Genomic DNA, 251,283 nt, shown 5'->3' with positions numbered 1-251,283 from the left:
TAAAAAGAGGTTTGATTTATTTGGGTTTTGGTAACCTTTAAACTGGACCATATTACCTGATAATTCTGTTTCATCTGTGTCATGAAAACCCATCTTGCTGTAGGTACTTATTGAAGTAAAACAATTAATAAAGCAAATGCCCCAGGAAGAAGTTTCAGTTTTCTCCTTATCAGAACAAAGAGTCCACTGAGCATGCAAAGAATCTTGCTCTGGTTTACAATAATGATTTTTATATCCTTACATATTTCAAGGCAACTACCTTGTGATCCGTAAGTTGAGTTTTCACTTTTTTTCTAGACTCACACAGCCTAAGGCAGGCAGCCCTATGGCCAGGAGCTGACTAGGAAAATGTCACTGTTACTTAGCTGGAATAAAGCATTTATACTTCAACTTCTATCTTTCACAAGACTGCATCCTTTCTTATATCTCTGACTGACTGCTCCCAAGCCTCCAGTCAGACAAATACTTTCACAACGTTATTGGTCTGTTAAGTTCTGCAAAGCAAAGCACAATTTCTGGTCGTGCTATATCCTTCATCGCTTCTAAGATGAAGCTGTGACACACATCTTCATCACAGCTGTGATCTGTGACACAGATGTGGCAAGGGACAGACGTATCTTGTGTCTCATTTCCCAGAAGGCTACAGTATTGCCATCGTTTAGGGCAAAAGATTGGTTAATAAGCCATCTATCTCAAGGTTTTAGTATACTTTAGTAAAATCATACACTATGCAAAGCACAGGTTTTCCTATGACTTTTTAACATGCATATGTTTCTTTCGGGCACAATTCACACAAGTGGGTGGATTTGTATATATTTGCTGCATGCACATGCATCTCTGTCAGCCTTTGAAGGAAAAGGATTTCACTATAAGTTATCTACTTTTGCAGCTATGATATTTAATCCATTCTGATTTTTTTTTAGCAACTACCACTCTATACTTTTTGCCAGCTCCTGCACAGAGATGTTTCCATGGACTGGTCTGTCATTCCTGTATGTGCCTGTGTTGAATAAAGTCTCCTTTCTTTCTCTTGGCTGCTGCATTTGGAGCCTGTGGTTAGACACAAAAAGTATGCCATTAAACTAGAAGCTGTAACATTAATGTAGCACACCTGCACTACTCCCCTAATTAATTAATTTTCACTGCTATGGCATCTAGTTCTTTATTGGAGATATTCTGAAGTTGACATGAGAACTAAGAAACAGGCAAACTCTTGGTGCTGATTTCAGTTACAGCCTCCCTCTTGTTTCTTTTCAGATTCCCTTTCAGGGCTTGGGCTAGCATGGACAGATATCTCTGAAATTAAGGTAGGAGCGGTGGGCTGAAGACTGATGAGTGGAGCACACTGAGCTCATTCCTGGACCTAAGCCTGGGTCAGAATTGGGTCTGATTGATCTGATATCATTGGTATCTCTACAGCTATTCAGCTGGTGAGGTTGGCTTTTAAATGACAGTCAAAACAGTTGTTGTAGGCTCTGCCCTTGTTTGATTAAAACTGTTTCCCCTCCTGTGGTGGGAATGATGTGGAAGCATAAAGATGTGTTTGTGTGATAAGGAACTGTGAAAACGAGAATTGCTGTTGAACAACACAAACCATGATACTGCTAGCTTTTTTATAAAAAGATAAGAGAGGGTCATACTTGAAGTGTGGAACACAACAAAGCTGTAACAAATGCATTTTCTAGTGACTAATATTTTGTTGTAAATGACAGAGTTAAAAAATGAATCATTAGAAATTACTGTCTTTACCGTTGTCTCTGTATGAGTTCATGTGTCGGTTTCAGCTAGATTCTCAACTGCCTGTGCATCACTCTCTTTTCAGCTCTATAGGACTGGAAAACAAAAGTGGTTTTTAATCTAAGGGATTCTGTAACCTCCATCGAACTGCAAGACTGAGCTCTCTGATGCCTAAGCACGTCTCAGAGGGCTGCACGGCACCTAGGAGTCTGTGCCATGCACAGACTCATCATTGCTTTAATGTAAAGACTGCTGAACTGTATCCCTGGTACCACTATCCTGCCTCTCCCATGGTGCTAACCATGAGCGTGGTTTTCCTTCAGTTACAGCTGCTGGGCTGTGATTATAATGTTCTGTTTTAGAGTACAAAAAATATTTGTAGTTTTTATCTAATATTGTCTACCTACTTCATAGCAAGCTTTCATCAATGGTATTTCTGTCTTTGGAAGGTTTTCACTCTACATATTTGAGAAAGGATCTCAACATTGCCCATGCATGAAGTTAATTTAGGCATTTTTTAAAGGACATGTAACACCATGTAAGTATCAAGAACAACTTTTAAAATAGAGTTTCTGATTGTTTTCTTGCAATGGTGTGTACTCAAACTGAGATATAAGATGTTCCCCACAACACTTTGAATACACTAGTGTTTTTTTAAGTTAATGGGATGTTACAGTTTGAAGAAGTATCTATGCTGATAAACAAAGATATTGGGCAAAGAATTCTCTGAAAACATGATTTTACAAAGAGCATCTTGCCTTATAATAAAAATTTGATTTAGCTTGTCTTGGACAACTCTTTCTGGCAGTTCCACTGGGTTATATCAACGACTGTGATGATGATACGGTCGAGTGTTTATGGGTAAGGATGAGGGGAAGGCCAACGAGGCAGATATCCTGCTGGGAGTCTGTTATAGACCACCCAACCAGGATGAAGGGGTGGATGAAGCGTTCTACAAGCAGCTGGCAGAAGTCTCACAATCGCTAGCCCTTGTTCTCATGGGGGACTTCAACTTCCTGGATGTCTGCTGGAAATACAACATGGCAGAGAGGAAGCAGTCTAGGAGGTTCCTGGAGTGTGTGGAAGACAACTTCCTGACACAGCTGGTAAGTGAGCCTACCAGGGGAGGTGCCTCGCTCGACCTGCTGTTTACAAACAGAGAAGGACTGGTGGGAGATGTGGTGGTCGGAGGCCGTCTTGGGCTTAGCGACCATGAAATGACAAAATTCTTGATTCTTGGTGAAGTAAGAAGGGGGGCCAGCAAAACAGCAACCATGGCCTTCCGGAGGGCGGACTTTGGCCTGTTCAGGACACTGGTTGAGAGAGTCCCTTGGGAGACAGTCCTGAAGGGCAAAAGGGTCCAGGAAGGATGGACATTCTTCAAGAAGGAAGTCTTAAAGGCGCAGGAGCAGGCTGTCCCCGTACGCTGTAAGAAGAACGGGCGGGGAAGACGACCGGCCTGGCTGAACGGGAAGCTCTTGCTGGGACTCAGGAAAAAAAGGAGAGTTTACCGCTCGTGAAAGAAGGGCAGGCAACTCAAGAAGAGTACAGGGATCTCGTTAGGTCACGCAGAGAGGAAATGAGAAAGGCAAAAGCCCAGCTAGAACGCAATCTGGCCGCTGTCGTTAGAGACAACAAAGAATGTTTTTACAAATATATTAATGACAAGAAGAGAGCCAAGGAGAATCTCCATCCTTTATTGGATGCGGGGGGGAACATTGTCACCGAGGATGAGGAAAAGGCTGAGGTACTTAATGCCTTCTTTGCCTCAGTCTTTAACAGGCAGACCGGTTATCCTCGGGGTACTCAGCCCCCTGAGCTGGAGGACAGGGATGACGAGCAGGATGAACCCCCCATAATCCAAGAGGAAGCAGTCAACGACCTGCTACACTACCTGGATGCTCACAAGTCTACGGGGCCAGATGGGATCCACCCGAGAGTGCTGAGGGAGCTGTCGGAGGAGCTTGCCAAGCCACTCTCCATCATTTATCAGCAGTCCTGGTTAACGGGGGAGGTCCCGGACGACTGGAGGCTTGCCAATGTGACGCCCATCTACAGGAAGGGCCGGAAGGAGGATCCGGGGAACTACAGGCCCGTCAGCCTGACCTCGGTGCCGGGGAAGATTATGGAGCGATTCATCTTGAGGGCGCTCACAAGGCATGTGCAGGACAACCACGGGATCAGGCCCAGCCAGCACGGGTTCATGAAAGACAGGTCCTGCTTGACCAACCTGATCTCCTTCTATGACCAGGTGCCCCGCCTAGTGGATGAGGGAAAGGCTGTGGATGTGGTCTACCTGGACTTCAGGAAGGCCTTTGACACCATCTCCCACAGCATTCTCCTAGAGAAGCTGGCGGCTCATGGCTTAGACAGGTGTACTCTGCGCTGGGTCAAAAATTGGCTGGACGGCCGGGCCCAGAGAGTTGTGGTGAATGGAGTTAAATCCAGTTGGCGGCCGGTCACGAGCGGTGTTCCCCAGGGCTCAGTTTTGGGGCCGGTCTTGTTCAATATCTTTATCAATGATCTGGATGAGGGGATCGAGTGCACCCTCAGTAAGTTTGCAGACGACACCAAGTTGGGTGGGAGTGTTGATCTGCTCGAGGGTAGGAAGGCACTGCAGAGGGACCTGGACAGGCTGGATCGATGGGCCCAGGCCAACTGTATGAGGTTCAACAAGGCCAAGTGCCGGGTCCTGCACTTCGGCCACAACAACCCCATGCAACGCTACAGGCTTGGGGAAGAGTGGCTGGAAAGCTGCCTGTCGGAAAAGGACCTGGGGGTGCTGGTTGACAGCCGGCTGAACATGAGCCGGCAGTGTGCCCAGGCGGCCAAGAAGGCCAATGGCATCCTGGCCTGTATCAGAAATAGTGTGGCCAGCAGGAGTAGGGAAGTGCTCGTGCCCCTGTACTCGGCACTGGTGAGGCCGCCCCTCGAATACTGTGTTCAGTTTTGGGCCCCTCACTACAAGAAGGACATGGAGGTGCTGGAGCGTGTCCAGAGAAGGGCAACGAGGCTGGTGAAGGGTCTGGAGAGCAAGTCTTCTGAGGAGCGGCTGAGGGAACTGGGGTTGTTTAGCCTGGAGAAGAGGAGGCTCAGGGGAGACCTTATGGCTCTCTACAACTACCTGAAAGGAGGTTGTAGCGAGGTGGGTGTCGGTCTCTTCTCCCAAGTAACTAGCGATAGGACGAGAGGAAATGGCCTCCAGTTGCGCCAGGGAAGGTTGAGATTAGACATGAGGAAAAATTTCTTTACTGAAAGAGTGGTTAAGCATTGGAACAGACTGCCCAGGGAAGTGGTTGAGTCACCATCCCTGGAAGTATTTAAAAGACGTGTAGTTGTGGCACTTAGGAACATGGTTTAGTGGGCATGGTGGTGTTGGGCGACGGTTGGCCTCAATGATCTTTGAGGTCTTTTCCAACCTTAATGATTCTATGATTCTATGATATCACTGATGTCCAGAATTAAGCTTGCAATGACTACTGACTGATGGTTTATTTCAGGAAAACATCAGGCTGTGGATAAATTGTCAGTTCTCTTACTCATGGTGTATATAAGTAATGAGATGGGGCCATAAGTTGTTTTTTCCATGTAATACACTCTAGTTTAATGCATGCCTCTAATTTTCCATTTGAAATACTTCTGAATAAACAAATGAGGAGGGGGACAAAGGAAGGCACTTCAGGGGATTTGTGTAGCACCTAATACGTAAAGGAAAGCTAGCTGTGTCAGAGAAATATAGCAGAGACCAAGGAGTTAATTTGTTCTGGTGGATCATCCCTACATACTTTTCCCAGCCAACAGCTGAGTTATTTCTCAAATGCCAGCCAAGAACTACTTGTAGCTGGCAAAAATCCACAGTTATCAGTGCAATGGAAAAGGGGTGAGATAAAAAAAAAGAGCAGTGTGGCCCTGTTGATAGTGAGGTGTGGGTTCCTGTGCTCTTATCCAGCTTGTATGGGTAAGAGAATAAATAGTTAACAAAGATAACATTTATACAGTGATTCAGCTCAGTGGTATGTGTAATGATTTCCTAGGTCTCTGGAATCTGTTTTGTGCTGTGGAGTATATGAAGTTCATACAGGACCTGTGGAGTTCATATAGGACCAGCTTTCCCTGAGGTTCACAGAAAGACCATTTTCATTGTAAGTGATTTCAAAAAATACCAAACAACTAGTTCTTCAGTTATTTTGCATATGACACATTAGGAACACAGAGAGGTTGAAAGGTGGAGAAAGCACAGATGAAATACTGGTAAAAGAACTCAGAAATCTTTCAAAATCATGATTATGTGGTGGTCTTGCAAACAGAAAGTGAGTGGATCTATCATATCCCCAAAGCTCCCCAAACCTGTGCAACATATGGTGAAAATAAGGGATATTTCCAGTTCTGAAGTTAACAGCTGTACATAAAATAGGGCCTCATGAAGCTCAGCATTTCTGTAACTCCTTATTCTTTGTGCATAGGACACACTTTCCCTGCACATTCTTTGTGCAGGGACCGCACTGCATAGGAAGTACTGACCAAATTCTTACAGACTGAAAAAAATACTGGGCTGCAGAAAAAAAGTATCTTACACATAGTCAAATCAGCCTTGGCTGAACACATACAGGAGAAAGGGAGCTATGGAAGATTTAAACTGGGGGTGAATATTGCTTTTCAAAGAACTAGGAGTACCAGATAGGAAAAGCCATGCTTCTTGTGGCTGGTTAATCACCACGGTTAGTCGATCTCTGTAGCTTGTATTAAGGAGTTCTGGAAAATCAGACCATTGAAATTACAAAAAGTAAACAGCATTAATGCATTCTGGTGCCTTTTTCACTGTAATTGATGACTGTTTAATACACTAGATGTCTGTCACTCATCATGCAGTCTTTTGCGCGCCACGTACTCATAAGCACACACATATATGAAATCAAAGTGTCTGATTTTCAAGCAAACCTGAAATATTTTTTTAAATTGTAACTGAGTTTAACTAATACCAACGCATAAGGGTCATTGAAAAATCAGTCTGTGCCCAAAGTCTTGCATGTCTGAGTTGCCTAACTGTTAAAAGACTGTAGAAGCACTTACTCCAACTAAGAAGCAGTAGGACCTGTGATCCATTTAGGCTCTTGAACACATCTATGTGTGCAAGTATATGTGTGTTTGTGTGTGTGTGCACACAGGCACATGTTCATCTGTTCTTTCTAATGTGAGAAAATTATATGGATCTGCTGCTCTTGAAAGAGAAAATCTCCCCAGGCTGCCCCAAACTGCAAGTTACTGGTCTGAATTAATATTTATAACAAATTAACTCTGATCCTTTCCAAAGCTCGAGAATCTGAAATGTGAATATGAGCTGGTGTTGGTACAGTCGTGGCACATGGATGAACACTGCTGGGGAGGCCAGTGCCATCCAGGAGTGTCCTATGGAAATATCCCCATCTAGTGGGTGTCAGTGAGCTGAGGACACTCCTCTGGCATACCAGGACTCTGCCCGTCCACTGTTTTTAAAGCAGTTGCACATCTGTTGTTTTCCTGAGAGAAAACAGCAAAAGTTGGAACCTCCTATTCTCTGTAAAATTATTTCAGATTTTACATGGTTATTCTAAAAATATGTACGATATTTGATATGGTCTTTCAATGATAGACTGTTCTGCTTTTCTCACTACAGTGTATACTGAGTGCATTATGCCTAAATAAGCTAAATTATCTCTGATGGTTTGTCCAGGAATTTTCTGAATGAGTTTTAAAAGAAATGAAAAACACTGAAAAGTTTTCAGGCTTGACATACACTTCCTGTAGTTAAAGGTACTGCTTATCTCAGAATATATTTTACATAAGAAGAAGGAGTTCACTGGGATTTGAGAGCTGGTATGTTTGTAAATATTCATTATTGTCTTCAAGACAAAACATGCAAAAGCAACGTGAAAATACAGTATTATCCTGACATAAGACATGGCTACAAAATTCTGTATCTACTCTCTCCCCTATCTTTTTGAGGGAGTTGTTCTTGGCTGGTGGAAAAAGAAAGTTTGTTCCTAGACCCACTAAAATTAGTAGGAGTTTTGACATTAATAGAGTTAGGGCTTAGTGAGGAATATTTCAGGAAGGAATACAGCATAGCAAAACCTGCAGTACATTCAGTCCTAATGAAAGTATAGTACTCGTAATGGTTACCCAATTAATGCTTTCTTACTTGTCTTTCTCAGAAAGGATTAGTGGCTGAAATAGTGTAATAGTTATTTAAGGATAGTTGAATAACGTAATGGCATCTAACTAATCGGATGCCTATTGCTGATATTTGTAAGCAAGGCTTCAGATTCCCCAGCATCCCACCCAGGCTAGGAATTTCTGTCTTAAATCCAGGCTGCAGCACATTCTGGGGTTTTAGGTAGAAGGTGAGAAGGGTTTCTGAGAGGAACTATGCAGCACTTCATGTGACTGCAATTGGAAAAAGTCCTCATCTCCCTTGTCACTCTTTTCAATGCTTATCCTATTATCGACACGTATAGAACATACATAGTTTTACACACACACACACATGCACGTATATATATTCCTATGAACAGGTAAGATCCTTTCTCTAGGAACACATTTATAGATATGTATTACTTTCTTATTCAGCCGGCTTGTTACATGTATGCATGTTTTTTCTTCTCAGCAAAATTTCCCTCAAAATAGTTTACATTACAAGGTATTGCTTCAAAATGTAGGTTTGAATACCATGGTTATGAAACCAGGAGATTAATGCCATTAGCTCAAGACAGGCACTGTGGAGACAGGTGCCGTGCATGTTTCTCCATGTAGCTCTGCCAATGCACATTAATCTTGATCTGCAACATTCCTGCTGTTTCAGTCCTGGGCCCCTCTTGTGCCAAATTTTATAGTTTATTTGTTTATAGGTATAGCAATGTTTCTGTTGAAGCAGAAGTTATTGTGAATACCTTTTACTCATTTTCAACTTTTGCTTTTCACTCTGCTGGTATGATCTGTCTTGTCCATGGTGCCTGTTATGAAGAGAAGGGCCCAGACATGGGGCTGACTGTCACTAAAGTAATCCCATGATTTTACATGATCTGAATGTCAAAAACAAAGAACCCCAAAGTTAATCATTGCTTACTATGACTGACTCAGCCTCTCCAATCCTTTTCCATCCTCAGTCCTTGTCACTGTGCCACTTGACCTGCTTCCTCAGGGCTGGACTATGTACCTCCACAATGCATTGCACAGCAATCCAGTCTGGGAAGGGGAAATGCTTCTTGCAAAGCTTTAGGGGCCAAACTCTGCTTAGACTAAAAGTCGCTGTGGGAAGGTATGATGCCTTGGAGCTCATTGGACATAAAACTTCATATCTCAGGCAGATACTCACCCTTCCCTTCCTGTGCTTGCAACAGAACTACTTTGTCTTTTAAGTAGAGAGGAGTATCCAGTTTCAGACAAAATGGACATTTGTATGCAGTTTTGCCTCCAGGATTGGGAGTAGAGATACAATCTCCTGCCACCCCCACACCTATTCTGAATCTACAGGAGGTCATTTTTATTTCCTTTCATGCCATTCATCACCCCTGGCAAAGGGATAAGGACAGCAGAACCCTGCTGAGCGATTGATATGTTTGTGCTGCTCTGTATTAAGAAGTAATGTTTTTGCATCACTTAGGTTACACACTTCTAGTATATTCTGTTACCCACAACTTAATCCTTTCAGGATTTTTCTGCCAGCAGGTAAAATGGAATGATAAGTTTTGTTCCTACTTAGCTCACATTGTGTACCCCTCCTAAGGAGTGAGATATGCCAAGTATTTATGACAGTAACAAAGTGCAAATTTGTCATAGACTCCAACTGGACTAGGATGGGCTTTGCAAAAAAATCCTGTGAGGTGATATCTAGAGTTCTAAAACTTTTTCCCTTTCTTCCCCTGTGTCACTGTAAGCACCCTCTCCTAGCTCAGATGCAAGAAACAGCCCTGCAGGAAACGACAACGTGCTACAGCAATCTGCCCAAGTGAAATGTTCTCGACACTGGAGCATCTGCTCTGACACATGGTGCTCGGCTGCTTGCCCAGAACATACTACTGGTATGGCTGGGAGCAATGCGACCAAGCTCCTTCTGCACTAACACTTGCACCCATAGGGGTGAGGAGGCAGGTGAGATGGACAATCCCTTTCCGTGTGGGACCTTGGTATATATTGTATGCACTGGCATGAGATCTCACCAGAGGCACACAACATACAGATGGGCATCCTTTGGTATTTCCAACATTTCACTTGACTGCTGCTCGACACAAATAAAATTCAGCAGGGTCATCCTCTTGTGCAGAAGGTAACAGGTATTTACACTTTACCAGCAAGACAAAATAGTGTACAGGACCATAAGTCACAAGATCCCTTTGCCGGTATTTCCAGTTTTAAGCAGTAAAAATCTGTATCTTAGTTCCTTAGAGCATCCAGCTGGTGGTGCCAAATAGTAAGTGCAAAGGACATTTTTTCTGTATTTTGAATGCTTGGAATATAAATTGTTTGGATAAAGGCATCTTTACAGTTGTTTCTCAGACTCTTTTTAACAACTGTCCTCTCTCTCAGTGAACTCGGCAGGTCAGCTTCTAAAAGTCAACTGTTGTGTGTTTATGCCTCACACAAAGAGATATAACCCCCTTCCCCTCTGATTTATTTGAAAGCTCACTCTGTGCATGGGGTGTAGAAGATGTATATAGATGTACATGGATGATAAGCAGTGGAGGATCAGGCCCAGGACATTTTGGACTGGAGTAATATGTTTATTACTTCATAAATCATAGTAAACCTTAAGAACACATACACTTGTTTACTTGGATGGTGAGTACCTCTGTACCTGGCATTTATATAACTTACATGATCTGATGTCCTGTCCGAGATCTTTAACACATTTATTATGGCTGTTGATGAGTCAGCTTGTGACCTTCTTTTTCTGTGAAGTTCAGTAGTTAAAAGTATTTAGCTTGGAAGAAGATACCTGTTTTCAAATTTTAAAAGGGGGGCAAGGGGGAAGTGGTAAAGGAACACCGTGTTATGTTTCATTGGCCTAACAGTGACCTATAAAATGTGCTGGTGAGAACAGAAAATGTAATTCACCAATGACTGCAGCCACAGTTTGTTTTCATTCTTTTTGATACTTGATTATAAAGGTTAAGGCAGGGGAAAGGGAGCGTTAACCTGAAGTGCTAGCTTTCCTATGGCTCCCTGCCATGTTAAGTCGGTGCTGATCTGAAAGGGTCAGGTTCTTTGCTGGCAGGCAGGCGGCCATGAGGAATAAACCCCAGGAAAGCCATTTTTTACAACGGGGTCATAGATATGGTTATTTTAGGAAGTGTTTTGCCCTGTTCTGGAGGGTGCCCTCTGTCCCCATGGGCTTCCCACTGAGAGAGTGCAACAGACTGCTGCTTGCACAAGACATGGTTTTTGCTGAGATAGGCTGAGCAGATGGCAGAGTGCGAGTATGACCAGTCGGGGCAGGGAAAGTATCAGAAAGGCGAGTCAGGCAGAGAGAGGCACATGGAGAATGGCACGACTAAATCATGCTTCCTTCACTTGGACTGCAGAACTGGTGGACTCGTGACCAATGCAATTCATCCAGGCACTGTGACAGTCGTTTTCCAGAGCATAATATTCAGATCTTTGGTCACTAAAAGAAAGCAAGTAAACGTTATATGCTGAGTGAACACTGAGAAGGACTTGGCTCCAAAGGCATCTGCTTAAGATTTCCACTTTTCCACATCTCCACTTATCAAAATAATTCCTTAATTTGGTTTCAGGGATGAAGGCACTTCAGTGTGCATGTTTATGGTAAAATCATGATATGAGAAGGAATATTAATTATATTGTCAAGAAAAAATTTATGTACAGTCTCTGGTACAGTAAAATCAATCAGTGTGATTGGTTTGTTCAATATTTTAAAAATACACTGTGCTGTAGAAATATTAGAGGAACAGCTCGCTCTGTTCTGAGATCTTGTGTCTAACAAGTGTGACTTTGTCTGTGCTATTTTGCTCTGCTAAAGTATACCTCATGAAATCTCCTGAAGTATTCTCTGTGCAACTGTGGAGGCTAATAATTTACTCAAACTCATTAAGAAAATTAAATCCTCTTCAAAGAATTATATCCAAACATTCTGCAAATGTTTTGAAACACAACGGCGACACTCTGCCCCCAGTTGCTCTTGTGAAATCCTGCTGTAGTGAATGGAAGCTACGTGTGAGGACGGGGCTGGACTACAGCCTGTTTGTCCTGGCTGAGCAGTTATGGCTTACGTTTAGAGCATTTCTTCAGGGAAGCAGGAACCCCATTTAAAATCTCCACGGTATCAGTTGTTCTTTTCTCCACAGTACCTTGAATCTGTCTTACAAGAATGGCTTGAGATGCAGCAATGGAAGAAATACGGGGCAGATAATACTGCCGTCTTTTACATCCACATAAACAATGAACACGTTTGAATGCAGAGAGGTAAAAAAGCAATCACTGGTTAAGCTGTAGTTGCTCACGCCTGGCTTGCGTGACTACAACTAAGCACAGAATGTAGCTGATTGTCCTTATGTGTATGTACGGTCATTTACCATTTGATGAAATCAAGAGGATAAATTGTACCATTGATGGAATTTCTCAAGCCATGTACATGCTCCCTTTTCTCCTGGGTGTTTAGTTAAATGATGTTTTCCCTTTCCTGCAGGTAAGCAAATTATTTTCTTTTTCTTTTTGATCTCTCAGGACTCTGTTTTTTTGCCTGTCTTACCTTAATTCCTTTTGATAAAAGAGCCCTTTTATCATGCATGCTAAAATTGTTGGCTAGGTCTATTTGACATGCCATGATGAAACTAAATAAGCAGCTTTTTAAATGTCATGTACCACTTCATTTTTCCATATGTCTCATCACTAGATTTCACAATATCATGAGTGTCATCATTTTTGGTGGTTTTTATTGAGCTCCAGCTTCTGGATTTTTTTCCTTAAAATAAACATGAAAATAGTTTACATATCAAGCTCCTGTGGTTGCAGAAAAGCACTTAATAATCTGCTCAGTTGTATGTGAAAAGCTAATTAAAAGCATGTTTCTTGTGAAAAAAACTTCTGATTGGGAGGCCTGAGCCATGATTTTAGAATGCTTGGGAATGGTGATATTTCATACACAGTTGTTTGTTGTTTATTAGCAGGTAAGCGACAGGATTTCTGTACTGGAGAATTTCAGATTAGGAATTTAATGACTATTTAGTCACACTTACTGACTGTGCTGTCTTAGGCACATGGTAGTTTTCAACACGTCTAGAAATGTGACTAATAATTTAGCCAATTACTATAAAAATGAAATCTTTTTTTATGGGCTGGTCAGATGATCTCCTGCTTATGAGGTTTTCTAAACCAGGAATGTCTGAGCTACTTAGTGGGCGTGGCTTTTAGTTCCTGGGAAACCCCTACATTGAACCGTGTATTTTAAGGAATGAGTAGAAAAAACAGGATTTGTAAAACTTTTCTAAGATAAAATTTGTTATTAGATACAGAACTGTAAAAAAACCCCAACTTTCAGGGTTTTGTTTAGATGGGTTTTTTTTTCTTATCAGGCTGTTCTGTGGCTTGGAAGCAGCAACCTATTTTTGTACCCTGTTACTTTTACTTTAAACAAATAAATTAGCATTCAAATTTCCTGTCCTAATCTAATTAACACAGTGTTTTCTGTAGTAAATAATGGTAGCATCTCCTTTGACTCTTCAGTCAGAAAGTATAGAATGCTGTAAAGTACACTGTCATCATTTATTTAGCCTCATGGACTATTTAGCCTCATGTCACTGTCAAGACACTTTAATTAGTACCTTGATTTTTTTTGTCTAAACTAAATCTTAAAAACTTGTTTAAAATATTGGAAAAAGACTACTATAGGCCTTCAATCTGCAAGGATGTAAGCACATATGGGATCTTGATGAACTCTAACAACATCATTTAGAAATGACAATTCTTTTATTATATTATGACTTATTTTCTACATTTAGCCACTGCTACTGCATTTCTGACTTGTATAGCTTTTCAAGACCTTAAGATTAATGCTTTTAATAAATTACTTTCAAGCGAAGGTTTGTTCAAAACCTTGAATTTTGCAACAGACAACCTGTAATGATAGAGGGGGACTTTTATTTGTTTATCAGGAATGAAATCAATATACAAGAACAGAAAATATATTTAGCTGTGAATTTGCTGTGGAAGCTACTTTCTGATAGCAGGGACATGCTGTTGTAAAATAGTTTGCATTTCACAACGTCAGTTTTACAGGCATCGTATCACTGCAGCCTATAAAAAAAGAGTTGACCCATTATGCAACCATTGGAAATGAACTATAAAGGGTAATAGGAAGCGATAACTTCTGAAGAAGCATTCATACCAAATGTTTCTATTACCAGTGAAAGTATTTTTTACATGTGATTTATAAAATAGATGGATTTATTTTATAAATAAAGGACAGATTCTGCTCAAAATTAGATTCTTGGTAACATGCTAAAGATTGTTCCTTTATACATTTAATACTTGCATTGTTCAGTATTTGAATACTTGTACATAATTTTCAGATAGGCAGGAATTTCTGAATTTACCATTCATACCCTGGTCTTGCCCAGTTTTTCTTCCAATAGTATCTGAATCTTATTTGTACATTGATCTACAAAACCAGCAGTAATCACTGCAGGGTTTTTTTCTGATCTTATTTTCTTCATAATGAAAAAGTGAAAAATATATGCAATAACTCGCATTCATTCTTCATGTATAAATTGAGTAAACCAGATGCCAGGTCCAAGTAGTTGTTCTCCTCTTCTTTTATTTCCAGACAACTTTTCATTTTTCTGAGGTGTTTATTCCTAAAATATTATATGATTGTATCTCTGTGAGAGATGTGTAAGCAACAGGGCAGAGGCTTTCTAATGACAAACACCAAACTAAACACAGCAGGACTGTAGCAGATCCCCAGGTAGAAACACTCACGGAGAATTAGAGAACCTTTTTTAATTACCCAGTATCAAACGTAGCAGTGACCAAGAAAATACTTCTCACCTGACACATCTATAGTCTGCCTGATGTTTTAGAATGTGTTTTGTTTGGACATCTCTTTTTCTTCTCAGTTTCTTCTCCCCCCTGCAAAACCATACAAAACTTGTTCAAGAAATGCAACTATTTTCCCTCAAATTAAACTTCCAGTGCTTTGCACAGAAGGTAAGAGGCCAAATCCACAGCCAAAATTTTTGAGGTGGCAAAGGCAGGGTAGCCTAGCTCAGCTGAGGGCTATAAACACTCATTGCTTAGCTTTTAAACTAAAGAGTAGCTTCTCTCTTTTGGCTTTCCTATTTCTAGCCTTATCTTGGTTGTTTTTGTTACAGGTAAAGGCCTCACAGCATTTGCACTCTGAGGTATCCAGGTAGGTATCCTGTTTGATGGTTTGGAGGATGAAGGTTAAAAAAAAATTGCTTAGAAACAGAGGGGGAAAAACATTAAAATAGGCATTGGGTCACAGCAGAGTGCAGAATACTTGTGTCAGAAGAAAGACTACTACAGCCCAGGTCCCTATCTTTTGCAGATGTACTTAGCTTTGCATGCTGATTAAAATCCTTTGAAGCTGATAGGACTGAATAGTTGTGGGTGATTTTAAGCTGATATGTAAGTCCTCAAATGCAGCATATTCCTAAGAATGAGGTTCTATCAGAAGCTACCCTAACTTTTTTCTTGTTTCTCTTGTATCCTTAATAGATATAACCAAAGCTGGACTTTGTTGAATGTTCCAGTTCTGACCCTGATCCTCCAACATCCCATTTAAGTATTCACATGATAAAGTTATTTGTAAATGTTAAATCTTTGCAGGATTATGATCTAAAGGAGTATTAGAGCCTGATCCAACTTCTTCAGAGGCCTGCCCTAGATTTTGGTGATCAGTGTTTCAGAGCCATACTAAAGGGATTAAGATGCTGACAGTGCTTACTGAAGATAGAGTTTTCCTAAAAGCACAGTACAGTATTCTAGTATTGACCCATCCAGAGCATGTGATATAACAGTGCACATTATATAGTGTATCTCACCATACTTAGGCTAGCATAACTCTGATGGTTTACAGTGGCTCCAGTAGCCTTCACTTTATTTATGCTTTTGTAATCTAAATGCTAAGCAGTGTAAATATTTCCCCTATGTGGCTATACACAGAGAGATGTATTTACTTATATAATGTGCGAGGCTATGTCATGGAGAAACGTAAAGTATTTGCTACTGTCTGTCTGAGATGAGTGGATTACCTGCTGCAGTGACATGGAGGTGTTAGGCTGCCAGGGCCCTGTCCCAGTGACTCTGCCGTGCCCAGAGCTCTCCAGGAGACTAAGCCTTTCTTTAGAGAGGGCAGCATTGCAGAAGTAGAATTACACTTTATAGCACTTCAGCAGCTTGTATAGGTTAAGCTTTTGTAAAAAATAAAGGAAAAAAACATTAGAACCATTTTCCCGCTGCTGGTACAGAAATATTCTGGGGTCTTCTCTCTTCCTCCATCCATTTGTATCCTTTCGTTTTACTTCTCTGCCTTCCCTGTGTCAGGAACAACTTCCCTTTATTTCACAGGTGTGGCAAGCAGGACTGCGGAAATGATACAGGGAGAGATTTGGCACTTTTTTTCTTTCACCAGCTGGCAGGAGATATAGGATGACCTACAACAGGAGAGGGGTGGCAGTATTGCTGAAATGTGAACCAGGTGGTTGAAGACTAGGCAAAAAAAAAAAATTTCTGTGGTGATCCTTTTTCTGCGTGTGAGAAATCTGCTAAAGAACAAGAAAGGCCGGAGGCCTGGTAAAAGCAGGCAACGTGCTAGACTGGAAGACTTTATGTACAAAAAAAAAAAGGTATTACTTTTTCCTCACATGGTTTGCAATTTACCTCAGGACTACAGAAATTATGTTGTCTTGTTTGATATGATGATAGCCCTGTTATCGTGTTATATGGCCATTCCATCCAAGCAGCTTTGCACCCATCGCAAACACGTGTTAGTTTTGCTTAAGAACACTAGGGGAAAAAAAAGAAAAAAGTATTATCACTTCTATTTTGTGGTGAAGAAGGTGAGGGTCTGTGATGTAGCTATGCCACATGGACGTGGAAAATTTATTGCCACCAGAATACAAGTTCCCTTGCCAGATCTGAGTGTCTAGCTTAAGAACACTTCCTTTCTCATTACGTGACATCATCATGAACAAACATATTAAATGGTATAAAATCATCATTCTTGCATAATACCTTTCATCTCAGGATTTCAAAGCACTTTACAATCATTAATCTGTACCTCTTAACCCAGTAATCACATGAGTAAGGTCTTCCTCACACAGAAGAAACATTTCTAAATACTTTTACATCCTGTTGAAGATGAGAGGAGAAGAAGCCAAGTTTACCCAGACAGGAACTGGGATTAAAACTCAGTACATCTGCTCTCCATAAGCATCTCTCTTCCTTTCAAATGCATCTACAGATCCAAAAGTCCCAATAAATATTGAGAGAGAGGTGGTTTTGGTGCGTATCTGAAGCCTGATGCTGCTTGGTTTAAATTTAGGATCTCCAGCTAACACAGATCTGTTCTGTTGCTCCATAGAGAAAAAAATCTGTCATGTCATGCATGTAATCACAGCTGTTTGTTTGTTTTACAAATGGCTTTCTTCACAAGCTGGATTTTGTTCAATATGCATTACCAATTCTGGCATATTGGTCAGCAGTGTTTGGAACAAGAAGAATACTTACCCAGATGAATAGTGTTCTCCCATGTGAATGACTGCAGTGACTCCTAATCCACTCAGTCACTCTGTATAGAGAAAGCATAGAAACAAAATCTATCAATGGGACAAGAACACAGCTTAACTCAGAAAAAGCTTTCAGAATATTAACTGCAAGTTACTGGAAGATTTAAATTCTTCATAAAAGACAAAATATTGCTGCGACTTTTCAAAGTCAAACATTATTTGTCATGCTTTGTGTTCTGATTTTGCCCTGATTTTGTTTTAGGGTCATATTTGTTTGTTCTAGGGTGAATGGGCTTAGGGCTAATATAAACCTGGACTTACTGTCTGAGAGTCAAGGGTGCCAACTCTGTGAATGAAATTGTTTCTTCTGATTGATCTAACTCTGCCGTAGAAATCCACAGTATCAGGTTTTGATCCCCTGCATAGCTACTGTGTATGATCCAGTGCAGCCTTTCACTATCTTTTTCTGCCAAGTCTTGGCCATCTTTGTGCTTGTTTCTCATGACCAAAAAGCTGCCTGTTTGATGTTATTTATCTTTAGAAGGAGGAGGGTTGGCAACAATTCATTACCAGAAAAATAGTTGACACTAAATAGAACCACTTACTGAATTTACTGATTTTATTTTTTTCTTTATATGGAATTACTTTTCAGCTACTGTATCCTTTCGGATTCAGGCTGTTGTGTTATTTTTGAATCTTTCCATTTGAGAACAGTATTTCAAGCATTTGAACATTTTCTTTTTACCATTTGTAGAAGAGTGCTAGGCTTTGACCCTGTCACCACCCGAGATGTTTTGAAACTTGCCCACATCTTTATTTACTGCGGACTGGATTACTGTGATTCCTGCCAAAGTTCCTGCCCAGACACTGCTATTAAAAGGTTTTGTTAGAGTCAATATATTGAGAGCAGAACTTTATAATATTTTTAAACTTTCAAATCACGTTATTCTATTATTGATTCTTTGCATTGTGTGATGACGTGTCCCTCTTGATTCCTACTTTTAATTTGTTGTATATACAAAGATATGTTTACAGCTTTGATTGTAGTCCAATAATTCACAGGATATAGCTGGGATGGTTAAAGAACTTTTTCATCAAGTAGCATTTTTACCAAATTGTAAGATCCAATGGACTAAAAATAGATTATATACCAGTATTTAAACTGGGAAAAGGTAGGGATAATGAAATTCAGAGAATTTACTCTAAGACTGCTAGAGGCAAAATCAGACAAATTCTGAGATGGGTTGCAATAAGAAAACAAATAATTAATGGTAACATAATTAATACCAGTTGACATAGGTTTATGGGTGAAAGAGCTTGGCAATGGACATGTAATGTGCATTTGTAAGTGTGGCTAATAAACATACCTATGTTGACCTAATGTATGATTCAGTGTTCCTAGGGACATTGGACATTCTAATTTAAAACAAAAAAAAAAAAGAAAGAGAGAAATGCAATATTAAATTGCTAGTTAATTGATAGGCTGAAAAAGTGGTTATAAGAGAAGATTAGTTAGTTTCGATTATTTCTGTTACTCCCAAGAACTTGTTCTTGCTCTGGTGAAATGCCATGTTTTTATCAGAGTCAACATGGAAAATGCTGATGGCTCCAAGTTACTTATAAAACCTGACCTGAATAATTTGATAAGGCATGATCACTTGAGTAATATGTGTTTGAATGTTAACAACCAGTGCTTATGGAGGAAGAGTCTAACAAAGGCTAATTTATTTGTTTAATCCAAGAGTTAGCATTTATCACAGCCCACAAGCAAAGGAAAGGTGACTGTCAATTCTATAATCAAGCACAAGAAACACCCTAAATTTGGAAGCAGAAACTAGATACATTCAAGCCGCAAATAACCTGCAGGAGCAGGTTTTTTATTCTGAGGCAAGCTAGTTCTTGGTGCGATCTTCTTTGGTATGCAGAAGCTTCTTTAATACTTAAGCCTTTTTAATAAAGACTAAGATATTTCTAAAATGGGTACTATAATGCAAGCAGAAAGTATATGGTTGAAAATTAACAGCCTGTGTTAGATAGGAAGTCAAGGTAAATGATGAAAAAGTTCCTCAGGTCTTAATCTATGTATATATCTTCATCTGAATCCTATTTTCCTTCTGATTATTAATAACCTGCTATCAAAGGTATATTCAACATGTGTTGAAACAGTAGAAGATATGGCTCCATTCCTGTTATTTTGTATTTCCACATACACATACGACAATTCACACAGAAGTTTATCAGAACCAGCGAAAGTAGTGAATTGTTTTAAAATAAGCCAATGCTTTGAGTGCTTTCATGTTCAGTTTCGGTAAAAAGCATCACTTAAGATTATCCATTTAATTTGCATGACAATGGCATTATTGTCAGATGAGGTGCTGCATCTGGGGGAGTAGTAACTCCTAGCCAGCAGGACATAACTGAGTTTAGAAATCACTTAACATGTGCTATCTACAGCCTTACCTTTTTGTCACATGTGAGCACTTCCTGAAAGAGCATTGAAGAATATAGTTATAATTTGTTGTAAGAAATTAAGTTATTTTCTCATCACCCAGATGCAGATCTGATCCTGCACCACTAAAGTCAGTGGAAGTGAGATGAAGCTAAATGGGTATTAGTCTTGTGAACTTTTTGTATGTGCAAAAATGTGCTCATGCTGTATCCCTTCAGGTTAGGAGACAGAGTTCCCTTGGGCTAGCGAGACTTTTTTGGGGCCAAGTTAGGGAAGAAGCTTTGAGAAGAAGCTTCACTTTGGGAAGTCTTCTCTCCCTCCTGAGTAAATCAGCAGCCTATGGTGATAAGTTTCCCAATTTACTACCTAAGTGAGAACCTCTGAGTCTGTGGTGTTGGTGCTTCTTTTGGAACTATTTCTGGTATAATTGGTATAATTGGCGGATTCTTGCTTCTTGAGCATTTCTTAACCAAAGGTCAACTGATATATTACTCCTTGGTGAGAGTTTGTTTTTATTGTTCTATCTGACAGGATATATTTCAATAGCAGTATGTTGTGCTTCTTAGTTTACCTTGTCTTGATGATATTTGCTTTTGGGACCTCCCTGGAAAGGTACGCTGAATTACCTATGGATGGGATGTGACCAAGCTGAACTCTAGCTGGTTTGCTTTTTGCATCCACTTCTGAACTTACCATATAGAATAGGGGTGAAGGTGGAAAGGAGAAACTAAGCAAGTTACCCTCCACAGAAGAGGGTGAAGGAATTGTTTAAGAACACAATACAAACAGGGGCCTTGGAAGTAATACTGGTGCCCGGTATTAGTTTACTTTTTGTTCTGTACTATATAGATCTCATTTCACTCCATCTAATCTAAAAAATGCATTTGCATAATGACTTTTTGTTAAATAAAAGGTTCAACACTGTTGAACTGTTTAATTATACTTTGGCTGAGTTGCATGTATTTTCAAATCCTTATTTCCTAATAACTTTAAAGGAGATGGAGTTTGCCAAGGTCTGTTTAATTATTTCACCTATGTTTACTTGGGAAGTTTTCCTTTCAATCCAATTTCCTCCCTCTTTGCCTCTTCTTTCCTTCTTCTTTCCCTCTTTCCCCTCTGTTGCAGAATGCAGCCCCAGGCATTCAGACTTAGGCAGTTGTCCAAATCTATTTTAAAACAAAATTCTAAATCAAAACTTCATGCAGCTATAGGGCAAGGGTCACATGTACTTTCCCTGGGTCAGCAGGAAAACTTGTGATGACATTGCAGACCCATCTCTCTTTCCTCTCCCAGTAAATATATGCAAAATGTAGAGCTATAAAAATGTTTATTTTTCAGGAGAAGTCGAAGTTACCTTGTCCCATATAGGACCAGTTGAAAGAACTTTGGCTTAGAAAAAAAAGGGAAGGTAGGCATGTCTTACCTAAGAAACTTAATTTTTTTCCTGATTAACAGCAAAGACTTAGCAAAGCATGTCTAGATTTTGCAGTGTTGACACACAGTTTCATTATTACCATAATAATATCACTTGATATCAGAGGCAGAGAAATGTCAAACCTGAAATGCCATTCAGAGATGGGAGAAATCATGGCATTTTGCAGAAACTGAGATATACAAAGCTTTTGTAAGCACTAGTTCATTGTTCACACTTTCTGTCTGTTTTCCATACTGAACCCACAGTAAGCCTGTAGTGATGTAGAGAAGTAGATACTTTGAACAAAACTTGGAGTAGAAATAGATGTTAACACATTTGAAGCTGTATTTGTAGCTGAAAACATTCTAGTATTTTGATTTTTTTCCCCTGATGTTTCTATGGTAGTTATCCTTGTATATTTTTCAGCTGCTTTTGAGTCACTTTTCTGTACTGCTGGCTGTGAAAGTGAGAGAACAGCTTCTGCAGATGAAAGGCCAGCAATGATAGCACTGGAATGTGACCTCGGACGTTATCAGAATGACATTGTCTGTCAGACGATACGGCATTCTTATTTTTCCGACCACTTTTGGCATGGAATCAGGTCAGTTCAGGATGGGGGCATATATTGCCATGCCATACATATACCCATAAATGGCATATTAAGACTCTCAATATGAAGTTAGCTTAGTTAATATGAAATAGGTTTCATTTCAAAAGCCCTCTCTTGTGGGTAGATATCTAACATGTTCTTCTGTCACTTCCAGCCTGTTTTAAAAGTCTGCTTGAAAGAAACCACTGGGATTAGAGAGAGACTGGTTATTCTCTCTGAAAAAAAAATTGAAATAAATATCAAATGAGGATAATTTTCTTGCTGTGGATCATGGGTATTCTGCTTAATAGACCAAGGTCTCATAAACTGTAAGTGATTATTCCTTCCTGCCTCAGATTTGCAAAGTACCTGAAACAGTAACAGAAAAGAAGCTATTATCTAAAAGATAGATTTTGAGTGAATGATGTTACTTGGGTGTAGTCTCCATAGCGTCCTTCTCCCTACCTGCCATTGAAAATAATGGACGCAAGTGTCTGGTGGATAAACTATGCGGGTGAAAGCTGGGACTATATGTCAATTCCACTCTCAGCCTGGCCGTTGGCTTGCACTGTGAGCAAGTTATTTCCTTAAGCCACAACATCCACAGCTGCAGAACAGGGTGAGACTCGAGTCCTCAAAATAAAAACCCCGTCCTCTGTAATGCAAATTCTATTATTTCTATGGTACTACTTCTAAGGTGTTACAGATCTGAGATTTTTTTGTAGATTGTGTCCCTCAGGAGATTCCAAAGGGTCAGGAATATTTTGGGGTTTTGTTGGTGCATACAGATTAGGACAACACATGCATGTGGGGCTGTCTTTAAGCTAAATGGTTGAAATGCCAGAAATTTGGTACTCTTACATCTGGACAAAAGGAAATACTTCTACCGCTCTTCTTCTACTGTGCAGTGTGGAAGAAATTCTGTGGTTGTTTCCATGATGAATCATGCAGATAGTAGTTATTAATGAATTAATGTTTTAGGATGAAACTCCATCCTTAGTTTTTGATAATGCTTCTGCTCTTGAAAGGAGAATTGAGATTGCTTGTGCTCTGTATTCTACTTCCATCTCTAATTTTTTTGCAGATGAATATGCTGGATGATGTTTACGGATGAATATTTAAACAGCATTCATTTTTGTGCATAGAAAATGTAACAAGATCTCTGATGTTCCAGAGCTGAAAAATTATCAGTGAGTTAGTAAATAAGTAAGTTGAAAATGACAATTCTAGCCAGTTATGTCTTTGTGTTTCCAAGATAGTTTCTTATGCAAGCTAAAAAGATCAAGCATTTCTTCATAACAATGCTCAACCCAGACCAAAGAAGAGCAGCAGGAGAGCTATCCATGTTACAAATCTTGGTCATAAGCCTGTTTGTTTGCTTTTGAAATATAATATTGTGGTAGAGTAATTACAGAAATAGAAAGTATTTCAGAGTGAATGAATGAGCAAAATATTCTTATTCTTGCTGAACAAGTGCCTAAGTGCTTCCAATGACAAGGTGAAAAATTTCTAACGTATTCCTGATCTAGAAAAAAAGAATCAGTTTAAACAGTATTTTGACTCATCAGTCAAGTTTTGAGCATGCTCATAATTTTCTCACTACTTTTGAATCCTGTGTTTGGGAAGTGCCTGGACTGATTGGCTGAGTCATTTTCTGGTGATTAAGTGGTATGTCTGAACAGGAAACATACTACAAAAGGCTTAAGGGGGTTTATAAATAGAAAATGTTCTGAGGGAAAATCGTTACTCAGAAAGCAAATTCTATTGATACATGACTGCATAGATGTTGTCTGTTGTACAAGACCAGTATTTTTTAATGGAAAATTTTATTTATTTTTTTTTAAAAACATTTAATTACTTAATACTATTTCTTTACATCTTTATCTTACTCAGATGCATGTGTAGGGACAGTAACCACTTTTAAACTTCAAAATAAACTGCCTTGATAGCTGTCCTTTTGTTTTCAAGGCCTACGCTTTTGATTCCAAGAACATGTCTTTAAACTTACCCTTGTTAAACTGAAAAAATCCTGATTTACTGTGCACTTCCTATGTGCTTTCTTCTGTGATATAGTAGGTATATGTCATGTGTCATACATACGGAAGGAGCAAGGAATGGGACACAGAAGCTAGGAATTCCTGTGTTAATACTGCTTCTGCCATTGTTCAATTAGTGAGTCACCTTAGACAAGTTTTCCTATAATTTCCCTAGTTTTTCTTAGGATTGTAATTTGTCCTCACTTTGTTCTTCTGGAAAGGTAGGATAACAGCTACTCCCCCATTTCAGAATGGTATTTTACCACATGCTGAATACAAAGCATGATAGGATACTGTACAATTCCCTTGAAGTCAATGACTTTGTCCACAAAACTAGAAAGGGCGGGGTTTTTTTCCCTCTCCAGTTAGCAGCAATCTTGGGATCCCTATCTGGCCATATCACAGTGTAACTTACTGACAAACTGATCATTTGACTGAAAAGAGCAGTCCTGTCATCGTTTAAAAAGGAGCTATGTTGTTAACATAGGAAAAAAATATTGTGGACAAGTAATGGAACTAAAATCAAACTGTCCTAATTTATAGCCGGATCCAAAGCTAACCAAAGCCAGTGGGAGTCTTTCCACTGACTTCATTAAACTTTGCATATTTGTCCACAGAAGTGCTAGTAATACAGCCCAGCCAGGCCCTGGGAGATGCTCCAACCCCTTGTTCTCAGCTGACCTTCTTTGGCCGGTGTACAGAGCTGCTAGGGCGAAAATGGTACTACATACAGTACCAAGGGCAGGCTGAACTAAAACCTTAAACAAAAAAATGCTGTAGGAAAACCCTCACTAAAAAAGAAAAAGCTGAATATAAATAACAGTAAATGGTAGCAGTATTATGGGTTCTTCTGCCTCCAGGCAAGCGCCTACACATTTATAAATAATGACATGCAGACATTCGTTTAGTTTAAGATGCTTATTGATGCTTTGTAGACTAAAGCTTTAAACAAAACAGAAGGCAAGAATGGGCAGGTTTCCAAAATCTGGGTATATTGTGAAATAAAAAAGTACATATAAGCTTTCTCTCCATGAGCGCACAGTGAAATGTACGTGTTGGCTAAGAATCCTACTACTGTACGCTAAAAAAAAATCCTACTCTATCACTGCCTGGAGTGAATAATAAGAGAAGTGGCAGGGCTCATGAAGGAAACCAGCCATTTAATTCAATTAATTGAGATGGAAGTCTGCTTGCAATGTAGAACTATTTTTTCAATAAGGAAATTTCATCTGTAAAGTTTCACAGTAAACCATTCTCTGAAACAGCCTGTTAGATAGCGACTATATTTTATTGAAATTTAATATGAATTATGCATGTATATCTAAACTTTTGTTTACTGTCTGACAACAAATATTTGTCTGTGTGGGTGAAAGTGAAACACCAGACAGTGATCTCTAGATCACCAGGAAGTGTTGCACTACTGTAAATAAACCATTTAAATCCTGTGAAGTTATTTCAGATTGACTTTTTTTAATACTGAAAATAACTTTTAGTCTTTAGCTTATACATTGTTAAACAATATGTTAGTGAATGGGTGATGCCAGATGCATATCTTGAAAGAGCAGCATAATTGCTGCTCTTTAAGAAATTGCAAGGATGCAATATAGTTAAAAGAAGCACTTCACATGCAGAAAGAAGTGCTTTCAAATGAGGAAGGTTGAATGGCAGACAAAGACTTTTCAGTTGTGCTGAGTTTCACAGGTCAATCTCATGTATGAATTTTAAACAACCTATGAAGGGCACTTGAAAGAAATGCCAGTTCTGTGAACAACATGGAGCAATCATACAACAAGCTGATGGACTAAGTTTCTGCTCAACAGGATTTCCCCTGGGAATGTGGCAGTTGTTAGATATCTTCATTTCAGCTGTTGTGAAAATGCACTTGTGCCCAGGCTTTGTTTTCTCCCCAAGTGCTGCTGTTACCATTCCAGAGAGTTCAAAGTGGTTTTGCTCTTGGTGTGTTGAGGCTCCTCCCTCACCAGCTGAAATCTGGTATTTCAAACTCTGGGTATGCATGAGCAGGAAGGGTGGAGGGATGCCAACTGCTCTGTTGAAAAATTTGCAGATGCACAGGACCTTTTTTTTTTTTTAATTAAAGAATACCTTTTTTTTATGCTGGCACTGAGACTGGAAAGCTATTGGCAGATGGTGCAACTCTGAAAAGGTCTCTCTTTAAGCTACGCTTGTTTGTTTGAAGTTGCTAACATGACATGTTTAAATACTAAATTATGGAGTTCATAAAAATATTTTACAGGTTGTCAAGAACAATATTGCTTGTGCTGTGATCCAGTGAGATCACATGAGCTAAGAAAACCCAAGCAACAGAAAGGAGGCTGTTCAACAAGCCTTAGTGTTACCCTGGGAGCTGGTGGCAATTCATGAGGTGGCACCTCTCTGTCAAGTGCTAAGCCAATAGCCAAGTGGTGGTAGGAAACGTGGTGCTGCAGAGCCTGCCATCTCGGGGGGAGGCAGCAGTAGGGGCTGAATTACCTGCAACATCTTTGAAATCTCCAAAACTTAACGGCAGGGAGGAGAATGACCGTGGCCTTATTCCACATGTGGTCTCAACATGTCAAATGCTTGCTGTAAAACTTCTTTTGCTCTGCCAGGTGGGCTATAGCACTTGTCTTCCCTCTCATAAGCAGTGTTGAAGAGGGTTGTGTCCTCCTGAGCCACTCTGAATTTGGCAGATGGGTTTCGGTAGCACTGATGTCTGTACGGCAGTGCTGAGCTCCTCTGGGAGCGGAGGCATTATGTAAGGCTGAGCTCTTCCCTATAGGCTTATGGAAAACTGACAATGCTGGAATGGGGCCAATTTAACTGGGAAAACTGAAGTTGACTAAGCTTGAACAACTTAATTATCACATAAAGTTAAAGAAGTAAATGGCTTTAGGCCCCATTTAAGAAACCAGGGCTGAAAGGGTGGAAACAGGAATAAGCTGCTTTTTTCTCTGTGATCAGATAAGAAAGAGAAATCTGCAGTGCTGCTGTAGCTGGATATAAAATAAAAAACCTGAAGTTGCAGTGGGTAGTTAAAAAGCAATTAAACTTTCAAGAACATATTCCTCAGTAGCAGTTTGAGGACACTGTTGTATTTTTTACCCAGAAAGAAGTCCAATGTTTTGAAGATAATTTTCCTAAGGTTAAGGTAGTGATTAGAGACCTATAACTCACAACACCAGGTTTAGGAAAAAGTCTCCTTTGTGTCTGTACTGTGGGTAGCCTGTCAATGCCATGAGTATCTTTAGCTTTAGCAGTTGTGTTGCTGTGCTGCTATTTGGCCTCCGGTGAGGACTGTGGAATCCTTGCTTTTAACAGATGTCTCGGTCTTTTTTTTTTTTGTTTTTGCAGTTGATTGAGGTCAGAAGAAAAGTTGGTTATCGGTTTAAATGAGCGTAGGATTGAATCCAGTGAAAGATAGGAGGCTGGATGAAATTTTCTTTCTTACCAGTAAGCATAGTAGTGAAAAATGTCAATATGCATATTTCATTGAGCATAACCACTTACTTCCTGAACCATGAGAACAACTGAGTATTTTTGAACAAAGTTTACATATGCAAATATTTGTAACACATGTAAATCAGAATGAAATGCAAACCTACAGGTAAACCAAATTTTTATATGCATCAACACTTTTCTTGCTGAACTATATATAACCATAATATACACAATTTCTGCAGAACCTATATAGGTCCTTAGTTATTCCACTCTTGTTGACAGTATCCTTTGGAAATCTGTATCAACATTATCTTGAAGAAAGAGTAAATATGAGATTAATGTCAGTGACATTAATTGACATTTCCTACAGAAATCCAGAACATGGAAAGGAACTTTAGAAGTTGTAATCATACATTTGCCAGTCCTAATTATGACATGACAGTAAAATTCATGTTTCTTCATCTTCTTTGCCCAGACCATGAGTTTGCATTTTAGTTGCACTGTAATAGTCTCTAAGTGCATCATGGCTACGTTTCATGTTTTTATATAAATGCTGATTGTAAATGGCATTAAACATGCATAACTCTTGTTTCTTAGCAACCTTATTTTTTAAACAAAGGGAGGTTGAATACATATAATTTATTTATTTTATGCTGTCAAGACAGACATATAATGTATAACAGACAAAACTGATACCCAGCAGTTGCTGATTGTTTTCTATTATCTCCATAGAGCAAGTTAGAAACAGTTGTGTTAGATAATTTTAAAAAAAGACTACATCTTCTTCTTAGCCATTCCTTCCTGGCTAAGCATGAGAAGCGAGGTCATCTCTTCTCTAATACAGCATAGTGCAGCACAGTAAATGATCAGTCACTAGAATCTCCCAAAGTAAACTCTGGAATTGCCAAAGAAAGTACTTCCTTCCTGGAGAATGAAAAAAGAGATTTAGTGTTAAATTTCTAATATGGGTTTGTTCATGCATATGGAGTCACATTCATTAAAGAAACAATTACAATAGCACAGACTAACTAGAAGTGTTTAACTTAAAAATGAAGAATGAGAATCTGTGAAACTGAAAGCATGCCAATTAGGAGTGTTGTGGTTTCATCCTTGAGCTAGGCAAGTATGTCTGAGTGTTCAGCTGTCTGAGAAACAGTAATTTCCCTAAAATATCACTGGAGACTATCTCTGCACTCAGACTTATCATGATGGTCCTCACTGGTTCGAACTCTCTGTCATTCTTCCATTAATGACACTCAGGGAAGACTTTGTTCAGTAACACCCACAAAACCTAAATAACATTTAATTAAATAAGGTCTCTGCTAAGATTTAATATGCTAACATCAAAGCATCTGGAAAGTGATCTTTGTCTCTGACAGAAGGTTTCCCACAGACAAGAAATAGTCTCAGGTTCTTGCTGACAACACATACAGAATAGCTAATTTGTATTAAGCATGTATTTACAGAAGATTCCCTTTATTCATTGACAGTCACATTCTAGGAACTATTTTCATGCGGGTGTGTGCTAAATACACAAGTCTTCTGTGTTGTTTTTATTGTTGCTGTGGTTTAACCCCAGCTGGCAACTAAGCACCACACAGCTGCTCGCTCACTCCCCCCCGCAGTAGGATGGGGGAGAGAATTGGAAGGGCAGAAGTAAGAAGACTCGTGGGTTGAGATAAAGACATTTTAATAGGTAAAGCAAAAGCCGCGCACACAAGCAAAGCAAAACAAGGAATTCATCCACCACTTCCCATCAGCAGGCAGGTGTTCAGCCATCTCCAGGAAAGCAGGGCTCCATCATGCATAACGGTTACTTTGGAAGATGAACGCCATCACTCCAAACGTCCCTCCCTTCCTTCTTCTTCCCCCAGCTTTATATGCTGAGCATGACGTCATATGGTGTGGAATATCCCTTTGGTCAGTTGGGGTCAGCTGTCCCGGCTGTGTCCCCTCCCACCTTCTTGTGCACCCCCAGCCTACTCGCTGGTGGGGTGGTGTGAGAGGCAGAAAAGGCCTTGACTCTGTGTAAGCCCTGCTCAGCAGTAACGAAAACATCCCTGTGTTATCAACACTGTTTTCAGCACAAATCCAAAACACAGCCCCATGCTGGCTACTGTGAAGAAAATTAACTCTACCCCAGCCAAAACCAGCACAATTGGTTTTTTGTTTTGGTTTGGTTTGTGTTGTTTTTCATAAAATTTCCCCAACATCTCTATCACAGATCACTGTATTTTTCTCCTGATATAATCTGAAGCAACCTAGCTGGCTATTTTGCAATGTGACATCCTTTAAGCAGCTGACAGTTACCGGCTTATGCAGATGTTTTAGCACCCTAACAAAGCAGAATCTATTTACCAGCTGTACGCAGCCTGGAATCATTTGGCTTGAAAGACTGTGCATTAACTTAAATTTCTTTATCACTTTAGCTGACATTTAAGTTTCACTTTGCTCTGCAAAGTCTTAATCTGAAATCAAGTATGACCAAACTGAGAGTACATTTTCAGGGAAGGTGTTAGCACAGCAGTGCAGGAAGGAAATCTTATCAGCTTTGTTGAGCTCGGTCGGTTAGTTACAGAGAGTCGTTTGTCAGCAGAATCCAAAGCAGCAAAGCTGCAAGTACTAGCTAGGAAAATGAGGCCTGATCCAAAGCCTGTTGGAATTGATGCAAAACAATGTTTAATTACTTGATCCTTTTCTCTCTGAAGTCAGTGAGATGTTGACATTTATTTCAACAGGAGAAGTAGCTCTACGGCTTTGATATGTATTTCTCAGAGTAGTGACTTCTGCAAATCAAAGCAGAATCAAAACTGTATCTGAGCACACAAACCCAAATGTCAGAAATGAAAATACAAAATATCTGTGGAATAAACCCCATAGGGCACTGAGGACTCGGTGTTAATAAAATGAAGACTTTTAGTGATATTCCTTAGGGAAAAAATCCAAATATATCCCTATGGAAGACTAAATCTTTTAACAGCTGACTTAAAGACTGGCTACAACAAGGACAGAAAAAGAAGAAAATGCAACTCTTTGTAATAATGATTTATGCTACCTTTCATAATGTCCACCTTATTTGATTATCTGTCAAATCTTTTCAAAATTCAAATACACCTTACAAAATTATATGTGCCCCAAGAGAAGTTTCAAACTTCTTAAGGTTCTGGTTGTTGCTTTTCAGAACTCAAAGTGTTTCCACGATTTGTAATTACAACATCACCACAGCTGACATTATCCCTTACACGAAGTGAAATGACACTGAGATGTGACTCTGTTGTAGGAATAAATATGGGATTATAATTTTATGCCTTACTAAAATGAGAGTTATCCTAGAGAGCATGAGGCTCATTTCTTCTGCCTTCAAAGAAGGAATTTTTTGATTCATGAACTGAAGATTTTGAAGAGGGTGGTACTGGCTAGCTGGGTACTCTCGATATGAGACTGCAGTTATCAAAGTGTCTTAGGAAATGAATCAGTTCATGTTGAATGATACTGGGTGCAAGAGATCATCTTGTGCTCAGATTTGGTGTATTATTAGAAATTTCACATCAGTAAAATCCTTTTTAGCTTCAGGGAGATTTAACCAGCAACGATGTGATCCAAAGAGTGAAATTTCCTAGATTTGTGTCAGTAACCTGCATCAGACAAGCTCTATCTCCTTTTTGTCAAAATATCAGAGAAAATATTGATATATGGAAAAAAAACCTAAACAACTACCCCCCCCCACACACACACCCAGAACCCAAACAACAGAATTTTTGCATTGAAGAAAGGAGGACTAATGTTACCAACCTGGGGATGTGTTACTGGCCAGGTGTGCTGTGGGATAGTTTGTTAGAGCTTGCCCTCTTAAAGGATAGAGGCAACACAGGGCAAATATAAATCCTGGCAGCCCTGTGCCAATGTGGGAGAGCTCTGCTGCTGTTACTGCAGCAGAAGCGGTGAGTGTATGAGAAATTGCTAATATGAGGAAGGTAGGGTGATGAAGGACCCATCCCCAAACTTCCCTAGTAAATGAACTTGTAGTCATCTGTGGGAAGAGGGCTAGAAAATGAGCTAGGTGTGTTTTGTTGGTACTTCTGTCTGTCTTTTTAACTAAGAAACAAGGATCCTGTGGAATAGTTTAAATATTCATTATTATTATCAATGAACCAAAATGTTTTGAACTGTTCCTCAATAGACATGTATAAATCTGTTAATGTGTTTAGAAACTTGAACAGAAATGTTGCTTAGAAGGTGTCTCACACTAGAATAGTTCCATTATATGCTAAGGGTATTATCTGATACATTCAGGATCGGGTAGGAAGGGCTATTTCCTGCACATGTGGTAAGAAAATCCAGCTATTCCAGGCTCCAGGAAAATTATATGCTCCCACATAAAGAATTCAGCTTCCTTTCCTTAGATCTGTTTTCTTTTTGTCAACCTATAAAGAAAAATTCCTTTAAAAGAACCACTCTAATGGCTTTATATGTTCATTTAAAACAAAAAGCATTACTGAAGGAAGAGAATATGAAAATTTGTATTTAACTACTGATTCTCACCGGAGATGAATATGATGACGAACTTCAAACCAAGAGCAGGGAAATACCTATGTTACCCATAATGGCCTTTCACATGATGTAGTAGAATGTCTAGGTTTCACCCTCATAAGCCCCCATAAGGTAAGGAAGTCTTATTACCTTCACCCTATAGATCACGAACTGATACACACCATGTATGCATGAATTCTCAAAGTCATAAAGGAGATGAGTGGTGGAGGAGGGAGTTCAGCATGGTCTCCTGAGACCCAGGCTGCAACATAACAACCAGACCATCTCTTTTGTATAAAAAAGTTCAGTTAACTTTGAAGAAATCCACAATTAATCAGAAAAGATCAGACAGGTTGTTCAAATACCACAAGAAGGGCTTTTATTGTGTTGGATATGTAGATACTATTACATTTACAAGAATTTAAGTAGATGATAGGCTTGCACATGTCAGGAAAGGGAGTGCTTTACATAATCAGCCGCAGCGAGGGGATGAACATCCTACAGCGGAGCTAGCAGGCATGGCTTTATACTAGTTGATAAGGCTGGATTGTTTTTCATAAGGGCTATTCTTATTCCTTTTTCCTATCCTTTCAACGGGGGAGAACAGGCTAGGACTGAACAAAAAAAAATCTGCAAAGCAGCTGCACTGTTAAAAATAATGGGTTAGGAACTTGGTCTCACTGGAAGGGGAGGCTGCGCAGCACCCAGGGAAGTCACTATTTCCCTTTATGGTTGCATGTCCCACACTTCACATAAGGGAAGGTGGGCTAGGGTAGCCAACCGAGCCGCATGTAATGCCAAATTTGTGGTTCTGGATTAGTGTTTATTAATCTAATCTTTACTGAAGTGTTTTCATCTTAGCCCAGAGTGATTAGACTGTATCTTAGTTATGTTTTCCTCTGGAGAGAGGTAGGTGTGACTGTGAATAAAGAATTTCTTAATTCTGGTTAAGTAACATCTAATGAAACATAATTTAAAAAGATGGTTATGATAATAGTTAAGATTAGTGAGTGTGAACTATACATTCATCTTTTGGCCATTTTCAAAGCTCAAATATTTAAGGGCAATCAGTAAATATACTAATTATAGTTATTAGAATAGCAAGGTCCCTGGTGGTCTTCATGCAGCCCCTGATGTGTCTCCCTAGGGAGCACATAAAAATTTTGGAAGGACTTGGCAGGAGAGGGTTATCTTTTTATGGACTTACTTACCTACTAACTTCTTCTGAGAGGAGTGGAGGGAAGAGAACAGCTGGTAAAAGTGAAGAGAGATATGGGAGGCCAGTGCTGTAAGCATCTTTCCTAACCAAGAAGGAACATCTTTCCTAAAAAAGGAAGTTTTGGAATATTTCCCAGGAGGGGTTAAATTCTTTTTGACTTTGTATTTTCTGGTTCTCTGTGGAGGAATCTTGCTTTCATGTGGCTGTCAATGCTGGACTGAAACTAGGAAGTCTTTGTACAATCATATAGATATTATTTCTTTCATACACACATCCCCCTTTGCTATCCACAGATCACTTTTGCTGGAAGCTTGCCAAGAGCATTTTCTCATTCCTTGTTCTTGCCTTCCTCAAGGCTGCTAAAGAAGATAGTCTTTTAGATAACAGGGAAACAGTATGCACCATTATTTCTATACTCTAGCTTTTATCACTTTGAGGAAAAAGTACATTTAATATCCCAGAGTTAAATGAGCGGGTAAACATACTGCAATTCAAAAGTTAATGATTGAGTAAAACTTGGGTTCAGCCAAGCACGATGCAAGTAGCTAGAAGACAAATTTCAACCCAAATGAGAGATATTTTCCACAAAAAAATTCTTACCTTGAGGTCAACAAATTATTTTAGAGTTGGTTAAATGCTTGGCTCGTTAGAGATTGGGTTACATTCACCTGTGCATGGATAAATAGGGCCACATTCACACTTGTTTTCTCTCCATGTTTTCCAAAGCAACTTTAAATTTGGCTCAGAGCAGGCAAGTGTGAAAAAGGTCAAGTAGCTCATGTCATGGCAGACTAGGGTCCTGCTCCCTTGTTCTGCCACAGCCTTCTTCAAGGTCACTTAAGGTATAGTGTCTGTGTGGCACATGCCAAAATATTTATGAACGTTTTAAGTTACCTAAAAGTAGGTCTACTGAGGTTTTTATCAAACCTTTAGCAGATACGAGCTTTAGCTGCAGAGCATTTTACCCTTCCTGTTGCAGCAGTTCAAGTGAATCCTAATTGTTTTTCTTTGTTCTTCCTTTTTTCATAAAACTTCACTTCTACCGTTAGCAAGGTGTTGTTATTGTTGATGAAAGTCAAGGAGTTGTAGTGTAAGTGCTGCTATCTTGAACTTTCTTTCCAGCAGTTTTCCATTTGCTTGCCGACCTAAATCTTCTTAAATCTCCTGAATATATGACAAGCTTTAAGCTTCCTCAAATACAGAACCTAAACAGACAAGGGAAACCATTTCCGAGTTCCCCGTTTCACGCTCTGCCGGATGGGCTGACACACACACCGCTTCCCCAATTTACAGCTGGTACCTTCTCCACCGCCCCGCCGGTGCCTCCGCGGGGAGCAGCAGCGGGGGACGCCGCTGAGGGCCGGACCCTGGCCAGCGGGTGAGCCCCTGCCTCCAGCCGGGGCTGCAGGCGGAGCGGGGTGCGCAGCCCACGGGGCACGGCCGGTCCCGAAAAGCCGCGAGGGGGCGTGGGGGGGAAAAAACCAAACCCGCGACTGGGGGCGGGGGGGGAAACGCACCTTGCTCGAAGCACAAGGGCGCCCGGCGGCGGCTCGCACGGGGCTGGGGCGGCCGGCTCGCCTCGGCCCGCCCCGGCCCGTCGGCCCCGCCCCGAGCCGCCCGGAGCCGAGCCGTGCCGTGCCGAGCCGAGGGCAGCATGCGGAGAGGCGCTGCCGCCACCGGTAGGTCCGCGGGGCGCGCTGCCGCGGGCGGAGCAGGTGCGGTGGGAGCGGGACTCCCGCGGGCGGCGGCGCCCGGGGCCGGGGGGTCCCTCCGCGGGTGAGGGCACCCAGAGCCGGGCTCTCCGTCCGCGGGTGGCGGCGCTCGGCGCCGCGCCGTCCCTTCCCGGGGCGCCGGCGCCCGGCTGAGCGCGGAGGGCTGCGCGGCGGGTGCCCGGCCGGGCGCGCGGCAGCTTGCTGCGCCCAGCCCGGCAGGCTGGGCTTTGCTTGGCGGATTTGTTCTTGCCGGCCGCCGCGCTTTCACGGCTGAGGGCTGTACTTGCCCCCGCGCCTTTGCGGTGACGCAGGGTAACTCCGTGGGCTCGCTCTCGCGCCGTGTCGGCGGGCGACGCAGGGAAAGTAAAAATAATCTTTAGCTTCGTGAGTACGCTGGGGATTAAGACAGCAAAATGCTTTCCAAATGTGTTACAACACTGAAGTGGGCTATTAGTTTGGACGCGTCTTAATGAGCGTGTTAATCAGCGTAACATCCTTCTCTGCTCACCTTTTGGGCTAATTGAATATGGCATCTGTTGGGTTTTTCTTTGTGCTTTGAAGTATGTCTTAACCTATGATAGTAATTGTCTTGTCACGCTCATTGCGTTTTTAATGTGTAAATTCAGCATGTGACTTGAATTCAGATAGTTGGCCGTGGGTTGGCTCGAAGACTGATGACTGTAGATTTATTTGCCCCTAGGCTTATAGGGTTGAACCGGTATCAAAAAGTTTTAAGTTCTCTCTCAAACTTATCGGAAAAGATCTGGAGGTCTCTGTCGACTTCAGAAACCGTTTACAATTGGCAACCTTGTTGGTATTTTCAGCCCAAATGCAATCTGAGCGTGGAAACCAAACTACATTCTTGTATCTAAAGATTGTCCCTGCAGGTCAAACCTGAGGTGTGTTGGCATGGCCAGGAAACTTCATATGAGTGCAGACTTCCCCCCCCCCCTTAGAGACCCTAAATCTTGTAATAAGATGGAGCGGTGCAGTCTTGTGCCACCAGGCCCGGCTGGGGTGTAGCTGCCCCCTCTCTGACTCTGCTGTTGGTTTTGAGGAAGTTCTTAATCTCTCTGTGACTCAGTGTCCTAATCTTTAAAATGGCTTAATAAGACTTGTCACGCTTGCCTCCCAGGGATATTAACATGTAATTGATGTTCATGAAGTGCCTTGATCTGGGAGAAAAGAGGGCATCTTGCTTCCCTCATTTCGCCACTCCTATATTGGTTGCTAATTATACTACATGGGTGGAAAACAGATTATCCAACAACCAAACTGGAATTCATGTCTGTTATCATTTACACAAGCACTCTAAATAAGTGTCTGTCCATGTATGCTTAGTTTGAAGTTATCTGGTTATTTATCTAAATACAGTGGGTTTCATCCTTTCTAGAGGATATGTCTGAAAAATGCACTTCCAAAATACTGTACCGAAGCATCAGCAAACTTTTGCTCCTAATTCTAGAGGTATGATACAGTTTTTCTCTGTGTATTATGAGGTCAGTAAACGTTTTAAGAATTAAAATTATGTTGACTCACTTCACACTCGACACATCCTTGATCTTAGTCTTACTCAGGCTGAATCTTATGTTGTCTCAGTTTCTGTCATGTTTCACTTCTTTAGAAACTTGAAAAATGTACAATTGTACAATTCTCTGCTTGAAAATACAAGTTGTCTTCAAAATACAAGTGCTGTGTTTATCTCTGTAACCATTTTACTTGCTGTCCAAAGCAGTAATTAGCCTCTTTACTCCCCTCACTTGAATCTCACCCCACCTCCTCCTTATCACTGCTGCTTCCCCCCTCGGGCAGATAGCAGAGCCCGCAGTGGCAATAGCACAGGGCTGGGGTGATGGGGTCACCAGCAACATATGCCAGAAGACATCAGTATTCCTTAAAGCAGCTGGTATGAATGGACACACCTACTTACAGCACAGGCATAATGGTCTTTTTCAGCTAAAGCCTTGGGTTAAGAAATTCTCAGTCCTTTTCCTACATCTTGGATTCTCCATACTGCAAGGCTGTGTTCTGGGAGGCTGCTTTATGATGAGGCTGACTAGCCAGGTACCAGCGCATTCGACTCATGCATTTTATGCAGTTCTCCTTTTCAAGATTGTTGCTGCAAAATGTATATTGTCCCCCACGAGAAACAGACCTGTCAAGTTCATACCTGACTAATAAAGGTTTTAAAATGCTGCTTGACGTTGGTTAGTTAGTTCTCTTCTCTTCACAGTACTAGAAAAAGATATTGGAGATGCAGCTTATACTGTGTGGTGGAGAAATGAAGTTCCAATGGGAAACTGAAGGATGCTGCATCCAAATTCTTCTTGCCATGTGGCCTGCAGCAAGCGATGTGACTTTTCCTGCCCTATCTGTAAAACTAGGTGAATTCTTAGCAAACCAGTAAACTATACAGAAATGAGAAATCATCTCTTAAACTCTGCATTTCTTTTATTTCTTGTTCTTAGTTGCCTTAATGCTGCCCTAAAGATGCACAGCAGTAAAATATCCCTGATATCAGGGTGGTGGTTGCATTGCTGTTTGTGAGGAGTTCAGGTTTTCTTCAGTTTTGTCTAGAATCTAGAGGTAAGTATGATCTGAAAAGATTTTGTTTTTTTCTAAGATATTCTGAAGCAGAGTTTTCTTGTCTGGTGTCCGTGTCCCATTCCTTGTAGAGATGAGAGAGCCCATTTTTTGGCTGGAGATGTTCTTTAAGCATAAGAAACTATAAAACAAGAGAGGTGATTGCTATCCGGTTTCTCCGTGAGTGTGCTTTAAGTCTTTCACCTCTTTTAGCACGTACCTTGTATCTGCTCCAGCTGTCTCACTGCTCTGGTATTTTATAATTAGTATCTTGAAAACTCAAGGGAAAACTTTCAAATGCTATATATTTCCCATTGGGACTCTTTCACGTGGCTGTAACGTTTGTTGTGAGTCCTTGGTAACGTGTATCTGTTCCTCAGGAGTCCTTTGTCTCAGTTAGATTCCCCTGGCGTCAGCAGAAAAACTCTGTTTTCTAGTGGAAGAAGCTTTGCTTCTTAGGGCCATGGTGTGTTTTGATTCCCTTAAAACGAAGACAATTTCAGATGACTGAAATTGTCTGCCTCCCCGTATGGTCCTTCTGTTTTCTCAGCTTGCTCGCGTGTTGCGTTCAGAGCCAACACACTACAGGAAGGCTGAGGGGTTGTGCCTACAACCCCTACAATGTGCCTACAATGCTTTGAATGCCTGTACAGGCAGCCTGGCATGCATGTATCTGTATAATACATGTGTACCTGTATAATCTACATTTAGCATGTGCATTTTGTACGTGAGCAAATTTTCTTTTCTTTTCAAGCTTTCTGTGTGAGGAGTCCGTTAATTTGAAAAAATGCAGCCTCTGCTCTGTGTCTGGCACCCTGACTGCTAAGGGATGGCACGCTGTTTGCTTTACTCATCACTAGGACCAGTTTTAGGGGTGTTTATGCTGCAGTTTGACTCATTCAGAAGTGGTATTAGTAGTTCAGGGTATTCCAGCATGGTACATTAGATTGTTTCCAGAAAATACAGATATTCTAAATTAAGGGTATTAAGTGTCCACTGATTCAGTGACCGTACAGATACATAGTTAATGTTGTATTGTGACACATTCTGGAAATTGCTGGGTTTATTTCTGACATGGAGAAGATGACTAAGAATAACTCTTTCATCTATGCATAGTTACATTTACAAGCAAGTAAAAACTTCCCCAAAATGATCTTTAGTCATATTTAGACTCTTAGTTCCATGAAAGGAAAAAAATTCAGACTTGTGCTTAAATCTGAGCTGCGTGTGCTATCAACCCCTCTTCCTGCTCTGGACTGTTGTTCAGTGAGGGGTTTTGGTTTTTTTGTTTTATTATCCTCTCCAAATTTTTGTGGGCATGTACTGTGTGGGGAAGGGGGGGAAGAGAAGCCCAATTCCTTGTTAAGAAAGGTAGACCCTACCTCAACACAAATTATAATAGACACTACTGCCCTAGCTTATATTCAGTTCGAGTTCTGATTATTTTTATTTCAGTGTCCCAGTAACACTGATGTAACTAGGAGGAAAGTCTGAACTCAGGTTCATTTCTTCTTGCTTTTTTCCTCCTAGAGCTGTTATGGTAAGACCTGGTGAGGGGGGGAATAATTCTGAAGACAACCCATGGGTTCAGAGATCACCTGCCTGTCTGTTTCTGGACACTTTGCTACGTTTTGTTAACTGGTCTCTGAAACCTTCCTATTTGGGGCCTGACTCCTTCAGGCAGATGGCTTATTGAGTTGTGTGATGGGAATATGTGGATTAGATTTAAACTTTTGTTCTTGTCACTGGCATCTTGTCTGCATTGGTCTGGACAAATAATGCCAGCAGTTCTTCCACTTGCTGCATTCAGCCAAGTGGATACTACCAATTCAGTTTTTAAAATGACTCTGCCTGGCATTCTAAGTGTGTGTTGTGGAGTCTCGGCTTCTTAAAAAGCAGGTTCGTCGGATCAGTTAGTTCACAATAAATCCTTCTCAGACCTTTTAAGCTTGCAGCTTATTGCCTGTGTAGACTGCAGTAATGCCCAAGGGGGTGTTACAGTTTATCCTTCTGTGTAACTGCCATAGCCAAACATCAAAATAGAATTTCCAAAGCCATGTGAAATTTTTGTTGGGAATATGTGGGGATGTTTTGTAATCAACTTTAAATATAGTCTTTGGTAATTCAATTGCTTATCTTAACTCTTCTGCATATTTTATGTTGTGGTTTGGGGGTTTTTTGTATAGTGTTACTTTTGAAAGACTGAGTACATCAAAATACTACTTGATTCAGATAACGTATTTTGCCATTTTCTTACCTGAATAGGCAACTCCAAAAGCCAACTGGAAGGCTTTTAAATCTTCCAAGATGTCTTTTCCTAGTCTATCATGTGCAAATCATATATGATGGAGTCCAGCAAAAAATTAACAGATTGGTTTTTTTTTAAAAAAAAGGCAAAGCAGAAAGTAGAGCAGGAGCAGAAGATACATTTTCCCCTCTCTTTGAGAAGACTTGCGTTTGGCAGATAGTGGAATTCTTTTTTGCACGTAATCGGATGAGAGTATATCGCAATAACTATAATCTGTGTTATTGGCTGAGGTGAGTCCCATCTGTTAGTGGTGTTAGGTATGTACAGTACCCTTGGTCTCTAAACTTGTGCACACGGAGCAGCACAGAATGATTAGAGAAACAAGTGCAGTCTCTGAAGGCAGTTGCTAAAAGCAAGGGAGAAATTCATAATGCAACACAATGTTCTCTGCTGACACCGTTTCCAGCTGAAAAACACCTCTGGTTAAACATTACCCTTAATAAACTTTAGAAGATAGTGGGTAGTTTTTGGTTTCTGCTTACTCAGGAGATCAGCTTCTTTTTGTACAGGATCATCTATTGTATATTCTTGTTATCAGGCTGTTTATTATGGATTTTCTTTATGCTGTGTCACCTTGTGCTGAGCTGGGGAATAATTTTAAGTAGCAATCTGAGCTGACTAGGAGAAAATTCCAGGCTTGTATTGCAGGAATTACTTGAGCTTGACTTCATGGTAGTTAGTGTATAGTCAGTGCTGATTTTATTTATTTATTAATTTTAAATATTCTTGTCATCGTCACTTCACCCCAGCTGTGGCTCTGGCACAGTATATACTTGTACACTTGAATCTCCATTGCTTTTCTCTTGTTAGAGGTCATAAAGTTGGTTGAGTCACCATCCCTGGAAGTATTTAAAAGACGTGTAGATGTGGCACTTAGGGACATGGTTTAGTGGACATGGTGGTGTTGGGTCAACGGTTGGACTCAATGATCTTAGAGGTCTTTTCCAACCTTAATGATTCTATGATTCTATGAAAGGAGTGAGCATCCTGAGAAGAGAACTTACTTCTCCAGGTCTCATTTCCGTCCTAGCTGGACTGAAGGAACTGCTGATGACATCTGGTATTTGGGTTTGGATAATTTATGTGGATGAGTTCTCTTTCAGATCCAAACTCCTAGCCTTCTTCCCAGTGTTTGGTTTTCCCCTTTCACTGAGTGCTAAGGATTCCTATGGTTGTCACCTGTGCAACCATTTCTGTTGGTTCAGAAAATTGTTTAAGTAATTGCACAGCTGTAGGGACAGAAGAATATTGAAGTTGAGAGACATTTTTCAGATTTCAGAGGTTTGCTTGATAAGATGAATGCAGATTGTAGGTTCCTCCCATTTCTGTCTATGGATTTTTAAAAGTAACAGCTGACACTCCTCTTACAGTATTTGTGTTCAGAACATTAATGTGGTTGAATGAATATCAGAAATGTGCACATGTTTAAGGCTTGGAAACGAGCTCCATAAATACGAACTATTGGTGCGTATTCAAAACTGAATTCAATGGATGTAACCAAATACCTCTTGCTGTAATTACTCTCTGAGACACTGCCCTTGCACCAAGTCAACATTAGGTGTCCTAGCAAATGCATTAGGAAGAATAAGGCTTGCCTAAAGAACTGAATACATCCCAACAGCGAACCTGTTATGACAAAAGAAACCATCTTTCTGTTGTTCTGATGGGGGGGTGTATGTGAGAGGGGAGAAGGATTAGGGTGGTTGACTTTATTTCCTGGAAATGAATAACATACATTTTTCAGTGCATAAAACGGATATTACTCAGTTTGTGACCTGCTTCCTAGTAAAAGTGTCTTGAAGTGGGGATTGGTTTAAATCTGTTGCCTGCGTTCCTGACATACAGTATTGTGTGATGCTGTCTTGTCGCAGAGGCATGCAATGTGCCACGATGTATAAATAACCCTGTGTGTCAAAGGTAATTTGAGACAATGTGCCAAATATTTAATGAAGCGCTGGGTCTTGTCCTGGGTATATATTTGGGAGTAGGTATCTGAGCTGAAACTGCAGCAGAGGGGTGATGAGTAATGTAATACTCCCCAGCACATACTGCAGAGCTACTCTGTACAGTACAGTAAGACACAACCAGCACTACAGGTCAGCCGCATCTTATTTATAACTTTGATGCTTAGATAAACGGACAGGAAAATAGGTTAATGTGCACTAGGCCAACCTGCTTTGGGCGTGTTGTGGGGAAAAAAATTGCCTTTAGTGTCCTCTGTGGAGTAATTTTAATGAATACTTCACATATCAATTTTCAATATAAATGCAGAATAGCATACAAAGGGGAATGGCTTTATTCCTTCGGGAGCAGCACTTCTCCCCTGGAGGTGAACTCGGCAGGATGCTGACCTCGGGCAGTTCAGTGCTCTTTGTGCCTCTAATGCAGAGTTAAGGTATCCTGGGGCTGATGGCAGCCCTGCGAGGGAGATGGCTTTGGGAGATGCGAAGCAGCAGGTGCTGGCAGAGGAAGGAGGAGCTGTGCTGTGCACCGGGAGCTTGGCAGAGGCCTGGGTGTGAGCGGCAGAGGTGGATGCTGGCCCATTGCTCGGGGAGAAGGTTTCTGTCTGGGTTTCCTTCTGATCTGGGGAGTTTTCCTCTGTGTATTTATGTGGGAAAGGAGATCCACAAGGTCTTTATCTTACACTTGCCTATGCAAAAATGCAAAGGGCAGGGTTATTTTCTTTCTCCCCATTTTCTTTTTTACTGAGGAAGGAGTTGTGATTGTTTCCCGAATGCATGCATGTAGAGGGCTCCAGCAATCTTTCTAATGCTTTTTCACGACAAATGCAGAAGCTTGATAATATCTTAAGGCCTTCTTTATGCATGCTTTTAAATATATACCACCAAACCTGTATATAGCTACTTCTTTAGCCACTACCTGACTTAATGAATGGATTGATGTTACTAGTAACTTGTGTGTAGAAGCACCTTCCAGCTCAGTTACGGAGTAAAAATGTTTGTGTCCCATTTATTTTATGCTTATTATGCATTAAAACAGAACAAAAGGAATTACGCAGCTATTTCGGAGCAAGATGAGACATTTTGTGTGTCGTTCACAACACTTTCGTCTTACAAAGGTAAGCCCATGGTTCAACCTGACATGCCATAAAATACACAAATGGCTTAACACTGTTTGACAGAGTTTCTTGCCTCAGCTTTTTCTAACGGAGCATTTGTATGTATCCTTCATATGGTCAGGTAAAGCAGGTAGTTCTACAAAGCAATGTCAATACATTGCTCTTTTGCCCTTTGAGGTAAAGCTTTTGTGGGTTCCTTGACAAGTAAAACATTCAACAGGACATAAGTGCAAGGTCCTGCATCTGGGTCAGGGCAACCCCCGGTATCACTACAGGCTGGGGGATGAAGGGATCGAGAGCAGCCCTGCCGAGAAGGACTTGGGGGTACTAGTGGATGAAAAGCTGGACATGAGCCAACAATGTGTGCTCGCAGCCCAGAAGGCCAATCGTATCCTGGGCTGCATCAAAAGAAGCGTGGCCAGCAGGTCGAGGGAGGCGATTCTGCCACCCTCCTCTGCTCTGGTAAGACCCCACCTGGAGTACTGTGTCCAGCTCTGGAGCCCTCAGCATAAGAAAGACACGGACCTGTTGGAGCGGGTCCAGAAGAGGGCCACAAAAATGATCAGGGGGATGGAACACCTCTCCTATGAAGAAAGGCTGAGAAAGTTGGGGTTGTTCAGCCTAGAGAAGAGAAGGCTTCGGGGAGACCTTATTGCAGCCTGTCAGTACTTAAAGGGGGCTTATAAAAAAGATGGCGGCAGACTTTTTAGCAGGGCCTGTTGCGACAGGACAAGGGGGAATGGCTTTAAACTAAAGGGAGGTAGATTTAGACTAGATAGAAGGAAGAAATGTTTTACGCTGAGGGTGGTGAAACACTGGCACAGGTTGCCCAGAGAGGTGGTAGATGCCCCATCCCTGGAAACATTCAAGGTCAGGCTGGACGGGGCTCTGAGCAACCTGCTCTAGTTGAAGATGTCCCTGCTCATTGCAGGGGGGTTGGACTAGATGACCTTTAGAGGTCCCTTCCAACCCAAACTATTCTATGATTCTGTAACTGACCCAGAACATAGTAAGATACATGTTCCTAAGGTGATCTGGCTTATTTGAAATCTCAAGCTAATATAACTACAAACACTGGCTTCTGTCTGGAAAATAGCTGTATAATTATTTAAGTGTCACTTAGTTCACTGATTTCTGAGATAAATAAAGGAATGGCATATATAGTGTAGCAGGTCTGCATTTGCGTACAGGATTTAATTTAGAAGTAAATATTGATGTGGATATATCACAGGTTTTTCACTCTAATAGTTCTAGTGTGCAAAGAGATGGTGAACCACTACTTTTCAGTTTCATTTGCTCTACTGAAGTAACAAGCAAAGAATGGCAAGGCTTTCCTTGTCTGCCTGCCTAATTGGCTGTTGTGTAGACAGTATGCTAACCTGTGTGCAAAGTTTATTGAAAATGTGTGTGAGAGAGAATTATTGGTACTTCTACAAAGTAGAAAGCAAACTTACTTCATTGCTTTGTCTGAATTTCCTGCTAGGTATCAACAGACTTTGTAAGGTTGTGATCAGTGCTTCTGATGAGTTCATGGAAGCCTTCATTGCATTTATTTTTAATGACTGTTTCTCTAATGAGAAAAATACACCCTTGTCATACTAAGAAGCAGCTCATGTTTTGAATCCAAATTTTCTACTTTCCTTATGGGTTTCGTCTGTTGTCTAATATTTTGCTGGGATATTATGCCAGATGCAGGGCTGAAAATAATGTGGTTTTTTAATTTTGGAGGAGGAAGTGAAGCCAAACAGAGTTTTCTTCCTTTGGCTGATGATTCCATTGTGATTTTAATGATTATTCTGCTTTCTTGGGGGAAGATATCCAGAAGAGAGAGAGCTTTTCTCTTTTCTACCAGGTCTGGGGAATTTAAAAAGAAAACTAATTGATTGTTCTGGATGCAGTCATTAGAAACTAGTATTGACAACATAAGTATTACCTCTCACAATTAGAATTAAGCAAAAAAGGCAACATTAATTGTTACATTAATTATTTGTTTACCTTACAGGCCTATATTCACATGAATAGTCTCTGTCAAGTGTATCAGCAGTCACCTTTCTATTTTTAGAAATAGGATCCTAATTCCTAATATTTCTTACCTGATACATTTTAATCTTAAATAGAATATTAACAGTCATTGTCCTGTGCAAACAGTTGTTTCATATCTTGTCATGTGTTTTTTTTTTCTTGTTAAGGCTTCTTAAACTTCATTTGCAATGTTCTGTCTTTTCCCATATTTACAGATTGGTGGGAGGGGGAAGATAAGAAGAAATTACCTTTATTTTCAAATTGGTGGTTGAGTACCGACGTACCCGAATACATGCTTAGTCATGTGCTGTGATGCTGATGAGTTTCGCTTGGCACACCCCAGCAGATGCAGTCCCTCCCCTGTTTTCAGCAGAGCCATCTTCTCTGTGGTGCAATTGTAGATGACTGGATTTGTTTTACAGCAGTGACACAGTGTAATGATAACCTTGCCAATGCTAAGGGGAGGTGGAAACAGCTGAACTTTTTGCTTGTATAGCGTGTTTAAAAATTTCACTCAAGATATTGTGACTTGAAGGTTTTGGTCAATACTTACAAAACTGTCATGAACTTCTGTAAGAAAGTGTCAAAGTGGCAGTGAGGCTCAGGCCAAAGGTTCTTTTTTCTTCTGCCAAAATTGTGTTTTAGTTGCTCATTCAGGTTTTTTTGCCTTTACCTGTTTTTTCTCTCCTCTAAGCCTATATTCTAGATTATGTTCCTATTGCTTTTGATTAAAATTCCAGCAGTAAAATTTTCAGCTTTAAGCTGTGAGATGCGCTGGTGTGCAACCTCATAGGGATCAGCAAAATAGGATGTAGGCAAGAATGTAGAGAAATCATTTGGGAACTCCTGTGGTGATTGTGTTGGTAACTGTTGCTAGTAATTTGGGTTTTCTGTCTGGGAAATATAAGCATGTTGGATTTATTATGCTTCTTAACACGTGAAGGATCTGTGCCTATAAGGTTACAGCAGTCTGTCAGAGCCTGGGTGGACTCTTTACTCTGTGAAGGTAGCGCCTGCGAGTGCAGTGCGCTTCCTCTGCCTGCTCAGGCATTTTGTAGATCCAGAGAAGTGGAGTCATGTTAGCAGTGGCTGTGCTGAACGTCCTTGGTTGAGATCTTTGCCCCTGCCTGTGGGGTGTATGCCTTAAGCAGATTTGCTAGTCTGACCTTTTAACCCGCTGATGATTAATAGACCTCTGCCAGAGCACTGTGAGACATGGTTGCTCTGGAGCGGCCCTGCCAGTAAAGGTCTGCCATGAGGCAAAAGAAGTAATCAAGTAAGTGCAGCTGCCCCAATTGCAAGAAGATGGGCTGTGAGGGGCCTGCGCAAAGCTGTCAGCTTCTGCTTTTAGAAAGGAAGGGTGCTTTCTGCCTGATGTTGCATTGACCCATTTAAGATATAGTCTGACCTGAAAATACCGAGGTGAACTGTTCACATGTTGCCATACGCTGCCTGCCAAGATGCCTTGGAGAAATATGCGCTGTGAAAGTTGATTCATAATTAGTTGATACACTGGATATAGGAATCCAATGAAGTGCTGTCTTCTGCACTTTTTTCTAGTAATCTCTCTTAGACACAATTTATATAGTAAAAGCGGCATTTCATGTGCACATCCTACAGGCAACAACAGAGACTGTAGTGGCCACTCGTACAACTCAACATCTGCATCTTACAAGTCTACAATTTTTTTAGTCTCCTTCTTTTATGCAAACATATGGCATCTTTTGTTGCAGTGAAAAAAATAAGCTAATAATTGTAGAATCCTATCATGTCAATCATAGAAAGCTAGGAATAAACTGTTCTGGGTGTATTGCTGCATTAGGGCATCTGGTAAGCAATCAGTTGCTAAGGCTTTTGAATTTTTCTCAGTGTGCTTATGTTGCTCCCCCAGAGGCAGCACGCTCGTCAGGCTCACTGGCAGGACCAGTGGTCAGCAATGGGCAGAGGTGGAAGAGCCCCAGCTATGTGTGGTGGTGTGAGGAGGACTTAGGATCATGGAGCATAGATCAACCATCGCATGAAATACAACAAAAGAGTTTTTCATGAAAGGCTCCACATCATTAGTGGCAGCAGGAGCCCTGGGATATGCACTCACAAGCCAAATCACTGTAATATATCCTTGGATGTGCATGTGTGTGGTTTTAAATGTGGCAGTTTAAGGTAGCACATTAATGTGGCTAGAAAGGAGCCCCTTTTCCCTAGGCGCAGACAGCGGTATGTCTGATGGACCTCATTTGAAAGGAATTCCCTGAAGTTGATAGCATCAATGAAGAAGTCAAGCTCAGCCTAGCTTTGATAGAAACATGAGGTCTGACAGCCTCTTATCCTGCCTAGCTGCACCAGGCACCAAAAACACCACCAAAGAGACATTGCTCAAAGCCTTTGCTGTGATAATCTGTGCTACACACAGGGGAGGTTCTGGAGTATTTGAATTTAATGTATTTCGTAGTGATCTGTGCTTGGCAGGAATGAGGGCAGGGGTAAAAACTCCCATGTTGTACCTTAAAGAAATGGACTGATTCTGTGACTGTTACAGTCACTTTCCAGCTCCCTTTCATAACGATTTCTGATCTAGAAATGCATTATGGAAATCTCTTGACTGGCATACAAGTTTTTTTCATGCTGCTGTGCTTTTTAATTATTATTTTTTTCTTTTTTTCTTTGGGCTATTGGTTTGAGAGTTTTCTTTTAAGTAGTATCTGGCTGTAGTGTGACTTGCATGCAAAAGGAAGCGCTGTTCCTTGAAAATTTTGCTTCCAGAGCTTTACAATTGTTCCATACTGCTTCCTCTCCAGAATATTTCATTTGGGGTTTAGTTTGTATGTTGACTCACTTTTTTTTTTTTTGAGGGGGGTGAGCTAATACTATGCAAATTGTATCCATTTGGACCTGGTGTGCCAACTGTCCAAAACTTCTCGTGTATGCCTTTTTTCTTCTTTTTTTCCTTCTCTGCAATAACTGCACAATACCTGAAACTCAATTGTGATCACATGCCTGTGGGTGCAGCGTGTACTGAAGAACCTGTTTTTAACTTCAGTTCAAAATTGAAAGGGAAAATACTGCATCATAGTTCAGCTTTTACTTCAGAAAATATCATTGCTTTTCTTCGCTTTATGCAGTTTATTGCTTGCTCGTTCTCTTTGGTAATCCAAGTAGCAGTTCCAAGCAACTGTTTGTGGGGAGAAAAAAATAAAAATATTCATCTATCTTTAAAAAAAAAAGTATAAGTCAGCTGGAAAGAAAAGCTGAGGAGCAAAAAGCATCCAACAGTACCTCTGAAGTTCTTTTTTCTTTTCTCTCCCCCCACCCCAATGCTTTACAAAGCTGAAAGGTACTACATGATCTTTAGGGGTGTTTCTGCCAATTTGGGTTTTCTTTGCAGCACAGTAGTGAGTGGTGTTGTGTGGGGGTCCTTCAGCTGCTCATCCCTAACCAGCATCTGTCACTGTGCTGTGATGGAGGCAATGGCAGAATTTGGTCTGGTCCAAACCCAGCCCTCCTCTGTCTGCGCCTGTCCATCACCAGCCACCTCCGTGCTGATGCCTAGGCCAAAAGTCAGGCTCAGTATGGCAATGGCAGAGCGCGATGCCAAATGCAGGTCGCTACAGTCTGTAATTAAATGGCTAGGAAAGTGCAACGCAAGTAAAGGCTAGTTCTGTGCTGTTTTCATGGGTTTATGAATACTCGGAGCCCTATGTAGTGAGCTCCAAGGATGTCTTACTTTCGAAAGATGCTGCAACAAAGCCTATGCTGTTTCGTGTGTACAGCTCTTGGGGTACTGATTGCGTTAGTACTTAATCACAATAGTAATATATCCACTGTATTCAGGCATTAGCTAACTCTTTATTCCTAGTAAACTAAAGCTTGGTAACTGGAGTGTAGATGAAGGTCTGGTTGCACATTTCAGTGAAATAAAAGCAATACTTTTTACCTGTATGCAGAAGAGAGGGAGAAATCTGTGCCAATGTAAAACTGGAGAGAAGTCCAAGACATTGTAAGGTCTCAGGCTCAGTAATGAACTTTTTTTTTTTTAAATCATATTTGTAAAGTGGAGAACTTAACAGTATTTCCTTTGTGAATAGCTTACATGCAGAAATTTTTTCTCTCCATCCTTTTTCTGATGGTCAATTCTCTGTTTTCCTTCTTGGTCTCTATAAGCTGGGGGATATTAAAATTGTTTGAACTGTATATGAAGGAACTGTAATAATGAAATACATCTTCACGTCTTCAGTTGGTTTGCTTTACGTAAGCACATTTGATGAAGGGAATTTGGTTTTCTACTGATTACGGAGTTGAGTAAAAACTTTCAGTGTTCTGACAGTTCCCGTTCCCCAGATCCAGCTCTTTGCACAGCAGGCACAGCGAGGGAGGAGCACAGCGCTCGGGGGGGGGGGGGGGGGTCAGGCTCTGCAGGCTCAGCCTTGGGGACCACGCAGGGGCCACGGGCAGCCCACAGCAGCTGGGGCGAGGGTGCAGCCACCCCACGCCCTCCCTAGTGCGGCCCTGGGGGGCCGGCAGCACTGAGGCATGGGCCAGTGGGCATCCAGCTGGCTGGCAGAGGCTGGGCTGTGTTAAATCAAAATCGAATTGACCCAAAATGTTTCTGTAAACCACTTTCCTTCCTAAATTGTTGTTTTCTCTAACAAAGCCAGCTCTAATCAGGAGCTGGTGTACCAGGCGCTCTGCAAACCCAGAACCATTTGATCCTTTCTCTCTCTGAAAATTACAAACTGAGAGTTGGGGCACCAGAGCAGCTTTAGCTCTGCCTTCCTGTAGCTGTAGGAAGGGGAAGAAATGTGATGCCTTTAACCTGCTCTGGTACTGCAAACATTCTCAAATAAGCAACATGTAATCACCACATGGCATCATTTCAGGATCCCCAAACAGCTGTAGCTGTTACATGTAACCTTATGTTAATATATGGGAATGAAACAGTAACACTGTCTTAAAACTTTCTGGATATGTCTAACATACCTGCAATGTTTTTGTACTTGGACATACTTAGCTCTTTAAAAACACTATTAACATTGACTTTTGGATATGTATGTGTTGATGGTTGGCCATAGCCTCCTACAGATACATTCTTTCACTAAGAAATTTTGGATCTTCCATGCAGTAAAGCAAATGTTAGGACTAGATGACAGTGAGAAAAGTAACTTTTTAGAAAAAATGGACATTGTTCTTTGCCTTGGTGCTTTAGAAGTGCCTGCGTTCCCACAGTGTCTGCCCACTTACGTGCAGTGAAGTACAAGTGTGTGGAAAAATAAATTTTCCAAATGAAGGAATGACTAATGAAGAGCCTGATGATAACATCTTCTATGTATTGAAGCGTAGGTCATTCTGCTTGATAGGTGATTGGAAGCAAATGGCCAGTGTTGCATAAAGACTTTAATATGAGAAGGTACATCCACCTCTGACCTTCAATATTGTTGACAAGACTAACATAGAGGATTTAAACCTCAGGCTTTTGAAACCAGGCCGTGAGAAGAACAATTACTATTAAGAAGTGCTTTTTTGGTGTTTCACATTTTCTAGTGAACTTTTCTGTGCTGGAGAAGATGAATCATAATTTAATTCTCACTATATCTCAGCTTGTCTTGTGAAAATAGTGATGTATTTGTCATCTCTCCTATTATTGGTTAATGATGTTCTGCCCTCAGAGGTTTGGTTTTTTTTTTTTTTTGAAGGGGATGCTTCCTAACATTTTATTCCCACTGTTATTTTTTTTTCTGATTGATTTCCCAAAAATAATGTTTCAAGATGTATTTTGTTGTTTGACTGAGGATTTTTCTGCAGCAGAAATGGATGATGTTTTCATAACTCTCTTGGAATCTTTATTTGGGTTTTTTATACTTTTTTTTTTTTCATCTTTTGGGAAGTCAAGGCTGAGAGAGGGTAGAAATTGTCCTGCACATTTTCTTCCAAAACGTACTGTTTCTACTCTCAGAAGCAGTGTCTTTTCTAGTCTATTCTGGTAACTATGGGTCCAGTTTACAAGGACAAAAAAAGAAAACAGATATAAAGCAATCCCAGTAGCTTGCTTTCTTTTTTGTCTTTTCATGTAAATGTTCCCTGGAGCAGAGTTAGGTGTTTAACCTAAATTTTCTGGTTTTCCACCACCCTCTGGCTGAGTTGTCTGGGTGCAGCTTCACAGTTTTCCACTGTTGCTCAGTAGCTGGTATTCAGTGGTGAATTGACATTACTCTAACCAAGGAACCTATCATTCACAACTCAAAACTGCCTTTTTTTTTTTTTTTTTTTTAATTCTTTTTCTTTAACTTATTTGTGGTTCCCATGGATTTCAGTGTGACTGATAACATTAATACCCCAATAAGCCGCAGGAAGTATTGTGTGCTAGCTCGCATTAAAAAAATTATAACAACGGAATGTGTTGATTCCTAAAAGCATGTGTGTGTACATATGAAAATATTGCCCAGAATGTTTTATTTCTTTGATGATTGGCAGTGTAATACTGTCTGTGTTTTCAGTGGATTAATCCTGGTTACTGTTCTGGAAGTTTGATGTCTACAGATGAGGGCAGCTCTGCCAAATGAGTTATTGTGGCCTGGAGCCCTCAGGGTCTTGCAGCCCTCGTGCTGACTGTTTCTTCTGCCTGTTCAGCTCTTGAGTTAATTGCCACAGCCCCAATAATGAGAGGGAAACATACTGGAGAGAAGACATAAAACCAAAGATTCACACTTGGAAAGACAATCTGAAACACACTATGGAGAGATTTTGGCATGTATTCTGTGAAAGCTAACACTGCTGCTCTTCTTTTTCTTCCCCCAAGACATATCCTGGGCAATTTGCTTCAGCCCAGCCATCATTTCATATTTTTGCTTCAAAAAACCCCAAACAAACATTTATTTGCTTTCTCACAGAAATCCTGAGGGGAAGCAAAAGACAGTCTTATTTTGGTAGCCACTGTTCTCTGGTCCCTCACTGCAAGGCACTTTCTGGTGTCTCCAGCTGTCTTTGGGCAGTTCTCAGTTTGAGTAGCAGCAGTGCTGGTCACCTTTCTCTGCTCCGTAGCCCCTCTGGGTCAAGAGTGGCCACAGTAAGGAGACAGGCTGTATCTGGTCATAGGGTGGCTCCCAGCTGGAGAGAGCAGGAAGGCACTGAGACTGGTGGACCCCTTTGCCCCGTGCTCCCTGCTGGAGGCCGTTACATGCCTAGAAATGTGGTGGCACCTCCTTGGGCACTGCCAGAGGCCTTGGCAGTCTTGTGTTGCTGTGTCAGTTCATAGCCTATCTTGCTGCCCCATCCTTCTGGATTATCCCTATTCTCAAAGTGTCGTGAACCAACATTATTTCCATGATTGCTGACTAAGAGAGTCTGCTTTTTCCTGGTTCATGCATTTGTTCTTTTTTCATGGTGTATTTACCTCCATAATTATGTCCCCATGCATACAAAAGGAAAGCTGTACTAGGGGAACCGCTGCTGCCAAATGTGGCTCAATTTTGTTGGTATAGCTGCATCTATACCAGGGATTTTGCTGACATAGCTCTGTCAGCTAGTGGGTATGCATTTTTTCATGCTCCTCACAGACACGGTTGTGCCATCTCAGTTTTCCCTGTGATCAGGGGGTGAGGAGCAGAGAGGAGGACACAGGGCTGTGAGAAGGAGTGGGATGTTGACGCTTCCACTGGTAGCTGGTCAGGAGTGGTGCTGGGAGCTCCCTCTCCATCATCCTCTCGTGTCGTCCACCCCTGCTCGATACGCCTGGCCTGCTGCCTCCCTGCTGCATGTGATTTCTGTAATGGTAAAGAGGATATTACTTGCTCTCTGAATTAGTCTGGCCCAATGTTGTAACATCCTATTGAAAATAGAAAATCTTGTGCTGATCAAAAAACAACCAACCCACTGCCTGTTCTGTGATTAACTTTTATATCTCAGCTGTTCCAGTCTGTGAACTTCAAATTCCTATAGTGTCACTATAGGAAAAGAAAAGCAGGATTTTTAAAGAGTTTAAAGTTTGTCCTTTTAACTGTTTTCACTGACAGTATTTTCGCAATGTCTTTCTAACTTAATTCACAGGTGCCTTTTCTTAAGAGGTACACTTGCTTGCTGGCTGATGTTATCCTTGTGGTGTACTTTTTTCCTTTGCTCTCACGATCCTAACCTAGGAAAACGTCAGCATAAACTTTCTACTGTTGTTTATATTGTATTTCTAATCTACTACAACAGAGCTGAAAAATGTTCTTTCTTGTAACCAGTCTAAACAAGAGTCAGGTTTTAAAATCTTGTTTATGCATAGCATTAATCCCTAATGACTGTGGCTAAATCATCTACACTTAGTTTTGAAGATGTAGACTATATGGAAACTTGGGACCTTGTAATAGAGCTTTTAACACCCCTGTTAGAAATAATAATTTTTAAATACTCACTGTAACCTGCACAGAATAATAATTGGGCTAGAGACATTTTTCCTCAAAACCATTGGACTTAAAAGTTTAGAGTTACAATTTCCAGTGGTATAGGTACAACACCATTACTTTAAAAAAAAAAAAAGAAAATTTCTTTATTTTAGAACTCATTCTTCAGAAATGCATCAGTATTCGTGATCAGTATTTCTGATGAGTAGTTTAAGTATATGCTGCATACAGATGCCTGGAAAACTATGTATGGTCATTCATTTGAAATACTTGTGCCTGTGCTTTGCAAAATGAGCATCTGGGGGTTTTAGTGATGCTCACGGGACAGGACTTCTCATGCAGGTGACAGAATGGTGTGAACCCTGTGATTGCCAGTTTTCTGTTCTGTGTTATCTGAAATCTGGGTTGCAAGAGTGGCCGTATGGCAAAGCTAGTGCAGCGTGGCTTGGGCCCTGCCAGCAGCTGTGGCAGGGCAGACGTTTGAGCCTTCCTCTCTGGGATTACGCATGTGGACCCTTGGGCAGCATCCCGTGCTTTACCCATGCCAACACTGTATGTTTGCATGAATGGAGACATATGCAAGCTGCTGGCTTATGTGGTTGATCTCATTTTACTTGTCAGTGTCTTAGTGTATTCCCACAGTAAAACTGGAAAGCTCAGACCAGTAACATCAAGAAACAAACTGGACTATTTTTAAAGCTTTCAACTTCAGAATGTGTGGAATGTGACTTAGTCTGTGTGGCAGATAAAATCCTACGGATAGGTCATTTTATTTTATGCTTCCTGTGAACATATCTAAAATATTCACTGCAAAGTGTTAGTGTACTTGTGCAAATGCTTCCAGCTATATTTTATTGTGGGATGATTCCAGATGTAGCAGGTTAAATCAGCACAGCAGCACTTGTTGGAAGGCTTATGTTTGAAATGTCTCATATAACTTCGGCAAAACAAGCTGATAGCGTGTACGGTAACCTTGTAAGTTCATAGGCACAGAGTGTCTCGGTAGGAACTGTTTTGAATTCCATACTTGGCCTGAAAAGTTATTTTGCAGGAGTTCTGTGGAAGTCAGCTTTTTATAAAAATACAGAAAAGTAATCTGGCTGTTTATAGAGACTGTTTGCGAGGCTTTGTTCAGAAGCAATTTCTGTTCATTGATGTTTCTGTTAGGATTGTGCATCTTAAGAAATGTGTTTTCTATTTGTCACCAATAGAAAACAAATATTTTAGGCAAATGTACTCTTGTGTTTTTTTAATTAGTTTTATAAGCAAAGCAAGGGAGAGCTTCAGTTGTTACCAGAATCACATTAATTTTTTTTTTCCTTTTATGTCAGTTCTAGGAAAACATGCAAAGAAACCAAACCACCAAAAAGCTATGTTTCCTCCAGATAGAAATATTTATATTTACAATGGTCACCATGAAAACAAAGTGCCTAATGTGAGTAGAAACTAAGTTGAAAAACCTAGAAGGTCCTGTAACACAGCCAGTCTTACTTGCATATTTCACTTATTGTAATGGTATTGAGACAATTTGTCAGGGAAGAGACAGCAGAAATACTTTAGTTTTTACTGATGATGAGGAAGGGCCAAAGTAAATGATTACTACAGATGCTACAGAATACAGTCTTTCATTTCTGTTGATGTTTCTAACCTTAAGCAAACAGTAAATGTATTGTATCCTGCATGCCAAACTGAAGTCTTAATAAAAGAATTTATTCTCGGTAAACATGGCAGAATTAGGGCTGTATTGAAAATGGAATCAAGATTAGTGGTATTGAAATGCGAGGAATTTAATTTTTTTCCAATCTCCTTGAGGAACATGTTCTCAAATATTAGAAACAGAGCATTAAGGGACTAGGGAAGGACTTAAGTGCTGCAAGTTTGAATTGAAGTTAGGGTTTTTCTCTCTCCAATGGGACAACTAAGCCAAAAAAAGGTTTTAATTTTTGAGTATACTACCTCAAAACACTGCTGACAAGCAATACACATGGTACTGCTGTCAAAAAATTTAAGTTATTTTCATTTAATGACTCCTGTATGTCAACTTTATTGCTTGCTGTATTATGCTGAAAGGCTTCGTGCGCAGACGTGAACCAGCTCCATACATCCATTTAACTAGTGATAATTAGTGGAATTACCCTGACAGTGGAGGCATTTTTCACTATTCTCAAAATCATCTGTAGTAACAGAGCTTGTTTCACTTACAGGAAATACCAGCCAAGACTGGAGGCGTTTGCTTTCATACATATACATCTGTACATGCACCATTGCTTTAATTTCTACTTTCTTTCTGTCCCTTTTGCACTGCTTTCCTTTAAGTTGTAATAAGATCTTCACTTTCTCCTTGGGTAGCCACCAGGCATGAACAGCACTTCTCAGATTTGCTCATCTGATGTTCCTGTTTGCCCCTGACTGGAGGCAGAAAGGAGGTTGGGCTAACTTATTACAGTAGAAGGGATCATCAAAATGCAACCCTTCTTCCCAGTGTCTGCCCTTTGTGTCTGGGAGCCCTCCAGAGACTGCTGTAATACCACGGGAAACCACGTGGAAAGCCAAATTCTTGTATGTGCTTAGTACATCATGCATGGGACCTAAAATGACGGTTCTTGTTAGCTGTGAACCTAACCCATGGATGCTTCAGTTCTGACTTAAAAGAACTGTTTGCCCAGACTATTTCCTGCTCTCTAATTCTCTTCCTTTCTGTGGCCCGGTTTTTTGTTGGGCTCTGTAGCACTTCAGTAAAGCTTCAAATAAACTTAGCTATATTTTTGGATTGTGCTTCCAGAGGAAGTTCAATGGTCACTTTGAAAAGCATAGTTTGCAGTTTCAGCATTAATACTCATCTTGATGTGACTTTTGGATCTATATTTCATCTCTAGAATGATCTATATGATGAAGGAAGAAAAAGGGTAAATGATAATACTCTAAGAACTCAAGTATTTCCCCAAACACTGGTTTGTTGTTTGGTTGTTTTTTTTTTTCCACTACAGGTAAGCAGTTTATGCATTGCCTCTTAAGTCTTTGAGACAGTTATAGAACAGGAAACTACAATTATGGTTAAGAATTACACCATTCAACTTCTTGTCCTTATTGCATTGTTTCTAGTGAGTTATGTACAATACTTCAGTGAAATATTGGTGACTCCTCAGAAAAAAATGCATGCTTTTCCATGAGCTGCATATACTTAGAACACCATCTTCTTTTCTGTCTGTCAACACAGTGTTCATGCCAAAAAAAAAAAAGAGAAAAAAGTGGTGTTTCCAGCAAGCCAGAAACCCCAGTAACCAGAGTCTCCTGTTTCATCCTGCCTTTCTGACCACAAAATGTGGCTTTTTTGGAGAACATGACCTCTGACACAGTGAGGAGAAATGCTTCACTGGTGAGCAAATGTCTCTGCGGAGATGCCACTCCACAGCTTTTCAGTGTGGACAAGATGGGAGTGTTTTGGAAGTTCATGAGGAGAAAATTTTGTGCCTCAAAAGAATAGCCTTAGTCCTAGCTTTGCAGTGTTGGAGGTGGGAAGTTTTAAGGCTGGGGAGTCCTGGCTATCCTTCACAGCTGCTCTCTTCCCCAGTGGAAAGGCAGAGGAAGCCCAGGCCTGCTGCGTGTGTGTGTGCGCATGCATGTGCAACACCTACTTCCACTGGTTTGCATCATGCTAAAAATGTTTTCCTCCCCTCCCCTTTGCCTGCAGTGACTCCTGCCAACCCTCTCTTCTGTCTTCTCCTCACCGTTATCAGCCCTGGCACATGCTGCTTTTCTTCTTTGGTTGGTTCAGATATGGCTCTAGTCTTTTAGCTTTTCTTCCCCGCCCCCTTCCTTGCTGGATGGAAACAGCTGAGGCTATAAAAATCTCCTCTCTGTGAGCAGAAAAAATATTAAATTAAAGAGCTTGTGATCAGACTCACTTACCAATTATGCCAGAGTTAACTTTTAAAGATATTTCTGTTATATGAACATAACAGTCTTGTGGTGAGCTAATGAAAACAATGGAGAGGAAGTATTGTTTTATAGCTATTATAGTCAGTCAAAGTCTTTGGTAGCACTGAGGCAGTAGCGATGTGAGTTTATAGCGATTAAGAAAACCTAATCTAGCTGCCACTCCCTTAGCTGAAATGTCCAAAGTGGAATGTTTCACTGACATTTTCCCACTCCCCAACAAGCTATTCATAATTATTTTGAGAGAAAAGAAAAATGCTTCGGCTTTTCTGTTATAAAATATCTCAGGCAGGTATGGAAGTTGGGTGAAGTAAGTGTTTATCCTTGATTTTAATTCTTTTTTTCAATGGGTCTTGAATCCTGGGGTGCCTGTATATCAAGCTGTTTAAGCCACATTGTAGCATCTTACACTGTGCTGTTGCTATCTTTAGTTGCCCTGTGCTGCCTTCCCTTTGTAATATCACTCGTGTAAAGCTTAAGCCCAGACATACATCAGCCTTTCTGCATGGCAGTCCCCTACCTTTCCCCTTCCCCTAGGAACTTCTGGATCTATTGGCCGGTTTTGGACTGACCCAAAAACTGCTGTGTAGCTCTGCGTTCCCAAAGCCGGGGCTGGTGAGGGTCATGCTGGGTCCCCCTTGCACCTGCTGGGACAGCCAAGGTGACCGGGCTCCCTCCTGCCAGCATGCAATTGTTGGAGGGGTTTGCTCATTAATCATTGAGGACTTGAACCTGGAAAGGTGCTGGATGTCCTCAACTCCTTTTGAGTCAATGGATGTTCATGGCACTCAGTTTCTTGAAAAATTAGACCTTCTGGAAGTCAAGGCATATAAAATGTTTGTGCTTTTACCTCACAAAGCCACAAAGCTCTTCAGAAAAGGGCATGGAGCGTACTATAAATGAAATATTCAGAGGGGAAAACAAAAATTTCCTGACTTATTCTTGGCACCAAATATTTAATCATGACATTTGGTCTAAGAAAATGTACAAACTCTCAACATTGCCTATTTATTTTACCCACAAACCAACAACAGACTGATGATGTACACACAAAGGTTATTTATTTTGAGCACAGCCAGGGAATGTGAGTATTTCAAATGCTTCCTTATATCTCCCCATGGGATCTCTTTAATAAGTTGCATAATATTTTTCTGTATTAGAGGACTGTAAGATAGACATGGTAGGTCTCTTCTTTATTTAAAAACACTGGTTATGTTTTCTTTTTTCTTCTTTGAAGGAAATGCAAGCAGAGAATGAATGGTTAAGTGAACAGTGTTAAATGAAAAAGCATAACTTCAAAGGCCTTTCTAACAATTTATTCTAAAACTATCAGCCAACAGATGATGTTCCAAGCAAAATAACTAATTATGTGGGAGGTTAGGCAAGCATTGATTTAGTTTTTGATTTCTTGGACTGGTAGATAATTCTTTAATAGCAAGAAAAAGAATGTATGACTTAAATCTCTTCTCAAGGGAAGAGATTTAAGTCCAGGTAGACCCTCTTCTGAGGACAAGTTTATACATAAACTGTAACAGTTTTCTTGGAGAATGTGAAAGCCACTTGGATGTTTTCTGTGGACCTTGGCTGACTCTAATAAGACGTTCCCCATTAGAGATTGAGAGCAAGGTTAAAGAAGGATAAGGGAGTGCCGCAATGAAAGTATTTTAGTTCTTGCAAACTTATGCTAACTTAGAATAGCATTGCTCTTACAGAATGGAAGGGTATTTATCTAGAACATGAGGCACAGTTTGACAGTGATCATGTTACTCGGAAAAGCCAATGGGGCTTAGTGGGCCAAACATCATTACTTTGTATCATCAGCATGTGACAAGGTAAGACTCCAAACACATAACTTTAGCATTTAACATGTGGAGATAAAATTCCTTTCTATGCACTAGAGCACCGAACCCTTTCTCATTTTGGCAAGAGAGTTAGAAAAAGGGGAGCTCTCTGTGGTTACTTGTTTTCTGTTTCTTCAGTTCTAATGTAACTTGTGATAATGTTTCTGCTTAGCCTGTTTTATGCATTTGCTTGTGGCAAGTGATTGTGCCAATTCTCAATTGCTCTGGCTAAGTTGCACTTTTGGCCCTAGCTTGTACAATGGGAGACAATTCCCTCAAGTAGTGTTGACTTTTGGCTGCAGGTTTCTAAGAATTCTTAAGACCAAAATGTTAACAGAGGTGTGCTTGCTGCGACATAAATTCTGCTTGGGAAAAGCATCTGGACATTTGGTTTTTCTTCATCTGTTATCTAGCACTTATCACTGAACAAAATTTAAAGAAGTCCTTGGGCTCTCAGTGAAGCTGGTTGTTTTTGAAGCAGTAGGCTTGAGTTTGTAGGGTGTTTATGACAGTCTCTGTGAAGTACATGTCACGACAGCACAAGTATGTTATGTTTACTTGTAACACTTACCTTGGATGCTACTACTAACTTTTTGTACCTGGTTATCCAGTCGCCATACGCTGTGTTTTTATGTTCATATTGGATATACAGTTTGTGTGTTTAACTTTGTTAGGCAGGCCCTGCTTTAACATGACCTGTGTTTGTCTTTTCTAGGAGTAACATGCTTGGAAATACTTGGTAGTATTGATCACCTGTACCCCAGCACAAGACCTCCAGCTTAATCCTTTTCAAACACATCTCAGAACATGGGGGAAAATGATGATGAAAAATACAGTCAAGCTGGCCAGATATTTGAAAACTTTGTACAAGCATCAACGTGCAAAGGTACCATTCAGGCCTTTAATATTCTCACTCGCCAACTTGAATTAGATCCTTCAGACAATAGAAACTTTTACACCAAACTGAAGTCAAGAGTGACCACGTGGAAGGCCAAAGCTTTGTGGAACAAGCTTGATAAAAGAGCAAGTCACAAAGAGTATAAACGTGGAAAATCTTGTGTGAACACTAAGGTAAGTAGAGAAGTTCAGTTTTGGATTTCATAGCTTAGAATCTTTTAAACTTGTTTTTCTGCAGAAGCAAGGTTTATATCATCACATGCAATGTGCTCATTCATGTAACCCTCCCTTTAATATACTTTTTGAAACTGGCTGATACAAACTGATTTTGACAAATTTTCAGGTTTTTTTGTTCTGCAAGTTTTGTGGAAACACACAGCATGTAAGAGTGGTCCTAAAAGCACCCTGCTTTACAATCTGCCTCAACTGTGGCAGAAAAGTTTTCTGCCCTCTTTAGATGTCTGTGTCAATCAGGCAAAAGATGTAAACTCATGAGGCAGTAGGCTTCATTCATTCCAGGCTTACAAGAACTACTTGCTTTATTAAACAGGGCTTTGCAAGGTGCAAATCATAGTATATTCAGCAGGCTCCTCATTTTGCTGCTTGGAGCATGCTGTAAGAGACCAGGGCTGGCTAAATGTTTTTCAACAGCAGTTCCTAAACTGTTCTCTGGAAAGTGCTGCTTGGAGGTCGGGGGAACTGTCTTTGTCACCTAGCAATTGGCTCTAGTTGCTAAACAACAGCAAAAGAAAATCCTGCGCTATTTAAGCATTTAAATACTTTCCTGTAACTGCTTTTTCACAAGCACAATGTGAATAATTGCTATGTGGTAGTTACTGAAGGAGATGGTCTGCTTGGTTGTGGAAAGGACAGGAAATGATCCTCTCTTCAGCAGAGCATGCGATACCATATTTTGATGGAGAGAACCACTGAACGCTGGTATAAATCTTGTTGATAAAACTGTACAGAATACTCTAGTTCATGCCACTTGTTCCATCTGTTACAGAATATCTTTAATAGCTTTGTCTCAGAGCAATTCACTTATTTACTGCCAAGTGATAGCTAAAAGTTGCCCCAAGAAGGGTAAGTTTTAAGAAGGTACTTGACTGTATAGAGGTAGAACAGAGAGGAAGAGCATACTGGGGAGTAACTAGACACCAAACTATGGAGGACATTTTCATTAAAACTGTCACTGCAGTGTTATTTTATGGACTCAGTAGACAGGCAATGTTGAAGGTCTCTTTCTTCTTGTTTGCATCATTGCATTGAAACTTCTCAAAAGCGCCAGGGAGAAGGACACCATGTTACCTTCGGTCCATATAGAGGCTTCTGTTTTTATTTATTCATTTTTAATAAGCTCCTAATGATTATTAAATTTTTCTAAGGTAATAAATGTCCTTACTACAGTTTTCTTTAGAAAATGAAGAGTGCTATTACAGCTATTTGTACTGCTTTCCTGACAGCCTCTGTTTTTCTCCTTTCCTTTTTCTCTTCGTTTCCCTTTTTGACCTATGCTTCCTTCCTCCCTTTTGTTCTTTTGAAAAGGCCTTGAGCATCTGTCATTGAGCATCTTTGTGATGAAAACAGACAGGAAAGGGAAGGAATGAGAAAGTGTCTGATGATTAACAAATTATAGGAGATATTCCACATACGCCTCACCTACACATACAGTCCCGGGTCCAAATTTCCATGATTAGCTTGAGGAAGTATTTGCAACACAAAAAAGCAGTTTTAAGACCTATGTGAAATATAAAAATGAAGTCCTCCTCTCTCAAGTGTGACATTACAAAGCCAAGGCCTGGTTCTGCAAAGTTCTTAAGCAAAGTAATTATTTTTTATATATGGTGAGAAGACTCATGGAAATTGGTTGGTATATAAAATACAACTTGTGTAACGCTTTACAAGGTTGCCAAGCAGAAGGCTAATCAACACCTTCTGCAGTGTTGAAAGTACGGTTATTACTGCTCTTTAACAGTAAAGATTTATTTTTAGTGGCATGGTGTAAATATTTGCAGAAATTAATGGACATATCTATAATGCACATATGATCAAATTGCAAATGAATATAGAATGTCTGTATATGAACAATGTGTGTATAGATGTTCTGTGAAATACTTGTAGATGTTCATTATGAACCTGGACCATGCCCAGACTTGCACTTCACTGTCATCACTGATTTAACGAGAGAAACATGAATCTTCAGATTGCTGCAAATGAAGAGAAGTAACCACAGTCTGTGGGCTCTGTGGGGATATCTCACAAACATTCCTCACACGTGAATCACAGTCTGCTGTGAAAGCCTATCTATGCAACGTGAATGAGAGGAGACATGTTGCAAGAAGACGGCGGACTCCCTGATCATTGCGGTGGTGTACTCTGACAGCCCCACTTACAGATAAGGAATTCTCAGAAATGCTGGCAGTCCAAACAAAATACCAGTGCAGAGAGATTAGGCTACAATATACATACCACGATTTTCCTTTGGTGCAACTGGTGATTTTAAGTTTCTGTCTGTCTTGCATTTTATGCCAGCTACCATTTTTTGTAGTGAAGCAGGCAAACAGGAGTTAGCAGGCTAAATCCTTACAGCGGTGCCCAGCGCTAACCTCTGGAGTTGCTTGGGGACTGGTTGAAGTAGATCAGCCTGCAGTAAAAATCTTACTTGTTAAAGCAGGATCACAAAATGAGCCTAGTAGATTTTTGCAATTGCAGTTCTGTAAACAGAGCCAAGGTTGCTAGTAGGCATCATTTTAAAAAAATATGACTTGAAGGCTTTATATGAGATTGTGGCCATGAGCTCTGTAGCTGAGTCTGCAGCTCACAGTTCTTCTCAGATACAGCTTTGCAATCTGTTTGGCTTCTTGCAATCTTCTCAATCTTTGGAGGAGATAAAAGAGATAAAACACAATCGGGATCTAAACTACTCATGGTCTCTTTTTTTTTCCTTTTTTTTTTTTTTACACAAACTGAGAACCTGCTGCCTCACCCAAAAACTGTTCATTTTTTTGCACAGTATTTAAGAGCTGAATGCTGTACTTGTTGATTTTTGTGCTTATAAAGTCTTCAGCCACACTTAAGTTACTCATTAGAATATACACAAGTTTTATACATGTAGAGCATTGCACTCCAACTAAATAACAATAATCCTGTGCCTTAACTGCTCTTGAAGAGCATTGCCAAATATGGCTTTCAGAGTTTCTACAATGATATGATTTTAAGCTGGATGAATAAAATCAGTTGAACAATTTTCAAGAAGTTCAAACCCACTGCTATTTCAGAGTTGCCTTACTGTGGACTTTATTTTCCTTTTAATTCTTGGTTTTGTTTTTTTTTTTTTCTTCTACAAAAGTGCTGCAGAAAGACATGCACAAAATTGGGGCAGAAACAAACTTTTTTTGAAACTGTAGGAGTCCACCTGTATGTATGTTAAATCTGTATCAAACATACACTTCCTTCCATCACAAACTTGTAAAATGGGAATGTGTACTGCTCAGAATAGCTGTTTCTGGAGCTGGCATCTGCACAGTTCACTAGTATTAATCAGAGAGAGACAGAAGTCTGTCCTAAGTAGCCAAAATTCTAGAAGTCATACTGTGATTTTTGCAAATACGTCTAGAAAAAGAGCACAACTTTATTGTCCTGGCAAAGTTTCTCTCTCATTTTCATCTTTTACTAATCAATGCAGAGTAGCATGCTTGGAATCTGTAATGATTATTTGTTTCTTCATGGTATGAAATGTAGCTAGACAACTGAAGAACGTTAAAGGTTTAACATATGTTGTTCACCATGCTAGCAGCTTGAATGTCTCTCTAAATTTTTGAACATGCAAAACATAATACGATGATGAACAAGAATTCATCCAGCTAGTTGCAGAGTGTATTCAATAGCCTTTTTAAGACATATGTGAGTGTTCTCTAAACATTTATTTGAACCTCTCTGTATGGAGTAAATTCTTTACTTGATTTACTGGCAGTTTACCTGTGTAAATGATGCAGATATGTGCATGCACATCTAAATGAGGCTCCCACTGATGTTTGAGCTCTGTATGTATATGTATCAGAGGGCAGGACCTGGCTCATGCCATGCACCTGAAATTCTGGTGCTCCCATGACTTGTAGATTCATGCTTGAGGAAAGCAGAGATCGCTGCACATGAAAACATCCCAGACTTACTCTCAAGGGAGGTGTTGATTCTCTAAAGCGTGCAAATGTGGTGTTGTCTTCACCCTCAAACATGTGTGCTGTTTTTTTAAAACACGTGCTCATACTTGAGGAGAACTAAAGAAACTGATAAAGTGCTAATATGTAATCATCATCTGCCTTGGTAGACGCTAGCATTTCTCTCTGGATATACCCAGTTTCAGATGATGGTGTTGCGCGTTGTGGGGAGGGCAGCGGCAAATTCCTGTGCACAGCTTTGGTCTTCTGAGCATTGTCTCTATTGTAGACCCCACCTTGGGCACGGTTCCTGGGCAGAGGACTTGTACAGTCTGAGCAGTGGTTTTGATGCCTAACTGGACAAGATTAGCATAAAGCAAGTAAATAAAATTGAGCTAAGAAGTTTTGAGTGCTGTGTATATAAATACATACATATGTGCATTTGTAGGTGTATGTGTGTATATGTTATATAGATCCCTGAAAAAAAAATGAAATGATCTTGAACTCAGTCCCTGTTGGCCTCTCGTTTCCTTGTTCCTGGCCTTTCAAAGCTTGTTTTGTAATAGATTAGGTTCCCTTCCAGAAACTCCTGTGGGGAAACTTATTGCAAGAGAATGACTCTAAAATTATTTATGACCACATTGCCAGGGCTTGCGTAAAATGCAGTAGCTCTTTTCAGTAGCGTCATATGCTGTCAGTCCTACCCGGACTCGGTGGCATTGGCATCTCTGCTGTAGGGAGGGCTCCCCGGGCTCCCCTGGTGGGGTGCTGCTTTAGCTGAGGCAGCATAACAGAGAGCATGTGGCTTGAGGGGGGATGGGAGCGGAGGGGAGTCGGGGGCCAGGGTGTGAGTCAGCTGAAGAGGAGCCCTGGGTCAGAAATGGGGATGGAGGTTTTGTGATTGAGTCAGCGCTGGCTGTGAGCCTCGTCTCCCTGTACTAACCACATTGGTGTACCTGCGAATGATAAAACAGGACGGTCTTTATCTGCCAAACCCCTTCCACTCCTTTTCGTATTGTCTCCCTTTCCAAAGACTGTCAAATGAATGCTTTGGGAGTTAATAAAACCTACTTTGCCTGGTGCTCTCCTTCCCGCAGAGTTGAGAAAGGGAGAGGTGCTGCCATGTTATGTAGCCGTAGGGTAATCAGCAGGATAAGGAGTGGATACCAGGTCTCTCTCCTTGTTATTAGGTAGAAATTTGCTTCCTACCAGTCCTCAGTTGTTTACAAACATCCTAATCTGCAGTCCTGCCCCTCATAGTAAATGAGGCAAGTTGGTTTCTAGATGTCTTCTCCCCTCTCTCCACCTTCCTCTGTAGTGCTAGACAAATACTTGTCTTTTAATTAAGCAAATCATCCAGCATGTATAAACCTGCTGGTATTGTGGCTAAATTTCCTCCTGAAGCGCTAGCATTTGTTGATCCTTCAGAGGCAACTTGGATGTTCAGCCAGGTTTCTCCCGTGCTGTATATACTGGTACAGAAGCCAGTGAGTTTGTGTGTTCAAGTGTCGTGATTGATTGTGTCCCTCGAGACAAATATTTGTTTTTTTTAAGAAAGTAATTGAATTGTCAGATGAAAGAAGGGAATGCCAGTTGTGCTCCAACTCAAAAATATCCTTATTATAATGAAAACTTTAACCTGTTTATCCTATAAATAGCGAATATCCAGATGGCACATCCCTTCTGCTGGACATACTAATCTCTTCAAAATAATAATTGAAATGGGGAGATTTCCAAACATGATAATCTAGGTTTATAATGAACGCACCAAACTTATCTTAGATGTATTAGATAGCATTGCTAATTCTCTTATTGTAATAAAAATGCATTCCTGTGAAGGTCATAAAGCTTGAAACTAGAAGTTGAGTACCATATTTATAGGAAGTTTAATGAATGAAAGGTTGTGACTTTTCATAAAAAGACATTCAGCTGCTTTTTTTTTTTTTTTTAATTCCAAACACACAGTGCTTGGATGGCAGAATCCAGAACCTATTGAGGTGTTGGGGGTATTAAGGGCCACGTATTCTACTGACATTTTAAGTGGCATCTAGGTGTGTTTGGTACACTTGAAAGACAAGCTGTTTATTTTGGTATCTATGCTTCTTTGCTTTTGCCTTTTAGGACAGGGCACCTGAAGCCTTTCACTGGATTTCCATTGTGAACTTATTTTTAAAAATTTTAATAAGTAACTTTTACAGAGTTATTTCAAAGTAGTAGAAGATATGTGACTAATGGGAGTGAGTGGTAAGGAAGATTTGTTTGAGACGAGGGGAGAAGCAGCAAATCACCTATGAACATGCAGTGAAACCACAGTTGCTGAACATTGTCTATGCATTCATTTCTGTAAAGATTTTTAGAGATGGTATGGGGAGAAGCTCGGGTGATGACAGAACACACAGCAGACAGGCTTCTTTGAAAACAAAACAAAGCATTTGACTCTGAGCTGTGTTTTAAACTGAGATTGGGCCAAATTACGTCAGGAAAAGCAAATGTTTGGCATGTGATTTGGTAACAAAATCACTTTATTTTTATTATCCTACAGACATTTCCACAAACACACAATTTTTCAGATTTATCAGTCATGAAAAGCAATGAAGCCCGGCCAAAGTAACATAATCAGACAGCCTAAATAAGATTTTTTTCAGGCATTGGGGAATTTTAAAATTTTTGGCTTGCAAGATAACAGTAGCTTTACATCAGTACTTTAACAGCACTGTGCTGTTTCTCTGTCCCTTGCTTAATGGCTTTGCAAGTAATCGACTGAAGGGAACTGTCCCACCCTGACCTGGTTTCCTAGATATTTTATAAAGATTCCCACAGGGAGTGACACCCAGTTACTTTCACACAAAACACTACTATTGTCACCACAAGTGGCTTAATTAAATTTGAATGAAACAAAAGGTTACGACAGGGCATGTTGCTGTAACTGTGGCTTTATAATGCTTTTGGGTTTGGCTGTGTGAAGCAGCCAGGCTGTGTGTCCATCCACCAGGCAGAGTGATGTGTGCCGGGCAAGGGGTGCTTTCGCTTGGCCTCCGGCGCACAGCCTGTGCCGACGCTTTGCTCAGGTCAGGCCTTTCTCCTGGCTCCAGAGAGACCTCGACAGTGCTAGATGTGGTTGTTACGGGTTTGTTGTTAGCTACGTTTCCAGCTTCGCTTTGGTAATGTTTGTGTACTGATAAGTGAGGAAATACATAACTTTTGCTACCAAGAAGTGATTAAACACTTGGCTGCTAAAAAACAGATTTCAGACAATAAGGCAATTTCCTGTCTCCTACAGTTCAGGTCATTCCCGAAGTTCCCATGTCTGTCCTGAGAACAGGGGTTTTGGGGATGTGGTTGCTCTCTTTCCTCTTTCTGCTGACAAATCTAATTCTACATTATTTTCTGTTTTAGGCATTTGTGCAGATTGCTTTTAATACACTTTCGGTAGAATGTAAAATACCACAGTTCTAAGAGATGCTGTATAAGAAGTGAAAATGTAAAATATTTTAGTAGAAGCTGATTGTTTTAAGCAAATAATAGAATTTCTATTTGTATTTTCTCTCTAAAAAGCCTTAGCCTTTGAGTTGTGGTCAAAAAAAAAAAAGTTTAACTGGGATCTATTGTCATGACAAAGTAGAAATTCCCCTTTAATGCCCTTGAAATTGGGTTCATTTGCCTTACTTTCTCTGCTACAGTGTTTAAAGGTGGATTATTTTGTGTCAGTCAGTTCTCAAAATTCCCACATTCCCTAACATGTCTACATTTATGCACAAAATCTGTTTGTGTCTGCAAACAGACAGGTTTCTGCAAACTAAGGTAGACACCTGTTTGCCATTTCAGGTCTCTAGGATATTTGTGTCTTAACCTGTATATCTGAGGAAAAGTGCTTATTGAAAAATAATCTGAGATTATATCATAATGTGACATTATAGTTTTCTAACTCTTCAGTCCTTTAACCTTTTCCTCAGGTAGGGAATGTTTGGGTGGGTTTAAGCTGTATTTTGGAACAAACCTGGTGGGGGGGAGAACCACATATTTCTGTGGTGAAAAAGCCTTTGCAATGGAGAGCTGTTGTCCTGGCAGCTGGCCACGTTTTGCTTCAAATCTTCCAGAACTGTGAGTCTGACGGGCACTCAGATGGGCCTTGGTTTCATTCTGGGTCCTGGGTGATGGCAGAGAGGACAAGCGTTACATCATTTCAGCTAACAGAAGAGCTATACTTCACATTGACAGAAGTTTTAAATTAGAAATACATGAAAGCTGTGGGCCTATTATACTAACCGCCTGGGAGATGAGGGATGAAGCGGTAATGGTGACATCTTGCATTGTGAATGCTACAGCCAGATACAGGTATCTTCCTCCTTTACGAAGAAGTTGGCCCAGCATGTCTGAGGGAAGCAGAAGTTGCAATTCTGACTGACCCTCACAGAGCCCTTGCTTTAACAAGCAAACTTGTGAATATGGTTTACGTTAAATTATGTCACATGGGCAGCTAGAGAACTGTACTTACAGTGGTGCTAGCTAGCAATAGTTTGCTGCCAGACTGGGGAAGTGCATTAATCGATGATTCCTGTTGTAGGCTGGTACTTGTCGTACTTATTAAAAATTTGGCTGCTGGATTGAGGAGGTGCAGATGTAACCAGACTGGAATGAGCTGTAACTGCTTTGAAACGCAGGATTAGAATCTTAAAAAATCTTGAAAAGTTGAAGAAATGGTCTGAGATCAAGAGGATAAAATTTCTAAAAGCTACTAGAAAATTATGACCCTTCTAATGAAGGAGTGCAACACCCAGAGAAAATTGGGAATATGCTGCAGAAAATGATCTGGTGCTTCTAATGGACCACGCACCAAGCCATAGGGTGTCATGCTGACCCAAGGGGAGCTGATCCTGGGAGCCTGCGGTGTGTTGGGGACTGGGGTGGTTTCCTTCTCATCTAGTTGGTGCAGGTGAAACCCCAGCTAAAATATTTTGCCCAGTTTGGACCATGTGTTATAGGCAAGAGGCAGATAAACTAGAGCAAGTCCAGAGCAGACCAGCAAGAATGGTCAGAGCTTTAGAGAATGTGACCTGTAGGAGAGGCTTAAATACCTTCACCTAATCTACCTTAGGGAAGACCCAAAGAGGAATGCTACATAGTTACCTGGAGCATAACCAGAACTGTTATTCATTTCACCTTCTCTCTAATAGTCTGTCTAACACTGCTAGATCAAATTCTGATCAGTTTTTCAAAGTTTGCATTTTGCCTTGGACATATGCTGCTCCTGTTTCAGCCCTGAAGAACAGCTTGTGTTTCCCAAGGTTGTGTCTGTTTCTGCTTAAGAAACAAACCGAGATACTGCCTTGCTTGTCTTGCACCACACTCTGGATTTGTTCATTTGACTGATACTAACTTAAAAGGAACCATGTGGTTATGCCACACTTAGAATTAGTCTTGTGTTGCTTACTTCCTCTGCCCCTTTGAATGAGTTACAAGAGCAGCTGTAAAAGGACCTGCGCAACAGCAAATACTCCTCTCTGTGATTGGTGTCCACCTCCCCATCCTGCCTGTACTCTCTGCCGTCCTCACTGGATTTACAATTCAGATAAAACGACTGCCCCAGGGTAAATTGCAGCTCAGATTAGAAAACATTGCAAAAGATGGCAGTGAGCTTCCTGCCATGGACTACACACCCAGATCATTAATAACAAGTTATGCTGATCAGCAAGTGCTCAGTGGAAGGCAGAGGCATTTCTCTCAGATTTTTTTTTTTTTCCTTTTTCTCTGGTTGGTTTGTTTTTTAGCGAGGTAGGAAATAATTGCATATGGTAGGAAGCCTTTCCTGACAGGTGAGGGCTGTTGTGACCGGTGGGGCTGCCTCTGGGTCTGCTCGCTGCCTGCCTGACCGGCGGTGGGGCTGCAAGGGCTGGGCCGGCAGCTCTATCTCCTGCTTGGCTGTAGGCATCTGGGGTAGGAAGTTCACTGCCTGTCAGCCCAGATACAGCCCTGATAGTGGCCGAACAAGCGCAGCCGGTGTTGTTCAGGCAGGTGCCTCTGAATTTCACCCTGGTTGGAATGTGAAAACAGAGTCATTAATACGTGGCCATGTAAATAAACACTGATCTTCTACATATGTTTCTCTGTCTTCTGTTGTGTTGGATGTTGGTGTAAAAGAGACTGTTACACCTTGTGATGTGCAATTTGCTGCCAAATTTTGTCTTCAACTCTCTGCCCTTCTCTTTGAAGCATGCTCCTTTTCATATTTGTTCACCTTTTTTTTATTTACTTTTATTTTTCAAGACTCTCCCTTTCAATAATAAGGGCTGTTATGCACCTTCTTTGTTTTCAGCCAAAAGGTTTTGGAAATAAGAACTAGAAGTGCTGAAATCTATTTTTTGCTGTGTGATATGCTGCCAGCAGCCTGGTTTGTTGGTTCTTTATGAGAGCTGTTAACTTTCCCTGCTGTCAGAAATCTTCCTAAAAAATGTTGCGCTAAAGATACAGTTTTCTAATTCTAGTTGTTTGAACTGTTCAAGTCCATCTTGCTTGTTGACACTATCGAATGCCATATTGCTAAGACGTGCTGGTTGGTCAATTATTAGCGTTTTCAAATTGTAAATAAAAATGTAAAAAGTAAAAGCATTGTCTACCTATGGTAAACTGGTATGTGCAAGTGACCAGTTAAATAAACTGGGGAAAAAAATCAGGTTATCACTCTTTGGAGCTGCATTTGACTTTACTAGTTAAGTGGCTGTGAATGCTAGCACTGGAAAATGCAATAGCTTTGAAGATTGCATGATGAGCTGGAAGAAAATAGACCCCAGGAGCCCAGAATTGCTGCCTTCTTGTACAGCATTGCATTTTGAGTTCAGGTATAGCTGCCATACGCTACTGTACAGTCATTCTGCTTAGGAAAGTTAGAAATGATGGGCTTAAATGATTCAGCTCTTTAAAAATAAATAAATAATAATTTAAAAATCTGGATTCTGACTCAGACCTGATGGCTAGTTCTGTATGAGCTCATTTACCCAGTACTGACTTCTAAAAGCCAAGTCTTAATTGGGTGTTGGTTAATAATTTACCTAATATAAAAATGTACTTTAGAACATATTTTAAAATATTCTGTGAAATGACCTTGAAATAACTTGACTCACCACTTACTTTAAAAAGCCAGTTTCTAAGCAGAAGCTTAGCTGATTTATTTGATTGTTGTAATTGTTGTTGTTTAGCTAAAAATTTTAGGTTCAGCGTAGTATTTCATCTCTGTAGACAGACCAGGCTGTAGCAACAGTGCTATTTTTTTTTATTAAAGCGTATTACCAACTTCTTCCTGTAGTTGTTGACCAACTTATCTGCATGCTTTGGATGCCATAAAGCATGAGAAATCCCTTCCTCTGGGTCTGTAGACAAGTCGTCTACTGGCTGGTCAGCCCCAGACCCTGAAACCATGTAGAGGATTAATTATTTTCTTGCAATAGCAATCTTACGAGTGTCACTACTTGCAAGGCTCCCAAGACTTGTGGCTTGGTCTCAGCTTAGACTAAGCTGTGCTCGGAGGTGAGGCTCTTGGTGCCTTTGTTTCTTCATCTCTGTTCAGCAGTTCTCTGTTTCTGGATGAATTGTTTTGTTTCATGGTTTTATTTTGGGTTTTTTTTGCTAAGTTTTTAAGGATAGCCTTAAAGCATTATCTCAGTAGGACAGGCATAAGCCTACAAAAAAAAAAAAGCAAGGTACTTAATGCTGCCAACCATATTCATGACTGGGATAGTCAGGCAACATTCTTTCTGCAAGGTTTATCTCGTTTTCATTTTGATTGTTTAAGCAACTGGCCAAAAAAAAGAAAAGAAACCAATCTCTTCTGGGTTTTGGGTGTGGGTTTTTTTTTTTTCCCTGTTTTGATTACAATGAAAGACAGATAAGAAAACAGCAAATATGCTCTTAATTCCAAAGGATGTTAGAGGGTTTATTTTGTGCTTTATTTGAGGAGATTTTTGGATTAAAGCACTTGCCTGATTTCTGGTGGATAATCTGTTTATTAAAAATAGTATAACATTTTTTGTCAGATGATGTGCCAGTGTTCTTCAGATAACTGTAACTGTGGTGCAGGGAAACTGAAAGTTTCTAGAGATACTTTTCTGTATTATGTCTACCAACTGCAATTTTTAAAAATTTATTTATGTAAATTGTTATAAAAGCTCTGAGATCACGTCAACATGTTTAAATATGACCAATGCCGCCTGAGAGAGCTCTTCAGAAAAGCTCCAAATAACAAAGTCCTGACAGCTTTGGTGCATCAACGAAGGAACTCTTGACCTTCTAGCACACTGAATGCCTACAGCCTTTCTTTAATGTGTTGCATAGCAGACCATAAGTTTCAGATGTCTTTCATACCGTTGTTTTAATTTCAAACTATGGAAAGGTTTTTATACGCAAATCTATTATTAGTACATATATCCGAGAGACAGAGAGGATGGACAAGTGTGTCCAAATTCATCCAGGAAAAATGAAGGCACGTGGTTTTTTCCATGCAGAAGCTTATCTTCCAAAAAAGAGAAAAAAATCCCAGTAAAGATGAGCCAAATGAATGGAATAAATGTACTAATGTTTCACTTCTGGCATTTTGACCCAATAAAACAGGAGGGCAATAAAGATAGATCCTCTGATCCCTGGATTGTGCTGTATCCAGCTGCAAGCGCAGCAACTGCAGGGTGCAGTGCTGGGGAAAGAGCTCTGTCCAAAATCAGCCTGGATTAGGTAGCCTCAAATCCATGTTACAGTCTTTTAAGAAGAAAAATAGCAATGTCTTCATTTTTGCCAACTGCTGATAGGGGTGCTTTTGGTAGGAGATGACAAAACTGCATATTTCTGAGGTGCTCAGCTGGGGGTACAAAGGGTAAAATACTGGTAGGATGGAAAGCAGAAGTGGACTTGTCGTGTTGCACTTCCCGCACTGGAACAGGGCTTTGTTGCTGCGGTTGGTTGGCAATTAGGGATGCGTGAGCCTCGCTGTTCCCAGCTGCCTTTGCACTTCCCCAACAGTGGTATTTATGTGGTGTTCACTCTCCAAAAATGTCCATTAAGCAAGATCCAGCTAGTCTTAATAATATTTTAAGGTAGATTTTGGAACTATCTGTAGTGCATTTAAGTAGTGTTCACATAACCCTTTGGAGAGTTAGGACCTCTCATTAAAATGCATTTAACTGAATATTATTTTTGTCAAATGAAACATTTTTTAACCTTACTAATTTTATAAGGAGCTCATAAAACAGTATAATACAGGAAAATATGCTTTTAAAGATTACTTAATTTTGTAGGGCAAGTTTAATTAGCTCCTATACCTTCTCCTCCCCCTTAATGTGATGGAAGAATATTTTTTTTGTTTTTTTCCTTTTAATATTTGCATGTAGTATAGATCTGTTAACCACAGAAATTTTGGGTATATGTTTCAGTATCTGGCCTCTTTCTAAAAATGAAGAAAAGAATTCTTGTTTTAGGTTGGCACTGTCCCTTTTCTATATATGTAGGTAGTCAAATGGACACCTTCCAAATCATTGTCATATTTAGCTACAGTTATCATCACTGTTCTTGACAGGGTCATGTTCTGTTGCCTTTTAGTAAAACCAGTTGTATAGGTATGGCAGCGTTCAATAAGCCAGGCAACGAGTACAAGCATCTCGTGCAACGCAGGGCATGTTACTGTCAAGAGAGTGCTATACTTGCATAGCTCTAATGTGTCTGGTAACCAAGCTATCTTACAGCGACACATCCTTCATTGGTGCCAGTGGCTGGGCTGGTTTGTAGAAAAGGAGATGACAAGCACTTTGTATGGGGGTCTTCGTCTAGAGAAGCAGTGAGTGCCTGAATAGGGTCGCTGAGTTTAGGGGAGCAACCATATATTGGAGTGCTTTGGTAGACCAGGGCCGTAGCAAGACTAGGCTCGCATCTTAGATTGACAAAACACGTCATGCCTATTGTGAGCTTAACCTTTTTTCTTGTTTTTTTTTTTTGGTTGGTGTTTTTTTTTTAATAAAGCTTTAGCTCTTGACATTTTTAACATTGTCTGAAGTGGCATATGGAATTTTATTTTTCAGTGACTTCAGTTATAATGCTTCAAACTTTAAAAACTATATTGACTATTCAGTGGATTCAGGGTACATTTGACTGCAGCGTTGTATCCAGTGGCTGTCAATGAATTTATGTGATAAAATCTGAGACTACAAATGTGAGATGAACTGTAAGTCAGGAATGTCCTACTGAGCAGTCCTAATTTTGCCAGAAGCATTTTCATGTCTAGTAAAGGGGATGAAGTGAAAAGCGTTGTGGTGGAGAGAGCTTTCCGCTGCAGCTTCTGGTAGCTGTCTGCCTTAGCTGCTTATGCAGCTGTTTCTCTTTGGAGCCTTTCCAGAGAAACAGTCATTGCTGATCCAGAAAATGTGTTGTTTCATTACATTTCGTGCCTATCTCGCATTGCATCACATTTAGCTCTATCACGAATAAACACTTGCCCAAATCCATGTAGGACGTAATCCTGTGGAGTCAGTCAAATTAATTCTTGGTGCATCCCTGTCGCTTTGGATGTTGTATGAAGGCCAGGGCTGGTGTGAAGTCCCAGATCCAGTGACTACGGAAATGAACACACCTGAGGCCCAGAGCAAACGATGGAAGAGGGTTTGCCATGGAAGGGCAAAGCATTCTGTCCCTCTGCATCCTGCAGGCTGTCTGGGCGCGGGCAGAGCCTCCTATCACTGCGTGGGGAGGCCCACAGCTGCTGGGGGCACCTGCAGTACCAGGCAGCGGCTTTGAAGTGCGTGGGGAAAGCCACCTCTTGGTGCTCGTTTCTACAGCATGATCCATTCCTATAGGTTTTGATTTCCAATTGGTGATTTGGATAAATATTACATATAAGCTAAAGGAAGCTAAATAATTTAGGCAGATGGTTTTCACTATTTTTTCACTAGTATACATGTGCATTTCCACTGAAGAGTAGAAGTGGTGCTTCTGATTTGGCATGCCCTCGGACAACAAAGGGTGCCTCTGTGTCTATCCAGTTGCTGTTGAGCTGGAGTCTAAAATTACTCTCCTCTTTTTCACCTCCAAAACAACCGAAAGGCAGAAATGAGAAAACCTTGAATTCCTGGAGTGATTGTAGCTTCTGTCTTCATCCCAAGAACATGGGGGGGGGTGGATCATAATTGAATACACTTTTATTTTCCAGGACTAATTTAATGGTTTGGTACCTTGGGCAGGAGAAGAGTGAGGGATTTAGAGTTGGATGATAACAGTGTAATGCATTGAGCTACAATGGGATTTGTCTATTCTTAACTGTGCAAAGAGATGCTGTTCGGTTGCATCCCCTGCCCACATGCTACTACCAACTCGTAGATCCCTTGACTGTGAGCATGTAAATGCCGAGAGCTGGTTTTTTACATTTTTCAAGGTAAATGAGTAGATTCTGCCTTTCAATTATTAAAGTGGATGAGATTTTTGTGACTAGGTCATTGTGGAGTGTTATTCTGTTTTTTGTTAAACACAGTGCTTGTATTCTTGCTCTCTCCCTCCTTTCTCTCAAAACCTCAGTTGTTTCGGTAAGCTTACTTTACTGTGTGAAAACCAGTGGAGGCGTTCTGCAAATTCTCAGCTGTTAAATTGCATGTGGTTTTTCCAGATTGGGATATAGGTGCTTGGATTCACAGGCTGCAGATTTAATAGTGAGGGATGGGAGGGGTTGCAAGAGACCTCTGCTTCACATCCCTCTCTCCGTTTCCTCTCCTTCTATTTTGTAAGTCATATATTTGTACATTCTGTATGGGAGATCATATCGAAAACCTGCGCCTGGCACAAAAGTCATTCTGCTTTTGGAGAGGTAACTTGTGCTGCCATGTAGCTCAGCACTAAGTGCTCTTACTCAGTGTAGAAACACCTTCTGGAGATTTTCAAGGCATTGCTGTTCTTAAACATACTAACAGAGAGAAAGTAGCATTTCTTGCAGTCAGTTTGACCTTTGAGTAGAATCAAGCTTATGAGACTTACCAAATGCTGTGTATGTTTATATTATTACAAGTGAAACTTTCTGATATCTTTTAATTGTACCGGGAAAAAAATACATGACATTTCTGCTCTATTTCAGTCTGAAGATAAGTCATGCAATGAGTAAAATGTGCTTGGTTATAGTGTGGGACAAGATTTATACAGAAACAAATAGTTATCTTTTAAGGAAAAGTACAGTACTTTTTAACAGTACTGTAGAAACGTAGTATTTACTCAGCAGCTTAAGTAGTCAACTTTTATAAAATATCCATGGGCTTATTAGTGTTTTATTTTGAAGTACAAAAATTTCCATCCTTGACTTACTTTTTATAATTTTAAACTGAAATAGTCCTGAGTTTGTCACTAGGTAACTATTATTGGCCTATAAACTCGCATTAGTCCTCTTCAATGGGAATTTTATAACTGGTATTCTAAAAATGCTCTTGCAGAAGTTTAACTCAAACCAGTGTGTCTATTTACTTACGATAATTTATATCATAACTTTAAACTTTTCATTGTTGCATTTATTCTAATCGGTAATTAGTATCGTTCATATTGAGGACATTTGCAAGAAGAATAGATGAATTTAGCTCGCATAAAATTCTCATGAAAAATACTCACGGTGACCATTACTGTTAGGAGTTCGTGTTTATGGGCACTCTCTTCGGTACTGCCAGTTACTGCGTAGCTGGAGTTCGGTGCAGGAAATTTGATGCATGTAACTTTACCTGGTCCTGCTGCTGACGAGGTGATGGAGCACAGGTGTGCCCCTGCGGGGCAGGCCACTGTCTGGGTGTGTGCAGGGTGTTCACGGTGCCCAGCTTTTCTCCCCTTGGCTGGGGAACTCGTGGGCGCAGCACTGGGCTGCGGTGAGGGGCAGGGCCAGGGAACGATCAGGTTGGAGTCCTTGTCATGGCTTCCTTTCTCAGTGTGTGCATGTCCTCTTCTAGAGGACGTGTGCTCAATATTTCAAGCATTTGTAAGATCTTTGGATGAAATATGTGCAAAGATAAATTATTTTCATAAAGGATAAAGGAGGAAACTTGGCATTTTAAAATCACATGCTTTAATTTGCCACATGAATGCGTAACTGTGTTGTTTTCTCCCTCCTCATTTATTCTTTCTGTACTTTTGCCTGCTCCTGTCTTGTAACGTAGGTGCTGTTCTTGGGGAGTGTATTAAATTTAATGAAGCTTCTCATTTGACAAGAAGTATTTACATACATTTGCAGGCAGAAGATCAGCCCTTTATAGCATGCAGTTTTCACTGAGAAAAACGCCTTCTCTCAGGATTGCTATCTTGCACTAACATGGTATACGCTTGGTAGTAAACCAGGATGTAACATCCAACATGATTCTTCAGGCAGGTCACAGAGGTCTAGTCATGATCTTATTCTTGGATAAGCTGCCCTGAAACCTATACAAGTCTTTCTCCCTTCGTTTCCAGCCTGAACAAGAAATATGCAAAAGCTCCTTGTCAGTCCTCTTCAGCAACTGTTACTTTGATTAATTTGCGGAAGATGCTTTGAAAAGTCAAGTTACCCTTTACCTTTTTAGGGGATGATCTGGCACCATTAAAAGACAGTTCAGCTGTGAATGGTGATGTGGATGTCAAGAAATTGTTGGCGTTTGTCCAGCCCTGTTTGTTAGATTTCAGGATTGATTATTCAGGTCTTCCTTATGTGATGTCAGTTGTCCCAATCTGTGTTAAATTGCAAGAAATTAATTTCAAAAGCAGCCCCTTATGAGCCAGGAGACTCGGGTAACAGGAGGTGAAAACAGGAAGCCATTCAAGGTTTGCTCTAGGCTGACTACAAGAAGGTTTCTCCTGTGACTTTGTTTGCAAGTAGAGAGCTGGGGAGGACGGGCAGGGACAGGATAGTGGTATGGTCCCTTTCCTTACTTAATAAAGGTAGGAACATAAACACAGTAAGAATTACCTTTGCAAGGGTTTTGTGCTGGTTTTGACCCCCCAGAAGATGACAAAGTGCCAAGAATAAGCTCTGTGCCAGCAGGAAGTGTCCTTAATAAATCAAAGAGTAAATAGTTCTCAGACATAGATAAATATGTTTATGGAAGGTAACCATGGATGATAGCAAATATACAACCATTTTTCACAGTGTCTCTAGGCAATTAGGAAGATATTTTGTCAATGGTGATAGGAGGAGGGGAGAGGGCAGAATCCTCCTTAAAATTTCAACATGCTGTGTTGCAGAGCATCAGGAGGAACTAACTGTTTTCTGTGTGGGTTTTATTACTTGGCAGGATCCACTATGACTAAATCTCAAAAGACTTTTTTAAAAAGTTGCATTTATTTATATATAATACAGTTAGTTAGCCAAAAAACCAACCCCACCTTATCAAACCATGTATGGTCTTTATTTGTAAAATGTTTCTAACTGCTTGCTAAACATTACTGGAGAACTGTGTAGCTGTGAAGGCAGCCACTTACTTGTCAGAGCTCAGAGTTCCCATGTTAATCACAACAAGCATGTGTAGAAAAGAGCTGACCCAGACTCCACCAGTGATCCTCTTCAGTCAGGATAACATCTGCACTCCATTTTCTTCCTTTATATAATTACCTCTGTTGATGTTTTCTTAATATTTAGCATGCAGTGAGGACTGTTCTTGTGAAATTATGAATTAAATATGTTCTTTTAGGAGGAAGAAAGCCAAGTGGCTAATGCAACAACCTAACTTTAACTTATTTAGTATTTAATAATAAAGCAGGGCAAAAGCACCTCACAGGAGCTTTTCTTTCAGTGGGAATTTGAATTATTTATTCAATTTTTAAAAAATTTTTTGCACTTTTATGATTGGGTTGGACAAAAGTCATGGGCAAAAGTCAGCCCCAGATAATTTTTGCTTAAGTTGTTAAACTTGAAAACAAATGACGAACAAACCAAAATAAATAAATGACTCTATTTTATGAAATTGAAATGTAATGGGAACCAGACTCATATCCAACGAGCCTCCAGATACAGTCCGTGCTTGCTTTGAAACTGTAATCACTGTCTGGCTATGCGTGCAGGACGCACAGGAGCATGTCTGGCGTGTGAGATAATGGGTTTGAATTTGCAACGTGTCACAGCTCAGCCTCGCAGCCAGAGCTCTCCCCTCTGCTCAGGCCCACCTTGTCCCTCCCTGCCCGAGCTCGGTGCTTGAACTGATGGCATAGATTTTGTGAAGCCTGTGTGGGTTTTGGGGGGGTTTGGTGGGGCGGTGGGTTTTGGGGGGAGGTGTGGAACAGCAATGTTGTCCACCTATAAGACTGTTTCTAATCAGTTTTTAGTGATCAGGCAGGAAAATGTAAGCATTAGATATGTTTGGGTTTTAATTAGTTTGCTTTCTGGAAATCCTTTGCTTGTTAGTCTGTGAAAACTTAAAGCTGTCAACTAAAATTTGGGTGAGAATTCTCTGCAATAATTTCTGAAGTGGTTCTTCTGAGGGTGCCCAAACTTAGATTTAAGCTCCTAAAATGTGATTGTCCTGAAGGTGAGGATGTTGACTGCTGGGTGAAATGGAATAGGACAGGCCAAGTTCCCCGGCTCTGGTGAAGCAGGACAAGTCTGCTGACTTCTCTTGACATGCCCTGCTTTACAGCAGTAGGTGAACTAGGCTGTTATATTCAGGATACTCCCTCACTTGAAAGAGAGAGTAACTAATACTGTAAGACTACTGGCTTATCATAGATTTGTCTAAGAAGTCTAGCAAAGGTACACCAATTTCCTCTTTAAAACAAAAAAAGCCTACACCAAGACCACTTACTTCCTTTCCCTTCCCTTTTATGTAGCTGTAATCCTGTTTACTGCAAGCACTTTTGAAATGCTAAATTTAAGTTAGAAATGTACGAGCAGATGCTCAAAAGTGTTTGGCGCTTTGCTGTTTCTTGTTACATCTTTTTATCAGATGCTTTTATGTCTGTATGAAGCACAGTTCATCATCTTGTATAAATTGACTGAACACCACATGCGAACAAAATGTGAATGTTTATTGATTTAAATAGATTACTTGAATACACTCTCAGTAGCATAAGTCTGGTTGAATATCAAGTCGTATCAATAGAGTAAGTTAGAAACTATGTGGAAGTCAATACAAAACCCCGTGTAAGACTCCTTCTTTTCTCTGCTAGTGTTTAATTATTGGAGGTGGCCCATGTGGCTTGCGGACTGCCATAGAACTTGCCTTCCTGGGAGCCAAAGTCGTCATTGTGGAGAAGCGGGACACTTTTTCAAGAAACAATGTGTTGCATCTCTGGCCATTTACAATCCACGACCTCAGGGGACTGGGAGCAAAGAAATTTTATGGAAAATTCTGTGCAGGATCTATTGATCACATCAGTAAGTATCTGAGGGCATGGGCACTGTTCAGATAAGAGGTGTACTGAGGTCAGATTAATGGAGACTTTCTTGATTTGGCAGAAAGCTCATCTGCCTTAAACATGCGCGAGCGCGTGTGTGCACACAGAGGAAAAAAATGGTGTCTCATTTAAGCAAAATGGCAATTGGACAAATGAGTCTTATGGAGCAGCTTTTTTGTTAGTCTGGATTTGTTAAGCAATAGGTTTTTATTACGAAGTATGAAGAATATTGATATTCATTCTAGTATGTTGAAGGTAGACACTACCCTTAGTCTAATGAGAAAACATGTAAAAGTGGGATATTTTACAGGGAAATATGCTGTAAAATTTTCTATCCTAAAATGGTCAACATATTGCTTAGCAGATCCTTTAAATATCGTTAAGAAGGAAAGCTCTAAAAAAAGTATTCTGAGAAACTCACTGAAATGAGTTTTATTACCTGTGAGATTGTGCTGGAAGAGAACAACATCCTGTGGTGCTTGCAGCATTCGCATTCGTCACAGTGTGGGAAATAACAATGCTGCATGCTTGTGTTAACAATGAATATCAGTTGGGTGGCGTGCTGATAGCAGCTGTGATTACTTACATGTTAAATACATCTTTGTTACTCGCTGTCTACAGGTATTCGACAACTTCAACTTATCCTCTTCAAAGTTGCACTTATACTAGGAGTTGAAATCCACGTGAATCTAGAATTCGTGAAAGTCCTGGAACCTCCTGAAGATCAAGAAAACCAAAGTATTGTTTATCATAATGTAGTTCTGTTCACAGTAACTTCTTTCTATGTCAGGCATTATGTGAAATCATTCAAGGTTAAAGAAATGGGAGTTTTTTGCCCTTTTAATTCAGCTAGGTTTGCTATATGCAGTCATAGGCTGAATAAGTATTGTGACAGCACTGACAACTCTTAAAATACGACCCAGTCTGAGAAGTTGAGGTTTTGCACTATGCCTTCTGGCACGTGTTTGAGGCTTTGTAGGGAGTCTGGTGTGGCTTTTTGGTATCTTCTTGCAAAAACAATTTCTGATTGATAATATAAATATTGAGGATGGATTAAGCTCCCTGGGCCTCACTTTGCTTTCACATTTGATACAACTCCCACACAGAGTCTTATCAGCCATCTTATGCAAGATTTTTATATAAAATAGAGAAAGATTTCTCTTTCTTTTTTTCTATTTTTTTTTTTCAAGATTAGCATTTAGGGTGTAGTAGGAATAGAATATTTTAAAATTTTACTTTAATTAAAGTACTGTGCTATCTGTCTTTAAATGGTCATATAGTGACAGTAGAATAAATATATTGTTTTAAGTAGTTAAAGCATATATAATTTTAAAATATGGACAATACAAACATTTTCACATAATCAGCTTTGTGTTAATGCAAAGATTAAATTTAGCTTTGTGAGTATAGATTCATAGAATCATAGAATAGTTTGGGTTGGAAAGGACCTCTAAAGATCATCTAGTCCAACCTCCCTGCAATGAGCAGGGACATCTTCAACTAGAGCAGGTTGCTCAGAGCCCCGTCCAACCTGACCTTGCATCCACCACCTCTCTGGGCAACCTCTTCCAGTGTTTCACCACCCTCAGCGTAAAACATTTCTTCCTTCTATCTAGTCTAAATCTACCCCCCTTTAGTTTAAAGCCATTCCCCCTTGTCCTGTCGCAACAGGCCCTGCTAAAAAGTTTGCCGCCATCTTTTTTATAAGCCCCCTTTAAGTACTGACAGGCTGCAATAAGGTCTCCCCGAAGCCTTCTCTTCTCCAGGCTGAACAACCCCAACTCTCTCAGCCTTTCTTCATAGGAGAGGTGTTCCATCCCCCTGGTCATTTTTGTGACTCTCCTCTGGACCCGCTCCAACAGGTCCGTGTCTTTCTTATGCTGAGGGCTCCAGAGCTGGACACAGTACTCCAGGTGGGGTCTCACCAGAGCAGAGCAGAGCAGAGTGGCAGAATCACCTCCCTCGACCTGCTGGCCACAATTCTTTTGATGCAGCCCAGGATATGGTTGGCCTTCTGGGCTGCGAGCGCACGTTGCTGGCTCATGTCCAGCTTTTCATCCACCAGTACCCCCAAGTCCTTCTCGGCAGGGCTGCTCTCAATCTCTTCATTCCCCAGCCTGTAGTGATACCGGGGGTTGCCCTGACCCAGGTGCAGGACTTTGCACTTGGCCTTGTTAAACCTCACGAGGTTCACACGGACCCACTTCTCAAGCTTGTCCAGGTCCCTCTGGATGGAATCCCATCCCTCTGGCGTGTTGACCGCACACTCAGCTTGGAGTCCTCTGCAAACTTGCTGAGGGTGCACTCGATCCCACTGTCTATGTCATTGATGAAGATATTAAACAGTACTGGTCCCAATACGGACCCCTGCGGGACGCCACTCGTCACCAACCTCCATCTGGACATTGAGCCGTTGACCACTACCCTCTGGATGCAACCATCTAACCAATTCCTCACCCACCGGACAGTCCACCCATCAAATCCATACCTCTCCAGTTTGGAGAGAAGGATGTTGTGGGGGACCATGTTAAAGGCCTTGCAGAGGTCCAGATAGACAACATCTGTAGCCCTTCCCGTGTCCACTCATGTAGTCACTCCATCACAGATGGCCACTAGTTTGGTCAGGCAAGACTTGCCCTTGGTGAAGCCATGCTGGCTGTCTCCAGTCACCTCCCTGTCCTCCATGTGCCTTAACATAGCTTCCAGGAGGATCTGTTCCATGATCTTCCCAGGCACAGAGGTGAGACTGACTGGCCTGTAGTTCGCCGGGTCTTCCTTTTTTCCCTTTTTAAAAATGGGGGTTATGTTTCCCCTTTTCCAGTCAGTGGGAACTTCACCGGACTGCCACGACTTCTCAAATACGATGGATAGTGGCTTAGCAACTTCATCCGCCAGTTCCTTCAGGACCCACGGATGGATCTCATCGGGTCCCATGGACTTGTGCACCTTCAGGTGCCTTAGCTGGTCTCGAACCTGATGTTCTCCCACAGTGGGCGGCTCTTCATTCTCCCAGTCCCCGCCTTTGCCTTCTGTGGCTTGGGCAGTGAGGCTTGAGCACTTGCCAGTGAAGGCTGAGGCAAAAAAGTCATTGAGTACCTCTGCCTTCTCCATGTACCGGGTAACCAGGTCTCCCATTTCGTTCTGGAGAGGGCCCACGTTTTCCCTTGTCTTCCTTTTATCCCTGACATACCTATAGAATCTTTTCTTGTTGCCCTTGACATCCCTGGCCAGATTTAACTCTATCAGGGCTTTAGCTTTCCTAACCTGATCCCTGGCTGCTCAGACAATTTCTCTGTATTCCTCGCAGGCTACCTGTCCTTGCTTCCACCCTCTGGAGGCTTCCTTTTTGTGTTGGAGTTTGTCCAGGAGCTCCTTATTCATCCATGCAGGCCTCCTGGTGTTTTTGCCTGACTTCCTCTTTGTTGGGATGCATCGCTCCTGAGCTTGAAGGAGGTGATCCTTGAATATTACCCAGCTTTTTTGGGCCCCTCTTCCCTCCAGGTCTTTGTCCCATGGCACTCTGCCAAGCAGATCCCTGAAGAGGCCAAAGTCTGCTCTCCTGAAGTCCAGGGTACTGAGCTTGCTGTGTGCCCTCCTCGGTGCCCTAAGGATCTTGAACTCCACCATTTTGTGGTTGCTGCAACCAAGGCTGCCCTTCAGCTTCATATTCCCCACCAGCCCCTCCTTGTTGGTGAGAGCAAGGTCCAGCATAGCACCTCTCCTCGTTCGCTCCTCTACCACTTGGAGAAGGCAGTTATCATTGACGCATTCCAGGAACCTCCCGGCTTGCTTATGTCCTGCCGTGTTGTCCCTCCAACAGATGTCAGGGTGGCTGAAGTCCCCCATGAGGACCAGGGCTTGTGAGTGTGAGGCTGCTCCCATCTGTCTATAGAGGGCCTCATCCGCTCGGTCTTCCTGGTCAGGTGGCCTGTAGCAGACCCCCACCATAATGTCACCTGTCCCTGCCTTCCCTTTAATCCTGACCCACAAGCTCTTGGTCTGCTCCTCATCCATCCCTGGGCAGAGCTCCATGTGTTCCAGCTGGTCATTGACATAGAGGGTGACACCCCCTCCTCATCTCCCCTGCCTGTCCTTCCTAAAGAGCCTGTATCCTTCCATCCCAACACTCCAATCATAGGAGACATTCTACCACGTCTCTGTGATGCCAATAAGGTTGTAGCCCTGCGGGCGTGCGCATGGCTCTAACTCCTCTTGTTTATTCCCCATGCTACGTGCATTTGCATGGAGGCATTTAAGTTGGGCCCCCGATGAAGCTGTCTTACTGGTTGGAGTTCCTTTGTGCTGCTCTTCAGGTGCTCTCCTGAGTATGCTTCCGTTTAATTTCTATTTAGAAGACAAATAAAAGTATTGACAGTGGAATGCTATTTTTCTTCTTTTAAAACCCAGCCCTTCCTTGTTGTTACCACATATGTACAGCATATGTACTGTCTTGATAAGGTCATTGTGGGGCTATTTCTGTGAGAACAAAGTGCTTAAGCATATTGTTGTGATATGGGTCTGAGAGGAAGTTTAGTGCATTAGGTGATCCAGATGAAGGCTTCCATTTTTTTTGTTGTCAGTTTACGAGCTTGACACCTTGCTAATACAGCCTGAACATATCTTTGACTGCAGCAGAACTTCCCCGCATCAAACTGAGGCAGGATTCAGCTCTGTTTGAATGAGAAATGGACCATTTATCTTAATGCCCTTTCTTCAGACTCTGAAAGCACTTCTCCATTGTATTACTGAGGAATTAATAAATTATTTTTTTGTGTGTTTTCAGAGATAGGTTGGAGGGCTGAATTTCTCCCCACGGATCACCCTTTATCAGAGTATGAATTTGATGTTATTATTGGTGCAGATGGCCGCAGGAACACATTAGAAGGTAGGTGAATGTGTGCTTTTAGCCTTATTAATGGTCTTTAGGATATTTTGGAAGGCCTGAAAGTCAGGGGAGAACACAAAGCGACAGGCTACCTTTCAATCCACTGAAGTCTGTGTGGAAACTATTTTTTATGTGGTATCGTCTGCTTTTGTTGTTAAGTTGTAGCTCAAAATAAAGACGTGTAATGTCATTACTGATTGTCAGCACTGTATATCTGCATTGCGTCTAAAATGCATCATGATGCCATTGGGCTTGCTTCAAGGTTAAGTAATTATATGATAATTTAACTTTAAGGAAGCTGACAAGATACATATCAGGAATTGCATAGCCTTTGCTATTGTGCCATAGATTTGCACTGTGTGTTTGAACTAATGACCAAAATGTGACTGCCGGGTATAACAAAGGCGTTGGAGGTATCGCTCTTTTATAGAGGTGACTTAATTTCAGAAGCAGTTACTTTGGAAACGATACCAAAAGATAATACATCACTTGGGGGTGGGGGCAGGAAGAGGGAGGAAATGCTTCATGAACTTGAGCCATTGCTGAGAATTCAGACCACCTGAGCTGTCTTTGTTAGCAAGACACTAGCTAAGCTGCTCCCGTATCAAATGAACAAACCTGTTACTTAATTATATATTCTCCTTGTAGCTTTTATTATATCCATGTTAGTTTCAGTTCACTAAATACAGCATTTCCTTTTTTTATTAGCTTCATCGTTTGTCTGCTTATTCTTATATCTGCCAAGCACAATATGCTTAGAGTTAATTCCTTGTAACGCTCTATTAGAAAATTCCCCACACTGTCGTCTAGCTGTCCCCCATAAAATACTGTTTAAGTAGTCAGGTATCAGCAAAACGAAATTATTCTTACCACAGCTGCAGACTCTATTGAGAAGTTAATGGTTATCATAGTACCAGGACCTAAGCGAATATATGGTGCACTGAAGATTGACAATACCAGCTTCCACACGTAAACATACTAAGTTTACCCCAGTGAAATAACAAGAGTGCATTAAGAAGCAGAGACAAAAAATTCATAGCTGATTTATTTCTTCTTAGAAAATACATGTATTCTCTGAAAAGTCATCTTCAGTTGGCTTAAAATACTCTAAGGGCCTTCTGTCCTACTTCAGAATTTACTTACAGATAAGGGGAATATGCAGAGGGTAAAACTTAAATGTGTGATTGCAAGAGTGTGGCTTAGTGGGCTTTTTTGTGAAAAGAGGGAGCTAGGATGGAGCGAGAGAGCAAGTAACTTTGCAGTCAGTCTCACCTTGGAAATATAACAGTTAAGCCACTGAATATTTTTCAACCCCAAATACCTTTGAAAAACCTCATTAGCTGGTAATGTGTGCACTTAAGCACTGTTATAGAGGTTTCTATTTTTCAGATCTTTCTCTGCTGCTTTTGACTGCTCATCTCTTGCATGCTTTTTCATAAGCTGTTTACCATCTATATAATGAAAATCTTATTTGCTATTTAGCATGTTAAAAATGTTTCCCTCCATTAAATTTGATCTGCTCTATTTCCGGTCTGTTTTTCTTTAGTCATCATTTGTCCTTAACTTCTTCCCTTGTTCAACTTCTTCCCATAGTTCCCCTCCAGACCTTTTTTTTTTTTTTTTTTTTTTTAATGAGACTTTATCTTGAACGCAGTACAGCTCCAGTTTTGCAGCTGGAAGTGTGGAGAAAAGACTGCCTGCATTCAAGGGAATTTTGGAGGAATGACAGAATCTGCTGATGGTGTGTTGTTTGATGAACTGTAGGACTAGACGTAGGAAAGAGATTGAGCTGACCCTCCCTGAAAGTCCGATGTGAAGTTTCCAGTGTTTTTAATTCTTTTCTTTGCTTACCAGGTTTCAGAAGGAAGGAGTTTCGTGGTAAGCTGGCTATAGCTATCACTGCTAATTTTATAAACAGAAATACAACTGCAGAAGCCAAGGTAGAAGAAATTAGTGGTGTTGCTTTCATCTTCAATCAGAAGTTCTTCCAGGACCTTAAAGAGGAAACGGGTGGGTACATCCTCATTTTTTCCACAACCAAATACAAGAGGCAGTAGAAGAACTCTTTATGTGCCAGGCCACCCTCCTATTCCTGTTAACATCAATTTAAATATATTGTATAAAAAAACCCCAATTGATAAAATGCTGTTGAGGTCAGAATCTTGCAGATGGAGGTGTCCAATTATGGTACAGTGGGATTTTTTTTTAGCATGGGCGTTGCCACATCATAGCTTGTTTTAATGTTTAAATTTTCCTCAACTGTAAAAATGTCTGCTATGTTGAACAAATTTAGAAGAGCATATTCAATGCCCAGAGATTTCCCTTAAGACATGGTTTGTTTTGTTTGTATCCGTTCACATACTGAACAGCTTAAACCCTGTGAAAAAGGCTCTGCCCTTCTGGGAGGAGTTTATTCTTGCTTTTTGATGTGTAGATCTGATAAGCTGAAAAGAACTAGACAGGAATCTGTCATAAATACTTAAAATATAAACTGTGAAATACAACTGTATGAAAAGGGGTTTCAGAATAGTTGCATCCACTGTCAGTACAGCAATTCCATTCTTGATTTACAGATTATTATTATTATTATTATTATTATTATTATTATTATTATTATTGAAACCAAAACTCCTGGTTACACACAGTGCCAGAGCCCTAGCAACCTAAAAAGCACTTTGTTCCCTTGGTTCCCCTTTTCTACCTCAGAAGATTGTAAAGGCTGTAGTTAACTGGCTATTCCTTAAAAGGATGCTAAATAACTTTAAATTATTGTGCTGGTTTTGGCTGGGGTAGAGTTAATTTTCTTCACAGTAGCCAGCATGGGGCTATGTTTTGGATTTGTGCTGAAAACAGTGTTGATAACACAGGGATGTTTTGGTTACTGCTGAGCAGTGCTGACACAGAGTCAAGGCCTTTTCTGCCTCTCACACCACCCCCACCAGCTGAGACAAACTCTTGTTGCATAAGGCCGATCTCCTCTCTTGGTTTGTTTTGTTTTAGAGCATCTGGTCCACTAATGCTTCATCCCAGCTGGGAAAGTGAATGTATCTCAAAAAAGGAAACGCACCTATGGGGATCAATCACATGTTATTAGTCAATGACACAGACAATGCACTGTACTTCATAACAAATGTATTATCTCTTTTCAGGAATTGACCTGGAGAATATTGTTTACTATAAAGATAGCACTCATTATTTTGTGATGACAGCAAAAAAACAGAGTCTTCTGGACAAAGGAGTAATTATTAATGTATGTAAAAATGCTAGCTAAACCCCAATTTTATTTACTTGGCACAGAATAAGTGTGAACATCTGCATAAACGTTGTTGCATGTTATAGAGGGTGTTTATAGACTTACTAGATTGCTTCATTAAAGCTCAGATCACTTACATCTTACTCTGACTCTTTTTGTTTTTCCCTCCAGTCAGCACAAAGGTTCTGTAGAGAACTGAAAACAATACTTCCTAAATTTGTCAGTTCTGAAACTGGCTGAAATGGGATCTTGACTCACCTTGGAAATATGTGGTGTGGTCATCACACCAGAAAATAAAAACCTCATTTATTTAAAGATGAACTTAGCACAGCTATGTCCAGTTTTATCAGGCAAATAAGGTAGCATTAAAACCTACCCCAGGCTAAACTGCAAATTCTCTAAAGTGGGTGAAACATGATAGTAGGAGGCTATAAACACGATGGCCTGAACTTTCAGCGGTACTTGGGAATTTGAGGCCTCTTGCGTGCACACTTTCTCTCTCGCTCTCTTTTTTCCTCCTTCTTCTGTAAGATATGGGGGTTTGTTTTCTTTTGTTTCTAGAAAGTGTTTTGGCACCATTTAAATTTCTCTTCCTGGAAACCCAAGAGAGGTCAATTTTTCTTGCAAAGTAAGACAGTGCCAAAACAGCCGAGTATAACTTCCCGAAGGAAGTGCTTGTGGGGAGCTATCAGAAGGCTTCTTGGCTTTCTGATGGGACCACTTAGCTCAGTGCCATGATTTCCTGCCCTTTTGGAGGACAGGGGCTCCCAGGGCAGAGCAGCTGGTCTTGCCTCGCTGGGGCAGGAGAGGGGAAGGGCAGCAGCCCCCAGCAGTGGCTGGGGGGGGGGGGGAGAGCGGGAGGTGGGCTGTGGGCTTGAGGGGCTGGTGTTTGTAGGTGGGGGCAGTCACAGGAGATCTCTGGGGAGTTCGGAGAAGAGGAGCAAGCAGCGGCTGTGGCCCGTCAGAGCTGTTTTCCTGACCTGCTCAGGTCTGAGTAGAAAGAAAAAAAAAGTCTGTCTAAAACAACTGGGCTAATAGCGGTTCTGTGGCATCATCCCTGCGATCAGGGGTCTCATCCACGATTAAGCTGTAAATAGAAACTGCCTTATTAATAATCACTGGCTTTAAGTAGGATGACCTGTAAAAGCAGGGTCCTTCACCACACTGGCCAAAAAAAAAAAACCCAACCCAGCCCAAAACAGAACAACAGAAAAGCTGATATGATCCAAGTTTGAATGTGTTCTTACTGAGATGTTAAGTCCAAACCTTCAGGCTGAGACCCACATGTTGCGTCATCAGTACATTGGTATTTCTGCTCTCGTGTGGTTTCAGATGTGGGGTGCACACATGCAAAAAAGCATTACAGTGATGATGATAACATCTTTTGATGGGAGGGAAGTAATGTTATGAAAATAACACATAACCGAGGAACTGGGAGGCACTATAATACTGTATTGCAAATAAATATGCTTATTCAGCGTTGGCATAGAGAGTTCCTGTTTGGTACAGTACAGGTACAGTAACCTATGTTTGTGTATTAACTTTTTGGAGGAGATTACAAATCTCACTTGGTTCTTTATGCTGTGAGATGTGTGGTTGCCACTCATCAGATTGCAGTGTTCCAATCCAGAGAGGATAGCTGGAGTATCTAATCCTACATGCTTCTCTCCTTGCAGGACTATATTGATACTGAGTTGCTCCTCTGTGGGGAAAATGTGAACCAGAGCAATTTGCTGTCCTATGCCAGAGAAGCTGCTGACTTTGCAACTAATTACCAGCTGCCTGCCTTGGATTTTGCAATTAATCACTATGGGCAACCAGATGTAGCAATGTTTGATTTTACTTCCATGTATGCATCTGAAAATGCTGCACTAGTGAGAGAGAGGCACAGACATCAGCTTCTGGTGGCACTTGTTGGAGATAGTTTGCTTGAGGTATGTCTTCCAAGTAGTCGTTTGTTTGTTTGTTTGTTTGTTTTTCTTTCTTAATCCAGCCATTCAATCTACCCTCCAAAATAAACCGTCCTCTCTTACATGTCCTGAAACAATGGTACTTTCTTTGGAATAGATTTTTTTTTTCCTTTTTTCTTTTTTTTATGCCATAGTTTGTCATAACTAATGCTTGGCTGGCAGTCTCTGGCTGAGATCCTGTTTTGCTTTATGCAAGTTGTATTTCTGTCTGAAAACTGTGAGCTGTGTGTCCTCAGCTTGGGTGCATGGCATAATTTTCCTGACTTCCATCATAGAAAAAAACTTGGTCCAAATTTTTATTGCAGTCTCTTTGCCTTAATGTGTTCTCTTTTTCTCTTTCTGAAAAGTGTATGTTGTAACTAATCTTTTTGACTCATGCTGACAGCCTGAAGTGTTTGAAAAGATCAGTCTAAAGCAAAATTAGGAGATGAGAAGAAAGGCATCTTTTTTCCCTTTTTTCCTTGACTAATTCTTGAGTGTTAAGTCTTTTTTTTTTTTTCCCCCTCAGCCTTTACCTTTTGAGGTTAAGAAATTTGTTTTTAAATATAGAAGTTAAAAAAAGAAAAAGTGAAAGCAGTCTTGTTCATTACCTAAGACTTGGAGGAGAGAAATGTCTAAAAAGTGCAAGAGTTGGCTATGTTGTATTTTAACTCTTTCTGGGCTACTTTTCTAAGACAGTATGAATCCCTAGACTCCAAATTCACGTTGCAAGTTGCTTTTGTAATAAGACCTTAAGAAATACAAGGAATTAAAATGTAAATGCTTCTTACAGCCCTTCTGGCCAATGGGTACTGGCTGTGCAAGAGGCTTCTTAGCTGCTTTTGATACCGCATGGATGGTGCGGAGCTGGGCTCAAGGAAAACCCCCGTTAGAAATCCTTGCTGAACGGTGAGTGATGCTTTTGTCTTCTCCGTTGTTTCCAGTGTTTTAAAGAGTTGCAGTATTGGTAGAAGGCAGTGGAATTCAGAATGCCAACAGGAGAAATAGTCTTCTTCACTGCAATGGCATTGGGTTGAAATTATCCATTCCTTCAGGTTACTGAACAATTTACAATAGCAGTAGGCCATTGCTCTGTAGGCTTCTGCACGCTAATACAGAGATCCAGCAATGTGCATGACGTGGGTTTAAGTTACTAATTTAAGTCACTAGTGACTAGAATTAAGTGTGATCCTTAAGGAAATAAACCAAAGATACCTTGTGTCAAAAGACTAACCCTCCAACCATCTCAGCACTTGTTTTTTGTTTGGGTTTTTTTTAATAAAAAAAAAAAAAAATCCTGAAACAAGCCTAAATAAATACTTTAACACTAACAGCTGTCATAGTTGGTATCCATGATTTTAACTCTGCATTTTAGCTTAGTAATTTTGATGCCCTCTTTATTTAGATTGATAAATGTGTGGCAAAGCAGAATTGCTATAATGCTGCATCATAAGCTTCTCTATGTAATGTCTTTTCGACCAGAGCAAAAAATCTGTTGTTAAGTACATCAGCAATCCTGGTGTCACCATGGTCTGATGGTTGAAGTTGCTGACTTTGGTCCCGATGGCAACTGCCCTGTCCGCTACAGCTGCTCAGGCTGTTTCGGGGCAGATACACAGCAGAAATAGTCATGGTTGTGGTAATGCAAGTAGAAGCATTACTAAGTACAGTGCTTTGAGAATCTTTAAGATGGAAGCCTGTGGGATGACTCAAGCACGGCATAGTCCCAAATGGAAAATTGAACAGCATAATAAAAAAGGCTGTGGTGGTTATAGGAATTGTAGAATGACGGGATTTAGTGCTGTTATGTGGTAAAGAAGTTACTCCTTGGGTGGATGTTAAAGCAAAACCAGATGACCGAATGATGTAACCTCCTTTTTTTTTTTTCTTCTCCCCCCCCCCCCTTTCCTTCGTCATCTTTTTCTTGTTTGCTTCCTGCCTCAGGAAAATATGGGCATAAGTTCTAAGAGCCTGTCTTTTTGTTGTCCTTTTGCTGTCTGGCATACTTCTGCTGAGCAGGGATAAGAGATGGGATGGATGCATTATGCATTTAGTGCATAACACTTGTCCTGGCAGAATCAAAATAATAAGGTGCAGGTAGCTGCAAGAAAACCCCCAAATCTCTTTATATAATAAATATTCATTTTAATCAATATCTCTTGCATCTTTTTTCTCTATAAGAGAGAGCATTTATCGACTCTTGCCTCAGACTACCCCTGAAAATATTAACAAGAACTTTGACCAGTATACCATTGACCCAGGAACAAGATACCCGAACTTGAACTCAAGCTGTGTTCGACCTCACCAGGTCAGTACTTAAAAGGCTTGCATGTGAAATCACAGTTCATTTTTTGTCCAGGAGAAATAGGGCCACAAGTAGTGCATAAACAAAATCTTCAGGAGACTCCTTAATTTAGATCCAGCTGTTGATAAAGTTAACACAGAAAGAAAACTTTTTTCTCTCCAAGCAATTCTAACATTATGCTGTCAATCGCTTTTACTTGTAGGTGAGGCAATTATATGTTACCAATGAGTTACAACAATGTCCTCTTGAAAGAGTAAGCTCCATAAGAAGATCAGTGAATCTCTCAAGACATGGTATGTCGCATCTCATTTTTGCTGTGGCTTAGTATTTGGAGCCTTCTGAGCATACAAAAACTGATTGAAATGTTTGCTCTCCACTGTAACCGCAGAGTCAGATATTCGACCTAACAAGCTTTTGACGTGGTGTCAGAAACAGACAGAAGGGTACCGTAATGTTAATGTCACAGACCTGACTACCTCCTGGAAAAGTGGCCTTGCGTTGTGTGCAATTATCCATCGCTTCAGACCTGACCTCATGTAAGTGACATCTGTAGATCTTGTTGAGTGTAGGATTTATTAAGCATTTACCGAAGTATAGTGTAAGACCCAACAGAACAACACTGATAGTCTACAGTCCCCTTCTATTGCTGGTTTTTGCAAGGAGGGTGCACACTGTTGCCAGGTTTGGGGGATGGGGAGGGTGGGGTTGGTTTTGCTTTGTTTTTTCTGTATGTCCTTGCATGCCATTTAAAATGAAATATATATGCTTTCAAAGAGCTAGGAAGGCTTTGAACCTTATGACTTATGATCATGTTTGTGGGACTCGCATGGCTATTTAAAACAAAAATTGCAGTGCTTGGAGAATGTGAAAGTTGCATTCCCAGGTCCCTGGAAACAGGTTTTTAGTGTATGTTTAAAACCACAGCCATAATGGCACTGTCATGAGTTGCAGAAATACCTGGATGAGCCTTAAATGAGCTATCCTCAGTGTGTTGTAGTGGTTGCTGTGACAGTCATGTAGGGAAACATTGAGCCATGGAGGTGCACAGGAGATTGTGGTTTTGCACAAGTCTTTGTCCAGAAGAGTGCAGTGCCCTTGCATGTGGGCTATGCAACAAGGGCTGGCCCTTGAAAATTAACTGCTTTAGGTATTGAATGTAAGCCAGCCTTCCCCTTTTGACAGTGTTTCTGGGGTCCTAACCCTACAAGACCTGGCTTCTTATGTATGAATATTTTGTAAGGTTCCTTGGTTAGATACAAGAGGGTCAGCGTGTAACAACTGTCAGGAAATGGCAATTGCTGGCACTGGGTTACTGGGCCTGCTTGATACAGTCTGTGGTGGGGTGATTCTTCTGTCCTCTCACCAGTCTCCAGAATGCAGCGGATGCATTCTCTTGCCTTCCTACACAGACTTGGGGGTCATGAATGAATTATTGTCAGCCTCCCTTTATTGTGGATAAATGAAAGAAATGATCGAGCTCTTTTATGAGGTGTGCTAAGTTGGAAAAAATAGGAGCGATACCCAGGGTGCTTCTTTGTACGGCTTTGCCAGAGGAAGAGCTAATGTTGTAAGAAGAAGATATTTTTTGCCTTGGGTTAGTTTAAAAAAATGGGAATTACGGATGGTTTTGTGGATATAAGGCGGGGAGAGAGACTGTGGAAAGCAAAGTAATCTTTGCTGTCTGTAGAAAGCATGTCTCAAGCACTGCTCTCTCTAGAAAGTTGATAGATAAATCTTACTGGGCTGACAGACCTGCTGTTTAATTAACATTGTGTTTGGATCTTGTTGGCTTTTTGTATTAAACAGGACTGCTGAAGGACTTGGCCAGGTGAAAGCCGGGCAGGCAAGAGAGGCAGTTGCCTGTGGGCTGCGGGCAGGGCTGGGGCGGAGGGCTGCCTGCAGCCCCCTGGCTACAGAAATAGGCAGAGTGTGTGGCTGGGGGGGAGAGAGGAATTCTTTGGGGGTTCAAAAACTCACATTCCTTATGAAGAGAAAGAAACTACCCTGCCTCGAGCTTTGTAATTTATTCACGTTTATTTTAATCATGAATTTTGGAAGCTGTTCAAGGGATCAGAGTCTTAGAATAGGTCCCATAGAAAATGGGTTAGAGAATGGGTAAGAGTTCCAGATGTGTGATGTACTTATTTAGTGCACTGCTAAATCCAGTTATGACATGGACAGGAGGTCTTCATTCAAACTGTGTGTGTAACACCTTAAAAAGAAAGGTAGTGCCTGTGCATGAGTGTGTGCACACATGTAAGATGTTTGTTTCATAAAATGCTAGCCTAAATTTACTCCTTCTGGCTTTGATGATTTATAGAACTAATCAAAACTAAAATGTCAATTGCTAACAGGTGAAATCTATAGCACCACAGCTGTATTTGGAGAGGAAAAAGGTTTCTTGGCACTTCTGAGGAGGAATTGCATTTCTTCATAAATAATAGAATCCTTTTTCGTGGGACTACATCAAAATCCAGTTCAGTGAAATAGCTTTTAAATTACATTTCTGGCAAAACCAGGATTTGTATGAGACTTTTACCTTTGTCATTGTGTAGACTCTGTAGCTTTGACCCAGTGAAATTCCTGTGCCCTTATTCATGGTGCTGTTCTGCACCTCTCCGATGGGCAAGGGAGCACTGTGTGTTTCTGAGGGGAGCAGAGAGCAAACTGCCACTGATGCCAGTGTGTTGTCCCCGCAGCGACTTCGATGCTCTGAATGAAGAGGACATTATCAAAAACAACCAGCTGGCATTCGATGTGGCTGAGCAGGAGTTTGGGATCCCCCCTGTGATCACGGGGAAGGAGGTGGGGTCGGCCGGGGAGCCCGACAAGCTCAGCATGGTCATGTACCTCTCCAAGTTTTACGAACTGTTCAGGGGCACACCTCTGCGGGCAGTAGGTAAGCCAAACACAGGCTGCTCCTAATTCTTGCAAGTTTGGGGAGTGGAAGCACTTCATCCAGACTGCTTATAAGCACTGCTAGTGAGCCAAGAGTCCTTTCCCAGCTGAGCCATTCTGGCATGCAAGCATGCCTGCTTCTGTCTGCAATAGTTACCTTGTGCTTAAAAAAGGAAAGAGGGAAAAACTTGATTGAAGACCAGGGTTTTGTGGGTCCTTGGTGGTTTCAGAGAACAGGAGCAGCTGGATGACTGCAGCTTGACATCATAAAGTTCATGTATCAGGTCATTAGAGTGATTCTCTGGTAAGGCTGACTGGATACGGCATGTCCATTCCTGGGTGTTTCTCTTCCTTTTTTAAAAAGTCGCCCTACATTGTATGTATTTACTTTTGTTTGCCTGAGTTTCTTACATATAATTGCTACCAGCACTCAACTGGAAAGTTCTGGCTTAGTCAAAGTATTTAAAAAAGAAATCTGAATAAATATCCTAAGCAGTCGTTTTTTGAACAGATGCTGGCGACAAGCAAAATGGAGAAAATAATGATCTTTGTTCAGCAAAATCATCGAACTTCATCTTTAATAATTACATCAATTTAACTTTACCAAGAAAACGAGTACCAAAGGTAAGTTGTGAAGGAAGACTTGTCCTATAAATCTCGCTCTTAAAGAGATGAAAATAAAGTCAGGCTCAGAAATAAGGGGTTTTTATATATCCTACTATTAAAAGACCTGTGGAAGGAGATTTTTTGAGCATAGTAAAAAAAGTAAAATAAGATTTCACAGTAAACAAAGCTAACACACATGCACACTCAATCATTATGATGTTTGTAAGGATAAAACTGAAGCATTGTCAGTGTCAAATTGCTGAAGCATTAATAATAGTCCCAGTTAAGCATTCTCTGTAAATGCAAAATTTCGAATCACAGTGAGAATTTGGGTGTACTTGGGAAGAATTCGGATCCATTGTCCTTGTCAGTCGTCTTCAGTGTAGATAAAAGTGAGGGGAGGAGGATGTTTTAATTGGTGTGTTTATAAGTTGTGGTTTTCAACTTGAAATATTTGAGATCTTGGCTCTGTTACATGTATTGTCTTTTATGTTTTATTTTTGGAAATTTTTCAAAACCTGTTTTTAGGAGATTTTGTGCAATGCTAGATGCTAAGTTTTATATTTTTTGTTGGGGGCTTTAGGGTTTTTTTGGGGGGTTGGTTTTTTGGGGTTGGTTTTTTTTTTTTTGAAATGGGAAAGTCTGGAATTTTTCTGGGCTATTTCTGCCTTTAAGAAAAATAGTACTGTAGTTCTGTATTCCTAGAGTTAAATATACAGCTATAATACATATCAGTTCAAATAATCACTGGTATGCTCGAATGCTTATTCATTGGGTGGGGGTGCTGTTTTTTAACTAAAGCAGTGATTTGAACAGTTTGTGGATGCTGTCAAGGTTCTGGAAGGAAGCTTTCAAACTCTTAAAGGTGTATAAAGCCTGCAATGGTGGCAAACAGTGGGCAGGTTGACTAACATGACTCCAAGGTAATGATCTCTTCATCATACCCATATACTTTTCTCTCTTGGTCACTTACTAATGAAAACTTATTGACATGCCCTGTTTACGTCCCTGTATAAAACACATCCATGCCCATACATGTTGCGATTAAAGACTCCAGGGCCTTGAAGGGTTATGGAGACCTGAGTTAATACTGTCTGGCATAGGACCGTGTGCAGTGAGAGTATTGTCTATGTGTTTCTGAATGGATTATAACTTCAAAAGTTTTACATGATTTAATTTAAAAGTTACTCTAATGAAATTATTTGGTAATAAACTGTTTCACCTTTTGCCTATTCATTAACTTGGTCCTCTTCTGAAAGGAGACCTTGAGGAGGGGCTTTGCTTTCACAGCCAAGCCTACCTTCATTTTAAGTTCAATTTAAATGGGGAGTGTCTGCATAACCTGGCTCAGAGGCAGCAGTGTCTCAAGTCCAACTGTTGCAGATTAACCAGCACAGGTTAAACAGCAGCATGTACTCCTCTACCAAAATGAATTTAAATTCTGCATTTTCTGAAACACTGCATAATGCAAAACTGTTCCAGGTTTTGATTTTCCTGGGCTAGCCAGAAACTTTATATCAACTACAATGATTCTTAAGTTCTTTCTTTGGTTTTTTTTTTCTTTTCTTTTTTTTTTTTTTAAACAGACCTCCTTAATGCTTAACTGTATTGCTTCATTTACACCTATGCAGAGACTCTAAGTTTTGCCTGCAAAAGTACAGATTTCCTACTTCTTCTGGAATTCAGTGTCCTTAATAAAAGTTCAGGTGTACATGTATGGACTGCATTTCTCAGTATTTTAATATATTGCTTTTTAAATTTGTTGCTTCTCAGTTTTGGTAGAAATGTGATTTTTTTAAATTTCCTTTTTTTTCACCTGAAGAATTACTCCAGAAGTTCCAGATATTTCCTAGACTGACTTACATCTTGAATATTTTCCATCCACAAACACATTTTCAAAACCTGTGGACAGTCAATTGCCCAGTAACATCATATATCCTTCTTAGGAAGTAACTTTTCCCTGCCACCCACATATACACAAAACCAAGTGACATATTTCCCACCTAACCAAGCAGTGAGAAACCAAATAGGCAAAATAGTGCTTTTTCTTGTGGGTGACTTCTTTAGAAGAAAAACATTTTTCATGACCACAGTGTTGTTGTTTTTCCCTGAGTTATTTGCAGAAGTAAATAGACTTTTAGTAGTGGGAAGAGCTTTCCATTACTAAGCCGTACAGCCCTCTGACTAACCTTCTGTCATGAAATAAGCCTTCTGTCATAACAGGAGGTATAGTTCTTGGCACTACATGAAAGCATGAGGTGATTTGCTTGACAGGCCCCTTTGGTTTCACGCTACAGGGGCTCGTTTGAAAGGAGAGTGGAAGGGATATTTTTCAAATCAGCTTGGGGAGCAGGACTATCAAGACCTTATTTTGTATAAGGCTTTGCAGCCCTGTCATGGATGGGGCATGGAACATAGCAAGAAACACAGTACTCGGGTTAGGACAGACACTTGCGAGTGCCATAACTGTCTGAAACTAGCTAGGAAATGAAGCTCCTTGGAAAGCAACTGCTGGAGTTAAGAGTTTGGCTGTGGCTTCAGTTTTTATGGTTCTTTCCCCTGCAAAAAGTGGTGCTGAGCATTATCCAGGCATGACAGTACGAAAGCACTCGCGTATCACAGAGTCAAAAACCAGCCGGGGTAGCAGAGTGTCGCTAACTAAACTTTCCGTACCATCTAGTTTGTCCTTTTATTTGGCTGGAACAGGAATCCTTATCTGGGTGCAGGTTGTGAGAGACCGGGAAGCGGGGGCCTGGAGCTGGTGTGGCGGTAGCTGTTCTGGCAGTCTGTGCTGGGCTGGATAATGTTTTCCATTCTCCTACAAGTGTCAGCCGGGCTGGAGAGGAACTCAGATTTCCTGTGCTCCAGACTAATAAATGAATGGAGGTGTTTACACAATAAAGGGCACAATCCTTTTTCTTGGAGTCTTGCTAGGCAATTTAATTGCTTTGTCTTTGACTTCATTGTAAAGATGTTAATGAAAGTCCTTTATGTAAGGTTTTTGAAAGGCAACATCTTGTTTGCTCCATTCACTTAGGCAAATTCTGCTTTTATGTGGTACAGATTATTATGCAGAATACATTGTGCTGTTCGTTGTTCGCTCTTCCTTGGCAGACTAATGATTATAGGTAGTGTAAAGCTAGGTTACTGAGAGCTGGTACTTGAAAGACAATGTACCAAAGCATACAAAGTAATCAAAATATTGTCATCTGATTCTTTTGGTGTTTGCCCAGAAGTTGTTTGAGATTACTTCTATTCACTGCGTAATGATTTATTATAAACAGTATATATGTAAAAAGGAAGCCTGTATTCTTTGATCTTTCTCTCTTTATTCTTTTTTCTTTTTTTAAGTTGGCTGAGCAATCACTAAGTTACAGTGTGGGCAAATGCAAATAAGTGGAATGTAGTTTATTGTTCATAAAATACAACATGACATTTATCAGACAAAAAAATATCTCCATTGTACCAACTCTTCAAGACTGAATTTAATAAGAACTGATACAAACTTTTAAGCATTGACTATTTTGCAGGTTTGTGCGGACTGAGTATGAAGTATTATTTATTGTTCGTGTAATCTCTAGTTCAGTAAAATAATTGAACTGTGCATAGCTTGAGCACAAAATAGCAATTTAGTTGCTTAAGTACTGTAATGTAAAGTCATACTCAGGGAGATGAACCTTACAAGGGAGACAGACCTTTAAGGCAGACAATAATTGCTCAAAAAAAGGAGATATGTCTGCACTAAGAACGCATGATCTGCATGCAGATATCTAGGTTAAGAGATGTGGAGGCTATAGTGAAAGAGTGAGGGCTTTTTAATTTCATTATTTATATGGAAACCAGTGTAGTCTAGATTAAAATTCACAGAATAACTGATATTATAAAGCCTTTTTCTTCAAGTATGTGCTAGTGCTTTGTGAATTATAAACTCTTTAGTACTGAAAGAGGAAAAGGCAAACACCAGCGTTGCAGGACCTGTCAGAGTCCAGTGGGAGCTCCCAGTCAGGGCTTACATGGCAGCTTTTACATATGTGATAACTGCCACGAGGGCCACCAGGCTCATTATGCAAGGAACGATCCTGCTGAGCTGTGGGGGCATAACGAGGCATGCCAATGCAATAAGGACCCCCGCGCGCTGGCACTGCTCGCCTGTGTTTGCCTTGTTTAACACAGGCCAGACCACACTTGCCTGGTTATGAAAGTTAATATTCTGGGAGGAGCAGCTTGGGTAAATCTGGTAACTGCTGCAGTAGTCCATAGAACTTGTTTTGGCTTTACCGTTTCAGGTTGAAGGGAAAACGGAAGAAAATGAGACTAACAAAAGACGTCGAAAAGGTCTTTTTGGTGTCTTCGAGGAGGTTGGTGTTCAGTGGTGTCCACACATATCCAGCTCCTTGATGAGCACTAGAGCTGAGAAGCAGCGGGAGTTGGGGGGCCTGGGCTTGGCCCCTTGTGCTTGGTGGGAACAAAAAGCCTCTCCCCTTAAAACCTCAAATTTACTGTGGTGTGCACTAAAGAAGAGCTAAATTTATTTAAATCATTTGGTAGGGAGGAGAGCATTACCCAAATTGCACTAGTTTTCTTTCTGACCCAAGGACATTTAAGGTATTGGGTTTTTTTTTTTCCTTTTCCCAACTCAGTTATTTAAACAAATTTTTGTTTTAAGAGTTTGCATTGCAGCTTGGTTCCTAGCCCCTCTCTGATTAGTTACCTTTGTGACTCGGCTTTATCATCACCAGCACCAATTAATGTTCCCTTTTTACTGTACTCTGGGACCAAAGAAAATACTTTTTTGGTGACTTTTGCATGCTAAACAGTGTCATTTTTAATATACTGTAGACTGTATTTCCTTTCACCCTTTGCTGATAAGGATGTTATCTCTCTCTTTCGCTCTCTTCATGAGTGTTGTAGGTAAACTCGAGAAAAACAGTTTGTTGTTTCCTTGCAGGCTTCTGGCTTTTCAAGCCAAGGGACAAATGCTGGGAAAGAACAGAGTGGTGGCAGAGAAGGAATGAACCAGAATAAAGTTAAATCAATGGCAACTCAACTGTTGGCAAAGTTTGAAGAGAATGCTCCAAATACAATTCTTCGGAGGCAGGTAGGTCATAGATGAACATAAAAGTAATCTCTGAAACTAAACTGTAGTCCCTCCTTGTGAACGTGATGCAGATTTCCCAGGGAAAAAATGGATCTGTTATGTGTTTGAAGCAGGTTGTGGGGTTTTTTTATACTTTATGCAAATTAAAGGTATTCCTCTCAATACTTAGCGAACAAATGAGTACTATAGATTGACTAATGCATATTAATATACTGTATTAATATCTATTATAATAATAAAGTGTAGCAGAATTGCAATGTCTCTTGTAAGCCAGTCTGTAGAATTATTGCTTTGTGTGGAAGTCTAAGCTGGCTGCATATGGTATTGCAGAAGGACGTTTTCTTCCTATATTCTATGAATAAAGGACACTACGTATCCAGTGGAATCTTTCTTTGCGGAAAATTTAGAAAGCATAAGGGAACCTAATCTTTTGCAAGATGTGTCCGGCTGCCATTTCCATTCCTGAAGTAGGCATAATGGAATATATTTGTACATTCCACAGCATTTTCATGGTTTGTTGTTGGTGTGACTAGAGGTGTTTTAAAAATAATCCTGTGCTGTCAGGGTAGGGATAATAAGCTGAAAATCACGCTTTAGCCAGTGAGATGGTTTGAGTCAGCTGAGTTTGGATCTGCCACCTAAAAGATCTGAAGGAAGGTTGAGCAAGGTGTCGAGGTTCTGTCAAGGGTGGTGGCTTTCTTAATTCTTTGTGCTTGTATCAATTTGTTTATTTACATATTTAAGTCCTCCAGAAGTGTAGGCTTTATAGATGTCAAGTGACTTTCTCAGTCCGTGAACCACTGTTGTTTGCACTTTACTTGGCTACTTGTCAATGCCCTGAGCTTTCTACATGTGATATGTGCAGGGGTTTGCTTGGCCATGTTGAAGGAAGTCTCGATGCATTACTTTTTCATCATAACCTCACTTAAAGAATACTGAATGTGCTGAATTTTAATTAATCAAAATACCTTTGATGGTAGAAGGCGTTAACAAAAGAGTAGGTGACAAAAATCTGCAAAACATGTTGTTAAGCTCCACAGTAACGTGTCTTTAAAAGCAGCTTCTATTTCTTTCTGCCTCAAAAAGATCTTTGAATCCTATTTACTGTCTTCCTTTTTTTTTCCACTCTGTCTTTATAATTTTAAAAATGCTTTACAAGGAGCTAATAGGTAGACCAGCCCTGCTCTCTTCTGAACCTCCTGTTAATCCTCGCTTTGCTAAACCTAAGGATCCAAGTCTTCTTCCACCTCAACCAAAAAGGCAGGTAGGAACTCATATGGGTAACACCTGACAAGCACACCATTTCTCTTACTGCTGGGAACTCAATGTTATTGTGTAACTACAGAATATATAAAACAATATTTGGATGTAATCTGCAGAGTTAACACATATTTAACTGAGAATTGTGAAAACCCCATTAAAGTTTAAGGCTATTTTACACCTGCTTGGCCAGATGAGAAAACTATTTGAAAGAATTAGTAACTGTGTGGAAAAAACCCTAAAAACATAGGTGTTGATTTCTGTGTTATCACATCTAGACTCCAAATTGTATAAATATAATTATTATAGCTACATTTAACATGCGAGAAAGCTACAGCAGTACCTGAAAATTTGTCTGTGCATGTACTCAATGCTTTGGGCTGTTGTAATGATAAGGCAAAGGGAGTTTTCCACCCTGAGAAACCTGGCAAAAATGTCTAAGATAAAAGCTTGAGCATTGAAAAGCTGATATTGATGCCCAGATTTTTTTATTTCTTGAAGTAGAACTTGTGATAAGAATTTCTGCTGAAAGCAAGCTCTTTTGCAGCATCATATACATGGGGCAAAATTTTTTGAATACATTGTCTAAATGTATTTAGTACTTCCAATGAAAGCAATCTCATATCAAATAGTATTCACATTCACTTTACATTAGAGTTTGAAATAGAAGTAGATATCCTGTAGTGACATTTCAAGAGCAGTCTGCAGTGAAATGAGACCTTCATTGCACGTGGAAATCTGCAGATCAGCTTGATGAAAAATATGGATTCATAAACCGGTTGAGAATTGTTGTTCTAAAGGCAGGTGTGCTATCCTGAAACATCAGGAGCACACTGCAAGTTGATTGGCATTAGGTCTTTTAATTTTAATTCTGAGAAATTTGGAAAGTTTGTGTATTTATTTGAATTGGACAGATAGGATGAAGTAGAAAACTGTCATGAAAAAAACAACTGGAAGGTCATTTTTAAGACTGACTTTGATAAAGCTGAACTGGTTCAAATGTTTCATATGCTTCAAAAGCTATTTCATATGAAGATTCATATTCAGAGACCTATTCTGAACTCCTCAGAAAATGCTTTAAATCTGAAATGCATTATAGCTTGACTCGGGTCAGACTAGATCTAGAAATATGCCAAGAACTACTGTTGATATTCTTACCATTTGATTGTAAGTTTAGTTTCAGGCAGATGCGATGCTAAAAAAAAAACAACCCAAAACCTTTGCTTAAAACCCTAGAAGGAGATGTAGTCTCGTGATGTTCTGCACTGATGCTATCTGGGGTTATTCATAAAAACTGACACAAACCTAGAGAAGGAGATCAAGACCTGCATAAGTTACGTAGGACTGATTTATTTCAGTCCATGGACACAAGCATCAGAGATGCAGTAGATAGTGTGCAAAGGGTGATGTGAGAACATTTTATTTCTAGTTAAGTGCATGACTGTGCTGTGCTTTCAGAAGCATCCTTAAAAGCTGCATATACTGCATGTTAGTGCAGAAAGCAGATTTTTTTCACTTCAAGTGTTTCCCAGTTTCAGGTGGTAGCTAGGAGTGAACACGAGGTCAGGGAACCCAAACAGTCTTTAAATGGTTCTGATCATATGGCCAGGAGAGCAAAGACTGTACAAAAAACAGATACCCAGCCCAGTCTGTCAGAAACCTCTGAAAATCTCGCATCTGCCTGTTCTGCTGCATTTGTACTTTCTGGAGTGCTTGAGCGTCTTCAGCACCTGGAGGAAAAAATGAAACAGGTGACAAGCAATTTCTTTTCCTTTCTATCTCTTAACTCTGTATGTTAATCTGTATACTGTATTTTCCCTGAATATGCTGGCTTTTTCTCTGTCGACTTTAGGTTATATTAAGACAATAAAAAGTCTTTCTACAAACTTGCTGTATTCTGATGATGTATGTGACATTAACTGAAATCTCCCTCTCTTTCTTTTCTTGGCTTTCCTTCCCTGGCTTTTATTGCAGAAAAGAGCTCAGACCATAGCACATAGGGAATTTCATAAAAAGAACATTAAAGAGAAAGCAGCACATCTTGCCTCAATGTTTGGATACGTGGAGTTTCCAAAGGTGAATATTAGGTTTTGCACCTGAAGAAGTGCTGAGTTAGAAGATGTATAAGAATTCATGGAGGGTGGGGAAAATTGCAGTAATTTTGTTTTTAACTTTCCTTTCATCCTGGGTGGATCTGAAAAGTAATGTGGATTCCACTGAAACTGGTAAAAAGCTTTGTTTAAATATTACTGAATAATTTAATTGAGGTAAAACACAATCTAAATCATAAAGCTAGGCAGAGTACTTTAGCACAAGAGAAATGTGTTAGAATAAACCATGTCTTGTGTTTAAGTATACACTGGTAGCTCACAGTTCTAATGAGTTGGTGAGCAGTAGTTCTTAGTGCAATCTGGTATTTCTTATGTTTCGTTATGCTTTCTCCCAGCGCTATCTTACCTTACTGCCCACTGTAAATATTTTTGATAAGAAAACTGAGTACAATAATATCCTGTGCTGTGAAGGTTTTGCCGGGATGATTTCCACGGCTCCTCACTGTGCAGAAATAGAGAAAGGAGCAGAATTTTAGTTATTATCTTTCTATTTTTTTGATGCATGGCTGTGAAATTATTCTCTTAACCTGTGCTAATGTCACTGTCTCTTGGATAACTCTCCTGTTTCTGCTCTATACAGAATAAGCTACCTACTAAAGGCTTATCCCATTCTCAGCCCCCAACTCCCTCTTGCCCTGTACCTCATGATTCAGCTGCTGCCTCTTCTCCATCATCTGTCGGTTCAGCTTCCCCTGCTCTTCCTTCTAGACAGGTACTCTATTAACAGATTTTTTTTTTTTTCCCCTGTAAAATGCAGACTTGCACTAAAGCTGCTTGAGAAATGGCTTGGATGGAAGGTGCTGCCAGCAGATCTGTTGTATAGGTTGTATTTCACTTTTGAATCAAACTTTACTTTGTTCACTGTTGTTAATTCTGCATGTTTGTAAGAGGAAAGCCGTCGTTAAAAATAGTTCAGGTATAAAGCTGAAGAACAAAGCAAATAGTTAACAAAATTTTTGCTTCAATTCTGAAAATTTTGCATTGCTGCTTATTTTACATGTTCTGTTGTTGGATAATACCACAGACATGCCTAGCAGAGCAAGAGTTTCACATTGTATAGCTAAGTGGATGTTGCGGGATCAGTTAGTTGTTCTTGGGTGGCATTTGTGTTTCTTTTCATAAGAATATCCGTCTGGACTGCAGGGGAGAACCTGTACAATAATGGTTATTTTAACTACAGGACATGTCTTAGAATTGTATGAGCACTTGTCAATCCAGACAGATTTTATTGTTGTTTTGTTTGTTTACTTATTTGTACTTTAAACTCACTTCTGCACATTAAGTACTAGAATACAGTTCTCTGTAACGGCAAATGTTCCGGAGAGGAAACATGCATACTCTGAATGAAAGCGATTAGGTAACACTTGAATCAGAGATATTCAGCTCTTACTACTTATGCTTATGTTACAATGGGCTGTGCTTTTATCTGTGGAAGTTAAGATGACATTGGCTTCTAACTCCCTTTGTTTTAGAAGAATTTTAATTGAAGAAAGTTTGATATTTTTCAGCTTTTCAGGGCAGGTGAAGGCCCAGGTTCCCTTTCCTTCACCCACAGATTATGTAGCAGCAGTCTGGGAGCACTGCAGTATTGAATAGGGTTGGTGTGGAAATAAAGGTGGAAACATCAAGTTTCTAGAAGTATTGAAGGTGACTGCTGTGACCCAATGCAGGTGCTGCTGGAGCTGGCGGCTCTGCTGCCTGACACTTGAAAGAAGTGCTATTCAGCAAAATTGGGTACCGCCTCAATGTACTTTGAGGAGGAGCAAAGCATTCTGCCTGCTTTTGTTGTATTTAAATAACAGTAGTCTTATGAAATACTCATAAGTATCGCCCAACTTCAGGTAAGGCATGACTGAAGGTAATTTCCCGTCTGGTGGGTGTTCAGCAGGATCATTTAGAGGAATTGGTCTAGATATTTTTAGGTTATTTTGCACGATATTGTTAATGCTGGTTGGAAATCAGGCTCACAGCCTCAGCAGTAACTGAGCAGGTAGATACTGAGCTGACCTGCAGTTTACAAAGGCACGTTCCTCGGTTGAGATAGAGCTGTGTTGAAAAGATTCCCTTCCTCTCATTCCCCAGGGGAAATATAGGCTACACAGCCCTTCGAGGACACTGCAAGCCCAGCAGGTGCCTTACTGCGGTAATCCCCTCATTCCCTTCAGCTTCAAAATAATTCCTTTGCCTGGATTTACCTCTTACTTTTTATGACCTAGGAGTTATAGCATGTGATGGGTTTTAAGCTAAGTAATGGTTTCCAAAATATTGGGGCCTGTTGCTCATTTGATTTGGGGAGCTATTGTGACGCTGCAAAGAGAATAAAAAAAACCCCTCACCCAAACCTATGTGAACAACCCTTTAGAACATGAGAACTAGGCTCTTAATTATATGGAAACTCTGTGAGTGATAATTTTACTGGGATTTTAAAATTTTTTCTTAGAGAACATTTGGCCTGGGCAATCATTTTTGGATGTCTTAATTCAACTGCATTTTGTTTAAAGTGCACTCACCACCTTTTATTAGTTTGCCATTGTATTTAAATGGTGTAGCAATAGTTTGTTGTGACTTGATTTCACTCAGGCTGAGTTTACTTCAATTGAAAAATGCTCTCTCCAGGGGTAATGGCAGAATGCAGTACAGCTGAGGCAAGAAAATCTTGTTCTGTCACCAACACAGTAAATATATGTTCATCTCATTCGGTAAATATTTGGCTGGTTAGGTAGGACTATATGTATTGTTTGGCAGATCTACAAGCATGAACATCTTGATGCCTAGTATACTGCTGCATAGGGTTGTATAGGCTCAGGTCCTCTTGTACACTGTATGCATTACATATATCTAAATATGGTGCATTTGGCACGGCATATTTAAGAATATTTAAATAGCAGGTCTGATAATGAACAGGCAGACTTATACTTTCCTCCCCTTTGAGGCAGATGCAGTAATAGAAAGCTGATCCAAATGAACCCCAAGTGATGATGGATTACTATCGATATTTCAGTAGGAAAGGTAGTAAGTAGATTTTAAAAAAGGGGGGGGTGGGCAAAACCCCCCTTTGAGTTTCCTTTCCAGGGTTGCCAGTGAGTACAAGTGACATTGTTGGTGCTGTCCTTGCTTCAGGGGTAACTAAGAGGGAGTGGAGGGATTAGACAGGGTCAGTCAGCCATGGTGTCTGTGCAAGGCTGTTGCGGAGAAGGGGAGGGTACCTGTCCTCCGTGCCCACTATCGGCACGGTAAGGGGTGATGGACCATCACCATGGAAATGGAGATTCAGGTCAGGCTGGGGGATGGGGATAGGGGACCCTTGAACAGTAAGGAGCAGGGTGCTGGGGGAGGCCTGCAGTCTGCAGCATGGACACCTTTTGGAGCAGGTTATGCCAATGTGCACTTACTTTACACAATTAAAGTGGATCCTGCCCTGGGAACAGGGGATGGACTCAATGGCCCTTTGGATCTATGTCCAAGACTGTTACTTGCGTTGGTGGTGTGCTGGTGAGGTGTTAATGGATGTGCAAGACTTTTGGTCTCCATACTGTTCACGTGCTGTGAGGTCAATTCAGTCCTGTGATACCCCTGTTACTTTAGCTTTACCTCTCTTTAGCAACTTAACTTAAGTTCTGTTCCTCTTCAAGTTACACAGGCCACATTTTGGCTTACCTTTTGTTATTTCTCAAGCAAAATTTTTCCAGAAGCAGATTTCTTATTGCTGTTTTTCCTGTAAGAGTATTAAATCTTCAGGGAACACCTGCTGCAGCCTTGACTTCACAACAAGCAATCTGTCCATGCCCTTCCATGGTTAAATTGTTGTCTCCATGTTTTATCTTTTAAGATTGCACACTATTCAGAACATGAAAATTTTATCATACTCTATAAAACACTAGCTAAATGTGCAGCACTATATAAATGAAATTTGATAATATTTCAGGTGTGCAGTGCATATTTTCAAGTACTGCGCATGATAAGTTAACAATATGTTTGGACCTCTCTGCTGTGAATATGTACTGGTAGTTGCCTGTGTTTGTGTTATCTTGAGGGTGGGGTTCTAGGACTCAGTTCTGGTCTCTGTTCTGAGTGATATCACTAGGTAAGTCTAGACTTCAGTATGAAAAAGGGCTTTAGGATTGGTAAGTCAACAGAAAGAGCTCCCTCATGTTGCTCTCAGTGTTTCTGCCTTTTCCCAGCAGAAGAACAGTTTTTTGAGTTTTGTAAGACTTCATGAGATATGACCTATAAATATCAGCACCCTCCCATCCTTTCAGTAGTTAGTACTGTCATTTTAATTTCAAGTGAGTACTGCGATTGTTATCAGACATGACGATACTTTACATCTGTTGAATTTTCATTGGAACAGTATTAGTTATGGTGGCATATTTATTGAAAGTGGTGGCTAAGAAATCATACCGTCTTATTACAGAAACCTGTTATTAAGCCTCAGTACTGAAAGGAGCACTCGAGAGGAAGGCTATGGAAGCATATTGTTTCTTTTAAAGACATACAGTCATTACAACTTATTAAGAATTAACTTCTATATGACACTATATACAAGTTGCTAGTAATAATCAAAACTACCTTCTAGCTTTAATCAGCTGTCAGAATTCACATAGGTAGAATTATGAATTAACAAATGTTATATTACAGGCTGGGCTTTGGTTATTCCTGTTTTCTGTTTAAAGTTGGATTGACCTTCAGAAAACTATGTTCATCTGAGCTTTGCATGAGTGAATCCACATAATACGTCATAAGAACTATGAAGATGTTGCAATCAATAGGCTTTGCTGCCTGCAGAGTTTGGACCAACTACTTCCCTTCAGTGATGGCAGTAAGCAGGGCTTGGGTGTTTCCTACACACAGTAACTTACTACTCAAATGTTGTTTATCTCAGAGGTAAAATATATGTAGCAGGTGGTACCAACAGTAAATAAATCACCCTCAAAGCAAAATAAGACCAGGAAAATCATTAAGGATATGAAACAACAAAGGGGAAGCGTTGTATATTTTTGGAGGCAGAGAGCATACTTCCTTTGTTTTATGAAAATACTACTGAGGCCTACTTGTTGGTTGGCTGTGGTGTTACAAGTAATAGCACAGGGAAATACAGAAGGCAGTTTTCTCTTCCCACGGTAATAACCACACTGATCAACCTGCTGAAAAGCTTTGGCAACATGTCATCAACAGGTCAATAGTCTTAGTAAATCACAAACACTTGGGGGATTTTTAAGTGTTTTCTTGTTTTTTTTCCTGAAATTCACCATGTAAGGTAACTCTTTAAGATTCCTTTCCAACAAAGGATTTAAAGCTACTGGTCTAAACATGCCTGGATTGTGAGCAGTAGCCTGTTACATATTGATAGTGGCCCCAGTGCTACAAAACTGCATGTGTGTGTGGGACTTCGAGTATATCAGTAGCCTCAAGGGTAGTAAGTGCATGAGCAAAATATAAAAACCTGTTACATGTATACTGAGTTTCTGGGGTACATGAGCAGCATCAGGCAGGCAGAGATCTGTGTGCTGTTGACCAAAGCTAAGCCGTGTAAGAGCTGACAGGTTCTTTAAAGGAATGTGTGTAGATTTGGGGTCAGACCCTCTCCTGCAACTAGAGTTTATTACACTTACATGATTAAATGGGTGAGGATGTTATTGAAGTCCTTGTCCATAAGCAGGGTGAGGTTTAGAGAAGACACAGGGGCTTGCTTTATGGTTGTACTGTTGGCATACGAGGGCAGAAGTCACGAGCCTTGCAGGGCAGCACTGCTCTCGCATGCCCCATCCCTCCCATTCTCTGCGGGTTTCTGATGGTGGCAGGTGCTCATGGGGCTGCCCCGGTGGATTCTCGTCCTGCCCAATATTTCTATTTTGTGATTGAATGGCATTTGAATAGAACAGAATATTTTCAGTTGGAAGGGACCTACAACGATCATCTGGTCCAACCGCCTGAGCAATTCAGAGCTGATCAAGTTAAAGCATGTTGTTAAGGGCATTGTCCAAATGCCTCTTAAACACTGACAGGCTTGGGGCATCAAGCACCTCTCTAGGAAGCCTGTTCCAGTGCTTGACCACCCTCTCGGTAAAGAAATGCTTCCTAATGTCCACTCTGAACCTCCCCTGACGCAGCTTTGAACCATTCCCACACCGCCTATCACGGGATACCAGGGAGAAGAAAGAGCTCAGCACCTCCCTCTCCACTTCCCCTCCTCAGGAAGCTGCAGAGAGCAATGAGGTCACCCCTCAGCCTCCTTTTCTCCAAACTAGACAAGCCCAAAGTCCTTAGCTGCTCCTCAAAGGACAGTCCTTCCAGCCCTTTCACCAGCTTTGTTGCCCTCCTCTGGATGCATTCAAGGACCTTCACATCCTTCTTAAATTGTGGTGCCCAGAACTGCACACAGTACTCAAGGTGAGGCCGCACCAATGCTGAATACAGCAGGATAATCACCTCTTTTGACCGGCTGCTTACGCTGTGTTTGATGCACCCCAGGGTGCGGTTTGCCCTCTTGGCTGCCAGGGCACACCGCTGACTCATATTGAGCCTGCTGTCAACCGGCACTCCCAGATCCCTTTCTGCAGGGCTGCTCTCCAGCCATTCCTCTCCCAATTTATACTTGTGCCCGGCATTACTCTGTCCTAGGTGCAGAATCCGGCATTTGGACTTGTTAAATTCCATCCCGTTCATCATTGCCCAGTGCTCCAATCTATCTAGATCCCTCTGCAAGGCATCTGAAAGGTGCAGTACCAAGGCTGTAGCAAATTGATCTCCTCTTGACTACCCGCATATCCTATTCAGTAAGGAGAACCAGTAGAGATCTTCCCCAGTAATATGTCCTTATTAAACACTTTCTCTAAAATGAGATCTAATCAGTCCTCAAGTCCACTTGCAGGAAGCCCTCGCTGCTGGTGAGTAGCAACAATGTTTGTGTTGGTGGCTGTTGATTAGGAGACCAGAGAAGTCAGCAATCTTTTCGTCACTAGATTAAATTGAAATCCCATTAGCTTTTACATGGAATGTGAATTCACATTCATTACAAGAACATTTAATAACACTTTTTAAAGTATGTATAAACATGCAGTTTTCTTGTTTTGACTGCTTTAATGTTGACACAGATTGCTCCAATGGGTGGAGAACAGAAATCAACCAACCTGATGAATTGCAAGGTGTAGTTCAGGATCAAGGATACTTTTCCTGAAATTCAACTACTTGCACTTTAAGCATAACCTTATTGTTTAACTGATTGCTCCAGAATTTAATTAGTTCAAGGTAAACTTTCTGCTTCAACTGACTTTGAATGCTTTCTTTTACCTACAAGCTCATGGGTAATAAGTTGTATGTGGCCTAAAAGTTGCTCAGCATATTCAGGGGTGTAGAATCTGGGGAGGAAAATTTTGTCTTCTGTGATCTTAAACAATACAAAGGAACATAGTTTTCCTGTAGTAGCATGTAATCTCACTTCTAGTATTGGTTTATAATTTAATGTACCACTTAGGACAGCATTGCGGTATGTAATTAACATACATAATTAACAACATTGCTGTTGTTACCCCACAAGTTGTACAGATACTGAATAATGTTTAAAAGTCTTTTTATATTAAACAAAGCCAAGCAGTACAGAAATTTGTCCCTTGAATGGCCTTTGTCATCTTAACAAACACATTTTGTATCTGCCTGGATATTATGTTAATTATGGGATAACTCTCAAAAGGTAAGAGGCTGGACATGTTCCCAAGTTCCTGAACTTGAATTTATTAGCAAGAATATTTTTATCCATCGTAATTTTTGAAAACACACCCACAATGCATTATAGTTGCTTTTAAGCTGATAGTAAATGCTTTAAAATTATTTTAAAGTATCATTAATACCATTGCTTTTTTTTTTTTTTCCCCCCTCCTTTCTTCATGGTAACTTTCTGATATTTTAAAACCTTTCTGTTAGCCAGACTTGATGTGCTGACAGTAGAAAAATCATTTCACTGAGAAGTGTGGGGCTTAAAATATGGGCTCTGTGGAAGGCAAATGGAGTGTTAGATATGAGATCATGGATCCTCTAGGAAAAAAATAAATTGTCCTGGCTTCAGAAGCAGAGTATCAGATCCCTGGCCATACCAGGATGGCCCTTGCTGCCTTTGCTACCAGAGAGGTTGTGGGATCTTATGTTGACTATAAAACTAAAATCAAAATCACTTCAGGAAATTTGGTTTGGGGTAGAAAATAGTACTGTAAAGCTACAAAGTCTTCACAGACTTCTTTCCAGGAATAGAGAACTAAAGTACCTGCCTACCTGCCTGCCACTCACACACACACATGCACGTGCACGCACACCTTTCTTCTTTTCCAGTCCCCAGGCATGTGTTTTGGCAATGGAGCCTGGACCATGCGGTCCGTGGTCTGGCTGTGATGCGTTTGGAGCCACAGCCTAAGGAACTGCAGTCTTCTTGCAGGCCTGTATATTTGATAAATTTGGTTAGAAACAGCCTAATATTCATGGCTGCAATAGTGCGATGAAGCAGATTAAAGGAGATGTCTTCCTTTCATGAGCATAGTTTCTCCAGTTTTCCCTGGCATTAAGATGAGTCACTGGAGAGAGGGAGAATGGTTGCTCTGTGGGCGTCAACAAAACATTTCCATGCTGGACTTCTAGTATGTTTTCATAGAACGTTTCCTGAAATACCACAGTTTGTAGACCATTAATGTGAAGTTTAGTCCCCACCCCCTGTTCTGAAATATAACAACGAAGTCCTAAGAAGTGAAAGTGAACAAAGGGGTTTTTTTTTTAATCTATCAGAATGGTCCAACCCTGGTAGCCAGGCAGTAGCTCTCAGCTCAGCCTCTTTGTGGACATGGCGGGAGACCTTGTGCTGTGGGAGCAGTGTTTGCTCCCAGCAGCTATTGCTCCATCGTCCGCAGGGAGAAGTGTGTGGGCTGCATGGAAGCCTTCTGTGGCCACCAGCTGGACCACGCTGATCAGGCATGAACATGCTTGTGCTCTGCTAGACTTTGCCTCTGCTCTTTCTCCTATCCTCTCTTTATCATTGTTTGCATGTTTTCAAGTCATTCTTGTCCTTTTCTCATTAAATTCATTTTCAAGAATAACTAAAGCTCTTCCTTCTATTCATCATCTTCTCCCCTTTTCTGGTTAGATGACTGTAGGGAAGGTCTCACGTGCAATTGGAGCTGTGGCTGAAGTTCTTGTCAATCTGTATGTGAATGATCACAGACGCAAGCCACAGCTTCCCCCCTTTGAACTGGTAAGACCAAACCCACAAAGAAACAATAACTTGACTTAAGAGTGGTGTTTCCAGAACGTCATTGTGACTTAAGACCCTGGTTGTGGAGCACTTTAAGCATTATGAAAGGTCTTGGTCTAACACTTATTAAGGAATCAAGTGCATATTGGCAAAATATGCTGATGTGTGGATATGCTGGAAACGTTGCTCATCATGTCTTCTATTTATATTTTTATTACATGTCTATGAATTAAAACTTCAGGAGGCTTTTATTAAATGTAATTACTGGTACAATTAGTAACAGAAGACATTTATTAATCAGGGTGGCTTCTAAAGAAAGTTTTGTACAGTACATGTTTATGCAGTTATTTTTAACACCCAAGTGCTGAATCACCATGCCTCATTTTGAAGAGAGCTGTTTTTAAACTCTGACACTGTTCTGTGTTGAATTCAGAAGCGGTCTCTGGACAGATCTACAGGTTCTTGCCCCATTCCTCATTCTCCATCTTCTGCCTCCACTGCTCAGAGCTGTCAGGTATTGGGAAGCAAAGTAAGGTGTTGTGTTGTGGTGATGACACTTACTTATTAGCCAGCACTAAACTCAATTGCTTCGGCTTCATTGCAACTATCTGTTCTATTAACATCATATTTTTAAAAATGCATTTGTGTATTTTTCCATTTGCATGGTTGTTCATTTGGAAAGTTTCATGGTCTGAAATGATCCATCACAGCAAAATGGATTACTAATGGCAGATTTGGAATAGGATTCTCAACTTTTAAGCACATTTTGTTACAATGACAATTGTGACTTGCACTTAACATTAAAAAATTGTTCCAAGGCCGCCTTTTGCCGGCAAATTAAAGATGAGTTGTGTGGACTGTGTACTGCTGTCTGAATATGCCTGAACTCTGCCAAGCCCGTGCCTCATCTGTCCCATGCGTGGTACTTCTCCTGTGGCAGTGGGAGATGGTGATAGCTGTGGTAGAGACAGGATGCTCATCTGTACCGACCGATAACTAAGTATAATACAATAATGCAAAGTAACATCCTCATACCTGCCTCTAATAAGAAAAGGGAAGCCCAGTGGCATCTAATCCATTTATAATTTCTTTTTCTGTTCCTTTTGCATGTATATCCAGAGAGGATGAAATTTGTGGCAATTAAAGAACGTTAATTGCTAGCCCAAATTCAACAAAAACTTTCAAAATAGTTTCAAGTTGTTAATATGGATCATATTTTAAAGTCCAATGAGTTAAAAATATTCTGAATGTCTGTGGTAGGAATTAAATTGATTTTTAAAACAAACCAAGCCGCAGCTTGGGCTGTAGTCTCAGGAGGAACATGGCTGAGAGGGGAAGCACGTCTGTGGCGATGTAAATGGTAGTTCAGACACGAACATCGAAGACTGTCAGTTTTTCTTCTTGGACCTTAAAGCAGGAGCCTACATTTTCCTCTGGAGTGTGTATGAACTGAGTCTTCAGGGTGTCTGTTTTCTTAGCTTCAAATGCGCGTCTGTTGTTTGAGGCTGGCAAGGTCTGCCTTTGCCCTCTTCTGAGAAACACCGATGCCCACAGCTGTGAGACACAAGTGCCTGAGCCAGCACGATGCGGGGTGGTGAAGGAGCATTTGGGTCTGATGCTGCTCTTGTACCTGAGTAAACACAAAATGTCGGTGAACTCCCAGAGGGAAGCTGGACATAAGTCCCGCTGAAAACTCACCCCTTAAAGTCCTTGTGATGTCTGATTTATGAATTGCTACATAAACCTACAGAACTGCAGCAAATGAGTAATAAAAAGCTGACTGATGCTTATTTTAATTGTGTGTGGAGGGTGCTGTGTTAAAGTTCAAGCAGCTAAAGCAGCTGCCCCCTTAATAAGAATTTATATCTGGGTGTAGTGCAGTGGCTTTATGTGCATTTCTATTTTTATCTTTTAACAGGGATCTCTGCGAAAAGAATTTCCTCAGTCTATCGGGGGGAGTGACATTTGTTATTTCTGCAAAAAACGGGTATATGTTATGGAGCGGCTGAGTGCAGAAGGCCACTTCTTTCATAGGGAGTGCTTCAAGTGTGAAATATGTTCTACAACACTCCGTTTAGGAATTTATGCCTTTGATGTTGAAGAAGGTAATATAGGAGCTATTTAAGAATATTTTAAAATGTCTGAGTATTGATGCTTTTAATGGAACTAGGGAAAAAGACCTGGCCAAGTAGCTAGGTCAGGAGGAGGTCTGCCAAGTATGTTGTTTGCGTCCATGCTGATCTTTGAGTCCTTGTACTTGCAGTTCTAGTCTTTCAAAGCAATCCAGTTATGATAGACCTGAAGAAATCCTCAGTGGAAAATAAGTTAAGTTACCAAAATGCAGTTTGTCCAATCACAGGTCAAAGCAGGGGGGGAAAAGGTGATTTTTCTCCAACAATGCAGAATTATTCTAATCTCTCATTTATAACTGGCCATTAAATAACGCGTTCTATAAGGATAAGCCATGATAGTGGCAGATTTACACAGATGGGGGGACTATAGGTTATTTCATTCAAGATGTTATGGCTCAGGATTTGAAAGCAGTAGTACTAGCCAAGCAGCAGTGTAATTTATTTCCAGTCTGCTGTAGAACGGGAGGTTCAGATCTTGGGCACTCAATCCCACCTACAGCCTGGGGTTTGGAGATGGGGAATGATTTTTTGCCCCGCCCCCCCCCCCTTTTTTTTTTTTTTTAGTTTAGAGGGAAATTATTAAACTGAATTGAAATTCCCTTGCCACTTCAGAATGATTTGATTAGATTGGAGTATTAACCTGATCTCCTTCTACGAAAGGATTAAAGACTCAAAGCCAAAGGTTGTTCTTTTGCAGTCCAGAGAATCTTCTGCAAAGACTTTTTTGAACTGATGATTTGACTTTTTGCTGCTTGATGTCTTGTGTTGGTTTGTGACTTGATATTTACAGAATCTTGTTTTTCTGCTATTTATTAATCTTAAACCTGTGTGGTAGATAAATGACCTTGCCTTATTTAACAAATGTGCAAATCTCTGTACTGTAAAAGAAATCCATTCAGAGCTGTGAGCTATTCAGTCGGTGGCAAGTTTCCCATTCCTTTTGCTGCCCAACCATTAATTATCCTGATTTCACCTTTTTATAGATGCAAAAGTGGGGTTTCAGTCCATAGGCGTATAGATAGAATATCATATAATTTATTTTTTCTCTTGTAGGTAAATTTTACTGTAAACCTCATTTTACGCACTGCAAAATCAGTACTAAACACAGAAAGAGAAGAGCAACATTACAGATCCAGGGAAAGGTACGTATTGGTTATATTACTAATGCAGGAAATGTTGAGGCAGCTTTATCTGGAGCAGGATGCAACATGTGTGTGTTTGTGTGTAAGATGTTTTCTACCTGATGTCCAGCAGTAGTAAAATCAATGCTAAAATATAACCTCCTGGTTCTCTGAATTTGTCATATTTATAGTCTAGTTCTCAATGGAAATTAGATTTTCCTATACAAAGTAAAGTTGAACTTAAGAGCAGTTGGAAATGACAATATATAAAAAAACTTGAAAACAGTAACAGAAACTGGACTTTCCGTTTTTAGAAGTATATTTAACATTTTTTTAATGCTTTATATAAGGAGGCAACAGAAGCATGGAAGAAAGAGGAACCCAAACCCACAGAGACGACCACAGAAAGCACTTTGTCTACTGCTAGCAGTCCAGAGGACAGGTCCCCAGGTATCCTGACTTCCTTCTTTAGGGGCACGCTAAGCTGGCCCCTTCGGGTGACAAGGGATCTGCTTGACATTCCCAGACGTCTGTCTAACTGGATGCATGGTTTTCTGCACGCTACCAATGTTCATTTCAGGGACAATGCATATAACTATACCTACTTGTACGAACTCTTGAGCCTTGGTGTGCCATTCCTCTGTGCTCTTCTAGAGGTACTTACTCATATGTACCGGGAAGCAGAGCTATCACTTGAAAATGCGCTTGAATGGGTGAAAAAATTCTATAGGGTTTAAATTCTTCTACTTGTCTTGCTCAGTTGTGCCTTTCAGATTTTCAAAATTAACAGCCTCGCTATTTTCTTGAGGTTTTTTTTGTTTGTTTTTTTTTACTTTTCATGCAATTTAACATGTGACTTAAATGAACGGTGGATTCCTTCTGATATAAACAAGGTGCAATCAAAATTTTCAATATAAAATGTACTGTATGTTACAGCATGAAGGGCAGTGTCCAGACACATTTCCAGAACACAGAGACGGATGAAGGATATTTATAGATTTCCCCCCCTCGCCCCCGCGGCCCGTTTTATCCTGTGATCAGACCATTGGGTGGTGGTACATTTTAAAACCATTCTTCTCCCTGTGTCCCGCCCCCCCCCTTTTTTTTTGTTAGACCAAGAAAGAATGTGCATTCTTTCAGATGTTTGGGGAATATTTATGACAAATGACTGGGTTTTGAAACCTGAATATGGCGCATACCTTTTCTTTTTTTTTTTCTTGCTTTCATCTTTGCTCTGGGTTATGAGGTTTATAACTTGCATGAATATGTTTAAAAAACAAACAAACAAACATGTACTTAATTCACATTGCTCCTAGTCATGCCTTTTACATTTCTTACATGTGATAGATACCCTTTGTTGATAGTGGGTATAATCTGTACTACTAATTTATTTGAAGTTTTGAAATAAATTTGAAGAGCAAATCTTAGTTGAGTGAAGGCTTGATTGAAACTGTAAATCAAAGGAACTGGTAGTGTAATTAGACCTGACTTATTCTTCAAATCAAGGCTTCCTCATTAGGTGGCTGATTCGAGGAATATCAATTTATGGAGCACTCATCTGTAACTGAAATCACTGCTGTTGTGCCTCTGGGTAGGCACTGCTTCTATTGTGTTTTGGAATTTTTTAAAAATACAAGTTTAGAACAAACAACAAAAACCTACAAATGTATTCTAAGGAGATTACTTCTTAGTTGGGTATTTCATTAATTTCAGCGTATAAAGCTGATGGCAGGAAGGTGAAATTCTGTAATCTGGAGCAGCCATTAAGTAAATTTCTTTCAGATGTCCCTCAACAAGGTCTACCTTAATCAGAAGGTGTCAGGACAGGTTAAATAAGCTATTTAATGGCAAGGAGACACCAACATCCCAAATTCTGATTTACTTCCAGCCTAGTTAGCCAGTGAGGTAAGCATGCTCCCTGCCTCTCAAATACTTAAATGTTTGAATTCAGAAGTTAACCAGGAAATAGGTAAATACATAAACAAGGTAATATGTATAGCCTAAAATTAAAAGCATCTGTAGCATTTATTTCTAGACAAAATAATGTGGCTTAAATAATAGGAAATAATGTCGCATCCAGTTAGTACCAAAGTTGAGGATCACCTTCCAGTGGTCTTAAATGACTGTGCTGCTTATGGGCTGGCGGTTTTTTGATTTTTTTTTAACATAATGTGGGAAAAGAAGATTTGAATTGTTTTGTTTCTTAGGTATTAAAAGGAAATATGTCTTCTGTTTAAAATAAATGACAAACTGGATTTTTCCTCTAGATAGTTGGACTTTCTTTGAACTGCGAGGATAAAGCTTTTCACATTTTAGAGTGCTTATGTATTTTGGGAAAAAATTGTTAAGTGTATGCACAGAACTTGAAAAAGTGCTTGAAGAAAATTGGTTAGGTATAAGGTAGCACTCGTTTGAAATAAATTGCCATTAATACTCAAACATGTATTCAGCAAAATTTTGCTAGGATATTGACTGGACACAGCAGCAATTATAGTAACGTGGTGGGCATCTGTATATATGTAAAGAAATGTATCTGTACCTCTTTTATAGCATTTAAAAAAAACAACTACTTTGGAACACTGTATACTTTTTAATTATTTGCTAATGATAGTAATTGTTTCACCCTAAAAAGGAAAAAAAACTGCAGTGTGATTTACCATGTTACTTCTGCAACACAGCAAACTGCTAAGTGGTAAAGTTTTAAAATTTGCCTTGCCATCAATTTCGATTTCAGTTTGTCAACAGCACAGTCTTTAGGAACATTTTTGCCTGAAATTTTCTCCTGCTGTTTACTACAGGAAATTTTCTGCTTTTCAGCAGAGTGAGCATAATGATAAACTTACAGAAAATGGTGATATAGTAAGAAACTTGGAAATCTCTGATGTCCAATGAATTTAAAGCAAATTAATCTTACTAGTAGAAAGTTTAAAAATAAAATTAAAAAAAATAAAAAGATGGTATTTGCTTTATATATATTTATATAATGGGGAATAAAATCCCTACATTCCCACAACAGAATTCAGGAACTTGCATAATGAAAACATTTTACTAACGAATCTTAATTACACTGCATATTCCAGTGGGAGTTTGCAGGTGATTCTGTTGGGAAGGTTTTTTATTGGTATCAATCTAATTGGTAGATTTTTTTTAATCTCTTCATCTTAATATTCTACTAGTAAGATTCATACCTATTTGTCCTCATTCATGATTTAATGAAAAAAGGCAGTTTCATTTTGGTGAATTCTTCTTTGTGCCTACATAATCTTTCTGATGCTTTCCTGTACAACCAAGTTAAGTTCTGTGTTTTTTTCCCTGCTGTCTTCTCTGTCAATCTCCCTCGTTGCTTTTAGTCCAATTCATCATTCCGGTGCTGCACCCGCTCACTGGCTGAAGCCTTTCTGCTCTCAGGTGATTTTTCCGCTTGCCAGTTCCAAAATTGTGTGACTAACACTGTTGTTTGACAGCATTTCATTGTGCGTTTTTTTAAGACTTCTGGAGCAAACTGTGTGTGTCTGGTATATTAATGGATGCGAGCTTTGGCATGGTCATTTAACCTGTTGCTGAGTTCACGGTTCTAGAAAAGGTAACGTCTGTGCTCTCTGTAGAGAATGTTTTTCTCTCTGTGTCTGTGCATGTACGCTTCCTTGTGCCTTTAAGGTAAGTTAGGCAAGTACATTGTTTCTTGAAAGAACTAGTTAAAGCCTTATTTCTTTCAAAGTATTGAAGGAAAGAGTTAAAATAAGGTCAGGACAAGATTAGCCAGCTGATTCTCCTGGTTAGCATGAACACCTATTTCCACTGGGCTCAGATATGCAATGAGCAAATTTCCACTGAGCTCAAATATGCAATGAGCAAGCAACGTTCGAGCACTGTGGCATTTTCTAAGCACTTCTTCGCTTTCACACTGGAAAAGTACAATATAAAAGGATTCTGTTGAAAAAGTAGCCAAAGAGATGCAAATTCCAGTCTTCCACCCCAAGTAACATAGTAGGCAGGCCTAACAGCAAGAGATGTGCATGCTGTTTTTAGTCTGTAATATCAAAATGCCAAGTTTATATAACCAGAGTGTTTTGGTTTGAATTGTTTTGTAAATTAATTAACTAGGCCCCATTTGCCACTCTGATGAATGGATTTGTCTTGCTGCATGAGACATTGCCACTACTCTCCATGACAAATTTGTGTGATTATTTTGTATGTATTTTTCTTTACATAAGTTCCAGTATGTGTAATCACATGTTGATAATCTGGAAGGGGAAATGAATCCAAACAAGAACCAAGGGCTCAGTCTGACAAGCAAGTGTGCTAAGGTTTTGGTTGATATGGCCGTAACCCAGCCTTCCCTGCTGAGGATCCCTTTCAAAGGGAAGGGCCTTCGGGAATTCATCTAAGCAGCAATTTTCAGGAGGGGCCAAACATCCTCTGCCACTTGCCCCATTTCACACGCCTCAGCCAGGAATGCAGAAGGGCTGCGGGGTCAGAGCCCCACACCTTATCTTCCTGACCTGTATGTTTGCATGACTGAAGCAATAGTATTTATTTGTGTGGGTATCCTAAAATGTCTTGACGGCTTTGAAAGTCCCCACGCTGTGCCCACACAGAAACCTCTTTGTATTTTAAGCATCACTTCCTGCACAAATGGTTAGGACGTGACTTCCTATGTATTTCAGGGCTATGGTGTTTTGTTACAAAGCTCAGCATGCTTTGAGATGAAGGTTGTGACGTAAAGGTCTGCCATTTCAAACCACTTTCCATTGCCGTGTTTTTTACCCTCTGTTGCAGAGTCTTCCTAGCTCTTCCTGGCCAGTGAGGATTCTGTCCTTCTCCTCCTAAATCTTCCATCTTCATTTTACTTTATAATCTTAACTGAATATTTTTATTAAATAGTTTTTAACGCTGTATTTAAATTTTCACATGGAATTTCTGTATTTTGCACACAGTGAAAATTGTTTTAGCTTTATTTATGATATCTGCTGTAAACAAAAATAAATGTAGTTCTTTATAAGTCTCCTTGTTTCATCTTTTCCTTTTAAAAATATTTCCTGAGGACAGAGACTTAATAGTGACTTCACACTCGTTTCACAAATTCCTCTTCTGATGGATGCTGTTGTGTTATCTTTGTTGTGGCCTGACCCAAAGGCCAGAGAGTTTCACTGTCGTGGTGTAATGGTATGTGTGTCCCTTTTGAAAGGGATATACATCGGGGTCCTTGACAAGTTATCTCATCCGCTGCAGATCAGGAGGTGCCTGGTGTTGGGATTTATCCTTCCTGGGAATGATAAATTGGTGTTGGTGAGCATGGGGGTTGCTTGTATTGCGTACACAAATAGCACTTGTCCTCTTCTCTTTGACTTCTGTTACCTTTCCTTATGTTTTTATTTTACATATTAACAAATGTCATAAAGGTCATACTAAGTTACATGTGTTTGGGAAATTATATCGTGTGCAGGAAAAGCAGGTAATAACCGTGGGTAAAGCTTGACCTTTGCTGCTGGCTCTGGAGTGCTATTTGCAAGCACCCTGTATCTTCTGGACCCCTGGAAGCTGCAGCTAATGGTGACCTATTATTTGTTAACAGTGGCCTTGTTTTATTTATTTATTTTGCCTTCTTTTGCTCTGTCATGGCTTTTTTTTTTTAATTTTCATTTCTGTTTTTAAAGCTGGTGGTGTGGTTCTTTTTAAATAGTAGGTTTTCCAAAAGAGCTTTCCTAAGTCTTCTTCCCCTTCATCTTCTTTCTTTTGCTTGCTCTGTAATTCTTAAGCTATAATCTCTTCCTTTGTATTTCAAGAAAAAAAAACAAATCCCAGAAAGAATAGTCCCAATAATTTAATGGAAAGATTGTGTGATATATATTTTTTTTAAAGTCAATTCAAACTGAGCCTCACTAGGGTTGATTGAATGACAGAAATTAATTTTTTGAAAGTGTTGCTAAAAACAGCATTGCTAAAGAACAACAAATGTTATTCCCAATGAACTATTCCATCTTCCCTGCCAAAGAAAAAGCCACCACGCACAGTAGAAAGTTTGCTGTCCAAGGGGTAGATGATTTGCATAATGAAAACATAGGGCAATGAATACCATTTAAGACAATACTTGGCACTTCCTTAATTGCAATGGACAAAGCAATTCAGGTAAAACTAAATTTGCTCTTTGCATAATTTACAGTTTTGGAGTAGGCTCATTTCTGCCATCTTTATTTGATCATTTTAGGCAGAGGCAGTGGCATGGAAACATCAGAAGAGGTTTTTGTGTCTGCAGAAGGTGATGATTTGTTTGGCACTGAAGCTTTTGAGAGGCATCAGATGTTCATGCTGTTCTCATAAAGTTTCACTTACTCCTGCTAAAATATCAGTGCAATAGCTTGGAATTGGAGTAATGTTAGAGTCTAGATTTGTAGTGATTGTGTTGCTCATGGTGGCGCAGAAGGCCCAAAAAGTCAAATCACTAGCAAATCCTATCACTAGAGGGATATACCTAGCAGTAAACAGTCCATGCCCTTGAACGCTAGTGGACAAGACAGGACACAGTGTATGGAAAGAAAGAAAACAGACAGAATGAGCAACGTGAGGGGAGCAAGTTTACTTCCCTCACTCTCAGTTGAAATCATTACACAATAAAACTAAATAATCCTTGTTTTGCTCCCAGTAACGCTGCTAAAGGAAGAGACTAGGGGGTTAATTTCTGAGCGAATTTAACAAGCCTAATTTGGGACTCTTGTCTTCCTCTGGCCACGTGAGCAGACCTCCCTGTGAGTAGGAGGCTTGAATCCTCCTACTGCTCTTGTGTTGAGCTCTCTCCAAAAGCTCCAGTGCTCTCAGTCTCCAGCAAGCACGCGGTTATAAATGCACCCCAAAGCAGTAATACTTTGTCCCTTTATATAGCTGGCATCGGCAGTGGTGCTTGTTTGAAAGGCAAACAGGCTGCTACTCTGGTCTCGGGCTGCTGCTGAACTGGGTGCCTTCCAAAAATCATGGTTTCGGAGCAGATGATACTAATGCCTCTTTACATAGTTAATGCTTTCTAAGACTTGAAAGCTACTTGATGTTATAGATGCCATTATAGCACTAGAAGTGCAGAGGTGATGTTTGCTTGTCTGGCAGGCTCAGGAGTTGCTCTGTCTTCCTCCTTATACTGGTTCAAATGGGTTCTGAACTTGTCTGTTGCCATTAGGGCCATTTGGGTTGGAAATACGTACACAGATGTGCATTTTCTGAAAAGCCAGACTAATCTTTCATTCTCAAAGCAACACAGCATTACCTGCCTAGATGTCTGTTAATGAAAAGCAAACATTGGTATTCTGTAAAGGTAACTTTCCTTTATTATAATTATGCTAATGCGTTATAATGGAAAAGATCTTGCAGTTTTTAAGCATACTTAATTTGAGGGAAAAAAAAAAAAGAGTACAGATAAAACTTCTTAAAATTGCTCAAATTCAAATGTCAGCCTTTCATTAACTCTACCAAGAAGAGTAATTTCTATTCCTCTTGGTTACTTCTAGACTGCTGGAGCTATAAAATGTCAGTGAAAGTTGCTTCTGTGTGTACTCCAACCTCAAGCAAGGCCTATGGTCTGTGTTTTCCCACAACATTATGGCAATTAGTTACTATAATTGGCTTTAATTAATTTCTGGCTCACTCATTCCTCACATTCCAATCAAAACAATGAGTTCTGAAATGCACTGAATTCTGCATTAATATTTATGTTTCCAAAGGCATGACATGTTTGCAGATGACTTGATATTTTTGCATGAAAGATCATGTCGCTGAAGATCAGAAGACATTATGTATTAATGCTTGATCCAAGTATATATATTAGTCATGTAAATATTTCCCCAAGTCTCTTTCCTTTTCTTCATGAACTGTGTTAATATAAGAAGGGAGGCTTTGATGTCATCTCATCAGGTGGTGGACTCCAAACTTGTTTGAAATGGCTGGAATTTCTGATACGTTCTTTTGAAATGTGAAATTGCAAAGAAATTTGCATGTTGCTATAGTCTTGAATTTGCTCTTTCAGCATTTATGCTGCAGGTATTAATTCACGTCTTTGTTTTACGGTTTTTGGTGCTTTGAGTCTGTGTGCAAAAAAAATATTGTTTCGACAGACACTGATCACTCTAGAGACTGAAACCATTGTGGCTGCACTCCAAATTCACAATTATTACATGCGTTAATATACCAGACTAACACAGATTGCTCTGATAAAATATATTTTCTCTAAAATGATAGAAATAGTGTGTTATCATAGCAGTTTTTGTTTGAGAAGCAATTTTCCATAAATATATACATTCAGCATACCTAGTGGGTTTTCAGTGAGTTGCTTTTTCCTTTATCTCTATTAATTTTTGCTTAGTTTGTATTAGAGCATTAATGTGCACCGTCCCGGGTGCATTCAAAAGTCGTGTGCTTTGGGCTCTGTCTTGCTTTGCCAACTTCAAATTCCCTGGTTACATTTTGTGCCTGAATTCAGCAGTGTCTGTTCATCGAGTAAGTAATGGATACTTTGAAAAAGTGTTTTGCTGCTGAAGAACTTGTGTACGTGCTGGTGTGGGCCCACGGGGAGTGGGAGAAGACGGGCTTCTGGCGTGGGGACAGGAGGAGGCAGCCGTGGTGGAGCCTGTCACTGGGCCATGGGTGGAGAAGGGGCAGCAGAAAAGCGTTTGCTTTTGGTGGTTGGAAGCTGGGCAGGGGATCGGGCCCCATTGCACAGGGGTCAGCATGCCACTCCGTGGAAATGGGAGCAGTGGTTGTCTTTATTCTTTGCCCTGTTAGCCACCATAACATGGAAATGACTGCTGTAGATGTATGAAGGAGGCCTGAGGAGAAAGGTGGCAAGAACTGAAATCTGTGAAATGTCAAACGTCGTATCTTTTACAGGAGTCCTTTTTCAAGGACAGAAATCTGCCTGGCAGTTTCTCAGATGTGATGAAAACTCAAAGTTTGGACAGGACATCAGTTTGGGAATACTGCTAGAAGCCCTATAGCCTCTTAAGGCAGATGTGTGAAATACCGTAATGGGATGTCTTCAGTTTCAAACTCTAACACAGGCGATCCTCCCATGCAGCCTTACATGTTCTGAAGCTCGGGCCACAGGGCACAGCTGAAGCTGTAACAGGTTTGAGCTCGGGTTTCACTCCAGTGTGGGCTGGTAACCAGTGTATTGCAGCAAGACCAAGGTCTAACCAAGCTGGAGGTGTCGTCGTTTTCCCCCATCCCCTCTCACAGTCCCACATGGGCTGTGCTTTCCTGGCGAGTGCATTCTGCTCTGTATCTCATCCCTGTGCTGTCTGGGTTCATTTCAGCTGTGCTTCCACAGCACTGGTATGAAGACACCTTCCTTCTGCCCCACAGCTTTCTTAAAGCACTGGTGTATTATAAGCAGGACTCATAATTTTTTTTTGTTGTTTATTGTACAGTAAGAAGTCAGAGAGGCAGTGAAGTGTGCTAGGTGTGCTACCAATCAATTTGTGGTCTGCTGACTGAATTTCTTAATGTCGGTTTTTGATGCCAACTGGTGTTTGCTTTCACCATCAGAGCTGCCTACATTTATGAGTAACTCCACTTTAAAATTGTTCACTCCTGTCATTGCCTTAGTCAGCAGCTCCACAAGGCCAGGCAGAGTCCACTCATCCTGTGAATGAATTATGGGGTGACACAGTCTAATGGCAGGCTAAGAGCCTCAGGATTGCCAGCTGGAAAAGCAGGACACAAGTTAGGCTGGGGTCTTTATGGGGGGGGCACTGTGTTGTATTGGGCCAGTTGCACAGCAGGGAAGGTGAGCTGTGTGCCAGCCCCGGGTGCCTGGGCACCCGCCTCCTGCTGATAAGAGCAGCACCTGGGATTTCAGTGGTGCTTTTCACCTGAGGACCTGAAAGCCCTTTGCCAGTCCTGAATGGCTGGGGCAGCTGTGGGTAAGTACAGCTCCTGCTACACAGCCATCAGGGAGTCACAAAAACGTGATGTGTCAGGGGTGCCAAAATCCCAAAATGCAGGTTGCAACACCTAATTCCAGTAGGGTTCCTTCTTCCTCCCCCCGGCCGAACAGCGCTGTCATGCAGATACGCAACATGGGCAGGGCTGTAATAAATCAGTCATTTCTTGTCTGCTCTTTTCCTGAGCCGTGGGGCAGGTGCCGAGCTTCCCGGCCTCGAGGCCGGGCAGTCGGGGCAGGGTCCCCTCTCACTGCCAGCAGCAGATATGAACCATTTCTTACCCCCTTCGAGAGCCCAACTCAGGGTCTCCACCCGGTCAGCCACCAGACCTTGTGTTTGGTGTGAGGCACCCCCCCCCAAGCCAGATGGATCAGGGCACTCTCGGGGGAGTTTTCTGGACCAGCCTTCCTGCAGAAACTTTCTTCCTGGCCGCCAGTATGCTGGGTGTGTTGTGGCCCAAAGCAGAAAGGCTGATACTGTTTTAAAATTTGTTGTTTCCTGGCTCTGTTTCTGTTTTTCATCTGCCTTCAGGGATGTTCTCTGGGTTTGTATTAGTTTAAGTTTTCATACTTTGGTTAGCTCGGCAAGGCTCACTCCCCCTTTCTGCTTGTGCGGGGCTCCCGTTTGGTCTGACTCGCCTTAGCGAAGAAATACTGCGGGAGCTCTCACTGTACCTTGCTTAAAAATGAATTTCCCTCTCATGACTTAAAACCAGCTAAAGAGGAGGAGGGAGGATAAACATGAATGCTTCTGGCTGCTTATGGCACAGTGGCGTTGACTTGATGGGGAGGCTGCTGCAGCTGCCTTGGTTGGGGATTTTTCAGTGGAGCATCTTTGACCATTTTTGTCCAAGACAGGCAGAGGCACGCACAGAGCAGCCGCTCCTGAGCAAAGCTGATAAAATGCAGCTGCCCTGAGCCAGCTGGTGTCTGAGGCACTTGGCCCAGTGTTCCTTGTAGGGAGGGGGATGTCATTTGGCACAGTTCAAGCTTTGTGCCATTGTGGGCAGCATGTGCTCTGCCCAAGGTTGGGGGGAAACGGCCTATCCGGCCCAGCTGCCCGCAGTGGGGGCTTGGCTCTGCCCAAATTTGGCTGGTTCCTGAGCCCTTGTCATCTCCTTGTCAGGTCACAGTAATGTGATTTGCCTGACGCTGGTTTGGCAGATGACTCAGGAGCAGCAGCCCGTACAGAAAGTCAGGCTGACTTGTCAAGTCGGATTTGCCAGTATGAATAACATCTCCTGCTTACGTCTGTTCATTGGCCCTGGTGTTATCGGTGGGGGCACTCAGATGCTGGAGCAATCAGCGCCTTATAAATGGTAATCATAGAAGGTGCCGAGAGCCATCTGTGAAGCCCTGGGTGGGTGGACGCTAAGCCCCTTTGGAATGGGCCTCTCCTTTGCCATGTGTGCGGTGGCACGCTGCTCCCGCGCAGGTTTCTGAAGGGGTCCCATGCCAGTGACTGTCACGGGACCGTGGTGTTTTCATCAGCTAAGCAAAACCTGTTGCAATTGCACCGCCAAGCATGGCGTAACATGGAAAAAGGTTTCAGTGCTTCTGTGTGCAGCGCTGAATTGGCGTGGTGCGTGTGAGACACCAGCATGTAACTCGGCACCTTTCCCTCATTAAATGGGGCTGGTGTGTTGGCAAAGCCTCTGGAACCAGGAGGAGGGATGTGATGATGCATTTATCAGTTTTGGAGTAGCAGAGGGATCTTGCCTGGTGGTTGACAACATTTAGCAGTTTTAGTCATGGAGGGGCAGTAAACAGCTCTGAGATTTGAGCTTTCAAAAATCTGAGCTTGAGCTTTTTGGCAGAATGGTCTAATAGAGCTGGCATGGCCCAGCCACGGCCCAGGCAGTGCACGGTGGTGCCGAGACACTGAGATAGCGTCAGTCCTGGATTTGGGTCTGGGCAGCTCAGTGCCCCATGAAAACCCTCCCGCAGTCTCTGTGGGGACTGGCAGTGACGGCCTGTGAAGCCGGGAGAGGTTTGCTCTCTTCCGGAGCGAGGCCAACGGGCCCATGGAGCCATGCTGCTCCTGTTTAGCTTGAGCAAAACCTGCGCAGGTGCCTGGTAGCTGTGGGGGAAACCTGCCCTGTATTTCCATGGGTATAAACTGCCTTAAAATCACTCCAGGAGAAAATGACTAACAAAACTAATTGCAAGCTTTCAGGGCTTTAAGGATGTTCACATCGCTCATGTCTGTAATATGCAGCATATTACAGACAAGAAAGACCTCTTCCCTGCTATGCTTGGCTGTCAGCTTTGCCCTCGTACCTGAGGGAGGAAGGCGAACCGAGGTATTCACAAAAGCACTTGAGATCCCTGAGTCCCTAATCCTGCATGCTGAGAGATTTCTCCATCCTTGTTTCTGGGCTTCAGGATGACTTGTGGGGCTGTCCCCGCTGCAGAGCTAGGTCTAGGTCTCCGCACTTTGTACACAGTCTCACCACCATGCTCCCTCCTTGGCCATTCCTGCCAGGCACAGAGCCTTTGCAGGAGAGCAGTGCTGCTTGAAGGCGTTGTTAGATGCTGAAATGCATCCAGACCACCGAGGATGCTGGTACAAAAAATAATTAAAAAAAAAAAAAAAGAGGCAAAAGTGCTTTTTATGTTATGGTGGATCATCACTGGATGTTATTCTGTAAGCATGTGAATTTTACAAGCCTGTCATTGAGAGAATCACAGTTACGATGATCTTTCAGTGAGCAAAACCACCACACTGAATTTGCATGCTTTTTGCTTAATACGAATCTGCCTTGAGCCTGTGTGCTTTCTGAAGGGCTCAGCCAGGGAGAGTGTCTCCAGAGAGATGAAGGGACAGGTCTCTTCAGAATTCCTGCAGGAGGGCTGCTGCTGGACTTGTGTATACAGGGACCTCCAAAAACCATAATTATATTCCTAATTAGAGGCTGCTACTTCGCCAAGCCATAAACAAACTACAGTTTGTTTCTCAGATTTGATAATCAGCTCGAAACAGGCCCCTGCCAAGGTACCAGCCCTGTCCGGCTCCTGCTCGGTGCCCGTGCTGACATGAGAGCATCTTCATACAGCCCGTCCTCCCCTAAAGTGGGGTGAAGGATTTTGAAGGGCTGGGGCTCTGTGTGCAGGCTGGCAGTCCAGCACAGGGCCTTGCCGTGCCGTCCCAAAGGCTTGGGTCACTTTGTTGCCTTCTCTGCTCCTCGGTACAAACTTCCTGAGTGGTCCAGTCCACTCAGCTGCGGTCTCTGCTGGGTCTGTTGAGTGAATTCCTGCAAGTCCACCCAGAAGCCACGAACTCACTGAAGATGGTCTTACCGTCCAAATGGTCTTGCTAATTTACCTTTTGTGAGTGAATGACCGTGGTGTTTGGATTATTGGTGCTATGGGGAAAAACTGAGGATTTATACTCCTTGACCATATCTGTGCAGCTGCAATAAGGCCCACCTCCAAGTTTTGTAAACCCTCTCAGCGTTGCAGAGATCTTGTAATGTCTTTGTCCCTCACTGGCTGCATCTCTGACTCATTTGAGACAGCCCAAAAATTGCTGTCTCTCAAATGCAAGGGTGAGCTGGCACTCTTGGTGAATTGGGAGAACTTGGCATGACACTTAATCAAGAATAAGTGTGTTTTACTGGAAAGAGGTTTGCATCTGTGGGGTCTGCAGGGGCTGTTTGGCCAAGCCCGTACGTTGAACGTTGAAGTTTTGAACAGCCCTGACCTCTGGGTGAGCGCTGACCCGGATGCGAGCCCTGCAGGTAAAGCCTTAGGGATACTTCTCAGTTACCACACGGTTTAGCTAAATCCTTGCCCTGTAAGGAAAACAGTTGTGTTTTTCCCAGTGCGAGGAGGATGAGGTGGGCTTTGAAATACAGACAAAGGAGAAATTGTTTATCCAAATTTTCATCGTGTTTGAGTGGGAGGGCCAGATGAATACAGGATTGTTCTGTTGAAATCACTTTCTGTCTTGCTGCTGTTTAAATAACTGAAGGCAGCTAAGCTCCACGCTTGCATTAAAAAAACCCCAAACCCAAAAAAACCTAAAGCCATGTTATTTGCTCTCACTGCAAGTCAATCAAGGACTCTGATCAGGAGAGCTCAGACTGAGGAGAGGCACTTGCAGTGAAGAAATGGGCGATAGAGCTTGTGTGTGGGAATAGTGCTGCCCAGGACACCAAGCCACCGAGATCAGCTGTCCCTGCCCTGGGGTTATTCTCTGAACAGAGCTGTGACTGCTGATGTGAATGCACCAGTATTTTGAGCATTGCTACACATTATAAGATGCGTTGCAAAATTTTTTCTATATTAAAGGGCCTTAGATCTATGCATTGTTTTTTCTAGCTGTAACTCTGCATAAGGGACGACTTCCTAAAGCCCCGAGTTGTCCTTTGTGCCAGCAACTGTGGTAAAGCAGGGAAAGGAGGAAGCATTAGTATTGGTGTTGTCAGCACAGACAGCAGAGGATAGTGATGTTAAAATAGAGGTTTTCCTGAATTCAGTAGGATTTGGGTTTCTGGATCCTTTGGAAAATTCCTCTGAAGTAACTTGTTTATTTTGTTCAGGAAAGTATGTAACTGAGGAACTGAACCCAAACCACCTGAGCAGAAACTCAGATTTTTCTTGAAGTGGGGGGAAAAAAACCAACGCTTTTGTCCTGCTGGGCTGCAGTCTGGTACTAAAGCGAATAAACTCACTCCAGGCTTTGGCTGGGCAGGCAGCGCGCTCTCCAAAGGCCAGTCCCCCATACCATGCCATGGTGCAGCGTGCCCTTCGTTGGTGTGTTCAGTGCCCTCGGGTTGGCGAGGGTGAGAACAGTCTCGCCTCCTCCTGCCCGCCCCGTGCCCGGCCATGAAGTGCAGCCACCGGCCGGCGTGCTTCAACCCAGCCTGGCTTCGCTTGCGATTTGGGACCTGCGGTTTAGGAGCAGAAAGTGTGAGGCCAGTTTTGTGGTACCGGAAAGCGGTTCTTGCTGCTTTGACGAGCAGAGCCCCTCCAAGCCCTCGCCTTGGGCCAGATGCACTTGCTGTTGAGCCAGCAAGACGTCCCTGGCCCCAGAAACCACCCAGCTCAATAGCAGAGCCAGCCTGTAAGTGGGTGAGGGCTGTCAGGGTTTGGAGCTGGAAGAGGAGGGAAGGGAGCACCCAGGAACCTGCTGAGACATCACCCTGAGAAGGGCAGCTGGGGAAAGGCAACCAGGAGGTAGGGGATAAATTAGGCAAGGCACAGTGTGCTTGGCAGGGGAGAGTAGAAAGGAGAATTGGGAGACTAATGAAAAAGGCAATGGTGTGGCCAAAACAAAGCAGTGGGGCAGGGTGATAGATGAGGAAGGATCATAATATGCGGATGAGAGCAGAGTAAGGAGGTTAACAACAACTTAAGGAATGGAAAACTTAAATTCTCTTAATCCCACCAGACCTTCAGACAGCAAGTTACAGTTGTGTAAGTGTAGTCCATAAAACAGACAGCATAAACACTGGGTTGCACAGGCTGCAGAGGACCTGCTGCTCATGTCCGAGCAGAGCCGGGGGGGCTGCCCTGCCTGCTTGCTTCCCTTCAGATGTGTGCAGGGAAGCACCGGAGGACATGGAGGATTTGGAAATTAGCACATTAGCTCCCTGGCTTACTCATACTGACTAGCTTAGGAAACTTCAGCAGCTAAAAAAACCCACAAGTCAGTTGTTGTTAGGATGTTTCCACTTTAACTGGCCAGCAGCGCGCTGTGAGATACTTGTGGTGTGTGCTGCCTGTCCCTGCAGTCATACTCGCCTGAGAGATCTGGTTGGCTGACTGCAACCTAAGATTAACGCCTTCCCATGCGTGGCTTGTCCATGCCCCTCCCCCTGGTAAATTATTTGAATATTTTGGCAAAGGATTTGTAGAGACTCCAGTCCAAACTGTGCTATGGAGCAGGCGTACTCACTGCTGGACATCTTTAGCATGCTGAGACATAGATAGTAGGAAATCTGAAGTGAGCATGATGGAAATGAAGTAAGATCTTACGCAAATGCTACTTTGAGTGACTGTTTCCTGAGGACTGGGTTCTCTTCTGATAACGTCTGGTGCTGCCCCACGGATGTCAGTGGCATGGCACCAGTTTGCATCGGCAGGAAATGGGGCTGTGACCTTTTCTGTCCTGCAGACCGGATGCCTCTTTAGCTTTTACATTGTATGTGTTTATCTTATAAAGTTCAATTCCTCTGACTCAGTCTCTTAGCTTCTAGTAGAAAATCTCCTGTCCTGGGGAGGAAACCTGGTGTGAAGCGAGAGCGCCAGCTGGCCACGGAGGTCCCTGCAGTGTCACGGGCTGCCTGGGTAATCCCAGATGAGTGGCTTGGTCCACCCGTGTGCCCCTTCCTCTTTGGGAATAGCAATAAGGCCATTTTTGTGTCTTCTGGTGAAGAAGTGGGATAACATGGTAAGTACAGCCAGCCACAGGCTTACAAAAGGGCTCAAGCACTAGCAAAATTAGGTATCTCGGAGCTTATGTGGGAATTGCCACCTTGGATTTAGGAGTTGAATATCCATCTCAATCCTTCTGCAAGAGCTTGAGTTTCCCCAGAGAGCAGAGATGGCAGGGGGGGCTGCTGCACATGCCCAGAAGTGCTGAACAACTTGGGCTTATCCCCTGCCTGAGCACAGCTCAGCCTCCAGTGAGGCTCTGTCTGCCTCCTCCACGAGGGCCGGTTTATCAGCCAGCTCGGTGTGTGACCAGTTAATTGCAATGGTCACTAGAGGTGCCAGTCTGAGGTGCTTAACTCTCAACCTGCAGTGTGATGGGAATCAGGGCACTGAGGTTGAGAGCCTGGTTTCCACCCTGGAGTCAGATTTCCAAAAAATCAGTGTCCTCATGCTCAGCATCCCTGTGCTGATGTCTCACTGAGGACCTGACTGCCAGTGCTGCAAGGATGGGTGACTGTCCAGGATGCAGGGAGAGCTGCGAGGATCCCAGCTGGAACAGAGAGGTATGAGGGCTGCTTCTTATTTAGCCTAGCATCTGTTCAGGAGCATAAATGTATGCCTCACCATTGTGTAAGTACTCAGCCTTTGGGCTGATTCAGGAGAAATTAGTTCAGACAGCCCTTCTTATCTTTTTGTGCAAAGTAAGAACTTTAAAGAAGTCCCAGCTTTCTTTTTAAATTCCTTGTTTATATCAGATCATATTTCTCCTTTTTGATACTCCTTTAAAATGAACAGCAGCGATAGCCAGCGGTGGAGTTGTAGCTGATGGCCTATTGGATTTGTTTGCATTGCTGTGGAGAGGCAGGTAATAATTGCCAGGCGGACTCCAGGCCTGCAGAGCCTCCAGGCTCTTCCTCCATGGTGTTTACACGAATCCAGCAGCAGCTTGTCCCTGCTCTCTGTGCTTGGTCCGTACCTGTCTTGTTCTCGGGGATTGAAATCTCTCTCTGGCGGGAGCCTGAAGTGCTCCGCCGGGCTGCGTTTCACCAAGCAGTGCTTGCCTGTGGGGTTGGGGGTTTGGTCCGGCACTGCAGGAAGGGCTGCTTTTTAGGAGAGACCAGTCAAATTGTGTAACATCACCAGAGCCTACAAAAAAACCCCTGACACTTGGGTGTCTGGGACATCTTTGCCTTTTGTTTGAGCCTGTTACCCAAGGTGCAACCCTGCGATGAGAAACAGCGGTACTACCTTTAATTTTTCCCAATGTCCTGCAGAGTGTGTAACCCAGTGTTTGAGTTAATGCGCACACGTGGGTGTCCCACGTGCTGAAACACCAAGGTGGTCCACTTTCTGCTTTTATGGAGTTGAGTGCGACATAGTTTATTCAACTTTATATGTCACAATACAAATATTGATTAAATATGTTAGTAAGGAGTGGGTTTGCTTTCTAATCCTAGAGTGGTTTGGGTTGGAAGGGACCTTTAAAGACCTAGTCCAACCCCCCTACCATGGGCAGGGACATCTTTCACTAGATCAAGGTGGACGCTAATGAAGGATGCTGATCTTAAACCCGATTAGTATCACTGTGAATGCAAACTTATCTTGCTCAGAAAGGACTCGGCTGGCTAACAGATTCCTGAGAGGGTCAGCTTCTAGGTGCAGAATTCTAGAAGGGGACATACCATGATATTAAAAAAAAAAAGTAAAGAAAAAGAAAACAAAAAAAGCAAGCACAGAAATGTAACTCTTCAGAGAGAGGTGACAGTGCCATCCATCACCATCATCCGGTGGCCTGGATGACATCCTGAGGTCCTTCACCAGCTCTATTATGTCTATAATGATTGAAAACTGGATGTGTAACAGGCTATTGCAGAGGGACTTGTTGACTGGAAATCTGTTCGCGTTCAGGAACCACACTGGGAATTGTTTTAGGTAGTCTGTCTGTCTGTGGGTTTCAATGCTCTCCAGCTGTGTGTCTGTTAGTCATAAACATGTTTTCTCCTCTTTCCTCTTAGCATGGTGGGGAAAGCATTAATGCGCAGGATGGGAAGGGAATATGTACTGAGCATGCGAGCAAATGGCAAAACTGACTTTCTTTAACAGCTGCTTGCAGTGACTTCGGGCAGTGCTTATTGCCAGCACGGGTACAACGTTTATTGGCAGAGCTGGCAAACTTTTGTTTGGTTTTGCTTGCTCTGATTTTCATATAAAATGCAGCACCTTTTAAGGAGAAAGTTGAGTTGAAGGACTTAGGTTTTACTAATTGGCTCATAATACTGCTTTCTACTTTCCTTCTGGAAAGTAGAAATGGCACGTCTTGGTCCAGCCCAGCTCTGAGGGAGAGGGGGCCATTCCCAGGAAGGTTGCATGCCCCTGTGCGAGGAAGGGCAGGTGTGCCCTGCTACAAGCAGCCATGCCCCGCTGACCCGTGGACTCCCATGCTGCCACCTGAGTGCCATTGGGCTTGCTGTGCGCTGCCCGCGAGCGGCTTTGGGGTGGGTGGCCTGGCTGGGCCAAAATAGAAGTCAGACATAAAAATTGGGAGATGGAGGAAATTCATCCCTCTCCAAAGGAAATGAAATCTCTGCAGTCAAGAAACATGTGGCTGCTGTGGTGCTAGTGAGCTGGATGTACAGCCTGAGCACGTGTTTTCACATGGGAGCATCTTGCTCTGGAGAAGCAGTGAGCCACTCCTCTGTCGTCCTTGGCTTCTTGTACATAGAAGTAGAAGAATTAAAACAAAACAAAACAAAACAAACAACAAACAACAAAAACCCCACACAAAACTCTTGTGAGCAGTGAACTCTCGAGGACTTTTCAAGCCAAGAAAATACATTTACTTTTATGAAGGGTGAAAAACCAGAGCTCACCATAGCCTTTTGAAAAGTGCAATGCTCTGTGCTGCTTGGGAAAAGCGTAATCAGTAAAACTACTTAAAAAAAAAAAAAAAAAAAAAAAAGACTGCAAAGCCATGTTACTCAGTCTGTGAGTGCAAGTAAGGGAGCTTCACCTGGCCAGCACAAGAGTTGTACCTGTAGAGCAGTCATCCCTGCCACCAGCAGCTGGGCTTTCCTCAGTGGTGCTTACTTTCAAACATAGAAAGGGGGTGAGCACAAACAATAACTGGGAGAGGTGCAGAAGCTCAGAACACCAGTTTTCTTTCTCCGGGGAAGGCTGGGAGCTACCTGAATCATGCAAAATAAAGGCGTAGCTCTGCTGTCACGGCTTGTTTTGAGGACCTTGTTTCACAGTTCCACAGAAATGGTAACGGGGGAGAAGACAGCGATGGATGGACCAAGTGACCCGAGATGGGGTTAGAGCTTGGCGCAGTGCGGGTCGTGCACCTGCAATACCTGCTGCGTCTGCTCCCAGGAGCAGCAGTGCCTGGCAGCCGCTGCCTCTAGGGTGCGAGTGAACAGCCGTGTGTGACGGCCCAGGGCCAGACGCAGGGAGTGCAGGCGGGGAGTTGCTGATCTGGAAGGTCCCGTGGGCCAGTGCTCAGGCTCTGTGGTGTATATAATCCTCCTGATGTGTCTGGGATTTGCTTGTAGCACTCTTGCTCCCGGCAGGTTTGTTTTCCACATTCAACCCATGCAAGCACTTGGCGTTTGAGTTAAAAACCCTTGCAAGGTGGAGGACGGGGGTGGGCGCACTCCTGCAATAAATGGAGGCGCTGCAAGTTAAAGAGGAGTTTAATTGATGTTTACTAGATAGTTTGCTCTAATAGATGAGAAAATAAGCCATGTCCCAGGTCTGATTTTTTCCACTTATACAGGTGTAAATTAGAAGCAACAGTGTTGAATTAAATGTGGCGAAAGCATCACACATGGGAGGTGAACCAAGCAAAGCCACTCTCCCGGAGCTTGTCATTTGTCCCTTCTGCACCAAGCCCTAGGGGAACTTGCGCAACTGATACGTTTGTATTTGCTTGTACAAGAGGTTGTGGATAGATGAGGTGGTTCAGAAAATAAGGATTTCACAGGGAAAGATGATCTTCTGTCTTTGGCTCCATATGCGTCACCTGGGGTGAGCGAGGGAAACTTGGCTTTGTTCTTTATTCCTCCCGCCTGAATGTGAAGTTCAGGGATGGTGCTGTTTAACTGCTGTGATGCTGCTTCTTTTCCCAAATCAGTGTCTGTATTTGCTGTACACACTCAAAAATAATCTGAAGAGCCTGTTTATTTTGCTCACTGCCGCTGTCCTAAATTGACCTAAATTTGCAATAAAAGGCTGAAGTTTTAGCCACCCAAGCAAGGTTGGTCCATCTGCCTCCTGCCACACACAGACGTACACTGGGGGCCTGAGAAGCGATCGTAAATCCCTACTTGTATGGCTGGCACATGTCTTACTGCTGCCACCAGGCACTCAGCCTGACAGTCGTCCCACTGAGCAGAGCAAGGACCTGCAGCTGCAAAAGCTGAGGCTGCCCCTGAAGTTTCCTTCTCTCTGCATCTGAGCTGACAAACCCCAGCAGGGCCGTACGGGGTTGAAGGGATGTTCTTGCTGTGCCAGGCTGTTGGTGCACGCACCTTGCCTGTGCCCATGGGGACAGCATGGGGCCCCACGCGGAAACCGCTGACGATGGCCAAGGACCACACAATCACAGGGGTGAGGTCCCCCCCCGTGGACTCCCTCCTCCCCTAACGCCCTGCTGTCGCCTTTGTGCTTTCCCAGACCGCTGCCTGCCTGTGGCCGACGAACCCACCTCCCCGAAGAAGGCGAAGAGCATCCCCGAGCGCCATGACTTGGAGAGCTGGTTCTCACCCTCTTCCCCTGAGTGGGCCACCGTGAGGGTCATCCCTGAAGAGGAGATGACGGAGCACAACCTTCTCGCTATCCGAGTCATGGTCACCAGTGATGCAAGCAGGTACTTTAAGATACAAGTAAGCCTATAAAAAACCTGTAAGAGCAGCTTGGTTTTCTCTGGAACACTAAGGAAAAATATAACAAAATACAGTACTGAATGTACATACAACTGGGGGGGAAAAAAAAAAAGGAAAAAGACAAACTGCTCAGAATAACAATTGTTCTTTACCGCAGCCATAAATCCCCCAGACACATGACTCACTTTGCAGGAAATCTTCAAACATTTGCATCCCACACAGGGGCCTGAATCATAGAGAAAAACATTGCCCTGATCAGCCCGGGTTCAGCTCTTTGTGTACCAAAAAATGCCGGTTCAGGGATTAGGGCAGTGGGTGTGTTGTGGCAAAAGGTGCATCCTGTGACGTGGCTGCCTCCCACCTTGGGCACCATCCTGCAGCTCCGCACCCCAGGCCTCTCTTGGGGCATTTGAGGGCCTGTCCACCCCTAAGAAATCTGAAATGTGATGATCCTTGGGGAGCTGTCAGAGGAAGCCTGATTTCTGCGTACAAATTAGAATATATTGGCTTTCTGGGCAGGATTCTGTGGGAGTTCATTCCGTCTAAAGATTAGATTGGTATCTCCCGACTAAAGCAGTTTTCCTTACTGAGAACTAAAAAAGAAGAGGGGGAGGGGAAAAAAAAAAAAAAAAAGGCAAACCCAAAGCCAACTGTTGCAAATGCAGAGCTATTGCTCTGTAAGGATGCTCATTCAAATTCTTGACATCCTTTAAACACCTATTTGTGGTGCTGTGTGTAGCTTGTGAAGAGCAACGCTTTTAGAAATGCAACTTTCTGCTATTCCCTGTGGTGGTTTTAAATGGTGTTTGTGCTCTGCCACATGGGTCTGGGTGCTTTTCTAGGGAAGGATGAACCTCTCCAGGGTTCCTCTCCCACAGGGGATGGAGAGCTTGGGGAAGGGTTTCCTACCTGTTTGACAGACCCCCCTGTGGAGCGTGCGCTTGTATCCCTTGCTAATACCCTCTGGCTTGTGGTGCCCCCGCGGCGCCCGGGCAGCGATAAGAGTTGGCTAATCCCTCTGATCTGAGGGATCAGCTCCCTTCCCTGCGGCAGCTCCCGTGGCTGGATGGCGAGGCCCCTGGTTCCCCGCCAGCGGGACACGGCATGAGGGGCGATGCCGCATCTGTCACCGGCGTGGCTGGTGCCAGCAGCTCCGAGGTCAGCTTCCCGCTGCTGTGGCAGCTCGGGCGCCCTTCACCTCACACCGCTCCAGCAGGCCAGCCCCTGCCTAAAAAAGGGGGATGAGAGAAATAGCAAGTGAGAAATGGCACTGCTGAGCTGGCTGCAGGGCACTCGGTGGGATGGGGAAAATGACCAGCTCGGTGACACAGCTTTGCAATTCAGGCTTTAGGTACTTGTGAATGATGACCACCTATCAAGCAGAGATCAGAGGAGAAGCTTCGTACTATAGCACTTACATCCTTGCCAGCCAAGGAAAATAAACATTTTGCTCTTTAAAACAGAAATGTATCAATCAATGTTAATGGCAGGTCTTTTTCTTTTTCTTGCGTGGCACTCTGCCCAATCTCAGTGTGGTATCTCCCCATCCACACAGTATCTCAGCTATCAAAGACTTCATATATTTATTTTTTTAACATATATCTGTATGCTTGACACAGCTTGAAAGACACCTAAAAAGTATGTGTTAGTGGAGAAATTTAAGGCCACTCTGATTCAGCCTACTGAGAGAGCAATGCACCTGGAGCTGTGCTCCCATCCTCGCTGCCTTGCTGGCCCCGGCCTCCCAGCACTGCTGGTTTGATCTGGGTGAAGCAGGGGTGCAGGACTGGCGGGCACTACCCATATGGCATTTACCCTGGCTTTATACTGTCTGTGGCCTTTGCTTTAGCTCTTCTTCCTCCTGTTTCCTGGGCTGTGCCTTGGGCTGTTACAATAAATCTTTACTTTCTACAAGGCCATGCTATATAAACACAAAACAGCTTTCTCCTGCCCCACCAACAGGATTACTCATGGCGTAAGATCCTCTTTTTTAAGGTAGAGCTATTAATCATCACAATAAATCTATGAATTAGGTTAGCAGTATTGTTTGCATTAAAAATAGGCTGAGTGGGATGGTGGCACGCTTATTTATGGCAGTGGGAACGTGGTCACATCAGAAAACCTGAAAGTACCTGTTCCCTACAGTCTGGCCTTTAGAGATGAAAGTAATCCCATGATTATTGAAAAAAGAACTAATAATCACCTCAAATGGTCGTTCTCCTGCCCACAGGCAAGGTCACGATGTGTGTGCCATTCACATGTGTTTGTGTGGCATATTTTTAATTACATTTAAGGAAGGGGATACCAAAATCTGCCTCTGTGACCAGCTCCGGTGCCTCATTGTGCTCGCTGTTCAATGGGCTGTCCCAGTGGCTCCCGAAGAGTTCATTTCCTTATTTCCTATAGGCGCCTTTTGCATGTTTGAGGGCTGTTTGCCTAGCTTCACTCAGTCTTCTCCTCTCTAGACTGATGCTTACAATTTCCTCCAACTTCTTGCCTAAGCCCTGTTTGCTGGGCCAGTGGCTGTCCTCACCCCTCCTCTCTGGGCTCCCTCCTCAGCCTGTATTGCAGCACCCAGAAGTGGGGTCCAGGCCAAGTGCAGCAGCTTGCTGTGGTCCAAAACGCTCCCCATGGCTCCGTGAGGTGCGCGACACACGATAAGAAATCATGCTGGTGCCATAACAAAAATACCCAAGTTTTGCAATAACAAAATACCTGAGTTTTACAGAGGTCTCATCCGAGCCACAGATGCCAGCGTGGCATCATCTGTCACCTCAGGGTCAAAATGGCTGATACTGCATGATTTCCAGCATGGGTTCTCCCAAACTGCTGAAGGCTAGGAGAGCCTCCCACCCCTCAGCATTTCCTCACCCTCCTTGGCTTTATCTTCTGCCAGCAGTGCCAGTGCAGAGGCATCCATGTTGTAGGAGGGGGCTGCGCCTCCCCCGCTGCTTGCCAAGTGACAGGCACTTGGTAGTCACTGCTGCCCGGAGAGGGGAGCTGGTTCCAGGTCCCAGACGGGAGATGAGATGAGATCCAGCAATAACTGTATTGAATTGGTGGGTGAAGCCTACCTCACGGTCGGAGCGGGCTGCCCTGGATTTGGCCTCCCGCAAGTTCCCTACGGCATGCCTCTTATTTCCAAAAATCTGGGGGGAAAAAGGTGAAAAGTGTAGAATTTTAACCCTCATGCCTTGCTTCTAGGTGGATTATGGCATTGCAGATGCTGCTGTTTCCCTTTCTTCATCTTGGTACAGCCTTGCAGGCAGAAGGGCCCATCCCTACTAACCGAGCAGTGTGGTGTTTCACCCCAAGTCTCTCTCGATGCCAGTTTGATTCCAGGTGCTGAGTAGCGGTTGTGGGTGTGAATCTGGGCAGCAGAAGTCTGACGGGAATAGGGATATCTCAGCTGTGTAGCACCTACTGCAAATTACAGTCCTGCAATAACAACAATGAAAAATGCAAAATAAGGACGTCGGCTTTGGCTGCAAAACATCTATTTCTCTGCTGCCCGCATGGCTGTCAGGGCTGACACTGGTGCTCGTTGCACTGAAGGGGAACGAATACCTCCATGCTGTGCATCTTCTGACATGTTCCACTTTCTTTCCATCTTGCCCTTTTTCCCCTGTAGCTCTGAGGTGGAGTCTGATTTTTATGGCGACTCGTCGAACGCTGAAGTGAGTGAAGGACAGACCTTACTGCTGGAGCCCCCCACCTGCCGGAGCCCCATCCGGAGGTGGGCATCGCTTGCCAGGAGCTCTGTGGCACCAGAGGAAAGCCCCAAAACATCTAAAGTGGCCGATGGTAAGCAGCGTCCCGACCAGGGATGTTCCAGCAGACTCTCCTGAGGGCTGAAGTCAGGGCTGGGGGGAGAGGTTTCGAAGTGGAGGCTGTTACCTGTGATGTGGCCAGTTTGTACCCCTTAATGGTGTCTTTTTTAGGGTGGATTTCTGCCTTTTGGGTGCTGTAGCTGAAACAGCATTTCTATGATGCAGGGTAACCTGGAGTAGTTGTGCCTTGTGCTTTGCTTGCAGGGGTGGGATGAATGTCTTCCCACTGGTAAAAAGTTTGGGCGTTATTACTAGCCAATGCAGTATTTGCAGTGTTGCCTAAGCAAGGGAGGCGTCGGGGGGCACTAGAGAGCTCTGCTTCGTTCAATTGGTATTTCTATCAGTAACTGCTTAAAATTTTTGTATCCAGTGAAAGCGCAAGGAGGAAAGGATATAGCTAGCAGGGAAGTGAGGAGAGGTTTAGGAACAGTCTGCCTCCACATGGAAACTCCTTTCTGGAGCTGGAGAAGGTCAAAACTAAAAGATGTGCTAAAAACAGCCAAAGAAATACTTTTGCAGAAAATGAAAGTCGGTCAGCATTCATTTCTTCCCATCTCCCACCACCCCCACATCCATATATGCATTTTTAATCCAAACAGGAAAGGGGAGATTTCATACAGCAATTTAAATTGACTCTTGAATAACAAAGCCCTTGTTTAGGTCAAAAAAAGGACAGCAGCAAACCCCAACGTGTGCCCAGCAGCATGTGACCCTGTGCAGTCACTGAAGGAGTTTATCCTTTTTCCTCCCCAATTTCATGCTCTCCCCACCCCTGGCTGCTCATGTCACCTTCCTCCCTGCCGTCACCTTCCTCCCCACCATGCCAGCCAGGTTATCTCCATCTTCATGAGCAGCCTGTCTTTCGGCTCCACATCCTCACCCAGCTGCTTTATAGCATCCTTAATAAGTTTTTATCCCTTCAGTCTGTCCCCCCACCTGTCTGTCTGTCTGCCTTTCTGCTCGCGCCGGCTTCGCTGAGAAAAGAGCCAGTGTTGGTCTGGGGATAAGCGAGGAGAATTACAGGAGCTCTTTTCCTTAGAGCATCTCCCTGCCACCCCGCTCGCCGCCAGCAGCCCTTCCCGGGCGGGAGCTGGGGCCGGCGGCGGGTGCGCGCTGCCCCCTCCCGGCCGCCGCCGCGGGGAGAGGGACCGGGATGGCGGGGAGACTGGTTAGGAAACTAACCCCCCACCGCTTGGTTTATTTCTTCCCCCCCCCGCCTCTATTTTCGCTCTCTGGCTTTTGCTACATTAGCTGACCATGTGTCTTTTCTGTCTCTGTTCAGCACTACAGAGAGCCAACAGTTTTCACTCCACGGCATTAAATAAGTATCAAAATTGGAGAAGAAAACTCCAAACGGGTGAGTAAAGCCTGAGAAGCGACTGTTTCTTCTATTTGTACTGTCTTTTGTTTTCCCGTCTCCTAAATGTCTGTTTCTCCTTCTTTCCTTTAAAAGTTTTGTATTTTTGTCACTAGATGAGAAGACAGAGATGTAAAATGCAACAAATATTTCTTTTCTATTTTTTTGTCCTGAAAAGATCAAATTCCCTTTTTGCATGACTGTTCCCTATGCTATTACACCCACCAGCAAGTGGGGTCCACTTTAATTCTCCAGCCAAGAAAACGCATCCCTGTCTCTAGCCCTGCGTGTGCCGGTTGCTTTTGATCAGGTGCAATGATGGGTCTAACATTTTCAGTATTAGAACTGCTCCTGGAGGTGCCTATTTACACCCACCTACAGGTGCTCTATCACCTCTTTTTTTGCTGGAAAAAACAGGTGATGTTTCTGGGTTACGGAAAGGGAACAAGTACTAATAGCCATCCCAAGAGGTGAGCTGGTGAAAATGAGCATTACTCGTTCTTGTCCTCTAGCGGTTTTGCTTAGTTTGGGCTGACCCCTCTCTGCCCACGGGAATCGCACAGGAATGCAGTGATTTCAGTAGAGATCGGGTCTGTGCTCACTTCACTTCTGAAACACGGTGCAGTCATTCCTTGCAGCCGGGGCTGCATCTAAGGAATTGTCCTGGGCTGCAGTCACAAAACAAGGCAGCCATCCCCAGTCACACCTCTGCTGCTCATAACGGGGTCGCCCAGCAGCCTCGGCACAGCCTCTCTGCAAGCGCACACGGTGCCTGCCCAGTGCCCACTAAGGACTCACAGGTACCTGCCGAAATTGATCATACCAGTATGGGAGCTAGGTGAGCTTACCAGCATCCTTCTCAAAACTTGGTCAGAAACGCAGTTGTATCTGTTAGGCTGGGGTGTTGCTAGCCTTAAGTATAAAACATCGATGTACAGCAGCGGAAAGAAGGGATTTGTGCATGTGACTGAGTGCCACAGTTTCTGGGCATGGAGGCAGTGGGTTTTGGGGAATGGCGGTGACAGCCGCTTTTTGACCCTGCCCTCAGCTGCCCTCTGCAATGGAGGGGATTTCTGCTGCTGCTCAGAGTCTCAGTTGCCTTCAGAGAAGTTAAGGGCTCTGCTCCTGAAACAAGCAGGATCCCCGTGTCTGTTATGGGACCAGCATTCAAACAGAGGTGTCTTGGCTTGCTTGGTTTGAATGCACAAACAAGCTTCAAGATTATTTGCAAGTACCCACTGTAGGAAGAATTTTTATATCTCAAAAGAGGAGACAAGCTGCATCTCTCCTTCCTGGCATCGGACTCGCCTTCGAGTCAGATGCCTGCAGGTACACGTGAGCACTGTCACTACCAACCCTGCGGTCCCTTGGAGGCCCCTGGTGCCACACATCTGGGATAACTCAGTAAATCTTAGTAGAGGATGCACAGGCCTATTTCAGAGTCCTGAGAGGATGCTCCCACCAAGCTCGACTTCAGCAAACCATCCCCTGTGACGGGCTGTCCCCACAGAGGCAGCCGTGGCAGATGGACAGGCAGATGGGCCGCGATGGGGTTGTGTTCCCTGGGATTCACTGCACCTCCAAGGTGCAGGGGACTTGCCGTGCCTGCAAGGCCTCTCTGGAGCAGCTGCTTGGGATGTCCCACCTGGGGGAAGGCTGTCTCCTGCCTGGGATGGGGAGGCGGAGCAGGGTGCCCTCAAAGTCTCATGGCATTTGTGTCAGCCTTGGGACTGTCTCTGAGCACTGTACAGCATTTGAGGATTGGCTTATAATCAGGTGCTGGCTTCACCAAAGGCTTGGATTTAAAATCTTGCCTTAATTAATCTCAGTTTTTAAAAGATCAAGCAAAAATTATGTTTATTCCAGGTTTGAGGGGAAAAAAAGAAAGACTGAGAGGAAAGAAGAGAAGACCGGGGGTCACTCTTAATTTCGACTCATTTTCAGCTTGCTCTCAGCAAGTGCATTACTTAATCGTTTGCCAATTAATTTTCATATCATTTGATTAAAATCTTCTGTGTGCCTCCGAAGGGCTCTAGAGGGAGCTAAAAGCCTTTGAGAGGGAAGCGATGCGCTGCATGAATTTGCCTGAACCTCAAGTATGCTATTAAAACGAGGTGTAAAGCACATTCAGCGTATACTGGGAACAGAATAAAGGTGGTTTTTATTCTCTGGAGGAACACTGTAAATCTTAGTTTCTATATTTAATCCACTTAATATTTGGTTACAAGAATTCATATGATCATCAGTCACATGAAAGAAAAATCTGTCTCCTTTTCAGACTTATTTCCCAAAACACATATGTTTCATAAACAGCACGAGATATGCGGCCAAAGAAAGGAAATCAGTGTCATGGTTACATTGTATGAAGGGCTCAGAGCAGGATATTACCTTTCAAAATCTTTAATCCCCATCGCACAGCCACAGGGAACACCACGCTCTTAATTTATCTTGGTCAATTCGAGTAGCTTTTGGGCCAAGCAGATCATGATAGTGCCCCAGGGAACTTTTTTTTAAAATCCTGTTTTGAATGTGAAGCTGCAAATATGGGTTCAGCGTCTTGGTGGGAATACGTCCGTTATCTCTGTGAAAGACAGCAAGCTGTGGCTTTGCGCAAAGTGATGTTCTCGCATGTGCAGGCCCTGTCCTTGTAAGCTAATGCACACCCACGAGAGCTGTGGTGGGAAGTAGTTCTCCCCATGGGCACGTGCCGTTACCCTGCAGACCCCTGGGCTGTGGGTTTTAAGCCCTCATCGGTGTTATGGCTGTCGCTGCTGCAGTGGTTGCGTTTTCCCCTCGGTGTGCTAAGCCATGATGTTTGCTTGTGTCAGGAGGCGAAGGGCTTTAGTGGATCAGGCTAAACCCCCTTGGCTCGCTTATATGGGGGTTTCATCCTCATTTGGGATTCTTGTCTTTTCCCATGGTCAATTTGCTATACAGAATATAAAGGCCAACGTGCGTGGGTGGGAAAGGAGGAGTGTTTGTACTGGGGATGGAGAATCGGGGTAGGGTGGGGATAAGCCACGAACATGAAGATGGAGTAGCTCAAGTTGGATGCTGCTTTCTTAGAGGACCATTGTTGGACTTTCTCAATGTGTCTGAAATTATTTGAAGGGTGGTTTTTTCTCTTTCTTTTCCCCTCCCCTGAAAACTCATTGCAAAAAGATACAGAAAGCAAGACCAGCAGCAGACCAGAGTTATGGTATCCCTTTGACCAGGTGACAAAAGCTGGATTTGTCTCCGTTCAGCCCCTCGTTGCTGGTCCCTATGGGAGTTCCTTAATGAACTCCAGTGCATCGTTTCCCTCCGTTCTTGACTGAATGTAACAAATTGCGGCAAGATTAGGAATGCACAGGTGAGACACAGAGGAAAGGAAAGTTGGCCTCTCTCCCTGGCTTGCCTTTTCTGAAGTCCACATGCAGGAACTGTCTTCTTTCTCTGGTGTGTTGCTTTTGTCTTTATGCAGCTTTTAATTCCTACATAGAAGAATGAAAGTTTGCTTTGGGAACCTTTGTGGGTTTCAGAACTAATAATTGGGTTTGGGAGTTAATAATTCAGCTATAAATATACTTGTTATGTTAAAGCTTGACATGGTAATATCTTGGCTCTGGGATACTTTTCTTCTGTCCAAAGATTATTATGTAAAATTCCCACAGGCACAAATATTAGAGAGCCCTCCTGACGCCCTTCGGGTGCAAGTTACCTCCCTATTTTTGTTTCTAGCAGGTCTAAGTCTGTCTGTGCTAGTTTTGGTTCAAGACCTTTAGCAATTAGTTACCTTGCCTGATCCTATGAGAGACCCCAGTGCACCGCCCTTTGGCCTGGCATGGGAGACCGCAGGATTGTTTCTGTCCTTACTGCCTGCAGGTGGTTGCATTTCCCATTTCTTTCCCATTCTGACGGACAGCCCTCTCAGAAGTCATGCATTTTCTTCATTTCTCGGAACTACCCAAAGCTTCACAAGTCACTAGTTGTTTCGACTGCCTCTGCTTTTAAGGCCTGAAAACCCTCTGAAAAAGGGTAGTTTTCCAGAAAGTTTCCTGGAACTCAAAAGCTGCTTCACTACATCCAGCCAAAAAGTGGAAGCAGTTCAGGCCCACCGCTGAAAACATCAACATGTGTTTGGCACAGTGTGCACACACATGTGAGTGAGGCCATAAACTTCATTACTGTAGGTCAGCTCTTCAGGTACAACTGTATCCAGATGACTTCTTACCTTTCTACTCTCGTTCTTTAATTGCAAACTTTATTTAAGACAAAAGCAATACAAATATGATGGTAAAATTTGTGTCTTTGGCAGGTTTCCCTCTACTGTCCAGCAAGAAACCTGGGCTACACTGGAAGGACAGCTCAGCCAGCTGTCAAAGTGGTCCTGGAGAGGATCACTCCCAAACACAGGTACAAAGGAGAATTGTGCAGAGCAAAATGAGCGTAACTACTGTTGGGGCACGTCTGCTCTCGGCAGGCTGTCTGATGAGCATCCTCTGCTCTTTCAAATAGTTTTGGTTCTCACAGTAACCAGCAAAAGTTGGAGTTATGCCTGTGCTATACATAGGAAAGAGTCTTGGATGCTCTGATTGATATAACCATTCCCAAGGCATGTGGCTAAGTGGCATTTGCTTTCTGTGGGACTCAGACCTCGATCACACTTAGAATTAGGCACTAACCTGTTGCATCAACCAACATGTAAGCACCACCACCCTGCCCTTCCCTCACAGCATGGGGTTTAGCTGCCACTGGGATTTCCTCTGTGTCACAGTTTCTGCCCAAAGGAGAGGAAACCCCCCAAATCTCTGTCCCCTGGTGCTCCTGAGCTGGCTGTTGGTTTGCCCGTGTGGTTGTAGGGCTGGATGGAAACGTGTGGGATGTTGGTCAAGGCCAGGTACCATCAGTGGTGGGGTGAGAAAGTGTCACATCCAAGTGGCTTAAATGCCACTTCATTGCTGTGCATCACTGGGCGAAAGGCAAATGCCAGCACCGGCCTTGGAGAGCAAATCTGAGAGCCAAGGTAAGGGCCCACATAGTGCCGGCCATAGGAAACCTGGCATAGGATTCTGGGGGATTTCAGGCCATTGCAGCCCTTAGACATAGGTGTGCCCATGTCTAATGTTTACCCCTTGCATCCAGTGGGCAGAAGACTTCTTTTTTTAATTTGCAGCAGGCCCTTGGCTCCACACCTCCCACAGCTCAGGAGCATCTTCAGCTTCCTTCAAGACCTAGGATTTCCATCGTATGTTCTGCCTTTTTTTTTTTTTTTTTTTTTTTTTTAAGGCTGAGGAAGGGTGGGCCTGCCATAAGTGCAGCGCTGCAGCAAGAGTTGTGACCGACTGTCCCAAGCAAAGGGCAGCATGTTCCCCAGACGCAGAGCTGGGTGGAGTGAGGACCAGCCCACGTCCTCTGTGTCCTAGCCCGTTGTCCTCACCCTTGGGTTAAACATGATTAAAATCGCTTGACCTCAGGTCTGCGTTAGAAAAAAATCAAGTCTTCCACATCCACGGTGGTAGCTGAAATCCGGTCCAGGACAATAGGGCCAGGAAGGGAACGTCCCAGGGGAGCAGAGCTGCACAATGCCGCCTGGCCGTGCTGCGCTCGAGGAGAGGTGACTCCTATGCTGCAGCTCCCACTCTATAAGCAGCACATAGCGGCCTTTTTCTTACTCTAAAGAGAGAGGATTAAGAGGGTGTTTATTTGTTTATTGGTGTTTCTCATGGTTTTTTATCTGAGATCCTGGCCAATATTAATTTTAGTCATCAAATATACCTGTGAAACAGGGAGTAATGATTTTTGCCTTACTTCTGATGCTTCTGGGAAACGGAAGTCAGACAGATTAATGGCTTCACCTGTGTGAATTTGGGAATCTGGCACATAAGTGGAAACAGGAATTGAATCTTCTCACCATCCTTTATTGCATAGCATTGAGGATAAAATGCCTCCCTTTTAAGAAGGAAAAAAACCCTCTAGTTTTCATCTGCTGGCTAGATAATGTGGACGTTTATCCTTGTTACTATCTCCAGCAGAAGAGTTTGGTGGCTAGAGTAATGAATTTAAGTCTTCACCAAAGGAAAAATAATCATAAGAGAGAACTAACTGAACTTTTTAAAACTACTGTGTTGCATTTTACAACCTCTTCTGGGTCAGTTCCTTCATTCCTACCTGTGCTATGTAAGCATGCAATATTACAATTGCAATAGCAGTTGGAGAGGATGAATTGTGGTCCCTTGTGCTTGCTGGAAACTCTAAGGTGATGCAACTGGAATGCACACGGGAGAATAGAGCAAATCTGCTTTTGTTTATTTTCCTGTAGATAAGACTGTTTCTTTCTAAGGAAAATATTAAAGGTAATTCATAAAGATATGACACGTTCTTAGCATGAATAACATTATTTTTAGTCTATTACGATTTCCAGCAGTATTAGATCTCCACTCCTAGAGAAATATTAGCCCTTTAGGGAGGAAAACTTTTCTTATTGTGTTATCATCTACATATATATGTGTGTATATATGTGTATATAAAGTAAATATTATGTTTATTAGTATTATGTTAAGATTTGAAATTGGTTAAAATATTATATGAAATAAAAGATACATTAAACAATATTTTTAACCACTAAAATAATCTCTTTTCATGCACTTCACAGTTGGCTTCTTACAAGAAACCACCAGAGGTTACAAGAGGACATTTCAAACCCTACAGCCCAGTATTTCAAAGAAAAGAAAAAGCCAGAGAGATGCCTGAAGACATCCACCTCTATGTGCCCCATTGTCCTTTTCAGAGCAGCACTAGAAGTTCTCCACGGACCCCCCCTGGGAATGGGACGCTGGCTGCTGATTTTTATGAGGCTGAAGATATAGATGGTGACATTGGGACATACACAGCCCAGGGCTGGAAGGAAAAAAACCTGAAATATACCTCTGAACCAGAAGATTTTAACTGGAAGACAAAAGTGCTGTCATCTCTGGATTTGAAAGAGAAAGATGGCAAAAATACAAGGCACCAAGAAGAAAAGCTTGAGCAAGAATTAAAGGAGGCAAAAAAGAGGCTGGTGCTTTGTACTCAACAGCAACCCTTGTCGTATGATTCAAACAGGACGGACTTAGGTGGAACCAGTCCAGGGTATCAAAACAAAGGAGCGCTGGGGACTTCAGAGGAGAAGAATGCTGACTGCAGAAAAGATGTGTTCAAACTATCTGGTTGTCCTGTGCCTCTCTTATTTGCAGACAATGCTCCACCAGCTTTGCCAGTTGACACAAAAGATGCTCTGAGGAGTCGAGATGCAGTTGCCAGGGAGCACGCAGCTGGCCAGCCAAAATCGCCACTGAGGCTCATAGCCAATGCGATCAAAAAGTCCATTTTGGAGCCTCTAACCTCGTCTCCAGAAGGACTAAAGCAGGACTCAGACAGCAAAACCAAAGCCTCTTCAGAACAAGCTTTCTTCAGCTTCCCCAGTACTCCTAGCTATTCCCTAAGCCAAACGAACAGTAACAATAATAGAGCAAATAACGCTCAGCCACAGGAGCTTAAAGTAGGGGAGTGGGCAGGAGAATATTTAGGAAATGGGAGCCTTCTCTCAAATCCATCTCATTTTTCTGCTGGCTCTGAAGAGAGATCTCCAAGGGATTACAGCGAGGAGGTATCCTTCCCAGTCTACAGTCCTCACACAAGGCCTTCCAAAATGACCAGTATACCTCAGAAATCATATTGCACTAGGATGGAGGATGTCCCAGGACTCCTAGAAAAGTTTACCTTTAAAGAGACTCCTCCAGGGGCTCCCATGGATGGCGTATTTATCTGTAATGAAAAGTGCCTCCTTCTGTCATCTCCAGAGCCCAAGAACACCTCCAAGGACAATCTGGATGACTCTGCACAGAAAGGGAGTCTTGGGTCGCTCTTTGATAGACTGAGAAGTAAAGTTCGTGACAGAGAAGGGAATTCCTTCCTGTCATCTCTGCCTTTCATGAAGGACCATTCTCCAGAAGACAGGCTACATTATCCTTCCACAGGTGAGGGCATGAGTGGAATTATTTATTTCTGGTAATAGCACTTAACATTTAAAAGACCTGTGTGTGATCATGCAAACACATACCTGTTGTATGCTATGTTTAATTTATAGTTACTTTCTACATAGAAAGACTTAATAAATATATCTTTTGGTTAATGTTTAGGAGTTGCTTCTGGTTTAAAGGAGCAGAGTGGATTTGCAAGCAGAGCGCAGCACTCTGGATCCAAGTTTGATCTGCTGCTCGCTGCTGTTCAAAAGTGTTCGGGTCAGGAAAATGTAATCCCCGAGGTGGAAGGAGCGGTGAGGCAGAGTGAGATGCTGTGCAGAGCAGCTGCTGCTGTGACACTGAGTGTGTTGTGGAAGGGGGAGTACAGTGGGCAAGCAGAAGAACGAGCACCGAAAACTCCAGTGCAGTGTAGACTACATTTGCTACCCTTTCCATGAGGAGTTCAGCGACTGAAGCAATACAGTTGCAATAGCAAGAAGCTTTGCTTTGTGTATGTGCTTTCTCAGCAGGTGTCTCTTCAGCTCTGTCTGCTGCTGTAGTGACTGAACTGTAGACACACTTTTGGGAGCTTTGCAGTGTCATTAATATCCCCTTGTTCTTTTATTCGAGAGGAGATAGCACCTTATTGACATATTCTGACCTATTTGTGAGTCTATTTGGGCAGTGATTAAAAGGCATCAATTTTCATGTTTGCTTGTGAGAACAAGGTTAGTATTAAAATTGCAGACGAGTCTAAGAAATATTGATGTCAGACAAAGAGCAATCTGAGTAATCTGAGCATAGGCTCAGAAAGAATTAAGTGCGGCACAGTTTCAGATATGAAATACGAGGTATGAGAGCTGCACCCACCTGTCTTTCTCTGTGATCCATCTTCTCACTAGCCTACTGCAGAAAGTCACAGTTATTTAACTAAATAACTTATTGAATTTTATTGACATACCTGTTTGTTTCTTACTTTATTAAATTGCAACCCGAACTGTAACCTCAAAATTGCTGCTGTGCTGCAGCATTAAAATAACTATCTGTATGTAAAATGTGAAGTCACCGAAATGTTCCCAGTGAGCTGCCAGATCCTTTTTGCATCCTTTCTGCTTCAGAACTACTGCATACTGTGAGGAAGATATACAGTATACGAGAGACTTGATCTGAAGCTCATTAAAATCAATAGAATAACTCCTGCTCTCATTCCTGAATTTTTGGATTAGATTCTTGGAGCATCCTTTATCCAGCAACTCGCGAAACCAGGCATCCTCATTGAGCCGGAGGATGCTAAGGACTGCACTGAAGCCACAGAGAGTTGCTAGTGTTCACACTTGCCACGCTGTGGTCTTAAATGGGAGGCTTTTTCTGAGTCTATACCTAGTCATGACCCATCAACTAAGCCAAGTTGACTTGCTCTTAACTAAATGTATTACAATAATTGGTATGTTGTGTTCCTACTAAAATGGGAAAAGTTCTTGTTAGGTTTGAATAGTGCTATACTTTATTTATGTTTTTAATATTTTGGAAAAACATGCTGGTTTAATATGTGTTGCATTCCTCTGCTGTGCAAGCCAAAAGAGGAATTATTAAATTATTATAATTATTGAATATAGGCATTGCAAAGTCTGTTCAGAAGAAAAAAATGCAGCTTTGATCTAGCCATTTGCCCAGTAATCTGTCCTCTTCAACATTTCAACATTGCAGCTCCCTGAACTTTTTCAGACATTCATATTTGAGTAAATCAGACTGGTAAAGAGCCAAGTCCTGCCTGGCTCTCTAAAATGGCATTTCTGTCTCATATTGGCACTTGTCTGAGGCGCAGGCTTGGCAAACTTCAGTCATGAACTGATGACGAGCTTTAGCCCACATTACATGTCATTATTTTTCTCTTTTGAAATTTACCATGCATCTCAGAAAATTCTTTAAAGAAAAAAAAATACTCCCAGCACCTTGCAGAAACCAATTTATTGAGGCTCTTTCTCATACTCCTCTTGGCTCTTTGCAGTAGGGCTTTTCTATCCTATTTGAGGCCAGACAGACTTGTTCTGTGCAAGTATGGTTGGTCTTACATTACGCTGGTGTTTTCTCCCTCAATGGGCTGTTGGCTTGTGGAGCCAAAGAATGAGCTGGGTGATAAAAGTCCATAGGCTTGAGATGAGACTGGGCAAGCTCATTGAAGAGAAATCCACTGAGGATTAACCAAATGCTTAGAAACCACTTCCAATTTAGAAAGCTCCTGAACTGAAAAATGCTTGGAGGCTGGGTGAGTGTTAAGGGGAGGAATCACGTATGACTGCCCGGTGCCTATAGTGTTCCTTTAGACATCCACTGCTGGAGACAGACTGGAAGGACCTTCAGTCTCACCCTACACATCTACTTCTATGTTATGTTGCTCATCTTTCCCTACACCTTATCTTAGTTACTTCATCTGCAAATACACATCCAGATGTCTTTCCTATCCTGATGACTCCTGCAGTTCAGACCCAGGTGTCTGTCCAAACTAAAACTATATTCTGTCCTTCTGTCATCTCCTGCCAAGTGTTCAGCCACCGGCTGAAGCTCAGCATGAGGAAGCAGAGATCTTAATTACTCAGCAGCAGATTGCCTGTCGCTCAAACTTATGCCTGCAGTTACACCTTCCATATGGGTCATTCCAGCTTCTGATATCCAGACCTGGTCTAAATGCTTTCTGGCTAACACTTTCTGTTTCATGAAAGCTATTCCTCAGAGCCACTTGGAAATTTTGGGCTGTGCAGAGATCCGGCTGCACAGATTACCTGTAATCTATGTACCATAGATTAACTAGACAAATCTTACTGAAGCAATGGGGGTTCATGCACTGTTTTCAGTGAGAGATTGATTTAAAAAAAAAATAAAATCCGATCTAAGTTTGCCTATAGAATATACAAATGTCCCTAAATAGCCACACTGGAGTTTCTAGGTGCAGTTCCAGATTTTTGATTTACTGCACAAGTATCTTTGAGGCTTTTGTCCTTTGATTCCTCCTTTGTGTTCCAACCTGCAGTTAAAAAAAAACCCCAAAAACTCGATCAATAAAAATGATCAATCAGATGGTTAACTGTTCTCTCCTAAACCTACTTGCCCTTTTGAAATTCAAAAAAATGCCAAAGTGCCATGTTAGTTATAGATACTAAAAATCATTAATACCACAGAGAAACAACAGTAAAAAGAGAGCTAAGCCAGGTTGTATGAGAGAGTTGAAATCAGCAGTGTTTGTAATGAGACGTAGTAGTGGATCCAGGGCTTAGGTTACTTTTGACTTACAGACAGACCTTCTGAAGACCAGCCATGAAGATGGTTGGTTATTGGCAGATGTTTGTGACTGTGGGTTTGCTTCTTGATAGCGATTGAGATGTGGGAGGAGTATCTCTGTCCCTGACAGAGTAGGGATCGTGTGAAAGCATTCCTAGAATCATTCCTTAGATGAGTTGAGTTGTTATAACTCAGTTTGTGACTGTGTGTTGTTTACATGGCTCACTTCATTAAGCAGGACAACCAATTCAGCTGATGAGAAAATTAGATGTGTTATGAACTCACTTTGCTGTTTTTGTGCACTTTTAGGTTGAAAAGGGATTGCTTGCAAATATTTCAGGTTCATAGATGGTTCCCGTTACTGCATCTTTGTACTACTGAAAGTCTGTGTCTTTGCAATGTTCTTGTCAGCTAGGACACTGTTATCTTAGTGATTTCATATTTTAGAAGGGGAAATGAGACACTACAAGATTAAATTACATGCCTAAGACCACACGAGAAATCCGAGGAGAAGCAGAGATGTGAAGCCAAATAGCCAAGCCCACTCTTGATTTCTACTGGCCTTTCTTTTCATCTCCTACCTCATGCCAATTCTCATCTGGTTTGGGACACCAGTGCCCCAAGAGATAAGTGTAGCTTTGCCTCTCTCTTTTGTAAAACACTGAACTGCTTTAAGTGGTCATGATTAACTCCAACGACTTTATAAAAATAGGAAGTCTTGGACACTTACAGAGGAAGCCAACAGATTAATATAACACTGTGTTATAAAAACAGTTCCTGCTCCAAGACTTTCTGTGTATTTAGACTACAGTCATTACTGTGACACAAAAACACCCCAGGAAAGGGAGGTGAGCTGTGACATGCAGAGTGACGGCAGCGATGGTTTTCCCTATAAATCTCCAGGGCAATCAGCAGTGCTCCCACGTCTAACAGAAGGTATCACCTTCTTAACCTCTTCATATGACACCTCCCTCTTTGTTCAGAGGACCTCCAGTTTCCTAGGAAAACCAGTACCTTAGATTTACATGCTAAGGGATGGGTTCTCAAAAGCACTGGACTTTGGTCCAGTTGATCCTTCTGAATACAGTGAGGGTTTTACCGCTGACGGCATTCGATGGCAGTGCGCTTAGGCCAAAGCAAAGTGTCTTTGATACCCACCCTTGGATTACCAAGCTGTAAAGAACTGGCCATAGGAAGGAATTTTAATTTTATGGATGTAATTTTTCTTGTCTCTTATGACATACACATATAAGGATACCAAGTCCCAATATCAAGAAATGGAGGTTTTCTCCAACTTTGTACTCTGAAGCGTATTCTGTGACACTGTCAGATTCAATAACAATTAATAATAATAATTAATACTCAGTTACCTGATTTACAGCTGTCAAATCACAGGAATGCTGGAAAGGTCTCTTGACCAAACTCCTAGTAGCTACTGTGAGGTAGAAATCAAGAATAGATTAATAAAGATTTCAGAAATATTTGTTCCTTTCCCCTTTATAATTAAGAATTAAAACTATGTCTGACCGTTCCTAGTGATCCAAAGTCATGTTAGCTGGGGAGGCAAAGCTCTAGTATAACATATGTTAATTTGGAAGTTAGGGAGACGCCAGAGAACTTAAGAAATAAATCCCACTTTGAAGGAATGAGATGGCTGGAAAGAGAAAGCCCAAGTCTAGAAGTGTTAATATTTGGAAAAAAACATATGTTTTTGAGATCTTTTCTGTAGCTATGGAGCCTTAAAGCTTGACATATTTGGAGTAGACAAATTATTCTTATCTAACTTTATTATTGTAGTTCTAAGTTTCAGATTTAAATGACCAAGTAAGTGTAAAAGTCCCTAAGTTGAACATTTTTATGTGTGAACTCCTTGTCCAAATCCTCACAGCTGGCGACTAAATTCTGCCTATCCCACCCCTTTGGAGATGAGAAAGATTAATGCTCTGTTATCTATAGTAGAACATAGATAGACGTCTATACATAGACGCTGTAATACAGAAGAGTTTTGGGGTTTGGTGTTTTTTTTCCAAAATGGAATAAACTTGTGGTATTTTTCTCTAGCTCTGCATAAAGCAAGTTCATTCAGTGAGGTAATTCCTTACTATGCTCGTTATAGTTGTCTTGAAGTTGAAATTTGCATCTGGGGTACATTTTAGAGCATATTTCCAGTCTCTCCCACAAGGAAATAGCCAAAGAAAAATAGTTCAGCAGAACACTGCGTGGCTGCCCTTTTCATGTTGAAAGAAATGCACTGTCCAACTGTTTTTATATCCCTGAAATGTGGCAGGACCACACATCTGGGAGCCAAAAACCTCTATTCTTATCCCAATTCTGTCACTCTCTGCTGTGTGTTGCCGGGCACCTCCTTGGAGCAGCCCATGCTTCAATTATCCACATTGTATTAGCAGAGAACATCAGTGCTGTGAAATGTATATGCAATGAATGTGACAGAGACCATAACTGTCAATGCACACAGGTAGATCCATCAGATGCCTCATCACTGAGTGGCTTTGTGTGGTCCTTCATCCTGTAGGCTTTGTGGGTGGAGATGATGAAGGATGTTGCTGATTGCAGTCAGGTGGCTGTTGTCTCACAGGGCTGTGGGTACCACACCCCTTGAAAGGCTGAGCTGTTTTGGAGCAATCTAAATGGCTTTTCTCTGCAGAGCAAGGTGCAAATACCTGGCTTTCCATAGCAGATAGGCATTGGGAGGACTGTGGATGTTATGAATCTGTTCCGTGCACAGACATCAGCTTCCTCGTGCCCATGAGATGGCCCTTGGAAGTCCTTGGGGAAGTCATTGACCCTCTCTCTGTCCCAGAAAGGCAAACAGCTCCCGAGTCACACCCCTGAGGAGGAGGCAGGTGCCCTTGTGTTACAGCAGGCTGCTTTTCCTCTAGACCTTGTAACGCTTTTTAAATTATTGATATCACTCAAAGAGGAGGACACAGGGAAGAAGTCACTTATTCCCAAAGCTGAGAGAAGAAAGGGAGCGTGTAATTGCTTGTGTTTCCAGCCCTGCCAGGCTGTAAGGTTTGCTGCAGGCATATTATGGAACTTGATTTCACCAGCGGCCTGACCGCAAGGTACTTACTGCAAACTTTTGGTTGCACAGTGAAAAGCAAGGTAGGCGAGTTTAATCCTCAAAAGAAATAGTAACTGTGATACCCCCATGCCTTCCTCCATTTCGTGCACTGGGAAGGGCTTTACAGCTGACTGTCCCTGCTGGGGGCAGAGACAGGGCACAGCTGGATTTACACTCTTGTCCACAGAGTGTGGGGCAGTGCATGGCACCGGTGTGACCCCAGCAATCGTGAGCCATCGGAGAGTCCCCAGCAGGTCAGGAAGTGGGAGCTGTGTCCCTCCTCCAAGTGCTGCGAGGTGTGGGGTGGCAGCCTGGGCAATTCTGGAGCAGGGGAATCACGCGTGCGGCTGGAGTCCCACCTGGCATTTCTGCCAGGGCTATTGCACCTCCTGGTGCCCAAGGACTTGCCCTGCAAAAAGGAGGGCAGGACCCAGGTCTGCTCCACTGGACCCTCTGAGCGTGCAGCTTCATTGATGCAAGGACTGGGTGCTTCTAAAATTGAGATTGCCGAGAAAGATCAGAATTTCTGCCTCAAATTACTTGGACTTGCTTTCATTGCTTTACTGCCTGTGATGAAGGTATTTCATAGATCCTGATTTTAAATTATGTTATGAGGCAAAAGTCCTACTTCAGGACTGGGATTCAGGACATGGCAAAGAAGAAACATTTACACTGGGAGAATGGGAAGTGATTTTAATGTGAATACAACTTGCACATAGAAAGCCAACTGTTACCTCGCAGATACAAAGAAAAATGGCTCTGTTAGCTTTAAATAATGTACATTTCCAAGATGTTGCCCAGCTGTTAATCATTAACCCTGTAGCAGGTTGAAGCGTAGAGACAGATGTTCCAAAAGCAGTTTTATTTTCTGGAATAAAGAGAATGAAGCTATGAATTAGACAAATTAAGAAGAAATTCAAATATTTACACCCAGTTGAAATAAGATGCTGGAAAAACAGGCATGATAAAATTGCTGCAATTAAATGTAATTTAATTTATAATTCTGAAAGCATGCTTCTTCCAGAGGCAGCCTTTGAGTTTTCCTTATGGAGTGCATTGTTGTGATGTATGGATTTTCCTGACTTATTATGGCATTTTAATCAACAGTTCAATGATGTGATAATATTCCTAAAGCAGAAAAATAAGTGACGTTTGTTTAGACATAATTAATGAAATATTTATGTTGCATGAGGCTGTGTGATAAAGCCTTGTTCTCTTAGTCCATTTGCTTCTGATTACATTTGTGATTTTTTTATATGACCAGACATTCTGACGCCAACTATTTTACACTGAGCAGATGTCATGTAGTAAAAATGGGTGCCAGATGCTACAAGCCACATAAGGGTAATTTGTTTAAGAGCTGGCTCAGACTTTTTGCATTCAATTACACTGTATAGTGAGCCTTATACAATCATTTGGGTAATATGGCTAACTTCAGATATACATTTTAATGAATGTTGAGTGCGTTCAGAACAGCATGCTACATGCAGGATGTTCAACGAATTAATTTATTTGTATGTAATACCTGAAAAAAATCAAATATACCCAGACAGAGTTTTTGACAGGGATCAAAAATTTAATGCCGTGAGCCAAATTTCCAAATTGCTCTAGGTGCTGCTGATTAGAACTCAGGACAGGTGCAAAGTGTCTGTGTAAGTTAAAGAACAGTATTTTTTTGCTTCACTATTTTGTTCCTGCATTTTAGGATGTGAACACCTACCTGTCAGAAAACAAGCTACCGAGTATTCTACTTCTTCCTCCGATGATGAATTTGAATCCAAGCCTTCATTAACACACAAGGTAACCTTGACTTGGAAACAAAGATATTTCCTCAGTTGGACTGTATTTAAGATTCATCATATGATTTTGGTCTAAAACACACCACAGTTTCTTAAAGTGGGGATGGGAACGCTTTATCAGTGGAGGTTATGTGTCATGGAGAGAAAAATACATTAAAACTCTGTAAGACAGATGAAAATCAAAATTTCTGTTTCCTCTTTGGATCTTTAATTCCCCCAGGTTACACCAACATTGACAGAGAAGGTCTTAATTTGACAAGCAGACATGTTTCACTGAAACCACTTCGAAGCTGCATTCTTAAGTGGCCTTAATATGTAGCCAAACAAGCAAACTGTTGAAAAAATTAATCCAAACAGATGCAGATTTCCCTTGGGGAAATAAAACTTCATTTGAGAGGCGCTACAGGCAGGTTGTGTGGAAAACGCTGTGTTTATCCTAATCAGCACGACTGCGTGAATCATGAAGTCGCACCCAGACTATACACCGGCTGCACACCGGGGGTCTTCAAGCCCTAACTCGATTCCTGTGGCTAGCAGGAGCGGTGGGATTAAAGCACCAGTGAACTCTTGATAGCAAGCTCTGATTTGAAGAAACAGAGCTTTTATTGCCTGTATAGCTCATCAGAAATATGGTTACCTCTTTCCTGTGGAGGGAATACCAGTAAGTGGAATTAACAGTATGAGGTGGCCTTTTGATTTGTTGCCTTTGAGGGGAAAAAAAGAAAGCAAAGCTAGAGGCTGCCCAGTACACTGAAAAAACAGCTGAGCTGAAAGCTAAGTGGGGCTTTGAATGGAAACCCAGTTGCACAGCTCCAGAGGAACCGCAGTGCCACGAGGTAGAAGCGCAGCAGCGTGTGGCAGCATGTACCGCCAGTGTCTGTGTCAGGATGCGCTGAGATGTCAGAATTCATCATTCATCTTTCCTGTTACAGGAAAGACAATCCGTAGTAAGATAGTGTTATAGTGAATTAAATAAAGTTTAAACAAAATAGAAAAAAGAAGGGAGACATGGCAGAAAACTCAACAGGAGCAACTCCCAGCAGTTCAGGCAGCCCCAGGGAGAGGCAGGACCAGGCAGTGGGGAAGGCAGCGCTGCCAGGGCAGCTGCCAGAAACGGGGTGACTGAGCAGCTGTTGCACACGGGCGTTAGCAGTGACTCAGTTTTGATGCACGTTCCCCACTCAGCTTGTTTCTCTCGGCTGCCTCCTAGCACTTCTTCTCATGCCAGCACTGGCTGCTATTTTGCCAGTACCACTGTTTTTCTCTGGCAAAACTCAGTGGGAATAATTTTAGTGGCTTCCTGGCTTGTTAGTTTTTTAATCATCTTGTCTATGGTGTTCATGTATTCTGTCTCCTCTAAAATGGGAAAATCACAGCCTCGAAGCACTTCCAGACAGCTTGGGTCAAGGGCAAGATGGAGCAAGCGTGGGTGATTCCCTCGGCCAGCCCTGCAGCACGTGCTGCCCCGCTTTTCAGGCAGCAGTGACAGGTGCTCCAAGGAAAGGCGAAAAACCTCTGTAATGCAGTAGAGAAACAGCACTGGGGAAAGTTTCGCAGGGCTTCAGGTAGTGTCCTACGATGGCTGTTTCTTTCGGATACGTTCCTCTTACTGTGTTACAAATGATCCAAAGTGAATTTTACTACTTAGCAGCTACAGCAGTGGAAATGGGTTGAGTTTCCTTAAACTGGTGCCTCCCACTGCCTGTGCCTGGCTTCCTCCCTGATCACGGTGATGTCTGCAGAAGCCATGTATGTTGAATATAGTCAACTTTGAGATTCAGACATTTTTTTATTGATAGACACAGTTCACACTCACTTAAGGTTGCAATAAGAGCTTGTAATGATTTGAAGTCAATGTAGGCAAATGCACGAAAATATTCCTACGTGAATATTTTCATTTCGGTCAGGTTGCCCCACACACCCTGCAGTAGCTCACCTCGCTTTAAGCAGGGGGGTCAGGTTAGACAATCTCCAGGGGCCTCTCCCAACCTCAATGGTTCTGTGATTCTGGGGAAGGTTTGAGAAAACCTGTGGTGGCACACTTATGCTTTGATTGCCTCTTTTTTCCCCTCTCTCTTTTTTGTAGGCAAAAAGGACTCTCAGAAGGAGAAGGAAGCTGGAGAAGGAGACAAAGCAATTGATTAAACAAGAGGAGCTGAAGAGGCTTCACAAAGCACAGGTGAAAATGTAGCTTGCAGATGTCCCATTTATCTCCCAAGAGTGGCTAGCGAGGACAGGAGGTATCCAGTGTGGGCTCTGCACCTCTCCTCGCTCCTCACTGTGGCTCACTTTCTGTGTTGAAATCCCTCCAAAACATCAGGAGCAAGAAGATGTATGTGGCAGGGCCTTGCAACTCTATATGTGACAAATCCACGTGTGCCCCAAGAGATCATCATAATTTTGTAATTGTGTATGAAGAACAAGAGGGAATAGTGACTGGCAATAAGAGAAGAATACACTGAAGAGGGAAAGAGATAGAAAGGGGAAATAATATCAGCCCCTGAGAACGTAAGAAACTCAGTTATTACCCCTATGTACTACAGGAGGGTACGAAAATACAGTGATGGTTTTTGTTCTCTCTCTGCCATAACAGTGAAGGTCAACCATTTTCTTTGTTAATGATGGAAAGTCACTTCACTTTATGCAGGCCCTGCTCTTTGGAAAATGCTGGAAAAGCTCTGGACTCTGCTAATGTTTTAGTATTTCCAATTACAGTTCAAAGATTTGAGAGTGCACTTCTGCATGACTTGATCTCAGGCTGTGTTCTCTCAGGTGTCAAAATTTTCAGGTTTATTTCACTTACCACACATACATATCTATATGCATATATATACACACACACACAAATCTTAATGGCTTATGTGGCCATTAGCATTTTTTTGTGTGTGTCTGTGCTGTAGCATAGGGCAGAGAAACCTGAGCTAGATTTAATCTCAATAATTCAGGTTGTAATGGTAATCGAGATATGGTAGTGGGGAGAGCAGGCTTTTTGAAGGCAGAGTTGTCTATCATCTTCTGTTATATTACTATAGCAGGTGGATAGTTTTGGATGGAGCTTCCACTTGCTATTTCTGTACCAATATTAAATTAAAAAAGAAAATTAATAAGTTGCTTTTCAGATGTGAATCTGAAATCTCCGTTTTTGTAGACATCACTGCTTTTGCAAAATGTATAACTGAAAAGGAGAGAAATTTTGTGTTTGAACCAGACAGTGGATTTTAGAAAATGCTAATATCTAGCTGTTGTTATAAAATCCGTGACAGAATAAAACCCATGGGAAAGAAGAATAGTATCTTATTTCATCCAAAGTAAGAGCAACTATGTTATAGTTTTTACCTGAGAACTGTAAATTATCTCAAGGTAAAATTAGATGCATACATGCCTTCTCTTATTTACTGCTTTGTGGAAATAATCAAGTCCAAACTTTTCGAACCATCTTTCGTGTTTGTTAGGCTGTTCCTGAGGGCTTGGCTTGGTATGCCCTAACACAGCCTGAAATGGGAACTGCGGAGCATCTCTCTTCGACAATTCAACCTTTTAAGGTGTTTCATGCTTATTATCCACATGGCACCTCTGAAAATCTTATTTAAAAGGGGGTGGACCAGTGAATGTAGAAGTCCTTCCTGAAGTGCCACTGAATTATCATTTCTTAGCTATTAGACCCTTTCCTCCCTGTGTCAAAAGCTTGTGAAATATAAAAGCAAAACAAACAGCAAAACCCTATGGACAACAAAATAGCTAGCAAAGCTTTCTAGCTGTAAACCTTCAATATTTATATGGGCTTTATTCATGTAGCATCTCAGAATATGTGCCTCTGAATGTGTAATGTATTGACTTTTCACACCTTGTGAGGGACAGAAACGTCATGATCTCTGTTTTACAACGGAAGAGCTAAAGTTCAGAAAAACTGAGGTTCTTTCAGTACCTACGATACTTACCCACATAAAAATGTAGATAGATACCTAGTGCTTAAATTGCTTAAGCACCTAATATGCTCAATGAATTTGCAAATCCCATGACTCCTCTGAGACCTTTTCAAGCTGTTTCTCTAACCACTGAGACCATCTTTTGCCTCTGAATTCTTAAGCTATGTCTGTAGCTTTTATACCACTACAATTTTGCAGGCAGTCCAGCGCCAGCTAGAAGAATTGGAGGAAAGACAAAGAGCTCTGGAGATTTTTGGTGTCAAACTGGAGAGAGAACTAAGAGGAGAATCAGGTAGATGAAGCAGTGTGTGTGTGTGTGTTTGGTGGTGGGTTTTTTAAATCTTTTTCAAAGCAGAGGGGTTTTAATGATTGCCATAGAAATAGACTTCAGTGCAGAATCCAAAATGAAACAATAACTGTAAGGACAAAAATCAGTGTTTACGCTTTTCCTCAAACTCTGTTAGCTCAAGCACTTTTACACTGAATGCTATAAATTTTCTGTTGGTTATCACAGATTTGGAATTATTTGCCTTGCTATTCAACCTTAATCTACATTTTCCCCCCACATCTTTTAAAATCCCATCCTGAGCTTAATTTCATCTTCTGGAGGGAACTAGTGAGGTTTCCAGGAGCTGTATCTCAGTTACCAAGCCAGCAGCAGTCCGTGCCTAGTAACAGAGTCCTTAATGACTTCTCCCAGAGTGTGAAATGCCATTAATACGATTAGAGCCGGTGGCCATGCTATAGCAACAGCAGCATGCAGGCACACAGACCCAAATCGCACAGCTTTCCCCCCAACGGGTGGAAGATAACAGGGATGTCATCCTGGCCCTGGTCAGAGGCAAGGTTTTCACTCGCTTGAACCAACAGTCCCAAGCACCCAGGACTGCGGCACCCTCCCACCGGCCCAGCCTTACCAATGCTTCCCAGTGTGCGTGGGAGACCTCCTGCAGAGGGACAGGACATCTAGGGGCTCCTGCCAGGCTCAAAACGGGGATGGGAATGTGAACCATGCATGTAAGGGACTTCAGAGGGGTTGCGGTTCTGTGCTGAAAGGACTCTGGGGAGCTGACAGCCCAATTGCAAACGTGTCTTTATTGACCTCCGTTTTAGAAAGCTGAACCTCGCGCTTTCATGACAGGCAGTTGCACAACACTGAAAACCTAGATATGTTTTGGCACCTGATCTTGTTGTCTTAGCTAGGCAACCCAGCAAAATCTCTACATGCTGGCTTTTTTAATGCCATCTTTTCTTAGCAATTATCACTCCTATTCTAACACTGAACTAATTGGTTCAGCAAGAGAGCATTTGTCCAACCTTTTATATTTATTAACTAATTTCCTATAATTGATAGTGCCAACCTATTTCAAATGTTATTTAAAAGGCTAACATCTTTTTTTTTTTTTCTTAAATGAAAACATAACCATTTATCAAATGGCACCCACCTTACCGCCTATGAGAAAGTCTGCTAAAAAGACTTTGAGGATTTTGAGTGTTAGCTTTTTTCTTTACTGCTGATTTGTATAAGGGTGGATGTTTTTTGGAAATGTCAAAAATACAGAGGAACAAGAGGCTTCTAGCTCTTGGGATAGACACCGAATACCAGGATAAATGGCCTAAAGCCACCTCTTGTTTTTGCTGTTGTGACAATTGCATTTCCTAAAGAAGGCTGTCTGCCAACAGATTGATGCTTCTCATTCTCTTCCCATCCTTAGTAATTGGATTGCCCTCATTAAGGTGAAAGTACTATTTTTTCTCCCTGTTGATTGTTTGTGTGTAGGTGGCCAGTTACAAATAGGGCAGATACTGAAACGTAGGATGTTACTGTGTCTCAGTAACTCTTCTGGTGCAAAAGCACGAAGCCATAAGTTTCCCAAACAAAATGTGAGTGCTTTGTTGCTTGTAATAACATATGTGTAATGATGCAGGAATCAGTGAGTTTAAGATTCTGTTCAACCTTCTTAAAAATAATGACCATTATTGTTTAATGAATGACCAGTGTTTATTAGGTTAAGTTGTATTTAAGCAGGTCTGCGCTTATGCAATTCAAGTGATTTAATAGGTATTATTAAGGTAATTAGAAAACGATCACAGTTCAGCAATAATATTGAGCTGCAAAGCTTGTGAATAACCAAATTTAGACACAGGCCTGCAAACACTAGTCTTCAGTGACATTTACGCAACTCTCCTCTAATAATTCTGTAAGCCCAGGATGAATGGCCCCTTTGTTAGGGGGAGTTATTCATTAGCTCCTCAACTGTATTAGAAGAGAACATGCGTGGGTGTGAAACAACTGCCATGAAGACTGATGAGCAAAATGAGGCTTTGATGATCTTCTAATTGTAGTGACAACAATTCATGCATTTAAAAAAAAAAAAAAAAGAAATAATATAAGTCCTATGAATAATTTTTCATGCCCGTTATTCCCTTTATTCTGGTTCAAAATACCAAATAATAAATCACTAATGTACCATTGCTTTGTTTTCCACTGACATTTGTGGAGGCTTATGGAGATCTTCTGCCTACAAGAAAATACAGAAATAAAAATCTCGAAACACGTTTTCCACTGAAATTAGCATAACTGATCAGTTGACTAAACAAATCATGAAGAATGATGGTAAAGAAGAAAATCTGTGTTGAGAGAACATTAAGAAATCTCTCCATGTTTTGGAAGGTGAACAAGTATCTGCACGTTGCAGCTAGTTTTTTATTTCATAAGGAGCATATCCAAGGTTTCTCAGAACTTTTGACAGAGTCAAAAGAAATCAGTTGAAAACCTGTAGGAATAAGAAATATGAGGTTTGGCTGTTCCTAAAAAGGCGCACACTGGCCGAGCCCCCTTTACTGTGTGACTGCTGTATGGAAGGACAGCGTCGCATCACTCTGGAGAACAGAAGGTTGAGGTTTTCAGAACAGTGTTCAGTAAATACTCCTCTGCAGCCTGTCATTCCCTCAAAAGTGATGAAAATAGAAATAGCTACAATGTAATTAGAGGAATATCTGACTTTCAAATGGGGTCTAGGTTAAAGGAGATTTGGGTAAACCAGGAGGAAAGTTTTGCTTTAGCAATGCTGTAAGAAAAAGCTAGCGTGGCTCACAAAACAAACTCACAAATTGTTTTCCCCTCTAACCTTTAAACAGATCTGTCGTACTGCGTTATACAAAAGACTTCATTGGCTTGTTCCACCCTTGGAAGGCATAAAACACTCCATCAGATTTAAATAACTATTAACATTAACAAACATTTGAAAAGCTCAGGGGAAAAAAATGCCCCTGGGGACACTTGGGGGGCATTCTGTGGGATGGAGAAGGAGGAAAAACAAGGGCTATTTTTATTTCAGCTTGCACTGAGGATTTTGCTAAAATGAGTGGCATTTTTGCAAAGTGTGTTACTCTCTGCTTACCTCAATCAACGGATGATACACGGTCTTTTATTAGATATATAGAGATTTTAAAGGTAAAGAGGAAACATTAAAAAAAAAAAAAAATTGCCTAATCAAGAAAATGGCAAAAAGGGAATAGTAACCCTCGGTGTGCGTGCAGGACATAGGCATACCTGCAATTGCAATGTTTTTACTGACAGTAAGATAGATCAAATTTTGATGATAAGTTCTGATGGTGGCATACGAAGACCTGAGGCTCTGAATACTAATGCTGCATCCCTGCATTAGATCTGTGAGAAACCACCGTTGGCATGTCCCAGCAAGAACTGCTCCAGCAGTCACTCTGAGAAGACATTTTTTTTATCACCTCTTGCTGACCTGGAAGATCCCTCAGGAACACATCCATTACTGCCAAGTTTTAATGGAATCAGGCAGAAATTGGACCAAGATTGCTCTGCCCTCTCCTGCTGCTTTATCCTACCGTTCCATGGTAGCTTCAGATTGGGGTCAAATGCTGATGAGAAATTGCAGAACTGCACCCAAGCCAGCATGACCCCTGTCCTCAGCGTGGGGGCCCATGTAATTCCTCCAACACTGGCAGGAGATGACCTGGGCTCTCTGGGATGACAGTGCCTGGTGAAGGCACGCAAATGGGCTGGTGATCCCAAACACCCAACAATTTCCCTCCTGCTCAGGAAGATTGCTAAAGGGCTGCATTGGGTGAGAGCATTACTGCCCGAAGGAGATGGGCTTTAAACTGCTGTTCTTGAGTGGAGTCACATCCTGACTTTGATGTTAAAGTGAGGAACACCTGAAGCAGTAGAGGCAAGAGGGTAATTCCTGGGGCCGAGAACAAGGTGCATTTCAAAACAACAACAGAAAGGCATCTGAAACACTGCTGAGCTGTCCAGGACTCTGGCTATCTCTCCACTTGGTAACCTAGTTTAATGATACTCTTGTAATTGTCATCTCTGGAGCTTGAATCTGAGACCTTTGGGCTTAAATTTCAGCGTGCTCAGTCATCTGAAATAAAGGTGCAGTCATCTTAAAGTAGGAGAAATCACATAAGTCTCCATCCACAGAAAATTGTCAGCCTGGTTTATGGGGATTTTATACTTGGTTGTCTAGCAGCATGATGTAAGGACTGAGGAGGAGAGCGCTGTGTTCCCCTGCCTGCTGGTGGCACCTCATTTTGCTTTGTCCCATGTTCAGCTGTCCCTGCCTCCAACACATAGCGGCAGCATGGTGGGGTGTGCAACTACCATGTGCTGAGGCAGGAGCATGGGCTGGCTGTTGGTTTTATGCTTCTGAAGAGGTCAGCGTGTCCCCTAAATTGTTGCCTCAACCTAGAGTAGTGCAAGATACTTGCTTCCTATAAGCGATCGCTATTTTGTGGCAACAGAGGGTGGATGGGCAGAGCAGAGGTTGTGGGAGGTGTGTTTGCAGTGCCATCGCTGCTGCTGTAATTCTGTATCAAAGGGTGGTGGGGTGGTTTTGTTTTGTGAAGAAAATGAATGGAAAATGTGAAGGGATGAGTGTGTTAAAAAGGACAGCGAGGAAACGAAATACATATGTGCTCTGACTTGCCACTTGAAAACACCCAGGGGTTCTTCATTGCCAAAGATTTTTGTACAGATGGCATCTTAGGAGCAGTAAAGGCTCTTTCTGGTGAAAGAGAAATCCGTCCTCCTCTTCAGCAAGGCAGAGTCAAGCTGTGAGCTCTTTGGGAGAGAGACCATCTCGTGTTTTGTGTCTGTATAGTGCCTACCGGTGATGCCCTGGCCCAAAGTGTTACAAAACCACCCAGTAATAATAGATTTGTCCTGTCCCACAGCCTTTCCCATCATTCAAAGCAGATGCAGATTTAGAGGCCAGTTGGCAAATGAATGGAAATTTGTAGAGGATTTGATTGTGCATCTGATGCCCACTGGAAGCAGGGCCTAAGTTGATACTTGCCAGCATGTACACCCTGAAGTCCAATTGTGTTAATGGGATATCTATTTATACGTGTAGTTCAGCTGCTGGAGTCCAGTATCAACAGAGAAACTATGTTATCAAAGGCAGATCTAAGAGAAAGAAAAAGTGCCCATTAAAAAAAGAAAATCTATATGAGTATGTGAAAGAAAAACTTCCAAAACAAAAGTGTTTTTAAATCTAATGCACCTTTAACTGCAATAAACTACAACATTCAACCAAATGTAGACAAGAATGTTATATCTGTTATACCCAGACATTACTGATGTAAGTTACATACAGCAAGAAAATCTACATTTGAACTCACCTAGGCTTAGAAATGAGGACTATTTAAAGTGAACCTAAGTGGTAAGAGCATTGGAAGGAAAGCCGGTAATGCACACTTAAGTCTCCTATTTTAAACAGATTCAGGCACAAAGGATGAAACTCAGATGCTACATGAATGGTTTGAGCTGGTCCTGGAGAGGAATAAATTAATGCGTTATGAGTCTGAGCTCCTGATTATGTAAGTAAGGACAAGCATTAGTACTCTAGATGGGGAGGGGAGAGGGGAAAAGTGTACTCACAATACACCTGAACGCCTTGCTGCATGCTGCAGTTTGAGACTGTCGCGGAATAAACATACCCAGAGTAGCTACAATCTGTTTTGAACACAGATTTTCAGTTGAGCCCTCCTGGTCCTTCCCTCTCACAGTGGTTCAATTATTTCAATCCTATACAATACTCTAAACCAGTATAACATATAGATGCTCTGCCTTTACATAATGTGGGTATAATGAACACTGGGGCACTTTCTCCTGTGGAAGAAAAATAGTCTGACAAGTTTATCTCAGTTTTTATTGGACATAGGAGGAAAGATCTAGGAATTCACTACAGCGATGAAACAAGCAGATAACACCAAGCAAATAAAAACCGTCTCAGATGCCACTGTTTGTGGTTGATGGAAACAATATTGGCTGTAGCTCCCTCACCTCACCTCCTTGGAAACATGCTCAACAGATAGGCGGAGGTGACTCTCAGCTATTTTCTCCACTATTTCTGGGCAATGTGGCAAGGCGATGAGAGTTGCAGCAGTCATTACTCACCCCTGGCTTTCCCACCAGTGCAGGCTGCTCGTTGCCATTTATCATTTCCATATCACTCAGTCAGCCCCCCGCTCTGTGCGCAGAGCTGCAGCCCAGCCACTAGCTCCAGCTGCACCCCAGTTTCTCCCCAGCTGTCCTGATGCTGCCAGGGGCCAAACCTTTTCTTTCCCCTTCGATTGTCATTGGGTGTTGTGGTAACAATGCTTCCCGCTCACACTGTCTGCAAAGCAGAGTTAAAAAAACAAAAGCAGGCTGCTTTTATCGCTGCAGGACACAAAATGCCGTCAGGGTGTGTTCACATGTATTAATTCCCTTGCCTCAGGACCTGTTCCCGTGCAGAGGGCCTGGCAGGGCCCTTCGTGTGTGGGAGTGTTCAGTCCTATCCAGAATTACATTGTAGGTGCCACCAGCAAAGTACAACTGGTTAAAGCCTTAAGTGTTGCAGTGTATGAGGGAGCTTAATCTGATACATAATACAAAAGGTGGTAGTGGTACTTCTGGCGTTGCTCTGGCAATGTAGGCACAGGCAAACCTTTTAGCCTTGACTGCCCGTGAGGAGAAAATACTGGATAAACAGAACACAGAATCTCTTGGTTGAAAGAATATTAACATATATGTCTTTATTGAAAAAAGCTTATTCTTTAACGTACTTTTTATTGTACCTAGAGCCCAAGAGCTAGAATTGGAGGACCACCAAAGCAGGTTGGAGCAAAAGCTGAGAGAGAAAATGGCCATTGATGGTAAGTCAAAGGGGAGAGTATGCTCCAGCCCACAGTGATAGACCATGCCTGTATGCATCCCCGTTTGCTCCAAAAAGGACCAGAGTGGCTGAGGCTCTTCCTCCTGTGCTCTTCTGTGAGTGCAGCTCAGCCAGCAAAATGCAACGTGTGAGATCTTCTAGTGAAGATAGCTAAGCTAACCTGCTCAGTTTTACATTGAACTGGATCAGAAGCACTCGCAGATGTAATTCCACTAATTGTGCTGTGCAGGCAGCAACACCCAGCTAACATGCAAAGATGGGCAGCAACGGAAAGTAATTTCTTCAACCACCTAAACACAAAAGAGATTATCTGCTTTTATGTTAACTGTAGCATTACTGGTTACCGCAGTAATTTGGAACTGCTTTTAGGTACTGGGGATTACAGTTTGGGCTTGTCCTTTCATTTGGTATTAGAAAAGAAAGCATGGGGAGGAGGAATGCAGGGAGAAGGGGGGTTACATAGCACTGAATACCCCAAAATATCCTGTTGTGTTCTAAGTGTGCGGATTGTAAGTGATGGCAGTTTTCAATACATTTTCTGAAAAACACTTTTCGTTTTCTTATAGGTACTACATTTCATGGTTGAGCTTTTTACCTTATAAACTAAATTTAAACTCCAGCTTAAATATTTTGATAAACAAGTAGTGGTCTTCCTACCCCTTCCAGTCTAAGTTTTGCTAGAAGATCTGCTCTAGATGTTAGGAGCCTTAATGGTCAACCTTAAATGGCCCAAATGCAGGAGGAATTTTCCCTGAACTGTAACATGAAAAATATTAACTGCTATTGACTTAGTTTGTCATTGACTATAATATTAATTCAAGCCATACACCAACAGTTAAAATGCAAAGCGTAACAACAGAGTGATCTGGATTTTAACCTCTTGTTTTGTGGTCTTTTAGACAGCCTTAAAGATGAGATAGATCTGAATGAGGAGGATGAAATTTTTACTGAGATGATGAAAGTGGTTGAAGAAAGGGACAAACTTGTGTCTTCCTTAGAGGAGCAGAGAGTGAAAGAAAAAGCAGAAGACCAGCACTTTGAAAGCATTATATTATCTAGAGGCTATCAGCTGAGCAGGATTTAAACAGCCACATGCAAATAACATGATTTCAGCAATATTCATAATCATGGAGTTACAGTCTTCTGAAAAATGAAGGAATTCAAATTTAAAATCAGTTTATTTGGGAAACGTCATTTTGTTATCAAAAGCTCTTAAGCAGTTCTTTTGCTCATATCGGAGTGAGTAATTTCACTAACAACTTAAAGGATCACTGGAATACCGAATAGGGCTGAATTTACCTGTCTGATGGACATCAGGGTCTGTGAAAGGGAAATCAGAGCTCTGTTTTTTTCTTGGAATTTTATTTTAACGCTGAGAATAGAGTTTCTGAGAAACATGAAGACATCATTTAGTATTTTTGAGATGGCATTACTTTCTATCTGCTTGTCTGAATCTGTATGCGGTTTTGTTAATATTTTGCCACAGCCAAGCCGTGGTGAACTATTTAAAGGTCAGAAATATAAAATAAGGTTAGTTTTTATTTCTGGTGGAGGAAGGGTCATGTGACTAATAACTACATATAAGCACTCATTAAAACTACTGTAAATGCAATGTCAGAAATTAATTTTCCAGGTATTTTTAAGTTTTAGTGCACTGTGTATTTTTGAACAAGAAGTTAAAGCAATACTAAATCCCTACATTTTGTAAAATGATGAGGGATTATCAAAGGGGTGACTACCCTTAAAACTGTTACATGCTCAAAAAAGCTTTTGTATGTCACAGATTAAGGTCTTTAAAATATGCCAAATGGTAATTTAAAAACAGTAATCCAGACCCAATTAGTATTTATAGGGTAGGCTTTACAATTGCTTGATAAAATACATCACAAATAGTATCATAATGTGTGATGAGTGGTGTAGCAGCTAAAGATCTCCCTGAAAATAATTCCTCAAAAGGACTGCAAAAAATGTTGAGTTTGTAATGTCAACATTTGATAGAAAATATTGTGGGTATATTTAAACTACATTTATCTTGTTGCTTAGGAATATATGCATATTTTTTGCTTAAAGGAACTATCTCCTATCTTTTTTTGTACATGCATTTGTAGATACTGGTAAAGCAGATGTGCAGAAATTCTCCGTAGTATTCAGTGTAATTTAAGTACTTTCTTAAATCTGATATAATTCTGCAGTTTAAGATTGGTAGTATTCCCAGCTGTATGTGTGATGCACTAGATGTTCAAACTGAAAAAACAAGGAGAAACTGAAAGACTGTTTCTTTTTGAATATCATTTTACCTCATGCTCTGAGAAGATTTGATGTTCTCGTTATTTCATGAACGGTGCTAATTTGCAGCAGTTGCCTATGGTACAGCCAAAGCTAGAAGCATTCCTGTTACAAAAGCTTTAAACTAAAAAACCTCTTGGTAAGTACTTGTAGGGTAACAGACACACTGGATCCTGTCACACTAATTTATGAATTATCTTAAGTTTTTGCTGTATTGTAAGAAATTTAAAATGCCCTTTCTAAAGATAAAAGCAAGATTTTACTATTGACCACAGATAAATAATATACCTCTATTGGTGCAAGAAATGTATTATTGTTCTGCAATATTTATGTATTTATATTTATTTATTAGACTGTTTAAAGAGGATAAGAGTGTCTGGTTACATTTTACAGTTTGGATGTTGTCTCTGATTTTGGTTGATAATCGTGTATTTCTAACAGCTATGTATAGGTAAAGCTGTGCATTGTGGAGTAGATAGCTTTATCAATTTGGTAAATAATTAGTAATAAAATATGAATTAAGATTTTTAAACAATGTTCTCAGTTACCATAACTTGAAGGGATACCCTTAAAACATAGCATGTAGGGCTTTAACAATACAATTTGTCTTTCATCACAGTGGAAAGACATAGCAAAATCCTTGAATGTGTTCCAAAATTACCATCAGACTTTTTTTTTCTGTCATTCATGGGCTAAGCATACCTGATCTTCAGACTACCTTTTTATTGAGATCGATTGCAGCGATCAATTTTTAAACTAACTCTATCACTTAAGATTGACACAAAGTAGGAGCAGGCAGGGCGGCAATAAATATTTTAATTTCCTCTGTTGAGATCTGCTGGTATTTTCAGTTTTGTGGAGAAAACTTCTGGATTTTATCACTGTTCCCAGAAGCCTCATGTAATCCCATAGAACAAGACTGTCTAGAACATCTATCACAGTTTTCTGTAGAAAACAGAGAGTCATAATGCTTTCAAGGTCTTTTTAAAAAGTTTTAAAGCAAACTTCTTAGCGCTTTGCACAGGAGCGGAATTCAGCAGGAACTTCCAGTTATATCAGTCAAAGATTGTTTTTTTCACTTCACTTTTACAATCTAAAAAGTCCATTCACCCTAGTGTTGCTGCCGTACAAAGAGGAAGAGGAAGGGCAGCCTCTGAGAAACATGACGCCCCTAGTCCTGAGGAGGATATTGCTCTTTTCTACCAAAGTCCAGCCTGCTTGCCCAGGGGAGATGCGCACACTGCAATCGGTCAGGTTCAGGTTGCTCTGAACTGTATACAAGCCCTGAGATTTCAGTTTACAGCAGATACCTGTTTGGCTATAAAACCAAATGCGAAAGGGTGCTTTCCTTTTAGCCTCAAAGATTTGAGTTCTTGAGAGTATTAAGCGTCAACGGAAGCTGAAGGCCATCAGCATTTTATGGACCTCAGAAATATTCTTTGCTAAAAAGATACTTTTCTGGACGCCATGTGATCATAACACATGCTCCACTCAAAACTGTGTGTCCGCTCTTGGGTGGAAAAACCTGTCAGGCTACTGTTACCCTGCCTGACATTAAGTACCTCACAAGATTAGATCCAAAAATGAACTGTGCAAGTGATTTAGAAAAATAATAAACTCAAGTCATTTAAAGCAGGTCTTCATATACCATGAGAGTAGAGAAGGAGGGGAAAAAAAAGAGAAGCTATGTGCACTGTTCACAGGTCAATTTGATATGATTGGCTTGGATTAGAAATGTATTTAAACATTGGTTTGGTTATGAGTCTTCTTGCTGCTCAATCTTTTCTGTAAATTGACTCACTAACTTATAATTTGTTCATTGTTAAGTCATTGGTGCTGTCATTTTTGGGTATAATGCGATGTGCTGGAACATATTGACTATGTCTAAATGGACTAGATGTGAGCAATTTTCTATTTGAAAAAATAAAATTATATCCCACTCTCTGAAGTCCCTGAATCATTTCCATAGCAATTCCTCTCCACCGATATCTACAGTGTAATAACGTGTGTCTAGGAAAGATCTATAGGTAGGAAATTATATCAGTTTCTTAATTCATATACTGGTAAGTAAATCACACCATCTTGCAGTTCACAGATTCACTTTATAGTTTAAGAATAATGACACCCTGAAGTTAGAGGGCATTCGAGACTAACACAAGAAGTTGCAAACTCCATGAGATGAGCAACTTCCTCACATTCTCACATAGGAATTCACCACCTAATTTCCTTAGGCATGACACACAAATTATAACAGCTCCTTGAAGACTTGAAGGAAAAGTGTCACTGCGTGGATCACTAAGAATTGGTGATCAAAACCTTAACTGCCAATTTTCAAACTCCACTAACTTTACCTCTATCAGGTCATCTCGTTTTGTTGCTTTCTACCAGTGGGAGAGCCTTACAGAGCAAGACAACATGCTGCTCGAGATGAGAGAAGTAGATAAGCAGGATTTGGGCTTATGTTAGTGCCTGCACTGTTGTCCCCTGCTCAGTGACTCCGAACTGATTGATAGTTCTCTCCTCTTCAGAGGACAGATGGACAGCTGCTTCTCTTCAGAGGTCAAGGTAATTTTTGGCATATTTGAACTGAGGTTTTTCTTCTACTGTCATGTCCTTTCCCTTCCATCTTGTGTGCCTCAGAGGCAGATGGGCATGGTGGTGACTCCTCTGATAATACCACACATAAGTTCTCAGGACTGCACAGGAATTACCTGCCTGCTGGGTTTATTGGAAGTAATACGTCAAACTTTTATCCGTGTTCAAAACCTTGCAGCCACGTTGACTTCTCAGCCAGCTGGTCAACAGCTGGAGGACTTGCCTGGCCCAGGAGCAGGATGTGGGTAGAAATGCCACCATAGGAATTTACTGAGGCTCCCCTCCTATTCACAACACACACGCACACCCCCTTGTCCCCTCTTCAAAAGATCATAGGTCTAAAGAAACTCAGTTGGATGAGAAGTTCAGGAAAAGGATTTTGTAAGCCATTATTTGACTTGAGCAATCCATTTGGCCCCAAGGTAAAGGCATGCCTCACTGATTTTTAGGGTATTTGGCCAGGTTTCTCTGGGCACAGGCAACAAAATTAGAGGTCTTGTGCTTTGAAACTTCTGCTTTTTAGCCCAATGCATATCTGATTTCAACTAAAAATTTCACTTTAGTAGTCTCTTTCCAGAAAGATATACTCTGTTTTCTTTCTTGCTTGAACAACTAACAGTATGTGGCTTAGCAGGTTGGAGATTCTGTACATCTTTTAAGACTTTGCTGCTGTTAAGATCTAAAGCTGTCCCTGCTGGGTTTTGCATGGACCATACAGTTTTTGCATAGTATAGCACAATGGGTTTGCCATGTTAGCATGCAAATACTATCCCTGCAGTCTTCATGGCATGAACCTAGATCCTGGTAAATACTTTGTGATGAGTAAGGTATTTGCTGGATTTCACCTAAATCTCTTTGCCTAATATTTATGAACAAATTCTGGTTTCTTCTGTTGGTTCTAGTGAGCTATGAAAAGAGACCTGGTGGCCCTCCATGCCAGCAATGCACTTGCTGGAATATTCATATAACATAAATGTACAAAATTACAGGCACAAGTGAAGGATGCAAGTGGAGCTTATTAAGAAAAAATAATAATATTGATTTTTTTCTAAAACCATCTCAAGAAGGCCAGATGTAAATGCAAGTAAACTTGGCCCGGTATTTAGAAAGAACTGATTGATGGAACAACATGTTATCAGAAGCATTAAATACCAGGATGATGTTCTCATCTTACTGAAAAGTTTAAAACCCACCTTCTTTCCTTTGAAACTTTCCAAATAATTAATCTCTGTGACTGTATACAACATGTTATCTTTTGTCTTTCATGTACATTTTTCCTCATTGCATCTTAGTCTATCTTTTTTGCTCCTTGATCTACAACAAAAAATACATTGTACTTTTTAAGAATCTGGTTGGAAATACTCCGATACTTTTATGAAACTATGTTTGTTTATTATTTGTTATTTATTTAAAGAGAGGATTCTTATCCCAAAGAAGTTACAAGTTTAGTAGAAAACATAGCTCTTTTTTAAATTCAAGTATAAACATATGCTCAGTCTCAAATTCACCTTGTGAGCTGGAAACAAATTTATCCTCAAGTGTGAGTTTTAGATGATGGTGGCAATGAAAATTTGGAGCCCTTCTACCCCTGGTACTGATGCTTTATAATGTACTGATGCTTTACTTATAATGTAGCCACATTGGGATAATCAGTCAACCCTGGGCCTGTCTTACAGGGTCTGAAATCACGTGCAGCAAAGTCCTTTGGGATGTATAAACTTTCTCGTATGGGTATGGAATAAGAGATGTGGATGCACAAATGCCAGCCAGGTATGGCTGTGCTTTAGCCTGCTCCCTGCACTGCCTCTCCCAGCACCGTGCAGACATGGCCACTGCCCACAGCCACGTGAAGAGGAATGGGGCTTCCTGGTGAAATTCAAAACCACTTTCCTGCAGGACGGGGCTGGAGGCAGCTCATGCTTCCCAGGCTCCTGGGGTGCCAGCATCAGCCACAGCTTTACCTCACCTGAGGGAGCAGGTGCCTGGCATGTCTTGCTCATGGACATGTGCAGGAGCGCCAGGTCTTGCCAGAGCTCTTATTTTGGGGCACTCTCAGGAAAATCCCAATCAAGAAATAGATGTTAAACACCTGCAAAGTAACCTGTATGGAAATGCTGTCTTTTCTAAGCAGGCTCTTCTAATGTGCTATTACTCAGGGCGGGGCAGGCGTGTTCAGCACTTAACCACACAGAATTGGCAGGTCAGTAGAAGGCTGACTGCAAATACTTAGAAAAATAAAGAGGGTAGACTTTGGTCTAGTTCTGTTCTTCCTGAAGTCAGTGAAGGGCGTTACTGTAGGCAATCACAGCAATAGCAGTAGCTTGATAAAACATTTTTGAAAATTCCACTTCCGCTCTTCAAATGACCAAACGGTCAAAAGGCTAAAGCAAAGGTACACCTAGGAGAAAAACGTTAGGAGAAAACTCCAAGACAAATGAATATTTATTGCACAGCCTTAACCAGCTTGGCTGCCGCAGTGGTCGGTCTTACTAGCCTAGCCCATGGTCGGTATATTACGTACCCTGCCTCTTCCGCCTCATTCGGGAAGTAAGACTCTGTTCGTGGTCATTCTGAGTCCGGTAGTAAAAGAAATAAAAACCAGGTGTGCATGGACAGATATGCAGGTGAACAAGAATTATTTGAGTGTGTGGATTTAGCCTTATTGCCTGGTAAAAGTATATATGTGATCAGGATACAATTAATTTGAGCTACTGGTTGGCTTATCTGTAGGAACAAGGCGCTGACAGGGAGCACGGTGGTCTGCTCCAGATTTCTATATGCCAGATGCAGCGGGGCCAGCCTGAACGGCAGCCTGCTGACTATTGTGTCCTGTACATAGGATCATGGAGCGTGATCATGAAAGTATTCAATTATCAAATATAAAGCAGAGCAAAAACCTAACCAAACAAAAATCCTCACCAAATTTATATGCAGCTTTTATTTGTGGTTAAAATAAATAAAAGCTAGGCACTTAGAATCAACATTCCTATATCTGCCATCACTTAGACCTTGTGCATATCTGTAAGGCCTTTTGTGCTGAATGCAATAGTAATTTAGGGTCATATGTCCATATATATTCCCAGATCAAAAGAAAAAAAAAAGTAGCATATGTAGTTCTAAATTTAAGATACAGGGAAAAAAAAACTTGTAACTATCCTCAAACAGAAACATTGTAAGTGGAAAAACACTGCAATATTATACCCAAAGAACTGCAAATAAATTCTGAAAGAAACCCATAAAAAAACCCCAGTAAACTTAAGTCTGTCTGTCTGCTTTAGCATTATTACTTAAAGCAGACAGTATTTGTGTTTCCAGATCTGATAAAGTTGATTTTAAACACATTAAGTTTCATTTAAAATTTATTTTCTCCTTGTGATGTGAAACACTCATAGCTCATGAGGCTATTAAATAAGTAATATTGCATTTGTCACTAATTTACATATGCTGAGTGTAGTGAAATAGGAAAGGAAGATGCTGGGTCTTTTCAGTTATTTTGTGTGAGACTTGGCAAATCCATGCTGAATTCTGACTTTCCCGTACTGCACAACCCAGCACCTGTTACTGTTCGTGAGATATCTGGCTTGTTTTTTCTGTCTTTAACACAAACGTAGTGGTACAAAGGCAAGCACGCTTGTGCTTGCCAAAATGCTGTCTCTTCCGCTGTGCCGACAAAATCCTATATTGACATCTATGTATAGTCATTTGGGTCCAAATGGAGATTTAGTTGGGTCATTGCTCAGTTTGTAAATGCCACAGGTTTACATGCATGTAAAAAAGGGCTTGACGTGTTTATTTCTCCTTCTTTTGAAATAGTCTCTTACTATGTTCTTAAAAATTATTCAAAACTGTTCATCCCCTAATCCATACACTGCGTGAGTAGCACTTCTGTAAAAAGAGAATAATGTGTGAAATTCGGACTGTTCTGTAGACAACAGCCCTGAGACACAATCGATGCTACAAGCCAGAGAGCAAATGTAAGGAAAGGAGAGACTGTGCTAACGGCCTGGGCTCGTTCCTGCTTTTAAATGATGGCAGCATGGATGAATAAAGTTTTTCTCCAGGGCATATACTAACTGCATGCAACAAATACGCATTGATGTCTACCCCTCATCAGCTAACCAATGTTACCGGCTTGTAAAAACACAACAATTATTAGTCAATTTAGAAATATCCTCATGGTAATTTCATTTCACTTATTATGCCTAATGGATAGCTAGATATTTGCATGAAGTGTGTGTGGCTTTTTGCCTGAATTGTTAATCAAGTGATTAAGTGGTAAGTGAAAGTAGTGCATCCAGATGACATTAATGCTGTTCCAGTCCTGGGTGCCTCCTGAAACAGTCACAGCAAATTACCTGTTTTAAAGATACTTCTCTCTTAAGCTACTCATCTGCACATCAAAGCAGGATTGGTATAAGCAATGTCATGCTAAGTCACCTTTCTTTCCCACTGGCTTTTATACTGGTCTGACTACAACAGTTGGTTTCTTTTGTAGAACTGGATATGATGATGCCTGCCACCTCTGACCACAGATGTAGCCGAAACCTACAGGCAGAAAAGCTGCTTTGCAGAATGTGCTTAAGGCTGAAATGTATGTAGTAAGCTTGAACTTTAACTTGCACAGAACTATTGAGTTACACTTTATTACTTCATTAGTTCTTTTTTACCAGTGCTGACCACAGGGTGTAGAAACATCTGCCTGCAGCTGTGACCCCGCCATCATGCCAGAGCCTTCACTTACAAGTAGTTATGGATGAATTGAGCTGTCTGAGCCCTGGTCCTGCCTGTCTATACCTGCGTTTAACTTTTGACCCCGGTGTTAACTAGCACTCTCGTGCATGTGGTCACCTACATTGGTGCATTTGACCGACCAGCCTGAGTTAGTGACCAGCTCCACTGCAAGGCAGTGCAAGGTGGATGGACCCTGGGGCAAGGAGGCACCGTCCTGTGCCTCAGTGTACAGCCAGCTACCCAAAAGGCTGTGGGTCCCCCAGCTGGGAGGGGAGCATGGCCTTCATACCACCCTGGGGCTGCAGCCCTCCTCGAGGCCCACCCTGGCTCCCGCTGCCAGGCTTTCTCCTTCCCAGGGCTATGTGAAACACCCTTTTCCTGAGCCTGAGGGACCAGAACCCGTGGGCAGGTAAAACGAGGACCCTCGGCCCATGGCTGACCCCCCCTGAGAGGGGCAGGGAGAGGCGCCCGTTGCGCTGAGGAGGGGGCCGTTGGGCTGGGGGGGGAGGTGGGCATTGGGCAGCCGTTGGGCTGGGGGGGTGGGCGTTAGGCGGCCGTTGGGCTGAGGAGGGCGCCGGCGGCGGGAGCCGTGCGAGGGGACGCGGCCCTCCCCGGCGGGCGCCGAGCGGGCGGGAGGGCGGGCGGGAGGGAGGGAAGGAGCGGGAGAGCCGGGAGAGCGGAGCAGGAGCTGCCTCAAATGCTTGAAATAATTCCGCTTCCGTTCAGAGCCGGGAGCAGCCTCCCACGGCATCGGGGCCTCGGACCCGTCTCCTCCATCCCCGAGCGCCAGCTGGGCCATCATGGCAACCTCCCCCCAGAAGTCCCCTTCTTCCCCTAAGTCCCCCACCCCTAAATCTCCCCCGTCCAGAAAGAAAGATGACTCCTTCCTGGGCAAGCTCGGCGGCACGCTGGCGAGGAGGAAAAAAGCCAAAGAAGGTAAAAATTACAGGTTTGCACGTTTCCTGGGAGTTACCGTAAAATGGGGGGGGGGGGGGGGGGAGGAGACAGGGGGAGAGGAAAAGGCTCTGGGGAGCGGGAGGAAGGGGCTGACTGGGGAAGGACGTGCGGGGTGGGGTGAGCAGGCGAGCAGCGAGGGAGGAGCGCGCCGCCTTGTCCCCGCGGCTTCGCCGGGACCGGGCGCAGCTCCCCGGTGCCGCTCCCCGGTGCCAGCGCGTCACGGCGGAGAAACGCGGGAGCGCGGGCGGGCGCCGGCCGGCTGACACCCCACCCGCCGTCGCCGCCGCTGCCGCCGCTAACGGCCCCCCGCGCCGGGGCGGGCTGTGCGCTGCGGCCGAGGCGGGCCCGCCGCACCGCGGGCCGGGCGGCGGCGGGGGCGGGGGGACGAGCCGCGGAGCTCGGGCCGGGTGAACGGTGCCCCCCGTGTGGGGGGCAGTGCTGAGCTCGTACCGCGGGACGGGGTCAGAGAGGGGCAGGGCAGGACGGACTGGGGTGCCCGGGCTGGAGAAGGGGAGTGTTTCCTGGCAGTAGGTGAAGCGCTCCGGCGGGCGAGGGCCGCGGCGGCCTGCGGGCCCGCCAGGCCTGCGGGCCCGAGCGCCTCGCAGCTCCGCGCAGCTGGGGAGGGCCTGGGGCTTGTCCAGGTTGAAGGCGCTGCACGCCTCGGCCGCGCGTCGTAGCCCGTCAGGAGTACTTGTCTTTTAAGTTGTGGTGCAAAACCCCAAAAACTTGATGCTCAAATCCTCTTTGACTCGTAGTGTGTTGCTTTATATTGGTGTACAGCATGGTCGATACACATTGCTCTGAGAAAGCAGTGTAATGCACACAACTGATTTAATGTTTGTGATAGTAATCATTCCTCAAAGGCTGAAAACTTAACCTGATTATTCTTGTACTAAGCAAGAAAACCTTTGCCTCGCAACAGTGGACCTTGGAAGAACACCGAGCATGTACAATAGTCTGGTTCTTTGTCCATACATGTGAATTAATATCCACCCCCTACTGAATCGCCTATTTAAAATCCCATGAAACAGAGAATTGGAATTTAACCTTGCTCACCCATCATTTTCACAGCTGATGTTAATTCAAATACGATGCAAATAGAGCCAAAGTAACAGTCACTTCAGAACAGTTTTTCAAGCAATGTTCATTGCTTGCAAGTACGAAGAAGGATATTATGCTTAGCAGACTCTTGCTTCTGATGTATACATGGCTACTGAAACCAGGCATGGTTTTTCAGAGTAGCACCAGTGCTGCGGACAAGGATGATAGAACTTTGGCAAGTACAGTCCCTCAGTCTGCAACTATCACGTCATCTTTCTGAGATGCATGGTCTTGCTTTTCAATTAAAACGCATGTTGCATGATTGTGCTCACATTAGTTGGCTTTTTCTGGTCGTTGCAGATGGCCCAGAAATTGATGCAATAGTAAATAGTAGTAGTATATAATATTATAATATATATAATATATATATATTATATATATATAATATATATTATATATATATAATAGTATATACTATTTGTAGTAGATTTAGTATATTCAGTATTATTATTATTAAACAATGCTGTTTTCCTCAGTGACAGATATTATTAAGTCACAAATTTCCAGCAAACTGTTAGAGGCAGCAGTTACCTTTATCCACTATCTTGTAATCTTACAAAAAGATGCATTCTGTGAAGTCATATTTCTTCTCATTACTTCTATATCTGCATTAGATTTATTGACTGAAACCTGCACCTGCCATTTCATTATGTCATCGTATTGATATTTACCCTTTTGAAATTTTGGAACAACATCAGTGTTGTCCTTTGTGTTTCCCAATTTTCTAAAGTTTATTTAAAAATAACAGTGGTTTGGAGAAAAATTTTTTAACTTTATGAGGAGTTTGTTATTTGCTGATGAAAGAAAAATTATTTTATTAAATTCATCTTAACATCCTTCTTACTTCTGCATGTATTTATCACATTTCTTTAGTGGAAGTGCATATAGTGGTGCGATTGATACTGTGCTCTCTTCCTTTTTTGTTTGTTTGTTTATTTGTTTTTGCAGATTCAGATGGCTTCAAAGCTGGTAAATCCTTACTGTGAAGCCTACCCTCTTCATGCTTCCTAATCTTTCCTCTGCTAGAAATAAATACGGGTTTGCAAACTATTAATGAGTCACCTTTTTTCTTGCAGGCTGTGACACACACGGGTTCCATCTTAAGTTGTGCTGCCACAGTTTGCAGGGCTCCAGGTGTATTTGAAGTCTAGCTAGGAACTTCATATAGGAGGTCAGATTGCTTGTTCATCTAGGCTTTGTTCTTTGATTTTTTCCTGCTTTAATTGACCTATCCAGTGACAGGTTTCCTATAGAGACAGGTCTCAGTCATAGGATTGCACATCGTTATTCAACTGTTAGCACACATAATGTATTAGAAAATGTTCAAGTATAAGTCATGGGCATTTGAAAAAAAAATGTTTTTTCAACTGGCCATGTCTAGACCTTCAACTTTTGTAAACTAGAATGAAGTACTCTTGGATGGCACCTTTACTCTTTCCTCATATTTTTTGTACGGCACCAGGATCTATTCTCTAATCCAGTTTGTTAGTCTGATACAGATTTCTACCCCATTTTGTTGTGAATGTTGATTTCTAATCATGTAAGGTCTCTAAATACGATGAACTGTTAGTAACTCTTTAGAAATAATGCTGTGGTTTTTTCTGTATAGGGTATTCATTTCCCCTTTTACCTACTTAGTCTTGTGCTTTGTGATTTTAATATTCCAGTAGAGTAAATCCATGTTCTGGATTTCGCCTATGTCAGTATTTCTTCATGAGGCAACAATTCTGGTTATTCCAATTTATTGTTATCTTTAACGTATGGGCAGTAGAACAAGTGTTCTTCCTTGAGATGAATGTAGACTATGCAGAACATGCCTCTGTCGTCCCAGTCTCCTGATCATCTGGGTTATAAACCTGGCTAGAATTACTATGGCTTTTTTTCCAATCTGCGCACCCTCAGGGGCTTCCAAGGGGCTGCTGCACACACCCCTCTGTTTTGTTCCTCTGCTGCACGCCCCTCTGTGTTAAGCCAGGCCATGCTTAGGGTGCACACCTGGAATCAAAAACTCAGGAGCATACCCGGGTCTTACAGCTTAGCAATAGGTCAAGAAAGTCAGTGGGACTTGGTGTGCTTATGATAAATAAGGGGCAACTGAAAATTTCTCTATCTTTCAGTTGGTATAAGTTCTGCTGCTACATAGAGGACAGAAACTTACTGATTAACTTTGGTGTTTTGCCACAAGGGCTAAGAATTAGTGTTTTTAAATAATGCAAAAATGTTTTATACTAATTACATTTTAGTACTGTGTTATATAGGTAGTTATGGTGATATATGGTTATACGTATATGGTTTTTGTATTTATGCCATCAACAGTCATTTTGATCATTGTCAAAAGAATACTTTTATATATTGCAACAATAGAGCCAGTGCCAAAATGCTCCACCACATGAAAATCCATTAGGATCTGAAGTGACATTATGGTGAAGAATAATGCAGATTATTTATAAAGAGAGTAAAGTCTATATAGTTTTAGATGTAGCAAAAGTAGTTTATAATACAATATAAAATGGATTTTCTGTAATAACATTAATTTATATGTATGAATATATATAAAAGTATATAGCAAGCCTTTCCATATGAACTTCGAAGTTCTTGGCAAAGGTAAGTATTCCACCCATGTTAGAGATGAGAGTATTCTACACAAGTGAAATGAATTCTCTAATATCACAGTACAAGTTGTTGACCAAAGCAGAGTAACGCGAGATACTGTTACTTGAGATATCACACGTGATGTAAGCAGGGATTAGTCATACCTTAAGACATATGTTGATCTGGAAAATACATTGTCATTAAATATTAGAGAATATTTCATAAGATCTGAAATTTGGAGCTCAAATTTGTTTATGTCATCATCTGTCACGTAGGATCACGGTCGGTCACGAGTGGTGTTCCCCAGGGCTCAGTTTTGGGGCCGGTCTTGTTCAATATCTTTATCAATGATCTGGATGAGGGGATCGAGTGCACCCTCAGTAAGTTTGCAGATGACACCAAGTTGGGTGGGAGTGTTGATCTGCTTGAGGGTAGGAAGGCTCTGCAGAGGGACCTGGACAGACTGGATCGATGGGCCGAGGCCAACTGTATGAGGTTCAACAAGGCCAAGTGCTAGGTCCTGCACTTCGGCCACAACAACCCCATGCAACGCTACAGGCTTGGGGAAGAGGGGCTGGAAAGCTGCCTGTCGGAAAAGGACCTGGGGGTGCTGGTTGACAGCCGGCTGAACATGAGCCGGCAGTGTGCCCAGGCGGCCAAGAAGGCCAATGGCATCCTGGCCTGTATCAGAAATAGTGTGGCCAGCAGGAGTAGGGAAGTGCTCGTGCCCCTGTAGTCGGCACTGGTGAGGCTGCCCCTCGAATACTGTGTTCAGTTTTGGGCCCCTCACTACAAGAAGGACGTTGAGGTGCTGGAGCGTGTCCAGAGAAGGGCAACGAGGCTGGTGAAGGGTCTGGAGAACAAGTCTTCTGAGGAGCGGCTGAGGGAACTGGGGTTGTTTAGCCTGGAGAAGAGGAGGCTGAGGGGAGACCTTATGGGTCTCTACAACTACCTGAAAGGAGGTTGTAGCGAGGTGGGTGCTGGTCTCTTCTCCCAAGTAACTAGCGATAGGATGAGAGGAAATGGCCTCCAGTTGCGCCAGGGGAGGTTTAGATTGGACATGAGGAAAAATTTCTTTACTGAAAGAGTGGTGAAACATTGGAACAGGCTGCCCAGGGAAGTGGTTGAGTCCCCATCCCTGGACGTATTTAAAAGACGAGTAGATGAGGCACTTAGGGACATGGTTTAGTGGGCATGGTGGTGTTGGGTTGACGGTTGGCCTCGATGATCTTAGAGGTCTCTTCCCACCTTAATGATTCTATGGTTCTATGATCTTAGCCTGGTTTTCGTTTACAGTATCCCATCGCCATTGGTGTAATTCAAGTATGAGAACATTGTACTTTAGTCTTTCCTGTGAGAGCATGAACAGCTGCATCTTTCAATAGTGTATAAATTCTGTTAAGGTAACAAAAATTATGAATGATTAAATATGTTTGGAATTAATTATAATTAGCTTTTTATCTAATGAGAAAATTGTGAGATAATACTAGAATATTTGATGACCAGTTTACGACTGAACTGTCGTATGCAAAAATTATTTGTAGTTCATAGTAAGATTCCATCCCTTTCATTCCTGAAAAGCATTCAAAGACTTAGCCACCCCATATATGCTACTGGAGGATTCCAGCCCTTATCTGGCAGGAGTTAAGATGCATGATGGAGTTGCATTGTATTAGCAAAAAACAACCACAAATTAAAATTTTTTGTAAGCTCCTCATAGTAGTTTGCATTGTGTACTAGACATATCTTTATACAAGTGCAAGGAGAGAACAGAATGACCTCTTTATTTAGATGTAGGGGTGTGTGTTGTGTTATCTTATGAATTTTTCATGGTGGGTTCAGTAAGGTCATGTGTGGTTGTCCTCCTTGAATTTTCCTGGCCTGGCAATTGTAGACACAGAAATTTCACTCCTCCTAATAGTTTACCTTAGTGGAGAATCTTAAGAATTGGCCCCTGACATGCTAATAAATCTGTGACACATTTGGGAACAGAGAACAAAGTTCAGAATTGCTTAAATTGCGTAGGAGCAGATGGGAAACAGACAGCTTGGACCCATGATTTTGGTAGAGAGCAATTACTGCTCATTGTATGGGCTCAGTTGATTTTCCAATTGATACGACATCAATTTCAGTAATTTGACTGCTCTTCTGCCTAGTTTATTTTGTGTTGATGGGCAGGAGAAGGAATGAATTTTCTTCTAGCTTCCACTTATGATATTTCTTCTTTTTCTTTTGTATGTCTTGTTTTGATTTCATTTTGATATTTGAGGTCACAGTAGGCTGTTCTCTGTAGAGAATACACTGTTAACAGTGTAAAATATTGTAGATTCTGCTATTTCTTGATAATAACCTTCAGTTTCTTAATCTTTACTTTGTTGCCATCATGCCTTTCACAGAATAATATGAAATTAGAACAAATTAAAAATACAAATTAAGAATAAATGTAAGGTGATGGGAGCTCTTCAGGTGTTTTAAGTAAAATTTTTGTCTTTCTGGAATCCATGACTAAAATGCCTTGTTGTATGAGAGATCATGCCTTGGTCTGGCTATGGGCATTTTACTATGAAATAAATATATTTTTTAGTATACAAGAAGTGTTCTGTTGAATTTTAATTGACATATTTAAATTATTTTCTTCAGACCTGCTTCTGCAACTTCTTTTTGAGTAGAGTAATGCGCTACTGGTGCAAAGGACTATTTTTTTTGTATCAGTTGACTTTTGTTTTGCTTGTCTGTTTCTCATGTGAGATTCTAGACTAGCTTAAATGCTTTGCAGGCTTTTTCTTTTCTACTGCTCTCACCTGATGCTATATTTAAAATGCAGATGAAGCTGAAAGAAGAACTGATATATGTCCTACCATTGTATTTGCTAATACGTAGTGCAAACGATGAAAATGAATGCAAATTTCATACTAGTGCTTTGAAGATAGCATATAGTGTTTTCTGTGAAAAAGAAATGACGTGGGGAAGGCTTTGTCATCACTCTTACATCAGTACTTCTGAATTTCTGTCTTCTACTGCAGCATATCAGTACATCGATCCTAGGCTTTCTTGTGCCATCAGAATAGCTAAACAGCTGTTTTTGGTGTTTGACATAATGCGCTTTACCTCCAACCTTAGTGTGTAGCAACTGAAATGTGCTTATAGTCTTTCTCCTATATACTGTGTTACATATTCCCATGTCCGTGGTGTAATGCCACAGACACATTATAGACAGCTGCGTAGCTGATGCTGGACAAAACCTATTAGTACCACCATTGAAATAATTATTGCCTTGGAGCAAGTTCTGTTAAGTAGAAAAAATACTTCTGTTAAGTGGAAGGAACGTGGAAAGCAAAAAGAAAAAGAGGGAAGACTCACCTGCTTTGTTTGTTGTCATTTCATTGCTACGAGCCTTCTGAGGATATCTACAGCGTATGAAAGGAAGACAAACTGCTCAAGAGGAGAGCACTGGGGTTTTGTTTCCATCCTTTGAATCCAAATTGTCAAGGGATATCTGGGGAGACCTCTCTGCTCTGACCATTGAAGGGATTGCTCGGTAGAAAGAAAGATAATTGCCTCTGAAACGCTTCTGTCAGTGTAGACAGAATACCCAACTGTTGCTTATGCTGGGATGGCAGTAGCCCTCCAGATGCAGCTCTCGGGCATATATGTAAATGACAGCTCCAGCATGCTTGAAGCTGTTCGTCATCTGTCAAGCCGTGCTGTGCTGGGTTTGTACGGGTGAAAGAGTAACTGCTGTAGCCTTGATAGCTTTTGAGTCTGCCTCTCGCCTTCCTGCCTCTGCCTCCTCTTCCCACAAGTGCTGCTCTCTGCAATAAACGGAAACTAATCAGCACTGTTAGCTGTTATCTGTAAGACACTATTAAGCATCTATTATTGTTTATATGTGGCTAAACTGAGGGCCAGGTCCTATTATGTTAGGCACTATACTTTCACAAACAGTGCAAAGAGCCCCTGCATGCAATAATTTGCAACCTAGAGTTCTTTATCTGTATACCTTGCATATTTTCCTGGCTTTTTCTCCTGTAATCTGCATTTTAACATTATTTCTGGCGTTTCAGTTTTTCTAGGACTCCTGATGTCATTGGGAATTTTATCTAATGCATTTTCTCTTTGGTTTTGGTTTCAAGAGACTTTTTTTCTTTTTTTTTCTGTTTTTTTAAATAGGCTTTGGCTCTGGTTGGTTCAGAGAAAAATATGAAAATGTTACCTGTGAATGTATTTCTGAATCTCAGAAGTCAAAGATAATCCAAACTTATTCTAAAAAAAGTCACTTTTTAAAACCAAATATTCATGTAGGGCCCAGTCCAATTATGCTTCGTCCATGTGTTTCATCTATAGCAATCAAATGTGTAGGAACGCATGAGTCCCAGATGCCCGCATTTTTGCCAGACAGGTTATTGAGTCTATATCCATAGGTACCATATCATGGTAGAGCTGAGCGTATCAGTGCCTGCTTTATGTGAATGTCTCCAAGCATGTGTAAACATATGTGAAGGGGTTAGATCATACAGGATTGTAAAACAGGATACGTAAAAAGTGCTGACAGTGTCGAGATTAGCACAAAACACAGTACTGCCAACCTCTCCTCTGCCAGAGAGGAGGCAAAGGAGCCCATGGTGGTGTCTCACTGGAGGCGGGAGGACCCATGCGTTCAGTAGGGGATGTGTATGAAGAGGACACACAGCCAGGCTCTCCTGCCTGTTCCCACAAGAGCACCCCCAGTCATTAAGTCCATCCAGTTGCTTTTGAACTAACTAAAGGGACACAGAATTTTTTTTTTTACTCTATGCTAAGTTGTGAAACTTACTGCTATAGGATGTTTTGGATGCCAGAAATATTTTTTAAAAGGGAGGGGTGCTAAAAATGGGTCTGGGTGGATTCTAGATGAAAAAAGAAAAAATGTCTGCAGTGGCCCACATGCGAATCATGTAGGCCATCACAGACATTTCAGATTCAGAAATCATTAAATACCTGTCATGAAATCCACAGCTATTAGGAAGCTTATACCAAGGGAAAAAATTCTGTTGGTTTGCTTCTCCCTGTTTGTATTGTTAAGAATGCATTTCTGCCAGGGGCCAGGACCCTGGACTTTGATCTGCTGTTCTGACCCAATACGACCATTAATTCCGTTGTTCTCTGACTACCTGCATGCAGCAGCCACTGAACTCTGTCTTGGCATTTGACTTCCAAAAGCAGCCTTAGATAATGTGGGCAAGTTAGCTGTTACAGAAGTATGGCTTTTATTCCTGTGTTTTTCCCATTTGAGCAGTTTCTTCATCATCTAAGCCTATAGGTTTCATACAGGATAAAACTAAACATGCACGGAACGGATTAAAGGAAGGGGGGTGTGAAGAGGAGCAGAGCAAGGGGTCTGGCTGCAGAAAGCAGTTGCTCTCTGAGGTGCTGCTGGACTGGGAGGAGGGACAGGGCTGGAGGGCAGGGGGAGGGAGGATGTCTTCTGTAAGACTGTGTCCATCCCTTCCTCTCCTCTTCTCCCTTCAGCAGCAGCTGCACCCCCCTCTCCTTGCGCTGCCTTGGTCGCAGCGGTCACTGCTGAGCTCTTTAGGGTGCTGTGAGCAGACATGGATGAAAGTGCTTGGTGGTTTGGCAGTGCTTGTTGCTACAGCAGCTGTTCCCCATCTGTGGGGAAGGGGTGGTGGCTACAAGCTGCCAGCTGGACTGTGCTGTCATAGACACTGACAAGCTTGGGTTGCAGAATTACTGAATAGTTACAATTGGAAGGGACCTCTGGACATCATCTAGAGATTCAGGTGTCTGATGGTTCAGGATCTCAACTGAGGGAAGGTGGACTGGTCTGGTCCACCAAGCTCATACCTCCGACTGGCCAGGTGTGATGAAGGCATGGTGACAGCATACTCTGTCAGTTCTTTTCAGTATCTGCTGTAATTGGCTAGATGCATAGCAATTATCTAGATGAAAGGTAAAAAAGATTAAAGTGGTGAAGTAAAATCAGCATTAAACAAGTGGCTGAAGAGCCTCCAGTGCTTCCAAATTACAGGACAAAGCCATGGAAAGAAGAAAAAAACAGCTAGAGACCAGCTCAGACCGATGTACCTTTATTTCAATGTTAATTTTTTCTTTACATCTCCAGATTTAAAATACGCTATCCCTGATATCAGACTCATAAAAACATGCATCTAGACTTCAACGTGAAGGTGGATATAACCAAGTGAAGCTGTAGAAAAGAGTAAATATGAAGTTCTCATTTTCATCCTCAGTAAAGTAAGCGTGCTGTCAAGAGAATCTGTAATTTTAGAACTCCAACATTTCCCTTGCCATTTAAGGAATCTGCCCTGAAGGTAAGAGAAGACCAAGACACCAAGACTGACAAAGAGAAAAGTTCTCGCTGGGTTTGATTACTGCTTGTGGGGTTCTACATCTTCTGAAACCCCTCAGCTTAAAGGCAGCTTCTTGTAAGTGCAGGTCTGTGCTTCTATGAATCTCCCTTGGACAGAATCTCTGGGATATATCCTACTTTTTCTTTTCTCTCTTTAATGCCTTCCGCAACCAGTAAACCATGCCCTCCCTGCAGACCAAATAGTTTAATACTGGTCTCTCTGCCTTTCTCACTGAGATTAAGATAAGGACAGTCCAGTTCTTTTGTTATTTCACTGTATCTGAGATCAAGTGCTTCCTATTAACTTAATCCACAGAGTTCTGCAGTCTTTTTCAGCAAAATGCTGATGTCACTGAAGGCGAAATCAGCAGTTGTAGGGGCACAGTTCTTTGTGAAGTGAAGCTTTAGAAAAGCAGTGGTTGAGGTGTACCTAAAATATTGTTGCTTTCCCATCTGCTGCTTCTGTCCTCTTCCTTTTCCTCCCCACACCAGTTTCTATTAAAATACACGGTGCTGTTGACTTGTGTCCCTAATGATAGGCTATTTTCTTAGCTAAACTGCAGCCGAAACCAAAAGAGATGACCCTTGAAAGGGCAGTTAACACTGCACTAGGTACAGTCAGTGCTGTGCTGGGAGCAGTGTGATGCCATTTTGCGTGACAGAGGATGAGTTGGAAGGCAGGATATTTTGCAGTGCTTCACATTTTCACTTGCAGCTCTTCCAAACGCAGGGCTGGGGTGGGGCTGAAGGCTTAGCTTGCTCTCTGTGTATTCCTTGTGCCTTCTCCAACTCATAGTTCTTGTGCTTCTTTGAGTGTGTAGCTGTACTCAGAGCACTGAGTAGCAAGGCACTCAGAGCCTTGCTCTTTATAAGTATCGTCATACGTTTTCTGTTTGGTGTGCTAATACTTATTAATAGATAACATTACTTGGTTTTAATACCCATGTCCCTCTTTGGGATTGGGGGTGTGTGTGTGTGTGTGTTGAGCGTGCCAGTGAGTTAATTCACTTTGGTGACCAGACTGAAATACAAACAAAAGATATCTTGGACCAAAAGCAAAATCAGATCAGCACCCTTATGTGAATCCTTAGCCTACCATGCAACTACCCCTTGACAACCTGTGCTCAGGCCAGGGAAAACCAAAGGCCAGAAAAAAAAAGAAAAACATGGATGTAACTGGTCAAGAGTGAGTTGTATTGGCAGAGCTGTATTAGGAAGATTAGCCACCATCTGTTCACCCTAATCCTGCACCTGGCTCTAGACTGTGCCACTGTTCAACCAAGTGATGATCTTACTGAAAATACTAAAGAATTGCAGGGTTAAGTAACAAGGCTCTACAGTCTCCCAAATGTTCTGCTTTCCTTTTAGTTTTGTAGTAGTCCGTGTGGAATAATTGCATGTGGTGCTATAACACGTTCTTACCATATATGTGGATTTAATACAAAATTAAAGAGAGCACATTGGTCATGAGTTAGCAATACTGCTTTTCTTTTAGTCTTTTCATTTCTCTTCATGACTTCTTATTGATGTTTGTGTTAAGCACCACATAGTGTAACATGGTTGACAATATCTTACTCATCTTGTTTTTCTTAGATAATTATTTTTGCAAAAGAAAACACCTGGAATATATATTTCTGTGATTCATTCTTGGTAGTTATAGTCGTGGTTAAGTCCTTTTGGCTTCTCTTATTTCTGCTTAGCATAGAGCTGATTCTGTTCTTTTCCCTTCCTATGGAGTGATAGAGCAGTCTATGGCATTGACCCAGTGGTGGGTGAGATTAACCTTTATTCATAGTGAAACCTATGAAATTCCACTTGGAAAAAGGGACTTTAGTCAGGGTGGTAGAAGAAGGAGTGCAACAATTGTCAGTGGCCACTGTCTCCCTTCAAAAGCTCTGAGCAGAGGCTGAAAGGCATGGTAAAGTGGGGAGCAGCTGTTCATCTCCAGAATGGGAGAGGTGTTCCAGACATGAAAATACAGTCTCATACTGCAAAAGCTTTGAAAGTATCAAAAATTCTAAATGTAGTCTAAACATTATAATTTCCTGAATGTTTCTTTAGTATAGGGTTCATCATTTTTTAATGGAATGGGTGTTCACAAGAAGAAAAATCCATCACCGCATCTTTAGTATTTGTACTGAAGTCTCATGTAGTACCTGAATCTCTTGCCTGCCTTTGCGTGCAGTAAGACAACTTTTAAGTGCTCTAATTAGAGCTGGCCTCTTGGCTTTGGTGGCTGCAGCAGTGCACAAGCAAACAGTTCAGGTGAAGTTAACTATGCTAGAAACAGGATGGAGAAAGGGAGTTATGAAATAATTTTTTTCATATGTGTTTTTCTGTATTATCCTTTGGAGATACCAACTTTTTCCACTAGCCATGTTTCTTTGGTCGTTTTCATATAGTGCTTTCCTGTGTTCATATCTACTAAAAATAGATAAAGCTCCATGTTGCCAGTGATGTTCAATAGGTAGACTTCAACATAGCCCTTTTCAGATAGTGTGCAGGTAATGACCGCTGGTTTCTTTTATGTTAGGTCTTAATACTCCAGCTTCTCATTTACCGTGGAGGAAAAAATGTAAGTAAGTTGCTTCTCATTGCCTGGCCATGGGCTTTGTGGCCATAGCTTCTAAGAGTTGCACATTACTGTGTCAGTGCTGTCCTGCCAGTTGTACCTGCACTTCTTCAGGTCACGATTGATTGTTTCCCTGGAATTACAGACAGTCAAAGACTTGGGTGTTAAGCAATCATAGGGCTATGGTGGACCACCTTCCTGGCTCAGCAAACAAGCAGGCGTCATACTTTGCAAACAGATGGACAGGGGTACAGGCAGCCTGGAGAGCACGTGTGCAGCAAGAGTAGGTGCTAAGGTCAGAATTTCCCAGACAAGAATGTCTAAATTGCTGCGCCCTACTTATCCAGCTGTGAGCTGGATTAATGAAAGGGAGAGTTTAGACAGAGAAGTACTTTGGGTACATTTAGTGGGAGAAGGGAGAGATGTTTTCTTTTGTATCTGTACAGGTGGTCCTTTTGAAGCAGGCCAAAATAAGCTTCCTCACCTGGGTAACGGCCTGAATAGGTTGGCAGGGTGTGAATCCATTTTCAGTGTGTGTAAAGAAAAGCGTTAACAGTTTGCCAATGTACAGCCCTTCATTTATTTTTTTCTTAACAAGTTTCTTCTTCGACCATCAACTTAGGCTGAGGCCTAATAATTTTTTTTCTTTTAACCGTAGGCAGTTCTAAAGCAGCAAACTATTAATAGTGAAATATTGGTTTAGAAGAACACTAATGCACAGGGGATTCTAGGGCAAACGAGGCAATGCTGTCAATGGTTCAGATTGTTCTTAATTACAATAATGGCATTATAGGAGCTGCAGTTGCTGTCGGGCACAAAAGAAGATAATGATAATGTCAGAGTGCTCAGAGTAAATGCAGTATAATGTATTGCAGTACCAGATTCAAAAGATGATATGCCTAACTTGTCGTCAGAGTGCATGAAGAAGAAGAATGGTAAAAGGCCAGAACAGTTTTTGTTGTAACTATGTAGTTCAGGGTTTGGGTTTTTTTTCTGTGGCCTGTGCTTTCAGGCTTAAGAAGAAATGTCAGGTCCCATGTGTTTAAATGATGTGTATTAATTTTACTAGAAGGTGTGATCACATCTGTCCTCCCCCCTTGGAATAGAGAAAATCACCCTGGCTTTGAGAAGGAAAGGAAGTATGTATTGGCTCAGTACTCTCATACCCTCAACACATTTGATATTGATCCTGTTAGAATAAAAGAACATCAATATGGTAGATTTGGCCCTGAGTCAGAATTTGCCCCAGTAGCCTCTGGAAATATGTCCAGATCTATTTGATTCATGTGATCCCTATTTTATAACGAGACAAAAAAAAATTAAACACTTGAGTTTTGGGGATGTTTCAAAGCTGGATTTGAATTTTTAAGGCTAGAGGCCAAATCTGAACTGTAGCACTTGTAAACATTTTAAGGCCGTATGCTGTGCACTCAAATTCATTACTATAGAGGAAGAGACTTTACTATTTTACTGCAAAATAAAACATGCAGCAAAGCAGCTCATGGTCTTGGATTCTTGTCCCTGCTTTGTTCTAATTCTCAATTATGGGTAAGAACAGATAATAAACTGGAAAATAGTGGTGGTGTTCCTTGTGATACCACGAGTGTTCAGAGTGACTTAGTGTCTTACATACTTCCTAAAAACTCATTGCAGTGGTGGGTTCGATTGGAAAAAAAAAATCAGCATCCAGTTGATTTGCATCTTTATAATTTTGTTCATGTTTAACTGACTTGAAACAGTTACTCACAAATGTAACAATTTAGATAGAATCCGAATAAATATTTTTTAGGTGTTTTTCTTGCATACATGCACAGAATGCCAGTATGCTTTGTAAATAAACATTTTCCTAAATGGACAGCAGGGTGCAGGTGCTCTACAGGGCACAAGGTGGCTCCAGTTCACGAGGAAAGCTGGTGTGAGCAGAGTAAGTGCCAGGAATTAGTTCACAGGAATCAGCTAGAAGTGTGTCAGAATGGAGCTCAGCATTTCACTGTATTGCAGGTCTGGTATTTTGAATATGAACTGAATCTTAATGGGTCTTTGGAAGAAGACTGTGTCTGGTCTTAGAGTAGGACTAGTAAATTTAGATGGCATTTTGATTCTCATATTTCATTTTTTAAGGAGTTACCCCCAGGGGATTTTTTCAGACGTTCTGAGCTATGTTGCTTTTGTCTGAGTAAAAGGTAACAACTCTATGTGCAGAACAGCATTCCCAGGGTAAGCTACAGAGAACACAGCGCTGGTGTGTACAGTAAGAGCAGAAATGTAAAGTAAGCTAGGCAGAGGATAAAACAGATTCAAAGGTTCATGAGAAAGGTTTTTATCAAGCAGGTCATTAAAATTTAATGGGTAGGGGAGAGAACAGAATAAGTTGATAAGAAAATCCCATATTATAGCTAAACCTAATAAAAAACGCTTTGTGTCTGTTGTTGGTCTTGCACTCTGTAACAACAGCATTTTTGTTTTCAGAGTCTCTTAGAAGTGAATTACTTGTCCATTTCTATTTCCAACATAATAATAGCTGCTAATAGTCTGCTCTTACACAGAACATCTTCGTCTGGGCATTTCTAAACACCTGAGAATTTTTGAGTGAGGACAGAAAGGGAGAAATGTTTGTTCTATCCATACCGTCTGCTTGAGGCAACTGAGGCAGAAAAAGGTGAATTGAGTTGATTTACTCACGTGATCTTTTGCAGGGTAAGAAGTGGAAACAAGGAGTGGTCTCCTAATTTCAGTGTTTAGTCTTGCTCCATTAGATAGCGCTTTGTGCCATTCACAGTTTTTGTTGTTTAACTCTCTGTTGCATGTCTTGATACAGTTTAGATTTTTATATGAAACTGAACTTTTAACTGGGTTGTTTTTTTGGGTTTTTTTTTTAACAACAGCTCATTTGGTGTTTAATTTTTTTGTTTGTGTGAACTAGGCAGAAATTTTCTGGGTTTTGCATTTTTTAATTTGCTTTACATACTGTTGCAGCAGGCATTATATTAGATGAATATATGAAGAAATAGTATTTCTTAATGTGATCTTTGCCTCTATTCCAAAGAAGGAGGATTTGGTGAAGAGGTTTAACCTGTTTTACTTAATAACAATCTTTCTCAAAGTAATATCATGTGTTAAAACAAATTCATAAATCTAACTTTGCCACATTATTTACTTTAAAAGTCTTAAAGCTTCTAGTTTTCCTCTCTAACGTCTAATGTTAAATACAGCAAAACAGATTAGGTACAAGACGTACGTAGGGTTAATATTAAAAATAAAACAGTGCAAAGCACCATTTTGACTTAGTAGATTCTCTGCATTTTCAGTTTTCCAAATGAATTTTATCAAAAGTTAACTGTGGGCATGATTACAATTAGTAACTCCCCATATTAGATCTAATCCCTTTGTTCTTCATTCAGACAGAATGCCCATTAAGGTCAAAGAAAGTTTTGACTGAATAAGGAACACAACAACTGGCTCTAGTTTTAGTACATATAGGGCCAGATTGTGGGTCACAGCCAGCTTAAAAGTGTACAGCTCCAGCGATTCCAGATCTTGTGCATAATAGGCAGATCCTTCACACTGTTATGACGGTACTTTATTAACATGTCAAATACAGAAGAAAAAAACCTGACAATTTTATGGCTGCTCAGAATCTTATTAGCATGTCTTAATGTTTTGTGTTTCTGAGCTGAAATTATGCAAATATGTCTTCAAAAACATTTCCCTGTTTTCATGAGAGAGTGAAGAAAATAGAAGTAATCAAAAATTGGAATTAAATACTCAAATAGTTTGGCCAATTAATAAATCTGCAGTTGCAGAATAGAAGGTCTGTGGGCTGGAGCTGGCTCTTAACTTAATGTTAACTTACATTTAATTAGCCAGACCAGATGGAAGGTGGCTAAGCTTCGCATGAAGGCTTGTGGGAAAAAGACATAATCTTCCATTTTGTCAAAGGAACTAATACCACAGATTAAAGGTCGGTGTTCTTTTCAGAATTTAAAGAGTGGATGCATAGTGGCTGACTGCAAGAAACAGCAAGGGCACTAACAAATTAGCTTAACCCCTAGATGACTAGTATACCAGCTCTGCTTCATTTGATTCCCCAATTTAAACCATTGGTCTCCAGTTTCAGTAATAAATCCCAGAGAGAAGAATGTCTGTAAATTTTATTCTTTTGTCAGGAAAGTAGAGTCGTATGTAGGCAGTTAGCATGGATAGAGAGATGAAGCTCTGGGAACAGTTTTCTTACTCAACCGAGTAAAAATTCATGCTGTTCAGATGCTAAGCACTTGGGATCATTCTGACAAACCACTTAATTCCTCGCTTAACAATAAGCATGCAAGTAGACAAGTCAAGTAGACAAGTCAAGAAACCATTCACGTGCTCAAAGAGGTGCATACATGGATCAAGTCAGAGTGTGCAGAGCTTAAGGACTAAATCAGGCACACACTATGTTAAGGCTTGAAAATGTAGTGGAAAGAGTGAAGCGGTTCTGTCAGACTGAATCATAAGCATAGCTGCAAGAAATTACACATTTTAAAAATGAGGAAATTAGAGTCCATTAAAGGAAGGAAGAAAGGAAGAAGGAATGAAAGAAGGAAGGAAAGAAAGAAAGAGGTTAGGTTTATGCTAACTGTTTGAGCATTTAACCAGTCTTTGGGGATACTTCCTAGTGGTTTCAGCAAGGTAGGAGAGAGTTCTTTCTGAAGTGGAGAATAGTAACTTACATACAAAGAAAATCAGGAAAACTTAGCGTTGCCATGAAACATCGAATGCCACATTGCTTGTGCAGAAAGTAAGGTAACCCTCTGCAGTAGGTAGTAATTATTGTAACTTTGGTCTGCCATCTTTCCATATCTTGCACAAATACTTGTGCAAAGTCTAGCTTGGGAAAGGAGGCTGGGAAATAAGCACCTGTTTTTTGAAATCAGGTTTATGTCTCTGTTCGTGTCCTGCACTAGGGAATTGGATACCTGGTGGATTTTACCAGCTGAGATGCAGGTACCTGTAGAGCTGGTAGGTGTCTTTTGGACACCCAGATACATACCGGATCTAGGTGCCTAAATAGCTACTTAAGTTCCCACAGTGTTTAATCCCCTGTTAGTCTAACACAATGTATTTTTAAACACTTAAAAACAAGCCTTTCAAAACATTCTGGAGCTTGCTTCTATTTTGTAAAACTTTTTTGCTACTAGTCCATCTTGCCTAGTTTGTCACATCTAAACTTTCCCATAGTGGCCAAAAATCCACTACCATTTGACGGTTGTATCACTTAAGTAAAATTATTTGGATGAGATTGGGTCAGTTCTTATGAAGAGTAGAGTATCTTGCAAATCTCAGTTAATAATCTGTGCTTGCTGACAGTCTCAGGAGAGAGGGCTAGGGAACTGAATGAACATGAAAAGTCTGCAACCTGTCTATGACTGCCTTGTGTAGATCGAGATTCGATATGCTGAGGTTAGGAAATCTATTTACTGTAGCATTCTTAGGGTGTGTATAAACACAAGACTCCAGCCCCACACTCTGCAAGGTGCATGAATTAAAAAAATTAATTTTAGGGGGGAAAGCTTTTGTATCGTATCAATTGAGCTGGAGCACATATAGATTTGGAATCCTACCAAGTACTTTGAAAGCTGTATTCACATGTATGTATGTTGATGCTTTCAACTCTCTTGCCATTTTTAAATAATTATATCCTGGGGATGGAAGAAGAATTATTTTACTAGTCACCATTTACTAGACCACATTTATCTGCAGTTACCAAATGATGGCGTTGGAGATACCACAGTTATTTTCCATTTTGAGTTACTGACATATTTCAGATACCACTTGGTGACAAAATATTTGAACGGAATGGTAATTTTAAAAACAACTGTAGTTGCAAATGACGGAATTAGCACTTACCAAGTGGCTCACTTCAGCCGTTGTAAACCCAGAGAAGTATAGGAGTCCTAAGTAGTGTACTTTTGGGAGAAGTGTAGGTAGTATGCAAATATTTTTTTTACTTTCCTTGTCAGATAAAACTTAACACTGCACGTCTAAACCCAGCTTCTGTTCTCTGATAAATGCCCACTGCTTCATATGGACAGTATAGTATAGCCCAGTAGGATTTGTCCCAGTAAGTACATTTGAAGAGAACATTTAGGAACAAAGTCATTCATTTACCTCTGATAAGTGTGTTGGATGTCTTCAGGTGGGGATCACATTCAGTTTTGTAACGGCGTGAGTATCTACAAATTCTACCTTCATTAAAACTCTGTTACAAAAAACACTGTTGAAATTGGAAGAGTTTGGGAACTGCCCTTTTCATGGAAGTACTGTGCAGTATGAAACTTGCCAAAAACTAATGGATCGTTTGCAGGAAATTGGAAGTTAAAGTGCATGAGTCAGTCTGCTTCAAGGCTGAACAGTTTCCACTGAACTTAAATAATGAATGCCAAGACCTAGAGACAGTACAATCGGCTGCAGCAGTTTTCTTCAGTTGTTTCATCCAGGCACTGTAGAGGATTCTATGTTTAGCGGAGTCCTCCTTGTCGTTTAGTTCCCCAGGCTTTAAAAGTGTTAGCATACATTGTTGTTACTGTCATTGAAACCTTTGCAGAAGGAGCAGCAGCCCAAGCATTTTTATTTTTGCTTCAAAGCAGTTACTACAGAGTATGGGCTAGAATGTGCAGTTTCAGGGATTTCATCTGCAGAAAACAACCACCCACTTTTGTAATGTCACTCTCCAGAAAAGGAGAGGATCATTTCTTTATTCAGAAGTGATATATGTTAGCTTCACACCTTCTTCTCAAAGCGCACAGGTCATTTATTTCCTGGTGTGTACAATACTTATTGAAATATATCAAACATCAGATAAGAGAAAAGACAAAATAATACTTAGTAGTTTTGATTCGTAACAGATCCTATGCCCAGAGAATATTTGTGCAATACTGCTTTTTACCAGGGTACTAAATGAATCTAACTCTTTGTAGGAATTCAAGAAAAGAATGAGGTGTTCCTGTATATGCACATGGCTTAGATTTCCTTAATGTGAGTTATTTACTTGATGTCTGTGCGTGGGAAGAGTGGTTGAGGGCATGCATGGCCTGGTGGATTCTTTGCTCTTGCAGTGGGAGTCTTGTTCTCCAGTTTGTATCAATAGTTGAACCTTCTGAGCATTTCTGAGTTAGAGAATCATTGTGTATACCAGAACCCCAGACTCTGGGTTCATACAGGCAGTGTGATGGGAGGTAGATGATGTGTCTCCATCCATTCACAATTGCTCATGAGAGTGTCACTGCTGAGCTACAAAGATCATTGTGTGCCTGCAGTCACAGAATTACAGAATGGCTGAGGTTGGAAGGGACTTCTGGAGGTCATCTGGTCCAACCCCCATGCCCACGTAGGGCTACCTAGAGCCAGCAGGTCCAGATGGCTTTTGAATATCTCCAAGGATGGAGATTCCACAACCTCTCTGGGCAACCTATGCCAGTGTTCGGTCACCCTCACAGTAAAAATGTTTTTCCTGATGTTCAGACAGAGCCTCCTGTGTTTTGGTTTGTGTCCGTTACCTCTGGTCCTGTCACTGGGCACCACTGAAAGAATCTAGCTCTGCCTTTTTTACAGCCTCCCTTCAGATATTTGTGCACATTGATGAGATCCCCCTGAGCTTTCTCTTCTCTAGGCTAAACAGTCCCAGCTCTCACAGCCTCTCCTCATGAGAGATGCTCCAGGCTGTTAATCATCTTTATGGCCCTTCACTGGACTCTCTCCAGTAGCTCCATATGTCTCCTGCACAGAAGAGCCCAGAACTGGGCACAGTACTCCAGGTGTGAAAGTGCATGTGCAAAGCTCTCCCCTGTGTCTCCACTGCTTTTCCACCATGCACAGCATCCATGCAGCTTTTCAACTGTGGCTTGGCCAAGAGTATGAGCATGAGGTTTTAAGAAAATTTGAGTATGCTGCCATATTAAATTCATATGAAGTTGGGTCAAATGTTTCTTGGTGAGATTTAGTCTGAGTAAGCTTAACATTACTTAGAAGAGCAATTAACCACTTTTTCAAATAGAGGATAGTTCTGGATCAGGAGGCAAGAATTTATATTTTTTGTTTGCTTTTTTTCTTCAATTAGATGGAAACATGACTGAGGTTTTCAAAGCCAACTAGAGAATTTTGCTGCGCTGATTCAATATAACATTCTGTTGCCAAGTCTACTATTTGGCTCTGAAAATCCCTACCTGAGATGTGCCCACCCTAGAGCACACTTCCTAAATAATGGCTACAGACTCAGCTGTATTAATTTACATGCATGGACCAGAGTGCAATTTCTATTCCCTTTGCCCCCAAAAGGTAAGTATTTCCTCTGGGTGTTTCATTGGAGAAGACCATCTAAAGGCTCGAGAGAAATCTTACTGTTTCAGGTCTTGAAAGAAGAGCTGAATTACACCAGTGGGTATAATTATCTGGCACTTTTCTAATGTTTATAATCTAAATAGGAATGTTAGGGTTTTATTTCTTTTGTTAATTTAATATATCACTAATAAGCATTTTTTTATAAATAGCAACTCTCTCTCTTATATCTGCTAGTTAACATAAAAACAGGCAATCGAAGGCCCGACCAGCTCAGCACTTACTGGCCAGAGATGTACAGCTGTAGACAAATATGAGATGCATATGATGGCTTTTCAGAATGCTCTGCCAGCCTCCGACAATTTGTAATTGGCAACTCTTTTTATGTACGTTTACTAAACCTCTCTCCAAATATTTTCTTGGGTGAATTTTCCCATTTGGCCTCTGACCATGTCAAGTTTTTCGTACCTTCAGTGGTGCTACCTAAGGAGTTTCTCAGTCCTACAGTGAGCTTTCTGAAGATCCATCCCTTAATGTTGGTTGTATTTTCTGGAATATTGTTTTTTGAATGCACATTCCCTCTTCACCTTCTCTGCTGAAAGATCACGTGGTCCTGAGCGTGCACGATTTCATGTGCACAGCAGGATATTACAAAGTTCCAGCATTAATGCTGTAGTTTCATTAGTCTTACAAGCTGACTGAAAGATGGAGTCTCACTCTGATCATAACCCCTGGGGTGTTGCCTCCCTTGAGCCAGTTCAAGTGTTTGTGTGGCTGTGGAATGAATGGGATCGGGAACTGACATAGGTTAAAACAAACCTTTTTTGGTTGACTGGTTGGTTAGTTTTAATCTGAAGCTCTTTCCTGATGTAATTTATCATAAGGCCATGTGAATGCTTGTGCAAGAGATGATGATCATGTGAGAGTGAGAATGAGCAACAAGTTTGGGAACAAGGTGCAATCACCACTTTCAAAAGCCGTGGCCGTGACACAGGTTCCTGCATTAGGCTTGGATATTTAATTATTGTGTGCCTCAGTTTCCAGATATGTGAAATGGAGCAGTGACGAGGGTTCAGTTTGAAAGACTGTTTGAGCTTTCTAGATGAAAACTGTTAAGGGTTATTAAGTGTGACTGTGGTGAAAGGCTTAGCGGACAGGTGTGGCTTAAAGAAATGGTTTGAAATCCAGTAATTTAGTTCTAGGTTTAATTGAAAGTTGTAATCCCAGCAATTGGTGCCAATGTCTTCTAGGATTTAAACCTAACGCACTGAAGCATGTAATTTAAAGCTTTACAGAACAGTGTTAGTGCATATATGCTTATCACTCAGCACGTGTTAGTATTATTCCTGTGGAATGCTCTTAATTAAAATCCAGTAGTTGCTTACAGTGCATTTGACGCTTACTATCATGAGCGCTCAGTCAAGTTAGCAGAAAAATAAATTTAAAATAAGAATGATTTTTCTCGGAGGTACAGTATAATTGGCAGACACTTTTGTAACTGATGTTACCATTAACATACAGGAAGTTTCCACAAGAGACTCCTTGTTGATCAAATGATTCCTGTTTTCCTTTTCCAAATCCTAATATTAGCTTTAGTATGAGGAAAGGGATTTTAAGTTGATACATCAGAAAACAGGATGCTTTTGCAGCAAAACAGCCACTAGGGCATGTCTAGTTTACACATTGTACTCTAACATCTCATATTTAAAAGCTAGATTTGTTTTGGAAGAGTTACACCCAGAAAATCGCTTGATAAATTGGAGACATTTTTTGCTTTTTTTTTTTGAAGGAGAGGAACACACACCAAAATAAGTGTTTTGTGATATAATATTGCTTCTTTCTGAAATTTTACGTTGTTTTTTTCTGGCTGGTGTATAGTTGGTGCTCAGTAGATAGGGTTAATTGTTTCAGTGTGAGCAACCGAAGTTTTAAATATGAATTCTAACTTTTTGACCCCATTAATCATAAAACTGCCTGACCTATCTTGCTTACTGTAACACTGCTTTTTTTTAATTGATGAGTCATGAGCTTATATTAAATACAATTTCTTTAAAAATCAAAAAAAGCCCTGCTTGCATCTTAAAAAGATTTTGTAAGCTGAGAATTTAGCATATGTATATCAGTACATATCGCAGTGGGCTTATGATATAATAGCTTCAATGAAAATTAGATCCAAATTAGAGTAGACTTTGAAAAAGGGTTGTGGGCACATGTTTTTGGGAGTGGCTGGAAGAACTTACTGTAGGGGAAGGTTCAGTCTTGTGTGCGCTCTACCTAGAAACCAGATAGGGTGATGTTTCTGGTTAAAGCAAGATGCAGAATTTAAAGTAAGGAACCAATGAATATGAAAATTAATTTTTGTGTTTACCCAAGAAGAAAAACTCCAGCTATGCTCTAATTCATTGTCTTTGCTTCGCCTTCCAAAAATATTTTTAGAAATTAAATAAAAAGCATTAAAGTATTTCAACAAAATGGTGTTTGGGGTTTTTTTGGTTTTGTTTTTGTTTTTTATAATGCCATTAAAACTACTTTGGAGGGAAAAAAAAACCTCTTGAGGACCAAAACGTTGCCCTCTGTTACAGCCCGGCACTTAGGGGGCTGCAGAGCTGTTTAACCCAGTCTGTGCACAGTAATCACAGAGTTAGAGCTGAAAGAAAACTGAACAAAGACCGATGACAAGATTTAATTCTATCTGTTGTTCAGTTCAAAAACAAGTGTGTTTTGAAGTCCATAGCCTTTTAAATGTATAAGAATATTTAACTCTTGTATGTCTGTGGGTCTGTTTTGCTCCAAGACACAGGGCATGCTGCCGCTTTGTATTTCAGAGTGCTTCACAGAACTGAAGTGAATCCTGGCAGTGCCCTCTGTGGCCTGCAATTACCCCATGGGTGGGTGGGGAAACTGAGGCACAGAGCCATGATCTGACTTCCCGGTGCACAGAGTACAGCCAGCTCCAATGCTTCCTCTGCTCTTTGGACTTTCTGGATCACTCTGTTTCCTCCCTACCGGCTTGCCTTCTTCCAGGTTTTTGTTCCTGCGTTGCTTTAACATTTTTCTCCCACCAACCAGCCACTTGTTAATTTATCAAACAGATAAGAAATTGTGCGTACAATTAACAAAAGCCTTCTTTGGTTGCATTCACCCTTACCCCTCCCCTCCTTTTTTCTTCTAATTCCTGGTGACCCTTCTTTGACTTTTATTACCTTTTAAGAAGTGGCAGGATCAGGCCATTAAGTTGAAGTGAATTATGAAATACTTAACCCTCTTGTCTCCCCTCTGAAACGCCAACCCCACACACAACAGTTACGCGCAGCGGCTTCTTGCAGAAAATTTTAGAGGGTTTTTTTTGTAGAAAAATGTGACGTCTAAGTGTTTGTCTCTAGCCTGGATTGCGGCATGTGTAAGATACAAGAGGGATAAAAACAGAAAATGAATATCCTTGCACTCTGAATCCCTTGTGTCTCCAGGAGCTCTACTTTTACCGTTTTAAAAATGAATTTTGGATTAAAAAAATACACTGCAGGGTTCCACACTTTATTCAAGGAGTTAAAAGTCTGGAGCTGTGCTTGATGAGCCAGATGGTCTTTAACAGTAACATTGTTCATATTGTTTAGATTATCCTGTTGCAAGTACAGTGCCTCGTTTACCTTTTATGGAAGAAAGTGTGGAAAATTGACCACAGATGTAAGTAACCAAGAATGATGGCTGAGGCAATTCTTACCAGGCCTCCCTCTCTAACACGCCTGATCCTGCAGATAAAAATAAATAGAGAAATGTGAGGCAGCATGAGAAATATCTAGTGTTACCTATTTAAGTGTTTAATTTGAGCTCTGTGAGCTACTAAAATCTTTGTTTTCTTAGACTGAGATTTCTTCATATTGAACTGGTTTCAGTCTCTTAGTGTAGGCAGCCTGAATGTAGATTTTTATCCAGGTACTAAATAGCACATCATTATATATTTTTTCCATCCTGGTTGAAAAAAGGGGGGTGGGAAGAAGCCAACTGCACTGACCTCAAACACAGTTTATGGTCCAAAAATCTTCATGAGAAGATTGGTACCCATTTTGTGCTGTAATGAGAGAGCACAAACTCTCCATTAATATTGATTTGATTGGTATCAGAAGCAAAGGCTGTGCCAAATTAATTAGAGGTAGCTCATTGTTACTCCTAATAATGGACTGCTGAGTTTGTGAAGCATCTTGCGAGACAGTTCCAGACTGAAATAAACTTTTTTAGACACATATCTCTTTTGTGCAGTATCTGGAATTGGAAGGCTCAGTGCTTAAACAGAACAAAGAGAATGCTACAAATGAAAGCAATAAAGCCCTGTTTTATAAAGTCCTTTTGTCTCCTATCACTTTTCTTTCTCTCCCTCATTTCCTTCCTCTTATTAGGAGCTGCTGTCAAACTGCATTTACTTACGGCAAGTGGTTCCCTTCAGAGCCCCTGAGCTGGTATCGCTGCATTTGCATGCAGGTGCTACTGTGGTGGAGCACAGCCTCTCGCCTGCCCTTTTCCCCCTGCCCTGGCAAAGCAAAGAGAGCTGTAATTATAAACCAACAGGTTTACCGTGTGAGGGCCCAGAAACTGAAAATCTCCTGTTTGTTCATCAACATGGGTTAGCTGGCTGGTACTCTTTAACAAGGTGGTAGATTCCTTTGACTATTAAAGGCAACATCTTCCCTTTGTTACACTAAGCCTCGATTGATTCAGGAAATACTTTCTTTTGGCCATGCAGTGCTTTTAAACTTAATTCTGACAGCATTGGTTTCTAGAAGCATAGAATATCAGATTCTCTTTCTAATATTTTCTGGATTTCTTTAAAAATTTTCAGGAAAAAGTGTTTTACAGGAATCACAGGAGGTTGGAGATTATGCTGAGAACTATGCAATCTAGGATGTAATGTAAAATCAGCGGTTAACACTGGAAACAGACTTCTAAGGCAAAGTTCAAACAGTCAATTTAAGGTGCCACTGAGTGGGACAAGAGAGAGTTAATAGTCCTTTTCATATTTTTAATACCTGCATTCAAAATACAGTAAATTGGATTGGCAGTGTGGGGCAGTGTTTTTCATGGTTTAACTTCTGGTTCTGCTCCCTGCAGGATCCGGAAAACAAGATCTATTGGACATACCAGCTCTGGCTCTGTGCCTGCGGTTGTAGGGTGCGGAAGGGGGAAGCCGCGAAAGCAGCACCAGAGTAGGCGAGTGGAAAGGTGACAATAAACAAGGGCCTTGGAGGGGAGGATGGACAGATGGACAAGGTGACAGGAGTGTTCAGGAGGTGACCAGCTTGAATCAGGATAAAGTGGGTGAGAGGAAAGTGATGCTTTGGTGAGTTGATGAAGCTTAGACAGGGTCGGGGACTGCTGCTGAAGTGGACTAAGCCTGTGTCTGGGAGCCAGCAGCCATTGAGCGCTAATCCTGGTTCTGTTCTGAGGCTGCATGCAAATTCTCTTTTTTTTGTCTGTTTTCCTATCCATAAAACAGTGATAATGACCATTATCTGCATCAAAGTGATATCATGAGGCTTAAAGTGCCACTGTAGTTCTTAAACATCAGAGATTTGTTGGCCTTTGTTTGTGCCCAGAGTCAATAGATGCTTACCTCGCTTTTACTTTCTTCTTTCTGTTAACACTACAGAGCAACCACAGCTATGGAAGGGGGTTTGGACACCATCTTGGCTACTACAACAGACTTGTTAACTTAATTGCAATTGGGCTGCACAAGTAACAAAGGGCAGGATTTGCCTGACGTGCCCTGTAGTACTAATGAAAATGGACACATTTGAAGAAAAACAGAAGCTTTCAGGTCCCTGGTTATATCTGGAGACCCAGCAGAAAAAAACTAGGATTAACTTGTTCACAGATGTAACATTTTGCAGCACAGTTCTAAAACTGATCCACATTTGTCAGAGAGATCAGGTTTTATGCTTGAGTTGATCATTCATTCAGCAGGGGAGCCTCACCTGTGTTTTAACTCATTCAGACTAGAAATAAATACTAAGATCAATTAAAGTCTGAATGTTTCAGAAAACAGTTTTAAAGCAAGGCTTGCCAAGGATGAACACAAATTTCCATCTAGATTAAGCTGCCAACACATGATTCACAACACCCCAGAGATTGCCCATTAGATAAAGCAGAACTATTGATCACTGTTAGTACTCTAGAGAAATAAGATGGAAAAGTTCTCATTATCTGAGCAGGACCAGCTGAAGAGAGCACGCAGGAAGAACAACAGTGCCATACGATACAGTCAAGAGACTGATGTGCAAGACACTTTGATTTTGCTGTCATAAAATATCCTACAGAGGCATGTGCTGAAGACACATAGCCCTGTAGAATTTAGCTGTGGGGGTAGATTTTTACACCTTTACTCAATGAAGGGATTATTTGTTAAATTTTACAGGAAGAGGGCAAAGAGTGCTTAATCAGTTGCAGCTAACCAATACAGTAATTCCTAACTTGGTCCCTAGAGGGTAAAGTCAACATATCTATATCTGTCCTGTGGTTTTTATAGGCCTGCATCACAAAGGAAACAAATGTTCTCTTTAAAGTGAGTGAGACCTTCTGGGTAATCTTATTTTTCAAGCGTTGTGATACAGGTCAAATAGACCATACAAAACATGGGTTTGCGGACCCAAGACCCCAACAAATAATGTTTAGAGAAACTGAAAAGTAGCCTCTTCTGCTAGCTCTCTTCAAAGCAGACTATGAATTCAAGTAGAGCCCTATAAGACATGCAGGGAAGTGCTAGGTCACCCAGATACTGACCATCAGATTGCTCCTTGAATGGACCACATGCTTTGAACCGTGGCACTACCATTGCTGAGATTAAAATTCAGATCTCAAATATGTAGACTAAGTACCAGATTTACACAATGGGTTGTAGAGTTACCTTTTCTCTCACCGTTCCAGAGTATGCCCACATAATAGAAGTGTTGTAAACTTGGAAATAGGCGGTCCAGTTCACTGAAGCTTTCATGCAATTCTGTAGCGGCCTACAGAAGTCCAGAAATAATTCTGCTTGGTTTGAAGTTGGCTCAGTGGGAGTTAGTCACTGGTTCTGATCAGCAGGGTGGCAGAAAAACAGTAGTGTGTATACTAATGATTTTATCTGAAAAATTAATTGAAAGTTAGGTTACTGAAAATGGAATCAGGAATAGCCTGTGTGCATGTGATGGGCGAGAGATCTGTTTTTCTGGTGCCTGTGTGGTATTTTGACTTGTTGCTCTTCATCTGTTTACAGACATAAGACTCAAGGAGTGAAGCTGTGCTTCAGAGGGACAGTGAATAAAGAGGGTGCTTTCTCAGCGGACATGAGCCCTAAGCTCTAACAAGCATTGCTTGATTTGTAGAACAGACTAAAGTCTTCTGATGAACAGCACTATGTAAATAATAGATACTTTTATTTTTAAAGTGGTGTACCCTACTACTTGTTTCTGACAGATATGCTGGGAATTTCCTTTTTCACAAACAATGCCTGTCTTGGTAAAAGCCTGTTTCCATGACTAAAACTATGATGAGACCATCAACCTAGTATGGTTCCAGGAATAACCTACACATCAGCTATAGTCTGCCAAGAACACAGAGACTGGTTATTGAGATGAATGGTTTTGGTTAATATGCACCACAAAGTAGGAAAAAAGATGCCTATATATTTTAGTTCATAGATAATTATCAAGAAATTGTGTATGGAGAAAAATAATGTATGGTTGGGGAATAGAAATATAAGCCTTGAACTTCCTATCCTGAAAATATAAATCTCTGCAAGTTTTAAAGCACTTGCATGACTCATATGCAGAGGTCATAGACCAAATTTGCTGATGGAGGCAGGATGAAACATTCAGCTGCATTTTTATGATATTTTTCCTGCTGCTCTTTGCTTTTTATTTACCCAGAGTAATACAATTTTCCAGAGAAGTATAACAGCTCCAACATATGGAACTGCTATCCAGTTCACTGCTTAGGTGCAAAACTGCATGGGAACGGTGGTGTGTCAGTAAATAGCTTACTGCATGTCAGGGAAACTAGTCTCTCAGGAACCATATTGCCAGCTTGGCAGTATTCTAGAAAAGGAGATCTCAGGATGGAATTGGTATATTAATGCAGTTTAGTGAATAGGACCCAAGCCTAAAGGAAATCCAACTCAAGTAATGTGAAGACTAAATGGAAGGCAGAGAGAGGTAACAAGAAAGAGGGGCTTGTTAATGCGCAGCTCTATAAATCAAGGGGTTTTTCCCCTTACTCTGGCACAAACTTCGAGCTGATTTTGGACGTCCTTGTAAATCAGTACACTGTAGTTTTTCACTTGAGAAACAATATCATAACACTGAACAAGCTATTTGGTAACCAATTGTGCTGCCTTTACTCTTGCTGAGTAATATTTTTGTGCCACAAGAGAAACCAGCAGGGGTTATGATTTAGGTCTGATCTGCATACTAGTTTTATGCTGCTGAGATTCTGCTGACTTTGAGGTTGTTTCTGGATTTTCAGTAGCATTGCTGATGTTTAGATTTCGATCCAGCATAACTTACTTAGAAGATGAGAGGAGAGTAATTCCCGCATTCAGTTTAAAATGTCAGCACATAACAAGTCAACAAGCCTGGCTCCAGGTGAAAGTTTTAGACCTGAGTGTGTCTTGATTTAATGGCAGGGAATGAGACTTGCTTGTTAGGAGAGAGAGGCTGTATTATTGAGTGTTCCAAATGATCTGATTTTGTGTGCATGTACGGTTGTATTAATGATTTTGTTTATCATATAAGGCATAAAAAAGTGTGTATATTTATAGCTGTAACATCATTCTCTTTCTCCTGTGTGTTTAGGGAAAAAGGTAATGGCCTGCCTGCGTTTAGTAACACTTGGACCTTGCAAGGTGCACTACAAATAATAATATACTGGGGGAGCTGTAATCCCTCAGGATCTTGTCAACATGTTTTTAGCCATTTGTCAGTTATATTATAGGTGAACTGTGTCATGCCAATGGTATTTTATTTTTGTCAACAGTCTAATTTTTTGCATTTGCCACCTAGGTCTAATCGGAATTACCCCTTTTGAATGATATTTGTCAACATTCACCTGTGTTTATTTGGGAAGGACACGGTTTGATAATTTGCACATCTAAAAATACAACTCTGGTATATAACTCTACCTCCTCCCTTTGCATTACACAGTCTGTTTTGGAATTACTCACTTCTGGATTTTAGCCCTGGTGAATGTGGAGGGGAGGTTAAGTTTACATAAGCATTGATGGTAGGCATAAAGATTAAAATCTATCTTTTTTTTTTTACTGATTTCCAGGAAAGCAAAGCTTAGCCAATAGCAAGTGCTTTTGAAAATCACCATTAAATCTTCACATTTCAACTTTGCTAAGTAAATTGTGAACAGCTAGTGCACTGTTTGTCCTAAGGCAGCTTCTTGGCTTTGCTTCATAGGCCTTTGTGCTCTTTGTGAAAGTGATCTGGGGGGGGTGTCTTACACCAGGTCTGTTGGAACAGCTGAGGATTTCCTCAGCATGGTGAAATCTCGACCTAGGATGCAAAAAGTTTCATATTGTATGTGTCCTCATGTAAGTGGACTGTGAAAAGTAAAGAACTTTTTGGAGAGTTCCACAGATGGATTTCAGAAAGCGTAGCAGACCTCTGAGACCTTCAATGACAAAATAGTGTCACTCATGCCCCCAAAGCCACCCCTGATATCCCAGATGCCAGCCTCATGTCATCCTTTTGAGGACTGGGGAAGGCATGAAGGCAGTTTGGAGACACCTCTTTCCTCACTGCAGTTATACACCAATAGCCTTTGGCACTGCCAGAGATCTGGCCTATAATTTCTTGGTAACTGAGCATTTTATGTGACTCCCAGTTTGTATGGCTCTTGTTTCTGCTTATGTATGAGTTCTGTCTTCTCATCTTCCATTTACGTGATTCCTGGCATTTTAAATTCAAGTAGATTAGATTTAGACTTTTTGTAATGCATCTGCATAATTTTATATTCTGCATACTCCTGAAATAGCCTGGGGGAACCTGATAGACGCGATTTATGTGTATCATTTAGAGACATAAGAAAGCATCTGATTGGTTTCGTCTTTCTTTTGTTAGCTCTTTCCTATAATTCTAATCACCATTTTACTATAGCATTACACTATTGAGGAAAGTATGATTTTTTTCAAAGGCAGGATGCTTGCCATATTTAGAAGTGGTGGTACTTAAAGGAAAATGGCTCGGAGGTCTTTACAGCAGATTTTCTCCTGCTGATTCTAGTGGTATCTCAGATCATAGTTTGCAAGGTAGAAATATATCTGACACGTATTTCACCAACAGTAAGTTTAATTCATCCATTTCTGGTATTATTTCCTGACTTCAACAGAATACGATATGGGTATGATGCTTCTGTGCAGCACTGAGCTCTACTGCTGAAAAGCAGTTTGTGTAAAAGCAGAAATGGATGCTGATACTGCAGTGCGTTGCATATGGTAAAGGAGAAGAAGGACTGATGAGATTTGGCAATGTTTATTACTGTGGTGGTGAGATACTTGGAATCTTCTACAAGGCTCCGAGGTCCCTGTCACTTTTGCACAGAGCAGAGCGAAGGAGACAGAAGCATTAAGGACCTGGCCCTGTAATTTTCCAGCTGAAATCAATCAGTATAAACAGTAAGCCAAATTCTCTTCTGATATCAATCACTGCTCTTCTGTTGGCTTTAGTAAGGCTGTGCCCATTTGCAGTAGCTGAGAATTAGGCTGTTGCTCCCCTCCCAACCTTTCTGATGACTTAACACAATTTTTTAAACATAAAAGTCTTGTTTCAGGTCTGGGTTGTTGGCTTATATGTTTAAATTGGAGGCATGTCAGTCCTCATGTAATCAACACTTTGAAGAAGATCCATGAATGAGGTTAGGTAAAAACGCATTTTTTTTCCTACTACTATCTGGATTTTCTCAGAACCTCGATAATTTTATCCCATTTGCATCAAACATGCAGGTAACTTTAGAATCCTGCATCTGTATTGTTTCTAAGGAAGCAAAATAAAATTACAAATGACAGTAATTGACATTACATGCTTTAATTAAATTTCCTCCTCTGTGAACCAAAACCTTTTAACCAAGTATTGCAGTGCTATTTCTGTATTTATTTGTTACATGGGTTAATGTGCTATGTGGCAGATACGGTATTTATCCATTTTCACAAATTAAGCTATCAGTGTCATGTTGCCTTTGAATTGTTTCCTGTATTGATGGCCAAAACCGCTTGAAAAAGACTTTCGTCCTCCCTGACTATACTTCTGTTTTTGCAAAGCTGAAAATTGTGGGGTTGAAAATGAACCCTTAGGAACAGTTTGGGAAACTCTAAGCACAAAGCGTCTTACCAACGTGCTGTTTTTTCCCTGCAGTGATCTCTGCTGAGGGAAGGGGGAGGTGCACAGGCTTTTTGAATGATGGTTTTGTTGTTGTTGTTGTTAGATTACAGGAATTAGAAATTAAGTCCTGCTTGAATTTATGTTTGTGGCAGGTGAAAATGGATTACAGAGAGTATGATTAGAAATTCCTCTACTCGGTCCCTAAGCTATGCACTTCAGACCTGCTACTGTCAACTTCTTGCCATGTTACGCCCTCTGAGAAAGCAGTTCTGCTTTAGCTAATTTGCAGCTTTCTTACTCTACTGTAACTACACCTATTAGAACAGTTTACCTGGACATGATCTTTTGGCTACTACTGTAGGTACAAAAACTCATCATAAAAAAACCCAACTTTCATTTACTATTTTTGTAAAATAGCTATTTTTGTGCATGCAAAAAAGTGCCATTTTATAAATAGATGTAAATAATCACTTATAAAATAGGTTGAATTGATGATGCAGGTTGCTGTGGCTTCAGACTTTGTGAATTTTCTTAACATATAATCATCTTCAGCATCCTCCTTGATGTTTCAAGTGGAGCGTGGTTTTCCTTTAGCTGTACTTACCTCCCAAACGGGATTGCTGTAATAAAGTATCTGGGACACTTACGGTTCTATTCAGAAATTAAGAAAAGGAAAGCTTGGTAAAGAACTGCCAGCTCAGTATTGTCCTGTAATTGAATGCTGTTATTCAGCAGTTCAGCAATCCAGTTTCCCAGTGCCAGAAAGCAATGGGACTCCAGGAGTCAGAATGGGGAGCCCCATTACTACTTGTGAGTACAGCATGAAATAGGACTGTTGGCGGGGGAAAGCTGCTTTTAGGAGTGACCCAGTAGCTGCAGAGCTATGTGTATCAGAGACTCCTTAGAACTGGCGAAGAATGTGGTTTCAGAACAGTGATGAGAGCTCCGTGTCTTTTTCAGCAAGGAATCCCATCTGATACAAAACCTGGGGGAGGAAAGTTGTGTAGCACAGCTGAATAACCCTAAACAATAAATACCTCTCAGTTCTCCATACTTGCCTTTTGGCACTGGTACTTTAAATGAAGTTCAATTGGAAACTAGAAAGGTGACCACTTTCAGCGACTTAGAAATGAGCCGGGGATGTGTCACTTCCCTCATCCTGCTCCAAGTTGAAACAGACACTTAAATATTTTACAGCTTCTGAAAAGTTTTAGTCTGTTTAAAAACTTCATAGCAATTTGATTTTTAGCCCGAGTAAGTAATTGCTTTAGATTATCTTTTCATTACTGTCCCTCTTTGGAAGGACCCATAGCCCATAAAACTAGTTTATTTCTTACCAGTAGTTTATTATTCTTTTGATGGCTCATCCCTCTCCTTTCCTCTGCTTTTTAGCTTGCTATATGCTTAATCCTCCTTCCATGTAAGTTTTGCTAATTATTTCAGTAGGGAACTATTTATAGAGAAAGGAGTACTGTGATCAGGACCTGAATTTGGTAATATCACCTGTGCATCTCAATTCTATCAACAGGATTCAAGGATTCTGTAGCTCTTGTTGACCAGCCTTTGTTTCACCAAAAAAAAAAAAAAAGAAGAAGGAAATTTCACTTCCAGTATTGCCATGTCTGTGTCCAGATCTTTCCTACGCTTTGCAGGGAATTGTGACTTTATTCAGTTGTAAGGGGAAAAGGTACAAGTTACCTACGGCAGAAACGGACTATGAGATTGATAAAAACATGTGCTTTATACTTGCTGTTTGAGCATTTTGTTCAGTTATATGACTGATAACAAAAGCACACAGTCAAAACTGCATCCCAGCATTCAGAATGCAACTTACCAAGCTGCAAAAAGCAGATTTAGTTTCTTTTGCAGATGGTCTATGAGTCTCATGTGGCATCATATTAAATTATATAGGCAGTCAGTCACTTGTTCTGAAGCGATGCTCTGAGCTGAGAGTTGTGATGTGCTTGGACCATTCTGTTGGAAAACAGGCTCTAAAGCTAATACAGCTTCTCTGAAGAGCAGCAGTAAAGGGGCCTGCAGAGCAAGGGGCTTCAAACACCTTAAAGACTACGGTTCTCCCTGTGATGCACTATGAGGGTGGCCCAGCAACCCTACGATGGGCTGTGGAGCATTTTGCCGTAAAGGTAGGAGACTAGACCAACTCATTCAGTTATTCTTCATCTTTATTTCTGTGATCTTTTAGGAGTATTGTTTTCTGACCTTATATTTTTGCAATGGTAGTTATTTTTGGTTTGTAATATTTTGAAGATAAGAATGGGAGTTTATTTTCTTCTTGCCCTTGTCAGACTTCATTTTTCCTGGGTAAAAGAGGAAGAAAATACAGTAGTTGTTAATTTTGAATGCTATTCCATGAAAATATTTCTGCAATATGAGTGAGACAGAATTAACTGTTTCATCCTAGTGGTATTTCATATGAGTATGTGTTTCTATTAACTTCAGTTTGGTACAAATTCAGTCCTTAAGTAATACTGGATCCAGTGTGAAAACAGAGATTTTTATCAGCTGAATTTCCATTCAGGGAAAATTGTCATTTGTAGTAAAAAGCATGCTTGAGATAGCAATTTTCAAATGGGCTACGTATCATGCAGTAGGTAAGTTTTAATATTCATGCTTATTAAAATTAAAATTTTGTAGTACTAAACACTTTCTAATAGAAATATTAACATAAACTCATTTATGACATCAACAACTGAAGGCTGCAGATTATTTCTGGGAAACTGAATGTGTTACTGCTATGAAGTAAAACCCATTTAAGGTTATTTACTTGGAAATACAGCCACAGCTGCTATTGGTATTAATGTTTTGCATGTTGAAATTGATACATTGGTAATGACAGCAACCCATGAAATGCATTTAACAGGTAGGAGTATTAGAGTTTTTTCCCTTGTCTGGCAGCGCTTGACAGGTTGTAGCAAGTGCTGCTCCGAACTTACAGCTTGTTTGAGATCTCTTGGAAAAGACAGTTGCAATGCATGTGCAGTTCAGAGCTGTGGGTTTACCCTTACAGTGCTGGTGCTTACATTGCTTGCAACTTGTTTCGTGGTAAGAAACATGTGAACACCATAATCAGATGAACAGTTCAGTAAGGTAATTTTTTTGAGACAGGGCATTTGGAAGTTGGAACAGCTGTTTGAGTTTTATAAGGAAATGAGCAAGATCAGGAATGCACAGGAGGGTACCAGGCAGTGCCCTTGAAGGACAAGGCACAGGGCTGGATGAAAATCATTACTACTGGTTATATGAAAAGAAGGGTGTTCTCTTTGCTATGATACAGGTTTGGGAAACGAGGTGTGGGTATTCCTGTCCATTCTGTGTCAGGCTAAGCGTAACATTATAGACAGGTTTTTAAGGCTGTATTTTTAAGTGCCTAACTTCGATTTTACAAGTGCAATTTGTGTCTCCAGAAAGGAAACATGTAAATGTATCCCTTAATCTAGAAGTGCGTCACTTTCTGTGCTGCAGAATGGGGATAATGCTATTTTCTTCTGTTGGTGGGATGTTAAACTAATTAATTCTGATTAAGGGATTTGAGAGCCTAGACTGGAAAGTGTTGATTTATTTCCTGTGCAAATTGAGAACTAACTCTGCTTTCCTAAGCCAAACATAGTTTCCAGTTTGTACTACCAAAGTCCTGTCTTGCATCATCATCTTACGCTTTTGTGTAAATGTGTTTTAGGAGAATACCACAGCCATACTATTGATCACACCACACTGTGATTCATGCCAGCTGACCGAAGTCCTCCCTCTAGTCAGGGGTTGCCACAGCCCTAATATATTCCTCTCTGTCCCTGAAATGACCCTTCACGCTGTATGGCTGGGTAAGAACAAGAGGGCTTCCACACATCAGATGTGCATCTTGATGATGCACACTCATTTGAAATAAGGATGGGGAAACAAGTTTACCTTTTCTGTAGTCCTTCCTGTAACAGTCCAAGCCTGAAGTTTTTCTGCTGTCAAACGCAAGCTAACTTCTACGCTGGTCAAGAGAACCCCAAAGGGTAGTTTATTCTTCAGTGTGCTAGAAGATATATTTCTGCCATTTTAAGGTTTCATTTTTCTGCCCTTCACCAAATCCAGCCCATTTTCTTTAAGGATGTAGCTGGGTTGCTGTTGATCCAGCCAAAGCCACAGCGTAGTTTTTCCATGTTGAAGGCCTGTCTTTAGATCCCAATTCCCAAATTAGATCCTGATTCTGTCCTTGACAAGAAACTTCATCTCCCTAGAACACGCTGCAGAGACTTTTAGAAACCAGCTGTGTGTTAGGCACAAATATTAAATGTAGCAAGAAATTAAATCTTTCAAATGGAGGGGAAAAAAAGAATTAGATGTCACAGGTCAATTCTCATTTGTTGTACTGAATCTGAGAACTACAGTTAGATGCTCAGGATTGATACAGAAGGTACCAAAGCATGGACTGCAAGCTACCAGTTATGCAAATAAGTAATAAATCTGCAGTTTTGTATCCATTATTATTTTAATTTCTTTAGGTCACCCTTATCCCATCTTCCTTGTGTTTGCTACTTGTCCAGCCTTGGTGTCACCCTCAAACTCTATCTTGGTTGACTTTGATACCAAAGAAAGATCTTGAAGCATGAGGAGCTCTCAGAAGATATTAAGGTGGTTTTGGTTTTGTTTCTTCCTTCTGGGATGTAGAAATACTTGGCTACTTACTACAAATCTTTTGACCCTTTGTCACAAAGTCATTCCTTGAAGATGACCAGATGTTTATATTAAAACACAAGTAGCTCTAGTTTGAAAATAGTGACCATGTGTGATACATAAACCAATTCGCAGTCCTTGAAAAGGAACTTAAACTTTCCAGTGTATGTAGTCATTTTTCTAATTCTTCCAAGAAGTCATCTAGATTATTGAGATGCAGTGGGTCTGACAATTTTTTTCTCCTTCAAAAACAAGGCTTATATACACACAAGAAGAAAAGAGCAAGAAATTCAGGAAATCCTCAGCTTGCTACTAGTGTGCCCTCACATTCCTAAGAACTATTTTCGGGTTTTCCCTTAGGAATAGCTAGAACTTGTTGAGCTGGGAAAGACTTCTTGGAACAGATCTTTGGTTTTGTCTTTTCAGCATGAGCGCCTCTTGTTGATGTTGGAATAGCTACTATTAGCTGGTTGGTGATTCAGAGAACGAGGCAAGTCAGTCCTATAAAATCAGCTTCTCCAATCCACAATATTTGGAAAAAACTGTTGCAGCAGACTGGTGAGCATATAGGATGAACAATTGCCTCCCTTTGGTTAGGGTTAGGACTACACCAAGAGGTCTGTGACTCTTTTCTGGATGTTGCTACCTGCAGATTTGTTGTAACTTGAGAAATATCGAAATATAGGTGAGGAGGATACAAATGCTCTCCCTTCTGTCTCCATATAGCCCCAAGCACCCCATGTAGTTCTGAGATATCTCAATAAATCAGTTCTAAGATATCTCAGTAAATATCTCAATAAATTGGAAATCTTAGCTGTCAAAGGATTTGCTTCAATAAACTATTTTGTATTTAGGGATACCATGTGCAGACCAGCTAACAGACTGCAGGTATCTTTTGCACAAAGACCCTACCAACGTATGGGAGGCAGTTTGAGGAGTTTTCAGGCTAGAATCAGATTCAGCGTAGCACATTTTGATAAGAACTTGGAATGGTCACAGCATTTCTCATATGCATGGATTGTTCTTCCATGGGGGAAAAAAATCAGTGTCATTTGAATTCCTGTCTGCATTTGTTCCCAACACTGTCTTTTGGTTTTTTTCAGTCATATTTTAAACACTCCTATAGGGTGACAGGCTTTTCAAAACATCGGCAAATACTGCTGATGTATTTTAAAAGATGTGTTGAGAGGATGTATTGAAGGAATGAATGGAATGACCGGCATCTGTGTTAGCTTGACACTGCACCACTTGTTACCTCTTAGAAACTACAGGAAAATTCTGAGAAAGAACCTTCATCCCAAATGAAATGTGAAAGCATGTAAGGCTTAATGAAGCTACTTGTGTCATGGCAAAGAAAATCACATATACTCTTTAAAAGGATTGAGTTTTGCGCCCTGTTTTGTTGTTGTGTTTTACCTACTCAGACCAGAGATCTGTCAATCTATGGAGGGTTTTTTTCCCTGCTAATTGCAAAAAAGTAAGGAACAGCAAGCTAGTCACTGAGGTACTTTGGAGTAGCTTTGGGCTTTAAAGAAAGTTCAAGGCAATAAACATTTAATTTGTATTGCATACATGAAAATTAGATTATAGCATTTCTCCCATTCTTTTTTGTGAACAGCATTTCTCCCGTTCTTTTGTGTGTATGCCATGTTTGGTTTAATGGAGAAATGAGAAAATAGATTCTTTTTTGGAGACTGGGTACTAATGCAGTAACATTAAAGGCAGGCACACTGTTGTCAGCCAGTTTGCATGTTTATTTACTTTTACAAATGGTTGGCTTGGAGTCAGCAGTTAATGGAATGAGAATGATGTTCCTGTACAGATCATTTCCTGAGAAACATTTTCAATTACAAACATATCTCTGCTTTTCTTTCCTCATTTGTTATGTCTTGCAGAATAAATGGGGAGTAGCATTTACAACTTAAGGTTTATGTTCTGAAGACAATTTTAACAATGATCCCCACATAAAAAGGCCCCTTTGTAGTTGCAGACATATGTTTATGATGTTTTGTGCTGCGAATATCAAATTTCTGGTGGACGCTGTGTCACACTCTGCAAACTTGTAAACATCTATAAATCCATTGCATCATTTTAGTACCATGTGTAATGCAGTTTTATTGTCTTTTGTGTGGATTTCTTTTGTTTGGGAGTTAAAGCTAGGCTGCCAAAATCCATATTGGATGAATTATGTATTCAAGAAAATTAGGCAGTACCATTTTAGATTAATATTTTCTTTTCCCTTTGTGGACTTATAAATGCATACACACAAGCATTAGAAAATAACACTTTGGATAGATGGCCCAGAAAGCAATTGCATAAGTTTGCTTGACTAAATAGTACTATTCTGCAAAAGCTTAAACTAGGACTTTTTGAAAATGCTTTTGCTGTTTTTTCTCTCATTCTCTGACCATCTTAGGTAATTTGGATCTCTTCTCACATTTGCCGGTACAAATTCAGAATATACTCCACTGAAATTATATCAGGGTATAAAACTGGAGTATGTAAGGGGGAATAGAAATCACAGTGAGCCAGTGAGCTGGTATAAATCAGCATAAATCCACTGAAATCTGTGCGGATACAGTCATTTACACTCAAGTCTGCATTGCAGACTATCAAGTCAGTAGAAGAAGTAAAGCTGCTCTTGTGCACAAGTGGTTACAAAAGCAAGCCATCAAGGCAATGAGCATTTATCAGAAATTTGCACCCAGTGAAGAGAATATGAAATCAAAACTGATTCATCTAAATTTGGCTCAACTATAATTGAGTGGATATCTCTGTAAAAGAGCTGTAAAGACATATCTTAATGAAAATCAACATTTTTCTAAACTGTAACTTCTGGCTACATACGTAAACATATGTAGCATATGCATGCATGTTTGAAAGTGGATGTATATATAAATATCCAGTGTTACTCTGGCAATATGATGTCTGCAGCTAGCCTTCCAAGTTGTGCTTGTTCCAGGAAAAAGTAGCTTAAGACAGAGACACGGCACGTAAAGCTACTGTCTACCATAGTAGTTTATAATATCAGGTAGTTTGTCCTTTGACTTTTTATAGAAAGTGTAAACTCCTGGAGTCATGTGAATGTCAACAAATCTCAGCTTCCACAAAAAAAACCCCACCCAGCAAACCAAAGTATTTACAACCTTAAAAATGGCTGAGAAGACCTTGAATGGAAAACCCTTACATTAAAGAAAGAAAGGAACTTAAAGAACTGCAGAAGTGTGTATGTATATATTTATGTAGGTGTATATGCACATATTTAAATCTCCTGATTTTGAAAGATTGAGGTTAGAAGCATTGTGTCACTGTGCTCCTCCAACATTAGGGTTCGGTTCTAGTTAGTCACAAACTTTCAGAATCAATCCGTTAGCGTTGTAGCACTTGAGTAATTTTAGTTTTGTAAGTACGGAATCAATTATATGGAAAGACATGGCTGTAGCACTCAGAGGAGAGACCATTTAACACTACATCTTGCTGTATTTATTTTATGATTCTTTGGATAGATATGTAAAATACGTCTAAACCACAGAGAGTGCATTGGGTGATGTGGCATTTCTGAGCTCAGTTAAATAATAAGGTGTGTTTTATTCAAATCAGAATAACATTAAGCCCCAAATACTAAACAGGGCAGCAAAAAGCCTTCAGCACACAAAATAAACAAGTAAAAAACCCAAATGAAACTGTCTAATAAATACAATGTGGAGCAACAGGCTGCATGTACTAGAGGAATTAAGCCAATTTAAACCGTATGGGCAGTACTCCACTTTCAGATGTGTTCGGCGTCCAACGGTTTCAATGGCAGTTGGATGCACGCATCAAAGGGCAAAGTCTGGCTCAGAGCACCCGCGTGGATTTGATAGCATAGGTTTATGACCTTGTAATCCTAGAGCATCTAAAACAGTAAGAACTCTATCCAGCTTAAAATAGCTGCTGTAGTTGCTGTTGATACAAGCTTGTGGGCTCCCTAGCTCTGGGGCCAAATTTGGTGCTGGCATGATAGGAGGAAGTCTGTTGACAGCTGATAGCAGTGGAGTTGCACTTGGTTACATCATAACAAATTTGGCATGTGGAGCTGAATCAGAAGTCTGAGCAGAAGTGTCCATTCCTTATCCAGAGTTAAAACTGGGACTTTCACATTGCCAATCCACAGAGATTTGTCTGGGCCATGTGTAACTCTGTTGCTTTTAAGGGTCTTGCTTTAAAAGTACATTCAACCCCCAGTTCCATTCAGCATGGTCACTGTAAAAAAAACCATGAAGGACTGGATTTTTCTCTCATGTCCAAAAGGATAAAGTCCCTAATCATGCCATTATAAGCACAACGAGAACAAGCCCCATGGTAGCCAACGCACTGGGCTGTATCTGGGCCGCAGCAGAGGGTGAGAACAGAAAGGTGCTCTTAACTCTGATTGCTGGGGTCATCCAGAGGCCAAGTGTGCCTGATGTCGAGCAGACAGCTCTGTGGATACTGTCCTTCAGAGGAGCTGCCACAGGTCCCAGTGTGCTGGTCTGGCTCCTGGCAACTGGTGTGGTATAGGTGAACTGCTGCAGCTATGTTCCTTCCTCCCTTCCTGGGTCTTTACACTGTGAGACTCGGAGTGGGAGTCTTACTGACGCTCCAGGTCATTCCTCAAGGTATTTCAAGAAATCAGATGATTTTATTTTAATTTCAGCTGCTGCAAAAATTGTTCCAAACCCGTGTGCTTTGTTTTTATTAAAATACTAAATTGCTGAAGTGATTTTCATGAAAATTAATTAAAACAAATTAATGAAAAGCAGCTGAAAAATGGATTTCTCTGCTGAAACTGTGGTATGCAAACTTTTAACCTCAATCACATTTTTGTGGTTCCTCTATAAACACCTAAGTGTATAATAGTGGTTTGTCATGGAACTTTTTTGATGGAAATTCTTAGAAAGTGAGGCTATACTCTCTCCCTTTACGTACAACTTCATATAATGCATGTGTTCTTACTTGCTCCTTTTAGTAGTAGTATTAATCTGTAGTTAAATCTTTTCTCTTCAATATTGGGAAAGAAATGAAAAAGATGCTATCAGGCTCAGGGCTTCTCCATCATGTTTTCTGCTTGTAGGGGACAGGAGGGCAGGAGGAGTCTTTATTACGGGTCTAATACCAACCTTGGGCATGGGTTGTGCACTGCAGAATGCAGTGGCTGAGGAGGAGCTGTCCTCTCTGGCAGACTGGATCCATCTGGGATCTTTGGATCATCTGGTGCTGTGTTGTGTAGGTTCTGTAATATAGCTCGGGCAGGTATGAGAGATGTATGCGATTCGGGTGAGCAGCTTGGGGGAACAAGACCACCATTTGTGTATGCCTGTGTACAGCAAAGCAGGACTTAGCCCCTGCTGTACAATAAATACAACACTTGCAATGCATTCTAGAACAGATCAATGTGTTAGTTTACCATGGATATCTATTATTATTTTATTTTTATTTTATGTTCCCTTTCCATGCAAAGATATAGTGGTTTTTTGTTTGCTTTCTCTTATTTTCAGGAACTCCGATGAAATGATGAAGGTCATGTTATTAAAAGTAGAATGTAATAGTTGTGCACATTGGAGGACAAAAATGGGGAGGTTCAGTGGGCCTTGTAAAGAGTGCCATATAAAACATTCAACCTTGAAAGGTCCGCCCAGTCTCCCTGGAGAAGTGTCAGCAAGCTCTGCCAGTGGGTCGCTCCCTGGGTAGAAGAGCCGAAAGCTTTCCCCACTGTCCTTCACTAGGAAAATGAGCTTCCTCCAGTGTGTCTTGCCCAAGCAGAGCATCCAGCCCTTTGGGATAGGAGAGCTCAGCGGAGCCAGTTGGCTTGAACAGATTTTATTTTCTGTGCTCCCTCTTGGGATTGATGTGAAAAAAATGTTTTCTGCCTAGGAACCTTTGTGTGGAAGTCCTACACAAACTAAACATTTCAGAACAGAAAGACCTCCACATGGAAGTTTTCTATCCACTGACGTTTTTATGCCCATAACCATTTTGAACCAAAATGAAAAAAAAAAAAAAAAAATCAAAGAGGTTAATAAAACCAACAATGATTTTCTCTAAGGAGTGCTAGCAGTTCAAAAAATTGTTGCCATTAAGTGTAAGCAGTTCCTGAGACTGTACATCCTAGACCAAATTCATCCTTGCTATAACTCCTCAGAACTCAATGGAGTTACATGAGGGATTAATTTGGTCCATTGCTCTCAGCCATCAGTTTTAGAGGATATACAACAATCCAGGGAACTATTATTGTCAACATTATTTTATGACTCTTTAGAGCTGCTCAGTATTTGTATTTCACAGATACACAAGCAGGGTGAGTGTATGGAGTGAAGTTAGTGTTTCAGTATGGAAGGTAGAGGATCTTTCAAAGTTATTTTTGTACAGTTAAAAGTAGTAAGCATTCTAACAGCCATTATTGCTGTGGATCTTACATAGATGCCTGAATACAGCTACACAGACTCTTGAAATGGGCACAGGCATTTCATCTGGCAGAGCACAAAACATTTCACAAAGCATAGAAAATATTTGGAAAGTTTTAAGTACTGTTATCACACCAACTGACTATTATCACAGTGTTCATGTGAAACTTAGCTGTACTTATTGCACACAGGAAGTTAAGGCAGAGAAGTAAAACCATTTTCCAAAAGCTAACTTATGAGGCAGTCACGGGGCCAGAAACAAAACACAAGATCTCTACTGTCGCTTTCTACTTTTCTGTTTTTTCCGAACCTAAATTGTTTCTGTAACTTTCAAAATAAACTGAGGAAAGCTTCAGGTAGTAAATCTGAAGTGTTAGATGGTGAATCTGCATCTGCACGTAAATCATACGTTTTAGTTCATGTCAGAAGGTGTATACAGCTACTTGAATCTTTAGGACACATGTAGGATGGTTGAATTAAGTTATTTAAGTTTAAACTCTGACTGGAACAGTTGTGCTAACAACCAGTTCTATTGAAGGTCTGTACACTGGAAAATGAGTGGTCAAAACAACATACTTACTTGTCATTCATAAGACAGCGAGCCTCTTTCCTGATTTGGTAAATCAGGTTTGCACTGATTTCTTGGTTGCAAAGCAAGATACAAACTTGTCTGATCTTTGGAAGTGGGTACCCTCTCTGCACAGTGCTATGAGTTCTTCCATAGGATAGGGTAGGATTAGGGTATTGGCTTGTTTGTATTTATTCTCTTCTGTTATGGAGGCATGTTTGGGCAGTGAACTTGTAACTTATTAAAGTTTGGGTCACCCAGAGGCATGAATGAAGTTGCTCTGAACTATACCAGGTACAGAACCTGTACAGTACAGAACTAGTGGCAGGAGTGCTTTTACATTCTTCTCTGGATCTCTTTGTTCCTATGTTCTCAGAGCATGTATTAGAAGAACATTGATTTTTGCAGCATTAAGGGACTTCGGCTGAGTAAGAACTTGTCCATATTTCCTGACAACTGTGGGCATCTCCAAACTATGAGATTTTGGATTACTTCCCTATTCCTGTGTCCAAGTTCTTTCTCAACCTGTCTGGACTCCACACTAAGGCAATACTTTTGAGGGTTCATCATCTTACACCTGTGTCCTGCTGCCGTGGTTTCTGCTAAAGAAAGGCCAAGGACACAGGCCAGAAGCATCCCACAGTGTGCTCCAGCTGGTCTCTGACCTGAACAACAGAGAGCGCCATGTGCTGCGACTGCACCTTAAGTCCTAAATAGTTTATCAGTATGGCAGCTCCTGTGTGGATATATAGTCAGACCCAGCTCTTCTCAAGTAGCTAAACTTGAAGCATCTCCAGAGCAAGGGTGACATAGCTGAGAACAATAATAATTTCCCTCACCTAAAATGATTCATTAGTGTTAAAATGTCAGGACTATTAAAATGCAAGCGAGCCTTTTAAAATTTGAGGACAATGGGCGTTATCCTGGAAAAGATTTGAGGAAATTGCATTGATTCCAGTACAATTATCCATGAAAAATCTACTCATACAAGTAAAGGTTTGTTGGCTGGGCCTACCACTTTTGTTAGCTATATTTTATTGCTGTAATTACACCTAGTGGCTTATCTAATAGAGTCATGTTCTTATACAGAAATTAAGACAATTAATGCTACTTTTAGCAAGAGTGAAATAGTAAGTAAAATTGAATTGAAATTTGACCAAGCTCTTCTTTTTTATTTCCTAGTATCTGAATTACAGGAAGAAGGAATAAATGCCATTAACTTACCTCTCAGTCCAATTCCATTTGAACTAGACCCTGAGGACACTATGCTAGGTAATTCACAACAATTTTACATCTCAACATAAAAGCTTGATGTAAAATAAAGTGTCATGCCTGTAATAGTTTCTAACATCTTTCTTTTAAACCTTCCAGAGGAAAATGAAGTCCGAACAATGGTTGATCCAAATTCAAGAAATGACCCAAAATTACAAGAACTAATGAAGGTAATGAAAAGCATGTAAACACTTTCAGGAAAGTGAAACTATTTTTTAATGCTATCCCTGCCTCTTTCATTTGAACACTTCAAAGCACTGTTTAGATATTAATTAAATGAAACCACATGGTGTGTACATCCCAATGAAATGGGCAGGTCATTTGTTGCAGTATCTTTCTCTAGATATGGCACAGTGAGACTTAAGAATTTGGATTAAAATCCTGAGTCCAGATTCTTAGTCCCATTCCACCCCCAATCTAAGATCACACTGACTTCTCTTGTAGTCTTTGTGATTCTTGGGGTTAGAACTTTAGCAGGAAGCTTTATTAGAATCGATTTCAACACCTTTTGCTTCACAATAAAATGTTAAAATACTACTGAAAGCAAAGGATGGATTTCACTCCAGAAGGCACTGCATCAATCGGGTATTTGTCTAGACGTTGTGGTGCATTGCCACGGCCACCTTTGAAGAGTCCTTCCTAAGTCCTTCCTGTTTTATTCTGATGGCACTTCAGACTGATTTGTATTTGGAGCCATTGTAGCTTTGGTATTCTTTCTGCTAAATATTTTCATCATTGTACAAAATGACATGTGTTTTAAATTGCAAATGAATAGTGTATAATACTGCCAAATTTGTGTTTCCCATATAGGTATTAATTGACTGGATTAATGATGTGTTGGTAGGAGAGAGGATTATTGTGAAAGACTTGGCTGAAGACCTGTATGATGGACAAGTATTGCAGAAATTATTTGGTAAGAAAAAATATATGTGCATGCTGTTGGGGCACTTTGTCAGTAAGTGGATCACTTGTTCCTACTTAGGAGCCTTGGTATCATCTTACATTTATGCCACTAAGTGATATAAAAATAGCATTGTATTATGAGACCCTTGAGCAGTAGGCTGTACGCACAATCCTTATAGCTGCGGTGCAACGTGTGGTGCTCTGTAGTTGATGAGAACAGCATAAAGCCTACCTGGGGTGCTAGAGAGGGAGGGTTCTTGTTTTGGCAACAGCATTTGCTCCAGTTAAATTTATTATCTGCATATGTGCTGCACAAACTTAACGGTGTTACAAGTGGAAAGTAAGTTTGAAGGCAAGGGTATTTTCAGTACAACGGTGGATGTTTTTAATCTCTGCTGGTTCCATACTATAGTTTATTCACATCGCGAAGTTCCTCTGGAAAGTTGGAATTTCTTTCTGATTTGATGTCTGGCTTTTAACGTTGCTGAGGTAATGGTACCCAGTGGACTGCAAACTGAGCTTCAGCTGAGAAACAGATAGAGAAAAGAAACTGCTAATGCAGAGCTGGCACGTGCTTTTTTAACTGTTGGCTTGGAAGCCATTTTCTTAGTTATTACAGCTCATAAAGTCTCTAGTAAATTTCTTTTCAGTATTTTAAATGAATCTCGAAACATCATGTGAGCACTTCTAATAAAGACTACACAGACTATTCCCTTCTATGAATGGTTAAGCTATTGAATATATTGTGATGGACTGGATATGCCCCAGACTGAGCAATTTGATTCTTGTGGGCAGACCTCCAGTGACTTCACCCAAAACCCAAAAAATGCGTATCAGATACAGCCTAAATATGCGTATACTGATCCAGCACTTACGGATTTCAGTGGAATCTTTTCCATTACCCTTAATTCCTTGTGGATCAGGTCTATGCTAACTGAAGACTTTGGTCTTGTTGTCAGACTATGCACAGACTGATTTCTGTGGAGGCACAAGAAACTCATGGAGATAGCAGTCTCTTAGGCAGGATTCATAGGCTGGTAGCTCAGACTCACTCTCTTCGGGAAGATATTCAGTTGGCTTTGAGAACAAGATCAGCTCTTACCAAGCTTAATAAGATATTCTGTCATAGAAGTAAATTGATAGGCGACTAAGCATTTTGTTGCTGGTGGTGTTATCAGGGAGCTTTTATTGATAAATTTTTTTTGCTTACTATTTAATGGTAAATACTAAGCCATGTATGTATATACCTAGCAATCTGTACTAATTATTAACAAACCAATTCATAAAGTATTTTAAAATCTATTGCAAATTTTGAGTGCAAAAAAGGGCTGTGGTTTCATAGAAAGAAATTGCCTAAGGTTTTAGTTGTTTTCATACCTCCAGAAATCCTTGTTCGCATTTCTTGGGCGCATCTTCCACCTCTATGAATATGGTGTCACTTCACTTTTTATCACAAATGGGCCAAGTAAAATTTTTAAATCTCCTGAGTATGAGGGAGAGGCTGGGAGGCTGAGACTGATGAAACAAATCTTCTTAAAGTTGGTCTCTGTTTTCTAGGTTTGATGGTCTGCTATACAAGCCACTTGCATACAGGATACCCTTTATCCAGTAGTAATAGTAGTGGGCCTTACCTCAGAGTCTGGTGTTCCCTAAAGGGAGTTGCAGCAAACATTTGTTAGCCAGTAGTGTGGCTTTCATTAATGCTTGGCCTTCCCCTTGGCAATGGGTAAATAAAGGGAAAATGTGAACTGTATCTTTAGGAGTTCAGAAGTGTGGGGGGAAGTGGCTCTGGAAGGAAAAGCAGATAATTTTAAAACAAGGAAGTCTAATAACTCTTGAATGTACATCTAGGTGCATGGTATGTCTTTATGTTCTTCATGGAGTTGGCAGTGGTTTTTCTTCTTTTTTTTCTTCTATTATCACTTCAGAGAAACTTGAAAGTGAGAAGTTGAATGTTGCTGAAGTTACTCAGTCTGAAATTGCTCAGAAACAGAAGCTACAGACAGTACTTGAGAAGATCAATGAAACCCTTAAACTCCCTCCAAGAAGCATTAAGTGGAACGTTGACTGTAAGTTGTGTGTTTTCTATGCTGTTCTCATTTGTTGACAGCCAAGAAGAGTTTATAGCTGCTATCTGGAATTCTGAAATATCCAATGATAAGGGAAGGCTGAAGCCTGGTATTTATGGTATGAGCTGCTCTGTAGGGCACTTCCAGATGTGGTACACTCTATCCTCTTTACTGGTGCTCAACCTCCAATTTAAATAGACTGTCTTTTCAGAGTCTGTCAAAGTATGGTATTTCTGCTCTTAAGTCCATATGCATACCATCTTAGGTTTTCTGTTACTGAATTGGTTTGCTGAAACAAGCAAGTACCTGCATAAATGTAGTAGATACGCAGAAGGAGAGTTAAGTCCTAGGACTCTTTGTGTAAAATTTGCAACATAGATATGAATAACATTTGTGATTGTTTAAGGCTAAATCTGAACCACTGATTTTGATTACAAAACTCTCATCAAGATTAGGTCTGTACCCTTCCTGTTTTCTTGTATTAAAAATGAACATAGTAATATCTAATAGAAATGCCTTCAGTGGCCCAACACAAGACATTTTAGTGCATATGCATTGCAGAAAGCAGGTTATCAGCAGTTTTAGAAAATTAGGCCTCTTAATCTGTTTTAAGTTTGGTATCCAGAATCATTTCACACTGGTGACTAGTATATAGCAGTTTCCCTGTCTCCTATACCTGTCTTGACCCGAGCTGTTTTGTATCCTGTTCCATTCACAACAAATTAGTGAGAGGGAGAGAAATAGCTCGAGGAAGGAAGAGTGAACATTAGGCATCTCTGACTTTCCCCTTCGTGTGGTCCCACTGAGTTTTCTGTCCCCATCTCTCTTCAACCTCCCCCCAGGTTTTTTCCATTCTCTGTTATGCAGCTGGAGGCAGGGTGTTTGGAGTGGCCTGAAAATTTAAATTCAAGTTTTAATTTAATGTTTTACATGTGTTGTAGAGCTAAAGTAGAGATAGACAGCAGCAGCTGGAGCCAGCTGTAGCACACACCGGTGCTAGGCAGACAGACAACTTTTAAGGGTTCTGCTAAAGCACCTCATCCGTGATCACTGGCACCCCAGCCAAATTTGACAGCGATGCTGCATTTCATATGAATGAGTATCTCCACAGCAGAGTTGAGACTTGCATTGGAAGATAATGAAGAAGGATATTTTAGTGAATCTGATCCTGCTTTACCAGTGACGTAAGGTAGTAGTTATTGGTTAGTTCAAGTACAAAGAACACAAGTGCACTGTACTGTAGCTATCTAAGATCATTTAGGAATACTACTCTGGGGAAGACTATAAATGCAAAAACAAAACAGAAGAAGAAGAAAGGCAATAATAAGCATTAGAAATTACTCACTTTCATGCTAATGGTTTGATACTTGATTAAGGATTTCCTACAGTATGGCTTTTGATACCTTGTAAGTCGCGTTAGTGTTAACTACCCGTATGAAACCTGCTGTGAAAAAACTTCAATAACAAGGACTATAACAACTTCATGAGGAATGTTTGAGTCATTGAGTTTAGTAAGTTATTGCTTAAGGCTTCTGCCAAAATAGGCTCGTTTATCATCCTGCAGACATTGTGACACTTAATAATGAGTAAGTGCATGTTATGAGTACAAAAATATCTTTCTGATAGTCCATAAATCCTTATTGAAATAAAGGGAATAAAGGAAAGGCAAGGAGAATGCAGAGACAGCACTTAAACTGCTGTACATGAAATCTGGCTTTTGGATTAGCTTTAGATTTCCATCTACGCAAGCCTGTGGCATCCAGACATGTTGCAAAAAGTAACACTTTGGTGCTGACGCATATCACTGACTGGGCTGCATTCGTGTGACCTGTTGAGCAGGAGGAGACCAGTAAAGGAGAGGTGCTTTAAAGTGCCCCCTGGCTCTATGTGGCAAGAGGAAAAGAGTCCCATAATCCCTACATCCTAAAAAATCAAAATATGTGCCCTAGTTACTTTGCAGTTTGTAACTTGTGCTTTTAATATCTATTTCAGCTGTTCATGCTAAAAGTCTTGTAGCAATACTTCATCTCCTGGTTGCATTATCACAGTATTTTCGAGCACCAATCAGACTCCCAGATCACGTGTCCATTCAGGTTGTTGTTGTGCAGGTAAGAGAGGTGTTAAACAGCTCTTGGTAGTGTTGTGAAATTGACTGAGGGGTTTCTTGAAAAATACATCTAGAGTTTCTGTTTGGGTGGGCATGTGTGTCTCTTCAGCTGACAAGAAACACACGTGCATCTTCCCTTCCCTGCTGACAATGCTTCAACCAGAAAAAGGCAGAAGTGCTTTCCCAGATTGAGCTGTGGCTCAGAATATCTTATTTTGATTGTGAAGTGGCCAGACTCTGACATTAAAAATATATGAAGCATTATTATTGTTGGAATGTGTTTGTTTATCACCCAATATGATCTCTAGAATTATTATTTTTCCCATTTTTGACGGTCTTCTCACTTGTGCAGAGATTCAAATCATTCTTGGCACTGAATGATGAATTGTCACTGTTTATTACATTCGGATTCATGTTAGGTGACTAAATATTCTTTTTCAGCCTTGTGCATGCTAATTTAGTCTGATTACAGTGTTGGCTTTCTCATAAGCATGCAAAAAACCTCCATCAACTAAATCTTTTGTGTCAGTCAGTCTCCTTATTAGAGCCTCATCCATCCAAACTCTTCATGTTATTCTGTTCATGGTTTTTCTTTCAGTTGGACTTGTGCTTGCTCTATCTTATTTGGCCTCTTCGCATTTAATCTGCTTTTCTTTCTCTCCAATTAACTTTGTATTTATTTTTCACACTGTAACTGTCTTTATTTATGTGTTTTAACTGATGTTACCCTGAAGTATGTGGTGCAAAGAGCTATTGCTCAAGTTTTGTGTGACTAAAAATCTGTGGGACAGATCTAAGAAAGTAACCACTCCTTTTTCCAGCATTCAAATCAGACAAGTTTTGTAATTTGGGGAGAAATCTGAAGGAGAGTATCTGGTAGATGTATCACTGATGCCTGATAATGACTCATTGACTCTCAGATTCTGCTTCGTGGGTTTCTCTACAGATGATGAAGGAGAACCCCAGCAAATCTGCACTTATGTGTCTAAGGCTTCAGAAGAACGTAATTTTCAAGCACTTTCCTTTCACTATTATAAATACATTAATTACACTGGTTTATCTCAAAGTTCTACCAAAAACAGCTTAAGAAATCAGGAGTGCAGTGGTCAGGGCATCTTTGGGATGAGAAACTAAACCAGAAAAAGAACACAGTCCTAAAATAAAGAACGAGATCTTGCATTCTGCTGTCACTCCATACGTCCAGACAAAATTCCTGTTGAAATCAATGGACGTAATTGTCCTCTTGTTTAATAGGCTAATGTAGTTCAACAGCAAATCCACTGAAGTCAGTAGAGATAAACCAATTTAAAAACAATAAGTAGTGGGAGAATCTGGCTCACTGTTTTGCCTCTTAGCTACACAGCTGTAGCTCAGGCGCCAGTGAATTGCAGAGAAAGCAGTTGCACCAGCATAAAACCCAAGTAATGTTGCAGAAGATTTTGCCCTGCAGACCCAGTTCTTGGTGAAAGCCAATCAGTGGAACTCCAAGGCTATGCTGATTCCTATTAACATAGGGTGGGGGCCAGTATTCTTACTGTAATTGTGTTTGAGACATTTTTAATTTTTATTTTATGGTGGGTGGGGTTTTTTATTTTTTAATCTGTCTTTCATGTCCTGTGGGATTGGTTCTGTATAATTCATCACGTACCCTTTGAACTCAATGAAAGTTTTAATCAACAATCAGCAGCTCCTAAAGCCTAATTTAGTGTTCAAACTTGCACGCCTCATGTTCTAAACCCTCATACAGTCTGTAAAGTAAGGTCATGCCTAGGGAAACTCAACAGACTATGTGGTAGCTAGTTTTAAATTCTACGCTATACAGTTTCATAAAGGAAATAGGAGAGAGAGAGAAAAAAAAGAACAAAATACTTTCATGAAGTCTTTAAGAAGACTACCCTAATCCATTTCAAGATTTTGTTAGGTTTAGAAACACATAAAATGTGAGGGTTGCCATGTTGGCTGGGTGTAGTTTATTGAAATAGAAACAAAGATATTTCTGAAACAAAAAATGTGCTCATGCCCAACAGGTAATCGACACAGTTCTTATGCAAGCTTGTTTCCTTTGGCTGTTTTGTACAAAACCTGTTAGCAATGAGAGTAATATGAAATCTGGGTTATAAGCTGATTTGGGAAAAAATGTGGTAGTTGGACCTTTTGTAGCTGTTTTGTTATATTATTTTCTTTTTCTTCCATACTAATAGAATGAATAACTTTGAACAAAGCCCAGCCTTTGTTTGATCATTTCTACTGAAACAAGTGAGAGCTTTTGTGGAGAGCTGGATCTTACCATCGTTTTGCCTCTATAAAACAAACTTCACAACAGGTGACATCAGTGTTAGTGTCAATTTTGAGGTGGAGAGTTTTTAAAGTGCAAAAGATGTATGGGAAGCAGCCTTCACAGAGCAGGTGCTTAGACTAGTGTTTCTAAGGTCCATTCTGATTGTTGCCGTTGGGACTTTTTCACCAGTCTTTTTATAAATTAAAAGCATAGGAAAGTCTATCTTGGCATGTGCTGGTCAAATAAATGTCCAGCGGATGCATGTCATATTTGGGCAGTGTGGAAATTCCATTAATGTTAGTGATCAGATGCCAGGCACAAAACTAGGGCTTGATGTCTTGTCTTTTTTTTGTTGTTTGGTTGGGGTTTTTTTGTCAACAATAGGATTAAGGTGCAGAATTCCTATTGATATTAATTGCAGTTTATCAAAAAGGGAAATATGTTTTATATTGGTACTGGAGTATGTTTTAGGCTATTTTTGCATGTTTGCAGAGGAAAGGTAGAGTATTAGAAGCCTTTTTCTTCTCCCATATCGCCGCACTGGGCACTAAGAAGTACAGTTGCTGTTGCTATGATGCTCAACTCCTCTAGGAGACAAGACTGATAGGGCTTTTGCTCCAGAAGGCATCATTGGCGTCTCAGAGTCATCATCTGGAGGAAATAAAAGTTTCCTTTCACCCTGCAGCAAAGGGAAAAATAAACAAAAATCCCAAACAGAGTGGAATTCTAACTTGAGCTTCAAGTACAAGTACTTATTGCTGTCTGCACAAGCTGAAAATGAAGATAGCGCTAAATGATGTAGTTTTTCTTCAGACTTTCAAGATATGTGACAGAAGATGTCTCAGCAGCTGTTCTGTGCCCCCTCTTTCAGTATGTAACACACTGGGCTCCAGTCTGTCTTTTTAATGTTCAAAGGTCCTCCCTGAATGTATTTTTAACCATGTGCAAGATATTTAGTAGCAGGGCTTTAAAAAACTTAATGGAAAACCCCGGAAACTATCATCTAGCTAAAAGGACAGTTCAGATTACTCCAAGTGCCAGTCTGGAGTGACCCAGAGAGTGCAATGTATGGCTTTCTTGCAGAAAGTAAGTTTGATCCTCATATATTTTAGTAATGCAATATAGAAGTAATAGGCCCAAGCCTGGCCAAATCCTCAGCACATCATACACCGAGGACTGCCTCAGGTGGGGATGTGCTATCTTCTCCAAGGCAGGGAAGAGCAGCAGCCTCAGTTCACATGCCATGAAGGACTTTTCCTAAAGGTTATTCTCTTTTTCTCTTTCCTATGTAGAAGGCAAGTCTAGGATGAGCATAAATTAATTTTTCTCATTTCCTTGTATGACAGGGAGTGAGGAATCATGAATAATTGCCTAATGTCTTGACTTTACATGCAGTTGTCAGCATTTACCTGACTTTTTTTTCTGTATTGCAAAATTTTACTAATTCCAGTGCATAGAACTAACAGAGAGAACACAAAGAGAGGCAAAACATATGTGCGGTATTTACACTACCACCAGATGACTGTGATCAGCATCCTGGAAACAATACCAAATTTTTAAACTACTTCATTTTCCAACTGACTCAAATAGCAACCATTTGAGTTGGCTTCTGCCATTTTGTGTACAGCTTCTAGACACAGGCCGCTCACCACCATGTACAATGGGCTTCTCACATCTGAAGAACGTTGGAGTCTGCATATATTAACACCAAGTTGACTAGGGTCTGGAGCAGGCTGTGAATGGATTATCCTCCATTTTGGTTTTCCATCACAAGCAAATAGAGCTCTTTGTGTGGAGAGAAGTCAGAAAACACTGAGGCAAAAAAGAAAGTGTATGAACAGGGCAGAAAGAACAGATAGCCTGGGAGCAAGATTTTTGCAAAAGAGAAGCATGGGCACCGTCTGCCAAGCTGTTCATTGAAATAAAAGGTTTAATTCAACTCACCTAGGCATACCTCTACTAAAATACTTGCGTATGTGTTTAGGTGTTTCAAATGTCTTGCTGAATTGGGGCCTTTAAAAGAAAAGTGAATTAAGAACAATGGAGAAAGGAAAAGAAATACTTCCTTCTACAGGTGGAGTTTCAAGTTTCTTGTTAATGTACGAAAGAGTTTTCTGAAATACTTGCAAGGTGAAATAATATATTACTGTAAGTTTGTTTGAAAAAAGTTCTTATTTTGCAGGTTTCTTATCTAATTATGTTTGTGGATCACAAATAAATTTTTACTGTACCCTAAGCATTAAACTTTACTGAGAAAAATGTCACTTTTTTATTTTTTCCAGAAACGAGAAGGAATCCTCCAGTCTCGACAAATCCAAGAGGAAATAACTGGTAACACTGAGTATGTCAACACCACTTTTGCCAGCAGTTCAGTAATTGAACACAGATGCGTCTCAGAAATTCAAACATTTGCTGATATTTAGATTTCGGTATTGGGGTTCCAAGGAAGATGATGCATCAGCCAGTGACTGTATTTTAGCCTTTTCAAGAGCTGCAAACATGCATCTAAAAATACAAAAGGGTGAGGAAATACAGAGCTGGGGAACTAAAAGCAGGAGACCAGGATAAAAGAGAAGACAGAGTGAAGATACACAAAAATCTCTTATTTTATATTTATCTACTATTAATTTATTTCTGTATTTATTATATTTCTTGTTATTTATTCAAAAGTCCTTCAAACAAACAAGAAGGATATGCCTCATTCTTTTATGTTGGTATTTATTTGATAGAGAACTAGATTCTTTCAAAAAGGAATGTGATATGACTATTTTTAGGTGTTTGGATTTTGGGGGTGTAAAATGATGGTAGTAAGCCCTGTACACATCATCTCACCGAACAAATTATAACAGAAAAGTTATTCCGAACCAACAGAAAGCAATAGTAGAATATCCTAGTTTCTAATAGAATGGAGAGAAGCCAGACTATTGACTTATTATTAATCTTTATGAATTTGTTTACATTTACATGTAAATATGTTATATGAGTTATATGAGGGATCAACTGGAGCAAAATGCTGCAGTCCTTAAGAACCCAGTCCAAGCATTGTTTTGGCTGGAATTGTATTGTAGTTGGTGTGGTAAATGCATCTTTAAAGCAAAGGGAAAAGTTTTCACAAAATTAACATGAAAAAGCCTTCTTCACTCAGGCAAGGTGTGTTGATTTGGTTCAATAGTAGGAAATCTGGGATCTGGCCTCCCATGAGATTTTAGTGAAGCCAGGAGATACTATACTGACGGACTCCAGACTAATCCAGATTCTCAGTTGGAGTAACTTGATGAAGGTTTTCTTAATTCCATGAATCTACTCCAGTTTCACCAGGCTGAAGATCTGACCATGTATGCTGTTTTCTTTTGCAACACAATGTCTGCAAGTGAATTATATATAACTGTGTTTTGTTCTTTTTGTTTTGGGTTTTTTTTTTTTCATAGGGCATTATCGGGAAGGCATGGTAAGTTCGTTTGATTATCATCTTTTTCTTGATGTATACATTAGTTCTGCAGTGGGTGGTCACTTTGATCAAACAGCAAGGAAGTAGAGGATTTCAAGTTGCCCTGGCAAATACATAAATATATGCACTACAGGCTATTGTGGCAGTTAAAAGGAAAAAAGCATTAAAATCAGTCTGACCATGTTTAAAACACATTTCATTGCTTTTCAGCACGTGTTAATTTGCAGGTGCTTTGTGGTTTAACCTCCAGAACATTACTGTAATAGTATTAAAGGTCATAAGTTCCCAGCATAATATGAAATGATGTCTTATCATAAACCAGCTGGTGAACTTGTTGGCATTCTTGCATACATTACCTACTTACACTTTAATGTCTTTGAGTCTTATTCAGCAGGCCTAAACACTGTACAAGTTCCTGTGCCTACTATGTCTTACTGCTAGTATTGAGACTGGCCAGATGCCTGGCCAACAGAAAACACTCATCTGAGGAGCTTAGGTGGAGTCCCACCAAGAATTTAGCATTTGCTTCTTGTATTATTTCAATGGCTGCCTTACAGCTGCTTTAAAAGGCTACATGCATGACCTCTTTTCCCAATGATATCCCTGAGCAGTCTTACTTTGTATATAGTCTGCCTTCTACAAATGCCTTTGGATCTACTCAAGCATTTTTTTTATTGAGGAATATGAATGTAGCTTTTTGTGGAGTCATTTGCTATCATTCAGGTCATTGTCGAAATGGAAATTGCTCAGAAAAGGCTCTGGTGCCTTTTTTTTTTTTTTTTTTTCTTCTTCGGAAGGTGACTACAGTAGCACTCCAGTCACGGTACCTTAGGTTGCCTGTCCTGCTGATAACGTCCTAAATTGCATATCAGAATGGCCCAAAAACATCTATACAGAGGATTATATTGCAGCTCTTTAATCATAAGCTTGCTTGAGGTGGTTAATAATAGAGCACACCACAATGCAGTCAGTGGCCCATGGGGAAAATCTTCCTCTGTAGATGTAGCGACTCTAGATGTAAACTCATGTTCTTCTGCACACAATGATTTGGTTACTTAGCTCCCTGTATGTGGCTGTTTAAGGTTTTATGCATAAAGATACCGTTCTTTGTTCATTTTTGAGAAACAGGGTTATTAGGTAATCCAAATCCTACTGGAAAATTATGCTTTTTGTAAATAATAGAGAATAAGTTACTAGCAGCTTATAGCAAGAGAGCGGTATGCAAAATACATGGTACTTGGAATATAAAGAGACTATATTGAAACCTTTTGCTGACTCTGTTGTCTTAAACGAGTGTGTGCCTTAATAAGTGTTTATTCTGCATTTGAACAATTACTGCCTAGTATATGAACGTCTCTGAATGTTTTTCAGAAAGAGATGCATTTGATACTTTATTTGACCATGCTCCAGACAAGCTCAATGTCGTGAAAAAGGTTGGAAGGTTTTTATTTTTAAAATATATAATGTGTGCATGTGTATGCTTGTATGTATCTGTTTGTACATATTTAGTGAGTGTTTATGTATATAATATATAATTGGCATAGTTTGCATACATTAAATACAATTAAGCTTTATGCTTAAACAAATATACAAATTCATGATTGTAGTGTTACTTTTTATTAATATTTAGCAGCATGAACTTAACTTTGGAACACAGAACAACATGTAGTTATCAAAGTTTCCATCAAAAAGAAGTTCTCACAAAGTGTATGTTGAGTAGAACCCAACTGGTAGGTTGAGTGTACTGATGCCAAAGAGGTATCCAGTTTACAACTGCCAGGGGTCTGACCTAGAGTATTTTGGCTGCTGTCAGATTTGGGTTGATTCCAATTACCCACTTTCCTATAGTCTGCTACAAGGGTTTTTTTAAGAATTACTATGTTTTAACAGTGTATTTTTATTTATATATATGATGTTTATTTTATTTCTGTTCTTCATTCTTGGAAATTTTTTTTTTTATGTCACATTTCAGTTTTAAAACTTAAAAATTGTGTTGCAGTCTCTTCACTCATGCCGATTCTCTTCTGAGTGGAGCTCATACTGCATGCGTTGAACTGCTGCCCTACTGCATAGGCCTTCACTACATTGTTTTCATATTTCAGACTCTCATCACTTTTGTGAACAAGCATCTCAATAAATTGAATTTGGAGGTCACTGAACTGGAGACCCAGGTAGGATTTTACAGCCTTTCTTAAAGGGGAGGGATAGTTGCTCTATGTTATGCACTATGCCTGCAACTTTATCCAGAAATTTCATTTAATTATTATTGATTGAGCTCTATGATGTTATTTCAGCAGGAAACCCCTCAATTTTAAATATGTTCGTATGAAGAAGACCCTCACCAATTAAGCAGAGAAATCATGAGGGCAGCTAAATTTGTCTCACGCAGTTTTGTATACTTCCACTAGCATAAAAATTAATTAATAGATGCTCTTGGGCGCTGCCAAGTGCTGTAAGCAGAACCTGTGCTTGTTTTGGTCAGGAAGGAACTCTGTCTGCTTGGTTTGATCCAACGTCAAGCTGAACAGTTGTTTCCTGCCTACCTTTACACAAGCATGCAATCACATGGGATTACAATGACTCTATTCAGTGAGATACGTTCTTGAGAGTAAAGCTACTCAAGTGTATAGGCAGCTGTACAGTTGGGCTGCAGGCTTGATTGCACCACAGAAATAATGTGGTACATGGTCTTCTTTCTTGTTCTCAGCTGCTAAATTGGCTGGAAAGAAGCTAAAAGAAAAGCTTAATCCTGCTGTATTAATACTTCCCCACGTGAACAATTGCAGCAGTTATCATATGAAAATTACAAGGTCAGGCAGGAAGGATGGTATCCACACTATCAAAAAAACCCCAGGTGTCTTCAGGACAGGCTTCATTTTATGTCTTGATTTACGTTATTAAGAGTCTCTGGTTTATTTAAGTAGCTATCAACCTGGTAGATAGAGATTTTTTTAAAGGTAAAATTAAGATTTAGATGGAAATAATGTGTAAGGGCTTTCAGAAAGATGTTCCCTGTGCCTGCTTATTGCATTGTTTACTTTTGGAAAAAACATATTATTCAAATGTACCTAGAAACTCCTTAAGCATTTATCCACAACGGTATTCCCTAAGATGAGAGATTGTATTTCTATCAGTTGAAAGAAAATTATCTACCTCAGGAAGGTGATGGGTTGCTTCAGATAACTCAGTTTGGTTGTGAGGATGTCTCAGTGCACTGATAGACCTGACGCCACAGGGGTAAGAATGAGAGGCCTTTAACAAAATCTTATGGATGTTGCTATTTTTTTTAGATAGAAATGAACATATATCATAGCAATTAGATATCTTCCATCTGTAATTACATACACTTAAAATTAGATTGACTCAGACTTGCAGAACATGGACAAAGATGATCCTTTGTTCCTCTATTTCCTCAATATACTGAATTTCAGTGCAGTCATGAGATTGCACCTTCATTCTGCTTTTCTCTGCTCAGGGAATGCATGCCATTTGAGAGCTTGAAAGGTGGCTGTTCTGATTCCCCACAATTAGTAGAATAGAAAGCAAAGGTGTAGATCAAAGCCACTGGCAACCTCTCTTTCCAGGAACTTTATTCTGCATGTATATTTTAGCATTAGGTCAGTTTTGGAGAAGACATAACAGAACGTACTAGCTAAATAAAAGGAATCAAAGAAGTTAGATGAGTTCTTTTAGTTGCAATTTAAAATATTTGTATTAGTAGTTTGCTGACAGTTCTGCATTAGACAATATATATCTTGTTCATTAAGCAAAGCAATGAGTTATTCTTCAGAAAATGTACTGAGAAATGTCTTTTTTACAGTTTGCAGATGGTGTGTACTTAGTCCTGCTAATGGGTCTCCTCGAAGGTTATTTTGTTCCTCTGCACAGCTTTTTCTTGACTCCTGATAGTTTTGAACAAAAGGTAATTAGATTTAATTTTTCTATTAAAACCAAATAAACATACAAACATGTCTAGTAGTACAAGGATGATACTTTTCCGCATAAGTTTGATGTAAATAGCTGAAATCAAGAGAGGACTGTACTGGTAACCATTTCCAAGCATTTTTAAGATCTCAGTATTAATGCTTATCTGGAATAAAAAAGAAAATTATATTAATGATGGGGTGGTTAGAAAGTATTAACTGGTTTTGGCAGCCATTGTGTGATGCTGTCATTGAACCAGACTTACTGTTCATTAAGTGTGTAAAGAATTATACAGATGAATTGATGACAGAACTGATTTTTTGTGTCCAAAATCCAAGAATTAAACATTTGAAAGGTTTCATGTTTTTTGGAAGCATAAAGGCATATATGTACTATGTATCATTTTAAGACCAACCATTACCCCAGTGTCTGTTGCTATCCTGGCAATTCAGCTGTCTATTCAAGACAAGAGCACTTCATGGGCCATCATATTCCAATTTTTAAACTTGCGGGAGGTGGGCTATTCTTACTTGTAAGTAATTTTTCTATGGGTAATATTAGTTCACATGTTATTTTTCAATTACTTCTATATTTCTGAAACCACCATCACCACCCAGAAAAAAACAAAGCAATGGATTATCTGGATTCCATGGGCCAGATCTTCCATTGATATACAGAGCCCTGACTATTATATCCTTCCGAGCATCTGGGTCTGCAGCTTTAAATACATCTTATTTTGACCATTTATACTATACTGTATATAGTTCACGATAATGACAACCTTTATTTTATTACTAGGTCCTCAATGTATCCTTTGCGTTTGAGCTAATGCAAGATGGTGGATTGGAAAAACCAAAGCCACGACCAGAAGGTATCTGTTCTACTTTTTTTGTATCTTCTTAAAAATTTGCGTTGGATCCAGATCTTACCTCATAGGATTATGGTATAGCTAAGTGAAGGTTGAAATGTTAATCCAAGAGTGAAAGGCAAGATACATTTTGAAGTGCTCAGGTAACTCTGTATTTTAAATGGCTGATAGATACACTTTCTCAAATGTTGCAAGGCTTCATTTCTTGAGTGGCCAGGGTAAGATTTGCATGACCAAACATATGCAGTAATACCCAGATATTCACTGAAAGAAAAAGAACGCAGTTGTGAATGGTGTCACTGGCAGGTATGAATTGCTTCAATTGCTTCATTTTCCCCCATCCCACATCTTCATACTAAACCTCAAGTATTCCAGTGTAATTCACAAGATTTTCACAAAAGAGGTAGATATTGTGGAAGAAGAATTTCAAATGTTCACATAACTACCTTTGAGTGCAGGGCCTAATCATGCATATTTAAATTAGATTTAGAGCTGGAGACTGAAAATAAAATGTGTCTTCAGGGAAGATGAAGGTTTTGCTGCTGACTTTAGCAGGACCAGGATTCCACTCCTCTTTGCTCATATAAATACAGGATTTAAATCCAGCTTTTTGGGCTGGATATAGGGCCCTTGATTCACCACGTTATAGGGTACTCTTGTGGTTCCTCCCATAAGAAGTTACCACTTCTTACCATGCAGGAGCTGGACGTGCAGCTTCTGCTCCACTCTTCCCAACAGGGGTGGTAGCTGGGCTTCTGCTGATTACCTACCATAATAATCAATATGTATGTGTTTTCAAGACCCATTGCAGATTCACATTCTATGGTGCACACAGTCTTTTCCTGCCATAATATTGGATTGTCATTCCCTGAGGAGTTGATACAAGCTAATGCTTAAGAGTTTTATTTCTAATAGTAAGGGCTCTCTGGAGATTCAGGCACACATCACTGAATCAAGTTCTGCTCCATTCTGCTTATTTTCCATCTCTCCCGACTTCCAGATCGTAACAGCATAACAGACATACGCACACACACAAAAAAATATGTCTCAGGATTGAGCCTACGCTGCCTTTGCATTTAATCTGGACCTACCCATCCTATTTTTTCACTTCCTTTGATTGCTTGAACTCTTATCCACAATCATGCTTAACTAAACCAGTGGTGACTGTATCACAAACTTTTATGTCTGACATAGTCAAAGAGAGAAGGGGGAAATAGTGAAATCTAGGGATCCAAGTAAAACAGAGAGTATCTGTGATCCCTTACTCCCCGTGGAGGTTTAAAATTCTTATGGCATTTAATTTTTCAGGTATTTATTGCTCTAGGGGACAGCTAATTTTTCCAGTATAAATCAAGCCATAAGGATATTTCAGCATATATAAGACATTTCTTGTGCAATTATTGAAATGCTTAATATGAAACTTCCTGCCCAATGTGAATGGAAAAACACATCTGTTTTATGTGTTGTTACATTGGGCACAATGCCCGTACTTAAAATTTCCAGTGAGCGAAAGAGTATTGAAAAGGATCTTACCCTAAATGTGTACACTAAATACTCTTTAAATTCCTACACTGTTTCTTTGAGGTTCTTGAGGAAAAAATATGCTGAAAAGTGCTTTAGAATATGAAAAACATATTTAGTGGAAAAAAGAATGCGGTTAAATAAATGAGTATGAAAACCAGTGATTTTTATGGGGTCAACAGTTTATTTGGGTTATTTGGAATATAATTGAAAAGGTATTAAAAAGCTTTCTGTGACCTTTTACTTTAAAAATGGCCAGAACATTAATCTGCTGAGTCTGTAATGAATTCATTCACAGTTTGAGCTTTTTCAGATTACTTCTTGAAATGTGTACATCAAAGACAAGCTCAAGTTTCTCTTTTTCAAAATTGCAACCAGTAAAACATTATAGATGTTGGTCAAACACATGTAGCAATGGAAATAACTCATCTTTCTCTGGGAGCATGCTTCTTTTTAGTTTGGACCTGTCTGTGGAATTCTGTTGTGGTGGAGTCTTCTGGTAACTTTGCAAAGACCTGTCAAAGTTATCTCTTTATTCATTTGAAGTTCTGTATCAGGAAATGAAGGTGTTACAGCTTGCTGCTGGCCTAAAAGAGGAAACTTCCCGAGTTATACTCTGCAATACTGTTTGCATATAACATGATGTTGTGGGAGCAATGTGCCCTTCATGTAGCTTTTGGCATTTTCTCTTCATTTTATACTGAGCATTTTTGATCTGATTTATTAAAAGCCACAAAACCATGTGGCCACATGACCATACATAGTCTCAGCATAAAATCTAGGTTTGATTGTTTTCAACCTTTGTCCATGGATGTCAGTTTGCCATGTAGCTAATATCTTTAGACCTTCAAAGTTTGCATACTTTGGGACACCATGCATAGGTTGGATTGGATTCATTCTTCAAAGTATAAACCCTTCACAATCTGTGAGAAACATCACTGTAGATAAATATAATGGCAAAAATATCTGATGATTACATACACAATTTACTAGGCTTACTTGGAGGTTTTGAAGATAATGGGAGTATGCATACCACCTGCTTTACACCTTCATGGCCAATTCCAAGAATCAAAGTTAGGAGATTGAGTTCCTATACAGTCAACAGAAAGACATAGGACTATTCTAATTCTGTTCTAATTCTATTCTATTCTGTTTCTTTTCTGTTCTTTCTGAGGGCAATTCTGAGTCTCTGTTTGAGATTGAATATTCCTTGAAGCACTAGCGTAGACTGCTGCAGTAGTACTTGTCAGTTTGTTTTATAGATTTCTTGTGAAATAATATTGACTTTCTCAACAACTTCTCTTGGAAACAGCAGGTATTCATTAGTTTTTTGTTTCCTATAAATCCTTTACTTTAGATGTTGAGTTTCTAAGTACTGATTCAGCCATGTACGTCAGCTAACCCAAAGCGTTTTCAGGAGTGTCTTCTAGGGGCACTTGTATACCTAGCTTCTTTAGATCCTTTAGAAAATTTAAACTTGCCTCTAGCTATCTTGCAGAAATTAGGCCTAATAAAGGATGTTGCAGCCCAGAATGGGCCAAGTCCTGCAATTCTTGCATAAGAGAAGAGTTCCATTGGTTCCTGTCTGATGATTTTTTCAAAATCATTACTTTTCGACCACAACTGACTGAAGATCCAGTCATATAAATATACATAATCCTAGGCACAGTTTGTCTCATGGGCATCTAAACCTTGGTTGCATTTCTTCATCAGCACCATTAGCCATTTGTATCCCTAACTAAAAGTGGTTGAAATAACGATTTTTGAGTTGCCACTTTAAAAACTGTGCTTTATTTATATTTCTACTCTTTCTTACTATCTTTGTGATTTGAATGTTCGTGGATATGGATCTGAACAAGGAACGGGAGTAGGGAATAGGCACTTCTGAAAATGTTTTGAGCTAATGAAGTTACTAATGGTTTTTTCCCTTGTCTCTTTTTCTAGATATTGTAAATTGTGACTTGAAGTCTACACTGAGAGTACTGTACAATTTGTTTACTAAATACAGGAACGTGGAGTGAAGAATTGATTTGGAATGCAAAGGAGTGTTAACAAAGAAAGCATCATAACTAAGATATTTTTCATCAGTATTCCTCTGCATCTTTATCCTAAAAGGAACTAAACTATTTCTCTGAAGAATTTTTAATTGATTATTCTTGCACTACTATTTTCATAGTAGATTTAAGACTAATATAAATTATGAAGAAAAAGGTTTGGAGGAAGGTATTTGGGTATATTCTGGGAGAATTAATGTCTCAATAATAAGTCTTCACACTGTTTTGTAGTAGGTGAAGCAAGAATGAAAAAAAGATTTAGTAACTTTAATTCAAATCAGCCTTTGAAGCCAATCATAGGAAGACTCAGCACTGAGTATTTTAATATTTTTTACATATATCTTTTCTAATCTGGGGATTTTCTATCCATGATAAAATGATTGCATTCTAATTATGAGAAATGTGCATGGGAAGAAACAGTTAAATACTCTTGTTCACATCACAGCTAAAAAGAAGAGACTTTCTCAAGCACTTAACCCGATTAATTTATATTTCCAGTGCTGTTAGGCTTGAATTTTATGGGTACAAACTGAAGTGGCTACTCATTCCTTCAGACTTACTATAATGTGATACTCTGCTTTAAATATGTTACTGAGCATTCCGCATACGCACACTTTGCAGCTTGTCACTTGGTTTTGTTCAAGGTAGAGATCTTTTTTTCAAAGTACACATTTCAGGAAAACACACCTGTAAAATACAGTTTCCCTATAATATTTGTATTACATAGTATTAGAAAGTAAAAGAACAGCTTGTTTTTCTTTTAGTAGTTTAAACACAGGATTACTAGGTTGCAAGTATAGATTTATTGCTAAATAGGATTTAGAATCTGTCCCTTTGGTTGATTTTATGATGAATGTATTTTGCTGCATAATGTCCAACACAAAAAATAAGATTTATTTTCCAGAAACATTCCTGTAGCCTTTCAGATACAAAAGCACTGCTTTTAGGTCAAAACTACTCCCACCTATAAAGACTCCGTTACAGTGTAAGGTTCGTTGGTCATTTTACATAGCTATAAAGAGTACTTTTTTCTAATCATAACCAAGTATAAGCTGTTATCTGTTTGGTTTTAGCTTTAACAAAGACAGAAAAGAGAAATGGGAGTTGATTCTTCCCTTAAACTTGATATCAAGCACCAATTATGTTTCCATAAAGAAGCTGATAGAGACTGCCTGACACGAGTGTTAATCATCAAAAACTGCACTGGCATAAGCTGAAGAGTAAATTAATCATTTGCTGGAAGTCTTGATGCTAGTATTAGATACCTTTCCAAAAAAAGTGTTCCAATGCAACCACAGATTCTTGGGATCCTGGGTTACACAGCAAGGAAAAAAAATCCTTAGGCAGAAATTACTGGACGACTGTTTAGAAATCTTTGGACTGCTTGGTGCAGGAAGGAGACTTGTTAATAGTCATCCAATTATGGCAGCAGTGGTATAGGTGAAAGGGAAAGCAATCTGTCAGCTCTTGAGTCTGTTCATCTGAAGAAATGCAGTGCTGGCAAGAACGGTCAATAACAGCTATATGTTACTTAGTATATAAAGCATTACATATTTTTCAATTTTCCAGGGCTTTTTTTTTTTTAATGTAGAGTTTTCCAGTGCAACATTAGCATAAAGGGAAGACAAGCAATTACGTTCTGTCTTTGACGAACACTAACTGATGTTTAATAACAATATGATACTGACTTCTGCTGGGAGGCCACAGAAATTATTCTTCTGAGAAGTAAATATCAACTTTTGCAAAGAAAAGTCAATATTTAATTCAAAGGACAATACCTGGATGTTCTCTGAACTCAGAAATTGTTACCTGATTGTTATAAGCATTCTAAATATCTTTATTAAAATATTTTTTTACCTCTGTATTTTTAACTAAGTTTCTGAAATTAGAGGTGCAGAAACTAACAATTATTTGCCTTTTACACAGGTAAATAACTGGACATTTTGACCTCGGTGAAAATGAACATGTTTTCATTATATCTTTAATATCTGAGAAGCTAAATGATAGGAATTAACAAAGCATTTTTTGGGCAAACTGAGACAGAACTTCTCATTTATATACCAGCAGCAATTTCAGCTTATTTTAATGTTTCACATACAAGTTTTTCCTTTGCACACCTAGACTGTAGTAATTGTTAATTAATAAATGTATGATGGTTTTTCTGCAGATCATGCTCAGCTGAAATGCTCTTTTACATCTCAGCAATGCCAAAACATTTTGATTGCCCTTGTTTTCAGGAGTGCACTTTCTTTAACGAGGAGATTTATATATGTAAAGGAAAAAGGTTAGGAACGGTGAAACCGGGTTTTGCCTAGACTTGAAAATAAGTATTCCTGTGCTATATTGGTATGACATTATTGGAGATTTTGAATTCTGTCAGACTCCATTTTCCATCCTTAAAAAACATAAAACTGAGACAGAATGTTGAAATCCTCATGCTGAAATGCAATTATGCAGAACCATAGAAACATTTAAACAATATCCAACCTTTACACAATTATCTATCCTATGGTAAGAATTTATGTAAATTAAAATCTGCTATATAAACAAGAGTGTCCTATGTAAATATAGACCCATGTGATAGTTTTAACACATTCACACAAATAGTATATGCTGCCATGTAGGAGTGGGTCACTGCTTATATTTTTGACAGTGTAGATTTAAATAGCTATCAGATAAATATGAAATCTAATATACAGATTATATCTAATATTTATTGCTTTGATACAGAATATTATAGAAATATAGAATACTACTGTAGACAGTTTGTTCTTCAGCAATCAGCGTAGGCCAGCACCTTCCTTCAGGGAAGTGAAATGTTAAGTTAGCTGGGCCAAATTCTGCTGACACCTATGATGCTTTTATTCTTGATACACAGCGGCGTATATTGATGTACAGCTGAATGCAGAATTTTCCTCACTGTTTATATTAAGATAGAAGTTGTTTAAGTTTTAGGTCAATCCTGGTTTTATTTATAATTACTTTAAGTGATTAAATAGATCCAAATCAATGTATTTAGCCCATGTAAGATATGAACAGTCACCTGGAGAGGCCAGTTTCTCTACTGGTCCCAGAGGGAGCTTCTGATCTCGAGGCTGCTATCTCAGTGCTTTGGCTATGTTTCTAAAGCCAGGTAGTATGAATCCAATGGTGGTAGTATGAATCATGGTGGTATTTGGATCTCATCCACCAGACCAATGTGCTTGTCTGTTGTGCTCTGTCACATGAAGGCCCACAGGTAGCTGAATCCACCGAAAACTGGCAGATTATTAGCCTGCCTTGAGTAACAAACAGACAGTAAACATTGCTGCTGCTGGGGCATTGTGAAACTGCCGAAAGAACAGTTTTATGTGTTTCTCTGACTTCTAATCCATCCATTGCATCCAGCAGTATGGTATCCAGATTTGTTCTGTGGTTGGAGGTAGGCATCCTTTCCCTATTGATGGATCCTGGCATGCTCTGTCAACCACACAAAACTTGTTATTTTTGTCAAAAAGGAGCTACAGATTCTTAATAGTATGTCAAAAAGATGTTGTCAAAATAATTATCTAAAATCCTAATATCTTGAGGTCAGCTCCTTTCAGCTTGCTTTCCCAGCTGACTGGCATTTAGTTGCCATAAAGAACAGGCCCTAGAAAAAAGGTATTGAAGGAATCTTTGCATAATTTTACGAGACACACGCGTAAAGTCCAGAATTGGATTGCTCTGTATTTCCGATGGAGTACAGACACACCAAGTTTCTTATTAAATTAGCTGACTGTGGCATATCTGGTTCTTTGCATTTCTTAGTCAGTAGGTATCTTCCTGTTATAGGGGGCAGCAGCCCTTGCAGCTACATAGTTCAGGAATTCAAGTGGACCAGCGAGTGTTGGATAAGGTCCTAATCTACTTTGATTGACTGCGGACCAAGTTGCTGATTGGCATATCTCCATCTAAACCAGTGGCATTAAATCAATAGAGCATTTGGTCCTTTCTGTTTTACAGAGGGTTACAGTACTTGGGAATGTTTTACGTTCAGGCAGACTATATTGATCGAGGTAAATGCTACTTGGTTGACCTTTGTTCTTACCAATTTTCGTAAAGTATGTTTTTAAATTCATGTTTCAATTTAGCAGACACCTTACTGCAAGCCACAGTGTTGTAAAGCAGAATGGCTTTTAAAAGTAATGGGGTTTATTTCATTAGAGAAAGATATATATGATATTTAATATACTAGATACTACCTTTAGGTCTAGTTCTTGTTATTCTTGTCTTCCTGTCAAAACAGCCTTCATGAATGGCCTGTGTATGTGCCAAGCACCCAAAGAGAGAACAGTGTCTTGAAGACCTCTTGCAAGATTTTCTACACTGTTCCCTAATAGACTTTTGTTGTTTTACTATAAGCATTTGTGTGGGTTTTCTCTTTACAGTTGAAGTAAAATGAAGGGCTGAAGAAATCCTTTGTAGAAAGTTATAACTAGTTTAAAGTAAGATACTTTGTTTTGATGTATCGCATGAAAAATGGAGGTAGCAGCACCAAAATTCCAAAATTATGCATACCTCAGCATCCACAGATTTTCCAAAGAGGTTTTGAGTCATTTAACATTTACTAGGGCTAATTTTATGTGTTTTGACAATATTTTCTGTGTGACTATTTCTTTTTGCAATAATGAGATTTTCTTTTCTGGCTAACAGTTTATACTACGCACTCTGCAACAATGTTAGTGTCATTGAAATATTTGGTTCTCAATTTCAACATCAAACTAATTGAGAAAAAAGAATATTTGCAAAATTTGCTTCTTAACGTGTATCTGAAAATAATGATTAGTTTAAATCAAGCTGCATTGCCTTCAACTGCAGAGTTAGTAGCTTTCACAGAATATATTTTATGTACTCTGTAAGTAAGAGACACTCTATTGCTGATTTTTTCTGAAACCTTTGTTATGATCCACAATAAAATTTGCACCTGAAAATAAACACTCTATGTTGTTATTGGGTCAAAGTCTGAGATGTATGACAAAAAATTAGGATGGCTGTACGGTTTATGTTCTCGGAGCTTCCAGAGCTTTCTATGCATCTAACCCATCCTCAGTTACCTCTTTGTGGGTGTACTCGGTGTTTATTATTATTTTTTGTGGGGGCTGGTGACAGCTGAAAGTGGGTTGGCAAAAACAGCCATGTAAACACATGCTTGAAATGATTAACAGCAGCAGGTCAGGAAAATGCCATATTTGATTCAAAATAGCAAAGTATGCCTTTGCTCTAATATTGCTGTGCTGAACACTTTAGTGGTGATATTGCAGCTGGGTATAAAGCAATTTTTTTCAGAGTAATTTTTTTAATTTGAAATTTAACCAAATGTTAGTGAAATGTTAAAATGATCGACATTAAACTGTCCGTTTCAGAAAATAACT

The 251,283-nt window shown here is 41.0% G+C and overlaps 2 protein-coding genes across 13 annotated transcripts; both read left to right on the top strand.

Annotated features, from left to right (window-relative positions):
* Positions 1-12,012: 12,012 nt before the first annotated feature.
* On the top strand, positions 12,013-171,995 carry MICAL2 (microtubule associated monooxygenase, calponin and LIM domain containing 2). Of its 11 annotated transcripts, XM_076343970.1 has the most exons (37): positions 12,013-12,418; positions 15,102-15,139; positions 59,727-60,082; positions 80,188-80,395; positions 81,037-81,153; positions 85,199-85,300; positions 87,155-87,310; positions 88,450-88,550; positions 90,230-90,487; positions 91,296-91,411; positions 92,684-92,810; positions 93,010-93,100; positions 93,196-93,343; positions 95,507-95,706; positions 96,217-96,329; positions 100,598-100,669; positions 101,260-101,409; positions 102,569-102,673; positions 104,208-104,420; positions 104,644-104,745; positions 105,361-105,492; positions 113,905-114,012; positions 114,446-114,541; positions 115,931-116,117; positions 117,198-117,286; positions 117,616-117,715; positions 138,246-138,438; positions 142,086-142,258; positions 143,567-143,641; positions 147,939-148,036; positions 150,276-151,638; positions 159,690-159,784; positions 161,870-161,962; positions 163,908-164,001; positions 169,472-169,571; positions 170,818-170,891; positions 171,811-171,995. In XM_076343970.1, the coding sequence occupies exons 3-37, from the start codon at positions 59,819-59,821 to the stop codon at positions 171,993-171,995; spliced, it is 5,898 nt and encodes a 1,965-aa protein (XP_076200085.1). In that variant the 5' UTR covers positions 12,013-12,418; positions 15,102-15,139; positions 59,727-59,818. The 11 variants fall into 11 exon arrangements, with proteins under 11 accessions (XP_076200085.1, XP_076200082.1, XP_076200081.1 ...); XM_076343967.1 differs by lacking the exons at positions 12,013-12,418; positions 15,102-15,139; positions 138,246-138,438; ... (8 more) ...; positions 170,818-170,891; positions 171,811-171,995 and adding exons at positions 34,781-34,834; positions 120,616-120,673; positions 122,045-122,267 and having other exon boundaries at positions 104,202-104,420; XM_076343966.1 differs by lacking the exons at positions 12,013-12,418; positions 15,102-15,139; positions 138,246-138,438; ... (8 more) ...; positions 170,818-170,891; positions 171,811-171,995 and adding exons at positions 34,781-34,834; positions 120,616-120,673; positions 121,480-122,267 and having other exon boundaries at positions 104,202-104,420.
* Positions 171,996-181,205: 9,210 nt separating this feature from the next.
* On the top strand, positions 181,206-250,846 carry PARVA (parvin alpha). Of its 2 annotated transcripts, XR_012995848.1 has the most exons (14): positions 181,206-181,459; positions 226,629-226,718; positions 226,818-226,888; positions 227,529-227,631; positions 229,550-229,690; positions 231,683-231,798; positions 236,358-236,416; positions 237,504-237,523; positions 238,895-238,956; positions 239,626-239,694; positions 241,344-241,445; positions 242,246-242,318; positions 245,011-245,151; positions 245,781-245,816. XR_012995848.1 is itself a non-coding variant. In XM_076343959.1 (13 exons), the coding sequence occupies exons 1-13, from the start codon at positions 181,324-181,326 to the stop codon at positions 245,855-245,857; spliced, it is 1,119 nt and encodes a 372-aa protein (XP_076200074.1). In that variant the 5' UTR covers positions 181,206-181,323; the 3' UTR covers positions 245,858-250,846. The 2 variants fall into 2 exon arrangements, 1 of the variants encoding a protein (XP_076200074.1); XM_076343959.1 differs by lacking the exon at positions 245,011-245,151 and having other exon boundaries at positions 245,781-250,846.
* Positions 250,847-251,283: the final 437 nt, after the last annotated feature.

This window comes from Aptenodytes patagonicus, chromosome 7 (assembly GCF_965638725.1).
Source record: "Aptenodytes patagonicus chromosome 7, bAptPat1.pri.cur, whole genome shotgun sequence".
In the NCBI taxonomy this organism is placed as follows: Eukaryota; Metazoa; Chordata; class Aves; order Sphenisciformes; family Spheniscidae; genus Aptenodytes; species Aptenodytes patagonicus.
The sequence above is the reverse complement of the archived record's forward strand: the minus strand, read 5'-3'. Positions and strand labels throughout refer to the sequence as shown.

Excerpts from the sequence above, each read along its gene's own strand:
- MICAL2 (XM_076343970.1), top strand. The coding sequence starts at position 59,819 with ATGGGGGAAAATGATGATGAAAAATACAGTCAAGCTGGCCAGATATTT. Across the intron at positions 92,811-93,009 it reads GCTGTGTTCGACCTCACCAG|GTGAGGCAATTATATGTTAC; the intron begins GTCAGTACTTAA and ends TTTTACTTGTAG. Across the intron at positions 116,118-117,197 it reads TGCCTTTGATGTTGAAGAAG|GTAAATTTTACTGTAAACCT; the intron begins GTAATATAGGAG and ends TTTCTCTTGTAG.
- PARVA (XM_076343959.1), top strand. The coding sequence starts at position 181,324 with ATGGCAACCTCCCCCCAGAAGTCCCCTTCTTCCCCTAAGTCCCCCACC. Across the intron at positions 238,957-239,625 it reads AGCTCAATGTCGTGAAAAAG|ACTCTCATCACTTTTGTGAA; the intron begins GTTGGAAGGTTT and ends TTCATATTTCAG. Across the intron at positions 242,319-245,780 it reads ACCAAAGCCACGACCAGAAG|ATATTGTAAATTGTGACTTG; the intron begins GTATCTGTTCTA and ends CTCTTTTTCTAG.